Below are 280,524 nucleotides of genomic sequence, written 5' to 3' on the forward strand. Positions count from 1 at the left end.
GGAACCTTTGACTGCCTCAATGAGAGGTTGAAAATGTGCGTGAACTCTCTGCCTAACCATGTGGGAGATCGTATTTACAAGTGTGTATGCGGGTGTATGTGGGGTGCATGTGTGATTATGTACCTGCTCACCAAAGGGGGTAGCAGAAGGCGACCCACAGATAGAGAAAGGATCTCAAGGTCGGATTATAAAATCCCTGGGTGGATTGATAACCGTCAGGGGTTCAGCTGTTTGGTGGCGTAGCTTACCAGCTTACACACTTGATCACTGCTATACCAAAATAAGAAAGGCCTACCATTCTTTCCTGAGAATGCATTTGGCAAGTCAGATCACCTGGCAGTGCTCCTTCTGCCTGCACAGGATCAGCATCAGAACAAGTCTTAGCAGGGGGCACAATGAAAACTTCCTCAGGGGAGGAGAGCCAAGTTCTTCTTCCAGATTACCTTTCCAAAATGCACACATCTCCTTGTTCCTTCATTTAATCTTCTACTGAGCCCCTTGTAATGATAGTGATTATGTGTGCAATGCAACTAACAATGTCTTAAGGATTATAGTTCCTGTTTGATTTGACTTGACTGCCAGCAGGGACTGGCACAGAGCAAGAGACTGTAGGAGTAAGATCTGTAATGGAGGCTTGCAGCTTCATGGCATGCCTCACAGTGCTATTTACATCAGCTTTAAAGTAACAAACCTTTTCCTTCATCCACGTGTTGTCTAAGGACTCACACATACGAATACAAGATGAAACATGGTGTCAGAAGGGGGATGAAATTAAAAGGAAATACTTTAGAAGAAAAATCTAAAGTCAGCAACTGATCAGTGAAGAGAAGCTAACAAAATGAAAAATGGAAGGATTACACCCACCAGTGAAACTTTAGTTGACAGGTAATGTGGCTGAAAATTGGAACAAATTTAAACAATATTTTGGATTGTATTTAGTGGCAGTCGGAGCTGACGAGAAAAGTGATAAAGTGAAAGCATAGGTAATGAAGCCCTGGAGGTGTATAATAACTTCACATTTGCTGCTGAAGGAGACAAAATGAAATTGGAAAAAATAATGGGACAGTTTGAGGTGCTCACACATACAAATACAAGATGAAACACCCCTCATGCAGCAAGGTAACTTAATGTCAATGTCCAACCTTTCACCTTCTTGCCTAAAGCAGCACTGATTGGGCCACCAACTGTTGGGGACATCCATGAGGGATCTCACGTTGCAGGAACTGAACTTTACATCATGACTTCTTGATCCACTGCAGTGGGGGAAAGACTCAATTGCTGGGCCAAAACCAATGAGTATCATAACCAATGAGTATCATAACATGAGACTGCCTGTCCTGTCAGCACCATCCCTGATGCACTAACTACTCAAGCTGTGCAAGTATCACACCACTGACACAGTATATGGTGTCAGAACTGACACTGTCTCTCAATGGCCTGGGCTCTTACCCACCAGATTGCTCGCTCGAAGCCTATTGGCTGGACCGCAGCCAGGAAGACAGTCGAGCGCTCAGATGTAGATTAGCCAACACGTGGGGGGGGCAGTTGTTGGCATTCAGCATTTTCTTTTCTGTGTTTGAGAGCACGACACTCTCATTAGAGGATGGGGGTGATGATTTCTTCTCGCAGTCAGCCAGGTGATCAGGGAAAACACTAGCAATGCTAGTGCTGCAAGTTGGGGGGGGAGGGGTCACAATACCTCATGTGAGTGGCAATGCCCACGAATGCCCCCATGTTTGGCACTGACCCTGTGCCTGCCGATAGACAGAGCCTAAAAAGAGAGGCTCCAGAGATCAGGGCAGCCTTGTGTCAGTAGATTGGGCAGTGTTCAGCTAAGGATTTGAATGATTACACCAGAATTGTAATAGACTTTATCAAATCAGCTGTGGACAAGTATGTCCCCACCAAATCATTCATGGTGTTTCTCAAACAGAAGCCATGGAATCTGCTGAGAGTCAGATTACAGGCTTAAATGCAGAGATCCAGAACGCTACATAGGTATGACCTGCAAATCTCTCAGGCGAAGTGGAAAATCTGGGTGAGGACTGAAACAACAAAGGATACCTGACAACTGCGGCAGGGCCTAAATGACATAACCTGCTACTAAACCAAATCCAGTGCAGTACAATACAGCAATGCTTCACTCCCAGATGAACTCAATGCCTTCTATACCTGATTTAATTACTAGAACAAGAAGGAACCATTGCATACCCGCATGCCCCCTGATGATCGCCTACTGCTAGTGTGCAAAGATGACATGTGGGCTACCTTCAGGAGAGTGAATCCAAGGAAAGCATCTGGTCCAGATGAAGTACCCGGCTGAGTACTGAAAATTTGTGCTGACCAACTTGCTAATGCATTCATAGATATCTCCAACATCTCACTCCGGCAGGGCGTGGTGGCCACCTGTTTAAAACAGACCTTAATTGAGCCCAAGAGGAATGTGGTAACCTGCCTAAATGACTATTGACCAGTGGCACTCATATTCATGGTGATTAAGATTTTGACAGGATGGTGTTGAAGCATCCTGTCTGAGCAGCAACATGTTTCTGATCCAATTTGCCCACCACATCAATAGGTACGAGATGCTATCTCACTGGCTCTTCACAAAGCCCTGAACATGAAAGACACATACATCAGGATGCTCTTTATTGACTATAATTCAGCATTCAACACCATCATCCTCTCAAAACTGATCAGCAAACTCCAAGACCTGGGCCTCAACACCCCACTATGTAATTGGATCCTGGATTTCCTCACCTCCAGACCACAATCAGTGTAATTGGTAAGTAAATCTCCTCCAAAATCTCCATCAGTATCAGAGCACCACAGGCTTGCATTCTTAGTCCCCTGCTCTGCTAACTTTACACCTATTACTGTGTGGCTCAGTACAACAGCACCTTCTACAAATTTGCTGATGATGTCACCAAAGTGGGCTGCATAAAAATGGCCGATGAGTCAGCGTACAGGAGAGAGATTGAAAATTGGCTGTATGGCGTACTAATAACAACCTATCATTCAACATGACTGCAGTGATACCACCACTACACTGGCCGTACTCCTACCTGCCTACTGCAGGGGGCAACCACTGTACCTGCAGGTAGGCAACCTGGGAGGTTGGCCCCACCTGCCTGCTGTCAATCACCTCCCTATAAAAAGACTCAAGCCAGCCCCTTTGGGAGCAGTCAGACACGTGGTTCCAAGAGTATACAAGTTTAAGCTAATTAAAGCCTGTCTTACAGACTGTGGACTTTGCATCAGAGTTATTCATGCAGCAGCGCTCATAATGACCAAGATCAAGGAGCTGATTGTAGACTTTTGAAAAAGACAACCAGAGGTGCATGATTCAGTGATCATTTGGTGTGTGTGTGTGTAGGGGTGGGGGGGGAGGTCAGAGGTGGAGAGGATGAGCACCTTTAAATTCCTCAGCTCAAAGAACTTTTTACTGGACCTATCATTTAATAGCATTATGAAGAAAGCATACCAACTCCACTACCTCCTCAGAAGTATGCAACTGGAAACCTTGGCAAACAGATGTGTAGCAAAATGTGTGCTGACCAGCTGCATCACAACCTGGTATAGGGATGCCAATACATCTGAGCAGAAAGCCACCCAAAAGGTAGTGGACAGAGCCCAGTACATCACACCCAAAACTTCCCCGCCATTGAGAAAATCTACATGGAGCACTGCTGTCGGAGAGTGGCAGCAATCATTGATGATCCACACCACCCAGGATATGCTCCGTTCTCGCTGCTGCCATTAGGAAAGTGGTATAGTTGCCACAACACTCGTACCACCTGGTTCAGAAACAGTTGCTTCCCCTCCACCGTCAGACTCCTCAACAAAAAACTCAATCAGGGACTCATTTAAGAACTCATTCTTTGCACATTATTTATTACTTAATATTTCTGTTTTACACAATCAGTTAGTTTATATTATTTTTCTTTGTTTAAATTTCCCTCTTTTGTATACATATCTTTTCTTGACTACAGATTTTTTTTCATTACCAATAAGTCGAAATTCTGCTTGACTCAGAGGAAAAGAACCTCAGGATTGTATGTGATTTCATGTATGTACTTTAACAATAAATCTGAACTTCCAACTAGAAGTTTAATAGAGTATCTACTTTCATGTCAAATCTCCTTAGAAATTAGTGTTCAGTGGCTTGCACTAATTGGGTAATATAATGGAGAACAGGATCAGCTCAACATTCAAAAGAGCAGGTCTGCAAACAAAATTTTTTTCCATAAACATCAGTGAGTGCTGAAGAAAATGCAACCACATTTTTAACATTTTGAAAGCAAGTACAACATGCTGTAGCCACTATGTTGTTCCATTGGTGCTCATCAATGTGTATTCAGCTCCACCCAGATTTAATTCAAGCTTGAAAATTCCATCCCTGTGCATATTGGAGTTGTGTTTGAAGCAATACTTTAATGATTAATTTTATTAGAGACACCGTTGTCACAATGCAAATGTTGTGGATTTCATTTAGCAGTTGCAAAAAGATTACCGGTACTTCTAAGTATTTTCCTGATATCCCGAGGAATTGCCTTTCCAGCTAAAAGGACCATTCAGGAGGAGACCTGGTATCAGTAGTTCTTAAGTGCATAAAGCACGGTCACAACACAGATGGATATATCTATTAATGAGTGAGAAAAACACACCAGATTATTTTGTATGATGCCAAACAGTACAAAGGGGGTTTTGATTATTTGATATTTGGTGCAGATACTAAGAAATTGTACAAAATCCTTTTCTACTTACATAATGAAGCCCTAAACATAAAATAATTTTTTAACAACTTTTCATAAGGTCAAAAGCAAGCTGAGACACAGGAGGAACTGCAGATGCTTGAAGCTGGAGCTATAGACAATCTGCTGGTGGAACTCAATGGGCCAAGCAGCATCAGTGGGAGAGTAAGAAAGGCCGATGAATTGGTCTTGATGAAGGGATCTGACCTGAAAAGCAAACCATTCGTTTCTTCCCACAGATGCTTCTTGACCTGCTGACTTCCTCCAGCAGATTGTGCTTTGATCAAAAAGCAATGGAGACCATTTTTTGGTGTTTTAACTCTGTCTTTAATTCTGAGATATTTTATTTAATTTCTGTGATTGTTATTAACTATTTAATGATATTTCAGGTACATTCAGAAGCATATCAGGATAGGACCAGTACTATATTGATCTTTCTCTGTATGCGAATCTCCCAGCTAGTGCGTCAGAGACAAGCAACTCACAGGAAGGAAAATAAATGTGCGACATGAAAGGTAAAATGGTTTATTCAAAATCTCTTTTCAGAAATATTTTTGCTGCTAAATGGAAGTATCAATTTGCATTCCAATTTAAAACTCTCCAAAGTGAAGTCACATTATCATTTATTGTAATAAGTTATACAATGTAGTGGCATGCAGAGATATTTTAATAAATGCAACAGGCCACATACACTGATGTGTCAAATTCTACTGAGCTGCCTTGGATTATTTTAAGCCTTCATAATCCTTATAAAATTGAAACATCAAAACCACTATATGTTAAAAATAACCTGATGAAATAACATATTGAATACATAATTTCTTCCTTCTAATTCAGTCACATCAAAAGATAGCACTTAACATCAAAATCAAGAATGTGCCAGATTTTAGACTTTGGATTTTCAAGAGTTCAAATTCCCATGCATATTTGATGAAGTAATTGGATGAGAAATTGTGGGAGAAAATATTTTGGAATATTTTATGCTTTTATGGAAACATTTAGTCAGATACGAGGGAGATTGTTTGCCAGTGCTATTGGCAAAAGATTAAACTAATAGGGAGGGGGATGGGAACCTACAAAGAGTGAGGAAGGTGGGACAGTGACCAAAGCTAGAGTTAGGAAAGAGAAAAGGAAAAATAGAGGGAAGAAAAGTCAAACCCAAAGGATTCCGAGGTCACTAGATTCTAAAAGGACAATGAGCATAAGGGCACATTATCTGAATGCCCGTAGTATTAGAAACAAGGTAGTGAACTTAAGGCGCAAATCAGTACCAAGGCATATGATTTAGTGGCCATCACAGAAACATGGTTCCAAGGTGGGCATGATTGGGAAAGACAGCTAATGTCGTGCCATTTTTTCAAAAGGGGTGTAGGCAGAAGATGGGTAACTATTGGCCAGTTAGCTTAATGTCTGTAGTTGGGAAAATGCTTGAAGCTGTCATGAAGGATGAAATTTAGAAGAAAAGGGGTTCCATCAGACAGATGCAGCATGGATTCAGAAAGGGCAGGTCTTGTTTGACAAACTTGCTGGAGTTCTTTGAGGATATAATAGGTGTGGGTAAATAAAGGGGAACAGGTTGATGTTGTATATTTGGATTTCCAGAAGGTGTTTGATAAGGTGTCACACAAGAGACTTATCAATAAGATACAGATGAGTGGAATCGGGTGAAGTATATTGGCATGGATAGAGGATTAGTTAACTGACACAAGGCAGAGAGTCGGGATAAATGGGTCTTTTTCTGATTGGCGGATAGTGGTAAGGCGGGGTGCCGCAGGGCCAGCAGCTGTTCACCATTTATACTGATGACTTGAAAGAGGGGACGGAGTGTAGTGTAGCCAGGTTTATGGATTATATGAAATTAAGTGGAAAAGCAAATTGTACAGAGGATATGGAGAGGCTGCAGAAGGATATAGTTAAGTTAGGTGCAAAGTTCTGGCAGATGGAGTCATCCACTTTGGTTGGAAAAATAGAAGAGTGTAGGAACTGTGTCACAGTGTGAAATGAAGAACAGGAAAATGATCAGACATAGTTGAGTTGAAGTTCAGTAGAAATCGTTACTCAAACTGCCACCTGCTGTTTTTAAAACTCCCCGCTTTCCAAATAATGTCATCACATTGGGACATCATAACGTCACTCTGAACCTCCCGAGTTGGTTCGATTAAGCCTTCGGTAAGCTACTACAAGCCCACCCCCACCCCCCCAAGAACCGGTGATAGGAATCTAAATCTCTGGTCCACCGCTCTTGGGCAGTCATCTATGCCTTTGCATCGGAGGTCATGGCAAAGCCCAATCAAGGTCCTTATAAGTATTTTCCTCATATCCCGAGGAATTGCCTTTCCAGCTAAAAGGACCATTCGGGAGGAGACCTGGTATCAGTAGTTCTTAAGTGCATAAAGCACGGTCACTACACAGATGGATATATCTATTAATGAGTGAGAAAAACACACCAGATTGCTTTAGTCAATCAATCGTAAATTGTTGTGGTAAATGATGTCCAAAAATGAGTCAGGAAATGTGGAAAATTCTTCAGGAAAGTTTAAGCCTTTATTTACAAACAAGAGCTGAGACGAATCAAAGCCTGGACTCTGAAATGCCTGTTGCTTTGAGGCACTGCCCTTTTTTTATACAGATTTTCAGTTATTTATCAATGTTCAACTTTGATTGATGTTTTGTACCAATTAGCTCATCCTGGATTCATTTCTTGGTCATGGTACTCTTAACACTTCTCCTTGCGCTACACTTATCTTGTAACCGGCCTGTTTCAGAATAAATCACTCGCCACTATGGTTCCCCTACCTTGTCCTGTCTAACTTCTCCTATCTGATCTCCTGTTACTCCCCTGATCTCATCCTGTTTGATTGCTTGTTACCCTGCTGTCTGTAACGACTATTATTTTCTTAGATTTGAATGACTTTGATATTTTCTCTCTGGACTTCTGTTTTAAAGTTAGTCGTTTTGTGCAACCTTGGGATAAAGATATTTTTCCTCTTTGTGTTTTAAAGTTAGCAGGCCTTGGAGTTAACAAATTCTACACATACTATAATCAGCCAACTTTTCTATGTACTGTGGCTGTTATTTAATTACATTAATATTTTCCATAAACGGTGTAGTTGAAGTACATAATAAAATGTTAGATAGCAATGGACTAATGAATACATAATGAATAGCACATAGGTATATTTTCCATAAAATGTCTCTGAATGCTTCCCCCCCCCCCCCCCAATGTCCAGTACACAAGTTGTATGATTGTTTCATAGGACTCTGAAGGGGCCCGCATACGGCCTCTGTAAGGGTGGCCTAAGTGCATCTCTACACACAAACACAAACTCACAGTCCCGGAATTCCTTTGGGATGAAGGGTGTCATTGTTCCATGCCTTGACGTGGAAAATGAGGCCAGTTTTCCAAGCCGCTCTCACAGTCTGCCAAAGACTTCAGTTGGTGGCACCTCCTATCCGTATGCTGCGAACATGAACTCCCCAGATACAATTAGCGGGGGTCCATAAACCAACTCGGCCATTGAGGAGTTGAAATCCTCCTTGGCTGCCCTTCTTATCCCCACAAGGATCCAGGTCAACTTGACTGCTCAATCAGGTGCCTGGAGGCGGACCATCAGTGCAGCTTTCATGTGTCTATGGAACCGCTCCACCAAGCCATTCAATTGCAGTCTGTCATATGGTGGAACTGCATTACCAGCAGTCATGACAAAACATCCCAGAGTGCAGAGGTAAACTCTGGGCCTATGTCAAAGGTGGCATATGTGAGTAGGCTGAACTAAGATACCCAGGCAGAAATAAAAGGTCTGGCACATGAATTGGTTGATGATTCTGTCATAGGAATTGCCTCCTGCCACCTAGTGAATCAGTCAACAGCTGTCAACAAATACTTAGACCCTCGAGACACCGGAAGCGGGCCAAGCATGTCAACACGCAGATGGTAGAATCTGTGCTGTGGTGGCTGGAAAGGCTGAAGTGGCACCTTCACGTACCTTTGCACTTCTTCAGATTGGCAGTCCATGCTCGTCTTTGCCCAGTACGTCTTTGAGTCCATGCCATACAAACTTTTCGGCCATTAAGTGGACCAACGCTCAAATGAAGAGGTGGGACAGTCCATGAATGGCATCGAAAATGCAATGTCTCCACACAGCAGGGACGATAGGGCAAGGCTAACCTGCGGAAACGTTGCACAGGAGAGTGGTACCTTATGGCCCAAAGGCTACATCCTGGAGTTGCAGGCTCGTGACACCAGTTCTATAAGCTGTGAATTCGTCATCCTACCACTGAGCTTTGGAAAGCATCATGTAGTCTACACCCGAAGAGAGGTCACATACTGCTTGACCGGACAGGACATCAGCCACGACATTACTCTTACCGGAGGTATGTTTAATCCTGGTTGAAAACTCGGATATGTAAGATAGGTGGCGGACTGACCAGGGATCTGATGCATTTGCAAAGGTGAACACTAGTGGTTTATGGTCAATAAAAACCGTGAAGTCCCTGCCTTCCAAAAAATAGCAGAAGTGTCTGATTGCTAGATACAGCGCCAGCAGTTCCTTATCGAAGGTGTTGTATTGCATTTCCGGAGGGCGGAGGTGCCTGTTAAAAAAATGCTAGAGGCTTCCATTGTCCATTGGTGTACTGTTCCAAGACCCTGCCTACTGCCGAATTGGATGTATCTATCGTCAAGGCGGTTGGTGAATCCATTTGTGGATGGACCAGCAATGTTGCCTTCGCTATGGCATCTTTGTCTGCTGGAATACTACCGTCGTTTCTTTTGTCCACTTGAGTTCTTTGGAACCACTGGACATGAGGTTGATGAAGGGTTTCATAATATGAGTGGCAGAGGGTAGAAAGTGGCGATAGAAATTGACCATCCCCAGAATTTCCTGGAGTCCTTTGATCGTATCGGGCATCAGGAATTTGAGGATGGGTTCCACCTTACTAGGCAATGGAATGATATCCTGGCTGCTGATCTGATGTCCAAAGAACTCGTTAGAGAACTACCCGAATTTGCACTTGGCAGGGTTCACAGTTGGCCCAATCTTCTGTAGGCAGCTGCAGAGTAAACACAGATGCTGCAGGTGCTCTTTGTCGGAGTGGCTGGCAACGGGTATGTTGTCCAAGTATATGAAAAGGAAGTCCATGCCACACCCCACTCCATCCATTAGTTGCTGGAATATTTGTGCAGCAATTTTGAGCCCAAAAAGCATTCTCAAAAATTCAAAGAGGCCGAATGATGTTATGATGACGGTCGTAGGCACATCCTCCAGGTTTACAGGTACTTGGTGGTACCAAATCTATTTTAGAAAATATCCTGGCCCCATGAAGATTAGTTGTAAAGTCCTGTATATGGGGCACAGGGTAGCGGTCAGCAGTGGTAGCATCATTGAGACGCCTATAATCCCCACAAGGTCTCCAGCCTCTCATGTCTTTGGACACCATATGTAGTGGGGAAGCCCACAGGCTATCAGACCTGTGTTTGATTCCAAGTTCCTCCATTTTATGGAACTCTTGTTTTGCAAGCTGCAACTTGTCGGGTGGCAGGCGTCAGGCTTGGGCGTGTAGAGGCAGCCCTTGGGTGAGGAAGTGGTGTGCGATGCCATGTTTGGAGGTGGCAGTGGAGATCTGTGGAGTGACAATGTCCATAAACTCCTCAAGAAGTTTGACATATTCATTGTTCGAGTACTCCACGGCATCTAGGTCCAGGGCAGTTAGTTTGGCTTTTCCAAGGTGGAAAATCTGGAATGTTGTGGTGTTCACCAACTGGTCCCCTTTTAAGTCCACCATTGGTGAGTGGGCTCTGAGGAAGTCGGCATGCAGCAATGGCCAGGACACAGCAGCAAAAAATGAACTTTCATGTGAACTTATTGTTACCAAATTTCAGGGGTATAGTCTGTGTGCCATACATACGAATTGAACTGTTATTTACCACAGTGAGCGCCGGACCCATGCTCCTGGTACAGATGTAAAATCCTCCATCACCATCCTTGGTAATGCATTCCATGCACCCACTACTCTCTGTGTAAAAAACATATCCCTGACATCTCACCTGTGAGAAAAAGTGCTGAATGTCCACCCTATCTATGCCTCTTGTAATCTTGTAGTCCTCCATTAAGTCATCTCTCATCTTTTGTGTCTCCAAACTTTGCCACATAAGATACAATCTCCAATCCAGGCAACATCCTGGAAAATCTACTCTGCACCCTCTCCAAAGCTTCCACATCTTTCTTGTAATGAGGCAGCCAGAACTGAACTCCAAGTCTGGTCTAACCAGAGTCTTATCAAGCTGCAATATTACTTCGTGACTCTTGAAGGCCTAATGAAGGCCAGCATACCATGAGCTTTTTAAACTACTTTATCAACCTGCACAGAAACCTTGAGAGATCTATGGGTTTGGACCCCAAGTTCCCTCTGTTCTTCCACACAGTCTGGTCCCTGCCATGTGGGAGCAATTTGAAATATAATGATGTATTTGTGGACCAATTAGATACTTTAATTGAGCATCAAGGACCATTCATGAGCAGATTGTTCTCAGTCCACAAATGGATGCCTCCAATGAGCCCATAAGACCAGAAAAAATAGGAGAATTAGGCCATTCATCCCATTGTCGGCTCTAATGCTCAAATCATGGCTGGTCTATTTTTCCTTTCAATCCCTTTCTCCTGCCTTCTTCCCATAATCTTTGACACCCTTACTAATCAAGAGCCCATCAAACTCCACTTTAAATTTACCCAATCACTTGGCTTCCACAGCCATTCATGGCAATAAATTCCATAGATCCGTCACTCTCCGGTTGAAGAAATGTCTCCTCATCTCTGTTCTAAATGGACATCCTTTTATTCTGAGGTTGTGTCCTCTGGTCCTAGATTCTCCCACTATTGGAAACATGAGTAGCTTGAGGTTCTGCAGGAGTCACAAGTGCTGCCAGGAAAAGTTGCATGAACCACTTAGAATTGTTCTCAAAATCAAAACAATCTGAGGTTCTGCAGGAGTCACAAGTGCTGCCAGGAAAAGTTGCATGAACCACTTAGAATTGTTCTCAAAATCAAAACAATCTGGGTGGTTAGTGAGTTGGAATGCTCTCAACAATAAAGAGATTTGAATTATTTATGAGAGCCCTAAGTGTATTAAATGAGTTTCAGCAGTTGCAGGGAGCAGCATATCCCAGAGAAAAAGTACCAGCTTCTCCCTGCTGAAACCAAAGCAAAACAGATTTTTTTTTCCTTCGTAAGTACAGAAGCTCGGTGACCTCTTTAAACCTGTGATGCAGCAAATGGAGAGATTAGCAGTGGCTGCCAAGATTGAAAGTTCAATCATACCACAAGTTTGACTTCTCCAGAGAGAGCAGTCACATAATTGTAGCCAGAGATCATAGACTCATCAAGTCACATCACACGGAACAGCCCCACCACCCAGCTCATCCATGCCAACCACGTTGGCATTCTGGGCTCTTCCCATTTGGCTCAATCCTTCTAATCCCTTCCCATCTAGAAATATATGTAATCCACAAAACATGCTGGAGAATCTTAGCATGTCCTGCAGAATCCATAGAAAGCCTGGCCCTTTGTCAGGAATCTGGAAAAATACGTAAATGTCTCAGTGAAAAGGAGGTGGGGAAGGGGGGGGAGGAGAGAAGGGAGGAAGGAGCAGGAGGAGGAGTAAATGCTGGTAAAATTATTCTTTCAAGAAAGTCTGCAGATGCTGAGCTTGAGTGCAATACACAAACATTAAACTTGATAAAGAGGCCAGGCCCAAAATGTTGGTTAGCATGGATGCTGCATGACCTGCTGAGTTCCTCCAGCAAATTTTGTGTATTGCACTTGATCCCAGCATCTGCAAACTTTGTTGTTTAACTCCATTTATCTCTGTAAATGTCTTTTGAACATTGAAATTGCATCTGCTTCTTTAGTGTCCTCTGGCAGATTGCTCCAGGCCTGAACCACCCTCTGAGTAAAAAGGTTGCCCTTCAGCTCCTTCTTCAATCTCTTTTCTCTTTACCTCAAACATATCCATCAAGTTATAGAATTATCTACTCTGGGAATGTGAGCATTCACTTTATCCATGCCTGTCATACTACAAAATACCTCTGTAAGGTCACTCCTCAGCCTCCTATGCTTCAAAGAATAAAGAACCAGCCTATCATTCCTCTCTATATAACTTGATCCCTCCTTTCCTGGCAACATCCTGATGAATCTCTTCTGCACTCTTTCCAATATAATGATATATTTCCTGTAGCTCTGTGACTAGATCTGCATACTGTACTCTAAGTGTGGTCTCACCAATACATTGTGTATCATGATGTCCACATTTTTATACTCAGTACTCCTCTGCACAATGAAGACAACAAGGCCAAATGCCTTCTTTTAATGTGTTTTACTTCTATTTATATAAATCTGCTCCTTGGTCATGCAAGCATGATATTAACAATAAATAAAGGTGACGACTTTACCACTCTGTCCACTGAATTTTAATTTTTTAGGAATCTCAGCACTTGTATTCCTACATTCTCTCTCTCTCTCTCTCTCTCTCTCTCTCTCTCCCTCTCTCTCTCCAGGCCCTGCCATTTTTTTTTCTCTCTCTCTCTCTTTCTTCTACTACACTCTCCAGGCCCTGCCATTTTTTTTCTCTCTCTCTCTCTCCCTCTCTCCTTCTACACTCTCCAGGCCCTACAATTTTTTCTCTCTCTCCCTCTCTCTTCTACTACACTCTCCAGGCCCTGCCATTCTTTTTTCTCTCTTTCCCTCTCTCTCTTCTACTATACTCTCCAGGCCCTGCCATTCTCTCTCTCTCTCTCTCTCACTCACTCTCTCTTCTACTACACTCTCCAGGCCCTGCCATTTTCTCTCTCTCTCTCTCTCCCTCTCTCCTTCTACACTCTCCAGGCCCTACAATTTTTTCTCTCTCTCCCCCTCTCTCTCTCTTCTACTACACTCTCCAGGCCCTGCCATTCTTTTTTCTCTCTTTCCCTCTCTCTCTTCTACTACTCTCTCCAGCCCTGCCATTCTCTCTCTCTCTCTCTCTCTCTCTTCTACTACACTCTCCAGGCCCTGCCATTTTCTCTCTCTCTCTCTCTCTCTCACTCCCTCTTTCTCTTCTACTACACTCTCCAGGCTCTGCCATTTTCTCTCTCTCTCTCTCTCTTTCCCTCTTCTACTACACTCTCCAGGCCCTGCCATTTTCTCTCTCTCTCTCTCTCTCTCTCTTCTACTATACTCTCCAGGCCCTGCCATTCTCTCTCTCTCTCTCTCTCTCACTCACTCTCTCTTCTACTACACTCTCCAGGCCCTGCCATTTTCTCTCTCTCTCTCTCTCTCTCTCACTCCCTCTTTCTCTTCTACTACACTCTCCAGGCTCTGCCATTTTCTCTCTCTCTCTCTCTCTTTCCCTCTTCTACTACACTCTCCAGGCCCTGCCATTTTCTCTCTCTCTCTCTCTCTCCCTCTTCTACTACACTCTCCAGGCCCTGCCATTCTCTCTCTCTCTCTCTCTCTCTCTCTCTCTCTCTCAATCCTTCCCCCCCCCCCTCTTCTACTACACTCTCCAGGCTCTGCCATTTTCTCTCCCCCTCTCTCTCTTCTACTACACTCTCCAGGCTCTGCCATTTTCTCTCTCCCTCTCTCTCCTACTACTCTCTCCAGCCCTGCCATTCTCTCTCTCTCTCTCTCTCTCTCTTCTACTACACTCTCCTGGCCCTGCCATTTTCTCTCTTTCTCTCTCACTCCCTCTCTCTCTTCAACTACACTCTCCAGGCCCTGCCATTTTCTCGCTCTCTCTCTCTCCTATTACACTCTCCAGGCCCTGCCATTTACTATGCAAGTTCTAGTTAAACAGGAGCGTCTGTGGCGTTATCATTGTAGAGCAATGCACAAAAGTGCTGGAGATTTCAGCAGGTCAAGCAGCATTTATAGGATGTAAAGAGTAACGAACATTTCAGGCTTGAGATGCTGCACGACTCCTGAATTCTCTGGCACTTTTGTGTATTGTTGCACTGTGCAAGTTCTACTTACACCTCACATTTATCAGAGATAAATTCCTTGGTAAACCTTCCCAATTGATCTAGATATCATTGCAAACGTAGTCATCCTTCTTCACTGCCCCCTATACCAACAATTTGGATGTCATCTGAAAACTTGCTAACCAAGTCAACTGCATTGTCATCCCAGATGACAGACAACAATGGACCCCTCCAACACACTCCCGGTTACAGGTCTCCATTCAGAAAGCAACCCTCCATTACCACCCTCTGTCTCCTTCCTCCGAGCAAAATTTGAATTTAATTGCCCAGCTCACCTTGAATCCCATGTGGTCATTATGAATGTCATATATCCCTATGCCATAAAACCAGAGCCTGCAAAGACATTGGATGTTATAGAGAGTTCAACAAGAAAATTTGTAGATGGTGATTATTAAAGTGAGTATCGCACATCATTAAGATCCAGATGTGATATGATGTCTCTGTACATGGGATGATACCAGGATGTTGCCTGGATTGGGAAACAAGTCTTATGAGGCAAGGTCTGGGATATTTCACTTTGAAGCGTAGAAGGATGAGAGGAGACTTGATAGAGCTCTACAAGATTATAAGAGGCATTGATAGGGTGGACAGTCAGCACTTGTTTCCTAGGGCAGGATCAGCAAACACCAGAGGACATCAGAATCAGAATTTATTGTCATGAACAAATCACGAAATTTGTGGCAGCGTCATAGTGTAAATAATATTCATATTAAAACTATCGTACGACAATTACAATTTTTTTTAAATCGTGCGCGTAAAGTAAGGCAGTGTATTTGGTTCATTGATTATTCAGGAATATGATGGCAGCAGGGAAGAAGTTATCCTTATGCCATTGAGTGCTCATCTTTAGACTCCTGTCCACTTTTCCCAATGGTAGCAGAATGAAGAGGGCATGGTCTGGGTGGTGAGGGTCTTTGAGGATGGAGACTGCTTTTTTAAGACACCACCTCATGTAGATGTCCTCAATGGAGTGAAGTCTGGTGCATGTGATGCCACAGGCCGAGTTAACAACCCTCTGGGGTTTATTCTTGTCCTGAGAGTTGGTGCCAGGCAGTGATGTAGAAGTTTACAAGAGTCTTCAGTGACATATTGAACCTCCTTAGACACCTCACCAAATATAGCTGTTGGAGAGCCTTCTTTATCAATGCATCGCATCAACGAGGAGGCTCCAGGACAGATCCTCAGAGATGTTGACCCCCAGGGATTTGAAGTTCTTCATCCTCTCCACAACTGAGCCCTCATTTAGTACTGGGTCATGTTCTGTTGACTTCTTCCTCAAGTCCACGATCATCTCCTTGGTTTGCTGACATTGAGTGCAAAGTTGTTGTTGCACCATTCAATGAGCTGATCTTTCTCTCTCCTGCACCCTTCTGCATTGCCGCTTGTAATTCTGCTGACAAATGTGGTGTCATCAGCGAACTTGTAGATGGCATCAGAATTGTGGCTAGCCACACAGTCATGGGTGTGTAATGAGTAGGGCAGTGGGCTAAACACACATCCTTGGGGTGCACCCGTGTTGATAATCATTGAAGAAGAGATGTTGTTTCCAATTCATACTGACTGTGGTCTTCCAATTAGAAAGTCAAGGATCCAGTTACGGTGGGGGGCGGTGGGGGGGTACCGAGTTTGTAGCTTCTTGAGCAGCACTGAGGGAATAATGGTATTGAAGACCAAGCTGTAGTCAATTAATAGCATCTGAATGTATGAATTCCTGTTTTCAAGGTGATCCAGAGCTGAGTGTAGAGCCACATGTTCAATCTACATATGTACCAAGTTAAGGGAGGGAAATTTAGGGGAGACATCGGGGGGTAAGATTTTTACACAGAGAGTTGTGGGTGCCTGGAATGTATTTCCAGGGATGGTGGTGGAGGCTGAAACACTGGGGGTATTTAACAGACTCTTATAAATAGACACATGGATGAAAGAAAATAGAGGGCTATGGGGTAGTACTAAGAGTTTAGTACTTTTTTGGCAGGGAATATATGGGTCAGCACAACATCGAGGGGCCAAAGGGCCTGTACTGTGCTGTATTGTTCTATGTTCTATAGAATATGAATATATGGACATACTCTTTATTTCTGTCCAAAAGTCCTGAAACCTCCATTGGTCATCCTTGCATATCCTAAAAGCTGCCGGTAATGGAGTACTCATAGCTATAGTCACCATTGAGGCTCTCACAAACAGAGTAGCTCAGCAGCCAGTGTCTTGTACTAAGGTGCATCATGGATTTGATTGCAATGGAGAGAGGGCAGAGGCAATACACCATGGTGTTAACTGGACTGGAGGACTTTTATGGGGAGAGATTTGATAAGCTGGGCTTGTTTTCCCTGGAGTGAAGGAAACTAAGGGGTGACCTGATGAAGCCATATAATATGATGAGGTACCTAGATAGGAGAGATTGTCAGGATATCAAAAAGGTGACCCAGGTTTAAAGTGGGGGGGAAGGAGTTTTAAAGAGGATCTGAGAAGAAAGATTTTTTTCTACACAAAGTGGGTGATTACCACAATGAACAAATCTGAAGCTATTTTGACTTTGCAATGCTCCTAGAAATAATGTTACCAAAACACTTCTGGAGCAGCCGTATTAAGAATTTATCAATGCAATTAATGCAGATGAAATACCTTAAAAGAAACAAAGTGAGTAACCAAACCCTAAACAAAGTCTTGAATCCTAAAGGACCAAACATCTGATAAAAGCACTATAAATAAATTTTCGAGGTAACCTTATTAAACTATGACATGGTCATAATACTTAAAGCAAACATTCATTGTGTGTAAAACAGTAAATAATTAAGTGCACAATAACATAATCAGTCAACATCCAAGATTTATACAAGAATCAGAATTTCATTCTTTTTCAATCCTTTTATGAACATTTCATAATACACACAGCATTTTTTTCTTTGGCTTGGCTTCGCAGACGAAGATTTATGGAGGGGTAAATGTCCACGTCAGCTGCAGGCTCGTTTGTGGCTGACAAGCTCGATGCGGGACAGGCAGACACGGTCGCAGCGGTTGCAAGGGAAAATTGGTTGGTTGGGGTTGGGTGTTGGGTTTTTCCTCCTTTGCCTTTTGTCAGTGAGGTGGGCTCTGCGGTCTTCTTCAAAGGAGGTTGCTGCCCGCCGAACTGTGAGGCGCCAAGATGCACGGTTTGAGGCAATATCAGCCCACTGGCAGTGGTCAATGTGGCAGGCACCAAGAGATTTCTTTAGGCAGTCCTTGTACCTCTTCTTTGGTGCACCTCTGTCACGGTGGCCAGTGGAGAGCTCGCCATATAACACGATCTTGGGAAGGCGATGGTCCTCCATTCTGGAGACGTGACCTACCCAGCGCAGTTGGATCTTCAGCAGCATAGATTCGATGCTGTCGGCCTCTGCCATCTTGAGTACTTTGATGTTAGGGATGAAGTCGCTCCAATGAATGTTGAGGATGGAGCGGAGACAACGCTGGTGGAAGCGTTCTAGGAGCCGTAGGTGATGACGGAAGAGGAGCCATTGTCATACCCACACTCCTGTTCGGCTCCGAATCACACACAGCATAAGGAGAATAGAAATAACACAATTAAAATGGTATGTCCAAGTCTACATGGTGTAAGTATCACAAAATTATTCCAAAGAGTGAAAATGTGACATATTAAAAATAATTCTCCTAACAAAGAAAACAAAGTTAGAGAAATAATTACAATATTATATTTATTAAGCAATCTAATAATCTACTAAAAAAACATAATTTTTTTAAAAAACAAAATTGAATCAAACAATGATTGTGGCCTATCCCACCGATCTGTCGAATAGTTTAAAATATAGCTCTGGTCCACACCTGCAGATAACAAAAACGGCAAGAATTGTATTTCATCTGGAAAGGAAGAGTTAATTCATAGAATAATGCCAGTTATATCCTATGAAAGTCATCAATAAATGGTTTCTATGTTTCTTCAAATTTAGTAGCTGTATCTAAAGTATGACTTCTGATTTTTTTTCTAGATTTAAGAAAGACATAACATGAGAAAACCATTGAAATAATGAGGAGAATCAGAGTCTTTCCATTTAAGTAAAATGACTCTTCCAGCTAATCATGTAGACAAAGCTATAACTCGATATGCAGAAGTAGGTAAACAATCTACATCTGTAATTCCAAAAAGAGCAGTTAAGGGGTTAGGTTGTAATTGAATAACCAACATAATTGATAGAGTTTTAAAAATATCTTTCCAAACTTTTTCTAACATGGGACATGACCACAACATATGAGTTAATGAAGCCACCTCAGTATTGCATCTATTACAAGTAGAGCTCGTATTTGGAAAGGTGCAAGCTAGTTTATCTTTAGACATATAAGCTCTATAAAGCGAAGAGATATTATCTAGTCCTGTAATTCTTTCGCATGTTTCAGGAATTAATGTTAGTTGAAGTTTTGATTCCCATGCTTGTTGAATCTTATCCATGGAGACTGATCTCAAATTTAATACAGGAGTTTAAATAGTACCAATTAAACCCTTCTAAAAGGAGTTTAACCAGAACAAAATGTCAAGGAAAAGTGGTTGTTGTAATGTTAGGAAATTTCTAATATGTAGATATCTTAAAAAATGCATGCATGGTAAATTATATTTGGTAGAAAGTGTTCAAAAGACATCAATCCACCATCAGTGAATAATCTACAAAAGAAATCATTCCTTTAGTCTTCCAAATAAGGAAGGTTCCGTCAAGAGTACATGGTGTAAAATAATAATTAAGATATATAATATTAGCCAAAACAAAAAATTTTAGTCCAAATAACCTTTGAAATTGAAACCAAATATGTAATTGATATTTAATAATTGGATTGGAAATATACTTACTGATCTTGGATAGGCTAAAAGGTCATGCTGGTCCTAAAAAAGAAGCTAAGGAATAATTCTGGACAGATTTCAATTCCAAATCTACTCAGAGTATATGATCAAATTTATCAAAGTAATAAATCCAAAACATAATATAACGAATATTAACTGCCCAGTAGTAAAATCTCAAATTCGGTAAGGCCACACCATCATCCTTCTTAGGTTTCTGTAAGTGAAATTTTTTCAATCTGACCTCCTTACCATTCCAAATGTAAGATGAAATCTTAGAATCAATATTATCAAAATAAGATTTCAGAATAAAGATTGGGACAGCTTGAAATCGGTATAAAAACTTGGAAAATATTATCATTTTAACAGCATTAATATGACCAACCAAAGACAAAGTTAATGGGGACCATCTAGCAAGAGATTGTTTCACAAAATCTAATAAAGGAGAACATTTTAATTTAAACAAATCTTTAAATTTCCTAGTGATTTTAACACCAAATAAGTTAAATACTCTTTAACAATCTTAACTGGCACATTATCATAAATAGGATCACGTGAGTTTATTGGGAATAATTCACTTTGAAGATAATTTAGTTTATATCCAGAAAAACTCCCAAAATCTGAGAGTAAAGAGAGCATCGCAGGGATAGAATTAGCAAGATCTGAAATATAGACTAAATGATCATTTGCATGTCGAGAGACTTTATGTACTTCATCTCCTCTACTAATACCTTGAATCTCATTTGAGTCCAATTGCAAGGGGTTCTAACACCAGATTAAAAAGTAAAGGGCTGAAGGGACAGCCTTGTCTAGTACCTCAAAAATATTAGTAATAACTACTCCAGTTGGTTTATAATAAAGTAACTTTATCTAGGAATTATATCCAGAACCAAAGTTGAACCTTTCCAAAATTTCAAACAAATATCTCCATTCAATTCTATCAAAAGTTTTCCCCACATCTAATGATACTACACACTCTGAAATCTTAGATGAAGCAGAATAGATGATATTTATTAGTCTTTGAACATTAAAACCCGAGTATCACTGTTTAATGATTCCAGTTTGGTCTTTTGCAATAATCTGAGAAAGAATATTTTTCTAATCCATTAGCTAAAGGTTTAGAAAGAATTTTGGAGTCAAAATTCAAAAGTGATATAGGTCTATAAGATACAGTAAGATGGATCTTTGTCTTTTTTAAGAATTAGAGAGATTGATGCTTCATAAAATGACTGTGGTAAATTTCCTTGGTGAATAGAATTTCTAAACACCTCCAGAAATATGAGGAGAAATTCATTTATCAAAAGACATAGAACTAAATTGTATAACCATCCAAACCTGGTATTTTTCCAGATAGAAAAGAAAAAATAACTTTAAAAATTTCCGCTTCTGAAATCAGAGCATTCAATAAACATTGATCATCCGTGGAAGTCTTAGGACTATTCAATCACTGTAAAAAATTATTCATAAAATTAAAATCAGCTGAAAATTGTGATTGATGTAAGTCTGGATAAAATTCCTGAAATAGCCTATTAATCTCTGTATGATCTAGGATAACATTGCCATCATTTTAACAGATTTTATTAATTTGTCTCCTAGCTGAAGCAGCTTTAAACTGGACAGCTAAGAGTTTCCCTGACAAGAATAAGAATTTAATTAATGCTTTAAAAAAATAAAAGGCTCCAGAAGTAACCCTAGAAATTATAGGCCAATGAACCTGACCATCAGTAGTAGGTAAATTATTGGAAGGTGATCTAAGAATTCGGATATAGAATTATTTGGATGGCCAGAAACTGATTTGGGATAGTCAACATGGCTTTGTGTGTTGTAGGCTATATTTAACCAATCGTATAGAGTTTTTGATGAGGTTACCAGGAAAGTTGATGAAGGCTGAGGATGTTGTTTTCATGGCCTTTGACAAGGTCCCACATGAGAGGTTAGTCAGGAAGGTTCAGATGCTAGTTATTCATGGTGAAGCAGTGAATGGATTCAACAATGGCTGAATGGGAGAAGCCAGAGTGTAGTGGTGGATGATTGCTTCTCAGACTGGAGGCCTTTTACTAGTAATGTGCCTCAGGGATCAGTGCTGGGACCATTGTTGTTTGTCATCTATATCAATGATCTGGATGATAATGTGGTAAATTGGATCAGCAAGTTTACAGATGGCACTAAGATTAGAGGTGTTGTAGGCAGTGAAGAAGGTTTTCAAAACTTGCAGAGAGATCTGGACCAGCTGAGAAAATAGACTGATAAAATGTTTCATCCCACCACTCAAAACTTACCTGGGGTAAGGTTAATTGGGCAGCATGGACTCATGGGCTGAAATGGCCTGTTACTGTGCTGTATGTCTATTTTTTTTTAATTATAGGAACTGGAATGTTATCATAAAGTTGTATAAGATATTGGTAAGGCCAAACTTGGAGTATTGTGTTCAGTTTTGGTCACCTAACTACAGGAAACATAGTGCACAGGAGATTTACTAGGATGTTGTCTGGACTTCAGGAACTGAGTTACAGGGAAAGGTTAAACAGGTTGGGACTTTATCACCTGGAGCATAGAACAATTAGGGTAGATTTAAAATTATGAGGGGGATAGACAGAATAAATGTAGATAGGCTTTTTCCACTGAGGGCAGGAGAAATACAAACTGGAGGACATGTGTTAAGAGTAAAAGAGGAAAAGTTTAGGGGGAACGTGAGGGGGAATTTCTTCACACAGAAAGTGGTGGGAGTGTGGAACAAGCTGCCAGCTGAGGTGGTGAATGTGGGCTCAGTATTAATATTTATTAAGAATTTGGATGGGTGCATGGATGGGAGAGGTATGGAGAACTATGGACTGGATGCAGGTCAGTTTGACGAGGCAAAAAAAATGGTTCGGCACAGACTAGAAGGTCTGTTCACAGTAGCATAAGAATGGGAGAAATATACACCATTTGAATTAAAGGAAAGGTGCAGAAAAAGAAATGTGTATTTGTTTATTTCTGATCACATATTAATGACCTGAAAAAATTCTCCCCCTATTCTTGACAAAAAGCAAAACAAATGCTGTAATATGAGAGGTTAGTGTAATTAAATGAGGAAATCTGAATGATTGTTCATAATCTTATCAGGCCAAGATCAAAATGTTGCAATATACATTCATCACTACAACTGGAGACTCTACTCAAAAAGAAACATGTTCACCTTGTTGATCTTGAACAGAGAACATCAGGAATTGCATGAAACCTGTTTGCAGCTTTAGAATGGTGCAGAGTGCTATTGACTGCACTCGTATCACCTTTGGACTCCACCTCGAGGTGCAGAGAATTACTGCAATCACAACAGATGTCCCACACTCACAGTTTATCACGTCTGCAGCAAAACTCGATTAACTTTAAAATTTCCAATGTCAGACATCCAGAGAGACTTTAAAGTGCCTTTATCTTACCTCAGTCCCCTGTTCCAACTGCCTTTCAGAAGGACAGGTGGCTGTTTGGAGATAGGTGACCCCTTAAGCTCTTAACTATTGAGACCAGTAGTCCCTCTTAGAGCTCTGTACAATCATACTGACATTGAACTGAGCAGATTAGCCTGGTGTCCTAGCAACAGTTCACTTCCATGGCAGTGCATGCTGGAGAGGGTCTCTCAGTTCATTGTGACTGAATGCCTTCTCCACAGAAAGGGTGATCACTCACAGACTATTTCCTTGCCAGCAGTTACAGTGTGAGAGGAGGAGGAGGAGGAATTGGGAGGAAATAGAATCAAACAAGAAGTTAAACAAGAGTTGAATAAACCTTTTGCTTCATGACCTGCTGATTTTCTGCAGCATAATTTATATATCTCAGTGGGAGGAAATAATGTGCAGATACACATCTGGCCTCATGTTCCTGCTCTTTAAATTTTTAATTTTTTTTTTACCTTTAGACCTACAGCATTGTAACAGGCCCTTCCTGTGCATGAGCAGTGCCCCCAAAATACCCCAATTAACCTCGTACGTTTTGAAGGGTGGGAGGAAACTGGGGCACCCGGAGAAAGTCCACACAGACATGGGGAGAACATGCAAGCTCCTAACAGACTGAATTCAAACCTGGGTCGTTGCGCTGTAATAGCGATGTGCTAACCATGCCGCCCTATTACTCAAACCCAGGGTTTCCCAAGCTGGGTTCCGTGGAAAGGAGTAAGGGTTCCATGGAAGAAGTGGCAGGGAGTGATAATGTGATACCTGTTTTTCTTTAATTTACTTCTGTCCTTAATTCAATTTGATTTTGGGACTGCAGCAAACTATAAGCTCTGCCCCAAGTAAAAAAATAAGTTGTTTTGAGGCCTGACGTCAGCTGCACAGACATCAGGCCTGCACATCATTTTTAACCCATGAGAATCCGAATTCTTCTGGCGTGACGCCAGCGAAAGAGCTGTGCATATGTTACCAATATTCCACATGTGCAATATTATGAACCATAGATCATAAAATTAAAAAAGAAACTAAGATACAGGATAATTCCTCTGAAGAAAGTACTGAAGTGTGACCGCTTTTCATGAAAAAACAATTTCATTCCTCCCATTAAATGTAAATTAGAGGCAACAAATATTTTCAACTTGGAGAATAGTAATTTTATTTACTTTCTTACTATATTTTTATGTATACCAGGTATTGCAAACTGTACATGATCACTTTTGCAAGTGATCCCCAAAAGGGTTCCGTGAGCTAAAGAGTTTGGAAAGCCCAGCTCTAACCTTGACATTAACTGTCTTTCTTTATTTACTCAGGCATTTTTGGAAGTGCTGGTGCCAGTTGAAGCTGGAATCAGTTGCCAAAGATTGCAGCATTGTCCACATTAGAGTTCAGCAGGAGGGAAAGGAGGATGTGCTGCATTGAGGAAAACAAATAATCAAGCAGCAATAGGCAGACGTTCCAAATGAGGCTAAAGCCAGGCACAGTAGACATGGACATGGAAGAACCTCTGCAAAAACAACTCCATTATGCAAGATCCAATAAGATATTTATGATCTAATCCATTGTGAAGCATTACCAACTTTTCATTCAAAGAAACTATTTACTGAAGTTTGGGACCTGACTTTGAATCTTTGCTAATTTGATCTATTTCTTTATACTGCACCCATATGCCCTCCTCACCTGCCTCTACCTTTCTCTTGCCAGCTCCTGCCTCATGTTTCCCCCTTGCCTCTTTACACTGATTACATCCCCTTTACACACTTAGTCCTGATGAAGGGTCTCACCCAAAAATGTTGACCTTCTCTTTCCCTCCATGGATGTTGCCTGACCTGTTGAGTTCCTCTTGCAGTTTATTTTTGTTTCCAGTATTGGTTGTCACTTTCCTCTCTCCACATTAAGATAAATTACAAATTAATTGTTTTTTTCTTGTAAGATTTATTTGATTAGCTCTTTCTTAGCTTTCGTTCAGCAAAAAAGAACAATAGCTAACTGAGTTAATTTTCTCTTTTTGGTAACATATCCAAACACGCAATTGTCTTTTGTTGTTAGTTTATACTAATTTAATGTCCACACTGGTAAAACAATACTCAGACCTATGTGTGCTATGATATTTTAAAGTGCAACAGCTCCACCTTTAGAGGCTGTGCAGTAATTTAGTACATTTCAAGTTTCAGTTTATTGTCATGTGTACGAAGATACAGGGATAGTCTGAGAGCAGACCAGATAGGCATCCAACACATGCAATTGTCTATTGTTAAAAGTTTGTACAAAATATAATGCACACTGATAAAACCATTACTCGACAGTCATCCACACTCCACAATTTGGTTGTATCTAGATAAGCACTCAAAAGACCTGATGTATCATCAATAATTCACAAATAGCTAAAAACTGGAATACGATCAAACAACTATCCATCTCCTTGACTGATCAGAGCAAAAGGAAAGGGGTAGCCTGCGGGGGGCTATGGGTAGGATCAGTCTCGGGAGACGTGCCCAGATAATAGCACCCAATCATGGCTTAACAGTGGTTTGTCACAAGACCATAACTTATAGGGCTAAAGTCAAAAAGCTGGGAAGTGGGATTAACCCAAAGTCATCTTTCAATATATAGTCAAATGCCTCCCCCTTTCCTACAAATTCCTATTATCAATAAAGAAGTTCAATTGGGTCTTTTCAATAAAGAGACTATGCTAGGTCTTTTCAAGAAAAAGGTGTTGCTGAGTCTTTTAAAGAGCATGAAGTTGAGCAAGTTCTCTGTGATTGATGAAATATATTGAAACTAGAAAGCTTGCAGGTGTTCTGATGGAATATATCCCTAGTTATTGAAAAAGGCAAGTGAAGAGATTGCTGGGGCCTAGACAAAGATATTTGCATCCTCATATGACAAGAGAGGCCCCAGAGTCTGAACCGTGCCACCCAGGTGGTAATCAGGGCTTTGGCACATGTCTCCGTGGCCATGTCAGCAATTGGGACAGCTTCCGGCCACCTCGTGAACCTGTCCACTATAGTGAACAGGTACCTTGCTCCTCTCAAAACTGGTAGTGGGCCAATGATGTCCACGTGGACATTTTAAAACCTCCCATGTGTCAGCTGGAAGAGTTGCAGTGGAGCCTTCATGTACCTCTGGATTTTGGAGGTTTGACAGTGCGTGCATATCCTGGCCCAATGCCATATCTGTTTGCATAGGCCAAGCCACAATCAGCCAGGTGGTCACCTGGATGGAAGGGTGGGCTAAACTGTGTAAGGTGTCGAAGACTTGGCGCCTCCAAGTGGTAAGGACAATGGGTCAAATTTGCCTGGTGGACACATCGCAAAGGAGCTTGTTACCTTTGGGCCCATGGGTATGTCTTCAAGGCAGGTCCTGAGGCTGCTGTTTGGTACGCTGGAACTTTCACTGTCCAGTCATTGAGGCTCAGCTAACATCACATAATCCACACCAGGAGACAGAGAGTGCACTGATTAGATGGAGGTGCACGACAGTGCATCGGCCACCATTTTGTTCTTCCCAGAAATGTGCTTGATCACGGTGGTAAACTCCAAGATGTATGACAAGATGCGTTGTTGGTGGGCTGACCATGGGTCTGACATTTTGACAAATGCGAAAGTGAGGGGCTTGTGGTGTGTGAAAATCCGTGAACTTCCTCACTTCCAGGAAATACCTGAAGAGCTGATGGCAAGGTACAGGGCCAGCAGCTCCCTGTAGAAAGTGCTGTACTTAGGTTCTGAGGGTCATACGTGCCGGGTGAAGAAAGTGAGTGCCTTCGATGAGCTGCTCGAGCACACCGCCAACGGCTGCATTGGAGGCATCCATGGTGAGGGCAGTGGCGGCGTCGATCCTGGAGTGAAACAGGACTGTGTTGTTTTCCAGTGCATTCTTGGCTTGTTCAAAAGCAGACATCGCCTCCTCTGTCCAGATGACCTCTTTGACCTTGCCAGACATCAAGCCAAAAAGGGGCCACTGAGGGCAGGAAATGGTGGTAAAAGTTAACCATCCCAACAATTCCTGCAGGCCTTTAACAGTGCTGAGCCTGGTGAATTGGCAGATGGTTTCAAATTTTGCTGGCAAAGTAGTAGCTCCATGGTAGTCAATCCATTGTCCCAAGAAGTCGATGGCGGGTAGGCCAAACTGGCACTTGGTGGGGTTGATTGCAAGGCCATAGTCACTTAGGCAGCAGCAGAGCAGGCGTAGATATACTAAATGTTCCTGATAAGAGCAGCTGGTGATAAGTATGTCATCCAGGTAGATGAACAGAAAGACCAGATCTTGCCCTACTGCATTCATCAGTCACTGGAAAATCTGTGCTGCATTTTTGAGCCTGAACAGCATCCTGAGGAATTCAAATAGGCCAAAGGGGGTAATGAGAGCCATCTTGGGTACATCACCTGGGTGGGCTGGGATCTGATGATACCATTGGATCAGACCAATCTTTGAAAAGATGTGCACCCCATGCAGGTTGGCCGTAAAGTCCTGGATGTATGGTACCAGATCAATTGGACATGATGGCATCATTCTGCCTCCTTTGCTTGTCACACAATCTCCACCCTCCCATGGACTTGGGCACCATATGGAGTGAAGAGGCCCATGGGCTGTCTGAATGCTGCACAATCCCCATCTTTTACATTTTTTAAATTCTTCTTACGTGAGGAGGAGATTGTTGGGCGATAGCCTGTGGGGCTGGGCATGAAGGGGAGGTCCCTGTGTGGGGATGTGGAGCATCACGCCATGCTTGGGGTCTGTTAAGGATAACTGTGATGTGATGATAGATGAGAACTCTGATAACACTCTGGCAAACTTGTTGTTGGAATAAGTGACAGAGTCCAGGTAAGGAGCCAGTAACCTGGCCTCACCGAGAGAGAAAGTCTGGAACATCCTGGCATTGACCAATTGTCATCCCTTCAAATCCATGAGCAAGCAGTGCGCACGGAAGTCCACACCCAGCAATGGATGTGAGACTGTGGCCAGCATAAATGTCCATGTAAAGCAGCTGGAACCAAACTGCAGTTCTTGTGCAGTAGGTGGGGATGATGCTGTTGTTGTCTGCCACAAGTTCTGGCCCTGTCTTCTAGTTCGGGTATCGTGGCTTGAGGGGCATAGAACATTAATTTCTGCCCCCGTGTCCTCCAGGAATCTATGCCCAGAGTGTTTGTCCCAAACATAGAGGAAGCTATCATGGTGACCAGCTGCCATCGCCATCAGCGACAGGTGGTCTTGGCGCTTACATGGATGAGCATGGCAGTCGGCTGCGGCAGGCCTTGGGACCCCACCTTTGATAATAAAAACACCAAGACTCAGAAATTGTGTTGTCCCTTTATATGGATGTTACGAAGTTTGCTGCTGGGTTGAGGGAGGGCAGGGCTTTTGGCTGTTGCACAGACTAATTTTGATGATGGTTCCGGTATTTTGTTTGGTATGCCACAGTACGTCCACATGGGCAGTCTCTGAAGTCTTTATCTGCTAACAGGAGGCATATGTCTTCTGGCATTTAGTCCAAGAAGATCTGTTCAAAAAGCAAGGTTTATGGGCATCTGTCAGCGCTAACATGTCATTCATCATGGTGTGCAGTCGCCCAAGCCGTCCATATGCAGTAATCGCACAGCCTATTCACAGCGGGAGAGGCCAAATGTGCAAATTAACAGGGTCTTGAGTGCCTCATACCTGTCTGTCACCAGGGACTGATGCAGAAAGTTGATAACATGGCCTGCTCTCCTGGTTGAGGGCACCCACCACGTAGTAATACCTGGTGGCGTCTGAGACAATTTGCCTGATCTGGAACTGGGCCTCCACTTGCTCGAATCAGACCAGGGGTTGCATGGTCTAGAAGGTTGGCAGTTTAAGGGAAACTCAATTCTGGAGAGCCAAGTTGTTCATGGTGGGTCCAAATGTTATTAGACCCTTAGGGTCACCAATGCAGTCATGCTGATCACAGTGAGTGAAAACAACACACTGAGTCAAGCAGGGTCCAGATTAACAGTTTGAATCAGTGCGAGCTTAAGAACCCGCTTCAAGCAATCCCCACGCTTTGCGGGACGGAAGTGACTTCAGCTTCTGGGCCAAGGTCTAACCCACACTCAGAGTCCTCCTGGTGACCACTGGCTGCAGACTTTCCTCCAACTGCTTGAGTTGGTTCGCTTGCAGTGTGGGCGAGTCACCATAATGGATCATAAAACAGGTGGGTGAGTTGGTAAGTTTGCAGTTGATACAAAGTTTGGTGGAGTTGTGGATAGTGCAGAGTGATATCAATAAATAAAACAGGATACATATCAGTTATGCACTGAGAAATAGCAGATGGAATTAATCCAGACAAATATCAGATGTTGCATTTTGGGAGATCAAATTTAAGGGGAATGTTAATGGTGGGACTCTTAGATTTGCAGAGGGATCTGGGGTTCTGGTTGATAGATCAATGAAAGTAGCCATGCAAGTAGGCAGAGTGGTAAAGAAGGTGTATGGTCTGCTTGGCGTTATTGGATGAGGCATTGAGTATAAAGGAAATAGGTCATGTTGCAATACACAAAAGTGCTGGAGAAACTCAGCAGGTCAAGAGAATCCATAGGAAGTCAAAGACAGTGAAGATTTCAGGCCTGAGCGCTTGTCAGAAAAGTGGAAAAACAGATAAAAAGGTGGGAGAAGGGGGTGGAAGAGAAGGGGAAGGGGAAGAGTACAGATCAGCAGATAAGAGATAATAGGTGGGTATAGGTGGAAGGCTAGAAGAGAAGGAAGCTGAGAAGGTGGGGGGGGCTAAGAAGAGTAGCTCTCTGATTGAAGAAGGAAGGGAAGGGATGGAGAGCTGGAAGAAAGGAGTCAGAAACCTAGTAAAAGAGAGAGAGTGAGGGAGAGGGGTTAAAATGGCTACCTTTTACTTCCTATGGATATTGCATGACAGGCTTTTGTGTATTGCACCAGACCCCAGCATCAACAAAATTTATTTACCTTCAAAGCTATAAAAAAAATCCTTTGTTAGTCCCATTTGGAATATTGTGTGTAATTCTGGTTACACCATTAGTTCAGGTTCAAGTTTATTATTATCTAATTGTACATATACCATGAAGCGAAGCAGAATTTCTCCAGACTATGGTGCAGACACATACACACATAATGCACAGCACATGATAACCACAAGGATCCAGAAAGATAGAATATAACATAAATATGTATCAATATTTTGGAATAATTCACGTGACTCAAGGTTACAGGATTCTGTTCATCAATCTCACAGCCTGCAGTAAAAATTTCCCAGCCTGACAGTCTTGATTTTGATACTCGAGTACCTCCTTCTTGATAGTAGTAGGTCAAAAGTACTGTGTGAAGGATGGAAATAATGCCCTATTTAAGCAATACTCCTGGTGAATGTCATCAATGGAGGAAAGGGAGACTTCACTTGGCTGTTTTGATGATTCTCTGCATTGACCTCTATCTGATGTTTTGCAGCTACCATACTAAACAATGATGCAGCCAGACAGGACTCTCTGTTTTGTTCCTGTAAAATGTTGTCAAGGTGGGGAAATGGTAGCCTTGCCCTCCTCAACCTCCTTAGGATATGTAGGCATTGCTGTGTCTGACTAGTAAAGAGCTGTTGTGGGCCCAGGATGGGTTGTGCATCACTGAGGAACTCTGTGGACTCCATTCTCTCCATGAGGGAGCCATTAATGTGGAGGAGAGGGTGGTCGATATTTGACTTCCTGAAGTCTACAATCATATCCTTTGTCTTGTCTATGTTGACAAGCCTCCCAACCTCTTCTCTGTAAGCCAACTCATCATTGTTACCAATGAGGCTATAACTACTGTTGAATCATCAGTAAGTTTAACAATCTTTTTTGAACTGTATCTGACAGTTCCATCAATAGCCACCAGAGTGAACAGGCTGAGCACACAGCCCTGAGTGGCACCCAGTGCTTAACATGATGAGATTCCGTTAAAATGTGTCAAATCGCACCTTCCAGTGAGATTGGGCCTATTCCACTTTGCCTACCATCCAAACAGGTCCACAGATGATACTATAGCCTTGACTCTCTGCTCTGCCCTGAATCACCTAGAGAATAATGCTTGATATGCCAGGTTGTTATTCATTGTCTTCAGCTCCGTTAGATTGTACTCTTTCCGTCAAAAAGCCAAGAATCTATTGATAGAGAGAGGTGTTGAATCCCAATGAGGATAGTTTATCAACCAGTCTCTGGGGTATGATCATGTTGAACACCAGCTGGAAAGGGTCCAACCTCACTGGAAGGTGCGATTTGATTCATTCTATTATCAGTTGATAAAAGCATGTTATAATGGTAGAGGTCAGTGCCCCTGGTTGGTAGTCATTTAGTCCTTGCTTTCTTGGGCACTGGGATGATGATGGCTGCCTTAAATCCTGTGGGGACAGTAGACTGCTGCAGTGGGATGTTGAAGATGTCTGCTACGATCTCCATCAGCTGGGCCACACAGACTTTTAGCACCCGACCAGATATGTTGTCTGGTCCTGGAACTTACATGAAGGATGTGGAAATATTGGAAAGGGTATCAAGCAGGTTTACTAGGATGCTCCTTCATTTAAATAGCATGGGATGTGGGAGAGAATGGGAACAAAACTAGGGTTGTTTTCTCAGGAGGGCTAAGGGAAGACTAGGTTTATAAAATCATGAGAGACACTGAAAGGGTTGACAGTCAGAATTGTTTCCTCTAGGTAAAAGCATCACACACCAGAGGTCAAGCATTTAAGGTGAGGTGGGAGTTTAGGAGAATATGTGGGGCAAATATTTTATTAAGAGAGTGGCCGATGTCTGGAATGGACTGCCAGGAGCAGTGGTGGGTGCATATACAATAGAAGTACTTAAGAGGCTTCTAGGAATATGATGAAGGGTTATGTCTCAAATGCAAACAGCAGAGTTTTAGTTTGATTTGGACATTATGTTCAACACAGACATGTGGGCTGAAATTCCTGTTCCTGTACGGAATAGTTTTATGTTCTTTCCTTTGACTCCATGACAATGCAGGTCTAATTAGAAAGAAACACAAGCACTGCAGATGCTGGAATCTTGAGCAAACAAAGAGAAGCTGGAGGGACTCAAATGGTTAGGCAGCATCCATGAGACATGGTCAGTCAATGTTACTGATTGGTACCCCTTTCCAAATGCAGCCATCACAAAAGCTTACTCAGATGGATTGTATATACTTGAAATGATATGGGTAACTCAAAGGACTGTGGAAAACCATTACATAACTGTGTCATAGATTGCAAAATGTCCGCCTATCAGTTTAGTGTCCAAGTACAATCCCGATCTTCAATGCTGTTGCTGTGGAGTTTGCACATTCTCCTGTCCCAGTGATGAGCTTGTTGAAAGGTGACACTTGACCACCATAAATTACCTTGAGAGTGTAGATGAATGGTAGAACCTGGGGGTATTATGAGAATGTGGGAGAATTTAAAAGGAGATTAGCGTTGAAAGGATGTTCACATGATAATGATGGTTTGAAGGTTGCATTTCTCAGCCAGCTACTGTTCATGCTGCTGACCAGATTCAGCTCAAAAGGAATAATCAAGCTGTGAATGATACCAAAGAAGTTTGCCTTATCAGCAATAATCATGAATCAGTTTATAGAGAGGAAGTTCATAAAATAGTGCAAGGACAACAGCCTCAACTTGGACAAGACAACCTGTTGATTGTGGACTTCAGCAGGTTGAAGGTCCTCCACTCTCCACTACACATCAATAGTCCTGATGTGTAAAGAGTGGAGAGTACAAAAAATCTTTAACCTGTGGGAAGAAGCTATAGCCTGGTGGTTCTGATTTTGATGCTCTTTCCTGATGGTAATAGGTCAAGGATTCAGTCTGTGGATGGAAAGAAACCTCAATAATTCCACAAGACCATCAATAGGGGAAAGGGAGACATCATTGATCTTATTGGTTGTTTTGATGATCCTCTGTATTGACTTCCAGTCTGATGCTTTACAGCTACATACATACTATGCAATTATGTAACCAGACAGGACACTCTCAATTCTGCTCCTGTAAAATGTGTCAAGATGGTAGCTGGTAGCCTTTCCCTCCTCAACCTCCATAGGAAGTGTAGGCTAATGAGGAGGTGAGACAAATAAAACAAGTTTCAGAGAAGGTCACAGGACACAAAAATCGATAAGCCTGAGGTCAGAAAATTCCATGATTCTGCAGGATCTGGGAACAAAGTTGTCTCATCTCCAAACTTCAGAAAGGGAAAAAAATTGAGACAGTTACTTTTAAAATTTGAGAATATATTTCCAGATGTACCTCAGAGAATTTCTATAGGTTATCATAAAGTTGATGTAGGTGATACTAGACCTATTAAACAGCATCCCTATTGGATGAATATGGAAAAGTGCAGACTAGTAGATGAGGAAATTGACTACATGTTGAAGAAAGGTATCATTAGAAAGTCTACTTCAAATTGGCGTTCACCTAGCGTTTGAGTGCATAAACCAGGTTGAACTATTAGGTTTTACACTGGCTATAGAAAGGTAAATGCTGGGACAAAGACAGATGCTTATCCTATTCCTAGAGTGGATGATTGTATAGACAAGGTGGGGAAGGCAAAATTTTTTACTAAAATTGACTTGTTGAAAGGTTACTGGTGACCTCCTTTAACAGATGGGGCGTAAATAGATTTCTGCATTTGTAACTCCTTCTGGGCTGTATGACTGACCTGGGGTTTGGGTGGATTTTTTCTTTTTGAACATTGGGCACAGACTTTAATGATCTGGGCTTTTCACATACACACTGTTTATATGATATCTGTATATTTGCTGTATATACTTATAGTGGAGTTCATTGTTTTAAGACATTATATTGTTAATAGTCATTAAAATTATAGAGTTCAACTTTAACTTTTTGAATTGTTGTTGCTGGTTTGAGATGTAACCGCACCAGAGTCTGGAGAAACACTGTTTCATCTGGTTACATATGTACAGTCAGATGGTAATAAACTTGAACTTGGATACAGAATCTGGAAAGCTCCTGCAGAATTTTACAGGGAAGCATCTATCCATCTCCAGACATATTGAATTTGGTATATCTGATCCTTCATAAACATTATATGATATAACATATTGAATTATACCACAATTAATGAATAAGTTCTCATATCCTCAAACTGAAATCTTCAAAAAAAAAGACTAGGCAGTCTATCCTGAGAATTTATTAACAAAAATTAATTGTCTGGTTTTCACCAACAAACAGAAAAGAAATAAGCTTAAATATAGTCCAGAAGGAAAATAAGTATAAAAATAAGTCAGCCTGGTTCACCATCAACCTTTAGAGAAAGAAAGTTCCACTGTCTGTTTCAGCAAGCCAAAGCATAATCCTTAACTGTACTCAGGAATCTCTTAGTAACCGGAGTGTAGAACAATGATAGATATTAGCCTTACCAGTGAGGCCCATGTTCACTGAGTGAATTAATAAATATATTCTTCCTCTGGCAACATTTAGATTTGAAAAGATTGAGTCATCATTGTGAGGTTGAACAGTAGCAGAAATTAAATAAACACCTTATTCTGTAATTAGCTAACTCAAAAAAAAACACTTGATTCAACAGATAAATGGCAAGAGGCCTTAAGTACAACACTTGAATTTGGGGAAATATGTGACTGAAAACTGGCATCTGCAGGAAACGAATCTCATTGGAACAGTGCAATGAAATAAAATGGATTTTTCCATCACTTTTTCCGATCTCAATTCCAAAGTGTGTAAACTACCATTCTTACTCTTCTTGCAATCAGTGCTTACAATGGAATATTGGTGAAAGCTACCGGCATGACCATTGGAATTGGGAACTCAAATGAATAATGCAAGAATAATGGTAAATGTTGTAGTGTCAAACAATGGCTTCATGATCTTCTATTTCTGACTAGTTGTAGAATTCTAATCATAAGAGAAGATGGGAAGTTGGGATAAAAAAAAGTGAAGGATTAAAGGGTTATATGGCTATTCTAGGAAGTTTTTTTTCCATAGGATCATTGATTTTGTAATTGTTGAGGAAATATTATAGAGCTGAAATGAAGCAAAGAAATAAAACATAAAAGTCCGCAGACGCCATGGTTGAAGTAAAAACACAATGCTGGAGAAACTCAGCAGGTCAAACAGTGTCCTTTATATCGCCAAGACAAAGATACATAACCAATGTTTCAGGCTTGAGCCCTTCATCAAGAGGCAAAGCACTTTTTATAGAAGTGGCATTTATGTGTTGATGGTTGATGCAATAGGCGGTCTTTTTCCAATATGGTTCCATCTGCCCATCTTTCATTTAACAATTACCTACCAGCCTTTATCTCAACCACCCACCCACCCCCCCCCCCACTATGAAATGTTGCCTACCGACAATCTATCCTATTCCCTCGCAACTCTGATGAAGCGTTTCAGTTGGAAATGTTGACTTGCACCTTTTTCCTCCATGGATGCTGTTCAACTTGTTGAGTTCTTCCAGTGAACTGTTCTTGTGTTAAAGAGGAGCACCTGGGAAAAAAATGTTGACAGTTATATTTGGTTTCTTTCCGGTATATATACAGATGAGTGACATGAAAATGTAGCTGTGGGACACAAAATAGCTCTTCATTTTTGGATGTAGCAATGTTTTGAGAACATGGAGAATATCAAAGTACAAGTAATAATTTTCTGTGCAGTGGCCATGTCTTTCTGTTACTTTTGCTTCTTTGCAAAAAATGAAATAATGGGTCATGGAAGGTCATGTTTGACCAATCATGTTGAATTTTTTGAAGAGGTGACTAGGAATGTTGATGAGGGGAAAGCAGTGGATGTTGTCTATATGGACTTCAGTTAGGCCTTCGATAAGGTTCCGCATGGAAGGTTAGTTAGGAAGGTTCAAGTGCTTGGTATTAACTTTGAGATAGTCAAATGGATTCAACAGTGGCTGGAGGAGAGATTCCAGAGAGTTGTAGTGGATAATTGTCCGTCTTCATCTGTGGGGAGGGGGGATGGAGAGAGAGAGAGAGAGAGAGAGAGAGAGAGAGAGAGAGAGAGAACTCATCTGAATAATACATACCACTAATGGTGAAAGTCTGCATGTTGCATTCCAGATTTTTCTATCAATTTAATAGAAGCATTTGCTGGAACCGTTTAATCATGATTTTCAGTAATGCTTTAATGGTACATTTTGAATAGAAAGCTACCATATTGATTGGATTTATAAATAGATAGAGAAGGACAGGTTTCTTTCAGTAGTGCATGGCATTCTGTACCTGGTACATACAGTATATTAGGATCTGCTTTGTCCTGTTGATAAAACATCTAGTCACCAGATTCTAGTGCCACAGAAAATAAATAATGATGAAATAAAGAATCTAAGCATCTTCTGAATCACACGTTAATATTCCATTCCCCATACTTTTTATTATTTTGTACATTTCTGTAAGTTTTTGCAAAATTCAATTAAATATATTCTTGGAACATGAACTAAGCATCAGTGTCGAGAATATCTCTTGACAGTTATAAAAACATTCTCAGGGGAGGGGGAGCAAACAGAAGTCTTTGTGCACACTGGCATTAATTGTGTAGGTAGGTAAAAGGGATGAGATTCCATGGAGAGAAATTAGGGAGCTAGGAAGGAGGCTAAAACCAGTACTTCAAGGGCAGTCATCTTTGGATTATTCCTAGAGCCAAGTGCTAGTCAGATGAGGAATAGAAAGCTGGGCCAGATCAATGTGTATTTCAGAAGCAAGCAATCAGATTCTTGGAGCATTGGGATCTCTTCTGTTTCAGAGGTGACCTGTACAAGAGGAACAGGGGACAGGGCATTATTCTAGCTAGTACTTCTTGGGAAGGTTTAAATTAAATTAGTAGAGGGTTTGGGGTTCATAGCAGAGATGAGACTAATGAGAACTTAGGGGCTTATACGGTACTCAAAAAGAGCAAGTGTAGTGGACTGGATAGGCAAGGGTACAGCAACTTGAGAGAAAAGACTCATGGGTAAAATTCCATTTATTTCAAGGCAAGAGGCATTACAGGTAAGGGAGACAAACTCAGGGCATGGATTGGCTCAGGAGACTGTGATTATTTGTAGCAGAAACATGGCAGAGAGAATGGCAAGGCTGACATCTTAAGGTTCCTGGAAATATATTCTGCAGCTGTGATAGAGGGGCACATAAAAGAGGAGGAGAGTGGTTCATTTCTATAACGGGAGATAAAACAACAGTGCTTTGAGAGGCTATTCTGGAATTTCATCCAGTGAAGCTCTATGCGTAGTACTTAGAAACAAGAAAGGAATAATCACTTTGATGCAGCTGTAGTATAAGCCCCCAACTAGTCAATAGGATTTAGAAGAGCAGATGTGCAAAGAATTTGCAGATAGATGCAAGAATAATAGTCATATGACTGGGACACTTTAATTTCCTGAATATTGACTAGGGAACACAAAGTACAAAGGAGTGGAATTTGTTTAGTATGACCAAGAGAGGTTCCCCAATCAATGTATTGAAGGCGCTACAAGAGAGGGCTCAACACTGGACCTTCTTCTCAGGGAAAGAGATAGAAGACGCGTCTGAAGTGACAGTTGGGGTGCACTTTGGATCCAGTAACCACAACCCAATTGGTTTCAAAATAACATGGAGAAAGATGAGATTGCAAGTTGAAGTTCAAGTTGATTTTGGAACAAATAGACAGGAACTTGCAGAAGCTGATTGGGAGAGGATATTTGCAATTAAGGGATTTGCTGGGAAGTGGGATGATTTTAAAGGTGATAAGAGCACCTTTGGGCATAGGGCAGGGCTGGTAAGCTTTAAAAAACCTGGTTGATGTGGAATTTTGAGACTCTGGTTGGGAAGAAGGAGGTGGCTTCTTTCAGATTTAAGCAGTCTGCATCAAGCGAATCTCTTAAAGAATACAGGAAGCATACTCTCCACCAACTCATCGACAAAAAAAGAAAAGCATTCATCACCTTACAAAATGGCCAACAATTGGCTACCAAAAGGAAACGCTATCAGGAATGCAAGGTTGCAGTCCAGAAGAGCACCCAAAACCTGAAAAACCAATGATGGAGAAAGAAAGCTCAGGAAATCCACCAACTAGCATATGCCAACAACACTTGAGGCTTTTTTAACCCAACTAAAACTATTTTTGGCCCAACTACTCATGGTCAAGCCCCACTCAAAAAAATCAAAGATAGTTTAACGATTCTGAAAAGCAATGATGATGGAGGGAGCAGTTTGAAGTTCTTCTAAATCAAACCATCTCATTTGACAGGAATGTGATTAACGACATTTCTAAAGAGCCTATTGACGATTCCCTAAGCAAAATGCCAACATTTGAAGAAGTCAAGGGAGCCATCAAAACCTTGAAAAACAATATCGCCACTGGACTTGATCGAATACCAGCCAAGGTCTACAAAATTGGAGGTAACCCACTTCATTATTGCCATAAACTAGGATTCACTAGTAGTGTGTGGTGTTGATGGCCGGCTCTTCCCCCATCTGCTCACATATAACCCTGGTTTCCCACCCAAACCCAGAACCCTTCCAAAGACTACTATGAAACCCTACCTATAGTTATAAGCTAATAAAAGCATTGGCTCTCCCTCCAGTCGTGAAAGCTTTTATTCATGCAACAATTTTATTAGCTTATTCCCTAATGATGGAAGTTCTACTCAAGCCAGATATGCTGCTGATAGACCCTCTGTCCCCCTACATGGCTGAGGAGTTCACATACTGGCTAGACTGCTTCCAGGCCTTGGCCACTACCCTCAACCTGGCAGGCAGGCCGGTTGCATTTTTTTTTCTTGGACATTACAAGACCACGAGCTCCGGAAACCATCTGTGGAAAAGGAGGATTGAGCCATTGTAGAAGCCGTGAGGCACTGGAGACCCTACCTGGCTGGTAGGAAATTTATTCTGCTCACTGTCCAGCGCTCGGTCACATTCATGTTTAATAATGTCAAGAGGGACAAAATCAAAAATGACAAAATTGTAAGGTGGAAGATCAAGTTCTCCACCTACAATTATGACATTACCTATCGGCCAGTGGCCCTTATAAGCCTCCAGATGCCTTATCCAGAGGAAGCTGTGTCTCTGCACACACCAGCCAACTATGGTCTCTACATAATGAGTTCTACCATCCAGGGGTTACCCGCATGGCTCATTTTGTCAAGATGTGCAATCTGCCCTACTCCATGGAAGATATTAGGAAAATGACCAGGTCTTCCCAGGTCTGTGCGGATTGCAAGCCGCACTTATATTGCCCAGCAAAGGCCCACCCAATCAAGTCATCCAGGCCCTTTGAACGGCTCAGTGTCGATTTTAAGGGGCATCTCCCCTCCACGAACAGGATCACCTACTTCCTCTCTATCATTGATGAGTACTCCTGCTTCCCGTTCACCATTCCATGTCCAGACATGTCCACTTCGTCAGTCATAAAGGCCCTAGATTCCATTTTTGTTCTGTTCAGGTGTCCCAGCTATATTCATAGTGACTGAGGCTCATCCTTTATGAGTGTCGAGCTACGTCAGTACCTGCTGGCAAGGGTTATCGCATCCAGCATGACTACTAGCTACAACCTCCGAGGGAACAGGCAGGTTGAAAAGGAGAACACCACAGTCTGGAAGGCTGTCAAACTGGCCCTGAAGTCAAAAGGCCTTCCAGACTCACATTGCAGGAAGTCCTTCCTATGGCGCTCCATTCCATCCGGTTACTACTATGTACCATGACCAACGCTACTCCTCACAAGCTCCTATTCAATTTTGAAAGAAGGTCGGCATCGGGAACTACACTCCCAACCTGGCTCACCACTGCTGGTCCAGTCCTTCTCAGGAAGCACGTGAGGAGATGCAAGACCGACCACCTGGTGGAAAGGGTGAAACTGCTCCACGCCAATCCTACCTATGCTTACGTTGAGTACCTGGATGGCAGAGAGGACATCATCTCCATCAGGGACCTGGCACCCACCAGAATAGAGGGTCTGTGGCCTCAAGTGCCCTGTGAGCCTCGGAGTTTATTCTCACCATCCCCAGTCATGGCCTCAGGGGATCCAGTTCAGGAGGAAAGTCCATCCCCCCTCCACCATTGAGCCAGAAACCCAGCCCGTCTCTCCTCCCTCACAAGAAGATCCAAGGAGTCCAAGGCCCCCTCCCCTGGTGCTAAGGTGTTCCACCAGGATCTCCAGATCCCTGGGCCACTTCAATCTGAAAATTTATAAATAACTGTATATTTTTTAACTTTTTTTCTGAATCCATGTTCTCTGTTTTCATTCACAGACCCTAAATTCTCCAGGAAGGGGTGAATGCAGTGAACTGGGATTCACTGGTAGGGTGTTGTGCTGATGGCTGGGCCTGCCTCCCGACTCCACCCCCATCTGCTCATAAATAACCCTTATTTCCCACCTAAACCCAAAACCCTTCCAAAGACGACTGTGAGAACCTACCCATAGTTATAAGCTAATAAAAGTGTTTGTTCTCCTTCCAGTCATGAGAGCTTTTATTCACATTACAATTATCAACTGCATCAACTTAATATCAAGATCTGTATAAATTAAAATGTATCAGCAGACTTTAGAGACTCTGCAATCATTACTATTTACAAAAGGAAAGGCAATCGATCCGAAAGCAGAAACTATCATGGATTTTCCCTGTTAGCAACAGCAGGAAAGATCTTTTCCTGCATTATAAATAACCAGCTCAAGTCTTTAGCCAAGAAGATCCTTCTGGAGGCAAAAAAACAGTTTTAGACCATCGCACAGAGCAATCGATATAATCTTCACAATGCGACACCTACAAGAAAATTGTCGTGAACAACTTTAACCTTTGTATATGGCATTCATCATCCTCACCAAAGCCTTTGACTCATCAACACTGCCTTCAAAACATCTTAAATATAGCTGGGAAGATAGAAGAACTAATGTGAGCGTGCTAAATGAAGCAAAAACAACACACATTGAAGCCTACATAATTAAGAACCAGCTAAGATGGAGTGGTCAAGTTGTTCGGATGAAAGACGAATCTCTTCCGAAACAAATTCTCTTCTCCCACCTTAAAGAAGGTAAATGTAAAAGAGGCAGACAAACAGAAAAGATTTAAAGACGTCTTAAAACCCAACATGACGAAATGTAACATCAACATCAATAACTTGGAAACCAATGCCAAGGACAGGAAACTCTGGCAAACCATCATCCGAGAAGGAACAGCAGCTTTCAATGCCAACGGACGTGCAGAACTAGAAGAGAAGAAAATAGAATGTAATGGTCAATGGTTCCAATAAGTGCAGTCTGCCCTCTGGTGGAAAATATATCCAATTGTCAAAAAACAATTCTCACAAAATAAATCTGTGCTGAGACCTCTATAGGTTATCCTTATTTCAATCTCTCTCTTTCTGCAAACACAATTATATGTCACCCTGGCTCCCCCCGTTGATTATTGGTGCACTAATTTACTGGTAACCATTGCATGTGGAAAGGGTTATTTGTTTTGCTTTAGGGACTATGGTTTTGCAGGCTCCTATTAAGAATCATCTCCTGATCAAGATGCTCCTTCTATGCCAGACACTGAACACTTGCTTATTCTGTTCTGCTGGGAGATAGTCATGGATGTTCCTTCCTCTGCTGACCTTCAGGCTCTACCTCATGGCTCTTGTGCTCATTCTAGATGAGAGGTTCTGACCCAAAATGTCAACCATTCTTTTTTTTTTCTCCACTGACACTGCTGGACCTGCCAAGTTCCTCCAGCAGAATATTTATTGCTCCAGATTCTAGCATCTGCAGCCTCTTGTATGTCTCTGTTCCACATGGTGGCTGTTCAAACCTTTGAACTCCAATGTACTTCAGGAATTTAAGATGTGTAGAAACTGTGAACAGCAATAGAATTAAAAGTTCATCAAGCAATGGGAATATGTCAGAGCTCCTAGCAGGGATAACTCAGATGACACAAAGCTGATTGAAAGGGAAATTTCCAAATGAAATATAATGCAAATAAATGTAAAATAATATATTTTGGTATACATACAGTATTGAAACAAGTCACATTCCCTGCACTTCTCTTAAATTCCCTTTCCACTAAAAATAATCCTAGTTTCTCCAATTTATAATTGGAACTATTGTCCCATCACTGAGGAAACATCAGTTATTACCACGATTTAGTCTGAAAATGACCTGTTTATCACCACACTCTAGTTATTGACTATAGCTAAGGACACCTCGCATCACCCTGCATCACCTCGAATCACCGCGATTTTTTGTCGCTCGCATCACCGTGCATTTTTGGACTACCTGAACTGTTTCTACCGAGCGATTGAATACGCGGTGATGCAGGGCGATGCGAGGTGATGCGAGGTGATGCAGGGCGATGCGAGGTGACCAGGAAGTCCGATGAGCAATTGAAAACCGCGGGTGAAAAATTGCGACTTCCGGTGAGTCACCCACGGTGTTTCCACTGCGAGGTCGTCCCTCGCATCACCCCGCATCGACCACCTCAAAAGTAGGACGCCGGAGCACCTTGAATCGCCGCACATCGGCCACAACCGGATGTGTTTACAGTGCGGCCAGATTTGAGGTGTCACCGCGCATCACCTCGCATTACCTCGCATCACCGCGCTTTTCCCGGCTCAGTAGAAACACCCCTTTTGAGCCCATATGCCCTTTTACACAGAGCTTGAAACCTGGATTTTCGCTGCCTTTGAGCTCTGTGTAAAAATAAAATTAAAGACAGATTGGGGCGTCCAGACTCACCTGTCTTCGATCCGTCAGGAGGGGTACTGCCAGCAGTGGAGAGCAGCTCTTCACGACCAATCTAAAATGGTACACCTGTCTTGCCGGGTCAAACCGGGAAGGGCTGATAACATCACGCTGATGTCTTCAACCTGCGATGCAAGTGCAGAAAATTCAAATTCATTTTGAATGCCCATCAGCGACATTTCCAGGCGTGTATGTTTTACATCACAGTTGACACCGACGTTGATGCGATAAACATCCTTCCCTCTTTGCTTCGGGAGGCCAGCTTCCAGTGTGAAATATCTCATGGAGCTGGCTTTTTTGGGCTCAGTGTGAACACACAAGCCAGCTTCCCAAGACGAGTCTTGTCTGCAGAGATGCTATGGCTTTGCAATCTAAAAAGGCCTTGTGTGACATTCATTCTGCTGTTGACTCAAGTAATTCCATGGGCCTCAGTTTAACGAATCACATTTTGGTTTGGCACTTGGTCAAACATACTGTACCTTCTGAAAACCCATATGAGTAGTATCTTCAATATTGTTAACTCATCTCTATTAGCTCATCAAAAATTTAAATACTTTAATTGAACATTATTTTCCATTAATAAATGGGTGACCTCTTTTTAATATCTGCTGGTACCTATTAATGTTTCTTATGATTATTGTTTCTGAGGGTTTCCTCTTAACCAAAGTTAAATTGAATGGTCAGTAATTTTTTTGATCAGTGATGTTACTATTGCTATTATCCAGTCCTCTGGCACCTCTCCTGTAACAAGCCCAGAGGACCCCAAAACCCAGCAGCAATAGAAATTTACCAAGACTAATGGTCACTTAAACAAAAGTTGCTTTTAATTATCTTTAAACATGAAAACAGAATCCCACTTTAACATCACGATTGACTTAATTAACCAAACTTAACCCCACTTCTAATTCTAAGTACATGTGTATGTAATGTGTGTGTAAGTTCAGAAAAGTTCTTTGATTCACAGTCCAATCTCACTTCCCATTCCTCCAAGTTCACTGGTTGCAGGCAATTCATATACTGTGAACAGAATTTAACATTTATCAAGTTCACCAGGCTTTTGGTGCTTGAAAGGTAAACGGTTACCACTCAGGAAGGTTCTTGTCGGTTTTCAGAGAGAGAGATTCATTGTACACTGACACCCACAACTGATTCCTTTTTTAATCAGCGACTTCAGTGTCTTGCCGAAGAAACTTGCCCCCTTAGGGTTCTCCAAATGATAACCTCTTTCTTTCAGGTGACCAGAGGGTCTTTTCTGTTTCTCTTACTTCATGAACCACAAGGGCTTTGACCAGGCTGAACAAAGCACTCACAACCCATTTTCCAAATGGGGTTGTCCAGAAGCTTGCCAGCTTGTCCTGTTCCAGTCCCAGTTGCTGCTACTGTCTATAAAACTGTCGAACTGATCTCACTCTCTCTCTCTCTCTCTCTCTCTCAGAGAGAAACCCTGTTTGACTCTTAATGCTTGCTAGACCACATAGAACAGCAAGTTCCACTCCAGACAGAATGCAGCTCTGACAAGTTCTTTCATCTGTTGCCTTTTTGTAAACAACAATCCATTAGTGAAGTCTCTTGGGTACTCTCCAAAGCTTCTGCAAAGGGTCTGGCCCCAACATGTCTCACATGAGCAGAGCTCCAGTATTTTAAATAAGATCTGTTTTAAAGTGTTTGTATGTGACCTACACTAAAAAAAACCCTATCCCAATTTATCTCCCAAAAACAGATATCTATATTCTGTCACACTCCTAAAGTAGAAAGTGCAGTCGAATATCCAGGGTGTGCAACTGAATATGTAATTCGCCTGGTAATTGTATCAGTGCTTGTTGTTAAATGCCTGGAGATTGAAAAGTTCAAGATGTACTGAAACATCAAATAAAACTGGCGTTAAAACAGGAAAGTCTGCAGATTCTAGGGTCGAGTGCAATACACAAACGTGCTGGAGAAACTCAGCAGGCCATGCAGCATCCATAGGAAATGCAGGGTAACTAATGTTTCAGGCACTTGGTTTGTGTATTGCATATAAAACTGGTATCATTTTGTTGTTTGCATATTTTTCAAAAGCCTTTCTAACTTCTTCATGCACCACATACGGGCATAATGTTGTTGGGCTGACGTGCCTGTTTGTGACAGTGGACGATGTGGCTGCTTACTGCTAATCACAGATGTCCTGTTCTTAAGAAGAAAAGACTTTGTCTTCTTAACCTTGGGTGTATAATCATTTGGTGACTCATTTAATCTTGGGATGTTTGAAATCATTTTAAAACCATGTACTGCACTTGTGATGTACATCCATTTTCCCATTTGATCCCAGAGTCTATATTACTTGAAATTGAATTTTCATCTAAAATCATGAAATGAAAATTTTCATCATCAGATTATCATTGCAGGGAGCCACAGTGCCTGCCATATTTCTGTTGTTTACTGGCTCTTGAAGGACAGGCCTTGTACCCACCACCTTTGGTTCTTCATCCCTTTCCAGGATCCCTATTATGTTGCAGATAAAAGCCAGATGGCCGTTACAAGGCTAATTATGTTCTCAACGGGCTTGCAGATACACTGTGAGGAAATATGGGAATATACATGGAGATTAACCTCAGGACTCTGCTGTGAACAGTTATAAGTTATTTTCTTGTTCTCTTTGAACACTTTAGTTGTTAGGTTTGAAGAAAATTACACTTTTTATATCTAGTTTCCGTGACATTCGGCTTAACTGATGTTTGTAATTACTCAGTTATGTTTAATTGCTTCATTAGCGCAGATATAAGAGAGATAAGCTCGCTTCTGATCATCTTTTAAGACTGTAGTTGATATTTTTCAACATGAGGACCAGGGTTATGCCAAGGAGAGTCAAAGAAGCCATTATGAGATTGAAAAACATAAACAAAACAGTAAGAGACATTGGCCAAACCTTAGGATTACCAAAAGCGGCTGTTTGGAGGAACATCATTAAGAAGAAAGAGCATGCTGGTGAACTCAGTAATAACAAAGGGATTGGGAGGCCAAGGAGGACCTCCAATGGTGATGGCAGAAGAATGCTCGTCGAAATAAAGAAAAATCTCATATCGGCTGTCCGACAGATCAGAAATGCTCTTCAGAATGTGTCGATGACTACTGTCTGCAGAAGACTTCGTGAACTGAAATACAGAGGCTACACTGCAAGATGCAAACCACTAGTTAGATATAGAAACAGGATGGCCAGATTACAGTTTGGCAAGAAGTATTTAAAAGAGCTTGCAGCATCCTGGAAAAAGGTTCTATTGACAGATGAGACCAAGATTAACATGTTTCAGAGTGACAGAAAGAGCAAAGTGTGGAGGCATAAAGTAACTGCCCAAGATCCCAAAGCATTACCACCTCATCTGTGAAACATGATGATGGGGGTGTTGTGGCCTGGGCATGATGTAACTGTTGATGGCAGTAGCAAAATGAATATTGAGGTGCATGGAAACATCTTATCTCCTCAAGTTCAAGCAAATGCCTCCAAACTCACTGGACAGTGCTTCATCCTACAGCAAATCAATAATCCCAAATATACTAATAAAGCAGCAAAGGAGTTTTTCAAATTAAAAACTGGAAACTTTTTGAACGGCCAAGTCAGTCACCTATCAAAATCCATATGAGCACGTCTTCCATATACTAATGAGAAAACTTAAGGGGACAAGCCCCTCAATCAAGTAGGACCTGAAGATGGCTGCAGTAGAGGCCTGGAAGATTATCACCAGAGAAGATACTCACCACCTAATGATGTCTATGAATCACAGAATTTAAGCAATCATTGATGCTCGTGATATGTAACAAAGTACTGAACATGATTACTTTAATATACACACCATTTCTATGACCCAAAAATCATGGTGCCCTGAGCACTACTTCAATATGAATTGTTTTTGTAGTCAAACAAGTAAAAATAGCTCCGTATCATTTTTACACACTTCCTCGTTTTACTTGCAAAGGACCAAAATAATAAACTCCCATGTATGTAAATAGGGGTTCATCAGGCAAAACTCTGTCTTGTGGCAAATCCACCATTTGTTGTTGTCTAAGTTTAGCATTTGCATGTCAACAATTCACACGTTATAATATAATTCGTTTGGTCAATGTTGAGGCGCCAAGTATCCAATATTTCTCGCATAATTCTGATAACACGCGATTACAACCACCATGAGCTGTTTTTTCATGTATATGTCGAACAATCAATTCTGAAAAATGAAATTCCTTAGCTAATATAATTAGATGTTTCACTTCTTCTGGCATTATTGCTTTTTCCAATCTTCCTCCTACTCTCAATACATCATTTACAAGAATAGGATTTAATTTGTAAACTGTGATGTACTGCTAGCCAGAATCAGACACACACAAGGTAAAGACTGTACAACAGACTTTAATCCACAAAGACTTCCACAGGGCCAAGCTGGCTGTGGTTGCAGCAACTCTGAATGAGGCCTCAGGAGGCTGGTGCAGGCTTATATCCCGGAGGGTGATTGACACCCGACCGGGTGGGGCTTCATCCATTCAGGTCGACTGATTGACAGCCAGCCAGGTGTTGTCCTGTCCCCTTACACTCCTGCAGGTACAAAGGTTGCCCCCTGCAGTAGGCCGGTGGAACACTCCTACAGGTACAGAGAATTCCCCCTGCAGTAGGCTGGTGGTGTACCACCACATAAACTCGACTTGCTCGTGTAACATTCAGATTCTTCATCAATTTTGATATCTCATTATTGAATGCTTTTTTCTTAGAAAAATTAATTATTTCCAATTCAGCATTTGCCAATTCATCAACTGTTAGATAACAGCTCTTTCAAGACTTAGGATTCTCTTTTTTTGATACAATGTAAAAACACAGTTTTTAATCTAAGAATCCATGCTATTGCCCTTTTCAAACAAAACCATGAAGAATAATAGCAAATTAATTAAATAATCAGATCATTCTCTTGAGATATTTGAATAGTATTAACACTAGTGTTTTGTATTTCTGAATCCTCCATTGAAAATTGTTTTAACTCTTCTGGATCTTGAGACCAATCTTCTTGAGATTGTGAAAGAAATTGAGGACCAAACATCTAAGTGTTGGCTCTTTTCAGAAACAATTGAACTTTTGATCTTCGTGAATCGATGTTAGCTGGACTATCCACTGTTTTACCATATCTCCAATGATTAGCATGCAAAACCTTCTCAATCTCATTAATTCTGTTAGTCACAAAGGTACGAAACCTCATAGTTTTGTTATTAATGTAATTAAGCACTAACCAAAACACAGAATCTGCTAACTCCATCTGTAATTCTCTTTTTAATACATTGTCCATTTTGCTCACCATTGTAGTGGCAGTCAATTGCATTCGAGGTATGGTGACTGGCTTTAATGGAGCCACTCTAGCTTTTCCCATTACAAATCCACAATGTACTTGCTCTTGGTTATTTCGTAGTACTAAATAACTGACAGTAACAAAACCATCTTCGCTTGCATTAGAAAAATTGTGTAAGTGAGTAAATGTGGGAATTCCAAAGTCCGTAGGTTTAAAACATCTGTTGACTTCAAAACCCTCTAACATTTCAGGACTCTCAATCCAATTCACGAGAATGTTGACAGGATTTCAGGATCTGAGTTACAGGGAAAGGTTGTGCAGACTGGGGTTTTTTTCTCTGGAGCGTAGAAGATTGAGAGGGGACTTGATAGAGGTGTTTAAGATTTTAAAAGGGACAGACAGTAAATGTGGATAGGCTTTTTCAATTAAGAAAGGGGGAGATTCAAACTAGAGGACATGGTTTAAGATTGAAGGGGGAAAATTATAAGGGGAACATGAGGGGAAATTTCTTTACGCAGAGGGTGGTGGGGATGTGGAATGAGCTTCCGGCAGACGTGGTCGAGGCGGGATCATTGGTTACATTTAAGGAAAGACTGGATCGTTACATGGATAGGAGGGGACTAGAGGGGTATGGACCGGGTGCTGGTCAGTGGGACTAGGAGGGTGGGGATTTGCTACGGCATGGACTAGTAGGGCCGAACTGGCCTGTTCTGTGCTGTAAGTGGTTATATGGTTATATGTGCATTGCAATCTGGTATAGTTTCATTCAATCCAAATTTTCTTCTGCACAATTCTTGCAGAAGTCTGGATCTTGTAAAAGTTGTGAATTCAATGAAACTCCTTGAAATGATGCTTCACAATCAAATAGTAATTTCAGTTCGACTAACCTTTAAGTCAGTTAATGAGCCCTGCAGTGCCTTATTGGAGTCTTCTTCTCGCTTGGTAGTTGAAGTTGCTTCTTCAATGGTGGCTGGCTCCAATCTCCTGCCAAGCATTGTCAGTTTTCCTTGCTGGTTCAACTCACAACCAAATTGCTCTTTGAGAGGAGCTGTTTGCTCAAGGTCTTTAGCCCAACAAGACTTTTTCTTCTCCATCTTGGATTCTTTACAGTGCAGCCTGTTTCTCCTGGCTTATCCTGGTTCATGGGAACTGTGAACAAATTTATATCTTGCTTGGTCCCTTAAAGACAATTTCTCTGGCTGAATTGTCGCTGTGTTCTGCACACAACTTTCTTTATCAGGTGTTTTTATAACTTTTTAAAACATTCTTCTGGGCTTCCTGCCAAATTCTGACTGCTAGCAGTGGCTTATCTTTTTAAATGTCACAGGTGTCTGGCCAGACCTGGTTCAATTTCAAACTGCACAATTACAGAGAAGATAGGCATATTCTCACAGAAAACTAGACTTCTTGTTACAGCTTAAATGCTTTTAACAAGTTGAGTTCTTTCAGGCAAATTTTATGACCCTTTCTTGCAAAGTTCACAATTATCATTTTTCTTTGAATCTAAGATGACACTTTCCAAGTTCTAATATTTCCCAATTTCAAAAAAAAGTGAGGACGATATTCCAGATTACTTTCTTATTAATCCAATAATCCAAACTTTGTTGTTGTGGCTTTAAGTAGCCTTAATTTGTTGATAAAATGGATAAACATTTTGCGTAACTTCATGTTGAGATTTTCATAATAATGAATAAACAAAGCATACTATATAATGATATATGTTATTCAACTTCAAACAGATATAAGACAAAATAAGACAAAATGAGATTAATTCAAAGAAAAGTATCTCAAGCTTACATCCCCTTCATAATTCTTTGAAGAATGAAGACAAATTGAGATTAATTCAAAGAAAAGTATCTCAAGCTTACGTCCCCTTCATAATTCTTTGAAGAATGAGATGCAAGTTGTACAGCTCTGATTCGATCAAAGACCAAAATTCTTTATAGCAATTCCTGGATAGTTTGACTATTCCTATAGTTGCTTCAGAGAATAAATTAAAGCTGGAACAGCCGATCTCTAAGCAGGAGATTGCACCAGCTATTAACCCTTGGCAGTCTGGCCATGTCCCTTGTCTCAATGTCTTCCCAGCAGTTTTATAAATCATTTTCCCATTAACTGATACCCCTTTTGGATTCTGTCTTTATTCAAACATTAGTTAATGGGAAGTTGCCAGAAATTTTTTATGAAGCCTCAATTTTTCTTATTGCTAAAGTGAATAAGGACCCATTAGACTATTTTAGGCAATTCCTTTTCTTTACCTTTGTTTCAAGATTTCAATTATTGGTCAAATTTTGGAACCAATCGTTTTTAGATATTTTTACTGACCAAAATCTTGCCTCTTTTGAACAATCATCCACCAAATTTACAATACTTTGTCACCATTTCTTTCCTTACTTACAGGTTAGGGGCTAATTTTGAAGCTCCCAGAAGATCTGGAACCTAATATGATCAGGATGATGTATAATTTACAACCTAATTATAAAGGGGCGGTATCTGGCCTTTATGAATTACTTCTAAATCTTAGGGATAGTTCCCTAGAAAGAATTTTTTTTTTAAACTATGGGAACAGGATTTTCAACAAATATTTTTTGAAACTACTTGGAATTCTATTTTGAAGTGAGTGCATTCATTCTCTCATTGTGTTAGATACTCATTATTACAGTTTAAGGTAGTACATCAGGCCCACTTTTCCGAAGTCCAATTGACTAAATTCTATTCTAATCTCTCTTTGAAATATGAAAAATGTAAAACTGTAGAAGGAACACTGTATCATATGTTGTGGTTCTGTCCTTCTCTTTCCAATTTGCTGCTGTGTGAATGATTCTTACTCAAAATCCACAGACTGTAAACTTTAGCTTAAACTTCGTACACCGGTCTTAGAATTTTTGCTGGCTCCACATCTGACTGTCCCCCAAAGGGGCCAGCTCGAGTCTTTATATGGGCTGCTGAATGACAGCCGGCAGGTGGTGCCAGCCTTCCAGGATGCCTGCCTGCAGTTGCAGTGGCTTCCCCCTAAAGTAGACTTGCAGGAGTTAAGACCAGTGTAGTGGTTGTATCACCAAAGTATTTTGTACTTTTCTTTAGTTCTTAACATTACTTTGAATCCAAGTCCTTTTCTTGCTATTTTTGGAATATGTGGGCCAACTAGTCTGTTATTGACTGCTTCACAATCCCACGTAGTTGCCCTCGCCTCCCTTATTGCTAGAAGGGCCATATTAATGAGATGGAAAGATGCTGTGGCTCCCAATCATACTCAATGACTGTCTGACATGATGGCATGTCTGACTTTGGAAAAAATTAGATGCTCCACTACTGAAATGAATCTTAACTTTGTTTCTTAATTACTTTCAAATTTTGTAAGATTAACTATTTTCTGTTTTTTGATCCCAATGTTTACCCTCCTTTTTTTCCTTATTGTTAGTAATGGACTGTTTGTGTTTGTTGGATATGATACCATACGTGAACGTGATGACGTGGGGAACTGATTTATACTGAATGCTTTGCAGTAATGCTTGTAGTATGTAATTAGTAAAGAATTGAGTTAGTCTGCACAAACGTTGTGGCTGTCTTTTATTTACAACAGGAGGCCTCAAACATAACAGTGGTGACGAGGATTCAAGAACTCACTCAACCATTTGTGGTGGTACACAACTGGCCTACTGCAGGGGGAAACCTCTGTACCTGCAGGAGTGTATGGGGACAGGACAACACCTGGCCGGCTGTCAATAAGTTGGTCTGAATGGATCAAGCCCCACCCCATCGGGTGTCAATCACCCTCCGGGATATAAGCCTGTGCCGGCCTCCCGAGGCCTCACACTGAGTTGCTGCAGCCACAGCTAGCCTGGCTCTGTGGAAGTCTTTGTGGATTAAAGCCTGTTCTACAGTCTTTACCTCATGTGTGTCTGATTCTGTCTAACAGCACAGCACTCCATTACACATTTATCAATTCTAACTACAGAAGACAGCGAAAAGCTGGGAAACCCAAGAGATGTTGGCAGCAGTTCCTGCAGCTCACTTTGACAAATTTAATGAAGAAGAAGGCTTGGGAAGCGTATGTAGAACATTTTGATAATCATTGCATTGTACATGATATTACAGAAAATCCTCCCTTGAATAAAAAACGTGCATTGTTTTTAACCGTAATGAAAGGAGGCATCTATGAGCTCTTAAGATCGCTAACTGGCCCACACATGCCTTCAACGAAAACATATGCTGAAATCTGTCAAGCTATCAGTCAGCACCTTAACCCCTGACCTCTAGAAATGACAGAAAGACATAAATTTTACCGGCATAAACAACAACACAGAGAGTCTGTCCCAAATTTCATGGCTGCATTACGGAAACTGTCTAGATGTATATTTGGACAATTCAGAGAGAGTGTGTTAAGAGTTCAATTAGTAATGGGTTTAGCTGAACAAACTACCCGAGAGAAACTAATTGCAAAATGAAATCTGACACTTGAACTGGTGTTAGACATTGCTACTGCCGCCGAGACAGCGACATGCAATGCAGGTGTCTGCCAGAGAGACTTGACTATCAATAAATCTTAGCACCAAGATTGTGTGCGGGGAGTAGTCCTGTAAAAACTCAGCCCATACTCGTATCACATCCTAGTGGTGAACATGATATGGAAAAGACACATCGACCAACTAAGACCAGTGGATGACGCAATGACACCTGAAGCCAGAAAGGATGGTGTATTCAGTGCAGGGCCATACATAGGAAAGAATTTCCTGATAGTAGTCGACACACACTAGAAATGGCCGATGGTAATACGCATGAAAAGAAATGACTGCAGGTCAGACCATTGAAAAACTCAGAGAAGTTTTCACATCATATGGATTAACCACTGAACTCATCTCTGACAATGGCCCACAATTGGTATCAGCAGAATTTAAAGCTTTCATGCGCAACAATAACATACTGCCACATACTGTCTGCACCAAACCATCACAGTACAAACAGAGAAGCAGAACGTTTCATACAAACTTTCAAGAAAGCCATGAAAATGAGACAAAATTCGGACTCTTTGTTATCCCTTAAATTCGCCGATTTCCTGCTGAGTTACAGAAACACACCACACTCAACCGATCGAGCAGATACCGTCACAAGAAGGGCACCTGAAACCAGAGACCAGGCAAGTAGCCCACTGGATCTTCACGCCCCAGCTCCAAAAAGACAAATGTGTGTTCATGACACCATCGGTGACCTACTTAGGTTTCACCATCAATAAGGAAGGGGTACAATTGGACAACAAAGGTACAGAAGCTATACAGAATGCTCCCTACCCAAGCAACAAAACAGAACTATGATCATTTCTGGGTCTAGTAAACCATTATCACCAACACATTCCAAATATGTCTCTGTTATGTAATCCCCTGAATGAACAGAAATAGTACTGGAACACAGAAACCAAACAAGCTATTGATGAATGAAAATCAGCTTTAACAAGCAGTAACCATGTCTAAATTCATTACAATCCGGACAAAGAACTAACACTGGCAGTAGGTGCGCCGCCTGTGGGATTGGGTGCCGTACTGTCACAGAAAACTGAAAAGGGAGAACAACCCGTGGCATACTCCTCCCGATCACTAACTGCATGTGAGCGGAACTTTGCTCAACTGGAAAGAGAAATACCTCCAAGATCATCTTCTCCACTGCCCAGTTATATCCTGACCGATGAATTGGAACAGATCCTTTACAACAAATTTTCTGACCGATACCATCCCTCTCTGTAGATCCAAATGAACCACACACCCACCTGAACACTTCAAATACTACTTATGCTGGGTTGGGGGTGGGGGGGTTGGTGAGGAGTGTTGGGTATGAAACCATTACATGAACGTGATGACATGGGGAACTAATTTATACTTAACACTTGGTAGTAATGCTTGTAGTATGTAATTAGTAAAGCATTGAGATAGTCTGCACTGATGCTGTGGCTGTCTTATTTACAACAGGTGGAGGGGGAGGGGGGTGTCAAACATAACAATATTAAGCCAGTAGCCTCCGAAAGGAGGGGATTGATATTTAGATCATTAGTATGGTGGTTTTCTTTTTCTTAATGTAACATAGGTTTCAATACTATTTGTAGTGCTATATATGATTTGTTAATACAGTACTTTATTTTATTGTCATGTACCTATGTAACATTTATTTGATAAAACCAATAAAAATATTGAAAATTAGTAATTGGATGTGCCAAATGCACGTGGAATTAAAATGCTTGGTCACTGGGAAGTCCTTTCTGATCCCCCTTGCCACCATGTGAGGCCTCAAACAGTCCTTCCAAGTAAAGCAACATTTCACTTGTGAATCTACAGGGGTCATCTACTGCATCCAGTGCTCCCAATGTGACTTCTTCTACATCAGAGAGTCTGGATACAGACTGGAAGATTGTTTTGTTGAGCACCTTGACTCTGTCCACTGCAGGAGTAAGGATATCCTAGTGAACAACCATTTTAATTTCACACATCATTACCACATCGGCAGAGGTTGTTTTATGAGCAGATGAGTAGAAAACTCACACATAGTACAAGAAGTTAGACATAGTACAAAAGTGCAGAGTTACAGAGAGAGATCTCTTGGTATGCAGAGTAGGGTTGGTCATTTTAAAAGTGAAAGAATAGAGTCCTTGTAGAGCATGAAAGGGGATGTTTCAATGTCATTTTTTCTGTGCACACTCCATACAAATCAATTTAACTGTATTTTAAATTCAGAGATACACCACGGGTAACAGGCCCAAATACACTCATATGACCAATTAACTTACTAATGTGAGAGGAAATCAGAGCACCTGGAGGAAACACTTGCAGGTCATAAAGAGAACATACAAACTCCTTCCAGACAGTGTTGGATTGGAACCAGGCTCACTGGAGCTGTAATAGCAAAGAGCTAACTGTTATAGTAACTGTGCTACCCACTGGAGCTATGAGTCCTCAGCACTGCTCACATCCCCACTATGTCAGTCATACAGCATTTAAATGTGACCATGTACCCCAATTACTCTACACTGACAATCAACCACCCATTCACACAATCTTACCTTAATCCCATCCCCACAATCCCATAAACTCTGCTCAGATTCTGTCACTGACCTCCACACTTGGGGCAACTTACAATGGCCAAATAACTATTTAGCCCTCTCATTTTAGGGGATTTGGGAGGAAACAGGAGCAAATGGAGGAAACCCATGGGGAGAGCATACAAACTCCCTACATTGCGCCCAAAATGAAGATTGAACCAAATCTATGGCATTGTGAAGTAGCAGGTTTATTAGCTGCACCAACACAAGAATGGCACATATTATTCCAGATGTAGTGAGCAAAGTTTATGGGATGGGATTTCAGTAGGATTGGTGTGAATGGGTGGTTGATTGTCAGTGCAGGATCATTGGGGGTCCACAGTTACACTTCAGTGCTGTATGACTGACATAGTGTGGTGTCAATTATAAAGCTCCATGAGAACTGCATGCAATACTTGAGATGTGGTGACACTTGTAAAGCTCCTCAAGACTTGCGTGCAATACTCCATATATGGTGTCACTCATGGCATTCAATACTCCAGATGTGGTGTGAAAATGGCAGCGCACAAGGTTGCAGTGGCCAATCTCCTACCTACACATATGTTTTACAATCGGGAAACAATGGAGAAAATAAGAATAAGATCTGGACTTTCAAATTGAAAGATCAGACCAATAAGTTATTAGGTGGTTTTAATTTACTGAAGGGAGCCAGACTGCAGTCAACCATGAAGCAGATTGCTAGAGTCAAGACACATAGGAGACCGTTGGCACTATTATGCAAGACGATAGAAGAGCATCAAGTGGGCAGGCATCAAGGTTAGATTGAGGATTAACCCATTCAGACCCATGCTCCCAACGATCTTACTCGTACATCTTTTTGCATCGAGGACCGGAGAATGCTGTTTCATTGGATTGTAGTGGGTACAAGGACTGCCTAAAGAAATCTTTTGGTGCCTGCCACACTGACCACCGCCAGTGGGCTGATCTCGCCTCCAACCGTGCATCTTGGCGTCTCACAGTTCGGCGGGCAGCAACCTCCTTTGAAGAAGACCGCAGATCCCACCTCACTGTCAAAAGACAAAGGAGGAAAAACCCAACACCCAATCCCAATCAACCAATCTTCCCTTGCAACCGCTGCAACTGTGTCTGCCTGTCCCGCATCAGACTTGTCAGCCACAAACGAGGCTGCAGCTGACATGGACATTACCCTTCCATAAATCTTCGTCCGCGAAGCCAAGCCAAAGAAGTCATACAATTAGATGATAATAAACTCTTACTTGAAATGTAAGATCACTAGAGAAGAAAATGGCTTAGCTGAGACTGCATCTGAACAAGAAAGAACTGCAGCGCTGCTGTGCTCTGGTGATAACAGAAATGGGGCTTGAAGGCTCCATCCCAGATTCAGTGATCCAGCTAGATGACTTCTCTCCTCAGGAGAGACAGAGATGTTGCTGCTTCTGACATGTTTGAAGTCAGCAGCTAAAATCATGGCACCATCAGGATGACACATCTGGGGTTCAATATGTTCCTTCATTGCTTAACCTTCATTTGCTGAAGGTGGAACATAAACTGTGGCAATCAGCATGGTTGAGAATTCCCTGGACAGGCAGAAGGGTCTGCAGTTCACCACCAGATACTAATTCTGCTGAGCCTAAGGTCTTTTTTAACAGATACATGTGTGCACCCATTCTCACTGATGTAAATGCACAGACTCCCTACTTGAGTCTTGCCAGAATTATCAGCATCTCTGTCTGCTCTGAGGGAAATAAAGCCATCTAACTGAATTGCTGAGTCTGGAATGGACTCCTGGAGCCATATTTCTGTAATTACCAGAGCACTGCAGCTTTGCATTTCTTTTTGGTTCACATTCAATCTCAGATCATCTATTTTCTTCTCTCTCAATCTTACATTTGTGAATAATATCGTCAGTGAGCAGGAGTCTGAAGGGGTTCATCCTCAGTCTCACTCCATTGCTGGCCCACTTGCTGCTCTTTTGTTTTCTTGCACTGCACTTCAAAAAGCCTCCCTTGCTTTTCCAGTAATTCACTCCACAGTTTACTGCAGACTGGCTCTCTTGCTTCAGCAAATTAAAACAGGTCAATATCTTAATCAGCTGTAAAATGCAAAAGTCTGCAGACCTGTGATTGAAATAAAAACAAAATGCTGGAGAAACACAGTGAACTTCATGTAGCAAAAGTAAAGATACATTACCTATGTTTCAGGCTTGAGCCCTTCATCAAGATATGAGCAAGATGTAGGCAGGTGTCCAAACAAAATGGTGCGGGGGAGTCCCATTGGCAGGGGGTAATAGGTGGATAAGTGAGGGAGGGCCCAACAGCAAGATGGCTCTGTGAATGGAGAGCCAGAGGAAAAGTGGAAGATGGACAAGAAAAAGAGGGAGAACTAGAAGTGGTCTTGCAGAAACTGATGATAATGTTATCCAGATGGAGAGTGCCCAGACAGAATATTAGGTGTTGCTCCTCCGATTTACAGGAGGCCTTTGTTTGGCCATGCATGAACCCATGGACAGAGTGGGGTGCAGAATTGAAACTGTTGACCATTGGGAGATCCCAGTCACTGATGCAGACAGAGAAACGATCTCCCAATCTGCGTCCAGTCTCTCTGATGTAGTGAAGGCCACAACGGGAGCATCTGGAGATTCACAAGTGAAGTGTCTTTGTTGCATCTTAGGGCATCTTGGGGCCAGGGCAGATGAGCTGGAAATGGAGGAAATGTGGGTAAGGGTTGAGTTGATGGTGGTAGAGGGAAATCCACATTTTTTGAAGGAGGACATCTTGAATGATCTGGACTGGAAGACCTCATCTTGGGATCAGATACAAGAGAGATGGAGGAATTTGAGAAAGGAATAGAATCCTTGCAGGGGATTGGGTGTAGTTGAGGTAGTTGTGGGAGTTGGTAGGTTTGTAAAAAATGTCTTTAGAAACATTGTCTCCTGAGATGGAGACGAGAGATCAAGAAAGGGGAGAGTTTTGCCTGAGATCAAGCAAGTGAATTTGAGGTTGGGGTGAAAGTTAGCAGCAAAGTGAATAAAATTGATGAGCTCATCATGGGCACATGAGGCAGTCTTCAATATAGCAGAGGAAGAGTTGAGGTGCCTTGCCTATGTAGGCTTGCAGCATGGATTGCTCTACAAAAGCAACAAAAAGGCAGGCATAGCTGGTGCCTATGTGGGTACCCTTGGCTGTTCTTTTGACTTGGAGAAAGGGTGGTGAGACAAAGGAGAAGTTATTGAGAGCGAGAAAAAATTCTAGCAGGCGGAAGAGGGTGGTGGTGGAGGGAATAGTTAGGTATCTTGTTAAGAAAAAAACAAAGGGCTTTAAGACTTTCTGGACATGTAGAGATTGGACATCAATAGTGAAAATGAGAGTCATGTTCAGACAATTTGAAGTAATTGATGAGATGCAGGGCACATTTTATCTTATATTTTCAATATATAATCAATGGCGTGAAGCAAGGCTGTGTTCTCGCACCAACCCACTTTTCAATCTTCTTCAGCATGATGCTGAACCAAGCCATGAAAGACCCCAACAACGAAGACGCTGTTTACATCCGGTACCGCACGGATGGCAGTCTCTTCAATCTGAGGCGCCTGCAAGCTCACACCAAGACACAAGAGAAACTTGTCCGTGAACTACTCTTTGCAGACGATGCCGCTTTAGTTGCCCATTCAGAGCCAGCTCTTCAGCGCATGACGTCCTGCTTTGCGGAAACTGCCAAAATGTTTGGCCTGGAAGTCAGCCCGAAGAAAACTGAGGTCCTCCATCAGCCAGCTCCCCACCATGACTACCAGCCCCCCCACATCTCCATCGGGCACACAAAACTCAAAACGGTCAACCAGTTTACCTATCTCGGCTGCACCATTTCATCAGATGCAAGGATCGACAATGAGATAGACAACAGACTCGCCAAGGCAAATAGCGCCTTTGGAAGACTACACAAAAGAGTCTGGAAAAACAACCAACTGAAAAACCTCACAAAGATAAGCGTATACAGAGCCATTGTCATACCCACACTCCTGTTCGGCTCCGAATCATGGGTCCTCTACCGGCACCACCTACGGCTCCTAGAATGCTTCCACCAGCGTTGTCTCCGCTCCATCCTCAACATCCATTGGAGCGCTTTCATCCCTAACGTCGAAGTACTCGAGATGGCAGAGGTCGACAGCATCGAGTCCACGCTGCTGAAGATCCAGCTGCGCTGGGTGGGTCACGTCTCCAGAATGGAGGACCATCGCCTTCCCAAGAGAGTGTTATATGGCGACCTCTCCACTGGCCACCGTGACAGAGGTGCTCCAAAGAAGAGGTACAAGGACTGCCTAAAGAAATCTCTTGGTGCCTGCCACATTGACCACCGCCAGTGGGCTGATAACGCCTCAAACCGTGCATCTTGGCGCCTCACAGTTTGGCGGGCAGCAACCTCCTTTGAAGAAGACCGCAGAGCCCACCTCACTGACAAAAGGCAAAGGAGGAAAAACCCAACACCCAACCCCAACCCACCAATTTACCGCTGCAACCGTGTCTGCCTGTCCCGCATCGGACTTGTCAACCACAAACGAGCCTGCAGCTGACGTGGACTTTTTACCCCCTCCATAAATCTTCGTCCGCGAAGCCAAGCCAAAGAAAAAAAAAAATGATAATATATAAAAAGCAAGATATATTATCAATATCTTAGTCTGATCCTCTAATATGAAATTCCATGTCATGTTTCTAATTTCCTTTCGTGTTTGACAACCGTAAGCAAAACGTGCAGAGTAGGGGATTTACCGTTATCCAGAGCCAAAGTGGCTGCTGCAGCCTTGTGCATATCCCTACTGGTACAATTGGATGACAAATGAATTTGAACTTTTAAAGCTCCATGAGAACTACATGCAATGCACCAGATTTTTTTCCATATATACACTTTATTCACAGTAAATTATTTATAAAACAAGAAAACTCTCAAGATTTTTTTTTACGTTCACATCAGTCATATCTGTACATTCTCATCAATGTATTTCTTACATACATCTTTACCACCACTGCGGCACCTTGTCGTTTCTACAAATTGTCATTAGAGATACATTTTCTAAATTAAAATATTTACAAGCAAGTGTTCAAGTTTTTAAACATTTGTAATGTCAGTCATATCTATATATGCTTATCGATGTACTTTGTTACATTTGTTCTCTCCATACCCCATTACCACCCACTATGGCACCTTGTCATTTCTCCCCCCCCCCCCCCTTTGATGGTTGAAGGATTTCCCTTCAGTGTGCAGCCCCTCAGCGCTCGGTAATGGGAGGGCTCTAGACTGTGTTGGTTGCACCAAGCCTCAGGGCATTTCTCAGCACGTACCTCTGCAGCTTGGAATGTGCTAGTTGGCAGCATTACTCGCAGACATCTCAGTACGTTGAAAGACCAACAGGTTTTGGTTAGACTAAAGAATGTCTTTCACCAAGTTGATGGTCTTCCAGCAGTTCTGGATGTCAGATTCAGAGAGTGTCCCTGGGAACAGTCCATAGATGAGAGAGTCATCCGTAAAGCTACCACTGGGGACAAAGCTCCCTGCATCCTTCTCCACACATTCTTTGAGAATCTGCATGAAGTATGATCTAGTTGTACAAGAAGGATCTCACTGGGAGGGCTCCTCTCACCGCCTGCCAGGCCAAGTCCTTGTGCTTGTTTCTGAGCCCTCACAATGAGGCATTTTATCAAATGACCTGAATGATCTGCTCAGGGAACCATCCCACTGAATCCATCGAGTCCACATCTCGCACTTTCTGCAAGATGTTCTATGCTGACCACTGCCTGATGGCCTTGTCGTCAAAGGTGTTGTCTTGGAAAAACTTTTCCATGAAGGATAGGTGGAGTGACAAAGTCCAGTTAACTGGGACATTGCACAACACTAGGGCCAGGCCCATCCTTCACAACACCTAGGATAGGAAAAGAACATCATGCATAATGGCACTTGGTGCCCTCAGACTTTGGATCACACACGAAGGTGGTCATCATGATGAGAGCCACCTTGGGTACACCTTTGCCTTGATTTTCTAGTGATGTATGTGGCATTCCTTCAGATCCTATCCATTTTGGACCCTATTTTGAATCAGAAAATTGGACTGGTAACTGCCAGGGCAAAGGTGTAGAGGATGCGTCACACCTGCACCACATAAAGCAACTCCAAAAAACCTTGCATCTGATGACCAGATTCGTCCCCATTAGTGAGAAGCAGTACCTCACCCAGAGACCCAATTTTTGGTGGACCTCTGCGATCCACTCTGACCAGTTCTTGTTGCACTCCTCAGCCCCTCCAAACCAGATCCTTGGAACCTTCAGGTAGCCAGTTGTGACTGTGAAGAGGATGGTGAACCGATTGTGCCAGTTACTGAAGAGCATTGCCTCATGCTTCTTCTGATTTACCCTGGCACCTGATGCAACCTCAAAATGCCCGTATCCAGACTGATCATTTATCTGAACAGAAGACAATGTCGTCCATATGCAGGGCCTCCCATGCCTGGCAATGTCACTCCTCTTATGCCCTCGTTCTTCTGGATGGATTCGGCAAAGAGCTCTTGGCAGCACACGAGTAAGACTGGAGGCAGAGTGCAGCTTTGCCTAATTTAAGACTTGATGAGGAAGTTATCTGTTTCCCACTCATTGATTTGGACTGCACTACGTATGTCTGTTTAATCCAATTCCGGATTCCCTCCCCAAAGCCCATTTTGGAGAGTACATCCATCATGTTATGTGTGTGATATCTGGTTGAAAGTCTTCTCCCCATCTAAGCTGACCAGGTAGGTGTCCGCCTCCCCGTCCTGCACATAGCTGATAGTATCCCTGAGCAGAGTGAGGTTGTCAGAGTTGCCTGGAGCCGACCAGGTCTGGTCTGGTCTATCACCTGACATGATTCGATTGGCAATGGCTTTGGATAGGATTTTGCGATGAAATTGGTCTCCAATCCCTGATATCATCCTTTTTACCCCCTTCTGTTTGAAGACGAGCATGATGATGCCCTTCTTCATGGAGTTTGTCATGCTTCCTGCCTGGAGCATGGAGTTGTCTACTTCCAGTAGGTCTGGGCTCACCCTCCCAGTCCCACAGAAACGTGTTCAACAGATAGTAGGCCATCGCTTCCGTGAGTCTTACTTGACCCATAGGAATGAATGGAGTCCGTCAGCTCCCCCAAATTGGCTGATCCAGACATTCCTGCTTGCTGAGATAGAGGACAAAGTTGTGGAAGGTCATTCTGTCTGTCCCCTTAGTGTCATACAGACTGGCATAAAGGGATCTGCTGGTGCGGACCCGCTAGGTGCAAGGAGCGGAAATACAGTGCTCCCATGGGGTGCAACCGCCCAGTCAACTGCCTGTTGAAGCCGCCAAGGATTTTTATCTAAATGTTGATCCTAACATGTGAAAAAGCATGGGAGTCGCAGTAATTTGGAAAAAGCGATCGCAAGCTATAGGAAATTGAATAATGAGAGGAAAAAAATCTGAGCAGTCAACTTTGGACACATTTTTCTAAGAAATTATGATGTAATTATGAAATAAATGAAACATATCATAATTATTTTTTATTAACCTTAAAGTAATGACTTATGCTTGGCTTGGATTAAAGTGAGAGAGAGCTGTGCAGGTTGTCAGCCTCACTCTCTCGTCCCGGTCTATCTAGACCCAGTGGCAAGACAGTCGAGACGGCTGGAGACAGGTCAGGATGCAATGGATGACCGGCAATGTTCTGTGTGCGTGTCTCACTGTGCCGTCTTCGCGCTCCACGACGCATTGCTGAGAAGCGCCTTTCTGCCAGTGATGGTTTCTTCCGCACAGATTGCCGAATACGAGGTAGACATGCCCGGAGTGTTGTGGGTCCACGGCAGTCTTTGCGGTGCGCTCGCAAGCCTCCCTACCCAGTTGTTGGGCATCCTCTTCCGCCTGCTCCACCGTTGGGATGATCACCTAGTGGTGTAGTAATGACTACTCACTTGTTTTTGCCCACTACCTGAAGCAGTTTCCAACAAATGAGAGATTTAGGAGATGAGTGAGGTCCAGTGATGCCTTCCATCCCCTCCTTAGTGAGGCGTAGCTTTCAGCACCATTCCTCAGAGCTCCCTACACCCTTAATAGTTTTGGCATTATATGCAGAAAAAGTTTATATTTAAAAAGTCATGATGGGCGATCTGAAAGGACGGGGATTCATTGTAATTATTCCCATTGATTCTATTAATCATAACACGAATTCTTAACGCGAGTATAAATTGGGCTGAATTAATGGAGTAAAGCGAGTACTCGAGATGTTAGGCTCCACGAAAACGGAAAACAATACTCTTGATTTGGTGTCACTTTTAAAGCCGCTCTAACATTTATTCTTGTTTACCTCGCAACCAAGTTGCCCTTTCACCATCTTGCAGTCGGGCCCGGAAGAGCCCTCACGTCTTCCGATTGGTGGGAAGGGGCGCATGAACAACCAATGGATGGAGAGAATGGGTGGGAGCTGCTGACCCACGGAGAGCCCATCGAGGAACTGTGGACGCGCGCGAACGCAGCGTCGCGGATGCGAACGAGCGCGTTCGGGGATTGGCTGTGCTGTGCGCGCGCGCGCTCGGCTCGCGACGCGACGTCGGCGACCACCACCACCACCACCACCTGATGGCGGCCTCGGGACGTCGCTGACGGTTGCGGCAGCGCAGTCCCCGCACACAGCCTCGCCCTTGGGTAAGTCATCCAGCCCGGTCCTTTTGAGGAGGCGCGGCGTCCGCTGGTGATCGGAGGAAGCTCCCCGGGCGGCCAGCACGGGAGGGAGAGAGGAGTAAGTGGTACGAGAGCAGCAGGTTTTTCCATAGGGCGACAGGGGGTGGGGATGGGGCGGGCGACGGACGGGGGGTGGGGGCGGGCGGGGGGTGGGAGCGGGATGGGGTGGGGGGCGACGGTGGGGGCGGGCGGGCGACGGTGGGTGGGGGCGGGCGACGGTGGGTGGGGGCGGGCGACGGTGGGTGGGGGCGGGCGACGGGGGTGCGGCGGGGCGTGTGACAGGGCGTGTGACAGGGGAGTGGGGATGAGTGGATGGGGGTAGGAGACAGGGGAAGGTGCTGAGGGTGGACGGGGACAGGGGAATGGGCGGGAGGATTGGGTGGGGGTTGACGGGGGAGTGGCCAGGGTTGGGGGATGGGCAGATATGTGGGGCTGGGTGGGTATGTGTTGGGGAGCTCATCACAGTTTTGCATTCAATACCATCTACTTAAAACTCTTAAGACTTAGGCCTTGATTGGCAATTGGATCCTAGATTTCTTTACCATCAAACCAGAATCAGGGATGATTCATAAGAACATACCCTTCACAATGTCCAGTACCTGAGCACTCTCGGGCTCCATTCTTAGCCCCCTGCTCCATTTGCTTTACACCTATCACTTTGTGTGATGATAGCATAAGAGTGGGTTATGTAAAAGGGGGTGTTGAGTCAACCTGCAGGAGGGAGATTGTAAAATTTGGCTGGTGTGTACTCACAGCAACCTCACAGTCATTGTCACCGAAACCAAGGAGCTGATTGCGGACTTTAGGAGGGAAAAGCCAGAGGTCTACAATCCAGTGATCATTGGAGGATCAGAGGTGGAGAGGGTGAGCAAATTTAAATTCCTGGGAGTCACTTTCTCAGAGGACTTGTCCTTGGACTCACCACACCAATGTCATGAAGAAAGTGTTGTTAGCACCTTTTTTTTTCAGGAGTTTATGGAAGTTTAGTTTATTTATATAGCGACAGGGGGTGGGGGTGGGGTGGTAGATGGGGGAGTGGGGATGGGTGGATGAGGGTAGGACAACTTGCATTGACCATTTTAAGCAGCTATTTAAAGCACAGTATAAAATGGGTTCCTGAGGTTTAGAATTGTACATATCACATGGTAAGAATCAACAATCAATTCCAAACACTTACAAGTAAAAGTACAACTTCAGCCTGGATTTAAGAGTTAAAAGAAGGGGCTAATTTGATGGATAGAGGAATATTGTTCCACAGTTTGGGGGCCACATTCGCGAAGGCATGATCTCCCGAGTTTGCAATTTGAGCACGGAACAACCAAGCTCCCTAAATTGGCGGTTCTGAGGGGTTTTTGCCAAACCTGTCCCATAGGTTTATCAAAAACTTTGGCAAACTTCTCTGACTGGCTGCATCATGGCCTGGTATTAGACCACCAATAATTCTGAGCGGAAAGCCCTGCAAAGGGTAGTGGACACAGCCCTGAGAGACACAGCCAAAACTCTTCCCCACCATCAAGAAAATCTACATGGAATGCTGCCATTGGAGAGCAGCAGTAATCATCAGGGATTCACATCACTTAGACACATTCTGTTCTCGCTGCTGCCATCAGGAATGAGGTAAAGGTGTCACAAAACTCGTACTACCAGGTTCAAGAATGGTGGCTACCCTTCCATTATCAGACTCCTAAACAGCAAACACAGAGATTTATTTAAGGATAATACTTTGCATTTAATTTGTTTTGCATTGTTAGTTTGTTTATGTTTCTTTCTTTGATTACAATTCTCTCTTTTGAATGTGTATCTTTTCTTGAGTGCACTTTTTGCACTACTAATAAGTAGAAATTCTGCCTGGCCCATAGGAAAAAAGAATCTCAGAATTGTATGTGATGCCATGGATGTATTCTGACAATAAATCTGAACTTTACGTGGGGTTCATGGGGGTGGCAATGACCATGGGCTGAGATTAAGTGGGGGAAGCAATAACATGAAACATTTGGGAAGAGAGTTATGATCATACAGCATGAACCATATCCTATGGCCTAACCTGTCCATATGACCAAGTGGGGAGTGTGTGAAAGGTTCTTTGAGACATGAAGTTCAAGAGTGAGTAGGGGAATGAGTGGGGAGAAACACTTGGAATGATAGTAATGTAGTGAAACCTGAAAGCCTGCAGACACTATGATTTTATTAAAAACCCAGAATTGTTGGACAAATTCAGCAGGTCTCGCAGCATCCATAAGAGATAAAGATCTATAACTGATATTTTGGGCCTGAGTCCTTCTTCAAGATGGTCATGAAACAGACTTTTTGGCCCAAAATGTCCAAGTTAACATTTTGAGCAAGTCCCATTTGCCTGCCTTTGCCCATATCCTTCTGAGTGCTTCTTATCCATATCTGTCCAAATGGCTTTTCAACATCAGAATTTTTCCCCCTTTCACAGTTTCTTCTGGCAGCTTGTTCTAGATACAGTCCATCCTCATGAAAAAGTTGCCCCTCTGGGCCCTCTTAAATCTTTCCCCTTTCACCTTAAACTTGCGTTCTCAAGTTCTAAAATTGACTACTGTGGAGGTGAAGACTGAGTATTCTCATTATCATGACCAGAATCATGAATGGGAAGAGAAAGCGGTGGAAGAGATTGAGGCAGGAGATGTTGAAAGGTGGAAATGGTGTGGGGAAACTGGGGAAAGTGAGACCTTGTGGGAGGGGTGGTATTAGAGGAGGCGGGAACTGGGAATAGCAGTTGTTGCGGAAAGGAGCTGGGGGAAGAAAGTTGGAGGATGTGGGTGCTATTGAATGTAAGGAAGTAAACCAAGGTGGGGAGCTGGCAGAGAAAGTGTTTTGAAAGGCTGGTACTGAAGCACATCAGCTCCAGTCTGAGCGGAGATGTGGATTTGTTCCAGTTTGCCTATCATAGCATCAGGTCTACAAAAGGTGTCATCTCACTGGCTCCACACAAAGCCCTGGAAGACCTGGACAGCAAAAATGCATACAGCAAAATGCTCTTCATCGACTACAGTTCAGCATTCAACACTATCATACACTCAAAATTGATTAGCCAACTCCAAGACCTCAGACTCAACAACCCACTATGTAATTGATTCTGGATTTCCTCACCTCCAGACCACAATCAGTGAGGATTGGTAATAACATCTCCTCCACAATCTCCAACATTACCAGAGCACCACAGGACTGTGCTTTTAGCCGCCCTCCTCTACTTGCTTTTCACGAATGATTGTGTGGCTCAGTGCAACAACACCACAATCTACAAATTAGCTGACAGTAGCGGGTTGTGTATAAAGTCAGCATACAGGAAGGAGATTGAAAACTTAGCTAAATAGTGCATCAACAACAACTTCACATCAATGTTACCAAAATCAAGGTACTGATTGTTGATTTCAGGAAGGGAAAAGCAGAGATGTACAATCCAGTGATCATTAGGGGATCCAAAATGGAGAGAGGAAGCACTTGGGAGTCACTATCTCAGAGGATCTTTCCTGGATGCTACATATTATGGCATTGTGGAAAAACCACGTCAACGCTTCTACTTCCTCAGGGGTTGCAGAAGTTTGGATTACATTGGAAACCCTGGCAAAATTTTGGCAAATGTATAGTGGAAAGTGCTGATCAGCTGCATCACGGTCTGGTATGGGCAGACCAATATCCTGAGTGGAAAGCCATCCAAAAGGTGGACACAGGCCAGGACAACACAGGCAAAACCCTCCACACCATTGAGAATTTTTACATCAGTGGTTCTCAACCTTTTTCTTTTCACTCGCATACCACTTTAAGTATTCCCTATGCCATTAGATGCTCTGCAATTAGTAAGGGATTGCTTTTGAAAGCCGCTGTTTTAATTGTACCTTTCTTTTTCTTTGGCTTGGCTTCGCGGACGAAGATTTAAGGAGGGGGTAAATGTCCACGTCAGCTGCAGGCTCGTTTGTGGCTGACAAGTCCGATGCGGGACAGGCAGACACGGTTGCAGGGCAAAATTGGTGGGTTGGGGTTGGGTGTTGGGTTTTTCCTCCTTTGCCTTTTGTCAGTGAGGTAGGCTCTGCAGTCTTCTTCAAAGGAGGTTGTTGCCCGCCAAACTGTGAGGCGCCAAGATGCACGGTTTGAGGCGATATCAGCCCACTGGCGGTGGTCAATGTGGCAGGCACCAAGAGATTTCTTTAGGCAGTCCTTGTACCTTTTCTTTGGTGCACCTCTGTCACGGTGGCCAGTGGAGAGCTCGCCATATAACACGATCTTAGGAAGGCGATGGTCCTCCATTCTGGAGACGTGACCCACCCAGCGCAGCTGGATCTTCAGCAGCGTGGACTCGATGCTGTCGACCTCTGCCATCTCGAGTACTTCGACGTTAGGGATGAAAGCGCTCCAATGAATGTTGAGGATGGAGCGGAGACAACGCTGGTGGAAGCGTTCTAAGAGCCGTAGGTGATGCCGGTAGAGGACCCATGATTCGGAGCCGAACAGGAGTGTGGGTATGACAACGGCTCTGTATACGCTTATCTTTGTGAGGTTTTTCAGTTGGTTGTTTTTCCAGACTCTTTTGTGTAGTCTTCCAAAGGCGCTATTTGCCTTGGCGAGTCTGTTGTCTATCTCATTGTCGATCCTTGCATCTGATGAAATGGTGCAGCCGAGATAGGTAAACTGGTTGACCGTTTTGAGTTTTGTGTGCCCGATGGAGATGTGGGGGGGCTGGAAGACATGGTGGAGAGCTGGCTGATGGAGGACCTCAGTTTTCTTCAGGCTGACTTCCAGGCCAAACATTGACTCATTATATGCACAGTTTCATAACTCCAAAAGGAAATGGGCCAATGTCCATTTTTCTCAAGCAAAATATTTCATTAACAATTGGATCTAGAGCAATGATTCTCAACCTTCCCTTTCCACTCATTTACCACTTTAAGCAATCCCTTACTAATCACAGAGCATTTATGGCATAGGGATTACTTAAAATGGTATACAAGTGGAAAGAAAAATGTTGGGAACCACTGTTCGACAGGGAATACTGATGCCAAAGAGCAGCAGCAATCAATGAAGATACACATCATCCAACACATGCTCTGTTCTCACTGCTACCATCTAGAAAGAGCTGTAGGTGGCACAAGACTTGCACCGCTAGGTTTAGAAGCAGCTGCTACCTCTTCACCATAACAGCAAACTCAATCAAGGACTTTTTCTTTTGCACTTTATTGATTTAGGGTTGTATTTTTTATCTGTGTAGCACAGTAAATTTGTTTACATGTGAACGTTGAGCACAGTTTTTTGCACTACCAATAAGTCATCATTCTGCCTCGCCTGCAGGAAAAAGAATCTCAGGGTTGTATGTGATGTCATGTATGTACTCTAGAAAATAAATCTGACATTGATCTTAACTTTTATCTTTACAAAGGCATGTTTTCAGGATTTTCTGTTTTACTGTTATTAAAAATCCTGCAAGATATTCCAAAGCTAACCACTGAATTGAATAATTTGAATGCATCAAATCTGTAGCAAATTTAAATAAGTCAAAAATGTTTGTCTTTTTAAGCCTTTTATGTTCATTGTTTTGCAATATTGTCTCTTGTCAGCTGGGTCTTCAAATGTTTCAAAAGTTTTTTAAATATATGAAGAAATATAAAATATTATATTCCAAAATTAAAAATTTATCACTGCAATAAAGATGCAATTAAATATTTATTGTTCATATTTTCAGAATATAATTATTGCTTCTATGCTGAATATGACAGGAATATAGTAGGTGTATTGGTCACCTTCATTGTGCATTGTTGAAAATTGTTCTTTTCTCTGTGCCTGAAATGTTTCTTTTCAGTTACTCCATGTTATTGCCATAATTTCTTGCTGTCTAGATTATGAAAGACAGATCTGGCATATTTTCTTGTTAGGTGAGGTAGCAAGATATGCAGCAGATCTTGGACTGTTTAGTGAGAAACAGGGGTGGGAGTGATGCTTTTGGAACAAACAGTATGTGTGGGGTGTAATTAAATGCGCTGAGAGGATTTTGAGATTATTTTAATACACTTTAGATGAGATGATAAGAGTTTAGTCATGTACATGAGCAATGTACAGCTGCACTGAAATTCTCACTTGCTGCAGCCACACAGTTACACAAAATATGCTGACTACAATAATGTACAGTATATACAGTAAAACTCCTGGTATCTGGTACTTATGGGATTTGTAGATGCTGGATAAGTATTTTCTGGTTGCTTGAGACTTAGTCAACACCTGCATTACAGATAAACAGTTTAAAAGATAAAAATACAGGACTGTACTTACACGAAACAAATGTCACTCGAATGTATGCAGTATATAAACCTTAAAGCTTTTTACTTTATTTTCAGTCACGCTCTTTGAAAACAATTAATTGTCGCTGCATCTACAGGTTCCTCCCCCTTGTTTACAGATAAAGCCTCTGACTGGGGCAGTTCTTACTAAGCAGGGATAAGGAAACATTTTAAGAGAGTCATCCCAACGGCAAGTGGCAACAACCTGCTCTTCATCCTTTTATTCACACACAACTTTATTTAAACATCTGCTACAAGCAAGCACGATCAAGGCACTCCACTGGCTGAATATTTGCTCCTATCTTCACTAAAAGTTTGTGTTAGTTCAGAGAACATTTACTCTTTCAATTTTAAACTTGTGCATTTTACTTTATTATTTAATTTTTTTAATCTTGATTTTCTTTGATTTTTTTTTTGTTGTCAATTTCTTGAGGCTGCCAATTGCTTGCATTCCAAGTACCATGGATTTATTGTATTGGGAGGTGAGAAGAATTTAGCTGAGAAATACAAGTGCTTCTTGAAATGTAATAAATCAACTAATATCCTCTCTAAACATCTAAAAGAGATTAATTATAATGGGTGACTGTTGAATCTCGAACAGTGTACAGCCATTATTTTAGTAATATATTTTGGCTTTAAATAGTTTTCTTTAAAGAATTCAATCATTTTACTTGAGGCTTTATGAGCAGAATGTAAAGAAAATCCATCTATACTAAACATTCAGCGATGTGCTGGCTTGAAGTACAAGCTTCATTGAAGGTGTTAAAATAACACAAAACAATTCATTGTTAGGTATTTCATTTAAAGCTTTGCTCCAGGCATTATATAGTTTGGTTATTGGGTAAATAACATTGTTTAATCTCTTAAGAGTAATCCAGAGACATGAATTGATAACCTATTGTCAAAACTTCTAGTTTCCTAAGGTTAGATGGGGAATTTAAAGATGGTTGATTTATCTAAAATTAAATTGAAAATCTGGTAACATTTGTGAGAATTAAATATTGCCTAAAAATTCTGTGATTCACTAATGCCTTTCAGGGAAAGAAACCTCCCAATACCTGGGCTGTCTTCTGTGTAAATCCAGGCAAATGGCCATGAAGCTGATCCTTAATTCTAAAATAACTCGAGTTGTCCCAACCACAAACTGTTCAAGAAAGTGGTCAGCATCATCTAACCAGAACTATGGGCTGGTCTTGGAATAGATGCTCACATACTATGTATGGAGAAGAAAAAATATTGAATGTATTGGTATTTTGTACAATTTTAACTGTTTTATGACTATAAATAGAGATGGTTGAGATTTGAGGTTTATCTTGCATTTGTAGTTAGTTGAGTGTGGATTATTATGAAGGAAAAAAAATGACTTCATTTAGCTGGAAGTGAGAAATGTACCTGATATTTAGAAAGAAAGATAGAATGATAAAAGCAAGCTAACTAAAAGAATAGTTTGTTCATATAAAAGAGAGAATGTAAGGAAAATGCAAGGGGTTTGTAGGTTAATTGGTGTATTTGGGTGGCAAGGACTCTTAAGATGGAAGGGCCTGTTACTGAGCTACTACTCTAAATATTTTTTTTAAATAAAATTAAGTTAAAAGTGTGCCATTCAGTGCATTACTCAAGTACAAAATACTTGTCCCAAGTTCTGGCAAGGAAGTGTCATGTCATGTATTTTGTTTCTTTACCGTTGGTTCTTAGCACCACCTCCTGGTTGCTCGCTGTAATTACAGTTTTAGCTGAGAATTAATCTCATTGGTTAGTTACACTCACATGTTAGGGCAGACATGTTCGAACACATTTCCTTCAGTGCTGTGTATCTAAAGGATGTTTTGCTTGTAAGTTCATTTTGCTGTATTATTTAGATAAATGTAATCACATTAATATATATATGTGTGATGTTAGCAGTTTATATTAGTTATAACTGATCATCTGTGTAATTATGACGCATTTGTTTTTAGTTTTGTATCAGCCACGTGCTTTAAGATTGTAATAGCTTCATTTGTTACAGTTAAAAAACAATGTACAATTGTTCAGAATAAGGATTTGCAGTAAAATAAATTAACTTTACTCCAGCCTCATTTCTGAATAATTACTCTATCTAATGTTTGTTATCTGTATGAGTGTATACAAAACACACACCAAGGACAGAATAGTATAACATATTACCAGCATTACAGCAATGAGGCATGCGCACTTCAATGTTTGTAAATCCTTTAAAGCACCTAGAGAATAAGAAAGTTCCTATACAAATGCAAGTTCTTAATTCCATTTCTCTTAGTTAAAACTAATACTGTATTCGAATTATTGTTTTTCTCTCCTTGATAAATTCCTTGTGATTTTATGATAGAATGTTGCATACAAATCGGCTGTTGCTGAGTGTGTTTCTTCAGCGTTTTCTTGAGTTTTTTCTTAAATGCTTGTACATCTTTGGATGAGAATTTTTCTCTTTTGATGACATTCACCTTTTTGTTATTTTTTAATTGTTTTATATGGTTGAAAAATAGATTTATGTTAGTTGCAGCATCCATCTGGTTCTCATTTGATTACCACAATCAAACTTTTAGCACAGCAATAGATTCTAAATATGCAATGATACTTTAAATATTTATTTTAATGGTTTCAATGTTCATGGAGAATTTTTTTGTCATACACATATCTGAATAATATTTAGTTATGCTTATGGTGTTCTGGTTTATATTTCCTGTCATTGCAGTTACATTGCCACACCATATATGTCAAAAGTATTGTCCCTGTGCCTGTTGTTCCAATAACACAGCAATAGTTGGCCAAGACGTTAAAGCTTGTGTCTAAGGCCAGCAATTGATACCCCAAGCTGTTGCTCCTGTATACCTTCCAGCAATGGTCAATGGTTGGTGGTTAATTGGAATTATTGATTACTATCCTGTTGGAAATTACATAATAGCCACATTTTCATATTCAGATCTATGGATACTTTAGAATTTGCTGTAGCTTATATGTTCTCCAAAGTAATTCTTGCACTGTTTGTTGCTCTTCAGTTTTAGGGTCAGCTGCTTGATTTTAAGTGAATCTTTTCTCCCAAAAAGAATGATGATAGGAAAGTCTTAAGGTCATGCGAACCCCCCCCCCCCCTTAAAATTATCTAATGTAGGTGGAGACTAGAAGTGGACCTCCAAACAGGTTTTTTAGCTAAGAATACCACTGCTGAAGATCATGGGAGGGAGGAAAATTCATGGTAATTTTTTTTTTAATTCCCTGGTCTATTTGAAAGGACTTTTGGACCTTGGAGTGGAATTGCAGACCTTTAGAAAGCAAATTCATTAAACATATTTTGTTTTTTCTCAAGTTCAATAATAGTTGTTGATTAGGAAGTGAGTGTAATATATTTAAAGACCTAATGATGTTTCAATTTTATATTTTCATTTTCTCATTCCAAAAGGATGGATTCATCCAAAGTTACCATGGAATCGAAGGATGCTGCTTTAAATCTCTTGGGAGCACTGCATACTTTGTACAAGTTTGGCCATTTGTGTGATGTAATTGTCCATACAGAACATCTTGGAGTTCAAGAAGAGTTTGCTGTTCACAAAGCAGTGTTGGCTGCCTCAAGCAATTACTTCAGAGAAATGTTCCTAAGGGATGAACTATCTGTGAAAAAAGAAGCTACAGTCACCCTGCAGGATATTTACACTGAGGATTTTGCCTCCTTTTTAGAGTTTGTGTACACCACAAAAATGGAGATTGAACCACAGAATGTATATCGAATGCAGGAGGTTGCTGAAAGATTAGAATGTAAGGATCTTGTAGAAGCCTGTGAGCACTTGAAGGTGAAGCTTTTGACACAAAGTTCAGGTGTGAAGGAACCAGTTTACAGAGAGCACCAGCTTTGTGGTAAATTTGAAAGTGATTGGAATAAGACATGTTCACAGGATCTAGGTGACCAGGAGAAAGAGAGTTCATCCAAGATTGTTGCTGCACCAGTGAGAAATAGGCTTTGGGAAAAAGTGCCCAAAAAGAAAACATATGAAAACAGCCCATCACCATTGGATGAGTGCATACAGCAGGCAAGTATAAAAGAAGTCGTTAGGTCAATCACTGCCATCAATCCAAGCCTGGAAATGGATAAATCGACAATATGTGCCACAGAAAATGTGAACATGAAGGATATTAATATTGGTGAAGGATTTACTGAAAAAGATCATTCCAAAAGTAATCCAATAATCCAGGCTGATTCCCCAGAAACTAGAATTGTGATCAAGAAATTCCACTGTCTAGAAGATGAAGATGGAATACAAGATGGTCCAGAAGGTTCGGACCGTCGTGAATTCAAAAAACTAACTCGGAGCGCTTCCAGACGTGTGACTCTGAATTACACATGTGACAAGTGTCACCAGAAATTTCAGCTTTTGAAATCCTATGAAGCTCATATGAACTCTGAGCACTGTATTACCGTCATGGTAAAGTATGGCTGCAGTATGTGTTCTCAGCTTTTTTCCAATTGTCAGAACTTAAGGCAGCATAGACTGACTGTTCATAACAGTGAGCGTCCCTTTGCATGTTCCTTATGTGACAAGCGGTTTAAGCGCCAGAAGGACATCAATGACCATGTCAGGAGAGTGCATGAGAAGAAAAGGACTCCTCAGAAATGTCCCTTTTGTGACAAAGTTATTAGTTCAAAATGTGGATTGACTGTTCACATCAGAACACATACAGGAGAGAAGCCTTACAAATGTCAATATTGCCCTGCCAGCTTTGCTCAGCGGTCTGCTTACAACACTCACGTAAGGTATTCCGATTCTTGTATGCATTGTTAGTAATTAATCTGTTTCTTTCTACACCGGTGGCTATAATAAATTTTTCAATCATTTAAATACTCAATTAAAATCAATAATAAGAATTCTTAGTCTTGTCAGAAATAAATAAACACCATTTTGTGGTAAACACAGATTCTCTGTTTAAATTTCAGATTTTCCTTCAATACAGTACTTCTGGTATCCTGTACATCTCTTTTCAGTGAATCATTATAGAGTAAACTCCTCAGTATCTGGCACTTGTTAGGATAGCAGATGCCAGATATACGAATGACGTGAGACACACTGATACAATGCCTTACTGATACACCTGCATTAAGAATAAGCAATTTAAAAGACAATGTAAAGTCATTTGAAAAAATAATCAGTATTGTAGTCCTTAATTATTTAAAGTTTATTTTAATCAGGTAATTCCCATAACTTACAAAATTTAAATTCAAATCCAGTCATTGCACTAGCTGTGCCCCTGAGTTTACTAATATACTTAGTGCTGATAAAGAGAAAGATTCTTACTTAGCAGGGATAGCAAAATAGTTTGGGGAAAGTCACCCCAGTGGCAAGCAGCATCGGCCAGCTCTTCATCCTGGGTGCTTGCCATTTTATTCAAATACAGCTTTATTGAAATTTTATTCTAACAGCTGCTGCGGGCGTTCCTTGATTGGGGCCGCTCCGCTGGCTGAATGTTTGCTCCCATCTTCACTTAGGAGTCAGGTTATATGTTGCTTTGGAGAACATTTACTTTTAATATTTTAAATTTTTATTTATTTTTCTTTTTATTTATATATTTTTTTCATGATTCTTTTGTTTGTTGGGTTGTCAGCTGCCTGAATTCCAGATACTGGGGATTTTACTCTATTGTGTTTAATACTGAGAAATTGTACTGTGTAGTACATAAATAACCAGAAATTTGGGTGTGTATAGACCTGCAGTGAAAAGATTGAGTTTGTTAAAAGATGTAACAAAATGATGCTCTGTATTGGGAATTTATTCCCTTTTTGCAATTCTCGGATCTATTGCATATTCTTGTTTATAATGCCATAATGCAGTAAGTATCATTCTAGTAAATTTCATTGAAATATCTGAATTGATTGACTTATCCTCCTGAATTATGGTTCTCATGCATTGGAAAATTTAACCTTTACAGAATCAGTATATTCCAATTTGTTTTCAAAGAATATAGAAGTATGATCACAACTCTCCTTCAACAAAGTTAAAAAGACTTGGTAACATCCAAATAACAACTGCCTCAGTTCCTAATAGTTCTTAGAAAATGAGAGGCAAATGCTGCATGGATGGTTTCCTCTCACCCTATTCTAACAAATGCATTTTGATTTTAAAACTGGACTGTTGTTCCAATATTTTTTAATAATTTTCATTTAGAGATTTAGCATGGTAATAGCCCCTTCTAGCCCACAAGCCCAAATACACCCATATGACCAATTAACTTATTTAGTCCACGTGTTGGAATGTGGAAGGAAACCAAAGCACCTGGAGGAAACCCACATGGACGTAGGAAGAGCATACAAATTGCTTACAGACTGCAGCGGATTCAAACCCAGGTCACTGGCGTTGTAATAGTGTTGCACTAACCATGCCATCTTTATACCTTGGTAATTAGTCAGTCAATATTAAAAATTCTGATGACATGCAATTAAAAACAAAAAATTAGCATAATATGGATGACAAAAATGTTCCAAGGCTCTTGAGAGGATAATGATGAGCTGCTCCTTTAACCATTATTACTAATGATTACATAATACATCGCAGGGAATTCAGAACCAGATTTATTGTCATGAACAAGTCATAAAATTTGGTGTTTTTGAAACAGCATCACAGTGCAAACATTCATATTACCATCTTACCACATTACTATTTTTAAAAAGTGCACAAAAGTTACGGCAGTATCTTTATTTCATTGATTATTTAGGAATCTGATGGCAGTGGGGAAGAAACTGTCCTTGTGCCGTTGAGTGCTCGTCTTAGGCTCCTGTACCTTTTTCCCGATGGAAAAAGGTGCAGGGGCCTCAAGACTGCATCGTGTAGATATTCTCGCTGAAGTGAAGTCTGGTGCCTGTGATGTCACAGGCCAAGTTAACAACCCTCTGGAGTTTATTCTTGTCCTGAGAGTTGGCACCTCCATACCAGGCAGTCATGCAACCAGCGAGAATGCTCTCCATATTTACGAAAATCTTCAGTGACATACCAAATTTCCTCAGACGCTTCACAAAGTATAGCTGCTGGCGAGCCTTCTTTGTAATTGCTTTGACATGGAGGCTCCATGACAGATCCTTGGAGATATTAGCACCCAGGAATTTGAAGTTCTTGACCCTCTTCAATTCTGAGCCCTCAATGAGGACAGGGTCATATTCTCCTGAAGTCCACAATCATCTCCTTGGTTTTGCTGACATTGGGCGTAAGGTTGTTGTCGTTACACCATTCAGTGAGCTGATCTATCTCCCTCCTGTACGCTTCCTCATTGCTGTTTGTGATTCTGCCAACAACTGTAGTGACATCGGCAACTTGTAGATACCATTGGAATTGTGCCTGGCTGCATTGTCATGGGTGTATAACGAGTAGAGCAGTGGGCTAAGCATGCATGCTTGGGTTGTGTCTGTGTTGATAATCAGTGAGGAGGAGATATTTCCAATTTGTAGTGACTGTGGTCTTCCAGTGAGGAAGTCAAGGACCCAATTGCGGGGGGGGGGGGGGGAAAGGAGGGGTACAGAGTTTGTAGCTTCTTAACCAGCATTGAGGGAATAATATTGAAGGCCAAACTGTAGTTGATGAAGAGCAGCCGTATGTATGAATTGCTGTTTTGAGGTGATCCAGAGCTGAGTGGAGAGCCAGCAATATTGCATCTACTGTGGAGCAATTATGACAATGACAAATTGTTTACTTAATGAGTTTATGTAAAGGATCGACTTATTTCTTGACAGATTTTGTGTGGGTCTTGGTTAGAGAATTTATGCCAACTGTTGGTTCTGGTAGATGATGTAGATCTTCCAATTTGAAACTTCATTAGAGAGTTCATGGTGGCATACTGCAGCATATCTGTTATGTGTACACCACAGCCATGATTATTGGTGAAGGAAGTAAACATTAAGATAGATGGATGGGATGCCATTTAACCCAGCTTGTTACTCCTAAATGTTGTACTACTTCGCTAGAGCTACACAGGTTTAGATTCTCCCATCACAGGCCTGTCATGCCTTGTAAATAGGAGGAAACACCTGATATTCTGGAAGTGAGTCCCACACAACAGATTAGCCAACCCGTTCCTATAAGCGCATGATGTACAACTGGTCCACTAAAGCTGCTCCCCCTTCCCCTTGTTGCAATACCTGGTCAATGTCAACTGAAATATTTAATTATTTTAATAAGCTGACACATGCAGAATAATTATCTTTTGTTCTTATTGTAAGTTCAAAATAATCATTTAGAGTTTATTCTGAAATGCAAAAAAAATCCCTCGTTTCTTTTTCAATGCTCTTTATTCATGTATCTTTGAACAAAATAACAGGGTGGCACGATTGGTGTAGCGGTTAGAGCAACGTCTTTACAGCGCCAGCAATCGGAACTGGGGTTCAAATCCCATACTGTCTATAAGGAGTTTGTATGTTCTCCCCATGTCTACATGGGTTTTCCCCGAGGGCTCCGGTTCCTCCCACTGTTTAAACGTACCCGGGGTGTAGGTTAATTGGCTGTAATAGGACGGCACTGGCTTGTGGGCTGAAATGGCCTGTTACCGTGTCTAAATTTAATCTTTTTTTTAAATCATGTTAAATGAATACTTTGAAATAATGTTAATAGTAAAGAGAGCTTTGATTTATTTGAGTTTGAGGTATGCAGTGCAATGGTGTGATATGAACAGATAGGCTATTCTACTAATAAAATTGTTTTGCTCTGTATTAAAGATGAATATCAAAGGATCTGCAAATAATTGTGTACTGTGCTTCATATTTTGCAATTAGAAGCAAAAGAAAAGCTTTCATTCACCTTGTTGGTTTGCTCCCTATAATTCCGGCAAATTTGTGAATGAGAATGAAATATATTTAAATACATTAATAATGGCAAATCATACTACTCTAAAACTATCAAAGAGCGAGCTTTGATTATCTTGATCAAAGATTGAGGCATGATTTTTGTTCTAAGATTGACGTAAATCATTTTCAGAAGGAAAGCATTGTACTTTTGGGGCTTTAAAATTCTGTCTTTTTTTATCAGAAAGATCCATGAATCCGGTCAAGAGAAGAAACCACAGTTTATGTACTGGAAAGTAGTGCCACAGGTAGATAAATCAGATGAAGTTGCTGGTATTGGCCTGGATGTGAATATTAACAGAAACAGATGGGATAGATCAGAAGACAGTGACGTGGATGTGAATGTTGGTGATAACAGGGAAGCAGCACCTGATGAAGAACAACAGAAAACATCTAGTAGAGAAATTAAAGAGTGTAATAATATAAATGAAGCTGAAGAGAACGGTGAAGATACAAAGTATACAAATGCAAAAAGTAATCAGCTAAATGAAGGAAGTAATCGAAAGAATAATGATTACAGAGATGATGAAATTGAAGACTTTGAAAATGAAGCTGATGAAATGGATGAGGGGAACGATGCTGAAGCTGTGTGTGAAGTAGAGGGCAATGAAGAAAATAGCACAGAGAATGAGGACGATGATGACAAAGATGTAGACTACTCAAATGAACCTGACTTAAATGTAAATGATTCTGATGAGGATTATGAAACAAAGAAAGGCAATAAAAGAGGAAGATCGCAGAAATCAAATCAGATCAAATGCGATAAATGTGATGATGAATTTGAATCCAGAAAAGAATATGTGATTCACAGCAAAGATGTTCATCAGTCACTTCCAGGAAAAGTTTATCACTGTGAAATATGTGGCAAGGCTTTTGCGACCCACAATAGTCGGAAAGAGCACTGTGCCTGTGTCCATAGCGACGAAAGACATTTTGCTTGCACCCTATGCAATGCAACTTTTAAAAGGAAAAGAGATGTACGGACTCACTATGCTCGGAAGCATGAGGGGCGCATCAAACGTCCATTATGCTCTGTTTGTGGGAAGATTCTGAGTTCACGAACAGCACTGGTATTCCATATGCGGACACACACAGGAGAGAAGCCTTATGAGTGCTCTATATGCCATTCTCGATTTGCCCAACCATCACAGCTCAAAATTCACACAAGGTTACATCTTTACACTTGGTTTATGTTTATCCAATAAATTGTCTTCCACATTTGTTTGTATGGTACTTGTACAGAGTATTCCCTTGTGATGGAAAGGACAATGAAGCTTCACCCTTTGTGTCTTTCCCCTCGCTTAGTTTTTCTTGTAATTATTTAAAGTTTAGCATCGTAGGCTGGCAAATCTGTGTGTCTTGAGTTAAGTACAATATGATGTTTATTATGTAGATCTTTAAGAGTTAGAATTGGATAACTTACTCAACCATTTTTTTCCCATGTAATTGTTCTTGGTGTTCAGTAATTTGTAAAAGAAAAGCATCATAGTTATTGGTGAGTTGCAGATATATTTTCAAATAAATTTAAGTTTACCAAGCTGTTAAAATTCCATATCATGGTGGTATAAATCATTTTGTCTACATAATATTTGTAAACTATTTTTTGAACTTCTTGAAATTATTGTGGATTGACAAAATTTCATAATAATTACAGGTCACACACTGGAGAGAAACCCTATATTTGTGAGGATTGCGGAACCTGTTTCACTGATAAGGCTAAATTAAATGGCCATAAGAGAACTCATACAGGTATTAAACAATCGTAAAATAAATTTCGGGTAAATTTACTAATATTTCCAGCTTGTATTGAGTCCTTCCTGGTGCAACTTTCATTTGAATGAGATTGCACAGGAATGAAAATTTTATTCTCCCACTTTGTTTGAATTAAACTTTTTATTTACATCAATTGTATGTGTAAATTATTGTTTTTAATCTATATTTTTAAAGTTGCATAAATGTTGTGAGCTGTTGCTAAATATTCCTGATGTTCAGAAGCAGGTGGAGCTACTGGTATAAGCATTCTGACAGAAGCCAGATATAGTTGTCTCTAAAATTGCATTTGTTTTAAAAAAGACATTTCTCTGAGATGCAGTTTTAGTCCAAATACTCCTGAAAAGTTTATTTAAAAATAAACACATACCAGTTACAAAATCCTCACCTTCATTCCAGAATTATTTGGGAACTATCATCTCTTGTTCTTCTCGGCTACCAACATTTTAAATGGAGGCACTGAAAAAAAGGGATAATTTTGCTCCTCAAATATACTTTTTAAAGGATATATATTTTTTAATTACATTCTGCCCACATTTTACTGTTTGAACTGGAATGCCTAATTAGTTTTATAGTTAAGGAGACCCCAGCTTGTTTCCTCAAATAAGCCAAGTTTTCTGTTCTCTACAATTCCAGCAAATAAAAGGGAAAACTGACCAGGATTTCAACTTGTAATTACCTGTGGAAGTATGCATGCAAGGAAATTGAAGATTATTAGATCTAACACTTATTCAATCCTTTAGAATACTGAATGTGGTTGGTTATAGAACCATTAGACCTAAGTGCAGAATTAGGCCATTTGGCCCGTTGAGTCTGCTCCATTATTTGAATCTTGGTTGATGTATTTTTCCTCTTAAACCAATTCTCCTGCTTTCTCCTGATAACATTTGTGATGCTCTTACTAATCAAGAATTACTAATCATCCTGTGCTTTAAATATGCACAATGGCTTGGCGTCCACACCTATCTCTGTTCTTAAAGGATATCTCTTTTATTTTGAGGCTGTCCTCTTTTTATTTTGGGAAGGTTAGAAGGGCTTGTTAATTTATTCAGCAAAAAGAACAGCTTCATAAGTATAGGTAGAATGTTGATTGAAGAAGATGGAAGAAAAATAATTATTTTATTAATATATTTGTTATAAGTGGAATTCTGAGTTGGCATAGTCATAATTCACAAGGTTCTTGTAATTTAAATAGTTTGTCAATGGGCAATAATGTTTGATTTGTCTTGCAGGTGAGCGCCTTTATGGTTGTGATGTATGTGGGAAGCATTTTGCCACCAATGAGTACTTGAAATGTCACAAGCGATGTCACATGGGTGCAAAACCTTATAAATGTGATGCATGTGGGAAAAGCTTTGGTCTGAGAGCCTCCTTGGCCCAGCACAGCAATATTCATGCAGGTCTGTATTCTACTAAAGGAGATTAATCTTTATAATTAATCTTTATAAAGTTTCCATTATTCCTTTTGAGTTTCTCTGCAGATTATAGTGAGATTCGCTGCATTGTAGATAATTTTTTACATGAATCTCCTGTTCTAAGTGATGCGCTCCCACCTTCTATATTTTTTCTATGTAACTTGTTCCTTATTGCCATCACTAATCTAGTAATTCTTTTTACCTTTTCTAGTTCTTGTACACTTGCTCAGAATTAGGCACGGTTCTCCATCTGGAGACTAACCAGAGATTTACGAAAGTTTAGCACAATTTTCTTGCTTGCATTCAGTGCAATGTACATGAAGCCTAGAATGTCATTTGCTTTCTCAGCGCTGTGAAATTAGGCAGAAATAGTTATCAGAACAAGAGTATGCAAACATTTATTGAACAATAATTTTAGTGATATGAAATTATGTCATGTTTTAAAAGGATTCTAGATCTAGCCAAAGTTTATATTCATGTAACCATAACCCGGGCAGACAAACATGAATTTCAGTTCTGGAATTTGGATTGTTCGGGGTGAATTTGTTTGAAGTTTTCATGTTACATAAAGCAAAATTGGTTACTTTGTTTGAATGCGAAGGTTAAAGCTTAAGTATTGTAGAGTAGGTTAGCAAACAATTATTGATTGGAAATTTAAAACTATTTTCCGCAAGCAATACTTGATATTGGATCAATTGTTTGAAATTTGGGAGATATTTTAATGAACTTTTTTTGGAAAAGGGAACAAATCAGTTAGAAATGGTAGAAAATGTTCAACAAAATTAAAGGATTATTCCTGGCCCTTTGTCCTTCTCATCATGTCCTGTCATCTTTGAAATTTTGTCATTTGAAGTTCTTTCTACATTTTCTTCATACTAAATTATATAATTTTCTGTATTAAATTGAATCTGCCATTGCACTTCCTATTTCGATGTAGAATTGATGTCTTAAGTTCAAGTTTATTTGTCACATTATACCTAGTACATTGAGAATAGTTCTCTAATATTCATACAGCCATGTGAAGAAACAAATTACTAAGTATGGAGTGGCAACAAAATAAAAGATCAAATAATACTAAACAAGGGCAGTTTGATAGCACTGTTAGTTTCATTCAGGACCCTGATGGCTGCAGGGAAGCAATTGTCTTTAAGCCTGTTGATAGGTGCTTTCACACTCTTCAGTTTTCTCCCTGATGTGAAGACAGATAAGATGATGTGTCTTAGTGTGACAAGTCCTTCTTTTCCAGGGCAGTGGAAGATGGAGATGGGAGTTCATGAAGAGAGGGAAGTTTCTATTATGTTCTGAGCTGCATTCACCATCTTTGAGCAACTCCCAAATCTGCTATGAAACTGATTTCAATAGAGCACCTGTAGAAGTTACTTTAAATAGTTTGTTTTGACAAGTGATGAACAATAATGTTTGCTTTACCTTGAAGGGGAACACCAGAATGATGGTAAAATTCTTCTCTCATACATCAACCAATGTCCTCCTTTAGGTCTACATTCATAGCTCCTTGAAAGACCTTTCAAAAAAGGGCTTGTATATCAGAGCATTTGACTCTCAATTCATAAACCTAATTTTAACAGGAAAGGGAAGGCATAGATCATGTATACAGAGGAGAAAAGTGACTCGGGACTATCAAGTTATTGCTTCCAAGGAGTAAAGTATCGGAAGACCTGCAGAACATTTTAAAATGGCACCAAAGAAAGAAAAGCCAGCCATTACAGTACAAAAAAACTGAGCAAGGAAAAGATTGAGATAAGGATGAAAGGCCTACCTTGAGGAAGGATCCAGGAGCTGTTCGAAAAGTACTGCCCAGGAGAGATAAGCCAGGAGCTAGGGAGACCTTAGAATCTGCAGTACAGGGTCTCTCTAGACAATGGCTGCCTGACTCGAGTGAAGATGTGATTCTGTGCATGTGTGACTCCTCACGCATGTGCAGAGCACAAAACAAAAGAGGCAACTTTATAAAAAAACAAACTTCCAGCTCCAGAGATCAAGAAGAACCAGAGTTTTTGTTTACTCAAAGTCCCAAGGCCACATGGCTGGAGAAAATGAAAGAATCATTTATTACTGCAGCAGAAGTGAAAAAAAAACATGGAATCTTCCCAACAAGATAGGAAGTTTATAATGGCAGAAATAAAAAGATATGAAGCGATTGTAGCTGAAAACAAAACCTTTACGGAGAAAGTTGGAAAAATTGATGCAGCAGGTGGATAAAAGATTTGAAGTTATGGATGAGAAAATTAAAAGTTATGAATTTGAAATTCAAGGCATTAAGAAGCAAATGAAAGTGGTACAAGTAGAAGCAGCTGCAACAAAAGATCAGTTAATGCAGAAAATAGGCATTTTAGAGAACCAGCAGAAGAAGCAATATAAAGATTATTGGACTTAAAGAAGGAGAAGAAATTAAAAAGTTTTTACAGCCACAATCTTTGGGAGTGACTGAATTTCAAGGAGACATTGAAATTGAGAGAGTGCATAGAGCATTGAGACCAAAACCACAGCTATTTCAGAAGCCGCGCCCGATACTAGTCAGATTTCTTCTTTATGAAGTACGAGAAAAAATTTTAGAGCTGGCAACGAATCAGGCAAAAGAACGGCAGTGACCCATGATTTATAATGGGATTTTTTTTTAATTCTATCCGAATAATAAGTTTTGAGTTGTTGAGAAAGAGGAAAGATTTCAATGCAGTTAAAAACGTGTTATGGAAGAAAGGTTATGCCTTTGTCTTAAGGTATCTGGCAGGTTTGAAGGCCTGTGTTTCATAAAGGAGAAATAGGTTTTTCACGGAACCTAATGAGGCAAAGGTGTATGCAGATTCATTGCCTGAAAAAGCAAGGCAGGTGGATGCTGTTACTTGAATGTATTATTAGATGGAAAAAGTTTTGCTGTAACGGGGTGGGGGAGTAATATTTCAAAAGATTTTTATGGGGAGGCGGGTTTAACATTTAAATGATGTATATATATTTTAAAAGATCTATGAGAGAATTAAAATCTATGATAAAAATAGAATAAGGGATTGTTTGGTATATCGAGTGAGTTAGTGGAAACCATGAGCCTAACCACTGCAAAGTCATGTGCATGAATGTGATTTGGATCACATCCCGAATAGATCAGGGGAATAGAGACGTTACAACATCATGCCTCTCGGCAGGGGAGTTCTTATTTCATTCTTTTCATATTTTATGCCTGGATTGGCTAAGATTATTGTAACATATGCTGTTATTTTAGTGGGAGTGAGAGGAGTGGAAAAGGGATGATTGATGGACAGAAGATTTAATATTGGTACTTAATGGCAGGAAAATTCAATGTTATTAGTATTAATATTAATGGAATTCAGAATCCAATAAAATAAAAAAAATAATTATATGAAAAAGATTAAAGGAGATATGGCTTTTTTGCAGGAAACTTGTGACTGAAATAGAACATGGGAATTTAAAGAGAGATTGGGTTGGATCTCTATTGGCTTCATTTAATTCCAAGGCCAGAAGAGTAGCTATATTAATAAATAAAAAGTTACCATTTAAAATATTGGATACAACTATAGATAAAGCAGGGAGATATGTAATGGTAATTGTCAAATTTATTCAGACAATTGGACATTAATGAATATATATGCACTAAAATGTGGGTGATGGGAAATTTATACAAGATATTTTTATGCAATTATCAAGTGCCCAGGGAAAAATAATAATGGGTGGAGATTTTAATTTTACTTTTTATTCAAAACTAGATAGATGAGGTGGAAATATTGTTAAAAATAAAGTAGTTAAAATCGTGACAGATTTAATGAATGAGATGAGACTTGAAGGAAAATTCATTCTAATGATGGGGACTATTTTTATTCTTTTAGACATAAGACATATTGATATATTTTTAGTCTACACAATTACAAGCTAGAGTTCAGAAGACTGAATATCAAGCAAGAATATTATCGGCTCATTCATCTTTAATGATGTAAATTGCGTTGTATGAAAAACAAAATGTAGGTATAGATGGAGATTTAATACTGTACTTTTTAAAAAGGAAGGACTTTTGTGAATTTGAGACAACAGTTTTTTCTAGAAATTGATGAACTCTCAGTGGCAAATAAATTTATTATATGGGACACTATGAAAACCAATTTAAAAGAACAAATAATAAGTTACACATCTAAAATAAAGAAGGAATATATGAATGTAGATCAATTAGACAAAGATGTATTTAGAAAAGGAATTGCATGTTCATAATAATGAAGAGAAATGAAGATTATTGGAATAAAAAAAATTGAAACTTAATACAATACAATCTTGAGTAGAAAGAGCTGTACTGCGCACACGACAGAAATATTATGAATTAGGTGATAGAGCTCATAAAGTTTTATCAAGGCAACTCAAAGCAGATCAATTATCAAGAACAATAAGAGCAACAAAAAGAGAAACTGGTCAAATTTCATATAAAACGCAAGAAATTAATGACAATTTTAGGAATTTTTATAAACCATTATATCAGTCCGAATCTTTAAAGGACGAGGGGAAAAAAAGATGAATATCTATCACAAGTTACATTGCCAGAATTAAATGCTGATGAAAAAATGAAATTATCCAATTCCTTTATAGATGTTGAAGTACATGATATTTTAATGTCTTTGCCAAATAATAAGGGTCCAGGAGAGCACGGTTTCTCTCCGGAGTTTTATAATGAATTTAAGGAGTTGTTAATTCCTATTTTTATGGGACTTATGGATCAAATAAGAGTCGCAGCGACTTAGCAGATACTTTTAGAACAGCATTAATAAAATAAGAGTTTTGTATGATCATACAAAAGCTAAGGTGGGCACGAATAGGCAAATATATAAACCTTTTCCATTTGAAAGGTCATCGAGACAAGGATTCCCATCATCACCATTCTTATTTGGATTGGCTATAGAACCATTGGCAGAAGTGATAAGAGATAGAGATTAAGGGTTTTACAATAGAAGATAGAGAACATAAAATTAGCTTGTTTGCAGATGTTGTATCTTACAGAACCAGAAATATTGAAGAAAATAAATTGGCAGAATGTGGTTTGATATCAGGTTATAAAGTCATTGTAGGCAAGAGTGAAGTGATGCCTATGAATGATGGGAACTATAAGTAAGCAGGTGATAAAGTTTAAGTGGCAAAAGGAAGCAATTAAATATTTAGGAATTAATATTGATAGAAATTTAAATAATTTGTTTAAATTGAATTATCTACCATTACCAAAAAAAAACAATGAAGATTTAAAGAGATGGAAAGATTTACCAATAACTTTAATAGGAAGGGTAAATTGTTTAAAGACTAATATTTTTCTGAGGTTGCAATATTTATTTCAGTCGTTACCCATTCCTATACCAACGAAGTTTTTTCAAGAATTAAATAAAAGTGTAAGAAGATTTATTTGGCATGATAAAATGCCACGGATAACTTTGAAAAATTAACTTGGAAACCTGATCAGGGAGGATTATGGTTGCCGAATTTTAAAAATTATTATAAAGCAGCTCAATTAAGATTTTCATCCTGTTATCAAATTGGGGAGAAGTCACCGTGGGTATATATTGAAATGAATAATATAGGAGAAACTAATCCAGAACTCTTTTTGTATAATTGAACAAAGAATTTTTGAAAGGAGTACCAATTTTAAAACATTTATTCAAGATATGGAATGAAATTCATATACAAATAGGAATTAAGAACTACCAATAGCTAAGGTGATGTTAAAGCAGAATCCACTTATTCCTTTTACTTTAAAAGATCATTTCTTAGGTTTTTTTTCTGGACTTTTGAACAAATGAAAGAGAAATACAATATACCAAATAAAACTATTTTTCATACTATCAGCTTAAATCGTATTTAAAAAAGAAATTAGGTGTGAATTTTAAACTTCTGAAACAGAGCACATTTGAGTATTTAATAATTCATACATTTATTGAGAAATTTATTTATATACACACACACACACAATTACAAGACAATACAGAAAAAGGAACTATTTAAGTAAAAAAAAGGAAAAAAGATTTATATATACAAATTCATGATGAGGTCTGGTCAAGATTGTACTAGGAGAGTGCAACTAATACAATTAATGTTGGATATCAAATGGTACAATTTTTTTTTAACACCAATTATAGTACACTCTGTATAAATTACATTGACTCGATTCAAATTGTTCTGACAAATATTTCAGATGTAACAAAGAAACAGGAACCTTATTACAAGCAGTTTGGTTTTGTGAAAAAGTAGGAACATTTTGGGAAGATTTGAATATATTATTGGGACAAATTATGATCATACAGATATCAAAAGATCCCAGAATATTTTTGCTTGGTGATTTATATGACATTGACACTAAATTGAAGTTAGACAAATATCAACAACAATTTTGAGTGTAGCAATAACGGTGGCACAGAAATGTATGGCAGTAACATGGAAGTCTGATAATATGGTTGGATAGATGGCATATAGAAATTCAAAATTGTCTACTGTTGGAAAAGATTACTTATAATTTAAGGAATCAACCTGAGAATTTTTATACGATTTGGAAACCATATATTGATTTCATTAGTAAGAGTCCATCCACAACACCCACAACTCCCAATTAATATATACATGATGGAATAATATGTTAGGAATATATAAATATTGAATGACAATCAATTCATGTGTTTTCTTTTTTTCTTTCTTTGTGGGGAGGGGATGAAAAGAAAAATTTATATATCATTGTATATTGTTTTTCTTTATGTCCATATGCATATGAAAAATAAAATGTTCAAAAAAATTTCTTCCATGTTTTCAATTGTTTTTGGAATGGAATTCCTTGGATGCATGGAGTTTGATCACAGCTTGCCATTTAGGCTGAATTAATGTGAAGGGCCATGCTTAACAACTGAAATGGCCGCAAAGCAGAACTGTAGGCCGCGATCAGGTGACTGGAAGATGTGACACTGCACTTTCAGGATGAAAGTTGCAATTACTTTTGATGGTTTTCTTTGAATCTTGTTATATTCCACAGAAACGCGTCCATATTTTTGTGAACTTTGTGGAAAAGCTTTTACCCAACAGGGGGCACTTCGGCGTCACCAACGGATTCACACAGGGGAGAAACCTTACAAATGCAAGGCTTGTGAGCGAACTTTCACAGATATGTCCACATTGAGAAGACATGTGTCCGTAAGTGCTTCACATTTTTAATCAATGTGTTTTATGCTCAACTAAAAATATATTTTGGTAATGGAATATTGAAATTGATTGACCCTCAAAGCTGTTCAACACTGCAAACAATAAATTGTTAACAAAGAGTAGTTGATCAGAAGCAACGCAGTTAAAATGATATTTCTAACATAACCCTTGTCTGCTTAAACCCCCCATGGGGAATGGAGAGGTCTCCCCAGAATCTTTCTATTGATAATTAGATGTTTGTTCAGTTATTTTGGATCTGTCGTTCTCCTTTTAATTTCCATATTGCTGCAGATGGTTTTAGAAGTTCCATATGATTGCAAGGTGAATGTTGACTTGAGGATTTTATTTTTTTTGGAAAGTTCGTATTTAACTGATGTTGCTCTGTTTCGATTTTGTGTGAGTTGTATAGGAAAATCAAAGAAATGCATAACATCATCAACAATGCTACCAATCCGAGAAGGGCAAAGAAACCAAGAGAATGAGTTTGAGTTTTCTCATAAATTTGATGCTAGAGTTGCTCTGCAGGTCTCTGAATGCTGAAAACTATATTAGAGTTTTTCGTTACACATTAGCCACCTTCATTGATTAAATTGTAATTGAGTATTTTTAGACAGTTTTATAAGCAGTACTGGAATGTTTTGAGATGCAGTTGCAATGTCCTAATTTGTAGACTTTTATAAATATGAACTCTGAAAACATACTAAATGTTCGACCGATTTCTAGTCTCACTGACTTTGATTAATACAACATCCCTTACTTTTCCAAAATACTTTTTTATTAAATCAAAGGAAAACTTCCACTTGGCTCCTACATAAAGCCCAAAAAATGTTTGGTTCCTAAATATTTCCCACATCCATCTTCAAAAATAAAACCATGTGTAAACTGGGGTACCCCTGGTCTCATTTGTAATGGTGAACCACACTTGTTGGGAAATTTACATGGTCACATCAAAGAAAATATTGTTTTATTATATAGACTGTATTTGAAAAATATTTGCCTAAAAAATTTTGATTTATAAGTGCCAATAAATTGAATTTCTGACCATTTTCATGTTGATTTATGTCATTCATCAGATTTGAATGTGCATCTCTGGTCAGATTCCACACTAGCATGTTTGATGGTTTCCCAGAACCAGGTACACACCTAATAAACAATTTACTGGAAAAACGCTGTGGGTTGAGCAACATCAGTTGGAGGAAAATAATGGTCCAGGTTTTGAGCCAGGACCATTAATCAAGACTAATGATTGTGAATAGTGAGTACTTGACACAGTCAGTAAGAATTGGAGACAGCGTCTCCTCCTCACTGACAATCAACACAGGCACCTCAAGGATGCATGCTTAGCCCACTGCTCTACTCACTGTACACCCATGACTGTGGCTAGACACAATTCCAATGCTATCTACAAATTGGCCGATGACACCAGGATTTTCAGCAGAACCATTCGGCAATGAGGAAGTGTTCAGGGTGGAGATGGATAACCTAGTTGAGCGGTGTCACACGAACAACCTTGCACTCAATATTAGCAAAATCAAGGAGATGATTGTGAACTTCAGGAAGAAGTCAGGAGAATGCACACTAGTTCTCATCAAGGGATCAGTGGTGGAATGGATCAAGAACTTCAAATTCCTGGGTGTCAACATCTCCAAGGCTCTATTCTGGAGCCTCCATGTTGACGTAATCACAAAGAAGACTCGCCAGCAGGCAGGCTATCGTTTGGGAGGTGCTTGAGGAGATTTGGGTGTCACTGAAGACTCTTGAAAACTTCTACAAGCGTACCGTGGAGACCATCCTGGCTGGTTCCGTCACTGACTTGTGTGGAGGTGCAATGCTCAGGACAAGAAAAAACTCCAGAGGGTTGTTAACTCAGTTTGCAACATCATGGGCACCAGTCTTAACTCCATTGAGGACATCTACAAGAGGTGGAGTCTTAAGAAAGCAGCCTCTCTCCTCAAGGGCCCCCACCACCCAGGCCATGCCCTCTTCACTGTGCTACAGTGGGGAAAAAGATCTAGGAGCCTGAAGACAAGCACTCAGCAGCACAAGGACAGCTTCTTTTCCTCTGCCATCAGATTCCTGAACGAACAGTGAACCACAGACACTGCCTTACTTTGATTTTATTTACTTGGGTTTTTTTTATATCTCTGTTGTAAGGTAGTTTATATACAGTGTCCTCAATAATATTTGGAACCAATGCACTTTTTCCTTGATTTGCGCTGTGATACACAGTTTTAAATTTGTCATCAAACAATTCATGTGTAATTAAGTGCACATTCCAGATTTTTTTCAAGGTTACTTGTATACGCTTTAGCTTGACCTTGTGGAAATTACAGCACTGTTTATACATAGTCCCCTCATTTCAGGGCACCTTAATGTTTGGGATATTTGGCTTCACAGATGTTTGTGAGTACTCGGGTATGTTTCATTGCTGCAGGTATAAGAGAACTAGACTTGTTTCGAAGCTTTTGATCACCTTTGCAGTCCATAGTTGCCATTTTTCAACATGAGGGTCCAGAGTTGGGCCAATAAAAATCAAAGAAGCCGTTATGAGGCTGAAAAACAAGAAACAAACAGTAAGAGACATCAAACTTTAGGATGACCAAAATCAACTGTTTGGAACATTAAGAAGAAAGAGAATACTGGTGAGCTCAGTAATCACCAAGGGATTGGTATTCCAAGGAAGACTTCCACAGCTGATGACACAAGAATTCTCATTCATAATGAAGAAAAATCCCCCAAACGTATGTCCAAGAGATCAGAAGCATACTTCAGGGGGCAGGTGTGGGCATGTCAATGAATACTTCCGCAGAAGACTCTGAACAGAGGCTACACCGGAAGATGCAAACCACTAGTTAGCCACAGAAAGGATGGCCAGAGTTCAGTTGCCAAGAAGTATTTAAGTGTCTGCAGAATTCTGGAAAAAGGTCTTGTGGACAGATGAGACCATGATTAGCCTATATCAGAGAGATGGTAAGAGCAAAATATAGAGGTGTAAAGGAATTGTCCAAGATCCAAAGCATATCACCTCTGCCATGGTTTGATTTATTTTTCTTGTTGCAATGATGATTCTTCAAAGCCTGTTTTTGTTACTCCTGTTTATCTCTTTTCCAAAGGTTGCTTTGAATGGCTATTATTTTGAGTGATATGGACAGTTTAATCTGAAGAAATCTTAGTTGCAAATCTGTCTAATGTCTTGTCTTTCTAGGTTATTCTGACACCAGACTTCTTTTCGATTTAAAAAGTTCAGACTTTTTGAATTGCACCATTGCATGTCTGGGTGTATGTTTTCTGAATATCTCCTTCAACAAAAAAAAAGTACATTCTAACATCAAATCTAGAATTACTTCTGCTAACTTTTATATTGTTTTTTCCCCCTTAGGTCCATGATCGAAATGCCCACTGGCGGTCCTACTTGATTGATCTTACCTCAAAGAAAGATCACAATTGGTCAAAAATTGAAACTTTAGCAGATGTATGTCTCTCAGATGATCCTGTACCCATAACCTGGGTGAAATGAAGAGTATGCACTGGAAAGTATGAACCAGGTCCTGACTAATGTTAAACGAAGACATGAAGACAGCATACTACACAAGTATTGTTTTGGAATTTATGATGAAAAAATAGGGTATTTTTTTTGTTTAAAATCATCTATTCTTTAAAAGCTAGTAACACCTTAACCATTAAATTAGCAGTAACAAGCCACGTGTCATTTGGAGATCAATTATTGTTGTTAGGCATGATGTCTGTAGTTTGTCTATAAATACAAATCAGATATATCTAATTATATCGATTTGGTATAAATAAGCCAAAATTGGTATTAAATGTCGTACTTCTAATTTTCCATCTTTTAAATATCAGGGCATTATTTTCCAATATTATAAGAAGTAAATTTATTCATCAAAATTCTCCATATATTAGCAGAGTTTGCCTGTATGTAATAGCAGAAGTTTGCTAAATTGATGCAAAGAGCATGAGCCCACTCAGCTTAAATTTCTATACCTGATTTTATTAATCGGTTGAATATTTCTAAAATATCCACATTTAGAATTATCATTACCTGACATGTACCTCAATTTGTTTGTAATGGTAACAGGATATGATTAGTAATCTGATCTTGATAAAGCTGCTATTTGGTTCTGCTTGTATTCCAAGATTAATTTTAAACAATGATTAAAAAATTAACATCATTTTAACGCAAACACTTAGTACTCCAATGTTTGGTTTTAAAAGAATTTTGTTAATGGTGTGAATGTCGTGGTACTTTTTTTGGTATTGACTTTGTTAATGCTCTTTACAATTGGTGCAATATCATGGACAAAGGATTTGTCAGCAAAAAGTAAATCAGCAACAATGTTATTCAATCAAATTACAGTAAAACCCCTGGGATCCGGCACCTATGGGGATTGGTAGATGCCTGATGAGTGTCTTTTCTGGTTGCTTGAGACTCACTCTTACAATGCCCAACTAATACAACTGCATTAAGAATAAACAGTTTAAAATATAAAAATACCATTACTGTACTTGTACTGAACTAACCACTTGTATGAATATATAAACCTTAAATCATTTTACTTTATTTTTAGTCTCATTGTTTGAAAATATTTAACCATCGCTGCATCTGCAGGTTTTTCCTCCTCCATGGAGCTGCCTAAAAGACGAACAATAACATTATGGATAATTACCCCTTCCCCAAGTTTACAAATAAAGTCTCTGACTGAGGCGTCTCTTATTAAGCAGGGATAAGGAGACACTTGAAGAGAGTCACCCCAACGGTGAGTGGCATCAATCAGCTTTTCATCCTGGGCAACGTCTCAATCGGTCGAGCAAAGAACTACCAAGGGACTCCGCTCCCTCAATACTCCCATCACCAAAGGTTTGTGTTACTTCAGAGAACATTTACTTTTTTCAATTCTAAACTTGCGAATTTTTGCCTATTATTTTATTCTTTTTTTTAAATATTATTTATTTTCCTCTATTCTTTTTTGCTGATTGCTTGAATTCCAGATATCAGGGGTTTTACTGTATTGCATTTCACAAAATATCTTGGCAACTTCTGCTATTGATTAATGTCCTTGACATTGAGAGATATGCCTGAAAATTATAGGTGATGTATCTCTTGAAACATAATACTCCCTGATCATCTATAATGGGAGTTTGATCACATAACATATTTTCTCAGCTTCTGATGGGACATGGTCACATTGTAATGTCTTTTGTTAAATGTTACAACTATGTAATGCCACATAACTGAGCTTCTGTAAATTATGCACAATTTACTTGTATGGGGGCATCTTTTGTCATTTAAAGAGGTATTAATCCGAGTCTGCTAAATATGGCTGTCAAAGTATATTTAAACTTGAATTGATAGATATGTCATTATAAGAATTAATGCAATTATTGCAAAACATATCATTGATCTATTGCAATTAGCAATATGCGATCACGAAACATTAAATTCTTTCAAACTATAATTGTTTTTAATTTCCATGTTAGTGTTTTTAAATTGTGCACAGCAATATTATTTCTTAATGCGTGGATATTTCGTAGTATTTCTTGTGCAATAGATTCATCAAACTAATTGAAAATTCTATTTATCTGTAAATCTAAAATTAAATAGAGCCTATTTTAAAAATAAGGCCAAGGGTATCAGCATCATTGTGTCCCAAATCCAAGAGAGATCTAGGGAGGGAATTGGTCTAACCTAGAAAGTTCTGCCTTAAAAAAAAAAATGGGCACAGGTTTTCCGTAACAGACATGGGGAACACTGCCTTTTGTTAGTAAAGGCATGGATATTTGGCAGCTTGCCCAGCTCCAGTTATCCATGGGATCAAAATGCCATAGGCAGTTATGATTTGGCCAGCATCCAAGCAAACCTGGAAAGGGAAGGAAATAGTTGTCAGGGAATTAACATGACAATGGGACTTGATGTTTTCACATTTTCCACCAAATGTTACAGTTAAGTGAACTAGATCTTTGGATTTGAAGGTGTTTGTTGCAGGAAAATTAAGCTCTCGTAAAAAGATCAGTGATATTTTGAAATACTGTTAAATTTAGACATGCATCTCAGTAACAGGTCCTTCTGGCTCACAAGCCTGGACCTCTCAAATACACCAATTAACTTACAAGCCCTGTAGGTTTTAGAAGGGTGTGGAACACCAGAGCACCCAATGGAAACCCAAGCAGGCACAGAGAACGTATGAACTTGCAGACAGAGCCAGATTCGAACCCAAATCACTAGTGCTGTAATAGTGTTGTACTGACTGCTACCCTAACCATGCTCTGGCATTTTGTTGAATGATGAAGTAGACATAAGGAACTAAATGACCTTTCTTCTAGTAGTCCAATGTCTCCACTTATCATCTTACCCCTTTTAATGTCATGTTGACCAATTCTAAATTCGATCAGAAAGAAAATACCCTCTCTTCCTGTCCCTTCTCACCCCTACAGGCTATCAAAAAAAGCATGTACAGGATCACAAACAATTGAGATCTCCTAACTGAGGTAGATAAGCACATAAACAATGGAGGATATAAATTGGATTCAGAAAGGACTACTAAATAGAAGTTAATAGTTAGTCCACTAAGAAGCAAGGTAACATTTCATGGTTTGTTTTGCTGTTGTTGAGTCCTAGAATACTTTCACATTTGGTTGATTGTTGATTGTAATGAGCACTGGAACTTTGGTTGGAAATTTTAATGGGATTAAACATGAGTGGATTTAGAAATAAATTTGAAAATTAATTAAAGATGGTAAAATTGGTGTTTGTGATTTTTGATTGCATGCTGGCGTATATTTTTTATGATCTATTTATCTTTGAGGAATAAGAATGATAGATGTTGTTTACCTTGATTAGATCCATCATTATTCTTTGGGAGTTTCTTCTTGACACGCTTTGCATGCTGGTACAAAGGGCTATTCAACCTCTTCATTACCAAGATACTGCAAAAAAAATTGTGACAGTATTTGTATAAGGAATTATGAAAATTGTTGTTGGTGACTTGAAAACTACTCTTTGTTAGGTAAGTTAGACAATCCCAAAAAGAAAAAAGTCTATAAAAATTGGACAATTTTCAATCCCAGTACACTGAGTTCCTTTCTGGACTTGTAAAGGAGTCATATGTAATTTCCTTGCATTTATGGAACCAAATGCAGGTACTCCCTAGCTTATGACCGTAATTGGGAACAAAGGATCAGTCGTATCTTGAAATGGACGCAAGTCGGAATTTTGCCTACGCACGCGGAGTACTAAAGTCTTAAAGCGAACATTTTAATTAAATATGAGAGATAAGTGCCCTTATGATATTGAATTCACGCCCTTAACTGTACATGCACCAACCGAACTCCATTACGTGAACCCACCACACATGTGCCAACCGAAGACTTGCGCATACGCACAGGAATCGAGATGGTGTCACCCAGCCTATAGACCCCGGGATGCCGACGAACAAAGTAAATATGCACATTTTCCCTGCATCCCTGTTACAGCTTGTCAAATACAACATAAACCGTCAATTTTTTTTTAATTGGTCCTGTTTGCAGATGGACATAGTTGTGTCGGTCGCAAGTCGGGAAGTACCTGTATTCCAAATCCCTGAGCATCTCTGTCTACCTAAAAGAAATATTAATACAGATACTTTACAGTAAAAAAAATTAAGTAATTTCAATGCAAAAATATTTTGGAACAGTTGCAAATAAGAGACTTGAATCAAAGATTTAATATTGACATTAAATTTAGCAAAAGTTCTTTAATTCAGCTAATTAATCTAAAGGTCATTAACAATTCACCCGGTAGTCCTTTTGGAATCCAATTTATATCGTCCATTGTTTGTGCTCATCTACCTCAGGAGATCGCAATTGTTTGTGATCCTGTAGTGGTATGAATGACGATGTAAGTCATTCCCATCATCTTTTGACCTGAAGGTCCATAATTCTTTGAAAAGTGGACAGCTGTTGAAAGCTTGGGCAGACTGCTATAATTTGGAGTATTTTCAATGGATCACAGGCATGAAGTTTAATGAATTTTATTTAAACATTTGGATGTAGTCTGATACCAAAGCAATACCCTGTTCGAAGAATGTATATGTGAACATAAAGTAGAATAATCTGGCAATACCTGAATATTGTGTGAAAAGTGTCTCCTGTGAATATTAGGAGATTTTTTCTCAAGCAAACTTGCTGTTAGAACACGGCTATTTCAGATTGTGAAGTGTAATCCCTGCTGTTCCTCAGTCTCCATTCTCTTGTCATCACTGAAACTTTGCATGAATTTCCATCATCACTCCAGATCAATAAAATAAATATTACATAATTACTAGATTCAAGAAAGCAACTTTACTACAGTAAAAATTCTCATGTCTACAGTTAAATTTTTATTCTGAAAAATTTGACCTTGTTTCAGGTGGTTCATTTGTAGTACATTGTGGGCACCAAGTCATAATTTCAGATTTGTATGAATGATTAAACAGAACCTGTCAGGATTATTATTTATCCTGCTGTTCCTTTTTGCACTTGGTTTCTTGTATATTCATATATATTGTCAACAGTTTAATGTGACAAATTTCTACAATTCTCAAATGCTGCATTGTTATACTCTTGCTGCACCATAGTTACACATTGTGTTGAAATGAGAATTTATTGTTGCACTTACAATGTACACATGCCCCAAAATTATTTTTGCTGCAGCCACACAGGTTTATAAATTAAATTACTGCAATACATCAAGATAAAGAGATGATAAATATAAAAGGATTGATAAATATTCACAATTGTAGTTACTGCAGGAAAAAAGTGCCTTGCTGCGTGGGGGGGAGGGGGGGGTTGGGGGGTGGGGAGAAGCCTTGCTTCCTTTTAATTTTTTTTTAAACCGCTATATATGTCCTTCACTTGGATAGATTATTTTTTTCTATGCATTTTTTCTGTTGGTCTTTTTGGACCAAAGTCCACATGCACATTTCCAAATATCAGCCTACACCAGGGCTTTATCAGTGATGAACACTTAATTTTTTCCAGTTCATGCCCATGCAAACTTTGGAGCCCCTTCTCTCCCAATATTTTGTGCAATATTTTAAGCAAGATTGAAATAAATACAGCTTTGGTCATGAGATGAAATTGACCACGGTCTATGATTAATAATTGATGTTTAATTTTTAAAAATTCCTCTGCAAATCGATGTGTCATCTTTAATTAAACCTTCTCTCCCATCCATTCTTGGTTCTTATACCTTCCAACTTGCCCATCTCTTCCCTTCCTCACATTTCTCTGGCTCTGCCATTCAGCTTAATTCTGTGACCCCCCCTCCCCGAACTACAGTTTGGAACTTTATGAAGGCATGGGAGATAAACTACAGCTTTTAAAGTTTCATGAATGGAAAGCTTGTTTTATATAAATTTTTGATTCTACAAATGAAGTGCTTTTTTTATGGTTGTTGCCAATTCATATTTAGATCTGCCATTTTTTGAGAATGGCTTGTTCCCCCTCCAGATCTGTGGGTGTGGAGGTGTCTGATGAGGCCATTGTGGCAATGAATGTGCCTGCTGCAAGTGGGGCAAGTGATTTTTGATCATGTCATTGGGTAATTTAGGGGGTAACTGGTCTGCTGTTTATGGTGGGCTTCTATTTGCTCCTGATGAATGTTAAATTGAGGTGATGGGTGCCATTAATATTTGTACATTTTGAGCAGTCTCATGCCATGGATTTCTGAATTACTCAATGTTATATTTAAGGACGGTTTAATAACATCCTCGAATAACTTCTCCTTTCCAAATATTATTCTCTTAACCATGATGGAACTTGGATTATCTGTCGGGGAATCTGAAGTTGATGGCCTCAATATCAGTGTTGACTGAATATAATTAGGGCCTTTGTTGGCCTAGGAAAAGGTTATGAGTCTTAATTTTTTTAAAGTTTTTGGGCAATGTCAACCATCCTTTTTCTCCCACTGATGCTGCTCAAGCTACAGAGTTCCTGCCAACAGTGTGTTTTGCTGCACTCTCCAGGGTGTCAATGCATTGGTTTCCTCGTCCTATCAGGGAATTTGGAGGATTTTACAAATGCAGCCTTGGCATGAGCTCTCCATATGCAGGGCAAGTTATGTTTCCACAGCGGTGGGATGTGCTGCTAGGCTAGTGGTGGAACCATATATAACAGTAGCATTAAGAGGTTATAGGTAGGCGCATGAATATGCAAGGATGGGGATTATGAGCAGGCAGAAACGATGTTTAATTTGGCACAATCATCATGGCTGAAGGGCCTGTTCTTATGCTGTACTGTTTTGTTTATTCCCATGTCAATTTTCCCAAAATACATTTTAATGCAACAGTTTATTTTTAAAAAGTTATATACAATATTTTGTAATTAATATAATGGGCAGATACTGTACTTCGTTAACCTAATGAATTTTCACCAATTAAGAAAGTGATTTAGATGCAACAAAACTAGGCCCCAGGGGCCTTCCAAACAAATTCATTTTAAAGCCTTTTTTTTTAAAAATAAACCAACCCCACTTTTAATTTGGGACAGCTGCAGTATGGACCAGAGGCAAAGGAACAAACAATTAAATTCAGCTAGTGATCAAATTTCAACATTTTCAGAGAAAACTCTTCTGGGGCTGGTGACCTTAAAGCTCATTAAGTCTCTGAGCAGAGGAGACTCACTTATTCTTCAAGAGATAAGAAAAGGTAGTCAAGCCCTTTCCAGTAAGCGTGACTCTAAAACCACTGAAATGAATCAGCCTATCTCTGGACTGAAAACTATGCCGGAAAAGTTGAGTTCTTGAGTAGCCAAGGCAGAGGAGCATGTTGGCAGTGGAGGTAGAACTGGGCTGCTGTGTTGTCATTAAGGAAGGAAAATGACTAATGGAGAAAGTCAACCAACTGGAACACTACAGATGACGCAAGAACATGCATGTTGTTAATCTTCAGGAAGGCTGAGGGGGAAACAACCCTGTAAACGTTTTTGCTAACTGGATCCCAGCCACTGTCGTTAAAGAGCATTTCACTGAGCCCTTGGTAATAGAGCAAGAACATTGGAGCCCGATGTTGCACCCTGTCCACCTGCAAACCAGAAACAGAGACCTAACCTGATACGCCTGCTCAAATATCAAGACGGGCAAAATCCTACATATCACTGCATAGCGGTCCAGAGAAAATAAGGCTCCCATCGTGTACGAATATTATGCCTGTCTGGTTTTTTTCCCCCAACCTGAGTGCCAGCTTTATGAAATGCAGGAAGGAGTATGACTAGGTTAAGAGAGCTTTGATCTAAGGATTTGTTCTCCTCAATCATGCAACATTGAGGATCATGTTCACAGACGGAGGGAGAAGATATTCAAAACACCTAAGGAGGCGACAGCATTCCTGCCTGACTCTCCAGGAGAAATATAATGGTCAAAAACAGGTGGATGAAAACAGGACAGACGACCATTGTTTTTACAAGCTGCCATGTCTATATGCTTAAAACTCATCACTTGTGTTAAACATGTTCTCGATAATGTGATGACAACACTCACAGTTTACATTTGATAGACTGCATTCAGCTTAAGTCGACTATGTAGTTACAATTTTTGAAACAGATGTTTTCAGTATTTGTAATAAATCTTCGTCCGCGAAGCCAAACCAAAGAGAAAGAAGAAGAATTGTTTCATTTAAATTGGATATTTTTGTATTGTAATTCGTGTTTTCAGACAGAGCCTTGGGCTGGATATGATGTTTGTGAATCAGCCAGATATGTCCTGCTTGACAAGTGCAAAGTGCACATCCCAGTTTGATAGGGTAATTGTACCAAATTTTCAGTAGTCAGCACAGGGCGGGTGGGGGAGTTCTGTTTTTTTTCAGTGCTTTATCTTTCTTTCTGCTATTTTCCTGCAAGAGACGCATTTGGCTTGCACAGGGATTCCACAAAGAGATCACAAAACTAATAGATCTATACACTTATTGCTAATGAACAGGGTAGTGAAATTAGTCAGCTTTAATGTGAATGGACTAAAGGAAGGGGTTAAAACGAAAAATATCCAGATATGTGCTTTTATACAAGAAACCAATCTTACCACACAGGAGCATAAGAAACTGAGAAGAGAATGGATAGGACGTGTAGTATCATCATCCTTTAACTCCATAGCCAGGGTGGGTGGCTATTTTGATAAAATAAAAAAATATTTCATTGATTGGAGAAACTATTATTGATCCATCAGGCTGATTATGTATTAGTTAATTTACATATTTACTCAGAACACTGGACATTTTAAAATTTATATGCATCTAACTATGATCATGAATCCTTTATTCAGGATATTTTTTCTCATGGTATCAAGGGGACCACAATATACATAGGTGGCAACTGTAACTTTTGCTTGAATCCTGTTCTGGATAAGTCAACCTTGACGATATCTAAAATAAAAGTGGCCAAAACTCCCTTAGCTTTTATGAAAGATCTAAATTTGACAGATAGGTGGAGACAAATGCACCCTCAAACCTATTTCTATTCCTGCCCCAAAATTCTCATACTTGGATTGACTTTTTTCTGTTGTCAACACAGCTAATTCATAGAACATTAAAATCTGAATACTTATCTCAAACCCTGTTAGATAATTCACCTTTGACCTTGTCTATCTTGATGCCATAAAAACCAACTAATTCACATATTTGAACCCCACCCTTCAAAAACCACATTTTTATGTTTATTAGGGACTAAATAAAGCTATTCTAACTGCCACGTCTCCCAATAGTTTTATATTATGGGACACGCTAAAAGCTTATTTAAGGGGACAAATAATCTCATACAAAAGGTATTAAGAAGAAATACATGGCAGAAACACAAGAACTGGAAACAAATTCTGAAATTTGAAAAGGAGTTCCAACAGTCTGGTTCCAAGGAATTATCAATCATTTTTAAACAAAAAAAAACCAAATACAATACATTACACACTTATAGAATTGAAAAAGCCATTGTAAGAACGAAACAAGTTCAAGGACAATTATGCAATTCAAACTGAAACAAGTTTAGTTTTATATAATCCAATAGAAATTAATTAAACGGTTTTATACAAATTGATATACATCGGAATTGCCAGAAGAGCTAAGATTGATGAATTCCTGTCCACTATTGAATTGCCCAAACTTGGCTAAGAAGACCAAATGAATCTTGATCTTCCCTTCCCTCAAAGAAATGGAAAAGGCCCAAGGCTCACTACAATCTAATAAATCGCCATGGGAAGAATGTTTTCCATTGAATTTTATTTTTTTTTTCATTTTTTATTTTTCACACCATAAATCACATTAGCCATGATATACACTATTTCTTTTTCACACATATACAGTGACTTTTTCTCCCCCCCCCCCCCCCCCCCTTTCCTCCCAAACCCCCCACCCCCCCTCTCATCCATTTTAGGTATACAATCTAGGTTGCATTAAGCCAGTCAGACAATGTTGTCATTCAACAAAATTACACCAGAAGTTCTACTGAGTCCATTCTTTTCTTTCCTTCTCCTTCCATCAACTTAGGTAATGTTTGTCCCCGGTAGGTTTTTGCTATTGTATTTAATGTAAGGCTCCTATACTTGTTCAAATATTTCAATATTATTTTTTAACCTATATGTTATTTTTTCTAATGGAATACATTTATTCATTTAAATTTAGTAGTTTCTTCCTTTTAATTTGGTTATGTATTCCATTAATATTTAAAGACATATAGTTCAGCGTAGCCCTTTTATATTTTGTTTATCTTCTCTTTCCGTTTTTCCATCATTACCTTTCCTCCTTTTCCATTTCTGTTTTCTTATTTTCAACTCTTTATAAGACAACATTCCTACAACATCCAACATTTTCCTTATTCTCCTATTTCTATCTTATTTATCCCCAATCTCCCCTTCACCTCCTGAGTTGTCCTTTATCCCTTGTCGGACAACCACATCTCCCCTCTCCATTTGGATTTGCGAATCCACTCGCAAGCGTCAACTGATTTTGCAGTGACCGCTATTTCCCCCCACCCCGCCTTCCCCCAGAAAAGATTTCACTTTTCATATGTCACAAAGGTCACTCTTTTAATTCCCTCCTTATTCTCTCTATTCCATTACCTTCCCTTATTAATTCTTGTCTATACTATCTATATTTTCCTCTAAGTAGATACATTCATGTATGCTCATTGTCTCTATTCACTCTTATACCTCTTTACCCGCATACATATCAATCGTGATCATTTTTACTCCCATTACCCGTCTTCATCCCTCAGTCTATTTTTGTCTTTACCCACATACATATCAATCGTGATCTTTTAACTCTCATTACCCATCTTCCTCCCTCAGTCTATTTTTGTAATTGTTCTGCAAATTTTCGTGCTTCTTCTGGATCCGAGAATAGTCTGTTTTGTTGTCCTGGAATAAATATTTTCAATACCGCTGGATGCTTTAGTATAAATTTATACCCTTTCTTCCATAAAATCGCCTTTGCTGTATTGAACTCTTTTCTCTTCTTTAGGAGTTCAAAACTTATATCTGGATAAATGAAGATTTTTTGCCCTTTATACTCCAGTGGTTTGTTGCCCTCTCTTACTTTTTCCATTGTCTTCTCCAGTACCTTTTCTCTTGTAGTATATCTTAGGAATTTTACTACAATAGATCTTGGTTTTTGTTGTGGTTGTGGTTTAGAGGCCAATACTCTATGTGCCCTTTCTATTTCCATTTCTTGCTGTAGTTCTGGACATCCTAGGGTCTTAGGGATCCACTCTTTTATAAACTCCCTCATATTCTTGCCTTCTTCATCTTCCTTAAGGCCCACTATCTTTATGTTATTTCTTCTGTTATGGTTTTCCATTGTATCTATTTTTTGAGCTAGTAGTTCTTGTGTCTCTTTAGTTTTTTTTATTAGATTTCTCCAATTTCTTTTTTAAGTCTTCTACCTCCATTTCTGCTGCTACTGCCCGCTCTTCCATCTTGTCCATTTTCTTTCCCATTTCTGTTAAGGTCATCTCCATTTTATTTATTTTCTCTTCTGTGTTGTTTATTCTTTTTCTTAAATCCTTAAATTCCTGTGTTTGCCATTCTTTAAATGACTCCATGAATCCTTTAATAAGAGCAAGTATATCCTTTACCTTGCCTTTCTTTTCTTCTTCTATTTCACTACTCTTCCTCTTCCTCTTCTTCTTCCTCTGGGTTGACCATCTGTTGTTTCTTTGGTGCCCTTTCCTCCTCTTCTTTCTTGTTTCTATTGTCTTCTGTGGTCTCTTCTTGCTGCAGGTGTTCTGCAGCTGTCGTTGCCGGCTGTGGAGATCGACTCCCCAGCTGGTCCCCCCTCCCGTCGGTGTGTTTTTTTTCATTCGCATCGCGCATGTGCGAAGTATCGCGCATGCGCGGTTGCGCACTTTTACTCGGCTCTGCGAGCCATTTTTGTGGTCCATTATTTACCGACCTGAGGGAGCGGGTTTCTCTCTCCGCAGCGGGCCTCTTCGGACAGGTAAGGCCTTCACCTTTTTCCTCCTTTGTCTTCTCTTCCTCTCTTCTTACCGTTGCTTTCGATTTTTCTTTTTTTGTCGCCATCTTCTTTCCACCTTTATACTCACTTTTCTGTAACTTTTATTTCTGTGCCTTTGTGTTTTCTTTTGTTTTTCCCGACTTTTCTGGAGAGGGCTGGAGTTCACCGTCCGGCCACTACTCCATCACGTGACTCCTCCCATTGAATTTTAGAGGTTTTAAGGATTTACTCTTCCCTCATCATGGATGTTATTAACTTAGCATCTAACACTCAAACTCACCCCAAATAATTTTTTACTGCTATAATCACTGATTCACAAAAAATATAGAGACCCATGAAAGTACTCTTCATTTCAGCCCATTTCATTATTCAGATTTTAATGGCTTGGCTAACAGGTTTGGCCAATATTTGCTAAAATTAATAAATTCAGACCAGAGTGGCTTTATTTTGAAATATCTGTCAGTTAACAATTTTGTAGACTCTTGAATAATATCCACCTAGCAAAATCTAACAGCCTCGTGTAGCTGTAGCTTTAGATGCTGAAACAGCATTTCAATGGGCTGAAGTGGCAGTTGTTTATTAGTTGGGTTAAAAACCCTTTCATGAACCCCAGGCCAAAATTACTACTAGAAGACAGATCTCGGCAGTGAGTAGATTGAGTCAACAGGGCTGCCCTTTGCCTCCAGGACTCTTTGTTTTGTCTATTGAGCCCCTAGCTGAAGCAATTAGTCAGGGTCCTGATATAAAAGTCTCAAAGTAGATCAGACAAATCATAAAATTAACCTACTGGCAGATTACATAATTTTGCACTTAACAGACAATCTAACTCCCTCACCAAATTACAGTATTAATGCTTATGGTGCTATTTCAGGATATAAGGTGAGCTGGGGGGAAAAAGTGAAATTATTCCACTAATGAGTTTTGATTACACTCAGTGAAGATGGCAGTGTTGCCAGAGCCGCTGTAGCAGCAATGCTCCCATGGGGTCCATCCACCCAGTCTATTGTTGTTGGCTCTGCGTGGGCTTTGAACAGCCCATTGAGGGAGCCGACGGTGGTTTTAGTTGAAATCCTGTGGCTGTGGATCTGCTCTCAAGATGGTGGCGCATATTAATCGGCAGCAGGCCACGAGGGGCTGCAGACTCCTGAAAAGTGAAGGACTGGAGCGATGTACCAGAAGATGGGAAGATTACTCCCTCTCCATCTGAGATGGAGAAGAGAAGCAGAGGAGATAACCTGCAGGGATGGTGACCACAGCGGCGGACCAATGAGGGGTCTCTGCGGCTGAGAGACCAGTGCATACAGCGGGCTGCTGGTGACTTGAGGTGAGGAAGTTGTGGGCTGCTGGACACGGCTGCTAGGAGACTTGTGCCTGGTTGCAGACAGCTGGATACTGGCTCAAACTGGCTAGAGGGGTACCCAGGTATTGGAATACTAGGAGGTGCTAAGGGCCCAGAATAGTTGCTGACTATGTCAGAAGTTCAGATCTGGAGCTCAGGTTGTTAATGTTTTGGACTGGACTCTGTATGGTGCTATTTCTGTATGGTGGAAACGCTGGAAGTTAATCTATCGACACGGGGGGGGGGGGGTGCTCTCCCTTCTCTCTCTCTGACTGTAAGAGGTGTTTAGGCAATTTCTGCTGGTGGCGAATATGCCTTGCATTAGGCAAAAATAAAATTTCATGAAATATGACATTGTTTTAATCATATGATAAATTGAATATTGAATCAGCTAACAAGCCCACAAGTGGCTTCTGAATGGTATAAAATATCTTGAAATAACTGTAGATAATAAACATTCGTATAAACTTAATTACTTCCCATTGCTCAGTAGAATTAAAGATTATCTACATAGGTGGATGAGTTTGCCCATTAATTGGCAGAGTCAACTGTGTGAAAATGAATATATTACTGAGGTTACAGTATTTTTTCCAGTCCTTGCCCATTTCACTACCCCAAACTTTCTTTAAAACCCTCAACTAATATGTTAGACAATTCATATGGAATTGTAAAGTTCCCAGAGTATCTATGTGAAAATTAACATGGTTAAGAGGCCTTTGATTACCCAGTTTTAAAAATTATTATTTGACAGCTCAAAGGCAAGTGATTTCATCTTTTTTGAGAGTGATGGTGTCCCCTCCTGGATACAAATTGGATTACACTTCCTGAAAGAAAAGATATTCAGTGATTTTTATTTCTAAACGGAACTCCAGGATTATATCCAGCAGACAATTCTATTTTAAAGCATTTGATTAAAATATGGTGTGAGACGCGTGGAAGTCTTGGACTGAAAATGGGACTGTCACCAAAATCACCTCTGAGACAAAATGAACTCATACCCATGATTCTAAACAACAAGATTCTGGAGGCTTGGCATTATAAAGGGATCCGACATTTGGAAGACTGTTACAAAAAAGGACTTTTCATGTCCTTTGAGCAATTGAAGAAGAAATATGACTTGTCCAGCAAGACCTTCTTCTGTTACCTTCAGTTAAAAACTTTTCTTAAAACCAACCTGGGTCCTGAAATAATTTTACCTGTACTTACTGGTGTAGAGAAACTGCTTAATCAAATGCTTAATGTAAATGTATTTCTAAAATATATTCCTTACTGCTGAACAAAGGTCCATGCACAAATATAGAGTGAGATGGGAATCAGATAATGCATATAACAATTGATGAATAACTCTGGTCAGATTTACGTCAAGATAGTTTGTAAGCTACCATTAATGCTCAGTACAGACTTGTTCACAATGATTTCCTCCATCAACTAGATCTATGTAGTTTTGTTGTTTAGACGCACAGAAATGACATAGATCTTAACCTGAATTGTCAGAAATGTGCTTCAGATGTGATATAGAGGTCGGCTCCTTCCTGACTCTACCTGGCTTTGTACAAAGGTGAGGCCCTTTTGGTATGACCTCTGTGACACCTTGACCAAGATCATAGGAGTCGCCTTCCCATTAGTTCCTGAGCTTTGGTTATTGGTGAATTTCCTGAGTGTCTTTAACTGTCTTTAACCAATTCCCAAATTAAATTTATGGAAATTGCTTTATGTGTGGCTAGGAAATGCATAGCAGTGACATGGAAATCTGATTCCCTTCTCGTCATTGATAGATGGTCTTTGGAAATGAACAGTTGTATTCCTCTTGAAAAGATCACATATAGTCTTAGAAAAGGATATAACGCCTTTCTGAAAATTTGGCAGCCTTACCTAGAATATGTCGGCACTTCACTGATACCACCATAGGGATGTGATCATTTCTGGTTAGCCAGAAGGCCTCTTTAAATTATATAACATTGTGTTAATATCATGTATCTATGTGTTTCACTGTATGTATTGACTGTTTTACTTAATTGAGTTTATTTAGGAATTTTTAAAAAATTTTAAAAGAGTGATATGTCTCCTTCACTTTTAGATTGACTAATTAACTGTCCAGGCAGGAGCTACTTCAACTCATACAGTTCATCATGTGGAACTGAAAAAAATCACTGTACCACATTAGGCATCACATTTATAAGCAGAATTATTTGCCTCAGTAATAATTTTGTATTTGTATTTTGTTTGAAGGGATAGATATGCACATGTTTTAAAAGTGATCGTGCCTCAAGGTTTAAAAAAAAACAGATTAGCGTGTAGGCCTTCGTATCAAGGTCTAGTCATTTCTGACCACCTCAAGAGTTGACAGTAAAATGGGAGCTAAGGCAATTTGAAAACATTCAAGAGATGGAAGCCAAGTTAATGTTTTGAGTGCTCAAACAAATTTAGGCTATATTCATGATTGGATATTTATGGACCCGTATGAATTACATTTTATTCAAAGCAGTACAAGAAACATTTTTTTAAAGTGATGCACAACGTTACAAGTAACTTAAGGAATTGTTCAATTGTACATAATATTACAATTGTTACAGAATAAGTTAATACAATTACAGAATAAAATATATCTTAAGGGGTAAGGCTAGATTATGAGGGTTTAGTTATTAGTTTTACATTCCACAAGAGACATGAACATTTCAGAAAAGACATCTCACTTGAAATGCAAGATCTATGCCTAACTGTTGACTTCAAGTCTACAGTGACTTGACAGAAACCACGAAGAGTGCCTGTGAAGATTTCACAAGGAGGTGTTAATTGGACTTATGTTATAGGATTGAAATGGACTAATGTTATAGGATTGAAATGGACTATTGTCTTTAAAGGAACAGCATATTTGAACAGATGTCCAGGCTCAGAAACTGATTCATTTTTTATTGCTAAACTGGTGCCAGCCATCCACATTTCTGGTTGAAGTCTGCTGTTCTAAGAGGGGTAATATGGTTTTGCAAATAGAGAGGAAAAAACATTCCATTCTTTAGGGGGGGGATAGAGAGAGATCGTCTGATTGCTGTAGCATTTGGTGTTGAAGACTGCAAGTTGTCAGACCTGCAAGACCTATTTCAAGATAGGTTTTGAGTTCCGAGTTCAGCCTATTATAAATCTTGATAGCCAATTATAGAGACTTTTGTTATTGTGTTTCCCCTGAAATAAGGGAAAAATAAGAATTCTTTGTGGTAACCGGAAGTAGAGGTTATTTTTTTGGAAAATCCCTCAAGGGGTCAAGTTTCTTTGGCAAGACATCGAAGTGGCTGATTGAGGGAGATCAGTTTGTGTGTGTCCAAAGAACAATGAATATCTTTCTCTGAAAGCAATAAAGACCTTCCCGAGCGGTAACAATTTAAGTTGAAGCACCAGTGCCTGGTGAAGATCATAAATGTTAAATTCTGTGCACAGTATGAAAGTTGCCTGATACCAGTAAACTTGGAGAAGTGAAAAGTGCATGATTGGACAGTGAAACAAAGAACTTTCATGAACACATGCACATTACATACATGTGCACTTAGAATTAGAAGGGGGTTAAGTTAAATATTGATATTATTATGTATGAAGAAAATTTAAACACATTTTTGTTTAAGTAACCATTGTCTTGATGAATTTCTATTGGTGCTGGTTTTTTAGACTCCTTGGCTCATAACACAAGTAAGTTAAGAAATTGTTCAATTGTGTATTTCATGCAAGATCAGAGGCCACTTGTTTAAAATTGAGTTGCATAGAAATTTCTTCTGAGGTTAGTGCATCTTTGAAATTCTCTGTCCAAGAGGCTGATGAAGGCCAGATCATTAGATGTAATTAAGGTGCAGATAAATATTTGAAAGATTGATAATTTGAGGGCAATGGGGAATTGGTGCAAGGGTGATAGTATCTTCTTCTTCTTTGGCTTGGCTTCGCGGATGAAGATTTATCTACTGCAGGCTCGTTGGTGACTGACAAGTCTGATGCGGGACAGGCAGGCACGGTTGCAGCGGTTGCAATGGAAAATTGGTTGGTTGGGTGTTGGGTTTTTCCTCCTTTGTCTTTTGTCAGTGAGGTGAGCTCTGCGGTCTTCGTCAAAGGAGGTTGCTGCCCGCCGAACTGTGAGGCGCCAAGATGCGCGGTTGGAGGCGAGATCAGCCCACTGGCGGTGGTCAATGTGGCAGGCACCAAGAGATTTCTTTAGGCAGTCCTTGTACCTCTTCTTTGGTGCACCTCTGTCTCAGTGGCCAGTGGAGAGCTCGCCATAGTAGGAAAAGTATGAGAATAATAGGAAAGCTACTCCTGCAGCTATTTGCGTTCTGGAAATTAACAATCTGTACCACTTGATTATTTGAGTCAGGCAAATGAACTGCTTATCCCAGAGAGGAATTCTCTGCCCAATAAAGCAGTTGAGGCAGGATCATCAATCATATTAAAATTGCTGCGAGATTTTTGCCCATTATAGGAATTAAGAGTTATGACAAACAGCTGGGTAATTGGAGTCCATAGATGTGATCTTGTTGAAGGGTGAAGCAGGCTGAATGGGCCAGCTGACGTACTCCTGGCCTAATGTATCCAGTCAATATGGTGTGGGGTGGGGAAGAACAGGTGCAATTCAGGTGTGCATGTGGCAACACCTTGTTTTGTCTTGATAGTTTTCTAATGATAGATTTAACTCAACTGCAAAATAATTAATGGAAAATAAGATGAAGTACACAACAGGGGAAAAAAAATTCAACGGGAAAGTCTGCAGACTCCTTCATTGTAGTGCAATACACAAATGTGCTGGAGCAACCCTGCACGTCTTGCTGCATCTACTTTCGAGCCTGTCAAGACATGAGCAAAAAGCAGTCAGGTGTCTGTATAAAAAGATTGGGGGGGGGGGGGGAGACAGCTGAGGTCATAGGTGAATAAGGGTGAGAGGGCAGAAGAGAAAAAAAGGTTGAAGTGGGGAAGGAAGTAGCTCTGAATGAAGAGGGAAGGGGGGTGAGGAGCTGGAGGAAAGGAGACCGAGGGATAGGGAAGAAGATAGAGAGACTCGGGAGGTGTTTAACAGAAACTGGAGGTCTGTTAACACCATTTTAATTTTTAAAAAATTTAGACATACAGCGCAGTAACAGGCCCATTTCGGCCCACGAGTCCGTGCCGAAAAATTTACACCCCATTAACCTAATCCCTGATACGTTTTTGAACAGTGGGAGGAAACTGGAGCCCCTGGAGAAAACCCATGCACTCCTTACTGACAGTGCGGGATTCGAACCTCAGTCCAGTCCCGATCGCTGGCACTGTAAAGGCATGCCAACTGCTACACCAGCTGTGCTGCCATCTGGTTGAAAAATGCCCAGAATACTATGTGGTGTCCTTTCAATTTGCTGGTAGCCTCAGTTTGGCAGTGCATGAGACCATGGCCAGACATGTCAGTGTGGGGATGGTGGGTGAAATTAAAATGATTAGTCACTGGGAAGTCTGTTATTGCAGGAGACGGAGCAAAAGTGCTCAATGAAATAATCTCCCTAGGCCTTTTTAGGGTGCAACCCTGCATTAAAGTCATCTCAACAAAAAATAAGTTGAATTTACCTTTTTCAGAAAAGGCCTATTAAGGCTGATCCAGCATTGCCTTCATACAGCACCGTCAGGAGCCATCTTCTGGAGCTGAAGGAGGCAGGGTAAGTGGTACAGTAGTGCCGCACACTGAGTGCTTTAAAATTAGTGCTCCTGGGACGCGGGGTGATGATGTAATCAGCCCACCCCTTTGCAGCTGCTTTCAGCAGCATTGCCTTTATGGAGGGGTGGAGCAACCTCTCCACCTTTTAGTGTACCCTCTAGACCACACATGTCAAACTCAGGCCCGCGGGCCAAATTTGGCCCGTGATATAATTATATTTGGCCCGCAAGATCATATCAAATATGTATTAGAGCTGGCCCCCACGCCAGTATAGCGCATGCACAGCTAATACTACAAATCCCAGAATGCTTTGCAAATGCGTTGGCGTCAGCCCGCTAATCGCCCCCACCTCCTCTCTTTACTTTCATTAGCATCTGTGACCTGTCGCCCAACTCACACGTAATAAACCCCTTACGAAAAATGGCCAAACGAAAGACAGAAAACAGGACCTTTCAAGACAGGTGGGAGGGAGACTCTGACCCCAGAGTTTGATGAACTTGCATCTAAGAAGAGATGCCAAGTATCTGGTTTAGACCCAGGTGCATCAGAGTAAATCACAGTGATGCAAGCTAAGCTTGGATTAATATTTTCTTTGGTTAACTTTGGACTCTTCATAGTTGAAAGATTGGATTTTCATTGTAGCATTTTTTTTGACCTGTTGGCTTTTGAAAAAAAATACATTTAAAAGGAGCTTAAAGACTATAGAGAAATATTTATTGAATATTTTATTTCTCATTTGTTAATGCTTCTTCTGGAAAGAGTTTAACCAAAACTATTATTGAACATTTATTTTAATAAGAAAAAGTTTAACATTACATATGTTGAAAGAAGAGAAAACATGCAGATGTTGTTGAAAATTTTCAATAAATATTTAGTTCAGCCCACGACTTAGTCCAAGTTTTTAATTTTGGCCCTCTGTGAATTTGAGTTTGACACCCCTGCTCTAGACGGATCGGAGTTCACCTGTTGAATCTGCCCTCAGAGCTTTCATAAAGGTAAGTGAAATTATGGCAGAGACACAGAATATCCACCTTTACGTTCACTTTTCCCCCCCCCCCACTATAAAAAGGCCTGTCTGTGTCCAGTGTCTCTGATGTAGAGGAGGCCACCATGAGAGCACCAGATGCAGATGAGCCCTACAGATTTACAAGTATTGCTTCACTTGGAAGGTGTTACGTCTCTTGAGTCACTTGGGAGGCTTCTTAAATAACTTGCAAGATGCAAGATTTAATTAACAGAAAAGACTTCCACCATCTAAGGAAACTGTTCACACACTCTTATACATATGCATACACCACACAGTTACTATAGTAAGAAGGGTGTATTCTTATGCAGTTACAAAATAGTTGATTATCCTGACTATATAACATCCCTCGTTCTCAAGATAAAGAAAAATAGTGTTATCACTTTCTTTCCAAAACAAATTAAGTAACTGAACTTATACAATAGCCTATTTACACAACTATTTTAAATAGTTCTTATTGATATCACACTGACGGCATCGCTATTTTGTGACTGTTGGGCTCTGGGTTCCTGGAACACGTGTAGGTGACGTAGCTTCTTGTGCTTCACCTGACAACTGCTGTGTTGATGTTTCAGTATTAGTGGTTGTAGTTTCTTCACTTGATATCTCACTTGCTATTGGTGTTGCAGGCTTTGCTGGTATTAAAGCTTTCTGCTTTATCCTATCTTGTGTTGACCAGATGTGAGTTCTGTTCCTTCTCAGCTGATTGCCAGAGTCTGTCTTGGTGTCTTAGCTTCTCTGATGTCCTTTGCTAGGGTCCAGATTTTCAACATCTGTTCTTGAATATGCACATGCTGCCCTCTGAAGAGTGCTAGCAATGTTTGTTATAATGCTGGTGTCCTTGTGTGTCAGCCAGTCTTCTGGCTTCTTCCTGGTCATCTGGAGGGTGTATTTTGCTTGGCAGGGTTGTTTTATATCTCCTGCCATATAGAAGTTCTGCTAGGGACTTCATGTCAGCCCTCAAAGGTGTCGCTCGTAATGATAGTAGAGCTAGGTATGGGTCTTCATTTGTTTTGCGACACTTAACTAATGTGCGTTTCACAGTTTGCACTTGTGCTTCAGTGAATCCATTGGGATCATATGGGAATGATGTATTAATAACAAGCCTATACTCTGCAGCCAGCTTTCTGAATTCTTATGACGTGAACTGTGTTCCATTGTCACATATTATTTGTTCGTGTATTCCTTGTTGAGCAAGGAGCGCTCTCATTTCTGAGGTGATAGTTGACACTCTTGGGACTTTCACCCTTTTGACAAATGGAAACTTAGTGTAGTACTAGGCTACTATTAAATACCATTCTTGATTCTTGGTGAACAAGTCTTCTCCCACTGTGTGCCATGACCTGGCAGATACTTCTGTGGAAATCATTTCCACTTTTTGTTGTGTTTCTGATCTTCTGGATATCTTTTTCGTCTGGATCTCATAATTGACAGAGATCATCTGCAACTCCTGGCAGCTATCCAGACATAAAACTGTTGGTCCTACTGCATCTACCACGTAGAACTTTCAGAGGATGTTCTTTCCCTTATGGCAGCCATTGATTTTTTAGCTTTTCCTAGCTACTTGATCATGGGTCCACCATAGGCCATTAATGTGACATTTGCTGTTTCCAATGCACTGTCTTCTGGATACCCTTTTATGTTCTCTGGGAACATGTGGTAGTAGAGTGGAAGGACTTTTCTTTGTGATCCAGCTTCACCGTTAGGTTAAATATCGTAGGCTCGTTCTGGATTGTCCTCTATATTTGGATGCTTGTGTGCAACTCACTTCCTTCTTTCATCTCACCTGACATCTCATGAAGGGGTATGGATTCTATGCCCAGCATCTGGGTGTCTGAGTCTTCATTGTTGTTTCCTTTTATGTGGTGGATCTTCTTGTCTTCTTTCTTCACTGGTATTACTGTTTTCTTCATACCAGACTTCCACATCTTCGCCCAGTGGTTTGGTTTACCACAGACTCTACATTCAGAACTGTATGCAGAGCATTCGTTTCAGTCATCAAAGGGGTGTTATCTGCCGCACTTCCTAGAGGTCTTGGGGGGGTTTGCACTTTTCTGATTGTGTTCTTTATAGCATCATCCCTTCTTTCTCTTTGCTGCGGGTGGGTCTGCATAGATAGGGATTTCATTTGTGTCCTCATGGCTTCAAAGACTCTGGCTGTGTCTATTGTGTTGGCCAGCTTCAAGGTATTCTTCCCTATAAGAGACTTTTGCACTTTGGGATGGGCACTCCCCCAAATTAGTTGATGTGCATTTTGCAGCAACAGTTTTGAGTCTTGTGAGGAAGTTAGCAACAGTTTATTCAGATTATCCCAACTCTATAACAGAACGACTGTTTGGGACCCCGAATGGTGGTGCAAGTGTAGCATTTCCGACAGTCAAGGGAGGAGTTACTGAGAGGGTGATGAGTAGGGAGGAAAAACACGTAGAGAAGGGAGGCACATCTCCCACTCCCCACACAATTTTTATTCAAGCGCTTGCCTGCTTTTTGCTCATCAGTTGAGGAAGAGCCCCAGCCTGAAACTTCGGTTCCACTTTTGCTTCCTGAAGAGGCTGTGCGTCCTGCTGAGTTTCTCCAGTACTCGTGTATGGCACTAGAGAAAAAAACCCACCCTGGATTAAGGAATTAAATAAAAACCACATTCATAATCAAATAACTTTAACTTCTGCACCATATGGGGGTTGAGTTGACTAGCAGCATGCTTGCAAAACAAGTTTTCTCACTTGCCTCTGTATGCGCGGGCCGCCCCTCCGCGTGAGAGCGCCCCGGTGAGACGCGCGTGCACGGAGAGCAGAGCACGGGGACGCGGCGTGACGCGATGAGCCCCGCCCACACCCAAACGTCACCGCCGGCCGATGGCGAACCCGAGGCCCTCCTTTTCTTTTCCCCTCCCCCCCCCCCCCCCGGCTACACCGAGTTTCCGGGCCTACTCCGTTCAGGCTCGGGCCGCGCAGCCGGGTGAGTGCAGGGCGTTGCTGGTGGCGAGGCTGCCTTCTGGGAGGCTTGAGGACGGGGAGGGAGCTTCGGGCGCCTCCCACGTCGATGCTGAGGGAGCGGAACGGCCAGGGTGCTGGCACAATGCGGCGGCTGAGCGTGGAGCTGGGGGCTCCTACTGCTGACCAGTAGAGCTGGGGAAGGTACAGGGTCTGATGGGTGGGAGTGAACTCTGATTCATGCACCCTCTCAACACACAGGTGAGAGCAGAGAGGTCACAGAACCTGACCAAATAAGATTTCATTACTTGGAATACCCCCTGAATTCTTCCTCCTCACTGTTTATTGATTCTGAAGTGCCCTATCCAACCTTAAAGTATGTTGCTATCACATAAAAGAACCTAAATGCGTGATCATTCCTGTGAGCTGTATACAGGGAAATGGTCGGTGGGGGGGGGGGGGTTGGGGGACTTCATAATCAATCCAGCTAACCCCCCATCCTCAGTTACTTATACAATTCTGCAAAACACATGCACACACATGAAACAAAAACTGAGGCCAATTTGGCTCATTGGAAGGAAAAGCAATTCAGTTCTCTTCTCCATCCACTCGTTTGAGCTTGGTGAAAATGACAAAGGAGGAAAAACCCAACACCCAACCCCAACCCACCAATTTACCGCTGCAACCGTGTCTGCCTGTCCCGCATTGGACTTGTCAGCCACAAACAAGCCTGCAGCTGACGTGGACATTTACCCCCTCCATAAATCTTCGTCCGCGAAGCCAAGCCAAAGAAGAAGCCAGAAGTAGACCTAGCTCTCGTTTGCAGAAGCAATGCACAATCTACCAGAGAAACACAGCAGGTCAAGATGGTCTTGAAAAAGGATTTCAGCCTGAAATGTTCACCATTCTTTTTCTCTCAAGCTTTCCTTGCTATTCAGTGTGACAGGCTGATTTATGTTGGTCTCCTGTTGCCCTCAATCTTTCAAATATTAATTTATATCCACTTGCAGTATATCTACTGGTTTGGCCTCTACCACTGTAGGACAAAGAATTCCACAATGCTCTGAGAGAAGAAATTACCATGCACTTTGTTTTATGTGAGTGGTTCTTTATCTCAGAAGTATGTCCCATTAAATAATAGATTTCAATGTCTAACTTGCCAGGTCCTCTTAGAATGTTGTAAATTTGAATAAAGTCAAGATTCCTATAATTTTCAGACAATAATACAAAAGTGAAATGTACATGATGCACTTCAACGTGATACCTGCCATAAAGCAAACAGTTGCCATGAGCATTGCCCAGTGTCCCTAACAATAAGAAAAAGAAAAGCAAAAGAGAGTCCCTTCAGAGAGACTGAGTGTCTGTGGATTAACATCCAGCATTCACCCAGCGTCTGCAACTTCATAGATTTCTGTTCAAACCATTGGCAACCCAAGCAAGCTCCAGATCCAAACCTCCACTCATTGTTCTAAATTCCATGGAATACAGAGTTCAACTGTTCAACCTCTCTTGCTTGGACATCATGGGAATTAGCTTGGTGAATCTCCTTTGAATGGTCTCCAATGCTACTATGTCCGTTTTTATATATATATACAAGAGCACCATAACTGTGTAGTACTCTGGATGTGGCCATGTCCACTAAAAAAGGCAAAGCCTTTAGAAAAGTTCTCTTCTCAAAACCATTTCAGATTGCACATCTTAAAAATAATCATCCCTTGGTTCTCAACTTACTGCATTTGAGAGCTACAGCACAGAAACAGACCCTTCGGCTGACCACCAACAACCCATTCCAAGTATTTATTCTAAAAACACACCAAAATGCTGAAGGAACTTGGCATCTGGATCGCATTAATATTGACTTCTCTGGCTTTCGTTAAACTCATCTTTCCCCTTCTTCCCCATCACCTTTACATATCCTTGTCTCTCCATTCCATCTCCTTTTGCACAAACATAATCATATCTAAATTAACACCTTTTGTTGGTCTGGATTCCTCCCCCATTTTTTTTGAATTCTGAGATTTCCTGCTTCTGGCTTATTCCTTGAAGAAAGGCTCAGGTCCAAAGCGTCAGCAGTATATCTTTCTCTCCTATAGACACTGAAAGGTCCAGCTGAGTTCCTCCAGCATTTCAATGTATTTTTACTACAATCGCAGCATCTGTAGATTTTCGTGTTTCACCCAAATTTTTATTTTCCCCACATTCTCATCAAATCCTCCAGATTCTACTGCTTATCTGCACACAAAGGGTCAATTTACTGTGGCGAGTTAACCAACTGACCCACATATCTTTGGGATATGGGAAGAAACAGAAGAGGGAAGATTACAGAGGAATCCCACACAGTAATAAGGAGAAGGTTCAGATGCCACTCAAACAGCATCAGAGCTCAAGGTCAAACCAAAGACTGGCACTGTGAGGCAAATACCTCAGCAGCTGCACCACTTTTCAATGCCATTCAATTGAACCACACACGAAGAATGCTCTCTGAAGAGTGGAGTCCCATTAGGTTTTGCCTACCTTACTCATTAGGAGGAAGTAAACTTTAAAGAAGCCACAGGAATGGGGGAACTTGAAATTTCTTAAATGCTCCAAGATTATTTGTTTCTCATCATTTGATATTACTATCTGATATGAACAGACTGATTTGTTTATTGCTGGTTTTCTCTCTTCTGTCTTCTTTGGCTTGGCTTCGCGGACGAAGATTTATGGAGGGGGTAAAAAGTCCACGTCAGCTGCAGGCTCGTTTGTGGCTGACCAGTCCGATGCGGGACAGGCAGACACGATTGCAGCGGTTGCAGGGGAAAATTGGTTGGTTGGGGTTGGGTGTTGGGTTTTTCCTCCTTTGCCTTTTGTCAGTGAGGTGGGCTCTCTTCTGTAAAGTGCTTAAAATAACCAAGCATATTCATTGGACTTGCTATCTGGCCTGTTTGAGAAATAGTATTTAATATGAAAAATGATAGATGATCTTATTTCTTAAATTATTTCTATACTCTGCAACAATGGAATTGACAGACCACTACCATTATTTTTTGTTATTGTTTTCTTAATCTAAAATGATTGAGTCTCATTAACATGCTGAATTAATGATCTTTTTTGCTTGGTATATTTTAAAGGATTGCATTACAAATATTCCTACCTTCAGTCATTATGCTGTAATGGAGGGCATGATTTAGAAATTATGAATCTACAAAATCATAATCTCAAGGTGATTCATTTCAGATTATTTTATATCTGTGTAATGATAATGAGTTGTCATACACATAAATACAATGGACATATGCACTGAAATTGGTGGAACCACAAGAAGTACTTTGTGAAAGAGAACTCCAATACTCTACATTAAATGTCATTTTTACATTTTATTTGTCCTCTGGCAAAGATATCTTTGTGCCTTCTTAATCTTTCAATCCTCTTAATTTTTTGCAGTTTCAAGAACCTGTGTAATTAACAAACATTGAAAAATAACTAATCATCAAAACACTCCATGCTGCAATTATTCTGGTAGTTTAATTTTTCTAAAATCCAGAACAGTTAATTTATTCTCACATCCACAATATTAACACTGCTTTGCTGATCTCATTAGATGATGTTCACTCACCAAAGCAATGTAGTGGCAGGGTTGTCAACTAATCATTCCACACTGAAAGTACTTAGAAAGTTTGTTTGATATGTCACTCAGCTGCATTACAAAAATTGCCATACATGAAATTAATTATAAAGCAAGAAAATACATAGAGTAAAATTGTATTTTTATAAATTATCCAATACTGGTTTATTGCATTCATGGCATCTTTCAGGCACACAAATTTGGAGAGCTAGTGAATTCTCCCATTTAGTAAGATTATAGCTGCTAATAAAGGTGAAGGTTCATTATTGTCAGGTAATGCTACATTTAGAATGTAACATACATGAAATCCTTTAACTTTTGTCTACCGTAAGGCAGATAGTCACCACTTTGTCCAGCGCCCCTTACATAAACCTAGGCAGTCTCGCCTCCAGGTATTGATCAGGCCTGAGCCTGCTTAGCTTCTGAGATCAGACAATCTCAGGCATATTTAGGCTATTAGGTGCTATAAAATTTGATTTGTAACTTCAATGCCACATTGCAATCTATTCATAGTAATCTTGCACTCTTTTGCCTTTCAAGTAGCTGTCCACAGATATAAACAGAGTAAAACCCTTGGTATCCAGCACCTCTGGGGACTGGTAGATGGCCAGATAAGTGAATTTTCCAGTTTCTTGAGATTGAATGTGCATGCAAGGCAACCTGACCACCAGGGAGCGCCAATTTTAAACTTTTGTGGCGGCTCACCACAAGGCAGGCGAACTAGCCCCGCTTGTAAGCCATGCGGCGGGGCAGCCGGCCAAAATGGCACCGTCGGGGGTTTCCCTTCCTTCCATCTCAGGGCTCAGAAACCCGCGTTTGTGGACCACGTTACGCCTGGGTGACATCAGCGCCCTCCAGCGCGGTTCTCAGCCAGGTCCGGGCTGGGACTAGAAGTGCAGCCCAGCAGCCTGCAATAAACCAGTCTGCTGACTGAGCTCAACCCGTCTGGTTGCGTGTGTTATTGCAGGAGCAGTGTATTTCGTATTTTTTAACCTATTTATTTTTCCCAATTGCTTGAGTCAGCAGATTGTTTGAATTCTGGATAACGAGAATTTTGTATATCCATGAAATCTTTTTTTTTGCAAAGTTCTGAAGATTTGTACATCTGAAGGAAAACATTTCCTCATTTCAGTTAACCAATCAGCTTTTTATTTGCCACTATGTTATCTTCCCCACCATCAGATTTTGCTTTCCACATGGATGAAGTGATTTTTCTGCATTTTGTGATCTTTCTTTTCCATTGTGCAATAAAAGACCATTAATCTAGCAGGTTTATTAATCTCGGACTCAGACTTTCCAGATTATTCAATGTTATTCTTCGCTAATACTCCCACATACTATTAATTGTTTTTTTTTTAAACCAGCAAATTCATTAAATTTATAAGGAGCTTAGAAATGGAATCCTGATCAGTTTAAATAGGGTGAAGGAAATTGTCTCCTAGTGATTCAGAAAGGAATGCGACTTCCAGTGAGTTTGAAGTTAGTGTTGCAGGTAGGCTTCTGTCAGCTTAAAGGGAATGTGGGAATCGAACCTCCAGTCAGCTTAAAGGGAGCGCATGAAGCAGAGTCCCAATGAGTTTAAGCATGGGAACCAGGGTATCACTGTATTAAGGGGACGTGGGAAGTCAATGACTGATGAGCTAAGGTAAATTTAACAAAAATTGCAGATGCTGGAAATACTCAGCAGCTCAAGCCTCATCTGTAGAAAAAGGAACAGTTCAGAGACATTTTTATAAAGGATTTCCAACTTGAAAGATTAACTCTGTTTCTGTTCCTTATCTGATTAGTATGTACTAACATCTGATTTTGTTTCAAATGAACGATGTGCTGAACCATTGGGATTTACAAACAATCAGATAGCAACCGATCAGAGTTGTATACTTAACCATATATTAATGACCTTGTGAATGAATGAATGCATTTTAAACTACCGAATTACAGTGCCCTCCATAATGTTTGGGACAAAGACACCTTTTTACCTTCATTTCCTCCTGTGGTCCACAGTTTTTAATTTGTAATCAGACAATTCGAATGTAATTAAAGAGGGCATTCCAGAGCTCATTCAAAGTTATTCGTATACATTTTGGTTTGAACATGTAGAAATTTCAGCACTTTTTATACACAGTTCCCTCATTTCAGGGCTCAATAATGTTTGGGACATTTGGCTTGACAGGTGTTTGTGAGAGCTTGGGTATGTTTAATTGTTTTATTGGTGCAGGTATAAGAGAGCTAGGTTTGCTACGAAGCTTTTGATCATGTTTAGAGTCTGTAGTTGCCATTTTTCAAGATGAGGACCAGAGTTGAGGCAATAAAAATCAAAGAAGCCATTAAGATGCTGAAAAACAGGAAACAAACAGTAAGAGATGTTGCCCAAACCTTTTGATTAACAAAATCAATTGTTTGGAACATGGCGAAGAAGAAAGAAAGTTCTAGTGAGCTCAGTAATCACAAAGGGACTGGTATTCCAAGAAAGACCTCCACTGCTGAGGACAAAAGAATTCTCATCATAATGAAAAAAAATTCCCCAAACTTGTGTCAGACAGATCAGAAACACTCTCTCGGAGGCAGGTGTGGACATGTGAATGACTATTTCCACAAAAGACACTGTGAACAAAGGCTACACTGCAAGATGCAAACCACTAGTTTGCCATAGAAAGGATGGCCAGATTACAGTTTGCCAAGAAGTATTAAAAGAGCATGCAGAATTCTAGAAAAAGGTCTTGTGGACAGATGAGACCAAGATTAATCTGTATCAGAGTGATGGCAGGAGCAAAGTGTGGAGGTGTAAAGGAACTGCCCAAGATCCAAATCTTACCATCTTTGCCATGGTTTGCATCTTGCCTCTGTATTTCTGTTCATGGTCTTCTGCAGACAGTAGTCATTGATATATGCACACCTGCCTCCTGAAGAGTGTTTCTGATCTGTTGGAGATACGTTGGTGGATTTTTCTTCATTATGATGAGAATTCTTCTATCATCAACAGCGGAAGGTCTTCCTTGGAATAGATTCAAAATTCCATCTATTGTTATGTAATAAAACTGTAATGTTACACGAAATTGCTTTTGTCTGCTGTAAGGCAGACAAATTCGCCATCGGCAGAAATTGCCTTTGCTTCTCTTTCTCTGACTGTAAGAGGTGCTTCAGGCAAATAGCAGTCCTTTGCAATTACTAAGCTCATCAGAACTCTCTTCTTAATGATGTTTCAAACAGTTGATTTTGGTAATCCTAATGTTTGGGTGATGTCTCTTACTGTTTGCTTCCTGTTTTTCAGTATCTTAATGGCTTCTTTGATTTTTATTGCCACAACTCTGGTCCTCATCTTGAAAAATGGTAACTACAGATTCTAAACGTGATCAAAAGCTTTGAAGCAAGCCTAGCACTTTTATACCTGCACCAATAAAACAATTAAACTTAACCCAGTACTCACAAACACCTGTCAAGCCAAATGTACCAAACATTATTGTGCCCTGAAATGTATAAAAAGTGCTGTAATTTCTACATGTTCAAACTAAAATGTATAGAAACAACCTTGAATAAGCTCTGGTATGTGCACTTTAAATTCATGTGAATTATTAATAACAAATTTAAAACTGGATCACAGGGGCAAATAAAGGAAACCAGTATCTTTGACTCAAATATTTTGGAGGACACTATATATAAAACAAATTAGATCAGCTTTCCTCATAATTAGAATGTCAGAAGTCAGTCTTAATTTTATTGTTTTTTATTTAAATACTCTAAACCTATTAAGTTTCCATAATTAATCTACCAAGAACGGACATAAGGTTGCAAAGTAAACCACCAGTGCAGCTTTCTAGCTAAAATAATTTTATTTTTAAAGCAGATCATTATTGATGCAATGGTTGGGTAGGACGGAAGAGTGGAAGAAAATAATAGATTACTTTTCGTTTTTATTTTGCTTTCTTTTTCTATCTAAATTTGAAATAAATTGTGCTTCATCTATCAAACTGAAATTCATTATTTTGAATTAATAATGTAGAAACCAGGGCTCATCTGATGTTTTGACATTTATGCTCCATGTGAGCCTCTTCCTGCCAGCTGTCACATTCTGTAAGCCTGTCTTCAGTTTGAGATAACCAAATGCAAATTGGGTGATGCTTTGGACTACGGCTATCCAGTCTAAAATAATATCACTGAGTTTAGATTTGCTTGTCATTTTAATTCTCCAACTCACTGTCCCTTTGAAATATTTCTCATCAGTCACCCTGTGTCCTAATAAAATTAACAGAAGGTTGTGGAACAGCATGAATGCCCAAAACATTGGTTGTATAACTTTACCTTCTATGAACGTGACAAGATCTGTGGAGTTCCTCATCAATTTTGTGTGGAGCAAAACCTTAGCTTTTGATACCATTTCAGATCACAATCACTGCCATTTTTTTCCTCAAAAAAATTAACTTGCTGGTGATTTTTTTTATTACCATTCTGTGTTATTTTACATTACATTAATTAATCTCTCCCTCCCTTTAACGCTCTTCCCTTTTGTTATTTCCATCCCTTCCTCTATATGTTTCAAATTGGTCACATTCTTCCAAACACAGTAAAACCCCGGTTATCCAGAATTCGAGGAACCAGCAGCCTCAAGCAACGAGGAAAAAAAAACGTAGAAAATAAATAGGTAAAAAGTACAGAATCTTAAATTTGGCATGCCTTGCTGTTAGTTTGCCCATCATGCAACACACAATCTCAAGCAACCAGAGAATTCACTTATCCGGCATCTACTAATCCCCATTGGTGCTGGATACCAGGGGTTTTACTGTAGTTTTAAATTCATCAACCGTAAATATTATCTTTGTTTCCTTCTACCTAGATTATGCTTAATTTGGTGAATATACTGACATCCAGAAGTATTTTTTCATTTGTCTTGATTATTTTTTCACACAAAGAAATTGAAACGTAGAACTGATGGTGTGGAAGATTCAAGATGATGAGGCATCAGTAGCATTGTTCTATCTCTGTCAAAACTAATTTGTAATTGTGAGCAGCTTGATATATGTTGCATCAATACATATTTTTTTGGAATTATTTAAATACAGTGTACAAGTTTGGAATTATTTAAAATTATTTAATATTCAGATAATATTGCATAGCCAACGACAATAAAATGCAGTACTCTGCAACCTTGATACTGCATGTCTCGATAGACTACATTTTGGTCTTTATCTTGGCTATTACCAATGAGGATGTGATTTTATTGCACTATGGAGGTCAAAATTTGTAGTGTGCAGGGTGTGCATATCTTATGTTGTTGGGTTCACTCACTTAATAGTTATAAATTATATTAGATTTAAAAAAGAGAAATTAATGGTGTGGGGTTGTGTCAAGTAATTCTGGTGAATCATGAGATTCCTGTGCGTGGGTGGGAGCTGTACCCAATGTCTATAGATTGTCACACAGTGAGAATCAGTGTATGAGAGTAAGTCATCATTTATTCAACTGTACTCCAGTGAGAGTCTGTGTAGAAGCTATTCCCCACCTCCTGCAGAATTGATGCGTGTCCATCTATATCCTGCTATGTATAGTTCTATGAGAGTTTCTGGCATAAAATTATACAAGGATCGTTGTAGAATGTTTCAGGATTTTCTGAAGGTTTCCTTTGGAAAAGTCAATAATGATGAAGAAGCAATAGATTTTGAAATGAGATGAATAATCCAACAATTGGGATTTCTTCTATAAATCATAAAAAAATGTCAATTGAACGAAAAGATTGGGAATGGGCGTCCATTCTAATTTTGTGTGTGTTATGTGTGTGTGTGTGTGTGCACACTTGAACGCATGTCTGTGTGGGCACTTGAGTAGGAGTGAAGATAGTGGAATGTTGAGCCACATTTGTAGAAATAGGCCTGGGACCTTACCCCACCTAATCACACTCAATGGTTATGTGACGCCATGTCATGTTTAAACTTAGAGAAGATTAGATTCTCAGTTTTCGATTTGAATATATTTTCAAACACTGTGGGGACCCTTTTTAAATTACTTTTATAATCTTTGATTTGTCATGAAGGTAGAAATGTTAACTAATGGCATAATTTATCACTGATAAGAACTCAATTTTTTTTTGGCCAAACATCTTTCTTGGTAGTGGCTTTAGATTTTATTTTTTTAAATAATATATTATTATAATATCAAAACAATATAATCTGTTTGATTATAATGTGGAATACCTTGGATGAAATGATATAATTTAAGTATAATGTATCTTTTTTGAATTTTAACATATGTTATGTACTCTGTATTTTTGGATGTGCAATTTCACTGTTTATAAAAATAATGAAAAAGTTACACGGACAACTTGCTGAAATAGTGTAACTGTATTTTTCGAATAAATGGCATGCAAAATCTTAGGAAAGTGTATGTAAATATGTCAGAAAGGCAGTAAACCTGAGGAATTTAGAATTCAATAAAGGATGGTCAAGAAATTATTAAAGGGAAAATAGAATATGAGAATAAATTAACAAAAAACCTAAAACAGTCTTAACAGCTTTTCTAAGTATGCAAGGGGGGGGGGGGGGACTGAATTCTGAAGAGGGAAGTTTTTAAATTTTTTTTAACTTTTAGACATAAAGCACAGTAATTGAGCCTGTGCCGCCCAATTACGCCCAATTAACTTACAAGCAATTGTGGGTCACTTAGAAATGATTATGGGAAACTTTGTGATGGGGAATAAGGAAATGGTAAAGGTTGCATTATTGTCACATAATACTACATTTAGAATGTAATATACATGAAATTCTTTAACTTTGTCTACCGTAAGGAAGACAGAGTCGCCACTTTGTCCAGCGCCCTTCACAGAAATGGGGCCCCAGCGAGGAACAAATTCACAACCCTTGGTTTCCAAGAACAGTACTCTAACCATGGAGCTAGCAGAGGAATTTAAGTAAACAACTGTGTCTGTCCTGACAGAAGACATCAGAAATTTGTAAAAGCCTCAAATAACCAATATATAATGCAAAAGAGGAAATAAAAGAAAAAAAGTATTAGTTAAGAAATAATATATCTGAAAAATTATAATTCCCAATGGAACGATGTGCTTTGTGAAAGATTTGAAAAGGATGGCTTTTGAGGGTGGTGCATAATCCAGTTATCATCATCTAGAATTCTGAAATAATCAGAGGGAAGTTTTTAAAATTTTTAAAAAACTTTTAGACATACAGCACAATAACAGGTCATTTTGGCCCAAGAGCCTGTGCCGCCCAATTAACTTACAACCTCTGATATGTTTCTAACAGTGGAAAGAATCCAGAGCCTTCGGAGGAAACCACACTGACATGAGGAGAATGTACAAACTCCTTACAGATAGTGCTAGATTTGAACCCAGTTCTGATTGCTGGTGCTCTAACAGCATTGCATTAACCAATACGCTAACTGTAGGAATTACCTCATTACTAAAGAAAGGAGGGAGAGAGAAAACAGGGAAATTAGAGCCTTGGTTAACATCAGTTGTGGGAAAAATGCTGGAATCAATAATAAAAGTGAGAAAGTAATAATATGATTGAGCAGGATCAACATCAGGTCAATGAAAGGAAATTTTGGTTTAACTTGCTTATTGTAATTCTTTGACAGGAAACGAGTGAGCAGGCTTTCAAAAAGGTCCCATGCAGGAGATTTGGGAATGAGATTAGAGCACATGGGACTTGGAGGTAATATCTCAGTATGGTTTTAAATTTCATCAACTGACTTTCAAAGAGTTCTTTTCAGATTGGTAAACTGTATCATATGGACATTGCCCCAACTATTCATAAGCCATTATAATTTGGGTGAGGAGACCAAATATAATAAAACGAAGCTTGCTGGTGACACAACACTAAGTGAGCAGTGAAAAGGATGCCAGTGGTCTTCAAAGGGGTAGAGATAAGCCAAATGGAGTACAATTTGGAAAAATATCAGGTTATCCACCTCAGTAGAAAAAACAAATACAAACTATTTTCTGAAATCATGAGACTGATGTTCAATGCAGCCTGGAAGTCCTCATGGACAAGTTACATAAAGCTAATGTGCAGGTGCCTGGGACAGTTACATAAAGCTAATGTGCAGGTGCCTGGGACAGTTAGAATTACAAATAGGGTGGTGGATTTTAATGCTGGAGGATTTAAATACAAATGTAATTGTACACCACCTTGTCAACAATTTTTCTTTGCCTTAAAAAAAGATTACAGTGGAGGGAGTGAAGTGAAGATTCACCATTCTGGTTTTGGAATGGTAAGTCTGGTGTATGAGGAAAGATTTTGTTGAGTCAGTCAATATTCTCTATTGTTTTTGCCTACAGAGGAGTTAATTAAGTTTTCCCCTGACAAAAAAAAAATTCAGTCCAATTTGAACATGTTGATCTTTTGCCTTCGAAATTCTGATGTATATTGTAAACCATAATTGTTGAGTTTGACTGTGTAAATTTTTGTTGCAGGGGTTGAACTTAATAAAGGAAGATGGTAAGCAATCAAGTTGTACTGGAGTCAAAGGCAGCCCCCAAAAACCTACTGAAAGAAATGCATAAACTCCGCATCTTATGCTACTTCTGTGATGTGACAGTGAAGATAGAGCATCAGGGCAACAAAGAAGAATTTGTTGCCCACAAAGCTGTGTTAGCTGCTGCCAGCAGTTACTTTAAAGAGCTATTTCTTAATGAGATGGTGAACACTAAGATTACTATTGTAACTTTGCAAGACATCTACACAGCAGACTTTGCCTCTTTTTTGGATTTTGTGTATACTGCAAAAGTGGAGGTTGAGGCTGAGAGAGTACAAAGAATACAGGAGATTGCAGAGAAGTTGAAGTGCAAGGAGCTTGCAGAAGCCTGCAGTCAGGTAAAAACACAGATACTTGAGACTGCTCTAATGGACTTGGGCAATTTGGCTGATTCTCATGGAGTAGAGGGACTTAAAGGTAACAAACAGCTGAGAGATTCTTTATCCATTCCTTCTCAAAATACATCACTGATACCTTCTACAGTGCACAATTGCAAAATCTCCACTGGCCAAGATATTTCAGATGATGAAACAGTTCATGAGACCGATTTAAATGCAGTGCCAGCAATAAACAGAACCAAAAGCTGGGACAAATCAGAAAAGGAAAAGGAAAAGAAAACAGGAAAACTGTTAAATGTAAGGGCCAAACGAGCTAGTGGAAGGCTGGCAGGCCGAAAAGTCTTTTTAGAAATTCCCAAAAAGAAATATACACGTAAACTCAGAGAGCAAGAGAAGGGTAATCAAGATTTGGAAGAAGAATCTGTAAAATTGACCTCTGTCGAAGACAATGAAATCGTTGAAGACCAAATCAAGAAGGAAACTGCTACAGAAGTTGCTGTTGAAGAGGTAGATGATGAAGAGATAATTGAGGGAGATGACGAAGAAGAGGAAGAAGCAGAAAGTGACGATAGTGATTTTGAAGTGGACGAGGATACCAGAAAAACCTCTGATGAGAACGAGAAGAAGAGAAGAGGTGGAAATTTCAAGTGCGATAAATGTGAGAAAGATTTTCAGTATGAGAAAAGCTATTTGAAACATATTGAACAGAATCATGGTATTACACCTGAAATCATTTACCGCTGTGAGACCTGCAACCAAACCTTTGCTAATCGCTGCAACTTAAAAAGCCACCAACGACATGTCCATGTTGAAGAACGTCGTTTCCCATGCTCACTCTGTGGTAAAAAGTTTAAAAGGAAAAAAGATGTGAAGCGGCATAACCTTCAGGTTCATGAAGGTGGTGGGGAGCGCCACTTGTGCTTGCAATGTGGTAAAGGACTAAGTTCTAAAACTGCCTTGAGGCTCCATGAAAGGACACACACTGGAGATAAACCTTATGAATGCACTGAATGCCATGCAAAATTTTCTCAACCGTCTGCCCTGAAGGTGCACTTGAGGTAGACATGTACTATATAATGACTTCTACTAGTTAAGTAATGTAATAATGTCATTATTTTTATCCAAAATTGTGTAGAGGTTGTTCCATCTATCGGGTCCTTATTATTGGAGCGCCACTTACAATTGTTGTTGGATTGTGTTCAATCAGAAAATTGTAATTCTATTTGTTGTATTTTGAAATTGAGGGAGGAATCCAGAACTAGAAATCGTAACCAAGATAATGGACACCAAGATTATAGACAGTATTTCAAACAGCAACTTGAGAAAATGGAGTTAATATTTCAGTGGGATGATTGTTTCCTGATGAGAGGTCATCATCCTGAAACATTAACTCTTCCCTTTCTCCCTCACTCACTCTCTCTATCTCAGATTCTATGTATATATATATATATATATATATCAGATTTCCAACATTTGCAGTTTTTGTCCTTGATCAGACAATTGATTTAAAGAGCTTTCCTTTTATTTTTTCACATTATTTAGAATTCCCACTTATGTCTCTCAGATTGAAAAATGTGTTTTGACAAAGAACAGTTTATTGAAGACAGCCTTGGAGATTTTTGAACACATGGACAGTTAATGATCTGGGGGATTGAGCAAAAATATTGATAAGTTATAAGATAAGCATTGATTTTACTCAGTGATAGAGCAGGCACAAGGGGCAGAATGGCCTAGTTGTTTCATTTGCTCAACCATTCTTGAAATATATGTGCACTTCAAGACGTTATGCAAGTATTCCAGTATTGCCAAAGCCAAGACATTGGATCTATAATATAGCATTTCTGTAGGGTAAAAAAAATTAAATTAGTAGAGCAGATGGTGGTTAAATTGTACAATAACAATAGTCAGATACAAGAGGAAAGATGGGAAATTAGAGATTGGATTAAAGATTTTTGGAAGTGGAGAAGTGAAAAATAAAACATTTTAATAGTGAATTTCACTGAACAACCAGTGTTATCTTCTTTTGCATTGGTATATTTAAATTTAACAGGCTCTTCTGCCCCACAAGCATGTGCTGCTCAAAGACACCAATTAACCCTAACCTCCCCCCCTCCAAATATTTTCAAGGATAGGAGGAAACCAGAGCACCTGGAGGAAACTCACACAGACACAGGGAGAACTTACAAACTCCTTACAGACTGCGCTGGATTCAAACGCAGGTTGTTGGCGCTGTCTTAATGTTTCACTAGCCGCTATGCTAACCATGCTGTCCATTTTTGGTTAATAAAATTAGGGAAGCCACTGACCAAAGATTAAAGTGTTTTAGCATTTGAATGATTTATAATCATTGACAAGAAAGTAATTACCTCTTCAGTCATTTCAACAGAAGAGTCTTAAGAAAGGGTTACCAAAATCTCAATCGTTGAAAAGCTTTAAAAAAAAACATTGCAAACCAAAACAAACTGCTGGAGGAAGTCAGTGAGTAAGGCGGCATCTGCGGAGGCTGAGGGATGGCATTTCGGGTCAAGACCCTGCATCAGGATTGAGAGTGCACAGATGCAGGGACTTGACCCAAAATGCCAATCAACTGTATCCCTCCTCAGGTGTGGCCTGATCCACTGAGTTTGTTTTTTTTTGCTCCAGATTACTGCATTTGAGGTTTCTTGTGACAGCAATTAATCATGACAAGTTATTTGAAGTCTGGAGTAGTAACCTCCTGACATTGGGCTTTGTGTCCAATCTAATTAAAGTCTGATATGTACAATGTTTGGAGTTGTATCTTTGAATATTGAGAATATTGATAGATCATTTAGTCAAAATTCATATCTCTCTCTTTTTGCATTCTTCAGGGTGCATACTGGTGAAAAGCCTTTTGCCTGTGATGAATGCAGTGCCAGGTTCACACAGAATCATATGTTGATATATCACAAGAGATCTCATACAGGTAATAATTATTTTTCTGGAGTTTGCTTCAGATGCAGTACTGCCTGAAATATGATGCAGATGAAGAATTGTGATGAAACCACATCTTCAACTTTCTTCCAAAATCTTCGAATTGGACTGAGTAATTAAAGTAGTTGGTGGCCATACAATAAAATAAACATAACATAACAATTACAGCACGGAAACAGGCCATTAGACCCTTCTAGTCCGCACCGAACCAAACACCCCTCTCTAGTCCCACCTCCCTGCACAATGCCCATAACCCTCCATCTTCTTCTCATCCATATACCTGTCCAACCTTTATGAAAACATGTTTGAAATAATAAAATTGAAGCAAGCGTAGGTAACAAGGAATGATGGACTGGGGGAAGCTTAGTTGGGACTAGGTACAATAATAGTTTGGCATAGACTAGAAGGGCTGAAGAACCTGTTTCTGTGCTGTTATGTTCTATGAAATCAAAAGGAACCCAGAAGGGTCCTTTTGATTTTTCTCATTTTTAACACACAACCATCTTTACTCAAAAATGTTTTCTCACAAATATTTACCATATTTGAAGGAATTGAAACCTTGGGTGTGATTCTGTTTGGCACTGAACAACTTGTCCATTATTCATTATTTATATGGGTGTGTTCATACTGAGTATCACAAGCTAATTTACTTCAAGTGCATTTTAGCTGGAGCTAAACTTGACATCTAATGACCACTCAGCTACAGTTCCTGCAAAAGTTATTGAATAGTGGAAAGGAACAAGATATAACACGAAAAGTAGCAGAAGTTGCCCATTAAGCTCCGTAAGTCCATTTTTGTTCAGAATTAACCTGTTCTTCATCAACGTTTCATTTTCCTGATTCTTCAGTTTCCAATAGTTTACTGACCTCAGTATTGAATCTTCTCAACAATACACCAACCACTAATGTAATTATCATTACTTTTGTTTCATATCCTCATCTGGTTGCTTGGATGAAATGAAATTACATCTTCTCTGATCTTGCATGCTGGAGCTATAACATGTGTTTAGTTTTGTATAGTTTTCAAAACAAACTGAAGATGTCTTTTTCAATGTTTGGAAGATTTTGAAAAAAACTCGAGAAAGTAGGGGTTAGGATAAACTCTGAGTAAGTAACAACATGAAATTAATTGGAGTTCTTCTTGATATTGTTTCGGAGATGTAACAAGGCATTTGGGAGTTACAAATATCCCAGTAAAAGTTTCTGAGTTCAAGTCAAGAGAATTTCTTATTGAATCATAGTCAAAGATCTTCTGAAAAATTAAGTTTGCCTGTTGATAATTGTTGGCACAGAGTTCAATTAAATTGGCTCTTGACAATATATTGCTAAAAGGGAAATAGTTGAGCATCCGGTATAGCAATCCAGGTCCTCCACAAAGCTAATGGCTAATTATTGAAGCTTGTTCCTTCGTATGATGGTCCCATTTAAAAGAGAATGAAAATTTAGCCATGCGATAAGGTTGAATTGAATAACGATAAATAAAGATCTTGTGCAATGTACTTCCATTTGAATGTTCTTGTGGCTGAAAGTTGAAGTTACAGGGGGAAACGTTTGAGGAATACACTAAAGTACTGAAGAACTCAGCAGGTCATGCAGCATCCATTGGAAGCAAAAGTTAACCAATGTTTTATTTAGTCCTGAGCCCTTCATCAGGAATCTGGAAAAACAGGTAGATGACTGAATGTGAAGCAGGGGGGAGAAGAGGGAGGAAGGGGAAGATGAAGGTGCACAGGCTAGCAGATTAGAGGTGGAAACATTTGGCAGGGTAGAAAAAGAAAGAAGCTGAGGGAGAGATAGGGGGAGAGGCCTAAGAAAGATACTTCTCTGATGGGAGAAGGGGAGCCGGAGGAAAGGAAACAGAGAAGGGAAAGAAAGAGACTAGTACAGGGGGATAACAGAATTGGAAAAGATATGGATGCTGTCAGGTTGGAGACAGCCAAGGCAGAATATAAGGTGTTCCTCCAATTTGTGAGTGGCTTTGATTTCGCAGTATATGAGGGCATGGATAGACCTGTTGGTGTGGCCGTGGTGTGTGGAATTAAAATGTTGGCCACTGAGAGGACCTTGGTGTTGCAGCAGACAAAGCAAAGGTGCTCAACAAAATGATCTCCTAATCTGTGTCCAATCTCCCCAATGTAGAGGAGAGAGCACCAGATGCAGTATATGATCCCGACAAAATAACAAGTGAAGTGTTGCTTCACTTGGAGGGACTGTTTCAGTCTAAAATGATGATGAGGGAGGAGTTGTGGGTGCAAGTGTAGAATTTCTTGTTTTCACAGGAATAAGTACCAAGGGGATGATTAGTGGGTAAGAGTAAGTGGACGAGTGAGTTGCAGAGGGCGTGATCTCTGCAGAAAACGGAGGTGGGACAGTAGCGCAGGATATTTTTGGTGGTGAATTACATTGTAGGTAGCAGAAATTGCAGAGAGTAATACGTTAGATGTAGAAGCTAGTGAGGTGGCAGGTTAGGACAACGGGAATCCTGTGTTTGTTACGTCTCAGGGAGGAGGAAGTAGAGATGAGGGTAAGGGTTGCGTTCATGGCGGTGGAGGAGAAGCAATGTTTCTGAAGAAGGAGAACAACTTCTACATGCATTTTGAGGCAAAAAGTAACATGGCAGTGAAGAAGACAACCTCTATCAAATAATCAGGTGCTGTGTCTTGCACTGGTCGATGTGAAGAGAGGGTAAGGCAAAGTTAACCCACAGAAAGCTGCTGGACCAGAAAACATTCCCCGCAGAGTGCTCAAGGGATGTGCGGCTCAGCTAGCATATGTTCTCACTGACATCTCCCTGAGAAGTGCCATGATTCTAACGTGCTTCAAAGCCGCCACCATTGTCCCCATCCCCAGAAGTTGACTTTGTCCTGCCTCAATGACTGCTGCCCTACTGCACTCATGTCCATCATCACGAAGTGCTTTGACAAGCTCGTTAAGGAGCACATCAAGCTCCTGCTGCCTCTGTCACTGGACCCTCTGCAGTTCGCATACAGATCCATCCACCCTACAGATGATGCCATCATTACTGCCCTCCATCTAGCCCTCACCCACCTGGAAAATAAGGACTCGTATGTTTGACTGCTGTTCATCAACTTCAGTTCAGCATTCAATACAATCATACCTCAGTACCTTATAAGGAAGTTGAGCCTACTGGGTCTAAATACCTTCCTCTGCAATTGGATACTTGACTTCCTTTTAGGGAGACCTCAAGCAATCCGGATCGGTGACAGCACTTCCAAGACCATCACACTGAGCACAGGGCTGTGTACTGTTAGGTCTGCTTTGTTCATGAATGAGTGAGACAAACACCAGGCTGAGTCGAAATCAGGGTTCTTTGTTCTTTATTACCGGATTGTAACACTTGCGACTAAACATGTTAGTCGGAGAATGCATTCTGCCGTTATCAGCAAAATGGTGATTTTTTTATACCCTTGGATACATGCTTAGAACATCATCATATCATTACTTGTCCAATGACTAAAACTGTTGCTATCCTTTCCCTGCTAGCTTCCTGCCTCTCAATCCATCAATGTCTCTCTTATCTTGTAAGTACAAGGATGCATTTACATCTTGTTACAGCCCTGTACATTCCCATCTCATGATGTTTTACCTAACAGGAGTACAAGGACACCTCCCCTTCTTGTTACTGCCCTGTACAGGGTAACTCCCTAGACATTCCCATCTCATGATGTTTTACCTTACAGTACCTAGTCCACTGTTGTTCACTCTGCTGTCCCATGACTGCGCTGCTAAACACAGCATCAAGTTTGCTGACAATACAACCGAGGTGGGCCTTATTAGTAAGAATGAGGAGTCAGCAGACAGAGATGAGGTGCAGTTGCTAAAGGACTGGTGCAGAGCCAACAACCTACATATGAATGACAATAAAGCAAAAGAGATGGTTGTCGACTTTAGGAGGGCCCTGGAGGACCATGCTGCATTGACTATTGATGGCTCGACAGTTGAAGTCATCAAGAGTATCGAGTTCCGGGCCATGGCCATGCGACAAGTCTGAGCAGACGTGTTTTGGCTGAGTTCTCCATGAAGAGTTTCAAAGTAATTTTTTGGAGTTTTTTTCTGCTACAAAAGCTTACTGATAATGATCATTAACAACGATGATGGGAAAAAATGAAAACAATAGTCGGAAAAAGCTCCGAGTTCGCTTGCGACATAGTCCAAAGGGAGCTGCCTCAACTTCAGGAACCTCTGCACAAGAATTACAGATAGTCCTAGCAAGGATGGAAGCCTTGGGAACAGTTTGCAAAAGTTGAAGGAGTGATAAAAGAATTAACAGACTCAATCAAAGACATGGGTGAATCAATTACTGATTTAATGGAACAAATGAATAATGCTGAGAGAGACTTGGAAAAGTACAATAAAAAACTGCATGACCAAGCAAAACAGTGGATGATGGACAAACAAATACTCCTTGATAAGATTGATCTTATGGAGAACTTTAGCAGACGAAATAATGTATGCATAATTGGTTTAGAAGAAGGTGTTGAAGGAAGGGATGTGGTTAAATTCTTTGAATCGTGAATTCCCGAGGTACTTCATGCCGGTGGACGTCTGGATTGAAAGAGCCTATCAAATCTTCGGACCTCGAAAAAAATGCATCCTCAACAGGTCCTTGTGAGGCTGTTGAGCTTCAGGAATTGGAACGTGATCTTAAGAGCAGCACTTGAATACGCTAAAATTAATAACACCCCACTGAAGTGGAATGGTCAGGAGGTCTTTTTTTTTCCAAGATTTCAGTCCATCGGTTGTAGAGAAAAGAAAAGAATTCTCCCTGAGTCTAGTTTCTTCCAGGTGCTTCAGTTTCCTCTCACCCTTCAAAAACATATAGGGCTTTTAGATTAATTGGGCAGCATGGGCTCGTGGATCAGGAGGGCCTTTTACCGTGTTGTATATCTAAAGTTAAAAATTAAATCAACAACCTCAATAATGGTCCATTTGTACACGCAATGTATGCATCAGCTTGGCTCAGATTCAATCTAGTGCACTGTACTTAAACACGAGTTATTTGCCTTTTTGAGGTGAGTAAAAAAGTATGTGACACTGGATAAATGTGTTCCATTATCCTATAGACCTAATTTGATATAAATATTATGTAATTCATTCAATCTGTTTAGGGATATTCAAGAGTTGCAAAAGATACTGCAGGAAAGTAATGTGTCCAAGAACATTAGGAAAGGAAGTCCTCCTTGTGCAAACAAGTTTTGATTTGAGCAAACTGTTTTCAAGAAATTATGGATTAGCTGCTTCACTTGTTTAAAGAAAACCACAGACTGTTGGAACTAGAAACATTGAAACTGCAAATGGCTAGTTGACCAGCATCCATCATTATCCTTGACTCTAATACACTGATACCAATAAAGTTGCTCTGAATTTCCAAAACATTGGGATATGATCTTTGCTGAATTAATTTTTGGAAACTGATTAATTCAAACTTGGGCATTATTATCTGGCCTTTAGAAATAATATAATATGGTGCATTGCAATGTGAATAAAAATCAGCTGAAATCATAATTTCACATATGCATCAAAATATCTGTTTATTATTAACTATTAATTTTTTTTAAGGTTTCATGCACAATTTATTTACTTATACTTTTTATTACTTTTTTTTTAAATTTTTCACACTATGAACCATACTGACCAAAATACACACAAACATTTCCCTCTTGAATATACACAGTGTCTTTTTCTCCCCTTTACTATTTAAAGTAATATTGAACATTGAATTGTGGTTCAGACTGGTAACAATTTAATGTAGAGATACTCTCCAATGTGTCATGCCATATTTCCCCCTATGGAGAACTTGCATCCAATTGATAAGAAGTGTTTAGCAGAGGACATTTTCTTTGGCCTTCCCAGTGATGCTTGCTTATCATTATCAAAGCCTGGAAACACATTTGAAAAAATTTGATTCCGTAATCAAATAAAAAAGAACCGACAACTAATTTAGTATGATTATGGTTTCTTAGAGTAACTAATTTAGTACAGTACAACTCCAGTTATCCAAAATCAGATTATCCAAAATCCTAATTTATCTGGAAAACAAATTAAATTTTGGATAAATGAGGATATCCAAAACAAATTAGAAATCCTCATTTATCCAAAATTATTTCAGAGCTGAACTGACGTCACAGGTTGGAAAAAAATTCACTTGAGATTAGAACAATTGTCCTTGTTTCAGTAACTCCCTCCCCTTTCTCTATTTCTTCTTTACCTTCCCCTATTGACTTTTCTCTCCCAACTCTCCCTCTCAAACTGTGTGCCACTCACCCAGCCGCAAGCTGTCAGAAGAATCACTTGTGGCGGCATCATCAAGGAGAGCGGCCTCCCAGAACAGCTGGGACGTCGGGCTCCTGGCAGCAGAGGGGACCTTTGGCACCCAGCAGCGCGGGGATGTCGGGCTTCCAGGCAAGAGTGGGGCTTCGATGGGGAAGTGTCAATGATTGGCAGTGGCCACCAATTTTTTGGTGAGAATTAAACATTATTTTAATGCTAAAAAGCCTTCCCTTGTTTGTTGTTGTTTAAACACTGTTACAAGTGATTTACTGTTGTTACTGGGCTGTTTAAAAAAAAATGACCAGTTCTCCAAAAAAAAACGTTTATCCAACACAGGCAAGGTCCCAACCATTTGGATAATCAAAAATGTACTGTACGTTGAAATGGGTGTTTTAAAATTGAAGTACACTTTTTATTCCTTTTTTAAAAATGCAGCATGACAATTTTCATGTCAATTTTAAGCCTGTTAGATCTTGTCATTATCTTGATATAACAAAAATTCAATTATATCTGGGTATGCAACAAAGACAGAAATACCTTTGTCCTCACCTACCACCCCACAAGCCACCACATATCCTCTGAAGTTTCAGCCACCTACCCCATAATCCCACCACCAGACACATCGTCTTCTCCCCTCCCCTCTGCAGCTTCCGCAGGGACAGGTCCCTCACTTACTCCCTTATCCTCTCCTATCTTCCTATGAATTGCCCCTTTGTTAACTACCCCTGTAACCACAGGAAGTGCTGCACTTCACCACCTTTCATGGCCCCAAAGAGCCCTTTCAAGTGAAGCAACACTTCAATTGTGAATCTGCAGGGCTGATCTACTGCTCTTCTATACATCAGAGAAAGTGGATTTGGACTGAGAGATTGTTTTGTTGAGCACCTTCACTCTGGCTGCTGTAACAGCATGGATGTCCCAGTGGGCATTTCAGTTCTGCACCCCGCTCCCATGCCATCATTTCTATCCAGGGCTTTGTGCACTGGCAAAACCAAGGCCAACCTTAAATAGCATTAACATTGACCTCTCTCTCTCCCTCTCCACCCCCACCTTTCACCACTCACCCTCCCCCTTTTCCTCCAGCTCACCATTCTCTCCATCATTCACAGCTATCACTTGCTAGCTTTTAGCAGTTCTGTCCTCCCATCTATATCCACCTATGACTTGTTGGCCAGAGCCTCTCCCCCCACTATTTTATTCAGGTGCCCTTGATGAGCTCAAAATGTTGCTTACATATCTTTGCTATCTGAAGAATGCTGCATGACCTGCTGAGTTTCTCCATTACTACCTAGTTTTTTAATTATGTGTTAAGCTTTGGCAACATAGTGCAACATTATTGATGATCATTATAGCTTGTGTGAACAGGTGGTATTTGTCAGTTGTTTATAAAAACTATTGTATTAAGAAGATGGAAATCTACTGTGTGCCAACCTAATAACCTGCTTTAACAACCTCTTTACTGCATAACCCTCCATTTTCTCAGTTCCATGTACCTATCTGATCGTCTCTTAAAAGATCTTATTGTTCCTGCCTCCACCAGCAGAGCATTCCATGCACCTATCTCTGTCAGGTTAGCCATCATCCTCTGTCACTCAAAGGAGAAAAGACCAAGTTCATTCCACCTATCATCATAAGGCATGCTCTCCAATCCAGTCAGCACCTTTGTAAATCTTCTCTGCAACCACTATAGCATCCACATCTTTCCTGTAATGAGGTGACTAGAACGGAACATAATATTCCACATACATTCCAAGTAATATTCATTATTTCTGTAAATTTTGTGACATCCTCAAATGTTCTTGGTATATCAGATTCGGTTCAATTGCTGTTTTCACTCTATTAATGGTTCCTGGTATTTTTACTTAAAAGGGAAATATTTTGGCCAATACATTTGATGTTATTGAAAAGTGCCTGCCTTCAGTTTAGTTTGCTCTTCTGTTTAGAAATGCGATTTTTTTTTAAACTATGATATTGGCCAAATTTTGTGTTTATTTTTGCAAAATTCAATTATGGAAAGAAATTCTGTTGAAAGAACATCTTTAATTCAAAACCACAAGAGAATTACAGGAGGAATATTGCTGGGAACCTGTGTTCGTTCCCCTCCCCACCACTTTTATTCAGATGTCTGCCCATTTCTTGCTATGCTTGATGAAACATTGCCTATCTTTTACCTTCTGTGAATGCTGCCTGACCTGCTGAGTTCCTCCAGCATTTTGTGTGTTGCTCCAGGTTTTCAGCATCTGCAACCTTTCGTGTTTACTTTTATATTGCTGCGAAAATTTGTTTGGTTTATCTGAACACCAGTGGTGAAGTGGTAATTCTGCCTGGCCCGCAAGAAAAAGAATCTCAGGGTTGTATGTGATTTCATGTATGTACTCTGACAATAAATCTGAAGACCAAGCTCCGTAATGTAAGAAAGCAGGAGTGAATCCAAGCACAATCAAAAATATGAGTGATGTTATCAACACCAAGTTGACTACATCCTACATCATGGAAACTAATCTATCCCTTCATCAACGATTAATTGTCCAAACATTATTTTCACTCCAAGCCAGTATAAATGTCAACATGACTCTTTAGTTGATTTCCATTTGCAATATCCCAACTCTGCTCATCTTCCTCTTCATCCTGTAATAATAATATAGTGGTTTTTGTTTTCTACATTTGCATTTCACCATAGCCTCTCTTGCCCTGAGTAATCTTGAATCATAAGTCTTGACATACTCTTGCCCTTTTAGTTCTGAAATAGTTTGTCCATCCTTTGCATTCGACCATTACTCGTCTATGCCCTTTTAAAATCTCTCATCTCTGTGGTGTTTTCCCTCCCTAAGGAGTGATTTTAAATTGTATTGGTACGAACTTACATGTTTTTGAATGAGCAAATCCTTTAAACTTTAAAAGGCTATGTGCACATAAAACAGTAAATGGTAATCTTGCTTGCATGTTAGAAAAAAAAACTAGGGGAGGGCAGGCATCATGTATGGTAGAGAAAATGAGTAAACATTTCAGACTTCATTAACTTTGTCTCTTTTTCCACTATCTGACCCATTTTTCCACCATTTGCTGTGTTTTTATTTTTTGCAAATTTCTAGCATTTACATTTTTAAAATTTTGATTTTCAAACGCATGCTGCATTTTTGGTTTTATGGATCAGCAAATGCAAAGCTTCCATAATCTTTGGAACACTGAATTTTTGTAAAGTACATATGTACCAAAGCTTAATTTACAAGGTCAGGTTTAAAATAGACATAACCAGTGTCTCCAGAGCTAATTCATTTCCCTAAAGACACTTTATATCTTTATGCAGAATGTCATTGTTCACCATACATGAATTCCTTTTATACACTGAGTTCTCAGATTTTCACCAGGCTACACACAGCATCCTTAGGAGGTAAAGTTATATTTACTGATGTTACGGGGCTGAGCCCTTCCTTACCTTGACAGTTTTTACTACAATCACAACATCTGCAGACTTTTGTATTTCTCTCTACTCTTTGAACTGAGCCATTGATTTCACAGTTCAGTTGATTTTCTTCAAGAGTTGATTTAAACATGGCTTTTTCAGAAGCTGACTAATGTGTGTCTGCATTTGCAACAATTTGTTCTTATTTTGGGTTTATTTTTGCAATTTGAGTTTCCTTGTGTCAGTTAAAAAATATATTCCTATTTCTACAAAGCTGAATTTTAAAAGATGTTGATTGTATAAAATTCTGATCAAATCATCATGTGTGCTCTTTGAGAAGATATCTTGGCCAAAGCTGTTTAGAACAACAGAGTCACCAGCACTAGAACATTGGGTTATGAGGAGAACTTAAATTTAGCTTGTGTTCCCTGGAATATAAAAGGCTAGGAACTGATATGATAGGAAGATAAACCTTTTCCAGTTGTGGTGGGGGGGAACAAAGGTAATTATGTCCATTTAGAATTAGAGTCAAAACCGTGAGAGAAGTGAACAATTCAAAATGCAAGGGGTATCATACATTGAACACACTTACACAAAATGCAGCAGATTCTAACTTGATCCCGGGTTTCTAAATTGTATGTTAAGTCAGCCATTCTCGATCTTTTTTTTTTGGCTTTGGCTGCCTGAGGACTCTGCTCAAAGTTTATGGGGCCCCCCCCCCTCCCCCACCTTCCCTGTGTAGCAATTAAGTTTTGGTTTCTTCCATACTTCGCTTCTACCAACTGCATAAAAAAAACATTTTTTTAAATCCTGTTATGTGAGGTGAAAGGAAAACAAGGCTTTACTTGAATGTGCTGTGCCCCACAGGGGAGCCTTAGGGCCCCCGTTGAGAATGGTTGTGTTAATTTTTTTATAGACAGTTGGGGAATACAAAGCCATTGAGGGAATTGGTGTTGATATAACATGCTGATCATCTTTGGTTGAAGTGATTGAGCATGTAATTTTAAGGGAATGAATGGCCTTCTTCTGTCCCTATGTAATCAATACCGTTCCAAATCACAGAAGCATTATAGATAGTTTATACAGCTGTACTGATTTGACTTTGTCTTGCAGGTGAAAGGCCCTTTATGTGTGAAACATGTGGAAAGAGTTTTGCTTCAAAGGAGTACTTAAAACACCACAATAGAATCCATACTGGATCAAAGCCATTTATATGTGAAATCTGCTATCGAGCCTTTGCACAGAGAAATTCTCTTCATCAGCACCTTAGAGTTCATACAGGTTTGATATGATTTTGACTTACCATGTTTTATTACAAAGCCATCTCAATCATAATGTGTTTCATTATTGTATTTATTTTAAAGCCAAATACTAAATCTGAACTTGCCCTGGTACAGATTTAAAGATATTAAATCAACCATCTGTATTAAAGCACATTTGTAAAGATTCCTCATTCAGAAAGTAAGGAGGCGTTGCTTTGTGTGTACAAAATTGGTTTGCCTGCAGAAGGCAGTGGTTGATTGTAGAAGTTTTGTATACTGCAGTGGTGTTCTGTAGGAATCTGTTCTGGAACCCCTCCTCTTTATGAAGTCTAGAAATTACCTGGATAATTAAGAACAACTTTTGTTTAGGTAACCATTTGTCATGATAAATATCTATTGCTGCTGAGTTTTGGGGTCCTTTGGGCTCGTAACAGTGGGTGGAAAGAAAAAGTTTGAAAACCACTGTTTTAATCGTACCTAATTGACTCATTATGTGCATGGTTTCATAACTCCAAAGGAAATGGGCCAATGACAATCTTAAACAAAATATTTCAGTAACAATTGGGTCTAGAGCAGTGATTCTCAACCTTCTCTTCCCACTCACATCCCACCTTAAGCAATCCCTTACTAATCACAGAGCACCTATGTCACAGGCAACACTTAAAGTGGTATGTGAGTGGGAAAAAAAGGTTGAGAATCAAGAGTGCAGAGGAGATTTATAGGGATGCTGCCTGGTTTGGAAAGCATGCCTTATGAGGATAGGTTGAGTTAACTTGGTCTTTTCTCCTTGGAGCAATGAAGGATGAGAGGTGATCTGACAGAGGTGAACAAGAGGATTGATCATGTGAATGGGCAGAGGCTCCCCCCACCAAGGCATAAATGGCTAACACGGGGTGAGAAACATTTTAAGAAGCTTGGGAGTAAGTACAGGAGGGATGTAAGAAGTGAATTTTTCACACAGAGAACGGTGGGTGCTTCGCTGACAACAGTAGTGGAGGCAGATACAATAGGATTTTTAAGAGATAGGTAAGTGGAACTGAGAAAACTGCAGTCGGGAAATTTTAAGCAGTTAGAGTAGGTTATTTGATCGGCACAGTACCGTGCTGTAGATTTCTATTCTATAACTAAAAACAAAAATATTACAAGGTTCTGGGAAAAGAAATAACTAAACTTAGTAATGAGAGTAGAAGAGGTTCTTATTTCATACAAATAGCATTTGGAAATCACTTTTTTTTTGTCTGCAGTTCAGGGAATATATGTCAATATATCAAGAACCTTGACCTGTAAATTTCCCTTTGATGACATTATTCCCATGAATGAAATCTTCAGCCAGCCCTATCATAATCGGTTCAATGCACAAGAGTGCTGGAGAAATTCAGCTGATTGGACAGTGTAACAAAAGTATGTAATCAATGTTTTAGGCCTGAGTCCTTTATCAAGGATTCCATCTTAATTAGAAGTGTTGTCATGAGCAATTAGTTAAACCAACCCATGACTTAGAGACATGCCTTGCTTTTATGTGCCAAATTTCAGTGGACCCCCAAATGAATATGTACCCAACTAATTGTAGTCGTTTTTGCAGGGTATAAAAAAAAGTAGCAAAGTTGAATAATGCAGCGTCTCTCACAAAAGTTGAACAGTACAGGGAAAAAGTAAGGCAGAGGGATTAAATGGAGCTAGTGATCCAAATGTATTGGCTTGGTCAGTTGTGACAAAATGTCTTTTCCAGGTGAAAGGCCCTATTGCTGTGATCAGTGTGGCAAACAGTTCACACAGTTGAATGCTCTGCAACGCCATTATCGCATACATTCAGGAGAGAAACCTTTTATGTGCAGTGCATGTGGAAGGACTTTTACAGATAAATCTACACTCAGAAGACATGCTTCAGTAAGTATCTAAATTATTCCAAGTTGGGTGATGCTTTTTCTCAAAGGCACTGATTGCAGATAAATACTTGTCTCTTTCAGGAATAATTTGATTGGCAAGAGACATGAAGGTCTAAATGAAACAAATTTAAAATGGATTCCAGTGTACCCGAATTTACCTGATCCCATTTTTAATGTAAAGATTTAACTCAACAGTTTTAAGATATATTTATCAAATATATGTAAATACAAATTTAGTGAATTTTTTTCAACCGTGAACTGTATCAGTTTATATTTGTAAACCATCACAAAAATTTAAGGCACATTTATAACAGGAAATTGTAAGGAAATCTGGAGATATTTAAAATTGTAACAATTATGGAACAAATGGGTGGTAAAAACCTGTTGTCGTCGGTGGAACTTAACGAGAACCAGAAGATTCAGAATGAAGAAGATTTTCAAAAGGGCCATGGCAGGGATCCTGCTGGAGAGAAATTTGATTACGTTCATAGGATCGGGTAAGTATCTGCATGAAAAGAATTTGCAGAGGGTTGGAACAAGCTGGATTGCTCTTCCATGACATCTCCTGTTCAGTAATCAATGACATAACTCTTGCAAGTACTTGTACTATATTCTGAATTTTATCTCACCATAGCTTTTTTTAATTATAATTTAAAACAGTATCTTCCTTGATGAACTGCATGTTTCAATATCCTGTAGGCAGCTGGAAATTCAGAATTAACAGTAAATGGTGTTATACTCAAGATGTGTGTACTTTCTTCCCCCTTTCCTTTACCATTTCCCCATTCCTTCCTCTCCTTCCCTCACTCCATCCGTCCCCTCCACTTTTCCCTCCCACATAAACATTGAAGAATCTGCATTTTAAACATGACTGTGCTGTCCAACAGGTCCATGACAAGAATGCACCATGGCAGTCCTTCCTTGTCACCTTGGACGATAGCTCAAAAAAGGGACATGTTCGAAGAACCGACCTCCATTCATTTGTTGACTGTGAGCAGGTTTCCCCGTCAGATACACAAGACAACGTGGCATCTTGTACAGAGCTGTTAAGAGAACAAAATGCTGTTGCACTGCATGGAAACATCGCTGGTGGTCACGAACATGATACTTCAGCTGCATCAGATTGGAGAACAGCTGATCTGCCTTCCATCACTGTGGTGACTCAAGGAACCTCCATGGCAGCCACTTTCAATGAGCTTGCAGTGCTTCAAGCTCAGACAGATTCAGCTCAGCCTCACTTACATACCTTGACTGATGTTGAGCAGTTAGGTACTGCAGGTCCACAAGGTCTCGTCCTTGACAGTAATGCATTGGAGAAAAATGGGACTGCCAACACAAGCATCGTAACTACAATTTCAGTCCCTGCCTGCTTAACCATGACTAGTCACATGAATAACATTTTAACACATGCAGCAGGGGTTGGACAAATGGCGAGTGGAACTCCTGTTGCTATATCTGCCAGTTCTTCAGAGTTGACTGTTATGCAGGGTGCTAACCTGCCAGTGCTGCAAAATCCAGTAAATGGCATGACCAATATTCAAATGTAAAGATCAAAATCAGCAATGCTATTTCCATTACACTCTCAGCTCATGGATTTAAAACAAATCTAGAACTTGAAAAGCTCAAAGAAATATCACATTTTGGTTGTCTGTAATTTTTGTTCATCGGCTTTGGTGAACACGAGCATTAACAGCACTTTTTTTACGATTCTCTTTAAGACTCAAAGTTGCCATTCTTTCATGCTTTCATTTTTTTCTGATAGTGCGTAATGGGGTTGCAATGTAATGAATTTAGCTTTTTTTAAAAAATAAAGTAAGTTCTAATTAGTTATTCTGACTATTGGTTTTACAGCATCAAGAGATCATTTTACTCGTGATTTGTAAAATTTCGAGAAAATCGTGTGATGCTAATTTTGTGATTGTTCCATGTAATTTTTTCCAAAAGAATTGGCATATTCCACAGCTCAACACTAATGAATGCTTGCATGCATAATGCAAAATGGCATGTTGAGATTTTTGTATGTGGAAGACATAACATCTCAGATCTGACAGCTTAACAATATATCTTTTATTAAATTCCAGGCTTATCCCTGTGGAAATGCATGTGCCTTTTAACACCATGTCATGGATGGGTTATCTTTGGGGAAATGTTGCTGCTTGTTCTCCTGTGTTTTTAATCAATAATGTCAAGATATCAAACTTGGTCTCAATAAATTATAAGCCTCCTTTTGTAATCTTTGAAAATTGGCATTGATCTGAAGCTCTTGAAATGCTCAAACAAAATTATAATGAAGCTGTATAGTGTATGAAGTGGTCATTTTGAATGTATTAGTATATAGAAATTTAAGAGACGCTTATGAATCCGTATTTAACTCTAATCCATGACTTTGCAGTGAACTCAAATGGTATTGAGTCTTTTTGTTTTAAAAACTGGGCAGTTTGGATAGTGCTCCTATCCTTGTATTTATGATTGATAATCATAGCACATAAAAACATTCTTAACAGACTAGTCAAATTGAGAACTCTTTGGAAAATAAATTTATAGAAACCTTGTGTTTTGCATCTGAGATTTTAAGCACCAACTTTTCCTATCAGTGGAAAAACTCAGATTGTCCCAACTTCAATCAAACATTTGATTTTATTTGAAAATTTTCTCATTACTAAAAGTAGTTTGAAACTGTCAATCTAATGTATTGATAAAGGTGTACTTTCCCATCTATCTACCCACTGAATACAATAGTTCTGAGAACTTCCTTCAGAAAAATGTTTTTTGACACATCATGATCAATGACAAAAATTTGCAAGCACAATGTGAGGCCTACTTGATCCAAATTAGATTGTACGTCTTTAGAATCGGTTCACATTAAATACCAATCCTTATTAGCAGCAAACATACATTTTACAATAAGCTTCTGTAATTTCTAATTGTCTAATTTATCCTGTTATGAACAAGACTATAGCAATCCTACAAGGAAGGTAAGCATTTTAAACCTATTTAATCATTCTCTTCTTCTGGAACAAAAGGAATGCAGTGTTTTTTCTCTCACACACAAAAAACAATGTACCAAAACCTGGCTAAAATCTACACCACCTCTAGGTAAGGGAAGCATGCATGACAGTAGGAGCCTGCCTTTGTAACCGTCCTGATTTCAAGTAAACATTTTCTTTCTCTGTGTAAATTATTTAAACTACCTGCCAATCTCCCTCTTATCCTAAACAATTCTACTCCTACCTTTTTTTGTGGATTGAAACCATTTGCTATTTTCGTTCATATTATCTGCTAGATTTTCTTTCTAATCTCATTCTTCACATGATTTTTAGTATTTGTCCCTATTTATGGTTCATTTGTTCTAATTTTTCCATCCTGTCTAGTTGCTAGTGTTTCTGCCACATTGAAACCACGTGCTGTTACCAGAAATAATTTGGGTTTAAACCTGTCCAAAAACAAAGCTCCAGTATGATATCTCTTCCTCATTATGTTTCGAATACTCCAATTTTACAGTGAATATTTGATTTTTCAGCAAACATGTTCCACTGCATGCTGGGAATGATTTATTTGCAATCAACCCATTTTCCTGTTCTAAATATTTTTCTTCTTTACACTTGTTTCTCATGACTTCTTCCATGAGGCAAGATGCATTTTGTGCAATGTTTATAAAAGTGCTCTAAACTATTAATTTAAAATTGATATTGCAATTGAAGTTGCACACTGATTGGCTACCCAAAGATAGCCCATTGGTCTGCAAATAAAATGCTAATTTTGTGATTGTTCCATGTAATTTTTTTCCAAAGGAATTGGCATTATTAATAGGATTATTCCACAGCTCATCACTATTGAATGCTTGCATGCATAATGGCATGTTGAGATTTTTGGATGTCAAATCTGTCAAGACTACTGGTAATATCCCATACGAGTTATGAAACTATTTGAAAATTATAGTGGTGTAAAGCCTTTCATTACCAATTAAGCTCTACACCGGCCATTCTTAACAAGGGCTCCTGGGGGCCACAGCATATTTAAGTAAAAACCTTGTTTTCTTTTCACCTCATCAAATATTTTTGTGTTTCATGTAGTCAGTAGGAAAGAAATACGGAAGAAACCAAAACTTGACTGCTTCACAGGGAAAGGGGCCCATAAACTTTGAGCAGAGTCCTAAGGGCGCCATATCCAAAAAAAGGGTTGAGAATGGCTGCTTTACACCACCATAATTTTCAAATAGTTTCATAACTCATATGGGATATTACCAGTAGTCTGACAGATTTGAATAAAATCATTTTATTTGCAGACCAATGGGCTATCTTTGGGTAGCCAATCAGTGTGCAACTTCAACTGCAATATCGTGAAATGGACTATGTAGTTTCAACCACTGCAATCGCTGTGATATAGTGGTGCAAGGTAATATTATGAATCCCTGCCTCAAACTGAATAATTTGTTTTTAAATTAATAGTTTAGAGCACTTTTATAAACATTACACAAAATTCATCTTGCCTGTATAGACAAGTAGTAAAATATGCTTGTGACCATACCAGCATCAAGATTTTAGCCAGTTTGCATCAACCATAATAGTTAGTCATTTAACTTCTGCAAATAACGTTTAATGTCTACCTTCTCTAAAGAGATTTCCACTGCCTCGTGTGATGTTGATCATGTTAAATTGATTGTTCTATTAAGAGCACTATCTGAAGCCACTCTGTAGATTAATTGGGATTACAGTGTATACTTTTTGTCTATTAAAAATTATGAAGATGATTTTGTCCTGGTATCCTTCATTTTGATGTTCATTAATAATTTCAACAGTATTTGAATTCTTTGCAATTTGTTTTTCCATCTTAAAATCTTTAATGATCAACAAGCTATTTGAAATCTTTTCAGCTTTTAAAACGAAATGTTTACTCCAAGTATAATTTAACCTCTGCTTCAAATTCATTAAAGACTTTGGTAGGTTATGTTGTTCTACAACTTGCAAAGTTTATCTGAGTAAGACTTCTGGTAGTTTTTGATGCTATCAAAATATCCTGGACACCTCCTTCCCAAACACCATAAAGTCATTCATCATCTAGCTTCTCTAGCCTTTAGCAGCAGCAAAAGACTATGCAAAAACAAAAAAAAAATACCTTGCACAGTTGCTCCAAAAGACACCAATCATTTATTCTCTTTTTGCTTGTGCATAATACAGGAATGGGCAGAAAGGTAAAGCTAAAACATGAGAAGTGGATTTAAGAAGAATGGATGCACCTATCAAAGATGGGCCAGATAAAATCCACCAATTGTTTTTTTAAACATTTTACAGGAACAAATCGCTGAAGAATTTATTTGATATTTGTTCTGTTATGATGAGTTTTGAATGAAACTGGTTTGAGGCCATTATTTCTAATGTGTTAGCATTGGAGATCAATATATTTGCATAAGAATGTTATTTCTGTTAGAAAACATGCTGGTTTTATTTTTCTAAGGACATATGTTGGTAAATATAAATGTACGTTATATGCTTTAATCACTTGAAAATATTATTTCGAACTGACTTAAGATTTCTTTGTTGAGCTTATTAGACTATCAAAACTGTATATACATCACAAATGCTGGAGTTGACCAGCATTGAGAACAGGAATAGACTAGCAACTATCTGCTAATGAGCTGGATCATCTATTGATTTGTACTTGAAAATGAAACCTATCCTGTGGCACTGCAGGGACGCAGCTCCAATCATGGTTTAGCATCACATTCTCAGCCTTACATTGTATTCAAGCCAAGCCTTCTTTGATATACAAATGAAACAACATTTATTTTCTCTGAGGTTCAATGGAGCATTGTGTGGATGACACAAAAAAGTACCAGGTATGGCAGAGAGTGAAGAAAGTTGCCAAAGATTGCAGGGGCAGCATGGTCTTAATTGTTTGTGGATGTGGTCAGAGGAATTTTTAATTAAATGTAATACAGAAAAAAATGTGAGGTGATGCATTTTGGAAAGACTAATGCTAGTAGGACCTACACAGTGAATGCAAGAGATCTGGGCAGTGTAGAACAGAGAGAACTAAGAGTACAGGGCCATAGTATATTTAAAGTGACATCACAGGGAGATCTTCTCTTTGGCTTGCCTTCGCGGACGAAGATTTATGGAGGGGGTAAAAAGTCCACGTCAGCTGCAGGCTCGTTTGTGGCTGACAAGTCCGATGCGGGACAGGCAGACACGGTTGCAGCGGTTGCAGGGGAAAATTGGTTGGTTGGGGTTGGGTGTTGGGTTTTTCCTCCTTTGCTTTTTGTCAGTGAGGTGGGCTCTGCGGTCTTCTTCAAAGGAGGTTGCTGCCCGCCAAACTGTGAGGCGCCAAGATGCACGGCTTGAGGCGTTATCAGCCCACTGGCGGTGGTCAGTGTGGCAGGCACCAAGAGATTTCTTTAGGCAGTCCTTGTACCTTTTCTTTGGTGCACCTCTGTCACGGTGGCCAGTGGAGAGCTCGCCATATAACACGATCTTGGGAAGGCGATGGTCCTCCATTCTGGAGACGTGACCCATCCAGTGCAGCTGGATCTTCAGCAGCGTGGACTTGATGCTGTCGACCTCTGCCATCTCGAGTACTTCGACGTTAGGGATGAAAGCGCTCCAATGGATGTTGAGGATGGAGCGGAGACAACGCTGGTGGAAGCGTTCTAGGAGCCGTTGGTGGTGCACAGGGAGATAGGGTGCTGAAAAAGACTCAGCACATTGACCTTCATCAGTCAAGAGCATCATTTCTCAACTTTTTTACCCTTGTGGAACCCTTGAAATAGTTTATGTCTCAGGGAACCCTTGCATAAGAATTATTATATACCATTATTAATATCTCTTATATTTTTATCTCAGTTCACATGGTAAACTTTTTTAAGGAAAAAATTACCCCTTTTTTGGTCAAATTTATTGGCAATGCAAAAAAAAATCATACTGGCCTCATCAGAATTGTCTGGATGTTTCCTCTTCAAAAGAAATTGCCACATTGGGCTGTCAGATATTTCTGTAAAATAAAGAAAAAAAAAAATAAGCAACTTGATAAACAAATAAAGCTGACACAAATAAAGGTAAACACAGTGAGTCACTAAATGATACACGAATCCGCCACGTACAAGTCCCGTCCACTAACCAGTGAAGGTGGTTTCACACTGGCACCGTATAGATATTGCTAAATACATTCCCTATGATTTTTATAATTTTAAATAATGTAAGAGGTTGAAGCCTTTATAATAACCAAGGATTTTCCAACAATATGCCATCTGTGTATATTAAAATTACAAATTAAAATCACGGTTTCTCGCAGAACCCCTAGTGACCTCTTGTGGAACCCTAGGGTCAACACTGACCAAGAGTATCAAGTACTACAGTTGTACAAAACTTTGGTGAGGGCCCATTTAGAGTGTGTTGATCAGTTTCATTCTCTATGCTATAGGAAAGGCATTGTCAAGCTGCAGAGAAGATTTACGATGATGTTAGAGATTTAAACATGAACATGAGAGGTTATTTTTTTTATTGCACATGGTATATGGAATGGGCTGCTGGAGGTGGTGGTTGAGGCAGGTACAACTGGTGTTTAAGAAAAAATAGATGGATGCATGGATTTAGAGGGATATGGGTCAAGGAGAGGCAGGTGGGACTTGTGTGGGTGGGGCAAATTGGTTGACATGAGCAAGTTGGGCCAAAGGGCCTGTTTCCACACTATGTCTAGCTCGGACTATCAGCGCTGGGGCCTGCTTTGACAGCCCGCGCCAGCTGTCCCACAGTGTGGGGACTGATACGCTGTGGGGAGAGAATGAGGCAGTGGGATCAGTGTGGAGACTGATACAGGGCTGTGGGGAAATAGCAGGGCAGTGGGATCAGTATGGGGACGTTCCGCGCTGGTCGCCCCACAGTGTGGGGACTGATACAGAGCTGTGGGGAGAGCACGGGGCAGTGGGATTAGTGTGGGGACGTCCCCCGCCAGCTGCCCCACCTCAACCCTGACAGCCTGAAGGAACATGAGCTGGAGTGCGCTCTGAGGCGCCTCCTGTGAAGCTGTACCTTTCAGATAGTGCTGTGCTTTCAGCGCTGCCACCTGAATGACCATTCCACAGGTCTGATTCTGCTTCTGCAGGCGCATTCTTGGCAGAGAATGCACCTGAAGAAGCCTTATAACTCTCAAATTGAAATTCTGCCAAAGAACAGAGTAAAATCTAGCAATGAGTGGAATGAGGTTTTACCACATAAAGTTAGTGGCACAAGTTGCTCAAAATACAATGCACAAATAATCTGCATCCAAATATCCCAGGCCACTTATGAAATTTGTGCTGTGCACACATTAGGATTTAAGCAATCAGACTTATTAATTGCCCAACCAGATTCCCACTAACCTGCTGACCACCCAACTTCTTTTCTTGGTCCCTGATCAATTGTTAGTGGTTCTCTTTATACTGTCACCGTTTACCATTTTGCTATGTTATTCCTCAAATATCTGCAGATTTCAGTCCTTGCAGACTACTGCCCCCAAATACAGTGAAACCTCCTTAGAACACGATTTGTTAATCCACGGAATCAATTATAGCGTGGGTGTCTGTGGACCCCAAACATTGATTTTAGGATGCCAGGCTAACGGTGGCTAACAGCCTCAAACTCAAAAATGGACTCATTTACAAGATGTGTATGTTAATATGTGGAGTTTAAAGGTCTTATTATAAGGTTTGAGTCACGGCATTCTGTTTTCCTGCTTCCTGAATCTTGACATATATGCATCTGTTCCACGTCTCGGCTGTAACATGGTATGAAATCTTGGACCCCCAACTACCGCATTCTAACAAGGTTTTACTGTATGTCATGATCTTAGATGTGTGCCCATTTGGGTGCATAAATCTTTGAATCACTCTTTTGCCACAGTGCCACAAAAGAAACTGATAACATTATTATGACTGTGAGAAAGATCATCTATTCATCCTTCCCAGCCACTCAGTCACCTTTGAGTCAACTCTGTTACACTGTCCTCTGGGTTATTCAAGTGAGTGGAGATGGATGAATGTGGTTGTATTTTTGATAGATCCAGTCAGAACTAGATGATTGAAATTGATTTGTATTACCTTGACTGCATTCTTTAATTCTGACATTGAGGATCTGTTTTGGCCCTCGTATCACCTATATCTTTCTCCTCAGCTTCATCACTCTAAATACCTTGACACCAGCTTTTCCTCGTCATTCAATTGTCAATCAAAAAACTTCAAATGCCAGAATTCTGAAATAAGAACAAAAAATGCAAGTGACACTCAGCAATTCAGGAAGTACATATGGAAAGGAACACACTATAGATAATTCAGATCAAATATCTTTTGGTTGTAAATTGTCATATGCCAAGTCAGATGAGAAAAATAAATCACCAAAACTATTGGGAAGAATGAACCCATAATTTTCACCAACTCATCTCCCTAGACATCAGCTCCCTCTGCTCTAACAGGGAAACTCAATTGCAGATGTTGGCATAAAATGCAAGAAATACTGGAGGAACTCAGCAGGTCTCGAAGCATTCATAGGAGGTAAAATAATGTTATTGGTATTTCGGGTCTGAGCCTTTGTTCAAGGTAGCAAAAACCCTGGCATTACTTTTGACTAGAATTTCAGACCTTGAAATTGTTCCCAGGCACATGTCTCACACTGTTGAATATAATGCTTGTTTCAGTTCATTGACTGATGCCACAATGCACATTATTGGACAGTGGTAACAGCGCACCCCTGGATGACATTTCACTCTAAAATGATGGTTCAAGTAAATCCTCATTTACACAATTGATCCAATTTACTGATCTAGATCTTCCTACTGTTAATGAACCAATATTTTTTTAAGTCCTCTCCAGTCTTCCCCTTTATTATCCATGTGATTTTCTCAACTGATAGTTCAAAAGTATTCGTTTCTGGCTCCAAGAGTGCCCAGGAGTCATGTGCCCAGATTTTTGGATTCAGCACAAGCCACTTAGTTTGAAGAGGAGAGAGGTATTCTGCAGAGGTTCAGAAAGTCCTATCAGCCCACATCAAAATGGAACAGATAGGGTAAAGGTTGATGTCATGTGCAGTGAGTTTGTGAAGAAGGACAGGCAGGGAAGGGTACATAAATGTGGCCAGTTGGATGGTTTGAAATATGTTTATTTCAATGCAATAATTATTGGGAAGAAGGGAGATAAACTTAGTTCATGGATCAGTTTGTGGAATTGCAATATTTTGGCTGTTACAGAGACTTGGTAGTTGCAAGCACCACGGTTTAGAATTATTTAAAATGGATAAGATGGGAGGTAAAGAGTAGGGGCATTACTAATCAGGAATAGTTTCACAGGTGCAGAAAAGGGGGATGTTGAGGAAGGATTTGAATCAATGTGAGTGGAAGTCAGAAACAGGAAGGGCATGATCACTATTTTGGGAGTAGCCTAAAGGCCTCTAAATAGTCAAAGGGATACTGAGGAACAAATAAACAGATTTTAGAATCCTAACAGGATTGTTGCTATGGGAGACTTCAACTTCCCTAATATTGACCGGCACCTCCTTACAGCAGAATCAGAATTTATTGTCATGAACATGTCACAAAATTTGCTATTTTGTGGCACCTTCACAGTGCAAACATTTCTATAAACCACATTTCAAAATAAATAATAATGGTGCAAAAAAAAAGAAAAAGACAAGGTGAGGAGGTGTCTGTGGTTCATTGTTCATTCTGAAATCTGATGGCAGAGGGGAAGAAGCTACCCTTGTGGCACTAAGTGCTCATCTTCAGGCTCCTGTACCATTTTCCGAATGGTAGCAGAGTGAAGAAGCCATAGTCTGAGTGGTGAGGATCCTTGAGGATAGAGATTGCTTTCTTAAGTTACCACCTGTTTTAGATGTTCCCGATAGAGTGAAGACTGGTGCCCGTGATTTCACAGACTGAGTGAACAATACCCTGGATTTTTTTTTTCCTGTCCTGAGCATTGGCACCTCTGCACCAAATAGTGATGCAACCAGATTGAATGCTCTCCTTGGTACAGCGGTAGAAGGTTTCAAGATTCTTCGTGACATACCGAATCTCCTCAAACTTCTCACAAAGTAGTGATGGAGTAGTGGCTGGTCGAGAGGAACCAGCCCTCTCCAGAGAAAAAAAAAGCTTGAAAAAACAGAGCTCAATAAACATAAAATACAGGAAGAGAAAGTAAGAATAACAGAGAAAAGGGAAGAGGGAAAATCACTGGAGAAGAAAGAAGAAGGCCTTACCTGCATGTTGGAGCAGAGAGCCACCATGGAGAGGAATAGCTGATCTCCGATGTTGGTGAGTCCCCTGAGGAACAGTGTCCTCCCGACTGGCGGACTTCAAAAATGGCTCTCAGAGCCAAGAAGAGGTCCGCAACTTCGCGTGCGAAGAGTTGCGCATGCACAGTGCACAAGTAAAAATGGTGAATGACGGCGAGAGGGGGACTCAGCTGCGGAGCGGCCAGCTGAGAGACACCCAGTATCGGGGCGTTCGTCAGGGGGAAGCAAACAAGAAAGAAGAAAAGAAGAGTGGTGAGAAAGAGAATGAAGGGTGGGAAAAGGATGAGCGGCAATGGGGCGGCCAGCAGGAGGCCAACCTACAGCAGGAGGCCCAGCAAGGATACCGAAGCAGCTCACCAGAGAAGGATGAAGATACACAGATACAGAGAAGAGAAGATGGCGACACAGACATAGATACAGACACAGAAGAAGAGGAGGAAGAAGACCAAGAATTTCGAAGGAAAGAAGAAGGTAAAATAGAAGGACAAAATTTAGTTAAAACCTTTTTTGAAGAACAAATGTCATTAAAAGAATAGCTATCATTAGAATTTAGTTCAATCAAAAGAAAAATGAAAAGAGCTGAAGACAGAATGCAAAGCTGAGAGTTGGTCATGACTGAAATAGGGAAAAGAATAGAAAATGTGGAGGAACGAGAAGCTGCTGTAGAAATTGAGATAAATGATTTAGGAGGGAAGTTGGAAGAGAGTGAAAAAAAATTAAAGAGACACAAGATTTACTGTCACAAAAAATTGACGTATTGGAAAACTACAGTAGACGAAACAACATAAAAATAGAGGGCCTGAAAGAAGGCAAAGAAGGGTCAGATATGAAGGAATTTATAAAAGGATGGATCCTGAAGGTGCTGGGAATGACAGATTCACATGAAGAAATAGAAATCGAAAGGGTGCATAGAGCGCTAGTACTGAAACCGCCACCACATCAAAAACCGAGATCCATGTTGGTAAAACTTCTTAAGATATACGACAAAAGAGAACATACTGGAGCAGGCAAAAAAAAACAATAAGCCGTTGGAATATAAGGGACAAAAAATATTTTATACCCAGATATAAGCTCGAACTTTTAAAGAAGAGGAAGGAATTCAACACAGCAAAAACAATTTTATGGAAGAAAGGTTATAACTTTATATTTTGACATCCAGTAGTACTCAAAGTATTTATTTCTGGGAAACAGAACAGACTGTTCTCAGACCCAAAGAAAGCCCAAGAATTTGCTGAACATTTGTAGGACAGAAGAGAGGAGGAGGAGTGACAAGAAGGATGACCAGCAAGAAAATATACAAAAATATGTAAAAATATAAAGTAAATATAATGTATATTTAAAGATTTAAAGATGGATAAGAGAAGGGGAAGAAGGGGGATAAAAGAGGGAGAGTTTTGTTATATGTATAGGAAAATAGTGTTCTCCAGGGGGGGGGAGAATAATGGTCACTGTGAAATTGGTTGACGCTTGCGAGTAAGTTCGCAAACCGAATGGAAAGGGGAGTTGTGGTTGCCGTCAAGGGACAAGGGACAATCCAAGGAGGGGAGATTCATTTGAGGTTAAAGGGTTATTTCTTGTGGGGATTGTTGGAGTATTTCATGTCTTAAGTGTGTTGTCATATATTGAGATTAAAAAGAAAACTTAAAAAACAGTAATGGAAAAAAAGGGAATGGAGATGGTGAAGAGGTGGAAAAGAAGTGAAAATAAAGATATAAGATGGCCACATTGGACTATATGACTATAAACATTAATGGAATATATAACCAAGTTTAAGTGTATCCCATTGGGAAAAAAAATCACATATAATTTGAAAGACAAAGTTACAATGTTTGAAAAAACCTGGGAACCATATATGGAACATAACAGAAAGAGCAGGCCTCAGACCTCCACCACCTAAAATGGTAAGATAAACATGATCAGATTTAATGTGTAGATGATGTCTTTTTTTTTGTATTTATAAAAAGATATTGTTTTATTGTATTTTATATGTTCAATATTTACTGTTTTTGGAGGGGGGTGGGAAGGGGGAAAAAAAGAGAAAATGTCACTGTGAATATTTAAAGAGATGCCTCTATAAATATATTGGTTGATTTGGTTCATAGTGCGATAAATAAAGAATTACAAAAAAAAACTTCTCACGAAGTATAGACATCGGCAAACCTTTGTGATTGCATCGACGTGAAGGTTCCAGGACAGATCCTCAGAGATGTAAACACCCAGGAGTTTGAAGTTCTTGACCCTCTCCAATGATGACCCCCAAAGTCGACAATCATCTCCTTGATTTTGCTACATTGAGTGCAAGGTTGTTGTTGAGACACCTCTCAACGAACTGATCTTTCTCCCTCCTGTATTCATCCTCATTGCAGCAAGAGATAAAGATGGGGAAGAATTTGACAGGTATGTCCAAAAAGGGTTCCTGACAGTATGTGGACAAGCCAACTGGAGGAGAGGCCATACTGGATCTAGTACTGGGAATGAACGAGTCAAGTGACAGAACTCTCAGTGGCGGACCAATTCAGTGATAGTGACCTCAACTCTCTGACCTTTAGTATAGCTATGGACAAGGATAGGATGCAAAATGGAAAAATGCTTAATTGGAGAAGGGCTAATTACAGTAAGATGAGGCAGGAACTAGGGAGGGGAAATTTGGAACAGATGTTCTTGGAGAAAAGTACAGAAGTAATGTGCAGGATGTTTTGGGAGCTCTATGCATGGGGTTCTGGATCAGTTTGTCCCACTGAGACAAGGAAAAGATGTTAGAAAAAGGAAACCATCGTTGACAAAGCAGGTGAGGCAGCTAGTTGAGAGGAAAAAGGAAGCATCCAGGAAACAGGATGGGCTCGTGATAATTATAGGTATGGTATCCAAGAAGGAAAAACATGGCTTAAGAGAGCTAGAAGGGGGCACGAAAAGGTCTCAGCAAGTAGGAATGAGGAAATCCCAAAGGCATTCTATGTGTATGTGAAGAATTGAAGGATGATGAGTGTGAAGGTAGGGCCACTTAAGGAAAAAAGAGGGAGCCGGTGTCTGGAGGCAGAGGAGGTCCTCAATGAATACATTGCTTCAGTGTTCACCAGAGAAAGGGACCTTAATCAATGTGACATCAGAATAGAGAAAGTTTATGTGCTGGAGCACAATGAGTTTAAGAAAGAGGAAGTGCTGGATCTTCTTTTAAAAAATGGGGTTGAGAAGTTCCTTGGACCAGACAAGAATTTCCCCAGTTTACCACAAGTTGCAAGGGAAGAGATTGTTGGGGAGTTGGCAATGATCTTCGAGTCCTCCCTGGTCACAGGAGAGGTACTGGAGAATAGCAAATGTGGTACCTTTGTTTTAAAAAAGTAATAGGGAGAATCCTGTGTGTCATATGTCAGTGGTGGACATACTAATGATGAGGATTCTTTGGGACAGGATTAATAAGTATTTAGAGAAGTATAGTCTTCTCATGGATAATCAGCATGGCGTTGTGAGGTCATGGCTCAAGAGATGAGCTTTTTGAGGAAGTAAAAGTAATTGATGAAGGTATGGCGATAGATGTAGAGTATATGAACTTTAGAAAAGCATTTGACAAGGTTCCTAATGGTAAACTCATTCAGAACATCATGAGGCATGGGATCCTTGGAACTTAGACAGGAACATGGATGCAAGAAAAATAGAGGGTTATGGGTGTGAAGCTGGGAAGGTTTAGTTTGTTGAGTAGGTTTATATAGGTTGGCACAACATTGTGGGCTGAGGGCCTGTAATTTGCAATAATGTATGATGTAAAGTATCGTCTGACCACAAGCAAACCATATTTAGAGATCCAGAAGGTGGCACTTACCGTATCTAACAGAGAAACATCCATAGAAGCCATGTGGACAAGAGGAGAAATTGCAGAGGTCAAAAGACTGATCACAAACCCACACATGGGTCATTTTCGTTGGGATATTGGAAAGGAATGAAGTTGTGATGAAGGACAGAGTGGTCAGTAGAAGGAATAGTGTTCTGCAAAGCTACAAGTGTCCATTCACAAAGGTTATGTTGTCTTTATGACCAGGGAGAAATGTAAAGAGATAGAAAGAGAGGGGGAGAGAGAAAGGGAGATATAGAGGGGGAGAGAGAAAGGGAGTAATAGAGACAGAGAGAAAAGGAGAAATACAGAAAGAGAGGGAAAATAGAAAGGGAATAAGAGAAAGAGAGAGAGACATTAAGGCAGAAAGCACAAGATTTAGAGGGAAGGGAAAGAGGGGAAGAGAGGCAGAGTAAGATAGAAATAAAGAAAGACAAATAATGAGAAGTGAGAGGGAAGAGCGAGAGAGAAAATGAGTAAATGAGAGAGGAAGAGATTGAAAGAGGAAGTGAGAAAGAGAGGATGAGAGAGTGAAAATGTGTGAGAGAGGGGGAGATATAGCATTCTCTGACTGAAGAAGTTCCCCTTAAACCTTTCTCTTTTCACCCTAAAGTCACATCCTCTCATATTTATCTCTTCTAATCTCAGTGGAGTCTACTCACATATACTCTATCCACACCCTTCATAATTTTGTAAACCTCTTTCAAATCTCCCCTCATTCTTCTTCCTTCCAAGGAATAAAGTCCTAATCTGCTTAATCTTTCCCTGAAACTCAACTCCTGAAGAACCGGCAACATTCTAGTAAAATCTTCTCTGCACTCTCAATCTTATTGATATGATATCCTTTCTGTAGCTAGGTGACCAGAAAGACACACAATATTCCAAATTGGGCAATACCCAAACAAAACATTTATATTCTTTGTAACAGAAAACAGGGGAGGGAGAGGGGAGAGAAAGAAAGAGAAAAACAAGCAAGAGAAGAAGAGAAAGAGATGAAGAGGGAAAGGGAAAGAAAAAGTGAAATTGAGAATGTAACAGTAAGACAGAGGAAAAAAAGACAAAGCAAAGAGGAAGAATGAAAAGGAGAGTTTCAGAAAAATATAAAGGGAGATCAAATAAGTGAGAGAGAGAGAGTAAAAGAGAAAGAGAGAGATAGGGTGTGATTGAGAGGGGGGTTGGGAACAGAAAGTTTGAAACAGAGGGGCAGAAAAAGAGGGTTTGAATCCCAATATTTCTATCTCTCTGTTTCAGCTACTTTGTTTTTCCTGTTTCGACCAGAGATTCTACCCACCTGTGTCAACATCTCTCTTTCTACCCCTCTGATTCTACACTCTGTTTCAACCTGTCTGTTTAAATCCCTCTGTTTCGACTCATCTGGTTCAACCCATGTTTCCTCTCCTCTGTTACAAACCCTCTTTATTTCAACACATCTGTTTCTATCCCTCTGTTTCAAAACCTGTATTTCACCCACTCTGTATGAAATCCTTGGTTTCTACCTATTTCTATCCCACTGTTTCAATCATTTTTATACCCCTCAGTTTCTACTTATTGGTTTCTGACCATTTGTTCTGTCCCATATGTTTCTACCTATCTGTTTCTACCCCTCAGTTTCAAACTTTCTCTTTCTACCACTTATTTCTTACCCATCTGTTTCAACCAATGTCCCTACCCCTCTGCTTCAAACCAGATTCCCACCCATATGTTTCTACCCACCAGTTTCTATAGCTCTATTTCCACTTAGAGAAGTGGAACTTGTGGTAAACCACTGTATGTTTATATTTTTCTGTCTGGGTACACCAATTGGCTGAATGTACATGTGGCTCCTCCCACAGGCTCCTGAATAAAGGTGACTGTCCCTCAGCCCCCTCCTCAGTTCAGGACAGTCAACCAGCAGGGAAGTGCCCTCATTCTATTGCGAATAAAAGCCAATCAGTTTTGTCAACTTCAGACTTTTGAGTCATTGATGTTGCATCAATTTTATTCGCAATAATCTTGACAATTGAGCAGATCCTGAAGCCAGAGAAACTGGAAATCGACCCTTAATTGCCTGAGGCATCTACCAACTTTGAACTCTGCAGACATCATCAGCCATCGTTCAGTTGGAGAACGACAAATTACAGGCATTGTACTCCTGGGTCAGGCCCCTGGTGTACTCGATGATCAGGGATGCTGCATCATTTCTGGAGGCAATGGAGATATTGAAAGGCCAGTACCTGAGAAATTCAACAAGGTCTATGCCAGACACCTCCTAGTGACCTGAAAGCAGCAACCAAGGGAATCAAACACCAAGTACCTCTGAATCCTATGAACCCTTGACGGGCCTGTGAATACAAGGCTATGATAGCCACAGAGTACACGGAGAACCTGATTAGGGATGCCAATGTCACAGGCATCAGGTCAAATTACATCTGCCAGAGAATACTAGAGCAAGATGAGCTCAGTCTGCAAAGGGCGGTTGAATTGGTAGGCACACTGGAGGTGGCCCTTTAGAACATGGAGGCCTACTAAACTGACAACACAGCAGCCTCATGGTTGCCCCGGGTGCCACCAAGCTGGGACACGCCACCACCATCATCTTCTGCCAGAGGCACGACCACGGCCACTATACGCGAGCACCTGAAGTGCTACTTCCGCGGCCTGGGCAAGCACCCAAGGGAACGCTGCACAGCAAAAGGTGTGGCCTGCTCCAGCTATGGGAAGAAAGGGCACTAGGCTATGGTGTGCAGATCAAAACCACCACTCCCTAGCAGCACCACGTGCAGGCCATGGGGGCCACTATCTTGGATGTTGCTATCTCCTGACTCAACACTCAAACTCTCTGATGCAGTGACAAGTAGCGATCTGACACTGGCTTCTATCACACTCGACCAGGGTTGTCCCCATCAACTCACCAGATCGATGATGGACGTTCAGGTAAACGGCCACGTGACAAGTTGCCTGTTCGATATTGGGAGCACAGAGAGTTTCATCTACCCCGACGCAGTGCAGTGCTATTCCCTTGTTGTAAGGCCAGTAAGCCAAAAGGTCTCCTTGGCCTCAAGGTCACATATGGTGGATGTCCATAGCTAGTGTGTAGTGATTCAAACTATGCGGGGCACAGATTATAAAAACTTTAAACTTCTGGTGATGCCACAGCTCTGAGCTGCCGTGCGACTGGGACTGGACTTTCAATGTCACCTTAAAAGGGCGATGATAAAGAACGATGGGCCCCATCTGCCCCTCATTGTCTGTAACCAGCTGTTTTTAAATCGCCTGCTGCACTCCACCAACCCATCAGCCCCATCCCCTACAGCCAACAGTCTGATCACCGATTGCACACAACCTGCAGACTCTCCAACCTCAAAATCACCCCTCCATCGCTGTTCACCAAACTCACCTCCGACTGTAAAGCTGTTGCCACCAAAAGTAGGTGGTACAGTGCTGAGGGCAGGGCCTTAGGGCAGAAGTCAGCGACTCCTCAATGAGGAGATCATTGAGGCTTACATCAGTCCTTGGAGAGCACAAGTGGTGATAGAGAGGAATGGGGAGAAAAGCAGGAGGGTCATCAACTCCAGTCAGACCATTAACAGGTGCATACAACTCAACACGTACCCACTTCCCCATGTATCCAATACAGTGAACCAAATCACACAATATCGGGTCTTCTTGACCATCGACCTAAAACCGGCATACCATCAGCTTCCCATCTGCCAGGAGGATTACCAATAGACTGGGTTCAAGGTGGTCGGCCACCTCTATAATTTCCTGAGAGTCCCCAATGGGGTCTCAGTCTTCCAACAGGAATGGACCTCATGGTAGATCAATACCAGTGACCTGCAGGACCACGACACCAATCTTCAAAAATTCCTCCACAACCCAAAGCTCCTTAACCTCAAGTACAATAAGGCTACGTGTGTATTACACACAACCCACCTTACCATCCGTGGCTGTGTGTCAATGAGAATGGAGTCATTGGTCCCGACCCTGACTGTATGCACCCACTCCTGGAACTCACCCTCCCCCAGAGCCTCAAGGCTTCTTTACTTACTATGCCCAGTGGGTCCCCAACTAAATGGACAAGGCCTGTCCCCTCATTAAATCCACCTCTTTTCCCCTAACACCAGAGGCGCACACAGCCTTCAGCTGCATCAAGGCGGATGTCACCAAAGCCACAATGCACGTTGTGGATGAATCCACCCTTTTCCAGACGGAGAGTGATGCATCAGGCGGTCACACTTAAATCAGGCAGGCAGACCCATCGTTTTCTTTTCCCGCACCCTCCAAAGCCCCAAAATTTGATAGTCCTCTGCTGAGAAGGAGGTCCAAGCCCTTGTCGAGGAGGTATCGCACTGGAGGCACTACCTGGCTGGGAAATTATTTACTTTGCTAACCAACCAACGTGCAGTCATGTTCAATAACCAGCAGTGAGGTAAAATCAAGAATGACAAGATATTGAGGTGGAGAATTGGACTTTCCATCTACAATTATGATACCTTGAACTGGCCTGGGAAACTCAATGATGCCCTATCCTGCAGAACCTGTGCCAGGGCATAAATCGACCATTTACAAGCCTTTATAAATATCTCTGCCACCCCGGAGTCACCAGGTTCTTTCACTTTGTCAAAGTCTGCAACTGGCCTTACTCTATCAAACAGATTAGGTCAATGACCAAAGACTGCCAGGTCTGCGCGGAATACAAACCATACTTATTCCAGCCAGTCAGTGCAGTTGATAAAGGCCTCCCACCCCTTTAAACACCTGAGTGTTGACTTCAAGGGACCCCTCCTCTCCTCAGACCACGATGTGTGCTTCCTCAATGTATTTGATGAGTACTCCTGTTTTCTGTTTGCCATCCCGTGCCCTGACATGACAGTTGCCACAGTCACCAAGGGCCTACACAGCCTCTTCACTCTAGCTTTCCGAGCAATATTCATAGTGAGTGGGGGCCCTCATTTATGAGGGATTACGTGCGCTCGTACCTGCTGAACGCATATTTTCATTTCCCAGGAAATTGGCGACAGCGACCACGCTACCAGCATGGCTGACATCCCAGGGTCAGTCCTACTCCAGAAACATGAGGAGTCACAAGTCAGACCCACTGGTCGAAAGGGTCCACCTCCTCCACCCCAACCCCCAATATGCCTATGTGGCCTACCCCAATGGGCGCAAAGACAATCTCCTGGCACCCTCAGGGATTTTGGAGACCATCACTGATTACCCCTCAACACTCACGATAACCAGGGCCATGGCACATTACCTTAACCCCAACACGTGACATACCAGACTCGTCACCGCGCATACACCAGCTCAACACCGATGACTGCATCCAGGCACCCAAGACTATCCAGGACCCCATCGCTGCGCCACAGTCACAGCCCGAAATAATTAATTTGTAATTGTATCAACACTTCACCCCATTGGACTCTTTTTAAAAACATGGGTTGAATGTGGTATACCACTGTATGTATATATTTATCTGTCTGGGCACAACTGTACCTGTGGCCCCTTCCCCAGTTCGGGACAGTCAACCAGCAGGGATGTGCCTTTGTTCTATTGTTAAAAAAAAACAATCAATTTTGCTCAACTTCAGTCTTTTGAGTATGGCTGATGCATCATATCCCTCTATTTCTCCCTCTGTTTCTACCCTTGTTTCAATGCATTTTTCAATCTCCATTTCTAACCCTCATTAAACCCTTAATTTTCTACCCATTTTGACACGTTTCTATTATCAACCTTTTTCTACCTGTTTCAAAACCAGTTTATAATCATTTCCACCCCTTCTATTTCAAACCCTTTGTTTGCATCCCCATTTTACTCCTGTTTCTACCCCTCAGTTTAACCACTCTTTTCAACCCCTCTTTCAACCCGTTTCAAACCAGATTCCCAACCATGTGTTTCTACCCACCTGTTTCAGTCCCTGTTTCAAACCAGATTCCCACACATGTTTCTACCCACCAGTTTCTACAGCTCCTGTTTCAGCCCACACTTTCAACCCTTGTTTCTGACCTTTGTTTCAATGCACCTGTTTCAGCCGTTTCTAAACCTCTTTCAACCCCAATGTTTCAACCTCGTTTCTAACCCTCTCCTTGAACCTCTAATTTTCAACCCGTTTCTATTCCTGTTCCTACCCATTTCCATCCTTGTTTCAACCCCTCCATTTCTACCTTTCCTCTGCCTATTTGAATACCTGTTTGCACCCCACCATTTCTACCCCTTGTTTCTACTTTTCTGCCTGTTTTAACCCCTCAGTTTCCACTGTGCTGTTTTCACTGCTTTATATCTCCCCGTGTTTCAACCACTTTCTTTCAATCGGTTTCTACCCTTTGTTTCAACCCGTTTCTACTTCTGTTTGAACTCCTCTATTTCTACCCCAACTGTTTCTACTCCTCTGTTTGAACCCCTTTGTTTTCCCCCCTCTATTTCAATCCCTGTGTTTCTATACCGAGGTTTCAATGAGAGGATATAGATTCTCCAGTTGCCTGAAACTCGGTGGTGTAAATAGTTTTTAATGGCATTCATTCAGCAGCAATATCAATTTTTCCTTCTAGATATCAAGTGATTATATTCCCCAGCTGTTGCAGTGGGATCTGAGCTCATGCTCCTGAATCATTAGTTCAAGTCTCAGAACGTTAGTCGATGTAAAATGGTGAGAATTGAATCTTGCAATTTCTTTGATTGCAAACCCTCCCATCACTTTGCATATTCTCATCACCCTCCTGTGAGGATGAGGTTTTCTGTAGGAAACTGTGGGTTTTGCTTTCTTTGCGAAGCTGTTACAAGCACAGAGATTAAATGTGGTGCACCCACTAATGGAGGTTTTAAACGGATGGATAGTAGCAAAAAAACATGGCAGCACAGTTGGCGCAACGGAGTTCAATTCTCCCATGGAAAGGTTGTCTGTTCTCCCCATCACCTGGGTGGGTTCACTCTGGGTGCTCCAGATTCCTCCCGTTCTCTAAATCATTCCAGGGATGGGAGTTGAATTGGGTGTAATTGGGCAGCACAGATTTCATGGTCCAGAAAGACATTCCATTGGGCTAATTCCTTTAAAACAATTTAAGAATAAGAGCATGTCAGGAAGGTACAACAGCAACTGCACTTTCTGAAAGGACAGAAGCAGCAAGGCTACCAGCCATTATTATGTCACCTTTCTACAGGTGCTCTTTTGAGATTTTCCTGGCCAGCTGCACCTCAATGTGGTATGGTTGCAGCAGAGAAATGGATCAAAGATCAGTTCACAGGACCATAAGAGTGGCAGAGAAGATCACTCCCTTTTCCCCATCGACGTGATCTACTAGGATCGTTGTCTGAAGAGGGCGCAAAAAATAATTGAGGACCCCTTCCACCCTGCACACAGCATCTTTGAGCTGCTCCGGTCGGGAAAGAGATACAGGAGTATCAGAGCCAGCACCACCAGGCTAAGGAACACCTTCTTCCCACAAGCAGTGAGAAAAACCAAAGGGACTGTTCACACTAACCATCCAAGCCTCCCATATACATGAAACAATATTTATTTATTTGAACATATGAATACTTGTCCTGCATATGTAATGTATGTCTGATTGTGTATTTGGATTTGGCACCGAGGACTGGAGAACGTTGTTTCATTGGATTCTACTTGTGCAATCAGATGACAATAAACTTGACGTGAGGCCATCTAGCCCAGTGAGCTACTCTGCCAGTTCACAGGAAAATAGCTGATCCAACTGCAGTCACAGCTCCACCTATGTGCCTATTCCTCAAAATCTTCAATTCCTCTACTGTTCAAAAATCTAATTCTACCTTAAATACATTCAAAGAGGCACCCTCCACTGCTTCCTTGAGCAGAGAATTCCACAGATTAACTCCTCTCTGGGAGTAGCAGGTCTCATCTGTCTTAAATCTACTCCCCCAAATCTCTAGGTTTTTATCCCCTTGTTCTAGTTTCACCTGCTAGTGGAAACACACTTCCTGCTGCAACCTTGCATATGTATTTCTCACAATTTTTGTCAGTTTCTGCAGGATCCTGCCCCCTTCAACCTTCTCAACTCCATGGGTATAGCCCAAATGCATCCGATATGTCTTTTGAATCTCAGGTTGCCCCAGTCACCATTCATTCTTTGGAATCTTAAGTGGCACCTTCCACCATGGTCATGGTGCCAGTACTCAGCAGGACTGGATGGAGTATCTGGAGGTGATAATATGGGAAGCCCGCAACATCTTTGGGTACTGCACTCCTCGAAACATGTCAGGAACAAGAGCAGCCACATGAATATGCAGATTGCAACATGAAGAAACTCTCATTGTCAATATTAATGGACGTTGAGGACCATTGAACACATCTGCATGAAGCACTGCCACAAGGCGGCAGCCAGCACCCTGCTCACAACCTCTACTCACTGCTACCTTCTGGCAGAAAGACCAGCATCTCTAGGCTCAACAACAGCTACTTTCCAACACTATCAGACTCTTTCATCTCCCCTTGTTACGCTAATCATCAACTGCTCCAACTCCAAAATAGGACTGTCTGCAGTATTGCAGGTCACTTTTATCACAAGACAAAGTGAACATTCAGACCATCGAACCTGCTCCACAACTCCACCTTGAGCTAAACCGTTCTCACATCTAGTTCCAAATTCTGGCCTTTTCCCCAAATCCCTTGATACCCTGACTAATTAGATACTTATCAATCTCCTCCTTAAACTCCTCCAGTGATCGGGCCTTCACAGCTGTATGTGGCAACGAATTCCACAACCCTCTAGCTAAAGAAATTTATCTTCATCTGTTTTAAATGGGTACCTTCTAATTCTAAGACTGTGTCCTCTTGTCCTAGATTCACCCACCAAGGGAAACATCTGATTCACATCTACTCCGTCCAATCCTTTCAGCATTCAAAATGTTTCTATGAGATCCCCTCTCATTCTTCTATACTCCACTCTAGCACTAGGATTACGGCAAATATTAACTTGCATATTACTACTGTGTTACAACTTTTCTTTATAAACACCTGTTCAACTTAGCAACTAACAATTTCAGTGCACATGTACAGTGTGTATGCCAATAAATTCAGAAGCTGGAAATTCTTTTTGATTTCTGAGATCTGCAGGGGAACCTGGATCACATGTGCAGCCAAGTTCAGCCTGCACTGAGAAAATGTAGCAGTGCAGCTACGTTCACAGGCTGACACTTGTGCATCCCATTGCAGATGTTGGATCCCTTAAAGTACAATGCATAGGATTAAAACAAGGAACAGAAACTTTGATCGTACTTGGAATATTTTATTTTCTTTGAGAAGTTCAGCTTCTCAGGAAAAGACTGCTTAATGCCCCAAATGCATCAGTTTTGCAAACATCACAAGGATTAGATTGTCCTGAAGCATAATATCTCCAAACACTTTATGATACATACATCTGATAACATTGCTCAAATGACCTTGTAACATGCTGCATATGAGTAGTTACACTGAGACACAAACACACGAACAGGCATACAATCCACACAAGTTGGTGCCACAAGCTTAACAATACAGATCAAATACTTTGACAAAAAGCTGCTTGTCACTTGACCAAAGAAAATAACAATTTCAAATGTATGGGTGATCAGAGGAAGGTGGATTATATTAAGTGACATCCTAAAGCGTGAAAGACATTTTCTTTCCATTATAATTCCTTTCATACTCCAGGTTGCAAAAGGAACATCCTTCCTGACCTTGAGTTCCTAACAACTTGAATTGGATGCCCTCCAGCTGTCACAATTTTTCAAAGTTTAATTCACAAAAGGATGGCTTTACATTCCTCCATCCCATCCCCCCCACCCCCAGTGGTGAATGAGTTCTCTTTCCTGCAGGATCACAGCACCAGATCTTCAAAAGCAAAGTTCAAAGCTGGATATCACGAAGCATCTCCGTACATAAGCATATATCTGATCGGACCAGATTTTAGTGATTTTCCAGAAATATACAAATCCTTTTAACTAGATCTTGAAGGGGATGAAAGGGAGAACATTCCCAACTGTGGTTCACTCTTCTCCAAGTCTATACCTGACAACAAAAGTTCTACCCAGATCATAAACCACTTCTTCAAAACAAGTGTTGGAATTTATTACTTTGAAAGCCATTTGGCAAAACCTCCAGTAAAATGCCGGTTATTAAAGTGATTGTACAGATATATTTCAGAAATGCAAGTAAATAACTTCATTCTCACCAGTTTGCCCATTTCAATATGTCAGGTGACAACCAGTGGATTTCGCAACGTTTCCTCTTGTGAATCTGGAAAAGCTAGCAGGTTTTACTCCATTTGATTTGCAAACCAAATACCATTATGTAAATATAAAAGTTCTGGCATAAATAACTACCATTACAGATTTTCTATAATGTCCAAAGAATTAAAATTATAATTAAAGATTTATAATGAGCATTTGACATCAAGCTTCATAAATGTTGGAACAACTATTTTAAATGAACATTTCCCCAAGTAGTAAAATGCTGTTTTGCATCATTCCAAGTGGTGATTCTAGATTTCAGGCCATCAATAGATGTACAAAAAGCATCACCTGCAGCTATCACATTCACTCTACGTTTAGAGTAAAATCCAATGTATTACAGTAAATTCTATTCCTCTATGAAATAGTCAAATGTAACAAATTCATTTTTAAAATTTTTAAAGTTAAACACCTGAGGATTTCATTTAAAAAAAAGCTTTCAAAACATTACTAGTGCAGATGGAATCAAATGGAACAGCAGAACCGACTGAGAGACAGTCAGTGTTGCAGAGAACAAATGAGCCTCAGCCAACATTAATTCATGAATGGCTGCAATTTTCCTCTGACAGTATAGAATATACAGAATTTTTATGATTAAAATTAAAGAGAAACAGCTTTGTGTTTATTTGTCAGATTGTAGCAGCTTTATATTTTGCAAAGTAAGAACAAAAGTACCTACGCTGCGTGAATTTCAAGTTGACAATCTCATTTGAAGCCCATAGCAGGTGTGTACATTAAAAACTTCTGTTTAAAACCAGAAACCATTTCATAACCACAGAAAATAAATCATCCTTCGACACCAAAAAAAATGCAGTCTCTCACTTAAATGGAGTATCCCACATCCATAGAAAACAGATAGTCCATTTGTAATTCGGAGCTTGAGAATGTCCATGAAACTCTGACCTGTATTTAGACTTCAGGATATGATATGAAACACAGCAAGACCCAACATGTTCTAATATATAAAGTGTCTGGCGTTTAAAGATTAGACATGGTAATGGAATGTATTTACCAAAATAAACTCGAGCACCTTACAAAGTGCTGGAGGGACTCAGCAGGTCAGGCAACATCCAAGGAGAGAAATTGACAGTCGACATTTCAGCACAAATTTCCTTCCACAGATGCTGTGTGACCAACTGAGTCCCTCTAGCACATTGTGCTTTGCTCCAGTTTTCTCAGAACTTCGTTTACCTAAATGAACTTGCACCATCTTTTGCTTCCCAACCCCATTATGATCATCATTCAACTCAAATGCCCCAGAGTCAAGAAACTGCTGATTTCAATCTCTACATCTAATTAATGTCATTGTCCCTTCTCAATATCTTCCTCTAGATCACCATCAATGCATTAACTTTCCCAAGTCTTAAACACTAGCTGAGCCAACTGAACCATCTGTTTTTTTTTGGGGGGGGGGGGGGAACAAAGGTGTCTCTGTTATAACAAAAAGCAAGGCTGGAGAAACTCAGCAGGACACACAGCGTACTTTATATACCAAAGATATGTAACCAATGGTTCAGGCGCAAGGGCTTCATTAAGGTACGAGCAAAATGCAGGCACTACATTTTGCTTATACTTTGGTGAAGATTTCAGACCCAAAAAATTGGTCATCTTTATCTTTGCTACATAAAGTACACTGTGTGACCTGCTGAGTTTCTACAGCATTGATTTTTACTGGAATCACTGCATCTGCAGACTTTTGTGTTTCACTCCAATTCGAATTGTCTGATCTGGCTGGTTCCACATTTACTATACACACATACACACACAGCAGACATGGAAAATTAACACTGGGCTTTCACAAATTATTAAATCCTGTATTTACAAATACTACCTTTTATAAAGTAGAACATTCATGTCGTTGCAACCTTTCTGACACTGTACATTGCAAAATGCTCCTCTTTATCAATTGTTCAATGTAAACAGAAATCCTCAGTGGCTGCCTTCGTATTACACAAGTTTAATACAAACCTTTTCCATCATGTCTGTGAAACTTCTGGGTTTTAAAAAAAAGGAACATTCTCATAATAAGCAAATTTTTTAAAAAAAATCTTTGACAATGTTTCATCAGTGATAAATCAAAACCGAACCAAGGACTGTTTAAAAAGTATTTTAAAAGATTCTTAAACTACTGTAAATGTCAGGGACACACACCGTCCAGTTCACAACACTAAATGGAATGGCCAACAAGATGTTTCTTTTCAATATAAACATAGTCACATTGACTCTTGATTAGATCTTTACAGTCAATTGCAAAGGACAAATAATTAAAATGGTATTAAAATTAACACAATAACTAAAGTGCAGAAAAAGCAATTAGATATTACAAACTGAACACAAAACTATAAATGTCTTTTAAAAAATTCGGGTCATTTGTTGGACTTTCACCATGACCTCCTGCATTATTCCAGGTACATGAATTCCAGATAGAGAATTCTAGACCCTTTTGTTTTTTACATACATTGCTTCACATTCCTTTACTGCAGTATTGAATTACTACCCAATGGACTTGCATTAACACAAAAGGAATTTTTACTTCACAAACATTCAGAACAGTTTTCAAGCAAAATGGTAAGAGTTTTACCATGCCCTTTGTAGTGCTGTGATGCTTAGGGCTAGGAACAGTTCCCATGATGGGCATTAATCAATAGACGGGCATGACAGATTACACAAAGAAAACAAAAACCTAATTAGTAACACTAAAACAGGCATTTCCAAGATTGTCACAACCCAATACACATAATAGCATGTCATAAATTTGGCAAAATGCCTTAACGCTCACTAAATTTTCATTTCAGATCTCCTTCTCCGTGGATGGATTTTTTAATACGCAGCAACATGGTTGTGAGCCATTGGTCCAGTCTCGATATGGAATCAAATTCTTTCACCTACAGGATCAAAATGAATTATACTGTGCAATTAACAAGAATATCTGAAATAGATACTATATTTGCAATGAGAAAATGTTATCTTTAAAACATTTTTTTTAAAATAAATCGAGTGTCTGCAGATGTCTGGTCTTTGAACAAAATGTCACTAATGCCACATTAAACACATCACATCAGTCTGATCATGTGTATCCTCAAATATGGGCATCATTGTTGAGCATGTCAGAGGTGCCTGAGAAGTGGAGGATGGCTAATGCCGTCTTAATTTACAAAAGGCTGCAAGAAAAAGCCAGGGAACTACAGGCCAATGAGCTCAACATCAGTAGGCCCTTTCAAATTGCCATGTAAAATGGGGTTAACTGGGCAGTTAGAAAGGGTCTGACCCGGACAACCCCATCGGAGTCCAACTGGGTCCCTGACCTACCTCAGAGGTAGTCAGGGAACCCAGTTAAACTTTCCTAGGTCCTGTCCACAGGCGATTTGAAAACAAAAATAGCCAACCCGTTTATTCTGGTGACATCAGCGCTTGCGTGCATGCATCACCGGGCACCCAGCATCTGAATATCTGGAAGTACTTCCAGTGATTAAGTGACATGTCATTGCAGGGGCAGGATCCCCCTTAAACCAGCGGGTTAGTGATTTAATGGGTAGATGCCCCGACAATTTAAAAGGTGCTTCCATCACCTTTGCCCCAGTAGTCGCAGCTTGGTCCCAGGAGGGCTACCCAGGTGGTGCAGTTTAAAAGAGGCTGGTGACAGGTAAATTACTGGAGAAGATTCTGAGACAGGATCTATTTGCATTTGAATAGGGATGGACTGATTAAGGATACTCAGCATAATTTTATGCAGAGGAAATAGTATCTCACGAACATGGCTGAGTTTTTTTTAAAAAGAGGTGACCGGAAAGATTGAGGAGGACAGGGCGGCAGATGTTGTCTACATTAGCTATTCTCAACCTTTTTTCAGTTATGGCCCCCTTACGACACTGCCCAACGTTTATGTGAAGCAAACAAGTTTAGATGGGTTCTCCTGTACTTCTCTCTGACTGACTACTTAACAAACAAAAAAAAATATGATTTCAGTCCGTGCCTCCCCTTACCTTAAATGTGCTGTGCCCCCCCCACCACCGGGGGTGGGTGTGCGTATAGCCCCCGTTAAGAATGGCTGGTACAAGAACTTTAGCAAGGCCTATGACAAGGTTCTACATAGAGACTGGTTTGAAATATCAAGTTACATGGGATCCAGGGTGAGCTGGCTAATTGGACATAGAGTTGGTTGATGGGAGGGTGGTAGTGGAGGGTTGATTGGAGGCTTGTGACCAGAAGTGTACTGCAGGGATTGGTTAAGTTTGTCATTCATATTAACAACATGAATGACAATGAAGTTTGCATGCTTAGCAAGTTTGCAAACAACACCAAAAATGCTAGTGCAGTGTATCAGTCAGTGAAGGTTATTCAAGATTACAACAGGGTTTAAATCAACTGGGAAATTTGGTCAAGGAATGGCAGATGTAGTTTAATTGAACAAGTGCAAGGGAATGCACTTTGGACAGTTAAACCAGCGCAGGATTTGCATGGTAAATGGTAGGGCCCTGGTAGAAAAGAGACTTGGGGTGTCACGCAAATGTTGAAGGCTTTTGCCACACTTGCCTTCATCGGTTAGGGCACAAAGTACAGGAACAGAGACATCATGTTACAACCCTAAAGGATGCCCATGAGATGGCATTTGGAGTGTTGCCACCCAGTGAGAGGAAGGATATTGTTAAGCCAGAAAAGGTTCAAAAAGTATTCACAAGAATGCTGATGGGATTGGAGGGCTTGAACAGGGAGAGGCTGGGACTCTTTTCCATGCATCAAAGGAAATTGAGGGTGACCCAACAGATTTATAATATCATATGAGGCAAGTAAGATAAATATTTATAATTTTTTCCCAGGGTAAGGAATACAAAATTATATGCATGGATTTAAGGTGAAAGGGTAAAAATTTAAAAGGAACCCAAGGTGCATCATATTCACACAGAGGCTGGTGGGTTATATGGAACAAGTTGCCAGAGGAAGTGGTGGAAGTGGGAATAATTGTTATATTCAAAAGCTAATAAATCAGGGACATAGATAAGAAAGATTTACAGGATACGTGAGGGATAGGAATGCAGCAAATGAATGAGCTTTGTTGGGCCGAAGGGATGGTTTCCAGAAATCTGGGATTCTGTGACTTCAATTCCAGATTTGAATTCTTTTGGGTTAGCAACAAACAGCAATTCAAATCAAACGACTACTCCATGTGCTGAGATTTTAAACCTGTTTCACCCATCAAAAACTAGACAGGAACAGAGAATCAAAAACTGCAGATGCTGGATAACTGAACTAAAAATACAAAATGCTGGAAATACTCAATGATCAGCAAGCATGTGTAGAGGACACAAGAGGGCTATTGCTTCAGGCTGTACAGGTTCCACCAGAGGTTAAAAAGAAAAGTCAGAAATCAACTGTGTAGAGTGAGGGACTGCAAAAGAGATTCACCTGGGTGTTGGCTGGAATGTTTCACTTGGAAGGACTGCTTAGGGCCTTGTATAGCGGTGCAGAAAGGAGTATAAGTGCAAGATTAGCACTTCTTGAAGTCACAGAGGTAGGTACCACAGGGGGATTGGTGAGAAGGGATGAGTGGACAAGGGAGACCCAGAGAGTGGAAGATGTGCCTGCTGGTGGAAATTGAGGAGAATAATTTGTTAGATGTGAAGGCTGGTGGGGTGGTAGGTGAGGACAAAGAGAAGCCTGCCCTTGTTATGTCTGGGAGATAGGGGAAGGGGCGAGGCTAGATGTGCAGGAAATAGAGTGTGGGTAAGGGCCAAGTTGATGGCAGTAGAGGGGAAGCCGGGTTTTCTGAAGAAGGAGGACATCTCAGATGTTCTGGAATGGAAGGATGTCCTGGGAGCAAATGCAGCAGAAGAATTGAGAAGAAGGAACAAAATTTCTCTGCAGATGTCGGAGTGGGTCTAGGTGTAATTACAGAGCATCTATGGCATAGAAATTACTTAAGGTGGTATGTGGGTTGAAAGAAAAAGTTTGAAAATCACTGATCTAGCTTGATCCCGCCAAATGCAGCCTACTCTTTTTTTTTCTTTCAAATATTACCCTGCGAGTAGTTGCTGCTTCTCAGTAGGAACAATGAATTCATGCAAAGAGGGGACAATGCACCACCGCATACTTCACACATGTATGGCATCATTGGATCCAAATGTATCAAGATGGCTTAACCTCAAAGGGCCGAAAAACCTCCTGCGTCTTTAAACAACTCAATAGTGTGTAACCGATTAAATCTAACCTCTCACATTATAATTAATCTGGAACAACACACAATTTGCTGGAGAAACTCAACGAGTTGAGCGTCAATGGGTGAAAAAGAATGGCCAACATTCGGGCCTGAGCCCTTCAGCAAGTCTCGAAACATCAACTGTTCCTTTTCTCCCACTGATGCTGTCAACCCAAGTTCCTCCAGCTGATTGTGTGTTGCTCCAGATTCCAACATCTGCAGTCTCCCGTGTGTCTACAATTTATATGGAGCCGTGTTCATGAAACCTTTGTTGAGGCTGGAAGTTTGAAAAACAAATGCAATGTGGATAACTGCGAACGGGCTGTACTCACAGCTTCAGTGTAAGCTTCCCCATTCTGTTCCTCATGGGCTTCAAGCAATTTCTACCAACAAAGAATAAAGACAGTCAATTACAAATGCAGATCGGAGTGGTGTATGTGGCCGTTATCCAATCATAGTCACCCCAACTGCGATTATATGATACAATGAAGAGATGGGGGCAAAAGCAGGAGAGTAAAAATTGGGAGGGGGGGGAATGATTAAACTCCCAGGAGGAACTCAACAGATGTTTCAGGTCTGAGCCCTTCATCAAGGCTGAGAGTGCAGAGGGGAGACAACTAGTGGGCAGGCCAAAAGGGAGGGGGAGGAAAGAACAGCCCCTCACCCCCCTTCTCCCTTCTGGTTCCACTCTTTTCTACCTACATTTCATCAACAGGATACCCTCTGCTCCAGTTCCATCTGGTTCTGCCCTTCACGCAAGTCCTCAATAGTTTATGTCATCTTTTCTACTTAACAGATTCAAGCATTGGAGGTATATGTCTCACTCATCAATCAACTTTATTGAACCCCACCCTGTATGACTCATCCTCATCCACCTGACATCCCATTTTCCCTCTTGCCTCTCTCCTCCTTTGACTGCCTGCCAATTAAACGCCTCCATCTCCAAACTGCACACCTCACCCTCCCCATCTGTCATGCTTCACCAATCCCCTTCTGGCCTGTGTCCAACCTTTCCCACCCTATCCATCTGTCCTTTGCACTCTCAGTCTTGAAAGGTTCCAGCCTGAAACACTGAACATTCTTTTTCTCCCACCGATGCTGCTCAGTCCACTGAACTCCGCCAAGCACATTGTGTTCGCTCCAGGTTCCAGCAACTGCATTCTCCTGTGCGTCTGGTATCAGGAAAGCTTGATATATTACACACAAAAAGACCAATGAACAAGAGAATCCTGCCAAGAAATTAAAATGAACCATGCAGGTCATTTTATATAAACAATTGAGAAAAAAAAAAGTTTTTCTCTTCTGGACTGAAGCAGGATAGATTGTTCTGCAACACTGAAAATTCCATTATATATCGTGCGTCTTCAAATTCCAGCAGCAGGGACACTCAGAATGAAGTCAATGCCCACACAAAAGACCTCAGAAGCTGACTGATGAAGGGCTTTCGACCCAAACCATCGACTGTCTACGGCTTTCTGTGGATGCTGCCTGACCCACTGGGTTCCTCCAACACTGTGTTACTCCGGGGCAGGCTTGTAACTTGCATCACATTATCCTAGGACACCTGTTTTTGTGCACTCTGGTTTTACCAGCTTGTTGCTGGTCTAGGATGTTTGCCAGGCAGCAATACTAATCATTTTCATCCTGCACCCCATTCTAATCCACCACTGTGATTTTCAGTTCACCACCAAATGAAAATCCCAACTCCCCCAGCTGATAAACCATAAAGTCTCCCACCACTAATGGCCTACAGACTTTGGTGTTACAAATTCCCCAATAAAGTTAGTGCGAGTAAAATCTCTTTACACCCCCCCCCCCCAACTAAATAAACAATGGTCCATTTGGCCTTTAGCTGTCACCTATTTCAACCCAATCCTGGTTATGAAAGGAGTTGTGTCTAGCTCATTTTTGGGCTCAATTTGAAGTTTTGAGTAAAAGTCAAATGCAAAAAAAAACTTGGCTGAATGGTGTACCAACAATAACCTCTCACTAAAACCAAAGAGATAATTACTGACATCAAGAAAATCAGGTGTATGATCCAGTGATCACTGGGGAATCAGAGGTGGAGAGGGAGAGCAAATTTAAGTTTTTGGGAGTCACTAACTCAGAAGATCTTTCATGGACCCAACACCCTAATGGCATTGTGAATAAAGCAGGTCAGTGTCACTAGTCCCTCAGGAGTTTGCTGAGGGTTGGCATGACATTGGAAACCTTGGAAAATTTCTGATGATGTGTAGTGGAAAGTGTGCTGACCAGTTGCATCACGGTCTGGTATGGGGACACCAATATGCCCGAGTGTAAAGCCCTGCAAAGGGAGGTGGACACAGCCCAGAGCATCACAGGCAAAACCCTCCCCACCATCAAGAACATCTACGGGGAAAAAAAAAAAAACAAAAAAAAAACATCTACGGGGAATGCGACCATCAAAGAGCAGCAGCAATCATCAAGGATCCATACCTCCCAGCACATGCTGTGTTCTCGCTGCTACCATCAGGAAAGAGGTAAAGGTGTCACAAGACTCACACCACCAGGTTCAGGAACAGCTGCTACCCCAACACCATCAGATTCCTCAACTGTAAACTCAATCAGGGGACTCATACTTATGCATTTTATTGTTTGTTGTTCTCTTCTCTGTATTGCACAGTTTTTACATCTCTTTATTTGTTTGCATGTATACGCTGTGTAGTTTTTTTCCACTAACAATAAGTGGTAATTCTACCTCACCCTCAGGAAAAAGAATCTCAGGGCTGTATGTGATGTCATGTATATACTCTGGTAATACATGTGAACTCTGCAGTTGCCTTGTGTGGCTCTCCAGAGGCGAACTCACTGGATCGATTTCTCCATAGTGAGGTTTCCCTGGGTAAGTCCCATGATGTGGTGCTGAGAAACAATGAAAGGGACAACACAAAAATGCAGATCTCTGCAAACCATCTAAGCCAGATCCTTGGCTCTCAGTCCTGAACACTGTCAATCGCTAAATGTTGCAATTACTCAGCTGGTCGTGCAGCACAGAAGCTGAGTTATTGTTTCAGAGCCCTTTCTTCAAATCGTCTACGATAAACAGTTTCCCTCTCCATAGATGCTGCCTAGCCTGCTGAGACCTACCATTATCTTACATTTTTAAATTGAAAATGTATTACGTTTGGAGTGTTTTCCAAACATTAGTTAAGAAATATGCCAAAATTCGAATGCTATTACAGTGGCAGCAATGGGGGTTCGAATCCACCGTTGTCTGGAAAGAGTTTGTATGTTCCACTCACATCTGCGAGGGTTTCCTCTGAGTGCTCCGGTTTCTTCCCATTTTCCAAAGATGTCGGTTAATTGGTCACATGGGTGTATTTGGCCAGTGAAGGCCAGTGGTCCAGAAGGACCTGTTAATGTGCTGTAACTCCAAATTTATGAAATAAATTAAAATTTTCAAAATCCTAAAACCAAAAGGTCAAAAAAAATCTAAAAACATTAAAAAAAAAACAATTAAAAGAAAACAAAATCCACCAATATTTTTCACCTTTACTGAAATAGGGTAGCACCCTGCACCAGGTCCAAGCAGATTCCTGCTTGGAACAGATTCCTGACAAAATTCCATGCTCTTGCTGCCACGCCAATCGGCAAGGTGCCCACTTTTGGGAAACTGCTGGGACCTCAAAGCCTGTGAACTTGTGCCCTGTGAGCACCCACAGTTGGGAGCTGCTAGAATTTCCCCCACTACATTCAGCTCAATCATTTCACTCTGGGCTTATCGTCTAACTTTTTACAATAAGGGCATTACGGGGCTTTATGTTCACAGGTCTGACAGCATTGACGATTAGATTTCTAATTCCCATGTCCAGACACACAAAGGGTTCCACTCACATTTGAACTCCCGTATCCATGATCCTTTTAAAAGTTCTCATTCATTTCTGAATTTCTCCGAGGGACGAGCACGATCCTACCTTGTTCATCTCATCTATTGCTTTCCTGCAATCTATCAATCATCATAGCATATGAAATTTGCTCTATTACTGGCACATATGTCTTTAATTCCCCAAGGTCTTAAATCTGGAGCATTCTCCTTTCATTCACCAATTTTTTTCCCCCTTTTATCTAATTAACTGACTGACTCTTTGGTCATTGCATGGATGGCTTGATTTATTTTTTAAATTTAATAATAGCCCTGTAAAATGCCATGTGGTTCTTTATTACATTTTAAATTATATCTGCAAAGCAGTTGTTTGAAATACAAACTGAATGTGGCCAACCCTTTATTTGAAAGAGCAGCAATGCAGCAATTTTTTCCAATGATTTTCCACAATTACCTTTAAAAGCTTGCATTCCCGCGAGTCTGAAAATGCTGGAAACATTTCTTCATATTTCTCCAAAGCAAGCTGCAAAAAGAAAAAAAGGATTGAACTTTATTTCCCATGTACTGAAGAGATGTGTTCTTGAGGGAATGTTCTGCAGTTCCCTGAATGAATGCAACTATAACATTCAAGAAACTTGACATAATCCAGGATAAATTGACAACCCACACACTACCCTAAACATTTGTTAACTCCGTGTTCAGAGCACAGTGAGTCCATCAACAGAATGCACTGTGCAGTACGCACCCTCTGCAAAGCAGTGACTTCTACAGCAAGGCGAAGGGTAGGAATGCACATGAACACCACCAGGTTTCAGTCCAAGTCGTACAGCATCCCAGAAGGTGCCCAGATCAACAGTCTCTTTGATCGTATCATATTGGATATGATGAAAGCTGCAGTCTTTTCTGTCGTGAGCTGGGGAAAGCTGAGCAGACAGTCAAAGAGCCTCTCCACACTGAACTATGGACGGATTCATTACCATGGGAGCACCAGCAGAAGGTATGGGTTTACACCAGGTTGCTGACACGGCAGTACTCTCAGTCACACCTCTTGCTCTCTCTTTCTCTCTACATAATGGTATATTGAACTTTTTTGTATTGATTCCATCAGTCCTGGAAATTCATTCGGCATGGAAGTGAGGTCACCAATCCTCCATTATCAGTGGATCTATTTTTCCACCAAGATAGGCTTATTCACAATATATTTAAAAAAATTTAAAAAATGCAAGGCCTTTCTACTTTCCTCTCTATGGATGTTGCGTGAGCTGGTGAGCTTCTCCAGCATTTGTGCATTGCACTACGATCCCAGCAGCTGCAGACTTTCCTGTTTAAATCTTTATTCATAATATAATATTCATACATACACAACGGAAAGATTTTAACCTTTGTTGTGTCATGCTCGTTTGTTCATTCTGCTATTGTACACTGTAGCATTAATCATATTTAGCATCACCCCTGGGTTTGCCTTCCAGCCCAATCTCAATGCCTGGCAGCAGAAGGACCCTAGTCTGTGGTCCTTCCCGACAAAGCCCTCGCGTTGACTACACCAAGCCTCAGTGTGTCCCTCCACACGTACTCCTTGCAGTCTGGAACATGCTAGTTGGCAGCATTCCCTCACTGACATCTCACTGTGCTGGAAGGCCAACAAGTTTCAGACAGGCCAAAAAACTGTTTTAATTTACAGGATATGGCTGCTACTAGTCAACTCTCATCACACTTGATAAGATAATGTTAGAAGCTGCCCCGAACCTCAGCCCTTGTACGGAACGTATTGGTTCAGTACAAATTCTAGGATTTAGAGCCCTTCCAGTCAGATTCTTCCTGTGCCAATGAAATATCATCCACAACATTGTCCACTACATAACTGCGATGGGGAGAAGACAGTCACTCTCCTCTTTGCAGAAAGTGGATTTGCTAAATCTGTGGCAAAGAATGCAAGGGTCCTTGTCATGATTCATCCCAGTGGCAGTGCAACAGAGGGCTCTCTGATTGACAGTGGAAGGCACAAGGCAAGCATATTGGAGAGCAATCACCATGTGCTCTGCTACGTGCATCTCTCTCAAACATCTAGATTCAAATCAGTCATAGTCACGTCTGATACTTAGTCCTACCCAATGAATTACTTTCATGGCCATCTCATGCAACAGGATACTTTTGCATCCAGGGGCCCAGACATTCCAAGTAATATTATTTTAATGCTGCTGGCAACTGAAAGGGTTATCATAAACATTTAGTTCATATTTCTAAATACATTCCTAAATCTTCCTAAATTTCCATGAGATTTTGAACCTACCAAGATGAAGGCTGCAGAATGTTCAAATGTAAATTCAATTTTTATTTTGCCACTGTATTGTGTGTAAACCTGTCCCAAGAACAAAACCATTCCAACATTTTATAATTCTTACCAGCTTACTTTCCAACAGGAGCAGTTTAAGCCACTTTCAGGTGGAATCGCCTGGAGAATGCGGCTCCAGGGCAGCTGCAGGTATCTGCGAAAAGGACTTTCAGTTGGGAGCGCTGAAGGGGGTTTTCCACCACCTGAAAGGTCCGAAGCAGGGAGAGATGCCATGGAGCAAACGCCGGCTCCTGAGTCAGGGCTTCCGTCTGACACCCCAAGCCCCCTCCTTGCTGCCTGACAGCCCCCTCCTCGCTGCCTAACAGCGCCCCCCCCCCCGGTGCGGGATTACGGGGCTAGGGCGGCCGGCGTGGAAAGTCAGCGCTGGGCCGGCCGGCGCAGGACGTCAGGGGTGGGGCTTGCTGGCCACTGATATCCCGTGCGGCCGCCCCAGCGCTGACGCTGCCTGTCAGGCAGCCGGGGACTGCAAGGCACCTGAAAGCTGCGAGCCGCTTTGCCTGGTGCTGCTTTCAGGTGCAACGGGGGATTCTCCAAGTTGGAGAATATACCTACAGGAGGAGGGCTAGGTAAGTGCTCCTCCTGCCCGGTTTCTCCACTTTCAGGTGGCCACCCGACAGCCGCATTGGGGTAGAATAGGCGGCTTTTCAAACAGGTATTCTGGCCACCTGAAAGCGGCTATTGTTAGCAGCTCAATGTGAACAGTCAATACGCAATTTTCATTAGTTAGGTGAGGACAATAGAAACCAGTAGAAACAAACCAAACATTTTTCTTTATCAGGTCATGTTTCATTTTAAATTGAGCAGAGTCCATTTTGGCTTCTTTGTTTAATTATGAAGTCACACCTACCTTGGCATTCAGCTCATCAACAATGAAATGGCACAGTGCTGCTTTGAAGAAATATTCCTTTGCACTATATTTCAGTAAAGGATTGTCCATAGTGTTAGTTCCAACCTGCAGTACAAAAAAAAACCGCACAAGTTGCACAACACTGGGCAGAAGCAGAAAACAAATAACGTACACCTGTGGTAACAATATCATCCTTGGTTCCCAGTGCTAAACTAGCAATTGAATCAAAGACGCCATTGCACCCCTGTATACACCTCAATTATTAGGAGATGATTATAATGCCCAGCCTATATTCCAGTAGCAATTGAAAATACTGATCATAAACAACAATATTCTGACATTTCCGCAAAGGTTCTTCCAAAAATCCACTGTCGTACTGAAATCAATGTCCTGTAATTTGGTTAGCTATCCAATGCAGAATATTAAGGAAATGACATGTGGAGTATTGTGTTCAGATTTGGTCATGGTGTCAAGCTGGAGAGGATGCAGAAATATTTTACAAGGATGTTGCCAGGATTCAGCTGTCAGGAGAGGTTGAGCAGGCTCGGGCTTTATTCCTTGGAGTGCACTGGTGAATTCATGGAAGTATACAAAATCATGAGTGGAATAAATTGGTGAACCCACAGTCCTTTGCCCAGAGTTTTTTTTTGGGGGGGGGTGGAGGATGGGGGAGCAGCGACCAGAGGATATCTGTTGTTTGAAGTGAGGGGTGGGGAAATTAGATCTTGAAAGGAATCTGAGGGGTAATGTTTTTAAATACACAGACAGTGGTGGATGTATGGAATGTGCATGCTGGAGGAGATGGAAGAAGCAGGTACTCATTGCAACATTTAAGAAAATATTGGACGGATACATGGAGAGGACAGGTTCAGACGACATGGGTCAAACACAGGCAGGTGAGTCTAGTGTGGATGGGATGTCTTTTGGACGGCATGGGCAAGTAAGGATGAAGGGCTTGTATAACTATGACTGAGAGGCGCAGATGGAAACTCCAAAATATGAAATACATATTCAACTGTAAAAGAATATCTTGTCCTTTTTCTTCGATGGGCCGTTACAACCTCTGCCTCATACAATTCAGTTGGAAGTGCAGTATTTCTATCACTATCTCCATGTAGCAAACATTTCCAGGAAGCTATCTGTGAGGCTTGACTAAACTAGATATCAATGTTAAAAGTACCTCTTTGCATTTGATGATGGGGATGGGATCAGCAGCTGAAGTGAATGCTCAGTACTTTCTTATTTTGCCTTAGTCCTTTTAGTACAGGGTTAGGGTTAGGGGCAAGGAGGGACACATTCTCAGCTCCTTGCTTTCTCTGTGTTGATGATGTTCAAGTGCATGCAAAAGGGGACACTTTTTGTATCAGTCCGCGTAAAAGGGATTCAGGTTCTTCTGGTATTGCAAACAACTGACAGGGTGGCACGGTTAGTGTAATAGATATGGCCAGCAATTTGGATTCCGATCTGCCACTGTAAGGAGTTTGTACCTGCCCACCTTCCTCCAGGTACTCTGGTTTCCTTCCACATTGCAAGGATCTGCAGGGTTAGTAGGTTAATTGGTCACCTGAGTGTATTTGGGCCTGAAGGGTCGGTTACCAGGTTGCATCTCCAAACTAAAAGTGAAATTAAAATTGAACAGATATTATTATCGAATCCAAAGGCAAACAGTTCTCACGGGCTTCATTTAAATGTGGTTGGAAAGTGTAAAATTAATATTCAATTTAATATCATTTCATTTTTAACCCTTCTGGTCACGTTTAACTTGGTGTTTTAATTACTGCAGGAAAAACAATAGTTACAATGGATCACACAATGGTCTTTTTGTGATTTCTGCTTTTATTCAAGTTTAAAATGAGAATGATTTTGTTTCTGTTCAATTTGAATTACAGCGAGGGGAAATTCTTAGAACACTGCGCTGTGTTATTTGCTGTTATCAAAAGTGAGAATCTGTTGTGAGGCTTTGCCATTTTTAGAAACTGAACATGGGGACTTCACAGAGCAGAAAATATTCCACAAAGAATAATCAACAATGCATTGACCAAGAAACAAAAATGCAGCAAGATTTCAAGGTAAGAAATCTGCAGATGTTGGACAACTGGAGGAACACAGAGGGCAACTCAGCAGGGCAGGTAGCAGCTGTAAAAGCACAGATAACATGCCGAGTCCCTCCAGCACTTCACGGGATTTCAAAGCTCAGTTGAAATTCCACAGAGATTTGAAGAGCACTATTCACCCAGCCATTTCTCCAACACCCCCTGTATAATGAAGAAGCTCTTGAAGTGGCTTTACATGTTGATGATGCACCCCACTCTTGGACAAGTTTATTTTAATCAGGGTAAAGGGATGAGATAGACCAGTATAGAACAAAATGAATCCCTTATTGTGACTGACCTGCTCGTAGATTTCTATTGCCTTCTGATACTGCTCCAGTTGTGCTGCATAGGAAGCCACTTTTAACAGGCACTTGTTAGCCGAACTGAAATAAAAGAAAAATCAGTTGCAATTTTTAAGGCAATGTTAATTAACTTAATTTATTCATGGTCAGCAACATTGTGTTAAATACCTGTTTGATTCCTCTCCTTTGTAATAATCTGCAGCCTGTTCATAATGAGCAACAGCCTGAGAAATTCAAACAAACGTAACAATGCTTAATGGTCTTTAATGGATTCTGAAGACTTCTGTACTGTATCGAGCTTAAGGCGATGTTACACACCCACAACACCAATCTCAGTTAGATGATTTGCCTAAGCAGAGAACATCAGCAGTTGTGGGACTGCATCCGTATCACTGTGTAACATTCTGGACAGCATAATTTACGAAGGATCTCAAAGCACTGAATAGGGCACGGAAAGGTTTTGCCGAAATGATACTAGATTAAAGGGACTTCCAGTTACGAGGATAGATTTTAATGACAGGAATGAGTCTTCTTCTAGTAAAGAAGTTCTAATAGAGATGCACAAAATTATGACAAGTTTTGTTATATCAAACTGACTTCTTCTGAGAAGTGGGTTGGTGCAAAAGTTCAAAGGCTCCTTTTATTGTCACATTAAAAATGCAAGATACATGATACACCAATTTTTTGTCTGCTGTAAGGCAAACAGAGAGTTGCCATGAGCATTGCCTGGCACCCCGAACAATAGGAAAAAGAGAAGCAAAAGAGATGGGCACAGTCTTAGAATTAGAAGGTACCTATTTCAAACAGAGATGAGGAGAAACTTCTTTAGCCAGAGGGTCGTGAACTTGTGGAATTTGTTGCCACATACAGCTGAGGAGGCCCGATCACTGGAGATTGGAGGAGACTGACAGGTATCTAATTAGTCAGGGTATCAAGGGATTTGGAAGTAGATGTGAGAATGGTTTCGGTCAGGTTGGAGTTGCGGAGCAGACTCGATGGGCTGAATGGCCTACTTCTGTTCCTTTATCTTGTGATAAAAGTGACACGTGATGAAAGAGAATCCCCTCAGAGGCACCGCGTGACTGTGGATTCACCTCCAGAATTCCAGCAGCCTCTGCGGCGTACAGACTCCAGTTCAAACAATCACACAGAGTTAGGGTTTAAAATAATGGGCTAAAGTGCAAATGGGGAAATGACGAGAAAGGATTTGGTGAAGATTTGAAGCACACTGTCTGACAGCACAATGGAATCATGGAAACTTTCAATTCTACCTGTATTTAAGAGAATTAATCTGCAGTGTCATGAGTATAGTTAGGGGAGGGTCCAGTTTTAAAACCGTTGAGCAATTCTTTCAAGGAGCTAGGAAAAGTAGTCAGTAAATCCCCTCCTTCAGTACTGTATGTTTTCCGAGCAGCTACGTACTCTTATTGGAAGGTTGCGATTAGTGTCACCCTCCAGAGAACTATACATTGTCACTTCATCTTGACGCAGATGAAGAAAATGCAGTGGCATATCCAAACATGCCAGCAAGGCAAAGCCAAGTAGTCCAGCAAGTCATGTGGAATTGGGGCAACACATTCTATAAAGAACAACTCAATGGAGTGACAGGATTGACATAAGGGAACTGATGCTCACCTGAAACACATAGTGATCACTTGACTCCCTTCTGCCTATCCTCACCCTCCCACCTCAGGCTTATTAGAATGTGCTGATCTCAACCATCACAGAGGTCATTATTATGAAGAGTACTTGAAAAGAAAATAACCAACTGGAAAATTGGAAAGAAAGACAGGGTGAGGAGATGGGATTTCATGTAATCCAACTGAGAAACTAGCACAGGTATACACAATGGTTCTCTAATCTATACAATGTACTCACACTTTACAGGGTTCACACTGAAGAAGCACCCTGTGTGCACAGAAAAAGCCTCAATCTAACACAATACCTTTTCAATGTCTACCAGTTCAGATTCATAAATTTCTGCAATCGTAATATGGTGTTTTGCAGCAATTGTAAATCTTCCCTGTTGAATTAAAAGAAAAATAAAGATTTTGGTCATACATTGGATTTGTGGTTTTAGATAAACTTTCTGTGTAAACATCATCTGTAGGGTACAGCTACATAAAATACATCATCTGCAGGGTACAGTTACATAAAATAATTGAGATATCAGAAATAAATTAATGAAGTTTCTTACCATGTCTGTGTATATATCAATAGCAGCATTTAAGCAGTTGATTGCCTCTGTAGGAGATACAATAAACTACTTTAGAAAAGTGAGTTCCATCATCAAACTGTTCAATCTGTAAACCTCACTTTAGTCATATTAATTCGCAAAATCCTACAGCATGGCTAAAAAAAAGTGTCACGTTGGAATTAACTCAGGTCAATTGGATTGCATATAGATATCCATAAAATACTAGCAGAATAGATGGATCCAAAAGAAGCAGACTATCAATAATTCTATACGTTTCTTTAATGAATAAAGGAACTCTAGGTTTGAATGCTGGCTCCTGCTGTTGCTAGCTGGGAGATTAAAATGGAGCAGACAACATCAACGGACAATACATGGCAGAAGACTAGGAACGAGAGAGGAGGAGCACAAATTAAAGCAAATGGGACAAGTGTAGATGGGTAGAGTGGCCTTAAACACAATGGCCCAAGATTCTGTGAAAGAACAGAGCGCGTTGATTGGGGGGGGGTTAAGAACGCAGATAGTGTATTGGCTTTCATTAATCGGGGGATTGAGTTCAAGAGCCATGAGGTAATGTTGTAGCTCTATAAAAATCTGGTTAGACCACATTTGGAGAATTGTGTTCAGTTCTGGCTGCCTCATGACAGAAAGGGTACAGATTCTTTGCAGAGGGTGCAGAGATTTACCAAGATGCTGTCTAGATTGGAGAATATCTTGGGAGGTAAGGTTGACAGAGCTAGGGCTTTTCTCCTTGCAGCAAAGAAAGATGCAAGGTGACTTAATAGAGTTTTACAAGATTGTGTGTGAAACAAGAAAGACTCCAGATGCTGGGATCGTAGTTAATACACAAAAGCATTGGAGAAGCTCAGCAGGTTGTGCAGCATCCGCAGGAGGCAAAGATACAATGCCCTCCATGGCAAAGGATCTTGGGCAGTTACTTTTACGCCTCCAGACTTTGCTCTTGCCATCGCTCTGATCTCATCTGTCAACACGACCTTTTTCATTATGATGAAAAATTTTCTGTCATCAGCTGTTGTGGTCTTCCTTGGAAGACCAGCCCCTTTGCAATTACTGAGCTCACCAGTACCCTCTTTCTTTTTAATGTTCCAAACAGTTGATTTTGGTCATCCTAAAGTTTGATGTCTCTTACTGTTTGTTTCTTGTTTTTCAGCCTCATAATGGGCTTCTTTGATTTTTATTGAAACAAGTCTGGACCCTCATGTTGAAAAATGGCAACAACAGACTCCAAAGGTGATCAAAAGCTCTCCTATACCTGCACCAATTAAGCAACTAAACTTATCTGAGCATTCACAAACACCTGTGAAGCTAAATTTCCTAAACATTATGGTCCACTGAAATGAAATGGACTATATATAAAAATTGCTGTAATTTCTACATTGTCAAACCAAAATATATACAAAAAACCTTAAATAAAATCTGGAATGTGCACTTTAATTAGATACAAATCGTTTGATTATAAATTTAAAACTGTGCAGCACAAGGGCGACTCAAAGAAAAAAGTGTCTTTATCCCAAACATAATGGAGGGTACTGTCAGTGGTGAGGCTTTGGTGAGGCATGTGAGGTACAGAGTGGGCAGAGGATTGGCTTTCGACGGGTCAGCCACAAGTCTTTGGCAAGGGACACGAGGTACTTAGCAGGCAGTGGAACACCTTTCGACAAGTCAATGGTGAAGCTTTGGTGAGGTGAGGCGGCCTTTGGCAGGTCAGCGGTGAGGCTTCAGCGAGGTGGCCCTTGGCTGGTCGGTGATGATTCTTCGGCAAATTGGGGTGGTCTTCAGAGGTGAGATTTCGGCAAGCTGGAGTGGTCTTCGGTGGCGAGGCTTCGGCGGGGCGGTCTTCGGTGGCGAGGCTTCGGCGGGGCGGTCTTCGGTGGCAAGGCTTCGGCAAGCTGGAGTGGTCTTCGGTGGCGAGGCTTCGGCAAGCTGGGGTGGTCTTCGGTGGTGAGGCTTCGGCAAGCTGGGGTGGTCTTCGGTGGTGAGGCTTCGGCAAGCTGGGGTGGTCTTCGGTGGTGAGGCTTCGGCAAGCTGGGGTGGTCTTCGGTGGTGAGGCTTCGGCAAGCTGGGGTGGTCTTTGGTGGCGAGGCTTCGGCAAGCTGGGGTGGTCTTCGGTGGTGAGGCTTCGGCGGGGCGGTCTTCGGTGGCGAGGCTTCGGCGGGGCGGTCTTCGGTGGCGAGGCTTCGGCGGGGCGGTCTTCGGTGGCGAGGCTTCGGCGGGGCGGTCTTCGGTGGCGAGGCTTCGGCGGGGCGGTCTTCGGTGGCGAGGCTTCGGCGGGGCGGTCTTCGGTGGCGAGGCTTCAGCGGGGAGGTCTTCGGTGGCGAGGCTTCGGCGGGGTGGTCTTCGGTGATGAGGCTTCGGCGGGGTGGTCTTCGGTGATGAGGCTTCGGCGGGGTGGTCTTCGGTGGCGAGGCTTCGGCGGGGTGGTCTTCGGTGGCGAGGCTTCGGCGGGGCGGTCTTCGGTGGTGAGGCTTCGGCGGGGCAGTCTTCGGTGGCGAGGCTTCGGCGGAGCAGTCTTCGGTGGTGACGCTTCGGCTGGGCGGTCTTCGGTGATGAGGCTTCAGCGGGGTGGTCTTTGGTGATGAGGCTTCGGCGGGGTGGTCTTCGGTGATGAGGCTTCGGCGGGGTGGTCTTCGGTGATGAGGCTTCGGCAGGGTGGTCTTCAGATCAATATCTCAGATTGATACAAGGAGTGGGTAATGGAGTTAGCTAGGGGAGTGGATTGCTCAGATGGCGGAAAGTGAGATATCTGGGACAACACAATTATCCTTGAAGATTACACCTGAAAAAGGTGCATCCAGCTGCATCTCCGAGTTAGGGAGCTGGAGCTGGATGAACTCCAGATCATTCGAGAGGCAGAGAGGGTGATAGGAGTTTCAGGGAGACTCACCCCCAAAGGTCAGAAGGGAGGTAGCTGAATGACTGTCAGGAGAGGGAAGGGGGGAAGACAGAGAGAGCAGAGCACCCCTGTGCCCATTCCCATCAACAATTGGTATACAGTTTTGGATACTGTTGGTGGGGATGACCTACCAGGGTCAAGTTGTAGTGGTCACATCTCTGGCACTGAGACTGGACCTTCAGCTCAGAAAGAAAGGAGGGAAAAGAGGAGTGCAGTAGTGATAGGGGAATCAATGGTTAGGGAAACAGATAAGAGGTTCTGTGGAAGAAATTGAGAATCTCAGATGATCTGTTGCCTCCCTGGTGCCAAGGTCCATGATATCTCGGATTGAGTTCTCTGCATTCTCAGGAGAGAGGGTGAACAGCTAGATGTCATGGTCCATGTAGGGACCAATGACGTGGGTAGGATGGATGAGGAGAACCAGAGAGTTTAGGGAGTTAGGTGCAAAGTTGAAGGTCAGGACCTCCAGGGTTGCGATCTCAGGATTGCTACCCATGCCATGTGTTAGTGAGGCTGGAAATAGGAAGTTAATGCAGATAAACACATAGCTAAAGAGATGGTGCAGGAGGGAGGGCTTCAAGTTTCTGGACAGTTGGGCTCTGTCAGGGAAAGTGAGACTTGTTCTGAGGGACTGTTTGCATCTGAATTGGAGGGGAACTAACGTCCTTGCTGGTAGATTTGCTAGTGCTGCTCCAGGGGGTTTAAACTAGATTTGCAGGGGGAAGGGAACCAGAGTGTTAGAGCAGATAATGAGGTGGAGGAGGATAAAGGCCATGCGAGGACTGCATGTATAGACAGAAATCAAAGGTTTATATGTGATAGAAATGCATTTATTTCAATGCAAGGAATTATGTCAGAAAGGCAAATGAGCTTAGGGTGTTGATTGGCATGTGGGATTACAACATTATTGCTATTAGTGAGACTTGGTTGCAGGAGTGGCAGGACTGGCAGCTCTCTGTTCCAGGGTTCTATTGTTTCAGACATGATAGAGGGGGAGGGATGAAAAGGGGAGGAGTGGCATTGCTAGTCAGGGAAAATATTGCAACTGTGCTTAGACAGGACAGCCCAGAGTGCTCATCTACAGAAGCCATATGGGTGAAGCTGAGGAATGGGAAAGGTGTGAACACACGATAGGGTTGTATCAATAGTCAGAGTAGAATTGGAGAGACAGCAGTCCCAAGTAAGAAACAGGTAGTTGTGGTAGTAGGAGATTTTGACTTTCAACATTTTGACTGGGACTCCCATACTGTAAAAGGCCTGGATGGCTTGGAGTTTGTAAATGTGTGCAGGGAAGTTTTTTTTAATCAATATATAGAGGTACCAACAAGTGAGGATGCAGTGCTTTATCTCCTATTAGGGAACCAGACAGGTCAGGTGACAGAAGTATGTGTAGGCGAACATTTTGGGTCCAGTGACCATAATGTCATTAGTTTCAGGTTAATTATGGATAATTCTGAAGAAAGCCCGATTTTGTGGAAATGAGACAGGATCTAGGAGGAGTGGATTAGGATAAGTTGTTTTCTGGCATGGATGTGTTCAGTAAGTGGAAGGTTAGGGTTAGGGTTAGGGTTAGGGTTAGGGTTAGGGTTTGTAGCTTAATTGGTGTATTCGAGCAGCACGAGTTCATTGCTAGCATAAGGCAAAATAGGCAGCCAACTACGGTGCAGACTTCGGAGGGGCGCTGTTGAAGAGAACAAATTGTGCCCCACAGTTCAGGTACGCCAAGGGTTAGGGTTAGGGTTAGAATTGGTGTTGGGAGCTCCGGTATACGTGCGCGGTAATAGGCCAAGGGACAGGTTCGGAGTCGGCGTCAGGAGCTCCAGAGGGCACTTGTAGGTTGACTGCCAAGGTGGGTCTTATGTAAGCCTAAATGTGTATTTGGCTGTTTGAATAAGTGAGATATTAACAGTTATTGGTCCAATAATTCTAACATTGGTTTGAGCAATTTATTAATACTTCATTAAGAAAAGCCAGTTGGTCCACGACTAGCCCCTTTTTAGTGAAGGAGGAGAAGAGGAACCAAGCAGATTTGAGACCAAGATGGTCCAGGGTAACTAGTTAAGGATAGCTCAGGACAGGTACTAGCTGGTTTCTAATAGCAGAATACCTATCAATGTTCATAGATGAGAAATAAAAATATATAAATTCTTAAAAGAAATCAACTCAACAATTACTCCATGTTTTTTTTTGTCGTTATATTAATGATTTTGTTTATCCTAGTTCTCACAGTTTCATAAAACATGAGAACTTCAAAAGGCAGACTAACAGAAAAGCATTCTTGAATTTCCGTGTGTAAAGCCATGCTGAAATTACATTTTACTTGGGGTTCTTTATCGATGTTCTCACTGTTGTTGTTCTGTAATATGGAGAAACTCTCCTTCCAGGCAGTTCTTAAAGAGACATGCAACCAGCTTTATTATTGCTATAGTTGATGCTGTGTCATGGTGATGCAATTAATAGAGTTACTACCTCACAACTCCAGCGACCTGGCTTCTGCCCTGAACTCTGGCCCCGTCTGTGTGCAATTCGCACATTCTCCCTGTGATCATGTGAGCTTCCTCTGAATGCTTCAATATTCCTCTTGAACCTCAAAGATGTGGCCAGGTAGATTATTGGCCATTGCTGGAGTGTGTCTGGGTGGGGGAGGGGGGGGGTGGGGAAGGAATGATAGAAATGTGGGAAAATTTTAAAAAAGGGAATAGCATAGATATGTAAAAATGGTTACAGGAAAGTCAGAGCAAACTTGATGGGCCAAAGGGGCACTTTCATACTGCATCATTCTTATGGGGAAGAATGGACAATGGAAGGTAAGAGAGACAGGAGGGTATGTGAAGTAAAAGGATTTAATGTTGTATTGCCCTTGCAGAGATACATATTCTACCGAGTGCCCTTTAGTTCAAAATAATTTGTGTGCCAAAATATTTTCTTTGTATTTGAGAAGGATAATCAAAGATTGATGTCTTACTTATTCTTGCAATTTAAAATAAATTTAGCAGTTTCAAGTTTTGTGCTTTTCATTTATTCTACAAAACATCTGTTTTGAAAATCGAAGTTGGCAATTTTCGGGGTAAGGGTGCAAGTAGTTGGCCTTGCCTAGGGCGCAAAATAGTCTGGTTGGAAGGGCCCGTTACCATGCTGCATCTCTAAATTAAATCACATTTTAAAAATTAATTTAAACAATTTTAAAAAGATGAAAAAGACTGCAGTTTATCTCACTGAAATGAACACCCCTCTGACAAATGCCTCAGGACTAAAGCATTTCAAACACCAAGAGCAAATGCAAATTAAAGGGGGTGGCCACCATTGTCACAGTTCAGAGCTCTGTTTACTGGAGTGCCTGCCCTGGGATAGCCAGTCTTACGGGCTAAATTCAGCCCTGCTAACCCTTGCCTTCATTCACGTGAAATTCTCTGGCAGGAATGGTGAGCAATCACATCACTCCATGTTGAAATGTGCATTCACAAGAGCTTGGGTAGCACACCACAGGGTTCAAGCAGGCTGTTGTCACTGGCAGGGACTGGACTGAACAAAGTGATCTAAAAGTCAACTGACAGCCTTCTGCATTCAGAGGAAAGGCTACACAGGTAACTTTGCCTACAGAGTACACTTGCCTGAATCACCAGGAAACTGTCACAAACCCCACATAATCAAAATAAATAGAATCAAACTGAAGCTTAGCACCAGATACATTTACAAACCCCTTACCTTGTGGATCAGCTTTCTTGTATGCATTCCCAGCATCCACAAAACTGGTGGCAGCATCATGTTTGCTCTGCAGCTGAAGGTGGAGCTTGGCTGACTGGCAAAATGCATTCCCTGCAGCTATTCAATGGAGCGAAAACAGTTAAATCAGCTGTGCTTCACCACATGGCATGCAGCAACCTTTTCCCTGCCACCCGTCCAGACCATTCCCTTGCTAGCATAGGTAGGTCATGAGAAATTATTTCAGACTGCTTCGCCGGTGACAACCAGCCTGAGAGCGTTTCCAAGCAGACAATGAGCTACTGCAGACCGGTCAACATTTCGAGTTGGGACCCATTATAGAGACCGACCCATAACGTTGACTGATAATTTCTATCCATAGACACTGCCAGACCCACTGAGTCCCTCCAGGAGCTCATTCCAACACCTGCAGTCTCTGTGAATATTTCTGGTTTACAGTTTGACCAAATGCATGGATAGAGAATACAGAGACAAGTTTTGTTTTAAGAATGCAAAATATTTTAACTTTAAAATATTTTAATGATGTAGCAAGTTCGAAAGCCCTTCTAGCTCATGAAACCCATGCTGCCCAATTACACCCAATCAACCCCATACGTTTTAGAATGTGGGAGGAAGCTGAAGTGTCTGGAGAAAACCCACACAGGCCACAGGGAGAATGATTAAAAAGATCATAAACGATCTAGCCATGGACTCAGCTCCATCGACCTGGCTCTTCCCCCCACCCTTAGCTCCCCTACTACGTAAAAATGCGTCTGGCTCAGTCTTAAATGTATTTAATGATGGAGTCTCTACTCCCTCCTTTGGCAGAGAATTCCACAGATTCACTACTCTTAGGGAAAAGCAGTTCTTCCTCATCTCCATCCTAAATTTACTCCCCCAAATCTGAAGGCTATGTAGAAAATACTGTTATATTAATATCAGATAGAAACATAGAAAACTTACAGCACAATACAGGCCCTATGGACCACAAAGTTTTACTGGACACGTCCCTACCTTAGAAATTACTAGGCTTTCCTATAGCCCTCTATTTTTCTACGCTTTTATCCCAAAGTCTCTGAAAGGACCTCAACATATCCGCTTCCACTACCGTTGCTGGCAGCCCATTCCATGCACCCACCTCTCTCTGCATAAAAATTTAGCATGACATCTCCTCTGTACCTACTCCCCAGCACCTTAAACCCATTGTCTCATGGCAACCATTTCAGCCCTGTGAAAAAGTCTCAGACTATTTACATGATCAATGGCTCTCATCACCTTAAACACCTCCATCAGGTGACCTCTCATCCTCCACCACTCCAAGAAGAAAAGGCCGAGTTCACTCAAACTGTTAGAAGGCATGCCCCCTAAACCATGCAATATCCTTGTAAATCTCCTCTGCACCTTTTCTATGGCTTCCACATCCTTGCAGTAGGAAGGTGACTAGAACTGCACACAATACTCCAAGTGGGGACTGACAAGGATCCTATACAGCTGCAACATTACCCCTCAGCTGCTTAATTCAATTCCATGATTCTTTGGCTTGGCTTCGCGGACGAAGATTTATGGAGGGGGTAAAAGTCCATGTCAGCTGCAGGCTCGTTTGTGGCTGACGAGTCCGATGCGGGACAGGCAGACACGGTTGCAGCGGAAAATTGGTTGGTTGGGGTTGGGTGTTGGGTTTTTCCTCCTTTGTCTTTTGTCAGTGAGGTGGGCTCTGCAGTCTTCTTCAAAGGAGGTTGCTGCCCGCCAAACTGTGAGGCGCCAAGATGCACGGTTTGAGGCGATATCAGCCCACTGGCGGTGGTCAATGTGGCAGGCACCAAGAGATTTCTTTAGGCAGTCCTTGTACCTCTTCTTTGGTGCACCTCTGTCACGGTGGCCAGTGGAGAGCTCGCCATATAACACGATCTTGGGAAGGCGATGGTCCTCCATTCTGGAGACGTGACCCACCCAGCGCAGCTGGATCTTCAGCAGTGTGGACTCGATGCTGTCGGCCTCTGCCATCTCGAGTACTTCGACGTTAGGGATGAAGGCGCTCCAATGAATGTTGAGGATGGAGCGGAGACAACGCTGGTGGAAGCGTTCTAGGAGCCGTAGGTGATGCCGGTAGAGGACCCATGATTCGGAGCCGAACAGCAGTGTGGGTACGACAACGGCTCTTTTGTGTAGTCTTCCAAAGGCGCTATTTGCCTTGGCGAGTCTGTTGTCTATCTCGTTGTCGATCCTTGCATCCGATGAAATGGTGCAGCCGAGATAGGTAAACTGGTTGACCGTTTTGAGTTTTGTGTGCCCGATGGAGATGTGGGGGGGCTGGTAGTCATGGTGGGAAGACCAATACACTATATGCCTTCTTAACCACAGGAACAACCTGCGCAGCTGCTTTAAGTGCCCCATGGACTCAGACCCAAGATGCCTCTGATTCTCCACACTGCCAATAGTCTAACCCATAGATTCTCAAGGTGGGGCATACACCCCACTAGTGGGGTGTGGGAATATTTTGGTGGGGCGAGGGGCCTAAGAATATTTTAGTGGGGTGTGGGAATATTTTGGTGGGGCGAGGGGCCTAAGAATATTTTAGTGGGGTGTGGGAATATTTTGGTGGGGCGAGGGGCCTAAGAATATTTTAGTGGGGTGTGGGAATATTTTGGTGGGGCGAGGGGCCCAAGAATATTTTAGTGGGGCGTAGGAATATTTTGGGAAATAATTAAAAAGTTGGTTTGAAAAAATAAACTCGTTATGTTGGTGTGAAAGATGTGATTTGGCAACACTCTCAGTACGACATAATTGTGGTAACTTCCAAGTAAAATCACTTTGTTCTTTTTATTTTCATAACATGTGCTTTTACTCCTCCAATGTTTGTTTGATGTTTCTCTTATTTTAACTGTTGTTATCCTTGGTTAACATTATAATTATATTTTTTTCTGACCAGTCTTATCATCATCCATTCCAAATTATCTCACTGGCAACGAGGATTCCAAATGATCTCAACAATCATGTCTCCATCCATACCCCTTTACTTTTTCAGTTCAGTAGTGAGTTACACCTATATCTGTATCTTTGTGCACTAGCGTATTGATGGGGGGGTTGGCCAAAACTGAAAAAAAAATATTGGGACCCCAGAAAGTAAAGCACAAGGCTAGCGCGGTTCTGATGCGCTCTCTGTGAGAAAAGAATGTCAGAAACCGCACTAATGTTTTTTCCCTCATTTTTTTAGGGTCAGTATTCCTCCTTTAATATGATCATTACTTTTATTAACTTTTTTTCAATTCTAAGGCATAATAAGATATTGATCAACCTGTTTCAGGGAGCTCGCGCTGTTGTATATTCAAAATAAACAAGCAAAAGGTTTGTCAATATTCAGTAGAGTTCTTGAAGTTTGGGTTTATACCTGCTGTACATGATGAACTATTATGCCAAAAGACTTTGCTGCCCTTATTTTATTGGTTGGGTTTAAGTGGAATATGAACTTATTGCAGGAATGTCATATGCCGGTATTAAAACATTTGCTAAAGATATGGATTAAAAGAAATATGGTTTTAGGATCGAAAGGTAAATTATAAATTCAAACCCTGTTATATCATAATCAGCTTATTCCTTTTTCAATGTTCAATAATCATTTAAAGAGATGGAATTCTAAGGGTGTAACAATAGTTCTGGACTGTTTTGAAGAAGGTTAGCTTCTTTCTTTTAACCAATTGAGGGAGAAATTTGATATATCTGTAAATTCTTTATTTGTGTATTATCAACTCAGAGCTCTGATAAAAGATAATTATGGTAAAGAGATGAATTTACCTATGTTGACGAAATTTGAATCTTTGATTTCCTCTATACCACACATGTCAAGCTCTGATCCGCGGGCCTTGGCCCGCCCTGCAGCGAGAGCCGATGCTGTTCTTTGGTAATGTCACCACCACCATCCTCCCCCTTCATTGCACATCCTTCCCCATTGTAACACGAGAAATTGTAACATGAGAAATTGTAACACGAGAAGTCTGTCGATGTGATCAGCCGGCAAGCCAGTTGGAAGGCTCCCTGCACAACCAGTCACTTCTCCCACCTGTCGAGCGGTGCGGCGGATTGGCGAGCGCCTGTGATTTCCTGTCGGCGCGACGGGAATGGCAGGCTGCGCACGGCCCCCGGGCAGCGCGAGCCCCGTACGACTGGCACCGGACGGCCCTTCCACAGCGCGAGCACACTTCTCCCGATCGCCACGCCCTTCAGCGCTTGCACCCGCGCGGACCCCAGGGACGGCTGGTTCGGCCCTGCACGTGAAGAGAGAGATGGTGGCTGTCCGCAAAGGCTGATCGGCAGCGCGCTGGGCCTGAGTGGGTGGGTAAGCAGGGATGGGCAGAGGGTGTAGGTGAGGAGTAATGGGCAGGGGAAGTTATGGTGGTGCGAGGGGCAGTTAGAGGGAGGGATGAGTAGGAGGGGTGGATAGGGAAGAGGTAAAAGGGGAGGGGCAGGGCGAGTAGGGGAGGGGTGATTAGAGGGTGAGAGATGGGTAGAGGGAGGAACAGGTTGAGGGGAGAGGCAGTAGAGGGGCGTGTATAGGATGGGGTGGGTAGAGGCAGAGCGAGTGGAGTGAGGGGTGAGTCGAGGTTGGGTAAAGGACTGGTCAGGTAGAGGGATGGTGGGTCGAGGGTGAATAGAGGCCTAGAGCCTGAGGAGTGAGTAGGAAATGCTGAGTCCTGATGCAGGCCAAAATGGACACAGCCTGTGAATGCTGACTACATCTCCACAGGGACCAAATATGTTTCCCTCAGGTCAAGCAAAGGGTGAACTTGAGCTATCTACTCCTGACCTGTAACATTATCCTTCTAAAGTTATATCCTAAAGTTTAACATTACATATGTTGAAAGAAGAGAAAACATGCAGTTGTTGAAAATTTTCAATAAATATTTAGTTCGGCCCTTGACTTAGTCCAAGTTTTTAATTTTGGCCCTCCGTGAATTTGAGTTTGACACCCCTGCTCTATACCAAAGAAAGGTTTATTTCAAAATGTATCAATTGTTACAAGAAGGTATAGATAAACCGGAATGGGAGAAATCAAGGGTTAAATGGGAAAGTGATTTAACTTATATTATTCCTCAATTGGGAAGTTATGTGTTATGAAAGTGTAACTAAACTGACGAATGTAAGATATGGAATGGTTAACTATAATTTTTTACATCAGTTATATTTGACTCCAGAGAAACTGAAAAAAATATGGGTTTAGTAATTTGGATTCTTGTTTTAGATGTGGATTATGTATTGGAACTTTCTTATATGTCGTTTGATCTTGTGTTAATGTACAACCATTTTGGGAAGGCATTAGGTTGGTTCTGGAAAAATTATCCAAATTAAATTACCATTAGACCCATCGATTTTTTTTTTGCTGGGTTATACGGTCTCTTTGAAGGGATTGGGGTTGGATAAATTTCAAATTGCATATGTACGTTTAGTGTTGGCTGTAGCACGAAAATGTGTAGCTAGTACTTGGAAAGATAACGTAGAGATTAATATAGCACGTTGGCTTAATGAATTGAGAGCTTGTATCACTATGGAAAAAATTACACAATTATTCCTTTTTTGTTAAAATGTGGTCTTTTTATTTGGAATATATAAATTTGGAAATACTTTGAAATATTGTATATATTCTCTTCTGTTTTTATATTTGGCTCCCCTTAAGGGGAAGAGGTGGGAGGGTGGGGAGGGGTTCTTGTTGTTTTTTATATATATATATATATACACACACGTATACACACACACGTATATACACACACGTATACACACACACGTATACACACACACGTATATACATACACGTATATACATACACGTATATACATACACGTATATATATACACGTATATATATACACGTATACACATATACACGTATATATATATACACGTATACACATATACACGTATACACATATACACGTATACACATATACACACATACACATATACACATACACATATACATATACACATATACATATACATATACACATATACATATACACATATACATATATACATATACATATATACATATACACATATATACACATATACATATACATATATACATATACATATATACATATATACATACATACACACACACACACACACACACACACACATATATATATATATATATATATAAATAAATAAATTGGGGTTTTTTTATTTGATTGTATACTGTTCAAAAATCTTTTAAATATTTTTAAAATGAAAGCAGACTGTCTTGACCTCTTCACTCTGCTACCATCAGGGAAAAGGTACAGGAGCCTAAAGACGAGCACTCAGCGGCACAAGGACAGCTTCTTCCCCACTGCCATCAGATTCCTGAATAATCAATGAACCAAAGACACTGCCTTATTTTTTGTGCACTAGTATTGTTATTATTTTATTTTATACAGTAATGTCATAAGATGTTTATGATATGAATGTTTGCTCTACGATGCTGCCACAAACACCGAATTTCATGACTTGTTCATAACAATAAGTCCTGATTCCAATTCTAATGGATAAACCTTGGTATCTGATTTTAACCACAGAAATACCCAGCTTATTCCAATCCAATTCCTGCCCTATTTTTACAAATGTTGACAAGGATCAGTCAAGTTGGTTAAGAATGGTCCCAGTTATCCTCTTTATAATATGAGTACATTCACACATTGAAAACCTGATTCACTCCAATCGCTCAAGAGGCTCTCTTCATAAAATAGGAAGAAGACAACTGCAGGTGAGAATTATCCCACAGAATGAAGGCCAGTTGTTCTTTACTGAATTAAATGACTTGGAATATCCCTTTGCTGAAGAATTTGACCTTTAATTATAGATGAAGCTAGAATTTATCTTCCAATTAAATCTTCAAAGTTCTGAGCACTGTGGCCTCAAATATGCTTTTTACATAGCCACTTCGTTCCAGGATATTTTGTTTTTTTTCCCGGAACGTATGCTGCGCAAAAAGCAAGCAAACGGAATGGGGGTGTCATTCCAGTCCCATCTTTTTACCTTAAAGGGGCCTAGTAGAATTCCCTGAAGCCTGCAGTATAAGCACTTCAGGCATTCTGAGACCAACTCGACCAATTAATATGACATTGCAATGACGCTTTGATGACACGTAATATGACGTGCAACGTTTCAGTACGAGATTTTAAAATTTGATAATTAACAACAGTCAGTTATCAACACTGATCAGCCAAAACTAAGCTCACACCATCCAATGACCACGAAGTCTGCCAACTGGAGTGATTCTGAGATCTGCGAGATTCTCACCATCAGGGGCACGGTGAGGGATGGACCAATATTAGATTGGGTAGCATTAAAAATGAGAGAAAGGGAGATTAATCGCAACGTTCCAGGTGATTAGCAAGCGTAAGTGCCTGCTTAGGAAGTACCATCAGGTAAATGCCCACACTGGCCAGAGTGGCAGGGGATGATTGGACTGGCCATATTTTGAACCTTGTTACGCCATCTGGGGCACAAGCCATTCAGCATGCCCAGTAGCATGAAGGAGCAACATTCCCTGATGTGGTTCCAGATGTGTCTCACTCCGCCTGATACTGGGGTCCTGAAACTGAGGTGAGCAATACAGCGCCTGTGCCTCAAGAGCAACTAGGTTTAAAACTTATTTCTTCTGGTGATCAACAAATTTTGTCATGTGTTTTGTGGGTGTGTCTGCCCCTAAAGAGCGGACTGACTAATTTAGCTTGCGTTGAATGGTTTGCCAAGGTGCCAGCCACCTAAGAAGAGACCAAGACCTACCAAGCCACAAGTGGTGACCCGGAAAATGTTGCACTCAATGGACTGTGAGGATGTCGAGAGGGAGCATATTCGGCAGGAGGTGCAGAGGGCTCGTAAGGAGCCGATGAAGAGAGAGGCCCAGGAGGCAGACAGACGTACCCACTCAGAGGAGATGACAGGGGTTGGACAAATGTTCAATGATTTCCAGCAGGAACTGAAAAGCCAGGCCTCACTCATGAGGGACATGATGACTCTAATGTCATCCTCTGCTCGACAGCATCAACTTCCCGTGTCACTGCCACAAACTCCCGTGTGACAATACCACACTCATCAACCCCACAGCCAGTATTTCTATCAGACGTTACAGCAGAGTGACCTCACACAACACTCAGACAAGGCATATGAATATTTTCAATCACCCTGGTCCTCCTGGGTGATGTGACTTTTGCAAATGATCATCGATGAATGGTTTTATTGCACTGTTGTAAATAGTTAAATGCAGTTGAATTAAGTTTTTATTTTCATTTACATCTTCTGTTCACTACCATTCTATGGCAAGTGCACTAGATACATCTACTAAAAGCTGTCATTTACTGAATTAATGGGAATATGTGTGCCATCAATGGCACCAGCACACATTGGATACTCCCATTCTGCAAATGTGTCGTGCACCACTTGGCAGGTCAACAAAACATTTAAATAGACCCTCTTCAATGCTCCTGTAACTTGGAGTACCAACACACAGACAGTGACCACACGGACACCAAAAATACAATTTATGGATCGATATTTACACAGGGTAGCATACCACCACAAAGCAACAGTGAGTCTAAGTCGAGGCTTCAGAGGCTGTCGCCAGTTTGTTGTCTTATGCCTCAGGTGTGACTCAATGAGTTCCAATATAAAGTCAAAATTATCCCGAGACATACAGAAATGACCCCTCCATTCATCTTCATCAAAAAAAAACACAGGGCCATGTGGTCTTTCTCTCTCCTTCACTTTTTCCATCCAACAGAAGTGCAAATTGAGTCACAAGAAGGAAAAGTCTACGTCCAAGGTCCACATGCATTTCCACCTCAAACTGCTCCCTGCTTCTCTTCGAATTCTCCTCCAATGTATGTCTGATTGCACGAATACATTGCTTGCACGGATTCTGCATCCATCTGCGCATCATGAAATCATGTATGATGCGCAGGAAATTAGCCTGGTTTGAAGAGTGCCATACATGTTCACGGCTAGCACCATAAGCATAGCCATTTTGTTTTGTTTTGAAGGATATGTCGGACACGTATGACATCATTGCAGTGGAGTTACACGTCCCACCTCCTTTGCTCCCACAATGCCAGTGTTCACTGACCTGGAAAATTGCAGATTTTGCTTGTTCCAGTGTGAACGACCAATGTTGGCATATTAGGGGGTCTTCATTAAGGAAATATTGCAGGATTGCTATCTAAAAACATAAGAAGGAAGAGACTACAGAATCTTGGCTTTGCTGAAAGACTAGCCGATGGTACAGATGTTCACCCATTATATCTGAAAATATTCATGTTAAATCAACCCTCACTGAAAATGTTTTGTTAGTGGCATTGAGGGAGAAGGAAAGGAAAGTTCTCAGAGGCAGAAGTCCTTGGGAGTGTCTGGACTGGGAAATATAGAAGAGCATCAAAACTTGTCTGAAGAATGTGAAAGGCATCGGTTATGAAAAAATGCAGGAATTCTGAAATAGCAGAATAATTTGCTGGTATTTAAGCAACAAAAAAGTTGCAGAGTAGAATTGGATTATACAGCCAACTTGGCTCCATAGCGATGGACTATATTCTTGTTCTTAACTCTTCTAATATGCTTCTAAAACAATACAGAGACATGGTATGTTTATCAAAGAAGCATCTGTGTAATATTTTAAAGCCATTACATTGTGAGTGAATACAAGCTACTAATCCAAAGCATTAATTTAGTTTAACAGTTTTAGATTCATTTTATGGTCATGTAATTTTTCTTCTTTGGCTTGGCTTCGCGGACGAAGATTTATGGAGGGGTAATGTCCACGTCAGCTGCAGGCTCATTGGTGGCTGACATGTCCGATGCGGGACAGGCAGACACGGTTGCAGCGGTTGCAAGGGAAAATTGGTTGGTTGGGGTTGGGTGTTGGGTTTTTCCTCCTTTGTCTTTTGACAGTGAGGTGGGCTCTGCGGTCTTCTTCAAAGGAGGTTGCTGCCCGCCGAACTGTGAGGCGCCAAGATGCACGGTTTGAGGAGATATCAGCCCACTGGCGGTGGTCAATGTGGTAGGCACCAAGAGATTTCTTTAGGCAGTCCTTGTACCTCTTCTTTGGTGCACCGCTGTCTCGGTGGCCAGTGGAGAGCTCGCCATATAACACGATCTTGGGAAGGCGATGGTCCTCCATTCTGGAGACGTGACCTACCCAGCACAGTTGGATCTTCAGCAGCGTGGATTCGATGCTGTCAGCCTCTGCCATCTTTAGTACTTCGATGTTGGAGATGAAGTCGCTCCAATGAATGTTAAGGATGGAGCGGAGACAACGTTGGTGGAAGCGTTCTAGGAGCCGTAGGTGATGCCGGTAGAGGACCCATGATTCGGAGCTGAACAGGAGTGTGGGTATGACAACGGCTCTGTATACACTAATCTTTGTGAGGTTTTTCAGTTGGTTGTTTTTCCAGACTCTTTTGTGTAGTCTTCCAAAGGCGCTATTTGCCTTGGCGAGTCTGTTGTCTATCTCGTTGTCGATCTTTGCATTCGATGAAATGGTGCAGCCGAGATAGGTAAACTGGTTGAGCGTTTTGATGGAGATGTGGGGGGGGGGGGGGGGGGGGGGGCTGGTAGTCATGGTGGGGAGCTGGCTGATGGAGGATCTCAGTTTTCTTCAGGCTGACTTCCAGGCCAAAACAGTGTCATATTACATGAAATTGCTTTTGCCTGCTAAAAGGCCGACAGATTCGCCATTGGCGGAAATTGCCTGAAGTGCCTCTTACAGTCAGAGAAAGAAAAACAAAAAAGTTCCCCCAAGAGTCACCAAGTGTCCGTGGATTCGCCTCCAGCACCCCCACATCCCTTGCAGCCACACAGAATCCAGCCCCAACCGTCGGCAATCCAAACCCCAGATTCGAACCTCCGATACCATTAGGAACTTTCCAACGCCCTCGGCACCCTCTCACATCCCAGTTTTAATACCTGGTGCCCCTTCAGCCAGTCTCCAGCAGTCCGCAGCCTGGTACAAGTCCCTTGACCGCAGTATTCAGCAGCCTCTGTCGGTTCCTAGCCTCGAGACACCAACAGCCCGCTGCCTGTGTGAGTCCTTCAGCCACAGAACCCCTCAGTGGTCCGCCACCGTGGTCACCATCCTGTGGGTCGCTTCCTCTGCTTCTCCTTCTCAGACCAGTAGGGGTGGGGGGGATGGACACGTTTCTCTGGTGCCCTGCACCAGTCCTCTGTTTCTCTGGTTTCTTGCGGCTGCAGCTGATCTTGACGCTGCCCTCTTGGGTCGAGTTCCCATGGTTGTAGGATTTTAAATAAAACTACCATCTGGCTCTGTGCGGAGCTGACAGCAGTCAAACTAGGTGGTTGGACCCTGAAGGAGCACTGTGTCTCCACTCCCCATGGATCCACACCAGACTGCCATTACAGCAGCTGCAGCAGCCAGCACCACTAGAGAAAGAGAACGACTATTTTAACTGTACACAGTACCCTGCACTATTTGACTTGTATTGCAGTAAGTCCTGCACTTTATTTTGTTTTTCCACTCCATATTGTACAAGTTGATTTGCCTGGATAGCATGCAAAAGAAAGCTTTTTTCTCTATTGCAGTTCTCATGACAATAAGCAATTCAATTCAAACTGGGTTGAAACCGTTATAGGACCATCAAGGTAGACCTAATTAAAATGTACCAGCATAATGGAACAAAAACTCAAACTTTCCAATCCAAAGTGAACAATATGATTTATTTATTTATTGATTGGTTGATTGGGATAACATTCGAGAGAAAATGGAATCAGAACATTTCAAGACCCTATTTCAAGTCTAGTCAAGTCATGTTTATTTGTCTTTCATACCACAAACCTCGCAGTGTACGGTGAAAAACGAGATAGTATTTCTCCAGACTGTGGAACTGGTTATCTACATGGATAAATTACGTCAGAAACTTTTTATAAATAACCTATCACTTATAAATATTATGTTACATATGGTAGCCCTGTGTACTCCCAGAATTCAGAAGCTCATGGTTTGGGGGGAAAAAGCTGTCTCGTAATCTGGTCCTGAACACTTCGGTATCTCTTCCCAGATGGCAGGAGGGAGAACAGATTGCGGGAGGAATGTGTGTGGAGTCCTTCATAATGTTTATGGCTTTCCGCAAACAACAGCCGTAATAAATGTCCATATTTCTGAATCACTCAATCAACTGATCTATTGATTAACACCAATGCAGCTGGCCATGTTGAGAGAATATCAACTGAGAAAGCCAACAGGTTTTAGGATCTACACGCTCCAAGTACAATAAAACTGTACTTTGTAATTGGAGAAACAAGTAATCAAACAGGATACAGCAGAATTTGTTTAAAAAAAAAACATTTGATCTGAAGAGTTTGTGAGGCCACAAATACTGCTAAAAGTCCAATGGACCACAGAAACAAACCCCAGAATGAAGCTTGCAAGCAATCCTTAGTATGTGTTTATTAGCAGGAAGAAAAGCCCTGTCCATTCTTTTTCTTGACACCAAGGTTAATAGTGAGTTTCTACTCAGCAGGTCTCATCTCACAAGCACACAGAAAAATAAGAGCCAAGCCTACTCCACTATTCAATATAACCACGATTGATCCACGCTAACCTCAAATGCTCTTGTGTGCTAGTTCCCCATCACCCTCACGTTCCTAAGCAAAGTCAACTGGCTTAATTGGATGACACCGTCAGCAGATGTCAGGATCAGAATTTCTCCCACTGAAGCAGCTTGATCATTCCAGTTTTAAGGAAAGAAGGTCCGGGGAGCATGGCAAGATGGTGCAGAAGATGTGTATTCCAGCTTTTCCCAACTGGATTATTAAATGCCCGGTTTTAAAAAAGCATAAAAGTGGTTAAAAACAATATTTACAGTTGTTTAAATAATAGTGATTTATTATAGCAACTAATGTGAATAAATCTAAACCTCAACTTCAGAAAAAATTACCATACAAAAGTGCGGAAGAACTGAGGCACACCTGCATAGCTGAATCCACGGAATCGTCGTTAGGAGCCTCCAACCCTCAGAGTACTCCAGCCCATTCAAGTTTGACTTTGGCGCCGATCGTGCCTCCGCAAGATGGCGCCGACACTTTGGTGAGTTCGGCTGTTGCCAACCCGCGCTCACGTGAAGCTGTGCGCGCGGGCGGCATGGCCAACAAGGGAACCTGCGACCTTGCTGGGCAGCCCAAGGACGCGCAGTGTAGCGTCGGAGGATGCTCCTGTTTGTCCGGCGGCTTTGCCTAGCTTGAGTAGGGCATACCGGGTCTAAGAATTGCTGGACAAAGTATGGGCTGTGGGGGAGCCCGAACGCTGACGTCCCGAAGAGGATGTGTTTTTGTGGGGTTTTTTATTGTTATTTTTTGAGGGGAGGTTTTTTTCTCCTTCCCATTTTTTTTGAAGAATTATAGAGGGGAGCATTATTTTATAGTGCGTAAATATATTAGTATTAAAAAGATGTCTCAATTGAATTTTGCAACTTTTAATGTTCAGGGATTAAATAATCCAATTAAGAGAAAGAGAATATTGGCTTATATAAAAAAAAAATGAAAATTGACATTGCTTTTTTACAAGAAACACTGACTGAAAAAGAACATTTGAAATTGAAAAGAGATTGGGTTGGTCATGTTTTTTTCTTCTTTTAATTCTAAGGCAAGAGGAGTAGCGATTTTGATTCATAAAAATTTACCATTTGGAATCTTCAGAGGGGTATGCTGGCAGAGTATTAAGAGTGAACTGTAAAATTTTTGCTGAATCTTTATGCCCCTAATATAGACGATGAGCAGTTTATTTCAGAAGCTTTTTTACTGTTAACTCAAGCTAATGAAAATGTCTTAGTTGGTGGTGATTTTAATTGTGTTCTGGACCCTTTATTGGACAGAAATCCAATAAGGTAATCAAAGATGGCAACACAAATTAATGTATTAAGGAAAGATTTAAATTTGGTGGATATTTGGAAAAAAGTTAATCCTACAGAGAAAGATTTTTCTTTTTACTCTTCACGACATGATTCCTTTTCAAGAATTGATTTATTTTTGGTATCGGCACATTTACAAGGTAGAGTATTACGAGCTGAATATAAAAGTAGAGTTATATCAGTTCATTCATTATTACATTTTTCTTGTGTAAGTTCGGAGGTAGTACGTCCGTCGTTTAGATGGAGGTTTAATGCAATGTCATTGAAAAAAACCAGAGTTTGTTACTTTTGTTAAAGAGCATATCTCTTTATTTTTGACCAAGAATGTTAATTCTGTGGATAGTCATTTTGTAATATGGGATGCTTTAAAAGCTTATTTGAGGGGGAAGATTATTAGTTATTCTACGAAAGTTAAGAAACAATATATGGCAGAATGTTTTGAGTTAGAAAATCAGAATGCTGAGTTAGAGAAAGATTTTCAGAAAGGTGTAACAGAAGATTAAAAAAAGCCGCATTAGCGAGGTTGAAATTACGTTATAATACTTTACAAACTTATCAGTCTGAGCGCTTAATTAATCGATCTAAACAATGTTATTATGAGTTGGGGGAAAGAGCTCATAAGGTACTTGCTTGGCAGTTGAAAGCTAAACAGGCATCTTGGACTATTAATGCTGTTAAGAAGAATTCAAAAGTTACTTATAAACCTTACGAAATTAATGATCAGTTTTATTCATTTTATCTAAAATTATATACTTCTAAGGGGAAACAGGATAATGGTTCTTTTAACTCTTACTTATCTAAATTAAAGTTACCAGTATTAGATGGGAATGATGTTCAGGAATTGGAATCTTCATTTACGGATTTTGAAATTAAGGAAGCTATTCAGGAAATGCCTAATGGGAAGTCCCCAGGGGATGATGGATTCCCTGTGGAATTTTATAAACTTTTTTATGATGATTTCTCTAATGCATTTGGAGAAGTGTTGAATCAAGTTACTGAAGATCAGAAGTAACCAGGATCATGTTCAAGTGCTTTAATAACTGTTATTAAAAAAAAAGATAGAGCTCCATTAAAAGTGTCTTCATATAGACCCATTTCTTTATTAAATGTAGATTATAAAATTATGGCAAAAGTATTAGCTAATAGACTTGCTAAATATTTACCCAAATTGGTACATATTGATCAAACAGGTTTTATTAAGAATAGAAACACATCAGATAATATATTTTGATTAATTACTTTGGTCAACGCATATCGAAAGCAACCTAACCATTAGATGTAGAAAAAGCTTTTGATAGAGTTGAGTGGGATTTTCAATTTAAATTTGGCCCTTTTTTTATTGGTAAGGTTAAGACTTTATATACGAACCCAATTGGACAGATTTCTTTACCATTTAAATTGACTCGTTCAACTCGGCAGGGCTGCCCATTGTCACCAGCCTTATTTGCGTTGGCTATTGAACTGTTAGCTCAGGCTATTAGACAAAATTAAGAAATTAAAGGGACGAGGGTTAAGAATGAAGAATATAAAATTAACTTATTTGCTGATGATGTGTTGGTATACTTGACAGAACCAGAACGATCGTTGAAACCATTGCAAGAGTGTTTGTTGAAGTTTGGAGCATTATCGGGATATAAAGTTCATTGAGATAAAAGTGAAATTTTACCAGTTGGAGTGGGAGATTATTCTGAATTTAAAACTATTACAAAATTAAGGTGGACAAGTAAAATTAAATATTTAGGTGTGTTTATGGATACTAATTATCAATCATTAAATCAATTAAATGATATGCCTATATTAAGATGGATTAAAGCAGATTTGATTAAGTGGAAAGATCTTCCATTAACATTGATTGGTCGGGTTAATTGTAATAAAATGAATATTTTTCCTTGAATTCAATATTTATTTCAGTCAATACCTTGTTTACTTCCAAAGGGTTTTTTTCAAAATTTGAATAAAGCAGTGCAAGTGTTTTTTATGGAAAGGTAAATTAGCTTGAGTGGTGTTGCATAGACTTTCATGGAAGTATGCTTTGGGCGGACTACAGTTACCACATTTTCAAAGCGGCCCAGTTGAAGTTTGTTAGTAGATTGATGGATTTAGATCAGCCTCCTAGTTGGGCTAAAGTGGAGATGGTGTGTATTTCTATATTTATATTTTGTTGGAATTTGATTTTATTACAGCAAAATGATAAGCCGATATTGAAACATTTGTTAAAGATTTGGATTAAAAAAAACAGGGTGTTAGGGTCAAAAGTAATATTATCAATTTTAACTCCATTGTATAATAATCAGCTTATTCCTTTTTCAATGTTTAATAATCATTTAAAGATTTTGGACTCTATAAAGACAATACAATATTGTTTTGAAGAGGGCAAATTTATTTCTTTTAATCAATTGAGAGAAAGATTTGATATACCTGTAAATTCTTTGTTTTTTTTTAATTTTTATTTTTCACACCATAAATCACAATAGCCATGATATACACTTTTTCTTTCCCACACATTTACAGTGACTTTTTCTCCCTCCACCCTCCCTCCTCCCAAGCCACCCCCCCACCACCCCCCCCTCATCCATTTTAGGTATACAATCTAGGTTGCATTAATTCAGTCAGACAATGTTGTCATTCAACAAAAATACACCAGAAATTCTACTGAGTCCATTCTTTTCTTTTCTTCTCCTGCCATCAACTTAGGTAATGTTTGTTCCCGGTAGGTTTTCGCTATTGTATTTAATGTAAGGCTCCCATACTTGTTCGAATATTTCAATATTATTTCTTAAACTATATGTTATTTTTTCTAATGGAATACATTTATTCATTTCTATATACCATTGTTGTATTTTCAAATTATCTTCCAATTTCCAGGTTGACATAATACATTTTTTTGCTACGGCTAGGGCTATCTTGACAAATCTTTTTTGTGCATCTTCCAAGTCAATTCCAAATTCTTTATTTTTTATGTTACTTAGGAGAAAGATCTCTGGATTCTTTGGTATATTGTTTTCTGTTATTTTATTTAATATCTGATTGAGATCATCCCAAAATCTTTCTACTCTCTCACATATCCAGATTGCATGAATTGTTGTTCCCCTTTCTTTTTTACATCGAAAGCATCTATCAGATACTGTTGGGTCCCATTTATTTAACTTTTGCGGTGTAATGTATAGTCTGTGTAACCAATTATATTGTATCATACGCAGCCTCGTATTTATTGTATTTCTCATCGTTCCAGAACATAATTTCTCCCATGTTTCCTTTTTTATCTTTATATTTAAATCTTGTTCCCATTTTTGTTTAGTTTTACCATTTGTTTCCTCATTCTCCTTTTCTTGCAGTTTGGTATACATATTTGTTATAAATCTTTTGATTAACATTGTATCTGTAATCACATATTCAAGGTTACTTCCCTCTGGTAAACTCAAATTGCTTCCTAATTTATCTTTCAAGTAGGATTTCAGTTGGTAATATGCCAGCGCTGTATCTCCAGTTATATTGTACTTATCTCTCATTTGTTCAAAGGATAAGAATCTACTTCCTGAAAAACAATTTTCTATTCTTTTAATCCCTTTTTTTTCCCATTTTCTAAAGGAAAGGTTGTCTATTGTAAAAGGGAGTAGCTTATTTTGCGTCAATATTAGTTTTGGTATTTGATAATTTATTTTATTTCTTTCTACATGAATCTTCTTCCATATATTGAGGAGATGGTGTAATACTGGAGAAGTTCTATGTTGTACCAATTTTTCGTCCCATTTATATAATATGTGTTCAGGTATCTTTTCCCCTATTTTATCTAATTCTAGTCTCGTCCAGTCTGGTTTTTCCCTTGTTTGATAAAAATCTGATAGGTACCTTAATTGTGCGGCTCTATAATAATTTTTGAAGTTTGGCAATTGTAAGCCTCCTTGTTTATACCATTCTGTTGATTTATCTAGTGCTATCCTCGGTTTCCCCCCTCTCCATAAAAATCTCCTTATTATTTTCTTTAACTCTTTGAAGAATTTTTCTGTCAGTTGTATTGGCAATGCCTGAAATAAGTATAGTATCCTTGGAAAAATGTTCATTTTAATACAGTTTATCCTTCCTATCAGTGTTAGTGGTAGCTCTTTCCAATGCTCTAAATCGTCCTGTAATTTTTTCATTAGTGGATTGTAATTGAGTTTATATAATTGGCCTAGATTTTTGTTTATTTGCACACCTAGGTATCTTATTGCCTGCATTTGCCATCTGAATGGGGATTCCTCCTTAAATTTTGAGAAATCCGCGTTATTCATAGGCATTGCTTCACTTTTATTTACGTTTATCTTGTATCCCGACACTTCTCCATATTCCTTCAATTTCTTATATAGTTCTTTTATTGATAGTTCTGGTTCTGTTAAGTACACTAACACATCATCCGCAAATAGACTGATTTTATATTCCCTGTCTTTTATTTTTATTCCTTTTATATTATTATCTATTCTTATCGATTCTGCTAGTGGTTCTATAGCTAGCGCAAACAATAATGGTGATAGTGGGCATCCCTGCCGCGTTGACCTGCTTAAGTTAAATTGCTTTGATACATGTCCATTTACTGTCACTTTCGCTAACGGTCCCTCATATAATGCTTTAATCCAATTAATATACTTCTCCGGTAAACTGAATTTTTGCAATACTTTGAACAAGTAATTCCATTCTACTCTGTCGAAGGCCTTCTCTGCGTCTAAAGCAACTGCTACTGCCGGTGCTTTATTTCCTTCTACTGCATGAATTAAGTTAATAAATTTACAAATATTGTCTGTTGTGCGTCTTTTTTTGATAAATCCAGTTTGGTCTAAATTTACCATTTTCGGTACCTGTTCTGCTAATCTGTTTGCTAATAGTTTAGCTATTATCTTATAATCTGTGTTTAGCAGAGATATTGGTCTATATGACGCTGGTGAGAGTGGATCTTTCCCTTGTTTTAGTATCACTAATTATTGCTGTTTTACATGAATCTGTTAAGTTTTGTGTCTCATCAATCTGGTTGATTACATCCAGGAGGGGCGGTATTATTAGATCTTTAAATGTTTTGTAGAATTCTATTGGGAGTCCATCCTCTCCTGGTGTCTTATTATTTGGTAATTTTTTTATTATCTCTTGTATTTCTACTGTTCCAAATGGTTCTGTTAATTTATTTTGTTCCTCTATTTGTAGTTTTGGTAGTTCAATTTTAGTCAAAAATTCATCTATTTTCCCTTCTTTCCCTTCGTTTTCAGTTCGGTATAATTGTTCATAGAATTCTCTGAAGTTTTCCTTAATTTCTTTTGGATTATATGTAATTTGTTTGTCTTTTTTCCTTGTTGCCAATACCATTTTCTTAGTTTGCTCTGTCTTAAGCTGCCATGCTAAGATTTTGTGTGTTTTTTCACCTAGTTCATAATATTTCTGTTTTGTCTTCATTATATTCTTCTCCACCTTATATGTTTGTAATGTTTCATATTTTATTTTTTTATCCGCCAATTCTCTTCTTTTGGTTGTATCTTCCTTTATTGCTAATTTTTTTTCTATGTTTATTATTTCCCTTTCCAACTGCTCTGTTTCCTGATTATAGTCCTTCTTCATCTTGGTTGCATAACTTATTATTTGTCCTCTAATGAATGCTTTCATTGCGTCCCATAGTATAAACTTATCTTCCACTGATTCCGTATTTACTTCAAAGTACATTTTTAATTGTTTTTCAATAAATTCTCTAAAATCCTGTCTTTTAAGTAGCATGGGGTTTAATCTCCATCTATACATTCTTGGAGGGATGTCCTCTAGCTCTATTGCCAATAACAGGGGTGAGTGGTCCGATAATAGTCTAGCTTTATATTCTGTTTTCCTAACTCTCCCTTGAATGTGGGCTGATAACAGGAATAGGTCTATCCTTGAGTATGTTTTATGTCTAGTCGAGTAGTATGAGTATTCCTTTTCTTTTGGGTTTTGTTTCCTCCATATGTCCACAAGTTTCATTTCTTGCATTGATTTAATTATAAATTTGGTTACTTTGTTCTTCCTGTTAATTTTTTTCCCCGTTTTATCCATATTTGGATCCAAATTCAGATTGAAATCCCCTCCTATTAGTATGTTCCCTTGCGTATTAGCTACCTTCAAAAAGATATCTTGCATAAACTTTTGATCTTCTTCGTTAGGTGAATATATATTAAGTAGATTCCAAAGCTCCGAATATATCTGACATTTTATCATAACATATCTCCCTGCTGGATCTATTATTTCCTCTTCTATTTTAAATGGCACATTTTTGCTAATTAATATAGCCACTCCTCTTGCTTTTGAATTATACGATGCTGCTGTTACATGTCCTACCCAATCTCTCTTTAATTTCTTGTGCTCCAATTCAGTTAAGTGTGTTTCTTGGACAAATGCTATATCTACTTTTTCCTTTTTCAGTAAATTTAGTAGTTTCTTCCTTTTAATTTGGTTATGTATTCCATTAATATTTAGAGTCATATAGTTCAGCGTAGCCATTTTATATTTTGTTTATCTTCTCTTTCCGTTTTTCCATCATTACCTTTCCTCCTTTTCCATTTCTGTTTTCTTATTTTCAACTCTTTACCAGACAACATTCCTACAACATCCAACATTTTCCTTATTCTCCTATTTCTATCTTCTTTATCCCCAACCTCCCCTTCCCCTCCTGAGTTGTCCTTTATCCCTTGTCGGACAACCACATCTCCCCTCTCCATTTGGATTTGCGAATCCACTCGCAAGCGTCAACTGATTTTGCAGTGACCGCTCTTTTCCCCCACCCAGCCCCCCCCAGAAAAGATTTCATTTTTTATATATCACAAAGGTCACTCTTTTAATTCCCTCCTTATTCTCTCTATTCCATTACCTTCCCTTATTAATTCTTGTCTATACTATCTATGTTTTCCTCTAATTACAGATACTTTCACGTATGCCCATTGTCTCTATTCACTCTTATACCTCTTTACCCGCATACATATCAATCGTGCTCATTTTTACCCTCATTACCTGTCTTCATACCTCAGTCTATTTTTGTCTTTACCCACATACATATCCATCGTGATCATTTTTGCTCTCATTACCCGTCTTCATCCCTCAGTCTATTTTTGTAATTGTTCTGCAAATTTTCGTGCTTCTTCTGGATCCGAGAACAGTCTGTTTTGTTGTCCTGGAATAAATATTTTCAATACCGCAGGATGCTTCAGTGTAAATTTATATCCTTTCTTCCATAGAATCGCTTTTGCTGTGTTGAACTCTTTTCTCTTCTTTAGGAGTTCAAAGCTTATATCTGGATAAATGAAGATTTTTTGCCCTTTATACTCCAGTGGTTTGTTGCCCTCTCTTACTTTTTCCATTGTCTTCTCCAGTACCTTTTCTCTTGTAGTATATCTTAGGAATTTTACTACAATAGATCTTGGTTTTTGTTGTGGTTGTGGTTTAGGGGCCAATGCTCTATGTGCCCTTTCTATTTCCATTTCTTGCTGTAGTTCTGGACATCCTAGGGCCTTAGGGATCCATTCTTTTATAAACTCCCTCATATTCTTGCCTTCTTCATCTTCCCTAAGGCCCACTATCTTTATGTTATTTCTTCTGTTATAATTTTCCATTATATCTATTTTTTGGGCTAACAGTTCTTGTGTCTCTTTAGTTTTTTTATTAGATTCCTCCAATTTCTTTTTTAAGTCTTCTACCTCCATTTCTGCTGCTACTGCCCGTTCTTCCATCTTGTCCATTTTTTTCCCCATTTCTGTTAAGGTCATATCCATTTTATTTATTTTCTTTTCTGTGTTGTTTATTCTTTTTCTTAAATCATTGAATTCCTGTGTTTGCCATTCTTTAAATGACTCCATGTATCCTCTAACAAGAGCAAGTATATCCTTTACCTTGCCTTTCCCTTTATCTATTTCACTGTATTCTTCCTCTTCTTCTTCCTCTGGGTTGGCCATCTGTTGTTTCTTTGTTGCCCTTTCCTCCTCTTCTTTCTTGTTTCTATTGTCTTCTGTGGTCTCTTCTTGCTGCAGGTGTTCTGCAGCTGTCGTTGCCGGCTGTGGAGATCGACTCCCCAGCTGGTCCCTCCTCCCGTCGGTGTGTTTTTTTTCATGCGCATCGCGCATGCGCGAGGAGTCGCGCATGCGCGGTTGCGCACTTTTACTCGGCTCTGTGAGCCATTGTTGTAGTTCTTTTTCTACCGACCTGAGGTAGTGGGGCCCTCTCTCCACAGCGGGCCTCTTCGGACAGGTAAGGCCTTCACCTTTTTCCTCCGTTGTCTTCTCTTCCTCTCTTCTTTCCGTTGATTTTGATTTTTCTCCTTTTGTCTCCATCTTCTTTCCACCTTTATACTCACTTTTCTTTAACTTGTATTTCTGTGCCTTTGTATTTTCTCTTGTTTTTCCCGACTTTTCTGGAGAGGGCTGGAGTTCACCGTCCGGCCACTACTCCATCATGTGACTCCTCCCTGTAAATTCTTTGTTTATGTATTATCAATTTAGAGCTTTGATAAAAAGATAATTATGGTAGAGAGATGATTTTACCTACTTTGTCGAGATTTGAATCTTTGATTTCCTCTATACTGAAAAAGGGTTATATTTCAGTTATGTATAATTTGTTACAAGATAGTATGGATAAGTCAGATTGGGAGAAATCTAAACTTAAATGGGAGAATGATTTAGTATTCATTTTTCCCCGATGATGATTGGGCGACTATGTGTCAGGACAATGTAATTAAATTGACTAATGTAAGATATGGAATGGTTAATTATAATTTTTACATCAATTACATTTGACCCTGAAAAAGATTTTAAAAAAATATGGCTTTAGTAATTCGGATTCTTGTTTTAGATGTGGCTCATGTATTGGAACTTTTCTACATGCAGTTTGGACTTGTGTTCAATCATTTTGGCAAGGAATTAAAGTAGTTTTGGAAAAATTATATAATTTTATATTACCATTAGATCCAACGATTTTTTTTGTTGGGAAATTTGTATTTGTTAAGGAGAATTGGACAAAATTCAAATTGCTTTTGTACGTTTGGTGTTATCAGTAGCGCACAAATGTGTTGCTAGTAGTTGGAAAGATGATACTGAGATTAATATATTACGCTGGCACAATGAATTGAAAGTATTGTCATGGAAAAAAAATTACCCATAATTTACATGATAATTATCCACTGTAAGTTGTCTCCATATTTGAAATATATGCATTTAGATATACTTTGAAATGTTATTAATGTTTATAATATTTTCTTTTTATGTGTATCATTTATTTTTTTGCTCCCCTTAAGGAGGGTGGGGTGGTTTTTTGGATTAAAAAAAATTAATTTGTTTTTTCATATATATATCTTTGTAAAATCTTTTTTTGATTATTACTATACTGTATGTCAAGTTTTTTCTATCTTTTAAATAAAGTTTGAAAAAAAAAGTAAAGAAGGTCCTTGTGCATTGTTGGGAGAGGCGGAAGGAAAATTATGGAAAGCAACATCCCATTTAGAAATTAAAATAAGTACCTGAAAACAAACTGGGTATTTTAAGATGCTGCAATCCCACAACGACATGTCTGTCCAAAGCATCATGAACTACCAAACAAAAACCATCCACAAAATGGTAGAACACACCCAATATTTAGTCTGGGCACACTCCAAGCTGACCACCCCCCTCCCTCTCCCTCGCCCTCTCCCTCGCCCTCTCCCACGCCCTCTCCCACGCCCTCTCCCACGCCCTCTCCCACGCCCTCTCCCACGCCCTCTCCCACGCCCTCTCCCACGCCCTCTCCCACGCCCTCTCCCACGCCCTCTCCCACGCCCTCTCCCACGCCCTCTCCCACGCCCTCTCCCACGCCCTCTCCCACGCCCTCTCCCACGCCCTCTCCCACGCCCTCTCCCACGCCCTCTCCCACGCCCTCTCCCACGCCCTCTCCCACGCCCTCTCCCACGCCCTCTCCCACGCCCTCTCCCTCTCCCTCTCGTATGAGATTCTCCAGCTCTTGTGCATTGTGCGACAATCACAGCGTCTGCAGACTTTTCTGTTTAACTGGGCATTTTACATTTGCTTTAGAAGATTTCCACAAATTCACTGCAAGGATACAAGGCAAACTACATGAACTTTAAATTTTATTTCAAGCTGAAGTTTAATTATCACATGGTTAACATTAAACACATTATGGGAAGATATAATCAACTGATTATAATTGATGTATTGAGTGCAGCTTACTAATGATTAAGATCAAATTTTGGACACTGATATCAAAAGTCAGTGACAACTTCTGCCTCTCGTTAAGTTTCTCATCATACCACTGACATTCCGTATGATTTTATTTTAATTCTTTTTCAATTAAATTCCCACCAAAATAGTTTTATTACCCAATGAAACATGTTGTTCTTCAAAGTAAAACCATTTCACACTCCTAGCCAAAGGCAGCTTGCCCAATTTTGCAACAAGATAGACCAAGTTTAAATATTATCAGGCTCCTTCAAACCACAACTACAATTAGCTCACATTTAAAGACAAGGCAGTCCTGAATATTTAACTACAATTGTAACTCCAAAAATATTCATCTGTCAAGTGGCTCTCAACTATTTCAAACGTCACACTTAATCCTCTAATACTTTTCATCCTGGGGCTTTAAACAATCTTTTAACTGAAGATTCATTTTTACTAGTCTCAAAAACTAAATCTCTCATCTTTCTTTAATCTTTTCCAAATACAAGACCGCAAGATTTAGCAGCATATTCGGCCCATCAAGTCTACTCCATCATTCAAATCCTGAGTTTGTCCCATGTTCGGACGCTTTTACTAATGAAGTAACCTGTTGACTTCTCTTTTAAATATACCCGAAAACAGTTTTCACAGCTGTCTATGGTAATGAATTCCACAGTTTCAGCACCCTCTGGCTTATTTTATTCCAAGGCTGTTCCCTTTGGTCCGAGACTCTCCCACTACTAGAGCCATCTTCTCCACATCCACTCTATCCAATCATTTCAATATTTTGTACATTTTAATATGATCCAACACCCCCCCACCCCCCGACACCATCATAATTCTAAACCCCAGCAAATACAGGCCCAGAACCATCAAACACTCCTCATACATTAACCCTCTCAGCTCAGAGATCATTCTCGTAAACCTCCTCTGGATCCTCCCCAACACCTGCACATCTTTCATAGGATATGGGGCCTAAAACTACTCACAAGATGGTCTGACCAACACTTTACAATGGCTCACCAATACATCTTTGCTTTTTTATTTTCATCCTCTCAAAATGAATGCTAGCATTGTATTTGCCTTCCTTACTACCAATTCAACCTGCAAGTTAACCTTCAGGAAATCCTGCGCGTGGACTCCCAAGTCCCTTTGGACATCCATTTAGAAAATTGTTTATACCTTTAATCCTTCTACCATACACTTCTCCGTGCTATCTTCCATCTGCCAGTTCTTTCTCCAGTTTCCCAGCCTGCCAAAGTTTATTATGATCTGACTGTACATGTACAACCCGATGAAACAACATTTCTCCAGACCACAGTGCGCACACACAATGTATTTCTAACACAGGGCACATTATAATCACATACATACCTAAAAATATAATACAAAATAACTATGTACAAATATTCTGGAGCATTTTATATGAGACCCAAGATTACAGGATACCAAGTTATTTCCTAATCCTCATTAAAATCCTAATCCCTTACTTCCTCAACACTATCCACTCTTTGTATCATCCAGAAACTTGGCCTCAAAGTCATCAATCCAGTCACGAGAAGTAGCAGACTCAACACTGACCCTGGCAGAACACCACTAGACGCGACAGACAAGCAGAAAAGGTCCTCTTTGCCTTCTGCCAGTCAGCCAATCTTCTTCCACACAAGTACCTTTGCCATAATTCTTTAGATGCCCGATGTGCAGCACCTTGTCAAAGGCCTTCTGAAAATCAAAGGCCTGTCTGGCTTGTGACTCTCAAACTACAACAGATTTGTCAGACAAAATTTCCCCTCAAGGACACAATGCTAACTTCAACCTATTTTATCTTGTGCTTTACAGTATCCTGAAACCTCATCCTTAATAATGAAATCTAAATTTTGGCCTACTTATGAAGCTAGGTCTAGAATGCACCCCACATGCACATACTTTGTAAATAACCCTCAAAATACTCTATATTAAAAACATGTTGTTGAAGATGACATGTTGCAAGAGATGACTTGAAACTCTTACTGGTCAACAATACTTGCAAGGATAATCTACCGTAAATACACAAAAATCCAGAATCCGCCGAGAAGAGATTCTGGAGCGATGAATGAACTGGCAGGGTGAACTGTGATTAGTGTATTGGTGAGGACCAGGTCTTAGATTAATCATGTGCATGGACCAATTTGGCAGCAATGGAACAGACCTTTCTGCAGCATAACTCAGTTCTTGGAGCACCAAGAAGCTCCTTTCATATTTGATGCTTCACAGACGACCCTTTGCGCCAATGAAATTATTTGAGAAAACACATTCTTCAATAAAAGAATTCTACTGAGCTTGCTTGACATGGTTGGCAGTTTATATGATAGAACTGATTCAACATGATTTTTTTCAGTGTGCTCTGTGGACTGCTCAATGTAGATCTAGGAAACCACCGAATCAAGGCAAAAACATACACAGAGACATTGTGATATTAACTGAAAAGAGTTCGCTCAAGATATCTTATGAAGAATGTGAAATTTAACTTTATTTAATCAACACTTAAATGAGGTTATCTCCAAATGTGCCTGATAACATTCATCCAGCGAACTGTAATCCAGGTTACAACATGCAACTCACCACTCCAGTTTTTCGCCATCTTGAACATGTTTGCAGCTCTTGCAAACATTTCACACGCTTCTTCAATTCTTGAGTTTCCTCTGTCATGAAATACAGCATTAAAACATTGAACCAACAGACCATTTATTTCCTAATCCCATCTCCCTATTAAGTTTTCACCCAGAATTTCCCACATGTGATCCCACAAGGAGCAGCCATGGTTCAAGGGAGACAAACTCTGGTCCAAAAGCACTGTTCACTGCTCTTATCCTTTAGCAGTCACCCAATCCCACTGACAATTCCAGATGCAAGCTTCTGTTGTGATACCTGCCAGGCACAACCTAATGCTCAACATTCAGGTAAACTGGACTATTTGGACATTTCCACCTCTTCCATTTTGTTTGTGCGTTTTTACATTATTTTCAAAAGTTATAATTATCTAACACTACAGCTTTAAAAAAAGGACAAGGTAGTTTCACAGATAAGCAACAATCACTCAGCTGATTAATTAGTAGGGAGGGAACGAAAGAAAGTTTAAAAAAGATGCCAAGAGTAGTGGTGGTAGTCGATGCAATAGTTGCACTTAAGAAGCTTTTAGATGGACATATGGATATGTAGGGAAATACAGGCACAGAGCTTTAGCTTAAATTGGGCATCATGTTCGTTGCAGGTATGAGGGCCACAATGCCAATTCCTACGTGTTCCATGCACTTGGAAAGCTGCAGAGATGAGGGACAATCAGCTTTTTTCGATTATTTATTTTGTAAACATTCTGGGGTTTTGCTATGAAACAGTCAACTTGTACTTCCCCCAACTGGATCTATGTGGATCAATAACATTCAATTTTAGCCAAACCAATGTATCGGCGTGAAATCTCTCTACACTTCCAACTCATTACAGTTTGAAAATAAAGGCTCAAACAATTTTTTTTTTAAACAAGTTGATACAACTATTTCCCAGTGAATTTGAAAATAACCATTTATTTCCTCATCCCATCTCCCAAAGAAGTGTTCGCCCAGAATTTCCCACATGTGATCCCACAAGGAGTAGCCATGGTTAAAGGGAGACAAACTCTGGTCCAAGAGCACTGTCCACTGCTCTCGTCCTTTAGCAGTCACCCAATCCCACGTCATATTTAATGGACATCGATTCAACTGCCACAATTCCAGATGCAACCTTCTGTTGTGATAGCTGCCAGGCAACCGCCAACGTCCAGGCAACCGCCAACGTCCAGGCAACCGCCAACGTCCAGGCAACCGCCAACGTCCAGGCAACCGCCAACGTCCAGGCAACCGCCAACGTCCAGGCAACCGCCAACGTCCAGGCAACCGCCAACGTCCAGGCAACCGCCAACGTCCAGGCAACCGCCAACGTCCAGGCAACCGCCAACGTCCAGGCAACCGCCAACGTCCAGGCAACCGCCAACGTCCAGGCAACCGCCAACGTCCAGGCAACCGCCAACGTCCAGGCAACCGCCAACGTCCAGGCAACCGCCAACGTCCAGGCAACCGCCAACGTCCAGGCAACCGCCAACGTCCAGGCAACCGCCAACGTCCAGGCAACCGCCAACGTCCAGGCAACCGCCAACGTCCAGGCAACCGCCAACGTCCAGGCAACCGCCAACGTCCAGGCAACCGCCAACGTCCAGGCAACCGCCAACGTCCAGGCAACCGCCAACGTCCAGGCAACCGCCAACGTCCAGGCAACCGCCAACGTCCAGGCAACCGCCAACGTCCAGGCAACCGCCAACGTCCAGGCAACCGCCAACGTCCAGGCAACCGCCAACGTCCAGGCAACCGCCAACGTCCAGGCAACCGCCAACGTCCAGGCAACCGCCAACGTCCAGGCAACCGCCAACGTCCAGGCAACCGCCAACGTCCAGGCAACCGCCAACGTCCAGGCAACCGCCAACGTCCAGGCAACCGCCAACGTCCAGGCAACCGCCAACGTCCAGGCAACCGCCAACGTCCAGGCAACCGCCAACGTCCAGGCAACCGCCAACGTCCAGGCAACCGCCAACGTCCAGGCAACCGCCAACGTCCAGGCAACCGCCAACGTCCAGGCAACCGCCAACGTCCAGGCAACCGCCAACGTCCAGGCAACCGCCAACGTCCAGGCAACCGCCAACGTCCAGGCAACCGCCAACGTCCAGGCAACCGCCAACGTCCAGGCAACCGCCAACGTCCAGGCAACCGCCAACGTCCAGGCAACCGCCAACGTCCAGGCAACCGCCAACGTCCAGGCAACCGGGAATTGAAAATAACCTTTGTTTTTAAATCAACACTCCCGGGAATATTGAAGAAGCGCTTCCTGTCAGCGCGACCTCGACATTCGCGGTCATGATCCAGCGAGGGGGAGAGGTGGCGAAAGTCAGCACCCGTGAGTGGACAAGCAGCACCCCCCCCCCTCCCCTCAACCCCCCCCTCCCCTCAACCCCCCCCTCCCCTCAACCCCCCCCTCCCCTCAACCCCCCCCTCCCCTCAACCCCCCCCTCCCCTCAACCCCCACCTCCCCTCAACCCCCCCCTCCCCTCAACCCCCCCCTCCCCTCAACCCCCCCCTCCCCTCAACCCCCCCCTCCCCTCAACCCCCCCCTCCCCTCAACCCCCCCCTCCCCTCAACCCCCCCCTCCCCTCAACCCCCCCCTCCCCTCAACCCCCCCCTCCCCTCAACCCCCCCCTCCCCTCAACCCCCCCCTCCCCTCAACCCCCCCCCTCCCCTCAACCCCCCCCCTCCCCTCAACCACACCGGCCTTCTCGCCATCAGCAAGTCACAGTCCAGTGAGAACAGAGCTTTTCCCCCATCGAATCGCCTCGGCAGCCTCGTCACTTGCAAGAAGGGGGAGGGAGGAGGGGGAAAAAAAGTCTGCAAACGCCCCCTCCACCCCCCCCCATTTTTTTTGCCCAATTGCGGAAGGCTTCGTCTTGCATCTGAAATGAATCCACAAGCTCTACTATTCAAGGCAAAAACATGGCAGACCAGATACTGCAGTAGATTCCGTCTGCGGAATTATTCAGCGTGGCCCCCGCCACGGAAAAGAGAACGGTGGATTTTGTGCAAGGGGCAAAAGATCCTTCCCCCCCCCCTCCTCCCCCCCAACGGGGGGCTTTTTCATCTGCTCAATGCAGAGTCCGCTGAGGTTGCGGAGGGGTCGCCCCGCTCACTGTCCGACTCTCTTACCCAAACAAGCCTCCGAGGAACGAGTGCGAGGATTTCACCTTCTTCTCAGCGTCAGCCATCAGCTGCATCGCTTCCTTCTCTTTGCCGGAATTATCCATTTGGCGATTATTACTGTTCCTCTTCGACTCACAGCGGGGACATGGATTCCTGCCGCCGCGCTTCCCTTTCGCTGGACCCGGTTGACTGCGACCCGCTCCGCCCACGGGTCGACAAGAACAGCGCCGGGGCTCGCAAAGCGCGCCGGGCGTCGTAGTCTCCGTCCTTTGGACACTCCTGGGCCGGGAACTGGCAAAGAACTACAAGACCCAGAATGCTCGGCGGCCAGCCGCGTCTTGGCAACCCCCTTCCCCCGAGGCCAGTCGTGTTGAATGATGTGCACTGAGCTTCTTACTTGCAGCAGCCGGGGGAAACAACGCTAATATTAAACAGCTACAGAGGTGGCATAAAAATACAAAAAAATATATAAATATTCCGTTATTCTCTTGCAAAAAGAGTGACTCCGCCAATGGCAATGGCTAACAGCAAGTTCCAGGTATTATTTCAGTGCATAGCAGTGCATAAGAGCAACTTGTCCGTGAACTACTCTTTGCAGACGATGCCGCTTTAGTTGCCCATTCAGAGCCAGCTCTTCAGCGCTTGACGTCCTGTTTTGTGGAAACTGCCAAAACGTTTGGCCTGGAAGTCAGCCTGAAGAAAACTGAGGTCCTCCATCAGCCAGCTCCCCACCATGACTACCAGCCCCCCCACATCTCCATCGGGCACACAAAACTCAAAACGGTCAACCAGTTACCTATCTCGGCTGCACCATTTCATCAGATGCAAGGATCGACAATGAGATAGACAACAGACTCGCCAAGGCAAATAGCGCCTTTGGAAGACTACACAAAAGAGTCTGGAAAAACAACCAACTGAAAAACCTCACAAAGATAAGCGTATACAGAGCCGTTATCATACCCACACTCCTGTTCGGCTCCGAATCATGGGTCCTCTACCGGCACCACCTACGGCTCCTAGAACGCTTCCACCAGCGTTGTCTCCGCTCCATCCTCAACATCCATTGGAGCGCTCACACCCCTAACGTCGAGGTACTCGAGATGGCAGAGGTCGACAGCATCGAGTCCACGCTGCTGAAGATCCAGCTGCGCTGGATGGGTCACGTCTCCAGAATGGAGGACCATCGCCTTCCCAAGATCGTATTATATGGCGAGCTCTCCACTGGCCACCGTGACAGAGGTGCACCAAAGAAAAGGTACAAGGACTGCCTAAAGAAATCTCTTGGTGCCTGCCACATTGACCACCGCCAGTGGGCTGATAACGCCTCAAACCGTGCATCTTGGCGCCTCACAGTTTGGCGGGCAGCAGCCTCCTTTGAAGAAGACCGCAGAGCCCACCTCACTGACAAAAGGCAAAGGAGGAAAAACCCAACACCCAACCCCAACCAACCAATTTTCCCTTGCAACCGCTGCAATCGTGTCTGCCTGTCCCGCATCGGACTGGTCAGCCACAAACGAGCCTGCAGCTGACGTGGACTTTTTACCCCCTCCATAAATCTTCGTCCGCGAAGCCAAGCCAAAGAAGAAGAGGTTTATTCAGAAAGTTTATTACAAATGTTACACCAAAAAGCCCACACAGAGACGGGTTATTTAGCTCAATTGGCGTTGCCTGAAATGAAAAGGAGAGTTTATTATCAGATTCAGAAGTACAGATTGTGATAGTACAGATTCTATCACCAATGTGGATGTGTCCAGATGGTCGTGTAGGATGACTGTGATGGGCTGAGAGTGGACTGGCAGGTCTTAAAGGACTGCTCCTAGCCAGACCAGGTCTTTCTGGACTGGTCGACCGACTTGTGAGATGCTCCAGTCTTAGCCTTGGTTTGGATCAACAAGTCTTTGGTTCTTTCGACGCGCCCTGCACAGATGCGCCAAAACTTTTACGTAATGGTTGACTTCAAGGGAGAGGGGGAGTCCCCACTAATGTCACTGAAGTGAAAAGAGAAGATAGCTTTAAGTTTAGGAATAAATATCTCCAAAGACTTGACCTGGGACTGGCATGTCGATGTGATGGTCAAAGAAGTGCACTTTCTCAGAAGAGCACGTCCCTCCCCTCCCAAACAACTTCCACAGGAGCACCATCAAGAACAAGCTTGTTGGATGCATCACAACAGGGGATGGGAGCTGCTCTGTTGCAGATCAGCAGAAACGATAGAAGGTGGTGACTGCAGATCGAAGGTTCAGTCGTTCGATATTGATTTTGAGATAGTCAAAGGGATTCAACAGTGGCTGGAAGGGAGATGTCAGAGAGTCATAGGGGATAACTGTTTGTCAGGCTGGAGGCTGATAACAAGCGGTGTGCCTCAGGGATCTGTATTGGGTCCATTGCTGTTTGTCAAATACATTGATGATCTGGATGATGGAGTGGTAAATTGGATTAGTAAATATGCAGATGATACACTAAAATAGGTGGAATTATGGATAATGAAGAAGGTTTTCAAAGATTGCAGAGGGATTTGGACTGCTTAGAAGAGTGGGCTGAAAGATGGCAGATGGAGTTTAATGCTGATAGTGTGAAGTGCTTCATTTTGGAAGGAATAACCAAAACAGGACATGCGTAGTAAATGGGAGGTCATTGAGGAATGCATTGGAGCAGAAAGATCTAGGAATAACAGTGCATCACATCATTCCCTGAAGGTAGAATCTCATGTGGATAGGGTGGTGAAGAAGGCTTTTAGTCTGCTGGCCTTTATAAATCAATGCATAGAATACAGGAGTTGGGAAGTGATGTTGAGACTGTTCAAGGCATTGGTGAGGCCAAATTTAGAGTACTATGTGCAGTTCTGGTCACTGAATTATAGGAAGGATATCAACAAGGTAGAGAGAGTTCAGAGAAGATTTATGAAAAAGTTACCTCGGCTTCAGCATCTAGATTAAAAGAAAGAATGAGCAAATTATGTCTTTATTCTTTGGAGTATAAAAGGTTGAGAGGGGATTTGATAGAGGTATTTAAGATTATGAGAGAGATAAACAGAGTTTATGTGGATAGACTTTTTTTCCATTGGGAATATGAGAGATTGAAACAAGAGGTCATGAGATAAGAATTAAGGGGCAAAAGTTTAGAAGTAACATGAGGGGGGAACTTCTTTCCTCAGAGAGTGATGGCTGTATGGAATGAGCTTCCAGGAGAAATAATGGCAGCAGGGTTAATTTTGTCTTTTACAGAAAAATTGGATAGGTATATGGTTGGGAGGGGAATGGAGGGTTATGGGCAAGGTGCAGGTAGGTAGGTATAATATAATATTAGTGTTGTATAAATGAGAGGGATAGGAGTGGAATGATGGAGGTTAATAGATTTAGTAAAGAGATCTGATGGCTGGAAAACTGAATTTTATTAGTATTAACATTAATGGGATACAGAATCAAATAAAGCAGAAAAAATTATTAGTGTATGTGAAAAAGGCAAAAATAGACATTGCCTTTTAACAAAAAACACATTTAACAGAAAAAGAACATGAAAAATTAAAAAGAGATTGGGTAGGATCAGTAATGGCATCCTTGTTTAATTCAAAAGCTAGGGTGAAAATACTGGACACAATTGTAGATCAAGCAAAAAGAAATGTTATGATAAATTGCCAGATTTATTCAGAACAATGGACTTTAATGAATGTATATGCACCCATTGTGGATGATGGTAAATTTGAACAAGATATTTTTATGCAATTATCAAATGCTAAGGGAAAAATTATATTAGGAGGAGATTCTAATTTTACTTTGGACCCTAAACTGGATAGGTCAGGAGATAAAATGATGAAAAAATAAAGTAGCTAAAATACCATAGATTTAATTAAAGATATGGGGTTAGTGGATATATGGAGAAGAATTCACCCAAGTGAAAGATATTATTCTTTAGGGCATATCCACAAATAGATATGTTTTGAATTTTTGCACAACTTCAATTTAGAGTGCAAAAGGTTGAGTATCAAATGTGAGTTTTATCTGATCATTTTGTCAATTTTATTGGAGGAAGAACAAATGATAGGTTATAGGTGGAGGTTAAATACAACATTGCTGAAGAAAAAAGAATTTTGTGACTTTATGAGACAACATATTTTTTTCTCAAAACTAACAATGATTCAGTAACGAGTAACTTTACGATATGAGATTCTATGAAGGCATATCGAGGAGGTCAAATAATAAGTTATACTTCAAAAATAAAAAAAAATATTAAAGAGGTGGATCTGTTGGAAAAATAAATAATGAAATTAGAGAAGGAAATACAAGTGCAAAAAAATGAGGAGAAAAGAATATTGTTAGAATCAAAAAAATTAAGATTAAATACCATACAAACTTACAGAATGGAGAGAGATATAATGAGGACACGACAAAAATATTATGAACTAGGTGAAAGAAGTCATAAAGTACTAGCAGGGTATGTAAGATACACCAAAAACATACAATACACCTCCTCATCATCATCCTTGAACTAAATGTACAAAAATAATTAAAAGCTCCATTAAAAAAAAATGCTGATAAAGGGCATCAATCTTAAACATCACCTCTATTTCAGATGCAAGAATTGCTCTCTGACCTGTTAAGTGGTTCCAACATCTTCTAATTTCATTTTCTACTAGTCTTTCTCTGTTCCTTAAGATAATCAGTTCTACTTTCCCATTGCTCACAGGGTACCAATGTTACTCTCATTTTCCCATTGGATTGGTGAATGATGATCCTCAATTGGTTGCAGGTGGGGCAGGACTGGCAGCTCAATGTTCCGGTCTTCTTTTGCTTCAGATGCAATACAACAGGGGGGGGGGGGGGGGGGATGAAAGGGGGAGGAGTGGCATTGCTCATCAGGGAAAATATCACAGCTGTGCTCAAGCAGGACAGACCAGAGGGCTCGTCTACTGAGGCAATAATGGGTGGAGCTGAAGAACGGAAAAGGTATGATTACACTCACAGTGTTGTATTATAGACTGCCAATTAATCAATGAGAATTGGAGGAGCAAACGTGTAGAGAGATGGTAGACAGCTGCAGGAAATAAAAGGTTGTGATAGTAGGGGATTTAAATTTTCCACATATTGACTGAGACTCCCATACTCTGAAGGGCTGGATGGCTTGGATTTTATCAAATGTATTCAGGAAGATTTTCTACATCAATATATAGAGGTACCGACTGGAGGGAGTGCAATACTGGGTCTCCTATTAGAGAATGAGAAGATAGGTGACAGAAGTATGCGTAGGGGAACATTTTGGGTCCAGTAATCACAATGCCATTAATTTCACGTTAATTACGGAGAAAGATAGTGCTGGGCCTTGGGTTGAGGTTCTCAATTGGAGAAAAGCCAATTTTGAAGAAATGTGAAAGGATCTAGAATGTGTGGATTGGGATGTTGTTTTCAGGCAAGGTTGTGCAACATAAGTGGAGGAGCCTTCAAAGGTGAAATTTTGAGAGTTCAGAGTTTGTGTGTTCCTATCAGGATTAAAGTCAAGGTTCACAGGCAAAAGCTAACTTGGTTTTGATGGATATTGGGGATCTGGTTCAGAAGAAGAGAGAGGTGTATAACAGGTATAGGCAACATGGAGGAAATTAGGTTCTTGAGGCAAATAAAAACACAAAAAATCTCAAGAATGAAATCAGGAAGGCTACAAAAAAGACATGAGGCTTTGGCAGATAATGTGAAGGAAATCCTAAGGTTTCTAGAGGTATATTAAGAGCAAAAGAATAGTACCAGACAAAATTAGACCCCCTGAAGATCAGAGGTCAGCTTTGTATGGAGATGTGGGAGGTTTAAATTTTTTTTTTTGCATCAGTATTCACTCAGGAAATGGGTATAGAGTCATGGAACCTTTTCTGATTAAAGAGGAGGAAATGCTTGCTGTCATCAAGCAAATAAGGGTGGATAAATCTCCAGGGCCTGACAAGATTTTCCCTCGGACATTGAGGGAAGCTAGTGTAGAAATTGCAGGGGCTCTGTCAGAAATATTTAAAATGTCCTTAGCCATGGATGTAGTGGCAGAGGATTGGAGGGTAGCTCACATTATTCTGTTGTTTAAAAAAGCCTTCAAAATTAATCCTGGAAATTATAGGCTCAGTTGTGTTTTGAAGTAAAATGATCCAGAATTCAAGCAACTGGCAAAAAAGTTGTGGAAAATAAATAGGTAAAAAATATGAAATTTTAAAATTGGTGACCCCCTAGCAATTAATTTGCCAATCACTCAACATGCAATCTCAAAAAACTGGAAAATTCAATGACCTTCCCTTCATCACAAGCTCAGAATGTAGCATGACTATCATTTTTGAAAATCTTTTGAAGCTTAATCCTCAGCAGAAGCATATAATATTTGTACTTAGCACAAAACAATGCTAAAATGTAAAGCCACGCATTTTCCAAAATAATGCTTTTTGACCTAAGAAGTGGATTAGCAAGAGACGGCTAAGAATTGGTACCAGGAAAAGCATTGCAGAATAATTGCTTGGATACTAACTCTGCAACTTTAATCTTCTTGATTCACTCTGTTCAAACATAATAAAATGATCAGGCTGGCCTCTGGGAAATGATGTAAGTTTAGCGAGTGTGCTAACCGAGTGAAAGAAAAAGGCCAGCAGTCGGTGGGCTCGTTGCAACTCGTGAGTTTTTATTCTGAGATGTGCGCTACCACTTTTAAAGCATTCAAAGCTCCCTGCGTGCCAGAAACTACGTCACTGTGATGCTTCTACTGGAAAAGAAGGCCACACGACGCCATATTTGATACGGCTAATCTGAAGACACGCGCGTAAAACACAGAGCCAGTTTGCCTGGCCATCAAATATGTGCCTCGCCACATGACCTCAGTGCTTTTTTTGATCAGAACTTGCAGTGGTTATTATTTGAACAAGGCCAAAGACCATCCAAGATACCAATGAGTAGAGCATGCACCATGTAGTTTAATGCCATTGCAATAACTTGAATTGTAATTTTGGTGGAATACTCTTAAAATTTCCGTGGATGTTACATCTGAAATCTGCAGCATAATTATTATGCAAAGGATGCAGGGACATCTTGAGAATGTGATCAATGATAGCTTGATAGCTAATATTTTATAGCTGGACTATTTGAAGGTTTTAAATTGGTGGAATGCAATTATTTATATTATATTTGACAGTTTAATTATACCTGATTTTTAAAATAGACTTTAGTCTTATGAGATTGCTTAGTAAATTCAGCTCCAACACAATCCCTATGAGGCCATCACCATTGACCAAATAACTGGAATTTAAGATTCAGAAAGGTACAGGAGGATATTGACAGGTTGCAGAGTTAGGCCGAAAAGTGGCAGATGGATTTCAATCCAGATTAAGTGTGAGGTAATTCATTTTGGAAGGACAAACCAGAAGGCTGAGTACAGGGTTAATGGTCGGTTACTTAAGAGTGTCGATGAACAGAGGGACCTTGGGGTTCAAATCTATACATCCCTCAAGGCCCTTGCACAGGTTGATAAGATAGTTAAGAAGGCCTAAGGGATGCTGGGATTCATTAATAGAGGGATTGAATACAGGAGTAGAGACATCATGATGCAACTCGACAAATCTCTGGTGGGACCACACTTACTGTATTGTGTTCAGTTCTACTCATCTCATTATAGGAAGGATGTGGAAGCTATGGAGAGGGTACAGAGGAGATTTGCCAGGATGTTGCCTAGATTGGGAAACGTCTTATGAGGCAAGGTTAGCAGAGCATAGAAGGATGAGAGGAGTCTTGATAGAGGTCTACAAGATTATGAGAAGCATAATAGTGTGGATAGCCAGCACCAGTTTCCTAGGGTAGGATCAGCAAACACCAGTGGACATATGTATGAAGTGGATTCCTGGAATGCCTTTCCAAGGATGGTGGTGGATGCTGAAACATTGGGGGCATTTAAGAGACTCTTAGACAGGCACAGGGATGGAAGCAAAATAGAGGGATATGGGGTAGGGAGGGTTTAGTATATTTTTTTAAGAAGGAATATATGGGTCGGCAAAACATCAAGGGCTGAAGGACCTGCAGTTTGCTGTATTGTTCCATTTTCTAGAACACAGGATGGCTATCGATAATCTGGTTGGGTGGTGCTAGAACAGCAATCTTGCTCTCAAGGTCATCAAGACCAAGGAGCCTATTGTGAATTTTAGGCAGGAAAGGCCGAGGGACCACACACTTGTCTGCATTGACGGGGCAGGAGTGGAGAGAGTCAGCATCTTTAAGTTCCGATGAGCCCACATATTGGACAACCTTTCCTGGAGACAACAGATTGAGACAACTATGAAGAAGGCACACCAACACCTCTACTTTCCCAAAAAGTCTGAGGAGAATTGGCTTGTCATCAGATAATCTATAACATTTATAGATTATAAAGTCAGTGACAAGTGGATCTGTTCTGGGACTCCTGTTCTTGGTGATTTTTATAAATGACCTGGACGAAGAATTAAATGATGTGTCAATAAGTTTGCAGATGACATGATGATTGGAGGTGTTGTGGATAGTGCACAAGGTTGCTGAAGGTTACAGCAGGATATAGGCAGGAGGCAGAGAAGTGGCAGATGGAGTTTAATCCAGATAAGTGCAAAATAATGTACTTTGGAAGGCCAAACTTGAAGTTGAAGTGTATTGTTAATGGCAGGATTCTTAATAGTGTGAAGAACAGGGGGACCTTTAGGTCCAAATCAATAGATCTCTCAAGGTGGCCGTGCAGGTTGATAGGCTAGTTAAGGCTTATAGTATGGTGGCCCTCATTAGTCAGGGGAATGAGTTCAAGGACAAGATGTGGGGGGCATGGCGTAATGCCGTAGGAGGAAGATGTGGAAAATGCCCCTCCTGGCAGAATTAATTAATACCCAACTTTTAAAAAATCTTTTTTAATTTAACTGCTTTAAAAAAAAACTTCTTAGATGTCTCAGAAGATGGCTACAAAGAAATCTAAAACTCAAACTACAAAAAGAAACAGCTACAACTGAAGTAACTTTGTTAGAAGAACCAGGGCCTGCCTTAAAGACTCAGCCTCCGATTCTAGTTCCTCTCCAGCCTCGATCGGCGAAGACTTCCTGGGTAAGAATCCAGGCTCCAGTGCTACCCTCTCAGGGAGCTAGAGAGGGTGGCGCTGGAGCGCCACTGATGCGGAGACTACGCGCATGCGCAGAATTTCGTGCATACACATCATGGAAGTGACCAAATCGGAGTCTGTGGACCCGACTCCGACAGTGATTGCAGGCCAGACAAAGGCTAAAGAGAAAGCCCGTTTACAGTTCCAGCCTTTAGCGACATCAACAGAAGAGGAAGAGGAAGAGACTAGAGGAGAGTCACAAGGAGAAGAAACAGGAGATCAATACATTCAAGGTAAAATGGGTACATATTAGGTTACACCAACACCTCTTGACTCACAGGTTTTTGATAAAACTTTTGAAAAAATGGATTTCATTAGTCAGAAAATGGATGCTAATTTTACTGAAGTCAAAGCTGATTTTACAAATCAGTTGGGAGTCATCAAAGAAAAAATAACTGTATTGAAAACTGATGTGATAAAATGTAATAAATCTGTTGATAAAATTAAAATTAAAGTTGAGAAATTTGAAAAAGACCAGGAATGTCATATGGAGTTGGAAGAATGTAAAGATACAGTTAATAAGATAGAAGATTATTTTATGGTGTTGGAAGTTCAGAAGAAAGGTTTATTGCAAAAAGTTGATATGCTGGAGAATCAGAGTAGAAGAATCATGTGAAAATTGTTGGTTTGCCTGAAAGTTTTGAAGTGAATTTTTTTCCAAATTGGCTGCCAAAAATTTTGGGACCAGAGAATTTTCCAAATGGTTTGGAGCTCAATAGACCACAAAGAGCTCTAAGGAAAAAATATATATCCGGGACAACCACCACGCTCTGTCTTGATTTAATGCCAACATTATCAAGATAGGGAAATTAATCTAAGAAAGGCAGTTCAAAAAGCAAGGGAGCAACAAGGTTCTTTAGTGATCCAGAACAGTAGAGTATTTTTATGTAGATTTGAATAATGAAAATGTCAAAAGAAGAAAAGAATTTAATGCAGCTAAGTCAGTTTTGTGGAACAAGGGATAAAAATTTGCCTTTCACTATCCAGCAGTCCTTAAAGTTTTTTATGGGCAATATCAAGCTCAAGTCTTTGCTAATGAATCTGAAGCACTGGAATTTTCCAATTCATTGCCTAACATTAAGCAGAATGGAAGGTATTCTTTTCTGTCTCAACATGAAGGGGTTCAAGAAAAACTGAAAGGAGAAATTGCACCTGAGGGACAAGTTGAAATTAATGATGACAAAGTTAACAGAGACCTGAGTAGGAACTGGATAACTATTGACTGATTAAAGTTTAATTTTGATATTCTGTCTGGGGGAGGCAGATTCTCTTTTTTTTCCCACTTTCCTCTTCCGAGACCTCAGGCCACTTCTCGTTATTTAGGGGTTTCTTGCTTTCTGTCATAAAAAAATAAATAAAAAGTCAAGATGCAATGTTGCAGCTCAATAAACCTCTGGTTAGAGCACACTTAGAATATTGTGCTCAGTTCTGGTCACTCATTACAGGAAGAATGTGGAAGCTTTAAAGAGGATGCAGAGGAGTTTTGCTAGGATGTTGCCTGGATTGGAGAACCTGTCGAATGAGGAAACATTAGCAGAGCTAGGGCTTTTCTCTTTTGGGCGAAGATGGATGAGAAGTGACTTAATAGACATCTATAAGATTATAAACTGTTTGGACCTGCTGGGCTTCTCCAGCATTTTGTGTTTTTACTTCAACCACGGTGTCTACAGAATTTTGTGATTAACCCCCACAGGTGGACATACACATTTTTTAATGCCTCCAATCTCACCTTTATCTTTCATATATCTTGTCATACTTGGCTTGAAAACTCAAGTACCCTGAAACATAAAAGGCTGCAGGAAGTGTCAAACCTAGCCAAGTCTATCACAAGCACAGACTCCCCATCCATTGCAGACATCTACATTGGACATTGCCTTAAGATCACAGCCATCATCATAAACACAAAAGATCTCCATCACTCTGGTTACAACCTTTTCTCACTGCCATGTTCAGGCAGAAAGAACAAAAGGCTGAAGTTCAGCTCCTCTAGGTTCAAAAGCAATCTTTCTTTTTCCAACAAGGTTCTTGAACCTTACTGTAATACCTGAACCCTAACCATAAACTACTCCAGGAAGACCAAAAGATCTGACTGCCCTATTGAAATATCACTTTTTTTAAAATACTAAATGCAACTGTGAATTTGTATTTTATGATCCTTTTATATTTATTATCTTTTTTTATATTCATGACCAATTATGATCACTTAATTTATCTTATTTTAGTTGGTGACTTACATACCTTTATGCCTCCAGAAAGTAGGAATTTCTGTTCATCCATATGTTGTAAGTGACAATAAATTCTTATTAATTTAAAAGAATAAAATGAAAGTGAGAATAGCTCAGAATATTTAACTGAAATATCAATACAATTGGCTGGATAACCTTTCCAAACCTCAGATGAATACTGAGCACATCTCATAGTCATGTGACACATTATGCAGAAATCTCTAGATTGCTGCCAGTGAAGGTAGGAACTGGATAACTATTGCAGATTTCTGGAATCTTTCTGGGAAGGAATGACCTGCACAAAAAAGGATGGGATACACCTGAACTGGAGGGGGACCAATATCCTGGTTGGCAGGTTTCCTGGGAGGAGTTTTAAACTAATTTGATGGGGGGAGGGGGAGGGGGAACCCGAGTGATGAAGAGAAGAGCGCAGTTGATATACAACTAGATGCAGACGACGCCGCTTTAGTTGCCCATTCAGAGCCAGCTCTTCAGCGCTTGACGTCCTGCTTTGCGGAAACTGCCAAAATGTTTGGCCTGGAAGTCAGCCTGAAGAAAACTGAGGTCCTCCATCAGCCAACTCCCCACCATGACTACCAGCCCCCCCACATCTCCATTGGGCACACAAAACTCAAAACGGTCAACCAGTTTACCTATCTCGGCTGCACCATTCCATCAGATGCAAGGATCGACAATGAGATAGACAACAGACTCGCCAAGGCAAATAGCGCCTTTGGGAGACTACACAAAAGAGTCTGGAAAAACAACCAACTGAAAAACCTCACAAAGATAAGCGTATACAGAGCCGTTGTCATACCCACACTCCTGTTCGGCTCCGAATCATGGGTCCTCTACCGGCATCACCTACGGCTCCTAGAACGCTTCCACCAGCGTTGTCTCCGCTCCATCCTCAACATCCATTGGAGCGCTTTCATCCCTAACGTTGAAGTACTCGAGATGGCAGAGGTCGACAGCATCGAGTCCACGCTGCTGAAGATCCAGCTGCGCTGGGTGGGTCACGTCTCCAGAATGGAGGACCATCGCCTTCCCAAGATCGTGTTATATAGCGAGCTCTCCACTGGCCACCGTGACAGAGGTGCACCAAAGAAAAGGTACAAGGACTGCCTAAAGAAATCTCTTGGTGCCTGCCACATTGACCACCGCCAGTGGGCTGATCTCGCCTCCAACCGCGCATCTTGGCGCCTCACAGTTCGGCGGGCAGCAACCTCCTTTGAAGAAGACCGCAGAGCCCACCTCACTGACAAAAGGCAAAGGAGGAAAAACCCAACACCCAACCCCAACCAACCAATTTTCCCCTGCAGCCGCTGCAACCGTGTCTGCCTGTCCCGCATCGGACTTGTCAGCCACAAACGAGCCTGCAGCTGACGTGGACTTTTTACCCCCTCCATAAATCTTCGTCCGCGAAGCCAAGCCAAAGAAAGAAAGAGATGGAGTGTGTAGTGAGATGGTGACAAAGGACAAGAGGATAGAACAAAGATAGACTCAGGCTGATGGGTTGAAGTGTGTCTATTTTAATGCAAGTGTTAGTAATAGGACAGATGAACTCAGAGTGTGTAGCAATACACGGAACTTTAACTTTATGGCTGTTACAGAGACTTGACTCCTTTGGGGACAGGAATGGCCTGCTGAATGTGCCTGGCCTGAAATGTTTCAAATAGGACAGGGAAAGCTGATTTAGGAAAAATTTTAGAATAAATTACAGGTACAGTATTTCCATTAAACCCAGACCTATTCTTATTGGGGAACATAGAAGGAGCAAGATCCTCATTGAAATTATCATTAATAGCATTAGCCGTAGTGAAGAAATGTATTGCAGTGACTTGGAAATTGGATTCACATTTGGGAATGAGAAGATGGAAAACAGAAATACAAAACTCCAGATTAAAGGAGTAACATGGGTACCCAAATAGGCCACATATATGCCTGATCTTTTATTGGCTACATGGAGCAATCCATCCTACAAGCCTACACATTTTCTAGACTCCTCAACCCTTCCTCCACTACATTGTCAACCATATTGGTGATGACTCATACAGCTATAATGAACTCATCAACTTTATCCACTTTGTTCCCATCTTCCACACTGACCTCAAATTCATTTGGTCCATCTTTGGCAACACTCTCCTCTTTCTCGAATTTTCTGTCTCCATTTTGGGAGATGAACTCCCGACAGATATTTTTTACAAACCCATCAACTCTCAGAGTTAACTTGACTACATCCTGTCCCCTGTAAAGATTCTATTCCTTTCTTGCAATTTCTCCAACGCCTCAGTTCCCAGGATGGGATCATCCATACAGGATCATCCGAGATGTCCTCCTCCTTCACAAAATGTGACTTCCCCTCTACTACTATCAACATCTACTATCTACTACCGCTACCTGCTTCTCTTCCATTTCCCACACATCTGCCCTGATCCTTTCCACCCCCAGATACAACAAAGACATGATCCTTACTGTCCTTACCTACCACCCCACCAGCCTTCACTTTCAATATATATCATTATCCACAATTCCCACCACCAGACACATCTTCACCTTGCCTCTCCTCTCTACCTTCTGCATGGACAGCTCCCTCTATGACTCCCTTGTCCACTCATCCCTTCCCACTAATTGCTCCCTTCGCACCTACTGCTGTGACTGCACCACCAGATGACACAAAGGTTGGTAGTGTTTGTGGATAGTTTGGAGGGCTGCCAGAGGTTACAGCAGGACATTGATAGGATACAGAGCAGGGCTGAGAAGTGACAGATGAAGTTTAATCCAGAAAAGGGTCAAATTTGAAGGCAGAATACAATGTTAATGGGAGAATTCTGAGCAGTGTAGACAAACTGAGAGATCTTGAGGTGTGTGTCCATAGGACTGAAAGCTGCTTCACAGGTTGATAGTGGTGATAAGGTGTACGCTGGACTTCACTAACCGCAGAATCAAGTTCAAGACCTATGAGGTAATGATGTAGCTAAATAAGACCTTAGTTAGACCCCACTTGGAATATTATGTTTAGTTCTGGTCACCTCTCCACAGTAAGGAAGTGGATGCCCTAGAGGGGGCAGAAGAGGTTTACAAGGATGCTGCCCGGAGTAGAGAGTATGTCATATAAGGAAAGGTTGCATGAACTTGGAAGATGGGTGATGAGGAGTGACTGATAGAGGTGTATAAGATAATGAGAGGTTTTGATCGCGTAGATGGCCAGAGGTTTTTTTTCCCCCAGGGCTGAAAGAGCTAACACAAGGAGGAATGATGCTTGGGATTAATTACAGGGGTGGTGTAAGAGGTAGGTTTTTCACACAGAGAATGGAGGGTGCATGGAATGCCGGCAATGGTGGTAGAGGCAAGAGATTGTTAGAAAGATCCATAGAACTGAGAACAATTAAGGGCTATGCAGTGGGGGATTTCTAGCCAGTTGCTAGAGTAAATTATCAGGTTGGCACAACACTGTGGGCTGAAGAACCAGTGCTGTGCTGCAGATCTCTATGTTCTATTACATTCTATGGTATTTATTCAATTCTATTAATCACTGCAGGAAATCTTTTGAATTGACAAGCATTAGCGCAAAATTTCATTAAACAAATAACAAATACCTTCACTTCATTTATGTGGACAAGAATGTATGAAACATTGACCATTAGACAATGGTTGCCAATAATCTTTTTCAGTTTGAGTTGACGAATATATCAGATGAATGATAAATAGCTTGTATCTCCCAGATTACATCCTTCATTGTGACTGAATGACTGTGTTGGCTGGTGTTACATGTCTTCAGCGTGGTTACAATTAAAACAAATAAGCTTGGGGGATATTAACACCAGATAACTCACCCAGCAGTCTTGCAATCATATGAGCTCGAGGGCAAGGCCTGACTCTGAAATGGAATCTGTGCTTTATAATTGCTCTGAGTTGTGAAAATATCATGCCGTAGCCAATTATCATTGCTCAAACAACATGTGCCTCTATTGCATCAAGAGAAGGCAGTGAGCCAAAGAATAGGAATGTCCAACTGGCTTCAATCAGACAACGTCCTCCTGAGTGCGGATACAAGACTTCGCATACCTGTCACAGAAGAAAGTCATTTTGCCCATCAGTTAAAAGAACAAGATAAGCTCATTGGTCCTATTCCCTTGCCTGCTTGTTTCCCTCTAACTCTGCATTTTATTCTTGCGCACATTTGCATCAACGCCCTTTCCATTCTCTTTGCCACTTACGTACATCGAGGGACTAATTTACAGAGGTGATTGACCAGCCATTGGAGCTTGAGCATGTAGGCAGGAACCAGAGCAAGTGGGGAGAAGATCTATACATCATCAATCTGAACACAACAAATACCTTTATCTCCTATGGGCACTGCAAGGAATGCTGAATTCCTCCAAGATTTGTGCTTTTGTTTCATATGCAATGCCCTCCAAAATGTTTGGGACAAAGACACTTTTTTCCTTTATTTGCCCCAGTGCTCCACAGTTTTAAATTTCTAATCAAACAATTCTCATGTAATTAAAATGCACACTCCAGATTTTATTCAAGGTTATTTGGGGTGGCATGGTTGGTGTAGCAGTTAGCACATTGCCTTTAGAGTGCTAGCAATCAGGATCTGGGTTCAAATCCCACTCTGTCTGTAAGGAGTTTGTACACTTTCCCCGTTTCTGTATGGATTTTCCCTAGGGGCTCTGGTTTCCTCCCACCATTCAAAACGTACTGGGGGTGTATGTTAATTGGGTCTAAAATTGGGCAGCACTGACTTGTGGGCCGAAATGGCCTGTTACCAGGCTGCATGTCTAAATTTACATTTTAAATTTAAATTCATTTATATACATTTTGGTTTGACCATGTAGCACTTTTTCAAGGCACTATAATATTTGGGACATTTGGCTTTATAGGTGTTTGTGATTAATCAGGTATGTCTAATTGCCTCATCGATGCAGGTATAAAGGAGCGAGGCTTGCTTATAAGCTTTTGATCACCTTTAGAGTTGGTAGTTGCCATTTTTCAACACGACGACCAGAGTTGTGCCAATGAAAGTCAAAGTAGACATTATGAGGTCAAAATCAAAATGAAAACAGTAAAATATTGCCCAAACATTAGGATGATCAAAACCAACTGTTTGGAACATTATTAAGAAGAAAGAGCTGACTGGTATTCCAAGGAAGCCCTCCACTGCTGATGCCAGAAGAATTCTTATCCTAATGAAGAAAAATCCCAAAGGTATGTCTGACAGGTCAGAAACACTCTTCTGGAGGCAGAGGCAGGCATGGACATGTCAATGGCCACTGTCTGCAGAAAACTTAATCAACAGAAATAGAGGCTACACCGCAAGATTCAAACCACTAATTAGCCACAGAAAGGATGGCCAGATTGCAGTTTGCCAAGAAATATTTAAAAGTGCCTCCAGAGTTCTTGAAAAAGGTCTTGTGGATCGATGAGCCCAAGATTAACCTGTATCAGAGTGATGGTAAGAGCAAAGTGTGGAGGCGTAAAGGAACTGGGATGATATACTCGGTTACAGAACACTGTTCATTAATCTCAGAGCCTGAAGAAAGAAGCTATTTCCCAGCCTGGCAGTCCTGATTTTGATGCTCCTGTACCTCCATCTGGATGGTAGCGGGTCAAAGGTACTGTGTTCTGGATGGAAGTGGGTCTCAATCATTCTTTGATCCGAATTTAAGAAAATGTTCTCAAAAGAGGAAATGTAGACCCCGGAGATCTTGGATGTTTTGATCATCTGCTGCATCCGGTCCTATGCTTTGCAGCGACCATACCGCACAATAAGGCAGCCAGACAGGACACTCTCAATTGTGCTCCTGTAGAAGGTGCTTAAAGTAGGCACCTGTAGCCATGCCCTCCTCAATCTCACTCAGGAAGTATAGGCACTGGACCCAGATAGAGCTAGATAAAATAGGGGAGAAGGTACCAGAACATTAGAAGTGGGATGAAAAACTGGTGCAATATAGAAGTTCACCAGTACTGCACCATTTACTCAACATTTGGAAGAAGATTCACGTAGAAAGGAAAAAAAAACAAATTACCAAGTACCAAAATTATTATTGACGCAAAATCAACTAATCCCTTTCACAATAGATAACCTTTCCTTTAGAGAATGGGAGAGAAAAGGAATTAAAAGAATAGAAAATTGTTTTTTGGGAAATAATTTATTATCATTTGAACAGATGAAGTACAAATATGGAATAACTCATGGTACAATGTTTGCATACCACCTTTGAAAACCTACTTAAAGGACAAATTGGGAAACAGACTGAGATTACCAAAAGGAAGTAGCTTTGAATATGTGATTACAGACACAATGATAATTAAAAGATTTATAATGAACATGTACATCAAGCTGCAAGAGAAAGAAAATGATGAAATAAGCTATAAACCCAAACAAAAGTGGGAAAAAGATCTAAACATAAAGATAAAAAATGAAATATGGGAAAAGTTATGCTCCGAAACTATGAGAAATATAATAAATACGAGGTTACGCATGATACAATATAATTGGTTACACAGGCTATATATCACGCCCCAAAAGTTAAATAAATGGGATCCAACATTATCAGATAGATGTTTTCGCTGTAAGGAGTAAATGGGAACAACGGTACATACAATTTGGGCATGTGAGAAAGTGAAAATGTTTTGGGAAGATCAAAATCAGATATTAGATAAAATCACAAAAAATAACATACCAAAAAATCCAGAGATCTTTCTTCTAAGTAATATAAGAAGTAAAGAATTAGGCCTTAAACTGGATGAACCGCAAAAAAGATTTATTATGATAGCCTTAGCTGTAGCAAAAAAATGTTAATCTGGAAATCAGAAGAGAGCCTGAGAATACAGCAATGGTATATGGAAATGAATAAATGTATTCCATTGGAAAAAATAACATATAATTTAAAAAATAAAGTCACATTATTTGGGAACCGTACATGGAACACAACAGAGAAGGCCTACTGTGGACCTCCACCCCCTAAAATGACAGAATGAGATGAAGACAAAATGAACTGACCCAGTGTGTAAAAGTAGATGACACATTTTTCTTGTTTATTTTCATTGTGTGATGACATTGTTCAATGGGTTTATTGTATTGTAGATGTTGAACGTTAATGGGTTTGAAAGAGGGTGAGAAAGAGGGAGGGAAGGGAGGGGGGAAATGACACTGTGTATATTCAAGAGGTAAATGTTTGTGTTTATTTTGATTAATATGGTTCATAGTGTGAAAAATTTAAAAAAAATTAAAAAAGGAAGTGTAGGCAGTGTTGCTCCTTCTGGATGACCAAAGTGTTGTGGGTCCAAGATAGTTAATCCTTTGTGTAGCAACTACTTTCCTTTATAGTCACTTGGAGGTTAAAAGGATGAGCTGAGTTATCCAAAGTTTATTAAATGATATTGAACATTGCTAATGTTATTATAAGTTGTCGAACGTTATTACAAGCCATTTAAACATTGTTAGATGGTCAAACAAGTTGTAAGACCCCAGGTCAAAGATGTTGCTCGGAGACAGCATAAAATATGTTAAACAAAACCACAAACAAGGCTGCTTATGAGCACGAAATACATTTTAAACCTTACGCGCCAAGGAACTTCGTGGTCTTCACTCTCTCCATGATGGAACCATTGATGTGTAATGGTCGACCTTTGTCCTCCTGGTGTCCACAATCATCTGCTTTGTCTTGGAGAAATGACACATGTTCTGGAAAGCACAGAAATGCTGGAGGAACTCAGCAGGTCTCGTAGGCTCCAAAGGAGATAAAGATATATAACTGACATTTCAGGAAAGTTGATGAAATAAAGGCATAGATGTTGTTTATATGGACTTTCGTAAGATCTTAAACAAGGTTCTGCATGGGAGGTTCAGTTGCTCAGCAACGTTCCCTCTAACTTTTAGTAGTTAATGTAAGCAAAAAATCTTGTGTTGTTCAATTATTTTTCCCCCTGTGGCAAAAGTATGTGCGCACTGAATGCTTGTGCAAATGTAAACTTGAAATTGTTTCAAGATAATTTTGGCACAGCCTATCTCTCATGGCTAATAAATCTGTATTGGCATGTTTCAATATAATACAAGTATGACCGCATTCTATGAAGTAACACATTTAGTTAACATTTTATTCTATACTTTGATCTACTTTGTTCCATTAAATAAAACATCAATGAGTATTTCTTATTGGAGGAGTCACGTGATGGAGTAGTGGCCGGACGGTGAACTCCAGCCCTCTCCAGAAAAGTCGGGAAAAACAAAGGAAAACACAAAGGTACAGAAATAAAAGTTAAAGAAAAGTGAGTATAAAGGTGGAAAGAAGATGGCGACAAAAAAAGAAAAATCGAAATCAACGGTAAGAAGAGAGGAAGAGAAGACAACGGAAGAAGAAGGAGAAGGCCTTACCTGTTCGAAGAGGCCCGCGGTGGAGAGAGAAACCCGCTCCCTCAGGTCGGTAGAAAGTGGACTACAAAAATGGCTCGCTGAGCCGAGTAAAAGTGCGCAACCGCGCATGACAAAAAACACACCGACGGGAGGGGGGACCAGCTGGGGAGTCGATCTCCACAGCCGGCAACGACAGCTGCAGAACACCTGCAGCAAGAAGAGAACACAAAAGACAATGGAAACAAGAAAGAAGAGAAGAAAAGGGCAACAAAGAAACAACAGATGGCCAACCCAGAGGAAGAAGAAGAGGAAGAGTACAGTGAAATAGAAGAAGAAGGGAAAGGCAAGATAAAGGATATACTTTCTCTTGTTAAAGGATACATGGAGTCATTTAAAGAATGGCAGACACAGGAATTTAATGATTTAAGAAGAAGAATAAAAAACACAGAAGAGAAAATGAACAAAATAGATATGACCTTAACAGAAATGGGAAAGAAAATGGACAAGATGGAAGAGCGGGCAGTAGCAGCAGAAATGGAGGTAGAGGACTTGAAAAAGAAATTAGAGGAATCTAATAAAAAAGCTATAGAGACACAAGAACTGTTAGCTCAAAAAATAGATATAATGGAAAATTATAACAGAAGAAATAACAAAGATAGTGGGCCTTAAGGAAGATGAAGAAGGCAAGAATATGAGGGAGTTTATAAAAGATTGGACCCCTAGGATCCTAGGATGTCCAGAACTACAGCAAGAAATGGAAATAGAAAGGGCACATAGAGCATTGGCCTTTAAACCACAACCACAACAAAAACCAAGATCTATTTTAGTAAAATTCCGAAGATATACTACAAGAGAAAAGGTACTGGAGAAGACAATGGAAAAAGTAAGAGAGGGCAACAAGCCACTGGAGTATAAAGGGCAAAAAATCTTCATTTATCCAGATATAAGTTTTGAAGAGAAAGGAGTTCAATACAGCAAAGGCGATTTTATGGAAGAAAGGGTATAAATTTATACTAAAGCATCCAGCGGTATTGAAAATATTTATTCCAGGACAACAAAACAGACTATTTTCGGATCCAGAAGAAGCACGAAAATTTGCAGAACAATTACAAAATAGATGGAGGGATGAAGACGGGTAAAGAGAGTAAAAATGATCACGATTGATATGTATGTGGGTAAAGAGGTATAAGAGTGAATAGATATAATGTGCATACGTGAATGTATCTGTACTTAGAGGAAAATATAGATAGTATAGACAAGAATTAATAAGGGAAGGTAATGGAATAGAGAGAATAAGGAGGGAATTAAAAGAGTGACCTTTGTTACATATGAAAAGTGAAATCTTTTCTGGGGGGGCTGGGTGGGGGGGAATAGCGGTCACTGCAAAATCAGTTGACGCTTGCGAGTGAATTCGCAAACCCAAATGGAGAGGGGAGATGTGGTTGTCCGACAAGGGATAAAGGACAACTCAGGAGGGGAAGGGGAGATTGGGGCTAAAGAAGATATAAATAGGAGAATAAGGAAAATGTTTGATGTTGTAGGAATGTTGTCTTATAAAGGGTTTAAAATAAGAAAACAGAAATGGAAAAGGAGGAAAGGTAATGATGGAAAAACGGAAAGAGAAGATAAACAAAGTATAAAATGGCTACGCTGAACTATATGACTTTAAATATTAATGGAATACATAACCAAATTAAAAGGAAGAAACTACTAAATTTACTGAAAAAAGAAAACATTGATATAGCATTTGTCCAAGATACACACTTAACTGAATTGGAGCACAAGAAATTAAAGAGAGATTGGGTAGGACATGTAACAGCAGCATCGTATAATTCAAAAGCAAGAGGAGTGGCTATATTAATTAGTAAAAATGTGCCATTTAAAATAGAAGAGGAAATAATAGATCCAGCAGGGAGATATGTTATGATAAAATGTCAGATATATTCGGAGTTTTGGAATCTACTTCATGTATATTCACCTAACGAAGAAGATCAAAAGTTTATGCAAGATATCTTTTTAAAGGTAGCTAATATGCAAGGGAACATACTAATAGGAGGGGATTTCAACCTGAATTTGGATTCAAATATGGATAAAACTGGGAAAAAAATTAACAGAAAGAACAAAGTAACCAAATTTATAATTAAATCAATGCAAGAAATGAAACTTTTGGATATATGGAGGAAACAAAACCCAAAAGAAAAGGAATATTCATACTACTCGGCTAGACATAAAACATACTCAAGAATAGACCTATTTTTGTTATCAGCTAGTATGCAAGATAGAGTAAGAAAAACAGAATATAAAGCTAGAATACTATCGGACCATTCACCCTTAATATTGACAGTAAAGCTAGAGGACATCCCTCCAAGAATGTATAGATGGAGATTAAACCCCATGCTACTTAAAAGGCAGGATTTTAGAGAATTTATTGAAAAACAATTAAAAATGTATTTTGAAGTAAATACGGAATCAGTGGAAGATAAGTTTATACTATGGGATGCAATGAAAGCATTCATTAGAGGGCAAATAATAAGTTATGTAACCAAGATGAAGAAGGACTATAATTTGGAAACAGAGCAGTTGGAAAGGGAAATAGTAAATATAGAAAAAAAATTAGCAATGAAGGAAGATACAACTAAAAGAAGAGAATTGGCGGATAAAAAAATAAAATATGAAACATTACAAACATATAAGGTAGAGAAGAATATAATGAAGACAAAACAGAAATATTATGAACTAGGTGAAAAAACGCACAAAATCCTAGCATGGCAGCTTAAGACAGAACAGGCTAAGAAAATGGTATTGGCATCAAGGAAAAAAGACAAACAAATTACATATAATCCAAAAGAAATTAAGGAAAACTTTAGAGAATTCTATGAACAATTATACCGAACTGAAAACGAAGGGAAAGAAGGGAAAATAGATGAATTTTTGACTAAAATTGAACTACCAAAACTACAAATAGAGGAACAAAATAAATTAACAGAACCATTTGGAACAGTAGAAATACAAGAGATAATAAAAAAATTACCAAATAATAAGACACCAGGAGAGGATGGATTTCCAATAGAATTCTACAAAACATTTAAAGACTTATTAATTCCGCCCCTCCTGGATGTAATCAACCAGATTGATGAAACACAAAGCTTACCAGATTCATGTAAAACAGCAATAATTACAGTAATACTAAAACAAGGGAAAGATTCACTCTCACCAGCGTCATATAGACCAATATCTTTGCTAAACACAGATTATAAGATAATAGCTAAACTATTAGCAAACAGATTAGCAGAACAGGTACCGAAAATGGTAAATTTAGACCAAACTGGATTTATCAAAAAAAGATGCTCAACAGACAATATTTGTAAATTTATTAACTTAATTCATGCAGTAGAAGGAAATAAAACACCTGCAGTAGCAGTTGCTTTAGACGCAGAGAAGGCCTTCGACAGAGTGGAATGGAATTATTTGTTCAAAGTATTGCAAAAATTCAGTTTACCGGAGAAGTATATTAATTGGATTAAAGCATTATATAAGGGACTGTTAGCGAAAGTGACAGTAAATGGACATGTATCAAAGCAATTTAACTTAAGCAGGTCAACGCGGCAGGGATGCCCACTATCACCTTTATTGTTTGCGTTAGCTATAGAACCACTAGCAGAATTGATAAGAATAGATAATAATATAAAAGGAATAAAAATAAAAGACAAGGAATATAAAATCAGTCTATTTGCGGATGATGTTATAGTGTACTTAACAGAATCAGAACTATCAATAAAAGAATTATATAAGAAATTGAAGGAATATGGAGAAGTCTCGGGTTACAAGATAAACGTAAATAAAAGTGAAGCAATGCCTATGAATAATGCGGATTTCTCAAAATTTAAGAAGGAATCTCCATTTAGATGGCAAATGCAGGCAATAAGATACCTAGGTGTACAAATAAACAAAAATCTAGGCCAATTATATAAACTCAATTATTATCCACTAATGAAAAAATTACAGGACGATTTAGAGAATTGGAAAGATCTACCACTAACACTAATAGGAAGGATAAACTGTATTAAAATGAACATTTTTCAGGCATTGCCAATACAACTGACAGAAAAATTCTTCAAAGAGTTAAAGAAAATAATAAGGACATTTTTATGGAGAGGGGGGAAACCAAGGATAGCACTAAATAAATTAACAGAATGGTATAAACAAGGAGGCTTACAATTGCCAAACTTTAAAAATTATTATAGAGCCGCCAAGATTTTTATCAAACAAGGGAAAAACCAGACTGGACAAGATTAGAATTAGATAAAATAGGGGAAAAGATACCTGAACACATATTATATAAATGGGATGAAAAATTGGTACAACATAGAACTTCTCCAGTATTACATCATCTCCTCAATATTTGGAAGAAGATTCATGTAGAAAGAAATAAAACAAATTATCAATTACCAAAACTAATATTGATGCAAAATAAGTTACTCCCTTTTACAATAGATAACCTTTCCTTTAGAGAATGGGAAAAAAAGGGATTAAAAGAATAGAAAATTGTTTTTCAGGAAGTAGATTCTTATCCTTTGAACAAATGAGAGATAAGTACAATATAACTGGAGATACAGCGCTGGCATATTACCAACTGAGATCCTACTTGAAGGATAAATTAGGAAGCAATTTGAGTTTGCCAGAGGGAAGTAGCCTTGAATATGTGATTACAGATACAATGTTAATCAAAAGATTTATAACAAATATGTATATTAAACTGCAAGAAAAGGAGAATGAGGAAACAAATGGTAAAACTAAACAAAAATGGGAACAAGATTTAAATATAAAGGTAAAAAAGGAAACATGGGAGAAATTATGTTCTGGAACTATGAGAAATACAATAAATACGAGGCTACGTATGATACAATATAATTGGTTACACATACTATACATTACATCTCAAAAGTTAAATAAATGGGACCCAACAGTATCTGATAGATGTTTTCGATGTAAAAAAGAAATGGGAACAACAATTCATGCAATCTGGACATGTGAGAGAGTAGAAAAATTTTGGGAAGATCTCAATCAGATATTAAATAAAATAACAGAAAACAATATACCAAAGAATCCAGAGATCTTTCTCCTAAGTAACATAAAAAACAAAGAATTTGGAATTGATTTGGAGGATGCACAAAAAAGATTTGTTAAGATAGCTCTAGCCGTAGCAAAAAAATGTATTATGTCAACCTGGAAATTGGAAGATAATTTGAAAATACAACAATGGTATATAGAAATGAATAAATGTATTCCATTAAAAAAAATAACATATAGTTTAAGAAATAATATTGAAATATTCGAACAAATATGGGAGCCTTACATTAAATACAATAGCGAAAACCTACCGGCGGCAAACATTACCTAAGTTGATGGAAGGAGAAAGAAAGAAAAGAATGGACTCAGTAGAATTTCTGGTGTAATTTTGTTGAATGACAACATTGTCTGACTGGTTTAATGTAACCTAAATTGTATACCTAAAATGGATGGGGGGGTTGGGGGGGTGGCTTGGGAGGAGGGAGTGGGGGGGGAGAAAAAGTCACTGTATATGTGTGAAAAAGAAAAAGTGTGTATCATGGCTAATGTGATTTATGGTGTGAAAAAAAAAATGAGTATTTCTTATTTTTATGAGATGCAGTGTCTAAATAAATTAATACCAATAACACCCATCAATTCACAGATTTTTGTTCTTAAAGTTGCTGGAAATCATTAAAATATCTATTACAGTATTTTCATCTCGTGTACTATGATATTTTAGACATAAGGCATTAACTTGTTTATCGCCAAATGTAAAGTCACAATCAAAAGCTGACCATTAACTCATCTTAAGGAAACCTTTCTTCTAAATGAACACAAAGACGATTTATAGAAATCAACAGTGAACTTGTATCTACTGTGATGTTTTCTTCCTGTTGTTGGCTTTGCAAAACTTTAACTTTGTCACCCCTCAAAACATTATCTCCCCGATACTGCTTTCTTATCTTATTTATTTTGCCTCGTGCAAAATGAAGAGAATCAATTAGCGTCATGCCACTCTTTTGTAGAATATTGCACAGTTCTTCAAAGACATCACTTCAAACCTGTAAAGCTACTTTGTATGCAATGTTTATCAATTTCTTGTGACAGTATGTAGTTACAGGGTGATTTGACGTATTCTTCAAAGTATGTGATGAGTGTCTCATTTTTTTTATTGTTGCCCGCGATCCAAAGTGCCTAGTTAACCATCTGACTTGATTAAGTGATCTGAAAGCAATGGTTTCTTTTCAGAGACCTCTGCAATTTCTTTAAATTTGCATCTTTTAACTGTAGATACTGTATAGATTGTTGTTAATTAACTTGACTTCTTTCTATGCATCACAAATCCCCAGAACTGATGTCCTGTTTCAGGACATTAACCATTAACTCTGCCCAATGTTACTGACGCTCCATCAGATGTAAATATCACCATTTTATGGAGGTCAAGTTTCTTCTCTTCATAAAACTGATTGATCGCTGAAACAATAGAAGCATCGCACACCTGCAGTAGAAATATTCCACTAAAAATGTTTTATGCGCAGTACAATCTTTAGATGTGAATTTGGAGTACAGAAGGAGACATTGGTTGACCGATAGGTCTGTGGTTTCATCAACTATTAACTATTAACGTGTGAAAATCTGCTGATGCTATTTCTTCAAACATGTCTTTCTGAACGACATACTGTAGTTGATAGTCTCCAGAAATGCAAAGGCATAATTTTTGCTTCGCCAGCTTCTTGGAGTTGAACATACTTTTCCATATATTCATTAATGTGTGAAATAAATGCAAAGAGTTATTCATTTTAACAGCCAACAACACGCTGTCGATAAGAACATTGATCTCCTCTGGTTTTGATTGTTTTAGCTCTTGCTCACTGAACCCTCCTATAACGAGTAATGACAAGTTTCATGCCTGTGCTTTTGTACACCGTCCAAGTAAGTGCAATTTACTTGCCAAATGACACCTCAAAAAGTCATTTCAAAATGTCATCCCACTTCTTTCCCCTAAAAAATGCTCCACCAACTTTCCCATCACCTCACTACAAACAGATAACACCAGTCTCCAAATCATACCTAAATATTTCTCACAACGGAATGTTCATAACCTCATGAGCTTACGATGTAGCAGTTTCTACTATTTTGTTAAGCCATTCAACTTTAAACAAACTTGCAGTTCTCTTGCGCTTCACACCCTTCTCTTCTTTTGAATTCGAGAAAGTAAATCAATATTTTTTTCATTAAAAACTCAGTAAGCTATCTGCAGAATTTGAAACCGATCTTTGTAAACTTTACAATATGAACACTGTTCACCAAACATGTTTGTAACTGTGCTGCAGCTGTACAAACTGGACCAGGAAAGGTGAGGTGATGTAAATTAGTGATGCGCAAATGTGGTATTTGAAAAACTGACCAACTAGTTAACAGAAACTGTTAGCTAAGAGATTATTTTCAATAAATATAATTATTCATTACTGATTTATTTTAGGTAACTAACCTTTTGTGTGCACATTAAATTCCTTTGTGCGTTGGTTGCAAAATGTGAGTGTGTGTGCTGTTACAGGATATGTTAGAATAGCTATGGGTAAAAGGTATCTTTAAAAGAGATAGATTGTGGGGGGTTAGTTTAAGTTATGCTTCACAAACAGAGTAACACTTCACAAAAGGCATCTCATTTAAAATGCAAGAACTTTGCTGAAGTGAGATATTGTGTCACCAGTGACTTTGCAGAGACAATGGAACTGCTTTGGAAAGGACTTCAAAAGGAGTTGCAAATGGAACAAAATGTTGATCATGTCCAGGTTCAGATACTGATAAGATCTTTCAAACACTGGGTTTGGAGCCTTGGAAGAGGTCATTTCGTTTTTACAAGCAGAGAAAGGAAAAACAAATAGGTGATTTTTCTTTTGGAGAGGGAAGTCAGTTCTACAGCAGCAGTTTAGGCTGCAAAATGGCAAGCTGGCAGGCTTGTTGAAGAACCCCATTTATTTATTTTTTTATTTTTTTTTAAAATTTTTTTATTTTTCACACCATAAATCACATTAGCCATGATATACACTATTTCTTTTCACACATATACAGTGACTTTTTCTCCCCCCCCCCCCTTTCCTCCCAAATCACCCCCCCACCCCCCCCTCTCATCCATTTTAGGTATACAATCTAGGTTGCATTAAGCCAGTCAGACAATGTTGTCATTCAACAAAATTACACCAGAAATTCTACTGAGTCCATTCTTTTCTTTCCTTCTCCTTCCATCAACTTAGGTAATGTTTGTCCCCGGTAGGTTTTCGCTATTGTATTTAATGTAAGGCTCCTATACTTGTTCGAATATTTCAATATTATTTCTTAACCAATATGTTATTTTTTCTAATGGAATACATTTATTCATTTAAATTTGGTAGTTTCTTCCTTTTAATTTGGTTATGTATTCCATTAATATTTAAAGACATATAGTTCAGCGTAGCCCTTTTATATTTTGTTTATCTTCTCTTTCCGTTTTTCCATCATTACCTTTCCTCCTTTTCCATTTCTGTTTTCTTATTTTCAACTCTTTATAAGACAACATTCCTACAACATCTAACATTTTCCTTGTTCTCCTATTTCTATCTTATTTATCCCCAATCTCCCCTTCACCTCCTGAGTTGTCCTTTATCCCTTGTCGGACAACCACATCTCCCCTCTCCACTCGCAAGCGTCAACTGATTTTGCAGTGACCGCTATTTCCCCCCACCCCGCCTCCCCCAGAAAAGATTTCACTTTTCATATGTCACAAAGGTCCCTCTTTTAATTCCCTCCTTATTCTCTCTATTCCATTACCTTCCCTTATTAATTCTTGTCTATACTATCTATATTTTCCTCTAAGTACAGATACATTCATGTATGCTCATTGTCTCTATTCACTCTTATACCTCTTTACCTGCATACATATCAATCGTGATCATTTTTACTCTCATTACCCGTCTTCATCCCTCAGTCTATTTTTGTCTTTACCCACATACATATCAGTCGTGATCATTTTAACTCTCATTACCCGTCTTCCTCCCTCAGTCTATTTTTGTAATTGTTCTGCAAATTTTCGTGCTTCTTCTGGATCCGAGAATAGTCTGTTTTGTTGTCCTGGAATAAATATTTTCAATACCGCTGGATGCTTTAGTATAAATTTATACCCTTTCTTCCATAAAATCGCCTTTGCTGTATTGAACTCTTTTCTCTTCTTTAGGAGTTCAAAACTTATATCTGGATAAATGAAGATTTTTTGCCCTTTATACTCCAGTGGTTTGTTGCCCTCTCTTACTTTTTCCATTGTCTTCTCCAGTACCTTTTCTCTTGTAGTATATCTTAGGAATTTTACTACAATAGATCTTGGTTTTTGTTGTGGTTGTGGTTTAGAGGCCAATACTCTATGTGCCCTTTCTATTTCCATTTCATGCTGTAGTTCTGGACATCCTAGGGTCTTAGGGATCCACTCTTTTATAAACTCCCTCATATTCTTGCCTTCTTCATCTTCCTTAAGGCCCACTATCTTTATGTTATTTCTTCTGTTATGGTTTTCCATTGTATCTATTTTTTGAGCTAGTAGTTCTTGTGTCTCTTTAGTTTTTTTATTAGATTTCTCCAATTTCTTTTTTAAGTCTTCTACCTCCATTTCTGCTGCTACTGCCCGCTCTTCCATCTTGTCCATTTTTTTTCCCATTTCTGTTAAGGTCATCTCCATTTTAATTATTTTCTCCTCTGTGTTGTTTATTCTTTTTCTTAAATCCTTAAATTCCTGTGTTTGCCATTCTTTAAATGACTCCATGTATCCTTTAATAAGAGCAAGTATATCCTTTACCTTGCCTATCTTTTCTTCTTCTATTTCACCATACTCTTCCTCTTCTTCTTCCTCTGGGTTGACCATCTGTTGTTTCTTTGTTGCCCTTTCCTCCTCTTCTATCTTGTTTCTATTGTCTTCTGTGGTCTCTTCTTGCTGCAGGTGTTCTGCAGCTGTCGTTGCCGGCTGTGGAGATCGACTCCCCAGCTGGTCCCCCCTCCCGTCGGTGTGTTTTTTTCATTCGCATCGCGCATGCGCGGTTGCGCACTTTTGCTCGGCTCTGCGAGCCATTTTTGTAGTCCATTATTTACCGACCTGAGGGAGCGGGTTTCTCTCTCCGCAGCGGGCCTCTTCGGACAGGTAAGGCCTTCACCTTTTTCCTCCTTTGTCTTCTCTTCCTCTCTTCTTACCGTTGCTTTCGACTTTTCTTTTTTTGTCGCCATCTTCTTTCCACCTTTATACTCACTTTTCTGTAACTTTTATTTCTGTGCCTTTGTGTTTTCTCTTGTTTTTCCCGACTTTTCTGGAGAGGGCTGGAGTTCACCGTCCGGCCACTACTCCATCGCGTGACTCCTCCTCCGAAGAACCCCATTTAGAGGATGGGTTATGAGTTTTGTGTTCAGCCTGTTCTAAACCCTTGTAGTCCTTTACAAGAGGAAATGGCTGGCTAGAGTGTTTCTCCTGAAATAAGGGAAATAAGAGGAACTCTGTGGTGACCTGGAAGAAGAGGTTATCATTTGAAAAACCCACGATGGGGCAAGTTTCTTTGGCAAGACACTTGAAGTGGCTGATTGGAGGAAATCAGTTTGTGTGTGTCCAACGAGCAATAAATTTCTCTCTGAAATCAACAAGAACCTTCCTGAGTGGTAACCATTTAACTTTAAGCACCAGAGCCTGTTGGAAATTATAAATGTTGAATTCTGTGCACAGTATGAGAATTGCCTGATACCAGTGAACTTGGAGAAGTGAAAAGTGAATGGTTGGACAGTGAAACAGAAAACTTCCCTGAACATATACACATTACATACATGTGTACTTCGAATTAGAAGGGGGTTTAAGTTAGGTTAAGTTAAAGATTGATCTGATTTAAAGAAAATTAAAAGCAACTTTTGTTTAAGTAACCATTGTCTTGGTGAATTTCTATTGCTGCTGGGTTTTGAAGTCCTCTGGGCTTAATAGTGTTTTTCAAGATGAGTTAGTAAATTGGATTAAACATTAGCTTTGCGGGAAAAGACAGAGACTAGATGATTGCCTCTCTGACTGGAGGCCTGTTACTACTGGTATGCCTCAGGGGTCGGGGTTTGGTCCATTGTTGCGTGTCATCTATAATCAACAATCAGGACGATAATGTCGTAAATTGGATCAGCTAATTTGCAGATATCACTAAGATTGGGGGTGTAGTGAACAGTGAGGAGGTTTTTCAAACCTTGCAGTGGAATCTGGACCAGCTGGGAAAAATGAGCCGTAAAATTGCATATTGAATTTAATGCGGTTAATTGTGAGGTGTTTGGGAGAACAAACCAATGTATGACCTACATGGTAAATAGTAGGGCACTGTGAAATGCAGTAAGACAGAGAGAGAGGTATGTGGAAATACAGATAATTACTTCCTTAGATGTAGCATTACAGGTAGATAGGGCCATAAAGAGAGCTTTTTGGCACATTGGTCTTCAGAAATCTAAGTATTGAGTATCGGAGTTTGGATGTAATGGTGAAGTTGAACATGACCCTGGTGAGGCCAAATTTGGGGTATTGAGTGCAGTTTTAGTCACCTAATTACAGGAAAGATATATGACAGAAAGAGTGCAGAGAAGATTTACCAGGATGTTGCCCAGACTTGAGGAACTGAGTGACAGGGAAAGGTTAAACAGGTTAAGATTTTATTCCCTGGAGTGTCAGATAAGGAGGAGAGATTTGATAGAGGCATACAAAATTATGAGGGGTATAGAGTAAATGCAAGCAGGTTTTTCCCCACTGAGCTTGGGTGAGGCAAGGACTGGAGGACATTGGTTAAGGGTGCAATGTGAGATGTTTAATGGGAACATTAGGGAAAACCTTTTCATTCAGAGAGTTGTGAGAGTACAAGCTGCCTGCAGATTTAAGAGAAGTTTGGTGAGATGCACGGATGGATGGGGTATGAAGGATTATGGACTGGGTGCAGATCAATGAGATGAAGCAGAATAAATTGTTTGGCATGGACTCGTGGGCCAACGGGCTTAATTCTGTTATCATTCTATAGTTCTAATTTATATTGCAATATCTATTATCACCACAAGAGGGTGTAGGATATCATGAAAACTCAAGAGCCTCCAGTTATCTGATCAATGAGATTTTTGTGAAGCGATGCAAATATTGGCTGAAAGAGTTCCTATTACTTTCAAGATCTTGCTGTATTATAGTTCCATGTTCCCAATAATCCTCCATGAGCATTACTCCTGGTGCCCACGCACGAGACCTTCCAGTAATTATTATTGTACGTCAAACTCACCCCAGTCTTGTTCCATCCTGCTCCTGTACTGTATGCTTTTCTTCCCGTCGTCACTCTACTAAGCCAATGGTTTCTCCCCCATCTCACCTCTGGGCTCCTACCCATCTTGTTTCCCTTAATATATGTGTAATTTCACAGTTTCATTTTCACTTTGATAGAGGGTCTCCACCCAAAACATTGACCTTTTCTACCCATGAGGCTGCCTGACCTGCTGGTCAGGCTAAAGTAATTCCTTAACTGCTTAATGTTTTATATGTTGTTTCTTTGGCTTGTTTCAAGGCAGCATTCATGCCCTGTGCTTGGCTGTCATGTGGCGATAAAAGAGAATTGTGTGTGATTGAGGACAAATACTAATAGTAATAATGAGTTTATTGTCATAAACATGTACAATGTACACATGCACCAAAATTCTTGCTTGCTGAAGCTGAGCAGGTACTCCCCCCCCCACCCCCCCCCCACCACCAAAGAAAACTACAACAGTATGCTGGATGGAGGCCGGTGACAAGCAGTGTACCTCAGGGTTCGGTATTGGGACCGTTACTGTTTGTCATATATATTAATGGGGCAGTAAATTGAATTAGTAAATATCCAGATGATACTAAAATTGGGGGAATTGTGGATGATGAAGAGGGTTTTCAAAGATTGCAGAGGGATCTAATCTGCTTAGAGGAGTGGGCAGAAAGATGGCAGATGGAGTTTAATGCTGATAAGTGTGAGGTGGTTCATTTTGGAAAGAATAATCAAAGCAAGACATATGTGGTAAATGGGAGGACATTGGAGAATGCAATGGAACAGAAAGATCTAGGAATAATGGTGCATTGTTCTCTGAAGGTAGGAGTGCATATGGATAGGGTGGTGAAGGAGGCCTTTAGTATGCTTGCCTATATAAATCAGTGCATAGAATATAGGAGTTGGGAAGTAATGACGAAACTGTACAAGGCATTGGTGAGGCCAAATTTAGAGTACTGTGTGAAGTTCTGGTCACCGATTTATAGGAAGGATATTAACAAGATAGAGAGAGTGCAGAGAAGATTTACAAAAATATTGCCTGGGTTTCAGCATCTGGAATACAAGGAGAGATTGAGCAAATTAAGTCTTTATTCCTTGGAATGTAGAAGGCTGAGAGGGGATTTGGTAGAGGTGTTTAAGATAATGAGAGGGATAGATAGAGTTGATGTGGAAAGGCTTTTCCCATTGAGAGTAGGAGAGATGGATACAAGAGGTCATGGGTTGAGAGTTGACGGGCAAGGGTTTAGGAGTAACATGAGGGGGAACTTCTTTACTCAGAGTGGTTACTGTGTGGAATGGGCTTCCGGGAAAGGTGGTGGAGGCAGGGTCAATTTTGTCATTTAAGAAAGAGTTGGATAAGTATATGGATGGGAGGGGAATGGAGGGATATGGGCAGGGTGCTGGTAAGTGGGATTAGAGGAGGGTACTTGGATCAGTGTGGAGTAAGTAGAAGGGCCAAATTAGGCTGTTTCCATGCTGTAATTGTTATATGGTTATATAGCATGCATCAAATTACCCCAATGCTCTGATGTTACTTTGGTTATGTTTACTGCGTGGGGCATGACCTGCTCCACCCAAGACCACAAGAAACTGTTGTTAGAGGTGCACATGGCTCAGTCCCTCACACACACCCCCTCTCCTTTATCAACTCTATTTATATATCCTGCTGCCTTGGAAAAGCAGCAAACATGCTAAAAGACTGAACCCACCCTGGCCACTCATTCTTCAACCCCTCCTCCTGGCGGGAGGAAGATTCATGTATTTGATCTTACACCACCAGATTCTTTCCCACTATTATAAGACTCCAGAATGAACCTCACCAATCAAATGAAGTTGCCTTTGCTCTGTACCAACCGATGTATATCACTACAATTCTGTACTGTGTCTTACTTGTTGAACAAGATGCCTAACTGGTGTGCTGGCGAGCATTAGAACACTATGGTATGGTACTGACCATGCAGCCCATAATGTTGTGGTGACTAATATATGAAAATAATTTAATTTTTACCAACCTCACATCCATAACTCTCTATTTTCCTTACATCCACGTGCCCAAGCACCTTTTGAATGTTCCCATTGTGAGAGATGGGAAAATTGATCTAAAATTATGAACATGGAAGAAACTAAAGTTCATCAGTAAAATGGCTGTAACCAGTTCAAACAGGATAAGCTTGGGGCTTAGGATGCAGGAAAGCAGAGTCAGCACGATTAACATAAGAATCTTCTAGTCTTTGTGACGAGACCATAGGACTAAGATAAGGAATGGTAAAGTACAATAGAATGTAGGAAGTTGAGGTAGTCTGGATCAGATAAGGGTCTCCTAGCCCTGGACAGAAGTACCAAGTCATACATTTCTAATTAGCTAACCATACACAGATTTATACATATGAAATTAGCCAACCCTAGATAGAATGAGTCAACTCTGCATATCAAGAGACTGTAGCCCAGAGAATCAGGAAGGTGTGAATAAGGACAATGACATGATGGGGCACCCACAGGATACCCCCTGGTCCTCCAAGTGTACTGAAACTGCACGTAGGCAGGAAGGATTACCTATGCCAAACCCATCCAGGGGGCAGAAGAATGTAAGGGGGAGGGCATTCTGATACTGAAATTGACTGGATAAAAGTTGGGTGAGCCCCAGTATGTGTGTGTATTCCCAGGGTAAGGGGAAGCACCCAACTTTGCATTGTTGTAGTAATAAATGTTCTTTGTTCTCAATTTTTGTCTCGAGCAATTTCTTTAAAGGTACTTTAATTTCTAACACCATTGTCCCAGCTTCCACCACTATCCCCAGCAATGCATTCCAGGCACCCACCACTCTCTGTGCCTCTGACACATCCCCTGAACTGTCCTCCACTCACTTGAAATGGACGTCCTCTGACATTTGCTATTTCGATCAGGGATAAAGGTACTGGCATCTTGGTACATGCAACATAAACTTGAATTGTGTTGGGTCTGCTTTGTTCATGAATGAGTGAGTCAAACTCCAGACTGAGTCGAAATCAAGGTTCTTTGTTCTTTATTGCCGGATTGTAACACTTGCAACTAACAGTGTTAGTTGGAGAAGGCGCATTCTGCCGTTATCAGCAAGTGGTGTTTTTTATATACCTCAGGATACGTACTTAGTAAATTATCATACCATTACATTGTCCAATGAATAAACTGTTGCTGTCCCTTTCTGCTAGCCTCCTGCACATCAATTTGTCATCCCCACTCTTATCTTGAGAGTACAAGGTCACAACTGCATCTTGTTACGCCCCAGCACTGGGTGACTCCCTCTACATTCCCAGCTCATGATGTTTTTACCTAACAATTGGAACATGAGCAGCATGAGTCATCATCCCTGGATCTCGAGGAGTTAGTTCTGCTTCTCGTAAGGTTGCTGAGAAATCATAAAACAGACAATGCAGGAACTAGAGTACAGAAACAACCCTTCAACCCATTGGGTCAATACTCAAGTACCTCTTCACCCACCCCTCCTCATCTTGCTCATTTCTCTATCTTGCTATATTAAAAATTGAATAAATATCTGATAATTTATTCTATGCCATCAATTCTAGTTCCACAGTCTAATCGCCTTGAGGTAAATATCCTAAATTCCCCATTGGATTGACTGGTGAATTTTGTACAATTGAAGCTGTTAGCTCTGGCCACTGCTGCAAGCAAAACCATGTTCTCTAAGCTTCCAAAGACATCTCCATTACATTTCCCTCTCCAGCCCTCCCCCGAACTGTCTTTATTTATGTTGCGCTCTTGATCAACCACATGAAACAAAGAGTTGTAATTAATAGGCTTTAATCACCTTAAAGCATCAACACATCTCACATGTTGCTGGCCCGGTACTGAAGGAGGAGTGTCGGCGTAACAGCCTTTATGGGGATTTGGAGTCACAGGTTCAGGGGGCAGGCCAGCCTTTACAGTACAGTACAGGGGTTGCACCACAATTTAATCCTTGTTTGGTACATCTTTTTTATTCTGGTTACATGTTCAATGTTGAAGTGTCACTATATTTCTTTTAAGTGTGATTAATTCTGTGAGTGTTGATAAGGTTATCTTCTAGTGAACCCTTCCATCCATCCACAATAAACTGCATAAGGATGCCTCAAACCATTTTAAAAATTGTGGTGAAGTTATTACTCTATTATTTCAAACCCATGACTTTCTAGTCAATGTTTTAACAATGATGTGAGTCTCCAATTCCTGATATCCTCCTCCTCCTCTCCCCTCTATTTGAAGATTATGATGATGGTGCCTCTCCTTGGAGTCTGACATGATGCCTGCCAGGAGCATTGCTTTGTATACTTCCAGCAGGACTGGGCCCATCCAGTCCCACAGAGCAGTGTACAACTCAGCCAGCCCCTCCTTGGAGTCTGACATGATGCCTGCCAGGAGCATTGCTTTGCATACTTCCAGCAGGACTGGGCCCATCCAGTCCCACAGAGCAGTGTACAACTCAGCCAGTAAGCTATCACTTTGGGAAGTCTTACTTGACCCAAAGAAATTGATTGTGTGTCAACATCCCCAGGGTAATTGACTAATCCAGTCTCTCCTGCTTGCTGTTGTCCAAGTCATCTGTGATAGAGGACGGGAAGCTTTAGTGTTGTACAGTTTGGCATAAAAGGATCCTCTGAATTCCGTCTGTGAGGATGTGACTGAGCCAACCTCTACCTTAAGGCTGTGGATCACAGAGTCCCATTATGAACCTTTTGGAAGAAGAAACGTGAGCACGTCTCATCCTGCTCCACTGTGTAAACTCGATTGGAAGATGATCTTGCAAGTCTGAGGTGAATAACATGGCTTTCTGTTTCTTCTCTTACATCCACCCCTCTTGACTGTAGGAGGAGGAGTTTCTGCAGGTCATTCTGAAGTTGGCTCAGTTCCCTTTATGTCTCTCTTGCCCTCTGAACACCTTTGGGGATAAAGAATCTCTTGATGTTCTCTTTGGTCACCACACCAATTCATTGTAAATCAAAGGCAGGTTTCACGGGTCTCCAGCCAGCTTTAATTCCTCTATGCTCTCTGAGGTCAGCAACTTCACATTCAACTTCAACGTTCCCCTGCCCACCTCTGGACCTCTTGTAGGTGACACAAGGCATGAAGGAGGCAGTGGTCAAACAATTTGACGTCACAAGTTTTGATCGTGACACAAAAATAAAATCTATTTGAGACCAGGTTCAGGTTGACTAGTTGGGCCTGCGGCTGAGCTTCACCTGTTGTGTGTCTTTTAGCATCTCCATCAGGAGTTGGGAAGAGCTGTCTAGTCTGCTGTCAGCACCATCAGATCATCCAGCCACATTACCAGCCTGGACGTCGCCAGCAATGGTGGGGACTGCTGGAAAATGGCCAACCTCTCACTCCACACAGGCCAAGCATACACATTGATCAGCTGGAGCAGGGTACCGCGTACATGATGTCCATCACAAGGAGATTCTCCCACCACCCCCCCCCCACCCCAACCACCTCCGTAACCTTGGTGATTATAAAGTTGCCTCCCCGCAGCAAGATACCCATTCCGGATGTGCAACAATCATTTCCATCCCCTGCCACCCCGACCATGCAGACAACTCATAGAGACCACCTCTCGTATTTCCTGAGATGAATGTCACATCTGCCTCGACTTGGCAAGGTATTGCAAGGAGTTTACACATCACTGTGTGTTAGACACTGCATACGTTAACGGTTGGTATTTTAATCTCCATTATTGTTTATTGGAGTCTCCAGTTCACATTCCTTATAGTCCAATGTCAATCAGCCTGAGCCCTCATGCCCACAGCTTTGGTGAAGTGCAGGACTGATTTCAGGCTCAGGAACAGGGGATGACCTTTCTCAGTGAGTGGTGTCTCCTCAGGCAAAGCTGGTGGTGCCACTGGAGGGAGATCCAGCTATAGTCCTGCTTCTCCATGTCCTGGCTTGCTTGCATTCTCCTCCTGGAGCTGGGGAGGTGTCTGCCTCTGCAATGCTTCTGGTCTCCTGGAGCCAGGGTAACTGCACTCATCTTTTTAGCTAAAATCAAGGGTTGATCATCGACTGTGAGCTGATCAACTGGATCTGAAAGAAGCTGTCGCATCAAGATGGAAAAAGAGGAAGACAATTGAGAGGACCGTTGGAGCAGAGATTGTCTGGTGTGAGCTGGCCTGCTGACACGGGCCAGACCCATGCTGATTGGAGGACCAATCTAATGCCATTTTGAGCAGCAAGTCCACTTCCACTGTTAACTTTGATCAAATATAAAGGAGTATAACAACTAATGAAGTACCACACAACTTTATTAGCTTTGAAAAGCTTGTGCTCTGTTACACAGAAGACCTGTTGTAACCTCTGCAAGTCCATATGCAGATGGGCTCAAGCCTTTTGATACAGTCTAATTTTCCATTTTTACAGCCTGTTTGCAACTATTCACATGACTTGTAATCACTTGCACTTTGCAGACTTCAGCAAAACATCGCACACGAGTTTCAAGAACAGCATGGCCTTGGTTCTAACGTCTTGTAGCTGTACTACTAAAATAATTTATTTAACACAGACTAGTATTTTCCCATAAAAATATTCTTTTTAACCCTTTTCTTGATGCTTAAATTTATAAAAAGCAAATAAAGCAAATCTATGCTATAATCTATCACCACCACCCTCACAAAGATTGCCTTGGCAGCACCCCCTTGGGAGGAGAAAGAATCTGGAACACCATCAGGGTGGCAATGAAGGTCTGTTTCCTGTTTTACCGGGATCTCTTCGCTTGGCAGGTCTTGACGGAATGCTGCAAATTTGAGCTGAAGGACATCTACTGGCTCCAGGGCATCGCAAAATCAGTCACGTTGTGAACAGTGACATTCATGACCCCTGCGTGATGGCAGAGGATGGACTGGGACTTCCAAGAGGAGGGGAATGTGGCTCCATTCTATTTAAGGTACAGCCACTCTTCACGCTTCCAACGCAGAAAGAACGAGTGATAGCGGTGCACACATTCAGTTGTGGACATGCTCACCTTCATGGGCCATTCCATTAAGGTACATTTCAAAGATACATTTGGAATCTGGACCAGCAAAAGCCAAGATAAGGTAAAGCTGAGAGAAGATAGCCAAGGGGCCATCATCCACCACCACCCCCCCCCTCCCCCTCGATATTCGTTCACCATAGAGGGAAACATGGGTACTTGGTCTATGCCGAACAGCCCAAGCTATATATGTGGCAACCCAAAGCAGCGCACTCATCTTGAGTAGTCAAGTAATTAAGTAAATCTAGAACACAAAGCTAACAATAGCAGTGGAAAGTCCAACCTCTTACCCAGAAATATATTACCTCCAACTGTAAATTCCCTAGTCTAAGAAAATAATCTCTTCCATGATCCTCTCCACCCAGATTATGGTGAGATGCAACTTGTCTGTTGCTAAGACTTGCACGATTGGAGCTGTGTATTTACTTTCCTTTCACCTGTCTGTAATCTTTATTCCTGCTGGTTCTCTTGATCACAATAATGGGTCCTTACTTTGAACGCTGGGGTTAAAATCTGTCAATTTTCTCTGCTATTATTTTTCAACATGTACAAATCAAGGAAGTAAATCACATAGAACTAGTAGATAACTCACTAGTTTATGTTCCTTATTTTGAAATGTTATCAATCATGTTATCTGCTCTGCATTACATGACTGATCACATTCGTGTTCATTTCTCGGATATAGCCTCCATTTCATCTGATAGGACTCCTGTTATTTTATTCCCAATTATCTCCAGATCTGAAGAAAAATAAACAATCGCTAGAGGAACTGAGCAGGTTGAGCAGCAAGAGAAATAGAATGGTCAAAGTTTCGGGTCAGAAACATTCATCAAAGCCGGTGATTGCTGCTGTAGACGTTCTCGAGGGTGGGGAAAGATTTCCTGTGATGTACTGAGCTGCGCCCACTACTTTTTCCAGGGCTTTCTGCTCAGAGGTATTGGTGCCCTGTCACCAGCCATGAAACATCAACCCTTCCCACTGCACACCTGGAGAACTTTGCCAACGTTTCCAATAACATACCGAACCTCTGTAAACCCCAAGGAAGTACAGCCATTGATGGGACTTCTTCACGATGGCATTTTAGAATGATGGGTCCAGCAAAGGTCCTCAGAGATAGTCGTCTGAGATGGTGATTCTCATATAAATTTGCTTATGCCAAAGACAAGTGGTTTTCCTCCTTGGTCTTGGAGACAGTGAGTGAGAGGTTGCTGTTAGTCCACCATTCAGCCCATTTTCCAGTCTCACCCCTTTTTATACAGCCTACTGTGGTGGTATCATTTGCAAATTTGTATATGGTATAATTGTACTGAGCCACACAATCTTAGTGTAGAGCAGAGGGTGAAGTATGCAGTTCTGTGGTGTCCGGTGCTGATTAAGATTCTGGAGAAGATATTCTTGCCAATCTGCACTGATTGGTGTCTGGAGGTGAGGAACTCCAAGGTGTTGCATTTAGAATAGGTTTGATGGGTTCAAAGAGAATCAAGGCTGGACACGTGTTATTAACAAACAGTGGTCTTTATTTACACACAGAACTCACAAAAGGGCACACACCCTATAGACTAACCTGGTATAATACACAAATGACTGCACATCAGTTGCAAATAAATTGCCGGTATCATACCTTGAAGAAGGGCTCAGGCCTGAAACACAGTTATAAATACAGTGGTATTTATTTACACACAGAAGTCACAAGAGGTCACACACTCACAGAGACTAACCCTTAATAATACACAAATAAATACACAGCGGGTGCAAATAAATCGCTGTGAAATATTCTCCAATCCCATTTGGGAATGCAAACCCATCCACCCAAAGGCAGAGTGCACTAATGAACAGTAAATTAATAACAACTAACGAGCAACTCAAAAGAACCCGATTTCCAGCATCAACCACAGCTCAGGACCTAGAATGATTCTGTTATAGTTGGCCCTCCAGTTCCCACCCGTGGCCGGCAGCCTGGACTCCAGAGATGGTCTCGAGGTAATAGCATAAGAGCAGAGAGAGAGCAAGATGATCTGAACGGACAGAGAGGTAGCATCACACCTTTCCTGCCAGTATGAGATTACATACTCATGAAACTTCACAAATCAGATCATTGCAGCTGGTGGGAGGAACTCTGAACCTGAGATCAGATGCCCACCAGTTTTCCCAGAATTCTTCAGCACAAAATTCTACAACTTCTCAAAAGGATAAAGTTGACTATTTAAGTTATGGCTTTATTTTTCTATCTAAATTAGATGGAGTCCAATTTGTTCTTACCCTGTGCTGTTTCTTTTAAAAAAAAACTACCATAATTCTCTTTTCAATGAAAGTAACTGTAAATATAAATTTTAAAATGTAAGTATAATTTCCCCCGTCTTATTTGGATAAATGCCTGAGCTTTGGCACAACTAAAGAAGGGCTCAGGCCCAAAATGTTGACAGTCTATTGCTTTCTGTGGATGGTGCATGACCTGCTGAGTTCCTTGAGCACTTGTGTTAATATATAGGGCTGGTTAGAACAGAGGATTATCACTGCCCAGTTCTTTGGTTAGAACCATCGAAAATTACAGCACAGAAACAATTCCTTTAGCCCTTCCAGCATGTACCAAACTATCATTCTGCCTGATCCCACTGACCTGTACTCAGACCATATCCCTCCCATCCATGTACCTGTCCATTTTTTCTTGTTAAAATTGAGCCTGCATTCACTTTAGTTGGCAGATCATTCTATACTCCCACCACTCTGTGAATAATTCCCCCCCCCCCATGATGTTCCCTTGAAAAATCTCCTCTTCCGGCTAACACATCCTCTCTAGTTTTTAATCTCACCTAACCCCAATGGAAAAAAAAACCTGTTTGCATCTGTCCATACTTAACATAATGTTGTATACCTCCAAATCTCCCCTTATTCTTCTACATTCCTGGGAATAAAGCCCTAACCTGTTTAACCTTACCCTGCAACTCATTTCCTCAAGGCTCAGCAACATCCTTGTTAATTTTATCTGCACTCTTTCAATCTTATTAATACGCTTCCTGTTGTTAGGTAACAAAAGCTGAACAATACTCCAAAATTGGCATCACTAATGTCTCGTACTACATCCCAAATCCAATATGCGATACTTTGATTTATGAAAACCAATATGCCAAAAGCTCTCTCTCTTTACAACCCTATCCATCTATGACACCACTTTCAGGGAATTGTGTATTTGTATTCCCAGATTCCTCTGTTCTACCACACTCCTCACTGCCCTACCATTTACCGTCTTTTCTTGATTTATCCTTCCAAAATGCAACATCTCACACTTGTCTGCACTAAATTCCATCTGCCATTTATCAGTCACTACCACATGCAAGCCCTTCCCAATGAAACTTATCAACCCCTGGACTGGTCCCAACTGCCGAAGCGAGGCAACGACTGCACACTTGTAGTAGGTTGTCGGGGTGCCGGCAGCAGCTTCTCCACCTCCCTCGACCGGGACGTTAGCTGGACTCTTGAAGTTCTTCTTGCTGAGAGATGTTGCCACCTCTTGGAGAGTCTCAAACTTCAGCAGTGGGACCATGGCTTATATTACCCAAAAGTTGTTTACTTCAGATCTTATCTCTTTGAACAAATGATTTAATTATCTTCAAGGTCTCCTGACAGTCTGCGACCAACAAAAGACAACTGCATCTCTGGGCCTCATGGTGGAAGTTAGGTAATGTCTACTGATTCATATGCATCCCTGAGCCCCATAGTGGAATTTAGATTATGTGTTCTGATGCAACTGCATCCCTTCTTGCATAAGCTGGTCTAAATCCTCCATTACAACTTGTCTGCACTAAATTCCATCTGCCATTTATCAGTCCATTTTTACAATGGGTGCAAATCCCTCCACAAGCTTTGAAAACTTTATTCACTGTTCACATCTCCAATCTCAGTGTCATCTGCAAACTTGCTGATCCAATTTACCATATAGATTATTGATTATGGTGATTGGGAGTTGGTGATTCTCCAGACCATGAGTGGGCTTTGGAGATGGATGGTCCCACCTTGGGTTAGATGAACAAAATGGATTTGCCCTACGGGTTCGTGAATTGAAACTAAAGCAATACATAATAACCCAAGTTTCTTACATGGTGCCAGGAGTATCAGCAGGTGACATAGAAAGTGTGAAACTGTGCGATGCTATGAATTAGACTGGGAATGCTGACCACAAGTGGCGCTCGTTCAAACGATTCATGCTGTATCTGCAAACCAATGGACTCTTCTGGCAAACCGGATGCACGAAAGATTGGACTGCTATTTACCATAGCAGGATCTCAAGCACTATATGTTTTTAACAAGTTTGTTTTTGCCAAGGCAGATGATCAGGGCAAGTTCGACAAGGATATCAAGATGTTTGATAGACACTGCTCACCATTGTTGAACTTATGAACAAATAGGATTCCATATTAGCCAAAATGTTACACATGTGCAGAATGCACAGCAGAATGAAACACAGCTCCAAGTCCACTACCTATCAATACAAAATGAGTTCATTGAATTCAGTGGATTATTTGCGCAAAAGAGCATGATTGAAGAAGTGAAAGCTGCAAAGTATTTTGCAATTGCTGTTGATGAAGCACCTGACTGTTCTCACAAAGAACAGTCATCATTCAGCTTCAGATATGTGAAGAGGGAAGATGCCAGTTTTTCAACTAAAAAATGCTTGCTTGCATTTCATGAATTTTCCAAAAAGATGGATGAGAAATAGCAGAGAAAAATCTTAGATTTCTTCGTAAGTGTCATTCTGAACTTTGAAGACTGTGTGGGTGGAGATGGCTCTAATATGGCAGGAAAGTATAGTGGTGTGCAGGCTATCTTAAAGGAGAATGAAAACTGCATTTTCCTGCTTGTGAAAATCAGACCCTGAAACTCACTGGTACAGGTTGAACTGAAGCCTGCAGTGAAGCTATAACATTCTTTAGAATCATACAGAAAATGTTGTGGGAGATACTGAAAGAACCCCTTCCTGCCTCATTGCATTCAGACAAGGTGGTCAGCTAGAACTGACTGGGTAAGACCAATTGGACAGCATTTGGATTGTGTTAGAAATGAACTGGCAGAGCTGAGTGAAGTTACTAATTTGGCAGTAGGGTGTAGGTCTGATCTTCAGGGTATCAAAAAAACTGGATAGCTTTGAATGTGCACTGATTAAAGTTTTCACAATGACCCATGAGGCCAACTTTTTAAAAAGAATCGCATGATGCCACATTAGATGTGGGAAGGGACAACATTGATCAACTACAGGCAGATATCCTGAAACAGAGAAATAGAATGATATACATGCATGGCATGTGTCAAGCAGGGGGTACTCATCTCAAAAGGATGCTGAAAATTACTTCCGGGTGGACGTGTTCTTGTTATCGATGGCCTTTCACGTCACTTTTCTGCAGTCAGGGACACTTGTGGTTTTTTTTTGGTGGCACTTCAATGAATGAGCTGTGTTGGACTCTGGCTTTAATTTATTTACTCTTAATTTAGTCTATGTGTGAGCTGAGTCCAGCGCGTTCGTTGAATGAAGTGATGGGAGAAGGTATTCGGTTCAACAGTCAGTTTATTACACCACACAGCACAGCACAGCACAAGAATAAAACTTATCAGAGCTCTGGGTCAGTCTGTTAGTTCATAGGTCACCTGCCAGTGAGCTACTCCCCGAGACTGACCCCTATTGTCCAGTTGGCACAGTTTATATAGGTCAATCTTATCACACAGAACAAAAGTTGTTTTCCCTGCTAGATCTTTTTGCATAAGGGTTATCACAAGTCATCTCCTGTTTTGCAGATTTCTGGGGTGTAGCCTTCCCATGTTAATCCTCCAGGCCAGACTATCCTGTTGTTTAGATCTGAAATTAATTCATCCCCAGATATTTCTAATCACCATTTGGTCCCTGTCTGGCCAATTTCTGCTGTTCTCTTTAACACCTCCTCGTGCCTTAATCTTCCTCCTAGACTGGTTTTCCATTCCCTTTGATTCTTGCGGGCCATTCTTTGTTCTGATCTGGCCTGTGTCTCCTGTGCTACTTCCCACCTCCTTCAGTTGAGCATACCTCCTAAATCGTTTTATGCATATCCTCTCCCTGTATCTTGGGAGCGGCCAATTTCTGTTCAGCCAACTTTGCTCCATGCTGTGACAGCCACTTAGCCACATTCCTCTTTCCCTAACTCATGCAGTACAAATAAACTTATTAATTAATCATTTATTTCATAATGTTTTAACCCCTAGATTCCAACAGTCCCCCTTTTGGTCTCATGAAAATGAGACCAACCACCAGTTAACTTATTAGATAGAGAAATCCGGGTTACATGCCAGGGTTGGCATTTCTGATCCCTTGTAATCATTACACTCTTGAGAGGGCAGTAGGGACAAATACATGCCTTGGGGTCTGGGGATGTCTCTATGTGACAGCGCTCGTTGAATGAGGCACTGGAGGCAGGGAAGGATGCATGGGATCAGAATCAACGTCAAAACCACAAATCCAGCAACTAGCACTATAGTATGTATCCATCCCCAGTCTCCAGAGAACAAATTTCCCAGCCATGTGCTGCCCAAGGGTCGCCAGGTCTGAACCGGGACGTGAGCTAATTTGCGAATACCTGAAGAAATCTCCTTTACTGCTTGCCCATTGTTATCGATTTTTAAACAACAATTAGTGAGATTTAATTTCCCACACACTCCCCCTTCAGTGGCTAACAAGTAGTCTAAGGCTAAACGGTTTTGAAACACAGTGGCTCTAATCTGTTGCTGCTCTTCTGCCAACAGATCAAGGGCAGTGGCAGTGTTATTGGTGATAATTTCCAAAATAGCTTGTAAGCGAATCAGACGGTTTAACATGTAAATTGGGGTTTGATATCCCCAGGACCCATCCTGGGCCCAAGTGGCAGGTCCATAATAAGAAATAATACGCTCTGGGGGCCAGTCCTCTCCCCACTCACCGATCTTTAACTCCCTTTTCTGGTGTAGCCCCTGATATGCCTGTGTGGCTAACTGATGTGAGTCGTTCTGTGGTAACAGCACAAATTGTGGTTGAATGATACCTATACAGCACGTTCCCCTCCAGTCTGGCTCCAAAAAAGTGTATGCCATATTCCCACAAATCCAATATAATCCCTCTGGGGCAAATCCATGTGGATAGGGATGCGCCCAAAATTGTCTGAGTGAGGGAACCCCTTCATATGGATTCACGCCCGTGCAATTCCATACCACTTTCCCACGGGAGGGAGCGGTGATAGATTTGCAATTCGCTACCTTCTGTGGGGACAGGAACCACCGGGGACGCTGAGGATGCCATCGAGGGAACTTTCCCAAGATTTTAACCCTTGTGCACCTCGAATCTCCTTTATAATGATGGCCTTGCTCCTTCCTGATACATTCCTCTCCTAATGGGTGATTAGCTAAATGCCATATCTGGCGGGGGCGCGTTTCCTCTGCTAGTCCTTGAAAACTCATCAACTCCCACACTTCCAGTGGCTCCCCGCTCCATGGCCATGACCCATCTCTTGTGGGTCCCCCACATACCCAACAGTTTTTTACCCCCAAGAGTTCTGCCGTAGTTTGGCAAAGGTCTACCCATCTATTGTCCCCTGCTCCGTGGGTGGCTGCCTGGCGTTTAGCGTTGGCATAGATATCCCCCTTATCTCTGTCCCATACATATGGTTGTTTCCCCGTTTGCCACATGGGTTCCCACTGTATCCTCTGAATGGGAATTGAGCCCCCTTTCTCCTTCTCTTGGTCTCCCTCCGGGGCACAAAACCACGTTACTCCTTGGGGACAGCGGTCTCGATTTGATGTGAACTGTAAAGAGCCCTTATTGAATTTAACATCATACACTTGTCCATTATGCACACACTTACGTCCTGTGTGAGTCCCCACACAGTGTTCAGGAAAGTTAGTCCAATCAGTAAAGTACTGTTCTTTTTCGTTGTGCGACCCCCCAGGCCGAGTGCACACACTTTGTACAGTGGTTTTCTACTCCAGCCCCTTCAAGGGCTCGGAATACCAGTACCCATAGTCCCCACATAGTATTCATCCCAGCTTCTTTCGTTGTTTTGATGCCAATAACTTGATTATGCCGTCAACCACTGATACACAGTCACTGTAGTCCAATAGTCTCTTTAAAAAAAGGACTTTAAGTGTTCTTAGTCCGTGGTTGCTTCACAGGTTCTCAGTCACCTCCGTTCGAATCTGTTCCAGTGTCCGTGTCGGTGGGTCCGTTGCTGCACATTGACTCCAATGATACCACGTCTCGCCTTTTCCTTGTAGTCGAACCGCGTGGGACGTCCTCTCCACCACTCTGTAGGGTCCTGTCCACCTGGGCTCCGACCACTTTCTTTTGATGACCTTTAGCAGAACCGACTCCGCGACTGAAGGTATCGGTGTTTCCCCTTCTCTGTTGGGACTTGTGACCTGTTGTGAAAAATCTGACACCAGAGCCGTTAGTTTTTCATAATAAAGCTTGCATCCCATAGAGCTTACCTCATTCTTCGTTGTCTGAATTCCGGCTCCCGGTCCTGGAAACTGGTGCCCTGTTCGTAGTTCATATGGAGTAAATCCTGTCACAGAACTTACCGAACTCCTTACTGACATTAATGCCAGGGGCAACGCATCCACCCAATTTAGTTTGGTCCGTGCCTGTACTTTCCCGATCTTACTTTTTATTGTTTGGTTCATCCTCTCCACTTTCCCTTGGGATTGCGGATGGTACACCGTTCCAAAGGCATGTTTCAATCCCAACATTGCTTCTACCTCCTGTAGATTATTATTCTTAAAATGACTTCCATTGTCAGACCTGATTTTTCTAGGGAATCCGTGTCTCGGAATATACTGGTTGATCAGGAATTTACATACCGTCCTTGCATCTTCTCTTTTGGCAGGGATTGCCTCCGGCCACCCTGTGAACACATCTACTGCTACTAAGAGGTATCGATAGCCACTTACCCTCTCAATCATGTCCGTATAATCCAGTACGATTTCCTGCCCTGGTAACTTAGGTAGAGGGAACTGACCTTCATGTGGCTTTACAGTCGCCTTTACATTGAAAGCTATACATACATCACACTCTCTAATATGGTTCTCCACCATCGCCGGCAGGAAGGGGTGCCACCAATGTATCAAGTATCTTATCATCTGCTTCTTTCCACAGTGTGTTAGCCCATGCGCCTCCTCGAGGAGGGGTTTCATGAGTCCAGATGGTAAAACTGGCCTCCCGTCTATCGATCTCCATAGTCCTTGATCCTTGGTTGCCCCCCTTTCCTCCCATACCATCCTTTCCTGAGGTGATGCCTTTGCTTGTTCCTGTACTATTACTTCTACCCTACACGGTGGTAATAAGTCATGTGCTGTTCTGTCTGCCTGTATCATAATAAACTGAGGGCCGTATCCTGCTGCCCTTTTAGCGGCCATGTCCGCTTCCTGATTTCCCCGAGCCACCATCGTATCTGTTCTATCATGTCCTTTACATTTAAGAACTGCTAATGCCCTTGGTTTCAGGAGGGCCTCAGCCAGTTTCCTAACATCCTTCTCGTGTTTAATTGGGGTCCTTGCTGCTGTTAAAAACCCACTTCTAATCCATTGACTAAGTTCGACCTGAATTGTCCCTACCACATATGCCGAGTCTGTATATATATTGACCTCCTTCCCTTCTGCCCATTCTAATGCTGCTATCATTCCCTGTAGTTCTGCGAGTTGTGCTGACTCCTTTCCTCTCACTGTCCCTGTAATGATTTCTTCAAATCCTCCTGTAGTTTTTCGTACCACCGCATATGCAGCTTTCAATCCATCTGTGGGGTGTCTGTAACAGCACCCATCTGTAAACAAGGTTTCATCTGGTTCTCTTAAGGGTGTAGCCTGTAGGTCAGGTCTTATTTTAATATCCTTCACTACCCTCTTCTCACAACAGTGTGGTTCTCCCTCTCCCATATTGTCTGCCATGTTAATGCCTTCATGGGTAAATGTAACATTTGGAGCATTCAGGATCTTTTCTAGTCTCGTCTGCCTTAGTGAAGTCATTGTAAATGCTGTCGAGCTCACAAATGCTACAATGCTATGTGTTGTTAATACCGTCAGGCCATGTCCCATTACTATGTGTGCCACCTTTTGTAGAATCTTTGCTACTCTTGCTGCATGTCTTGTACATGGTGGGTGTCTGTCTTCCGTTGGGTCTAGTGTGATACTCACATACATGAGCACACATCTTCCACCCCCTTTTTTCTGAAAAAGAACACCATCAATTGTGTGTGCTTTTTCAGAAACATCCAAAAAGAAAGGTAGTTTATAATTTGGAATCGCCAAATCTATAGCTGTTGTAAGAGCTTGCTTCAATAGAATAAAACTCATCTCAGCCTGTGCAGTCCAATCCAGTGTAGCTCCCAGGTTCCTCATCCCCTGCTCATTCACCAAAGTTCGCAGTGGATGTGTCAATTCACCATACGATGGGATAAACTGCCTACTATAACCTGACAAACCCAAAAACGAAAGCATCTCTTTAACTGTCTTTGGTTTTGTATGATGTAGTATCGCTGTTTGATGTGCAGGGGAAATCCCTGTGCCTTTCGCTGAGACCATTCTCCCTAAAAAGGTGACCACCTGCCTGCAGCATTGCAGCTTTGAGCGAGAGACTTTAAAGCCTGCCTTAAACAGCTGCACTAGCAGGAGGCAGGTGGCCTCCAAACAGGAAGCATGATCAGGTGCTGCTAATAGGATGTCATCTACATACTGGATCAGAACTACCCCACCTGGCAGTGCTAGCCCCCCCAGCTGTTCTTTCAACACCTGATTGAAAATCCCTGGAGATAAAATAAAGCCCTGTGGAAGCCTAGTATACCGCAACTTTCTACCTCTATACGTGAACGAAAACACATCTCTTAATGGTTCTGCCAGCGGCAAGCAGAAGAAAGCATTCGCTAAATCTATGCAAGAGAACCACTTGTGGTTGGGGGTTAAAGCAGTCATGGCAGTATATGGGTTAGGTACTGGAACTGTGGGTGTACTCACAATACCATTGATGCGCCTTAAGTCATGGGCCATCCGATATTTGCCCGTGTCTTGTTTAGGAACCGGTAAAATGGGTGTATTCCAACTAGAACGCGAATGTTCCAACACCCCTGAATACATAAGGCCATCAATGGTCTTTGCCAAACCTTCCTCAGCTTCAGGTTTGTGGGGATACTGCATCTGCCAAATAGGGGTGTAATCTGACAGTTCGAAGGTTATGGGATCAACCTGCTGACAAAAACCCACATCTGCTGGTCCCACTGACCACAGGTTCTCAGGGAGAGAATCTAGCATAGGGGCCGAGTCGGGGTGATCCATCTTCTCTCTACCATGAAAGCGTTCAATCTGTCTATGCTCAAGGAGGACTTGATCATGTGTCGGAGACAAAATTCTGTATGCCTGGCCAGATGAGGAGAACTGCACTGTCGGTATTTGGGTGTCAGACCAGTCCCTTAGGGACTTCAAGTTCCGACACATCGGTCCCAAATCTTTTGCCTGATGAGTAGTGCCAATTGCAAGGGTGACATGAGGAATGGCCTCACCTGCCATCTCATACCATTCCAGCTGCTCAGATGTCAGTGCCACCGCAGCGGCCACTCCCTCCTTTCCTATCACTATGTAGTCCGAATTAATTTCCCATTGCCTGCCCTCTACCTCTTCATAAAAGGCATGCTGATACATTTCATCCCCATCCCTATCGTAAAAGAGGGTCATATGGGGAGGGTCCGAGGGAGGGGTATACGGGTGTAACGTCTGAATCCACGGCTTCCATTGATTATACAACTTTAGCAGCCCTACCTTCTGTGGGTCCTCTGTTTCCAGCAGCCCCCAGTAAATGTCAGCCCATTGTCCCTCAGACACAGATCCTCCAGCTGCTGCCAACAACATTTGAGAACCGGAATGAAGTGTAGTTACTGAACAGTTCATAGAAAATCCATTTGGAAAGGTGACCTCTATTCCGTCGGGTCCACAAAGGATGGATGCTCCGCACTTGAACAACAAGTCTCTGCCCAAAAGATTGGTAGGGCACCTGGCTGACAAAATGTACTGATGTGTAAAAGTCTGTCCTGCCACAGAAGTGACTAGTGGTGTAGAAAACGGCAGATTTTCTGGTGTACCCGAGAACCCTATCAGCTGGACGCTAGAGGATGATGTTTTATCTTGAAACTCAGCGCCAGTGAGTGTTGAAAACCTGGCTCCTGTATCCACTAAAAACGATACTTTCATGTCCATGACTTTCATCTGCAGGAAAGGGTCTGCCAACCTAGCCTGCTCGTGGGTACTCGGGCTCCGTCACTGTGGGCAATATTGCTCCTCCTCTGTCAGCAAAGGGAATTGTCTCCTCGGAGCTAGAGCCGCATAGGGTGCCTGATGTACCGGGGGTGGCACTGACGATCTCTGGGGCTGGACCCAAGGCTCCTGTTGTGGTGGTCCATAGCCCCTTGCCCCCGGGTCCCGAGGCTCCCAAACTAGGGGACAGTCTCTCTTCAAGTGTCCTGGCTGACCGCATCCAAAACATACGGCTGGCTGCCTTCGTGGAGCACTCCGAACTCTCCCTCTTACTCGGAATCCCCCCATTGGACCTCCCATTCTGCCCCCATCGGTGGGACCCGGTGCCCAATATGGGGCCGGGTGCCAATTTGTATCGTTCCCTTGTGGTGGCTGCGGTGGCTGCTGAATCATCTGGTTCGCACCCTTTGAGGAAATCTTTTTTTCCTCATACGCCTTTTGCCTCGCCTCTGCTAATTGAAGCTTAAGGAGTTGCACTTGTGCCGACTCCGTAGTTTGTTTGTCCTCCTTTTGCTTAGCCCTGTAACGTTTCAGGTGATGGGTCAAATGTTTTTCCCATTGCTCATTCGAGCAGCCAGGAATATCAGGGTTATTATCTAACGTCTCCCTCACAACAGCTGGCAGTCCGCTTGTTACTGCCGCCCTAAAGAGAGTAGTCTGCAAGGGATCTGCGGCCGGGTGTACTCCTGCTTTATTGGTCCAATACTCCTTACACTGACTCAAAAAAGTAGAGATCTCCTCATCCTCCTTTATGGAAAAGGTCAGGGACTGCATGACACCGGGGGGAACGGGAAACTTATCCCGCATTGCCCCTCCTATTGCCGTAGCATGGTTGGCAAATGGCTCAGCATCGAGGCACCTAGTGATTCCTGCGATCATTTCTACCTGCTGAATCTCCCACAGCCCAAGCTGTTTACCCAATAATGCTCTCCAATCCCCTATGGCTATCTTATGTCCCATCGTAAGTTGGCAGAACTTTCCCATCCACGCTCCCCCTCCCTCAGTCGGAGGTGGCATTTTGTCCAAAATACAATTCATGTCAGTGAATGAGAAGGGTTGATACCTTTCCCCAATTTGCGGACCCTCATAAATTAGCGGCATCTGTCTATATCTTTCTGGAAGCCGTACTTCCCCCCTTTCCCGCAACGCATATCCCAAAGGGGAGCAAGGGTTCTCCTGACCCTGTCTTCTGTGTGTGATCATGCTTCCCCTGATCGTGACTGGCTGTTCCTCCTCTTCACTCTCAACACTCACACTAGCTATTTCAGTTTCCTCGTTCTGCTCTCTCTCCCGCTCCCATCTGACACTCGCTGGGTCATATCCCTTCCTATTCTCCTCTTCTTGTCCCAGCTCTCTCCCCGCTGTGTTTCCTAAGCACCTACTATGTTCCCTTACTGCAGCTATCTCATTCTGTCCTTCGTGTACTTGCTCTCTCTCCTTTGTTTTTTCCCATCGCATACTAGTCTCCCTTACTTTACATACATCATTCTGTATTTCCTTTGTTAACTCCTTCATGTCCTCCACCCTTTCCTGCATAACTCTTTTAAGTCTCTCCTTCGCCTCCTGGAGTTCGTGACCTGCTAATTCAGTGACCTCCACTATTCCCTCATTTATCTGCATCACGGGCATTTGGGAAATAGGATAAGGTGGTGGCCATATCTCTGGTAACTTTGGATATAGCGGGGCTGACGGCTTAACCTCCCCCGTATTCTCCTTAGTGATATGGGATCCTTTTTTAATATCATGTAGAAGGTTCAGTTCCACAGCCATGCAAGCCAATGTCATATTGTGTAAATCTGCCCTTCTCTGTTCCTTCACTCCTTTCTGTTGTTTGAGCCTTCTTTTATTCCATAAAGACCCTTGTCTCTTTGTCTCATGTTCCTGTACCTCCTTGGCTGCTTCCCTCTCTGCTTCTCCTAAGTACAGTAACAGCCGGATTTTTTCAAACCCTCGTGGTACCTTCCCCTGACTCTGCAGCTCTTTCCAAATCTGTTCGTACCGTGCCATAGCCTGTACCTCCTCTCCCTTCGGTAATCCTCCCAGTAATTGATTCCTTGTATTTTCCCACTGTCTGTCTACAGATGGGGGAACTCCTCTGTCTTCCCCGAACTCTCGCCCTACCTCCCTTATTACTCCTTCCATCTCTGTTCCGATTTTTTATCCCTTTAGACCTCGTACTCCCTGGCTCTCTCTCCTGGTAGGATTTTGACACCCTGCACTCTACTTCGCTCCTTTCCACGTTATATAACCACCAGATGACCAGCAGCTCCCTGAAAACAGGTGTTCCCCTTCAGGGATGATCAGAGAGAGAGAGCCAGGTGGGGGATTATGTGTCTCGTGGTTGTGTGAAGTGTCTGTTGTTTGTTTTGCGGTTAGCTTGTTAGTTTCCCCCTTTGTGTGAAATGTACATTGTTTGTTTTGCGGTTAGTCTGTGTACACAGGTGCCTCACTGTGTGACTGCCTATCCCCACTGTGTTTCCCTGGTCCGTATTCTAAATACCTTGCCTCTATGCCCTCTCTACCCTGTAAAACAGTACAATCTGTAACCTCTGCTACCCCTTTTTCAGAAGTACTTAAAACATCGAGAGTAATACAGTGATATACACAGCAACAATACCAGCGTGCATGAAAAAACAGTTAAATGCCGAACACCTTATACAGATACTTATTACTATTATGGTACACGATTCTTAAACAAATACTTATTATACACTACTATGGTACACGATTCTTAAACAAATACTTATTACACACTATAGAAACAAATAACTATAACACAATACACCTTATACAGATACTTATTATACACTACTATGGTACACGATTCTTAAACAAATACATTACACACTATAGAAACAAATAACTATACCACAATACACCTTATACTACTTGGCCAAGTGTCTAAATCTACCTCTCGAGATTGCTACAAGGGGCTCCAACCCCGTTCTACTAGAGGGACCTCAACCTCCTTAGAGGGATTCCAACCGGACCTCAACCTCCTTAGAGGGATTCCAACCTTTTCCTAGAGGGACCTCAACCTCCGTAGAGGGATTCCAACCTCCTTTTCCTAGAGGGACCTCAACCTCCTTAGAGGGATTCCAACCGGACCTCAAACTCCTTAGAGGGATTCCAACCTTTTCCTAGAGGGACCTCAACCTCCGTAGAGGGATTCCAACCTCCTTTTCCTAGAGGGACCTCAACCTCCGTAGAGGGATTCCAACCTCCTTTTCCTAGAGGGACCTCAACCTCCGTAGAGGGATTCCAACCTCCTTTTCCTAGAGGGACCTCAACCTCCGTAGAGGGATTCCAACCTCCTTTTCCTAGAGGGACCTCAACCTCCGTAGAGGGATTCCCACCTCCTTTTCCTAGAGGGACCTCAACCTCCGTAGAGGGATTCCAACCTCCTTTTCCTAGAGGGACCTCAACCTCCGTAGAGGGATTCCAACCTCCTTTTGTTTTATTCTTGTCTTTAACTAGGTCTTTTGCAGAGTAGTGACAACACACAATTTTATCTTTGCCAATCGCAGAACTTCGTTTGAACAGGCGTCTGCTTACCTCACTCTGTTGAATGGTCACTTGTTGTTATCCTCACCCCACAATCGACCGGTGTTTCGTATCTTTTCTTCCGTCACTTCTCCATCTTCATCACGTCGGGGTCACCAAATTGTTGGACTCTGGCTTTAATTTATTTACTCTTAATTTAGTCTATGTGTGAGCTGAGTCCAGCGCGTTCGTTGAATGAAGTGATAGGAGAAGGTATTCGGTTCAACAGTCAGTTTATTACACCACACAGCACAGCACAAGAATAAAACTTATCAGAGCTCTGGGTCAGTCTGTTAGTTCATAGGTCACCTGCCAGTGAGCTACTCCCCGAGACTGACCCCTATTGTCCAGTTGGCACAGTTTATATAGGTCAATCTTATCACACAGAACAAAAGTTGTTTTCCCTGCTAGATCTTTTTGCATAAGGGTTATCACAAGTCATCTCCTGTTTTGCAGATTTCTGGGGTGTAGCCTTCCCATGTTAATCCTCCAGGCCAGACTATCCTGTTGTTTAGATCTGAAATTAATTCATCCCCAGATATTTCTAATCACCATTTGGTCCCTGTCTGGCCAATTTCTGCTGTTCTCTTTAACACCTCCTCGTGCCTTAATCTTCCTCCTAGACTGGTTTTCCATTCCCTTTGATTCTTGCGGGCCATTCTTTGTTCTGATCTGGCCTGTGTCTCCTGTGCTACTTCCCACCTCCTTCAGTTGAGCATACCTCCTAAATCGTTTTATGCATATCCTCTCCCTGTATCTTGGGAGCGGCCAATTTCTGTTCAGCCAACTTTGCTCCATGCTGTGACAGCCACTTAGCCACATTCCTCTTTCCCTGACTCATGCAGTACAAATAAACTTATTAATTAATCATTTATTTCATAATGTTTTAACCCCTAGATTCCAACAGCTGTTACAAAAAGCTGATCAGTTTCAGTTGTGATACCCAAGTCATATTTCAAGTGACATTCAGAGTGAAGAGCTTCTTCTTAAAAGAACTTTTGATGTGAATTTCAAAATGATGCTGTTACTGAAGAAAATTTGTGGTTAAATATTGAACTTGAGATTGGGCCATGTTTTCCCAAATGTCCTCATGGTGTTGCATATTTTTTTATTATTGCCAGCAAGTGACATTTAATGAGAGGCGCTTCAGTGTCTTAAGATGAATTGTCATATTTTTGGTCCACAATGGTGCAAGACCGTTTGAATGGATTAGCAATTTTGAATATCAACAATGACAAGGCAAAGCTGTTTGATTTTTCTGGTGTAATTGATGAATTTGCCCAAAGCACGTAAAGCGTTTCTGAATGTGATGACCATTTCTAATCTGAAATTCTAAATACAGAACAAACACGAATGTACTATTGTATTTACTCCTGCTTATTACAGCGCTGTACCCTATTGTCTTATAGATTTTAAATAAAATTGATTGCATTACTTTTATAAAAAATAAACTTCTGTTTTTTTTCCTATTCTGCTATCTGTAATTACATCATGTACCCATACATAAATCATATGTACTTAGCACGGATTACAAAATTACTTAATGAGCAGTTTGAAATGAGGCCTCCATTTCCCATTTGGCCTGGATCTACTAACAGCTTTGCATAGGCCTAATGGAAACAAAAGTGCCTGCAAAGGAGACAAAAAGCAAATTTATGATAAGTCAGTAAGAAGCTTAGAACCATGGGCACAACACAGGGAGATTCCAAGATCTGGGACAAGACAGCTACTGTTCTGGATGAAGTAAATTAGAGATCATACACTCTGTCAGAACAGAGGATGGTCAAATACTGTATACTGGGAAGGAATTGAAAGTCTGCTGAAAAAGCAAATGACACTGCAAGAACATACAAATGCAGAAGATCTAGCCTGCACAGCAAGAGGAAACACCAGTAGTGCTGGACAGCAGTGGACCAGCCGAAATGACACATATACCCGTGTTAAGGTACACGTGCGTTATCAAAGCACCCGACAGGCTGAATTTCTAAAAGAAAAAACTGCACACTTAAAAAGTTTATGCTGTTGTGTTTAACTTTAAATTGAAATGGATACTGTATTACTGTGTAACTTTGCTGGATTAAACACCTTAAGGGGATGTGGTGATTAGGAGTTGGTGACCCCCCTGACCACTAGAAGATGTCAGACCTCGAGTTAGATGCACAAAATGGATGTGTCCCGCGAGGTAGTGAGCTGATAATAAGTTTTA

At 40.8% G+C, this 280,524-nt stretch overlaps 3 protein-coding genes and 1 long non-coding RNA gene across 19 annotated transcripts; 2 read left to right on the forward strand and 2 right to left on the reverse strand.

Annotated features, from left to right (window-relative positions):
• Positions 1 to 23,862: 23,862 nt before the first annotated feature.
• Positions 23,863 to 83,985, reverse strand: LOC138760987 (uncharacterized). 3 transcript variants are annotated; one of them, XR_011356043.1, is made up of 4 exons: positions 63,389 to 63,451; positions 42,689 to 42,819; positions 35,345 to 35,482; positions 23,863 to 24,429 (listed from the first exon to the last, which is right to left on the reverse strand). It is a non-coding gene; the product is annotated as an uncharacterized lncRNA (long non-coding RNA). The 3 variants fall into 3 exon arrangements; XR_011356044.1 differs by lacking the exons at positions 23,863 to 24,429; positions 63,389 to 63,451 and adding an exon at positions 83,842 to 83,985 and having other exon boundaries at positions 35,328 to 35,482; XR_011356042.1 differs by lacking the exon at positions 23,863 to 24,429 and having other exon boundaries at positions 35,328 to 35,482.
• LOC138760985 (GDNF-inducible zinc finger protein 1-like) lies at positions 63,552 to 96,005 on the forward strand. 6 transcript variants are annotated; one of them, XM_069932401.1, is made up of 8 exons: positions 63,552 to 63,726; positions 64,518 to 64,626; positions 73,468 to 74,814; positions 79,064 to 80,047; positions 80,534 to 80,628; positions 81,882 to 82,049; positions 89,080 to 89,237; positions 92,626 to 96,005. In XM_069932401.1, the coding sequence occupies exons 3-8, from the start codon at positions 73,469 to 73,471 to the stop codon at positions 92,761 to 92,763; spliced, it is 2,889 nt and encodes a 962-aa protein (XP_069788502.1). In that variant the 5' UTR covers positions 63,552 to 63,726; positions 64,518 to 64,626; position 73,468; the 3' UTR covers positions 92,764 to 96,005. The 6 variants fall into 6 exon arrangements, with proteins under 6 accessions (XP_069788502.1, XP_069788507.1, XP_069788505.1 ...); XM_069932404.1 differs by lacking the exon at positions 63,552 to 63,726 and adding an exon at positions 63,733 to 63,827; XM_069932405.1 differs by lacking the exon at positions 63,552 to 63,726 and adding an exon at positions 63,733 to 63,820.
• Positions 96,006 to 115,618: 19,613 nt separating this feature from the next.
• gzf1 (GDNF-inducible zinc finger protein 1) lies at positions 115,619 to 148,629 on the forward strand. Of its 6 annotated transcripts, none has more exons than XM_069932410.1 (9): positions 115,619 to 115,684; positions 118,770 to 118,861; positions 126,848 to 126,924; positions 127,686 to 129,143; positions 130,218 to 130,304; positions 130,935 to 131,029; positions 141,845 to 142,012; positions 143,723 to 143,880; positions 144,767 to 148,629. In XM_069932410.1, the coding sequence occupies exons 4-9, from the start codon at positions 127,708 to 127,710 to the stop codon at positions 145,424 to 145,426; spliced, it is 2,604 nt and encodes an 867-aa protein (XP_069788511.1). In that variant the 5' UTR covers positions 115,619 to 115,684; positions 118,770 to 118,861; positions 126,848 to 126,924; positions 127,686 to 127,707; the 3' UTR covers positions 145,427 to 148,629. The 6 variants fall into 6 exon arrangements, with proteins under 6 accessions (XP_069788511.1, XP_069788512.1, XP_069788509.1 ...); XM_069932408.1 differs by having other exon boundaries at positions 115,635 to 115,920; XM_069932411.1 differs by lacking the exon at positions 118,770 to 118,861 and having other exon boundaries at positions 115,632 to 115,684.
• Positions 148,630 to 150,326: 1,697 nt separating this feature from the next.
• Positions 150,327 to 223,728, reverse strand: LOC138760988 (beta-soluble NSF attachment protein). Of its 4 annotated transcripts, XR_011356045.1 has the most exons (14): positions 223,446 to 223,728; positions 220,288 to 220,367; positions 193,624 to 193,740; positions 187,008 to 187,054; positions 186,756 to 186,833; positions 184,979 to 185,034; positions 184,807 to 184,891; positions 182,416 to 182,520; positions 179,670 to 179,738; positions 175,704 to 175,754; positions 171,958 to 172,063; positions 169,121 to 169,185; positions 152,950 to 153,101; positions 150,327 to 150,866 (listed from the first exon to the last, which is right to left on the reverse strand). XR_011356045.1 is itself a non-coding variant. In XM_069932415.1 (12 exons), the coding sequence occupies exons 1-11, from the start codon at positions 223,541 to 223,543 to the stop codon at positions 171,965 to 171,967; spliced, it is 885 nt and encodes a 294-aa protein (XP_069788516.1). In that variant the 5' UTR covers positions 223,544 to 223,728; the 3' UTR covers positions 168,176 to 169,185; positions 171,958 to 171,964. The 4 variants fall into 4 exon arrangements, 2 of the variants coding, with proteins under 2 accessions (XP_069788516.1, XP_069788517.1); XR_011356046.1 differs by lacking the exon at positions 169,121 to 169,185 and having other exon boundaries at positions 150,734 to 150,866; XM_069932415.1 differs by lacking the exons at positions 150,327 to 150,866; positions 152,950 to 153,101 and having other exon boundaries at positions 168,176 to 169,185.
• Between the last annotated feature and the right edge of the window lie 56,796 nt (positions 223,729 to 280,524).

Source organism: Narcine bancroftii, chromosome 4, assembly GCF_036971445.1.
Source record: "Narcine bancroftii isolate sNarBan1 chromosome 4, sNarBan1.hap1, whole genome shotgun sequence".
NCBI classification, from domain to species: Eukaryota; Metazoa; Chordata; class Chondrichthyes; order Torpediniformes; family Narcinidae; genus Narcine; species Narcine bancroftii.

Coding starts and splice junctions, on each gene's coding strand:
- LOC138760985 (XM_069932400.1), top strand. Junction 80,048..80,533: donor CAGCTCAAAATTCACACAAG/GTTACATCTTTA, acceptor TAATAATTACAG/GTCACACACTGGAGAGAAAC. Junction 80,629..81,881: donor CCATAAGAGAACTCATACAG/GTATTAAACAAT, acceptor TTTGTCTTGCAG/GTGAGCGCCTTTATGGTTGT.
- gzf1 (XM_069932410.1), top strand. CDS start 127,708: ATGGTAAGCAATCAAGTTGTACTGGAGTCAAAGGCAGCCCCCAAAAAC. Junction 130,305..130,934: donor TGCGCTGGATTCAAACGCAG/GTTGTTGGCGCT, acceptor TGCATTCTTCAG/GGTGCATACTGGTGAAAAGC. Junction 142,013..143,722: donor GCACCTTAGAGTTCATACAG/GTTTGATATGAT, acceptor TGTCTTTTCCAG/GTGAAAGGCCCTATTGCTGT.
- LOC138760988 (XM_069932415.1), bottom strand. CDS start 223,543: ATGGATAATTCCGGCAAAGAGAAGGAAGCGATGCAGCTGATGGCTGAC. Junction 193,741..220,287: donor GATGGCGAAAAACTGGAGTG/GTGAGTTGCATG, acceptor TCCATTGAATAG/CTGCAGGGAATGCATTTTGC. Junction 179,739..182,415: donor TTGATGAGCTGAATGCCAAG/GTAGGTGTGACT, acceptor TTCTTTTTGCAG/CTTGCTTTGGAGAAATATGA.